This window comes from Populus nigra, chromosome 19, assembly GCF_951802175.1.
Source record: "Populus nigra chromosome 19, ddPopNigr1.1, whole genome shotgun sequence".
NCBI lineage: Eukaryota > Viridiplantae > Streptophyta > Magnoliopsida > Malpighiales > Salicaceae > Populus > Populus nigra.
In genome coordinates, this window is record NC_084870.1 from 11,797,170 (window position 1) to 12,072,386 (window position 275,217).

General features: G+C 34.5%; 43 protein-coding genes, 2 long non-coding RNA genes, 4 other non-coding genes and 3 pseudogenes across 62 annotated transcripts; 24 read left to right on the forward strand and 28 right to left on the reverse strand.

Annotated features, from left to right (window-relative positions):
* The first annotated feature begins 3,485 nt into the window (after positions 1–3,485).
* LOC133679812 (protein ALTERED PHOSPHATE STARVATION RESPONSE 1-like) lies at positions 3,486–7,915 on the forward strand. The gene is made up of 4 exons (XM_062102515.1): positions 3,486–5,279; positions 5,997–6,220; positions 6,426–6,649; positions 6,742–7,915. The coding sequence occupies exons 1-4, from the start codon at positions 4,376–4,378 to the stop codon at positions 7,583–7,585; spliced, it is 2,196 nt and encodes a 731-aa protein (XP_061958499.1). The 5' UTR covers positions 3,486–4,375; the 3' UTR covers positions 7,586–7,915.
* A 1,548-nt stretch (positions 7,916–9,463) lies between these two features.
* On the reverse strand, positions 9,464–13,528 carry LOC133679072 (protein CHAPERONE-LIKE PROTEIN OF POR1, chloroplastic-like). Its single transcript, XM_062101574.1, has 3 exons — positions 13,124–13,528; positions 10,228–10,588; positions 9,464–9,720 (listed from the first exon to the last, which is right to left on the reverse strand). Exons 1-3 carry the CDS (start codon positions 13,454–13,456, stop codon positions 9,545–9,547), a joined length of 870 nt encoding a protein of 289 aa, XP_061957558.1. The 5' UTR covers positions 13,457–13,528; the 3' UTR covers positions 9,464–9,544.
* Positions 13,529–14,455: 927 nt separating this feature from the next.
* Positions 14,456–16,427, forward strand: LOC133679942 (uncharacterized). The gene is made up of 4 exons (XR_009836236.1): positions 14,456–14,813; positions 14,939–15,017; positions 15,462–16,103; positions 16,199–16,427. It is a non-coding gene; the product is annotated as an uncharacterized LOC133679942 (long non-coding RNA).
* Positions 16,428–18,645: 2,218 nt separating this feature from the next.
* LOC133680241 (V-type proton ATPase subunit B 2) lies at positions 18,646–23,912 on the forward strand. The gene is made up of 15 exons (XM_062103051.1): positions 18,646–18,804; positions 19,212–19,276; positions 19,538–19,593; positions 19,709–19,807; positions 20,054–20,113; positions 20,738–20,849; positions 20,960–21,168; positions 21,754–21,882; positions 22,019–22,156; positions 22,401–22,551; positions 22,646–22,728; positions 22,874–22,921; positions 23,041–23,094; positions 23,190–23,273; positions 23,370–23,912. Exons 2-15 carry the CDS (start codon positions 19,219–19,221, stop codon positions 23,553–23,555), a joined length of 1,467 nt encoding a protein of 488 aa, XP_061959035.1. The 5' UTR covers positions 18,646–18,804; positions 19,212–19,218; the 3' UTR covers positions 23,556–23,912.
* Positions 23,913–25,927: 2,015 nt separating this feature from the next.
* Positions 25,928–29,395, reverse strand: LOC133679456 (probable hexosyltransferase MUCI70). Its single transcript, XM_062102058.1, has 7 exons — positions 29,050–29,395; positions 28,686–28,874; positions 28,254–28,322; positions 27,968–28,167; positions 27,319–27,734; positions 26,554–26,738; positions 25,928–26,345 (listed from the first exon to the last, which is right to left on the reverse strand). Exons 1-7 carry the CDS (start codon positions 29,147–29,149, stop codon positions 25,972–25,974), a joined length of 1,533 nt encoding a protein of 510 aa, XP_061958042.1. The 5' UTR covers positions 29,150–29,395; the 3' UTR covers positions 25,928–25,971.
* Positions 29,396–31,095: 1,700 nt separating this feature from the next.
* On the reverse strand, positions 31,096–33,804 carry LOC133679157 (uncharacterized). The gene is made up of 4 exons (XM_062101664.1): positions 33,714–33,804; positions 32,818–33,494; positions 32,554–32,727; positions 31,096–31,629 (listed from the first exon to the last, which is right to left on the reverse strand). Exons 2-4 carry the CDS (start codon positions 33,469–33,471, stop codon positions 31,600–31,602), a joined length of 858 nt encoding a protein of 285 aa, XP_061957648.1. The 5' UTR covers positions 33,472–33,494; positions 33,714–33,804; the 3' UTR covers positions 31,096–31,599.
* A 6,413-nt stretch (positions 33,805–40,217) lies between these two features.
* Positions 40,218–50,699, forward strand: LOC133680020 (transportin-1-like). Its single transcript, XM_062102802.1, has 29 exons — positions 40,218–40,667; positions 40,753–41,040; positions 41,263–41,352; positions 41,456–41,533; positions 41,635–41,715; positions 42,000–42,050; positions 42,270–42,355; positions 43,248–43,314; positions 43,405–43,461; positions 43,555–43,584; positions 43,718–43,777; positions 43,928–44,041; positions 44,666–44,779; positions 45,286–45,384; positions 45,551–45,676; positions 45,756–45,830; positions 45,967–46,038; positions 46,170–46,280; positions 46,525–46,608; positions 47,164–47,271; positions 47,688–47,789; positions 48,007–48,069; positions 48,151–48,225; positions 48,654–48,725; positions 48,801–48,928; positions 49,010–49,061; positions 49,144–49,212; positions 49,299–49,358; positions 49,903–50,699. The coding sequence occupies exons 1-29, from the start codon at positions 40,479–40,481 to the stop codon at positions 49,984–49,986; spliced, it is 2,685 nt and encodes an 894-aa protein (XP_061958786.1). The 5' UTR covers positions 40,218–40,478; the 3' UTR covers positions 49,987–50,699.
* A 338-nt stretch (positions 50,700–51,037) lies between these two features.
* Positions 51,038–52,030, reverse strand: LOC133680022 (uncharacterized). 2 transcript variants are annotated; one of them, XR_009836264.1, is made up of 3 exons: positions 51,896–52,030; positions 51,375–51,448; positions 51,038–51,256 (listed from the first exon to the last, which is right to left on the reverse strand). It is a non-coding gene; the product is annotated as an uncharacterized LOC133680022 (long non-coding RNA). The 2 variants fall into 2 exon arrangements; XR_009836265.1 differs by lacking the exon at positions 51,896–52,030 and adding an exon at positions 51,610–51,731.
* A 558-nt stretch (positions 52,031–52,588) lies between these two features.
* On the reverse strand, positions 52,589–54,645 carry LOC133680021 (serine/threonine protein phosphatase 2A 57 kDa regulatory subunit B' theta isoform-like). 3 transcript variants are annotated; one of them, XM_062102805.1, is made up of 3 exons: positions 54,394–54,645; positions 53,462–54,291; positions 52,589–53,026 (listed from the first exon to the last, which is right to left on the reverse strand). In XM_062102805.1, the coding sequence occupies exons 1-3, from the start codon at positions 54,512–54,514 to the stop codon at positions 52,685–52,687; spliced, it is 1,293 nt and encodes a 430-aa protein (XP_061958789.1). In that variant the 5' UTR covers positions 54,515–54,645; the 3' UTR covers positions 52,589–52,684. The 3 variants fall into 3 exon arrangements, with proteins under 3 accessions (XP_061958789.1, XP_061958788.1, XP_061958790.1); XM_062102804.1 differs by having other exon boundaries at positions 53,462–54,645; XM_062102806.1 differs by lacking the exon at positions 52,589–53,026 and adding an exon at positions 53,117–53,370 and having other exon boundaries at positions 53,462–54,645.
* A 1,637-nt stretch (positions 54,646–56,282) lies between these two features.
* LOC133680212 (probable polyamine transporter At1g31830) lies at positions 56,283–57,785 on the reverse strand (annotated as a pseudogene).
* Positions 57,786–60,495: 2,710 nt separating this feature from the next.
* On the forward strand, positions 60,496–64,502 carry LOC133679794 (histone-lysine N-methyltransferase SUVR4-like). The gene is made up of 6 exons (XM_062102491.1): positions 60,496–60,948; positions 61,485–62,983; positions 63,108–63,376; positions 63,501–63,567; positions 63,891–63,941; positions 64,060–64,502. The coding sequence occupies exon 2, from the start codon at positions 61,676–61,678 to the stop codon at positions 62,825–62,827; it is 1,152 nt and encodes a 383-aa protein (XP_061958475.1). The 5' UTR covers positions 60,496–60,948; positions 61,485–61,675; the 3' UTR covers positions 62,828–62,983; positions 63,108–63,376; positions 63,501–63,567; positions 63,891–63,941; positions 64,060–64,502.
* On the forward strand, positions 62,864–64,158 carry LOC133680213 (histone-lysine N-methyltransferase SUVR4-like). Its single transcript, XM_062103019.1, has 5 exons — positions 62,864–62,983; positions 63,108–63,376; positions 63,501–63,567; positions 63,891–63,941; positions 64,060–64,158. Exons 1-5 carry the CDS (start codon positions 62,864–62,866, stop codon positions 64,156–64,158), a joined length of 606 nt encoding a protein of 201 aa, XP_061959003.1.
* A 1,112-nt stretch (positions 64,503–65,614) lies between the features above and the next one.
* On the forward strand, positions 65,615–69,957 carry LOC133679522 (general transcription and DNA repair factor IIH subunit TFB5-like). Of its 2 annotated transcripts, XM_062102139.1 has the most exons (5): positions 65,615–67,583; positions 67,665–68,262; positions 68,459–68,533; positions 69,015–69,071; positions 69,343–69,957. In XM_062102139.1, exons 4-5 carry the CDS (start codon positions 69,037–69,039, stop codon positions 69,518–69,520), a joined length of 213 nt encoding a protein of 70 aa, XP_061958123.1. In that variant the 5' UTR covers positions 65,615–67,583; positions 67,665–68,262; positions 68,459–68,533; positions 69,015–69,036; the 3' UTR covers positions 69,521–69,957. The 2 variants fall into 2 exon arrangements, with proteins under 2 accessions (XP_061958123.1, XP_061958122.1); XM_062102138.1 differs by lacking the exon at positions 68,459–68,533 and having other exon boundaries at positions 66,200–67,583.
* Positions 69,958–74,681: 4,724 nt separating this feature from the next.
* Positions 74,682–81,380, forward strand: LOC133679542 (uncharacterized). 2 transcript variants are annotated; one of them, XM_062102161.1, is made up of 14 exons: positions 74,685–75,004; positions 76,131–76,242; positions 78,293–78,405; positions 78,515–78,637; positions 78,713–78,918; positions 79,034–79,109; positions 79,405–79,491; positions 79,638–79,718; positions 79,823–79,855; positions 80,082–80,135; positions 80,210–80,251; positions 80,535–80,613; positions 80,688–80,758; positions 80,858–81,380. In XM_062102161.1, the coding sequence occupies exons 1-14, from the start codon at positions 74,840–74,842 to the stop codon at positions 80,948–80,950; spliced, it is 1,335 nt and encodes a 444-aa protein (XP_061958145.1). In that variant the 5' UTR covers positions 74,685–74,839; the 3' UTR covers positions 80,951–81,380. The 2 variants fall into 2 exon arrangements, 1 of the variants encoding a protein (XP_061958145.1); XR_009836171.1 differs by lacking the exon at positions 80,858–81,380 and having other exon boundaries at positions 74,682–75,004; positions 80,337–80,613; positions 80,688–80,757.
* A 3,160-nt stretch (positions 81,381–84,540) lies between these two features.
* LOC133680325 (uncharacterized) lies at positions 84,541–88,081 on the reverse strand. Of its 2 annotated transcripts, XM_062103189.1 has the most exons (6): positions 87,833–88,081; positions 87,484–87,735; positions 86,669–86,815; positions 85,736–86,488; positions 84,991–85,162; positions 84,763–84,917 (listed from the first exon to the last, which is right to left on the reverse strand). In XM_062103189.1, the coding sequence occupies exons 1-6, from the start codon at positions 87,944–87,946 to the stop codon at positions 84,901–84,903; spliced, it is 1,455 nt and encodes a 484-aa protein (XP_061959173.1). In that variant the 5' UTR covers positions 87,947–88,081; the 3' UTR covers positions 84,763–84,900. The 2 variants fall into 2 exon arrangements, with proteins under 2 accessions (XP_061959172.1, XP_061959173.1); XM_062103188.1 differs by lacking the exon at positions 84,991–85,162 and having other exon boundaries at positions 84,541–84,917.
* A 2,099-nt stretch (positions 88,082–90,180) lies between these two features.
* Positions 90,181–93,811, reverse strand: LOC133679822 (pentatricopeptide repeat-containing protein At1g62260, mitochondrial). The gene has a single exon (XM_062102527.1). It carries the CDS (start codon positions 93,206–93,208, stop codon positions 91,256–91,258), a length of 1,953 nt encoding a protein of 650 aa, XP_061958511.1. The 5' UTR covers positions 93,209–93,811; the 3' UTR covers positions 90,181–91,255.
* A 1,181-nt stretch (positions 93,812–94,992) lies between these two features.
* LOC133679424 (pentatricopeptide repeat-containing protein At2g17033) lies at positions 94,993–96,650 on the reverse strand. Its single transcript, XM_062102024.1, has 2 exons — positions 96,224–96,650; positions 94,993–96,120 (listed from the first exon to the last, which is right to left on the reverse strand). Exons 1-2 carry the CDS (start codon positions 96,578–96,580, stop codon positions 95,056–95,058), a joined length of 1,422 nt encoding a protein of 473 aa, XP_061958008.1. The 5' UTR covers positions 96,581–96,650; the 3' UTR covers positions 94,993–95,055.
* A 684-nt stretch (positions 96,651–97,334) lies between these two features.
* Positions 97,335–105,028, reverse strand: LOC133679423 (serine/threonine-protein kinase STY46-like). 3 transcript variants are annotated; one of them, XM_062102023.1, is made up of 17 exons: positions 104,483–104,625; positions 104,042–104,156; positions 103,888–103,942; positions 103,391–103,470; positions 103,146–103,265; positions 102,649–102,703; positions 102,103–102,213; positions 101,934–101,984; positions 100,757–100,926; positions 100,575–100,682; positions 100,396–100,469; positions 100,069–100,244; positions 99,767–99,862; positions 99,386–99,466; positions 99,240–99,293; positions 98,974–99,108; positions 97,335–97,660 (listed from the first exon to the last, which is right to left on the reverse strand). In XM_062102023.1, the coding sequence occupies exons 2-17, from the start codon at positions 104,083–104,085 to the stop codon at positions 97,589–97,591; spliced, it is 1,482 nt and encodes a 493-aa protein (XP_061958007.1). In that variant the 5' UTR covers positions 104,086–104,156; positions 104,483–104,625; the 3' UTR covers positions 97,335–97,588. The 3 variants fall into 3 exon arrangements, with proteins under 3 accessions (XP_061958007.1, XP_061958004.1, XP_061958006.1); XM_062102020.1 differs by lacking the exon at positions 103,888–103,942 and having other exon boundaries at positions 104,483–105,027; XM_062102022.1 differs by lacking the exons at positions 101,934–101,984; positions 102,103–102,213; positions 103,888–103,942 and having other exon boundaries at positions 104,483–105,028.
* Positions 105,029–114,670: 9,642 nt separating this feature from the next.
* On the reverse strand, positions 114,671–118,376 carry LOC133680075 (F-box/LRR-repeat protein 10). Of its 3 annotated transcripts, XM_062102888.1 has the most exons (4): positions 118,120–118,376; positions 117,807–118,012; positions 117,363–117,456; positions 114,671–116,319 (listed from the first exon to the last, which is right to left on the reverse strand). In XM_062102888.1, the coding sequence occupies exons 1-4, from the start codon at positions 118,294–118,296 to the stop codon at positions 114,862–114,864; spliced, it is 1,935 nt and encodes a 644-aa protein (XP_061958872.1). In that variant the 5' UTR covers positions 118,297–118,376; the 3' UTR covers positions 114,671–114,861. The 3 variants fall into 3 exon arrangements, with proteins under 3 accessions (XP_061958872.1, XP_061958873.1, XP_061958874.1); XM_062102889.1 differs by lacking the exon at positions 118,120–118,376 and having other exon boundaries at positions 117,285–117,456; positions 117,807–117,862; XM_062102890.1 differs by lacking the exons at positions 117,363–117,456; positions 118,120–118,376 and having other exon boundaries at positions 117,807–117,944.
* Positions 118,377–120,138: 1,762 nt separating this feature from the next.
* Positions 120,139–122,559, reverse strand: LOC133680615 (heterodimeric geranylgeranyl pyrophosphate synthase small subunit, chloroplastic-like). The gene is made up of 2 exons (XM_062103644.1): positions 121,881–122,559; positions 120,139–121,146 (listed from the first exon to the last, which is right to left on the reverse strand). The coding sequence occupies exons 1-2, from the start codon at positions 122,247–122,249 to the stop codon at positions 120,478–120,480; spliced, it is 1,038 nt and encodes a 345-aa protein (XP_061959628.1). The 5' UTR covers positions 122,250–122,559; the 3' UTR covers positions 120,139–120,477.
* Positions 122,560–123,331: 772 nt separating this feature from the next.
* On the reverse strand, positions 123,332–123,483 carry LOC133680698 (U4 spliceosomal RNA). Its single transcript, XR_009836378.1, has one exon. It is a non-coding gene; the product is annotated as a U4 spliceosomal RNA (small nuclear RNA).
* Positions 123,484–126,177: 2,694 nt separating this feature from the next.
* LOC133679814 (acetylserotonin O-methyltransferase-like) lies at positions 126,178–127,895 on the reverse strand. Its single transcript, XM_062102517.1, has 2 exons — positions 126,969–127,895; positions 126,178–126,722 (listed from the first exon to the last, which is right to left on the reverse strand). Exons 1-2 carry the CDS (start codon positions 127,731–127,733, stop codon positions 126,426–126,428), a joined length of 1,062 nt encoding a protein of 353 aa, XP_061958501.1. The 5' UTR covers positions 127,734–127,895; the 3' UTR covers positions 126,178–126,425.
* A 1,210-nt stretch (positions 127,896–129,105) lies between these two features.
* Positions 129,106–130,883, reverse strand: LOC133679699 (acetylserotonin O-methyltransferase-like). Its single transcript, XM_062102370.1, has 2 exons — positions 130,092–130,883; positions 129,106–129,687 (listed from the first exon to the last, which is right to left on the reverse strand). Exons 1-2 carry the CDS (start codon positions 130,860–130,862, stop codon positions 129,391–129,393), a joined length of 1,068 nt encoding a protein of 355 aa, XP_061958354.1. The 5' UTR covers positions 130,863–130,883; the 3' UTR covers positions 129,106–129,390.
* A 2,703-nt stretch (positions 130,884–133,586) lies between these two features.
* LOC133680051 (transcriptional elongation regulator MINIYO) lies at positions 133,587–141,778 on the reverse strand. Its single transcript, XM_062102849.1, has 10 exons — positions 141,426–141,778; positions 140,074–141,031; positions 139,244–139,371; positions 138,915–139,102; positions 138,692–138,797; positions 138,350–138,610; positions 137,784–137,972; positions 135,388–137,652; positions 134,481–134,690; positions 133,587–134,104 (listed from the first exon to the last, which is right to left on the reverse strand). Exons 1-10 carry the CDS (start codon positions 141,657–141,659, stop codon positions 133,901–133,903), a joined length of 4,743 nt encoding a protein of 1,580 aa, XP_061958833.1. The 5' UTR covers positions 141,660–141,778; the 3' UTR covers positions 133,587–133,900.
* A 2,246-nt stretch (positions 141,779–144,024) lies between these two features.
* On the forward strand, positions 144,025–144,184 carry LOC133680684 (U1 spliceosomal RNA). Its single transcript, XR_009836365.1, has one exon. It is a non-coding gene; the product is annotated as a U1 spliceosomal RNA (small nuclear RNA).
* Positions 144,185–145,103: 919 nt separating this feature from the next.
* On the forward strand, positions 145,104–145,263 carry LOC133680696 (U1 spliceosomal RNA). The gene has a single exon (XR_009836376.1). It is a non-coding gene; the product is annotated as a U1 spliceosomal RNA (small nuclear RNA).
* Positions 145,264–145,771: 508 nt separating this feature from the next.
* LOC133679338 (F-box protein SKIP23-like) lies at positions 145,772–148,684 on the forward strand. Its single transcript, XM_062101893.1, has 2 exons — positions 145,772–147,036; positions 148,118–148,684. Exons 1-2 carry the CDS (start codon positions 145,849–145,851, stop codon positions 148,160–148,162), a joined length of 1,233 nt encoding a protein of 410 aa, XP_061957877.1. The 5' UTR covers positions 145,772–145,848; the 3' UTR covers positions 148,163–148,684.
* A 112-nt stretch (positions 148,685–148,796) lies between these two features.
* On the reverse strand, positions 148,797–152,264 carry LOC133679337 (rop guanine nucleotide exchange factor 1). 2 transcript variants are annotated; one of them, XM_062101892.1, is made up of 5 exons: positions 151,663–152,264; positions 151,373–151,435; positions 150,696–151,234; positions 150,044–150,397; positions 148,797–149,448 (listed from the first exon to the last, which is right to left on the reverse strand). In XM_062101892.1, exons 1-5 carry the CDS (start codon positions 151,952–151,954, stop codon positions 149,017–149,019), a joined length of 1,680 nt encoding a protein of 559 aa, XP_061957876.1. In that variant the 5' UTR covers positions 151,955–152,264; the 3' UTR covers positions 148,797–149,016. The 2 variants fall into 2 exon arrangements, with proteins under 2 accessions (XP_061957876.1, XP_061957875.1); XM_062101891.1 differs by having other exon boundaries at positions 151,319–151,435; positions 151,663–152,263.
* Positions 152,265–160,523: 8,259 nt separating this feature from the next.
* Positions 160,524–162,887, forward strand: LOC133679273 (uncharacterized). Its single transcript, XM_062101816.1, has 3 exons — positions 160,524–161,291; positions 162,193–162,312; positions 162,652–162,887. The coding sequence occupies exons 1-3, from the start codon at positions 160,737–160,739 to the stop codon at positions 162,661–162,663; spliced, it is 687 nt and encodes a 228-aa protein (XP_061957800.1). The 5' UTR covers positions 160,524–160,736; the 3' UTR covers positions 162,664–162,887.
* A 1,032-nt stretch (positions 162,888–163,919) lies between these two features.
* LOC133680690 (U11 spliceosomal RNA) lies at positions 163,920–164,046 on the forward strand. Its single transcript, XR_009836371.1, has one exon. It is a non-coding gene; the product is annotated as a U11 spliceosomal RNA (small nuclear RNA).
* A 3,478-nt stretch (positions 164,047–167,524) lies between these two features.
* On the forward strand, positions 167,525–170,251 carry LOC133679759 (receptor-like cytosolic serine/threonine-protein kinase RBK2). The gene is made up of 6 exons (XM_062102445.1): positions 167,525–167,944; positions 168,016–168,125; positions 168,201–169,002; positions 169,116–169,349; positions 169,442–169,591; positions 169,722–170,251. The coding sequence occupies exons 1-6, from the start codon at positions 167,702–167,704 to the stop codon at positions 169,908–169,910; spliced, it is 1,728 nt and encodes a 575-aa protein (XP_061958429.1). The 5' UTR covers positions 167,525–167,701; the 3' UTR covers positions 169,911–170,251.
* A 1,743-nt stretch (positions 170,252–171,994) lies between these two features.
* Positions 171,995–173,192, forward strand: LOC133679389 (germin-like protein subfamily 1 member 13). Its single transcript, XM_062101969.1, has 2 exons — positions 171,995–172,164; positions 172,452–173,192. Exons 1-2 carry the CDS (start codon positions 172,041–172,043, stop codon positions 173,003–173,005), a joined length of 678 nt encoding a protein of 225 aa, XP_061957953.1. The 5' UTR covers positions 171,995–172,040; the 3' UTR covers positions 173,006–173,192.
* Positions 173,193–176,872: 3,680 nt separating this feature from the next.
* On the forward strand, positions 176,873–178,076 carry LOC133679414 (germin-like protein subfamily 1 member 13). The gene is made up of 2 exons (XM_062102006.1): positions 176,873–177,048; positions 177,336–178,076. Exons 1-2 carry the CDS (start codon positions 176,925–176,927, stop codon positions 177,887–177,889), a joined length of 678 nt encoding a protein of 225 aa, XP_061957990.1. The 5' UTR covers positions 176,873–176,924; the 3' UTR covers positions 177,890–178,076.
* Positions 178,077–181,756: 3,680 nt separating this feature from the next.
* LOC133679430 (germin-like protein subfamily 1 member 13) lies at positions 181,757–182,960 on the forward strand. The gene is made up of 2 exons (XM_062102030.1): positions 181,757–181,932; positions 182,220–182,960. Exons 1-2 carry the CDS (start codon positions 181,809–181,811, stop codon positions 182,771–182,773), a joined length of 678 nt encoding a protein of 225 aa, XP_061958014.1. The 5' UTR covers positions 181,757–181,808; the 3' UTR covers positions 182,774–182,960.
* Positions 182,961–186,641: 3,681 nt separating this feature from the next.
* Positions 186,642–187,845, forward strand: LOC133679397 (germin-like protein subfamily 1 member 13). The gene is made up of 2 exons (XM_062101980.1): positions 186,642–186,817; positions 187,105–187,845. The coding sequence occupies exons 1-2, from the start codon at positions 186,694–186,696 to the stop codon at positions 187,656–187,658; spliced, it is 678 nt and encodes a 225-aa protein (XP_061957964.1). The 5' UTR covers positions 186,642–186,693; the 3' UTR covers positions 187,659–187,845.
* A 1,243-nt stretch (positions 187,846–189,088) lies between these two features.
* LOC133679120 (signal recognition particle 43 kDa protein, chloroplastic-like) lies at positions 189,089–190,487 on the forward strand. Its single transcript, XM_062101629.1, has one exon. The coding sequence runs from the start codon at positions 189,275–189,277 to the stop codon at positions 190,418–190,420; it is 1,146 nt and encodes a 381-aa protein (XP_061957613.1). The 5' UTR covers positions 189,089–189,274; the 3' UTR covers positions 190,421–190,487.
* A 2,761-nt stretch (positions 190,488–193,248) lies between these two features.
* On the forward strand, positions 193,249–195,862 carry LOC133679851 (uncharacterized). Its single transcript, XM_062102566.1, has 3 exons — positions 193,249–194,114; positions 194,432–194,617; positions 195,332–195,862. The coding sequence occupies exons 1-3, from the start codon at positions 193,671–193,673 to the stop codon at positions 195,617–195,619; spliced, it is 918 nt and encodes a 305-aa protein (XP_061958550.1). The 5' UTR covers positions 193,249–193,670; the 3' UTR covers positions 195,620–195,862.
* Positions 195,863–199,622: 3,760 nt separating this feature from the next.
* On the reverse strand, positions 199,623–202,941 carry LOC133679662 (lysine histidine transporter-like 8). The gene is made up of 5 exons (XM_062102324.1): positions 202,286–202,941; positions 202,047–202,183; positions 201,358–201,785; positions 200,393–200,524; positions 199,623–200,287 (listed from the first exon to the last, which is right to left on the reverse strand). The coding sequence occupies exons 1-5, from the start codon at positions 202,714–202,716 to the stop codon at positions 199,799–199,801; spliced, it is 1,617 nt and encodes a 538-aa protein (XP_061958308.1). The 5' UTR covers positions 202,717–202,941; the 3' UTR covers positions 199,623–199,798.
* A 2,737-nt stretch (positions 202,942–205,678) lies between these two features.
* LOC133679880 (auxin-responsive protein SAUR68-like) lies at positions 205,679–206,500 on the reverse strand. Its single transcript, XM_062102607.1, has one exon. It carries the CDS (start codon positions 206,406–206,408, stop codon positions 205,962–205,964), a length of 447 nt encoding a protein of 148 aa, XP_061958591.1. The 5' UTR covers positions 206,409–206,500; the 3' UTR covers positions 205,679–205,961.
* A 1,767-nt stretch (positions 206,501–208,267) lies between these two features.
* LOC133679114 (auxin-responsive protein SAUR67-like) lies at positions 208,268–208,883 on the reverse strand. Its single transcript, XM_062101624.1, has one exon. The coding sequence runs from the start codon at positions 208,782–208,784 to the stop codon at positions 208,338–208,340; it is 447 nt and encodes a 148-aa protein (XP_061957608.1). The 5' UTR covers positions 208,785–208,883; the 3' UTR covers positions 208,268–208,337.
* A 2,461-nt stretch (positions 208,884–211,344) lies between these two features.
* Positions 211,345–212,070, reverse strand: LOC133679274 (auxin-responsive protein SAUR64-like). The gene has a single exon (XM_062101817.1). The coding sequence runs from the start codon at positions 211,846–211,848 to the stop codon at positions 211,405–211,407; it is 444 nt and encodes a 147-aa protein (XP_061957801.1). The 5' UTR covers positions 211,849–212,070; the 3' UTR covers positions 211,345–211,404.
* Positions 212,071–213,243: 1,173 nt separating this feature from the next.
* LOC133679084 (auxin-responsive protein SAUR63-like) lies at positions 213,244–213,851 on the reverse strand. The gene has a single exon (XM_062101588.1). The coding sequence runs from the start codon at positions 213,748–213,750 to the stop codon at positions 213,304–213,306; it is 447 nt and encodes a 148-aa protein (XP_061957572.1). The 5' UTR covers positions 213,751–213,851; the 3' UTR covers positions 213,244–213,303.
* A 1,235-nt stretch (positions 213,852–215,086) lies between these two features.
* On the reverse strand, positions 215,087–215,843 carry LOC133679104 (auxin-responsive protein SAUR63-like). Its single transcript, XM_062101616.1, has one exon. It carries the CDS (start codon positions 215,592–215,594, stop codon positions 215,148–215,150), a length of 447 nt encoding a protein of 148 aa, XP_061957600.1. The 5' UTR covers positions 215,595–215,843; the 3' UTR covers positions 215,087–215,147.
* Positions 215,844–216,178: 335 nt separating this feature from the next.
* Positions 216,179–216,592, reverse strand: LOC133680215 (auxin-responsive protein SAUR64-like). The gene has a single exon (XM_062103022.1). It carries the CDS (start codon positions 216,590–216,592, stop codon positions 216,179–216,181), a length of 414 nt encoding a protein of 137 aa, XP_061959006.1.
* Positions 216,593–218,226: 1,634 nt separating this feature from the next.
* On the forward strand, positions 218,227–223,986 carry LOC133680019 (alanine--tRNA ligase, chloroplastic/mitochondrial). Of its 3 annotated transcripts, none has more exons than XM_062102799.1 (13): positions 218,227–218,435; positions 218,821–218,928; positions 219,030–219,238; positions 219,446–219,624; positions 219,718–219,796; positions 219,956–220,090; positions 220,229–220,378; positions 220,604–220,714; positions 220,815–221,723; positions 221,955–222,227; positions 222,382–222,591; positions 222,839–222,996; positions 223,501–223,986. In XM_062102799.1, the coding sequence occupies exons 1-13, from the start codon at positions 218,309–218,311 to the stop codon at positions 223,835–223,837; spliced, it is 2,985 nt and encodes a 994-aa protein (XP_061958783.1). In that variant the 5' UTR covers positions 218,227–218,308; the 3' UTR covers positions 223,838–223,986. The 3 variants fall into 3 exon arrangements, with proteins under 3 accessions (XP_061958783.1, XP_061958785.1, XP_061958784.1); XM_062102801.1 differs by having other exon boundaries at positions 218,352–218,435; positions 219,008–219,238; XM_062102800.1 differs by lacking the exons at positions 218,227–218,435; positions 218,821–218,928 and having other exon boundaries at positions 219,032–219,238; positions 219,433–219,624.
* A 3,652-nt stretch (positions 223,987–227,638) lies between these two features.
* Positions 227,639–229,617, forward strand: LOC133679327 (expansin-like A2). Its single transcript, XM_062101881.1, has 5 exons — positions 227,639–227,854; positions 227,945–228,054; positions 228,140–228,318; positions 228,881–229,013; positions 229,114–229,617. The coding sequence occupies exons 1-5, from the start codon at positions 227,698–227,700 to the stop codon at positions 229,357–229,359; spliced, it is 825 nt and encodes a 274-aa protein (XP_061957865.1). The 5' UTR covers positions 227,639–227,697; the 3' UTR covers positions 229,360–229,617.
* Positions 229,618–242,935: 13,318 nt separating this feature from the next.
* On the forward strand, positions 242,936–244,953 carry LOC133679153 (cytokinin riboside 5'-monophosphate phosphoribohydrolase LOG5-like). Its single transcript, XM_062101659.1, has 7 exons — positions 242,936–243,352; positions 243,439–243,536; positions 243,646–243,676; positions 243,828–243,927; positions 244,056–244,126; positions 244,208–244,351; positions 244,525–244,953. Exons 1-7 carry the CDS (start codon positions 243,236–243,238, stop codon positions 244,639–244,641), a joined length of 678 nt encoding a protein of 225 aa, XP_061957643.1. The 5' UTR covers positions 242,936–243,235; the 3' UTR covers positions 244,642–244,953.
* Positions 244,954–250,786: 5,833 nt separating this feature from the next.
* LOC133679731 (NAC domain-containing protein 6-like) lies at positions 250,787–252,911 on the forward strand. Its single transcript, XM_062102414.1, has 3 exons — positions 250,787–251,113; positions 251,225–251,496; positions 252,065–252,911. The coding sequence occupies exons 1-3, from the start codon at positions 250,948–250,950 to the stop codon at positions 252,479–252,481; spliced, it is 855 nt and encodes a 284-aa protein (XP_061958398.1). The 5' UTR covers positions 250,787–250,947; the 3' UTR covers positions 252,482–252,911.
* Positions 252,912–257,263: 4,352 nt separating this feature from the next.
* Positions 257,264–258,659, reverse strand: LOC133680629 (probable inactive chitinase-like protein LaCIC). The gene is made up of 3 exons (XM_062103660.1): positions 258,234–258,659; positions 257,957–258,107; positions 257,264–257,768 (listed from the first exon to the last, which is right to left on the reverse strand). The coding sequence occupies exons 1-3, from the start codon at positions 258,637–258,639 to the stop codon at positions 257,369–257,371; spliced, it is 957 nt and encodes a 318-aa protein (XP_061959644.1). The 5' UTR covers positions 258,640–258,659; the 3' UTR covers positions 257,264–257,368.
* A 2,242-nt stretch (positions 258,660–260,901) lies between these two features.
* LOC133679446 (acidic endochitinase WIN6-like) lies at positions 260,902–262,389 on the reverse strand (annotated as a pseudogene).
* A 4,788-nt stretch (positions 262,390–267,177) lies between these two features.
* On the reverse strand, positions 267,178–268,624 carry LOC133680662 (basic endochitinase-like; annotated as a pseudogene).
* A 520-nt stretch (positions 268,625–269,144) lies between these two features.
* LOC133679448 (acidic endochitinase WIN6.2B) lies at positions 269,145–270,731 on the reverse strand. Its single transcript, XM_062102051.1, has 3 exons — positions 270,250–270,731; positions 269,926–270,076; positions 269,145–269,748 (listed from the first exon to the last, which is right to left on the reverse strand). The coding sequence occupies exons 1-3, from the start codon at positions 270,692–270,694 to the stop codon at positions 269,346–269,348; spliced, it is 999 nt and encodes a 332-aa protein (XP_061958035.1). The 5' UTR covers positions 270,695–270,731; the 3' UTR covers positions 269,145–269,345.
* Between the last annotated feature and the right edge of the window lie 4,486 nt (positions 270,732–275,217).

The window sequence follows — 275,217 nt, forward strand, 5'->3', positions numbered from 1 at the left end:
GTTTATAGTTATTTAGGCTGTCCAGAACATGAACACTTGCTACTTGTATGGTTTAGTGGTCTCCTTTTGCAATCAATAGTTACTTTGGTTGTGATTTGCTGTATTGGAAACTCCATGGTAGTTTTAGTGTTACCCTTTGGTTTTAGCAAAATCAAGTTTGTTTTTCTGCTTATGTTCCTGTGATGATTTTTGGTCTTCTTCGTTCACAGCTTTGTTCCATCCCTCAATGGGATTATCCTGGAACAAGTAACACTGCATTCCCTCTCCCCGAGTCCGGGGACAGGAAAGGCCCCAGCTGTATAGTAAAATAGCCGAATTTAATCGATTTCAAGCGCTGTTGGACTTAGCCTAGCCGTGAAATTGGGCCTAGCTCTAGCCTACTCCGGGAATTAATGTGCTGGTTTTAATCTCTTAAGACAATCCCGTTTATACTTGTTTTTCTTTCCTTAAAATAGAATCTGACTCGGTCAGGTATCGAATCAACGAGTTGACTGGTCAGTCAAGGTTTTATATCTATGCACAGGGGTGCAATCCCCAGTAGACTGCAGTCCGTAGCAATCCAAGATGATTATACAACCTCGGCCCAGACCTGGGTTTTGTTTCTTGACTATCAGTGAATAGTGTTCTCAGACTTCTAGGAAGGAAAGACTAGAACGCAGCACGCCTTGCCTGAAGTGCCAAATTGAAACATATCCTACCGAAAATTTGAACCTGTAAATAAACAAATAAAAAAAAAAACAAAGAGCTGCTACAGGACTACATTGTTATTGAAAAGAGAGAGGATGGATGATTTACGAGGTAAGATAAGGACTCCTTTTCCCCTCGTTTGTCAGACACTTTGTCAGGGCATATTCTCCCTCGTCCACGAAAGACCACCGCTGTAATGTTTCCCCTAATTGTCATTTTTTATTGCTTGCTCCCGCCTTTTAAACCATTTACAGCCGCACCATTCTCAATGACCATGTTGGTCAAGGATAATTCATGTGCATGCATATTTATTACAGAGTCTGTGCTCCCCGGGTTGACCTGGCCAAGATATTAGGTTTTAGGTTACACGAATGAATATGAATTTTTTTTAAAAAAATACTAGAAAAGAAACAATACATGCAAATGAATGCTGTTAAAAAAGAAAGTAAAGTTTAATATAGCTATTCAATATTGAAAAATTTAAAAACAATATATATATAGAGAGGTTATATATAATTATTTTCTATTAAAAATTCAAGAAAAGATGAATTATTCATTAATAAATTTTATATATTTTATATTTATAAAAAAATAGTATCACTCGAGTTATGCTATGTTATTATGGTTTTGGCTTCATCTGTTGCTCGATTTTGATAGAGCCAATTATAAATTTAAATTTTTATGATTTTATACTCAATTAAAATCTTCCAAATTCTAGATCAATTCATCAAACCGGTTTCATACCTACTATTTCCGTAACCCAATTCATATAGGATCGAATTAAATTCGAGTGTGGATGTTCCTGGCAGTTTAAAATGCTACGTTTGACATTCCAAATGCTACGATACAAAATATAGGTACATTCATCCCCCCCCTTAAAAAACCCTAATCTCGAGAAGTGATATATATATATATATATATATATATATATATATATATATACAGAGAGAGAGAGAGAGAGAGAGAGATAAACAAAAGTGCAGGAAGGAAGGTTCATTATTCAATGGCCCAGTGCAATTGGAGCTTCATGCTTTTGAAGCAGAAGTGCAGAAACGATCCAGCTCTAGTTTTTTTTTTTTAATGGAAAAGAGAGAGAATTTTCAGGAGATAATCATGATGCATTTTATCGAAAGGGACCGCAGCCGCGTTCCCAAAAAATTTGAAAATTTTTTGTTTTTTTTTTTTGTTAAAATTTAATATGGTTTGTACGTTTTGGATCGTTTTGATGTGCTGATGTCAAAAATAATTTTTAAAAAATGAAAAAACATCGTTGGCATGCATTTTGGCACGAAAAGTTATTTGAAAAGCACCCGCAACCACACTGTCAAACACGCTTGAGTTACTGTATTTTAATTTTTTATTTAAATTCTTGTACTCTGAAAATTAATTAGCTAATATACTTATCCCGAAACTGCCCTTCTTAAGAATCTAAACCATGGCATCATAAAAAATGTCTTTGGAATAAATCAATCGAATGACACGAACAAAAGAAGATGCTGAGTCTGTGATTTTCTCACCTTTCGATTTTTGCCAATGCAAGTGTCACCGTGTTGACACGCACGTGCACAGAGGTCATTGCACGTGCTGTGCGCCGCGTGCAAGTGCAAATGGTACCGCCTGACCCGTTTAGAGACCAAGCAGGAACCTTCTTTTCTTTCCCAAATCCTATAGCCCTTGAAATCCTTGCAAACAATCTAGTGCCATCCCATTACAAATTATCCACCTGTATTTTTTTTTAATTTTTTTAATATGATAATATTAATAAAAAAAATTTAAAATAAAAAAAATTATTTTAATATATTTCTAATTTTACCCATCTCCTAAACAATAACTTTACCAAAATTAATGACAGCAATTTAAAGAAGATTTCATTTCTTAAATCAAGTTTAATTTTAAAATATTTTTATTATTTTTATTATTTTAAACATTAACTTATCAAAATAACTATAAAACACTGTAAAAATTATTTTTTTATTTAAAACATAGCTAAATACAGTTCGAAACAAAAAACAAATGGCTCTTTATTTTTAATCTAAAAATTTTAATTTTTTTATTATAACATGTTTTTATATAATTTTATATTGTTTTGATGTGTTAATATTAAAAATAATTTTTAAAATATTAAAAAAATTTATTTTAATATATTTTTAAAAAAACCACTACGCCCTCGAATTTATAGGGATAGATTTGTGATTAGCAGGAAACAATAGTTTTGACTTCTGTGGTCTCTAAATCCACACTTATTAAGAATAATCACTAACAAATTAGTACTAATGTTTTTGTTCAAGGACCGCAATTATAAACCCATTATTAGGAGTCCACATGGTAGTTAAAAAAAAAAAAGAGTTACGAAAACAAAAAGGAGTAATTACAACTTGGTCACTATAGTTTTTTAGAACTAAAAAGTCAGTCCCTCTAGTTTCCACAAGCATGAGTTAATTGACCAAATTACTAATTGGTTCTTTTTTTTTTAATTAATGCCTAGAAAATGATAGCTCAGCACCTCATAAACAAATAAGTGACTAGAAATTAGAAAAGAATTAAGCTATAAATGGATATGAAAAACAAAGATTAAACAAGTGCTATTTTCTTTTTTGAGAAAGAGGGACTATCATATTACTTTATCAAGAATACAGGGAGTAAGTCATGATTTACTCAAAGAACAACAAGAACACCACCAGAAACAAGACAAATCCATCTCTCTCTCTCTCTCTCTCTCTCTCTCTATCTGGCCTCAGTAGTCACAATCCTTTTAACAGTAAATTACTGTCCATTTGACTCACCTGTCTGTCCCAAGCCCCCAGGTGTGTGTCCTGGTCCTTCCCTCTAAAAATCTCTGCTAAATTTACTAGCAGAACTTTCATTAATTGTTTTAAAGAGTGAGGTTTTGGTTTTGCCGTTGATGCAGGCCAACTCATTTGAGTGCAAATTACCAAACACAAGGACACCGCCATCTCCTCTCTCTCTTTCTCGAGCCCCTACCTTCTTTAGCCACTGCCATATACCCTGCAGCCTGTATCAACTAGACTAGTTCGTTCCTCCCTCTCCATTTTCTTTCTTTCTTTCTTTCTTTCTCAAGTCAGTGGTAGGCTTGTTAAGAGTTCAAAAATCACCTCTAAAACCAGTTTTAGCAGAAAACTAGGGCTTTCTCCCTTACCTATTCATTTCTTTTTGCTTCAGCTTCTTAGCTCAACCAGAAGAACATCTCTCTCTCTCTCTCTCTCTCTCCACATTCTCTGCTATAATGTTAAGCCATTTTTAGTTTGATACAATAAATAGATAGATTCACTGCCACAACATCCACTTTTTTCTTCTTCTTTTGTGTTTTCTTTTAAACAAAAACTAATCTTTCTGCCAATTCATTTTTAAGCAAGTTTCTTGCAGAAAATCACCGTTCTCTTGCAAAAGAAGATGAACTGGGACACCCCAAAACATCTCCAAATTAAAAGCAACATTTTCTGCTCTACATGTATATAACCGCTGTTAAAAATTACATAAAATCCATTTTGGCCCAGCCCCACTTTCTTTTTTATCCCTAAAGCATACAAAGATTCTCTCAAAAAACAACCTTTCTCTCTTTACGTTCTTCCATTTCTCTAAAAGTTGCATCCACGCCTATATAGAAGCCAAAGCATACACACACCCGCACACACAGAGAAGAAACTTTCAGCTTTAATAAAGTGAAACAATGGGATGTGTTGCTTCCAAGCTAGAAGAAGAAGAGGTTGTGTCTATCTGTCGAGAGAGGAAGCGCCAGTTGAACCTTGCTGTAGAGAGAAGACATGCACTAGCAGAGGCGCATTGTAGATATTATCAATCTCTCTATGCAGTAGCAGCAGGTATAAAGCTTTTTGTAGCTAGACATTCTTCCCCAGCTTCACCATTTCTCATTACTTTCCCTCCTCCTTGCCCATCTCCACCACCCAGTGAAGAAAAAAATGCGATAAGAAACCCAGTGTTTCTTCAACAAGGACCATCCGAGTCAACAACACATGAAGAAGCCATTGCTTGTGAGTCTTGTGATTCTTCAACAATATCTTCTTCAGACTGTAGTGATCACGAGGAAGAGGGTAATAAAGAAGACATCATGAAGAGAGAGGAACATGCACAACAAAGTTATGGGTACTATTATATGCAAATGCCACCACCACCACAGTCACCTCAGAGGGATTTTGGGTGGGATTTCTTTAACCCTTTTAATACTAGCACGAGGCCAGAGATTATAAGTGGTTACAGGAGAAGTTCTGATGATGATTTGAGGGCTGTGAGGGAAGAGGAAGGGATTCCTGACCTAGAAGGAGATAGAGAAGAGGAAGAGAAAAATGTGATAGTTGTTGAAGAGAAAGGGAAAGGAGATCTTGGGGACAGTGGAGGTAATGTGGTCAAGGTAGTTGATGGAGGTGGTGATGGGAGCCAAGGTGAGCAGAAGGGACTTACAGTCATTGATACACCAGAGAGAGGGAGGGAGTTATTGGATGCTTTGAAGGATATTGAGGACCATTTCATTAGGGCTTATGATTCTGGCAAAGATGTGTCAAGGATGCTTGAGGCTAATAAAGTTTTCTTGCAGTCTGGCTTGGAGGAAATTAAAGGTGGGGTATCTATTTTGTTATGTTTCCATGGTTATGTAAGTGATTTCTAACTAATTACCATGTGAATCTTCTTCCTCTGCCTTATAATAATGGTTTTCATTACTGTATCTAAATCATGCAGATTAAGCTGCCAGATGCCTTTGCTTACTTTCTTGAACTAATCTGTCCTGGCATGCTATGATTTCTTTCTTTCTTTTTGCTTGAATTCTTTTCTATCTTTATTCTTCTATTGCTTTTGGTAATCTTTTATTTATCCCACTCCACTTTTTTATTTCAATTTTGAAAGTATCTACAGTGATCCTCATTTTGTCTGATACTTGAAAAGGGCAAGTTCTTCTATTGAAAAGACTCCCTCCCTTTGTTAGTTAGCATGTAATGTAATGTAACGAATAGAATCATAGTTTGAGAATATGTATAGGCAAACTTCATACAACAATTGCTAGTAATGATAGGAGGTCTAAAGTATATCCCGCGAAGGAAAATTCCAAAAACAGGCATGAAAATTTTTGGGAATCCTCATCCCTAGCTTTTTTTGCGAGTGGGTCTGAGATTCGCTTGTTTCACTAATTTATCAAACTGGGACGATGCTATATCTGTCCCCCGTGTTATTTCTATCTTATGTGATACATTAACAGATGAACATTCCTCCTAATTACTCGATATTTCTGTGGCTGATATCAACCTCACAAAACTAATCACCATGTCATATGAACGCAGAGAACTCAACAAAACTAATCCAAGCTATTACATGGCATCGGTCCACTTCATCAAAGCCATCATCATGTAAGAGCCTTGTAGCATCCAGTTCGAAAGGCTCTTCTACTTGGACAGAATATAAAAATGATCTCTTTGATGATTATGGAGGAATGGATTCAGGAAGCCATTCACTAACACTAGGAAGGTTGTATGCTTGGGAAAAGAAGCTCTATGAAGAGGTCAAGGTAAGTCACTACCACCTAACTGTTTTCTTGGTCTTCATAGTTTGTTCATTAAGATTGCATCACGGCTTCTTTGTATCATGAAAATTGCTATAAATCAAGATCAATTTGAACATCGAAGGGTTACATTTCTTGTATAAACCAAATTTAGAGAACCAAATTTTGTTATCTCTTATATAAACCTGAGTTTGTTTTTATTGTTCCTCAGGCAGGAGACAGCACAAGAAAAATATATGAAAAGAAGTGTTCACGACTGAGAAACCAGGATGTCAGGGGAGATGATGAACTTACCATGGACAAGACCAGAGCTGCAGTAAAAGATTTATATGCTAGGATCTTGGTTGCAATTCGAAGTGCTGAATCAATTTCTAAGAGAATCGAGAAATTAAGAGATGAAGAACTGCAGCCTCAAATTGTAGAACTGTTAAAAGGGTAAGGAAGTTGCTTATAGAAACTAAAGCAATCCTGTTCAAGTTTTCATTCCGTGTCTTCCTTTTTTTTCACTTATCTTCCTCTATGTGCAGCCTAACACACACCTGGAAGATTATGTTGGAATCCCATGAAACCCAGAACAAGATTCTTTTCGAAGTAAAATCTTTTGCCAGCCCCACACATGAAAAATTCTGCAATGACTTGCACCGGTTGGCAACACTTCAGCTCAAGGCTGAGCTTCTGAATTGGCGTGCATGCTTTATAGAGTATGTTGCAGCACAAAAGGCATATGTTGGAGCTCTTCATGGTTGGTTAAGCATGTTCATAATACCTGAAAATGAGTTCTGCTCCAGGGTCAGGAGTTCAGCAGCGCCTTATCGAGCAGTTGGTCCCCCGTTACTTGGGACTTGCCATGATTGGTTGTCTTCTATGGATAAGTTACCAGACAAGGCAGTATCCTTTGCAATTAAAAGCTTTTTGAAAGATATGAAGGCTTTGTGGGCTCAGCAAGGGGAGGAACAGCTACAGAAGAGGAAAGTTGACAGTCTAGCAAGAGAACTCGACAGAAGAACCACGTCATTCCAGAAGGTAGAGACCAGGTTTCTTGAATCTGAACTTATAGAATATAAACCTGAGCCAGATGCAGAAAACCGGCGCGAACACTTGACAGAGAAGAAAGATCAGTTGGACATGTTTAGGAAGAAGCTGGATGTAGAGAAGGAAAAACACCACAACTACGTGAAAGAAACACAAAGGATCACACTAAGTGGGTTTCAGATAGGATTTTCGAGAGTTTTTGAGTCCTTAACTGAATTCTCTATGGCTTCTATGAAGATGTACAATGATCTTGCAAATCATAGCGAGAACACTGCTGGTAAAGTGGAGAAGCAATCTTTCCTAGAAGGCTCCCCTGTCGAAGAAAATGGCAGCGGGTGACTGAGAAGGCCTGAAATGAGCCTTGATTATCTCCCGTTTCATGGATGGTTTGTATATTATACTGTCGAAGCAGCTCGCTGAGACAGTTTAAAGTTCTATTTTACAAGGCATTTGTAGCAATTAATCCTTGATTTTTTTATTGTCGATTGGTATTGTATTGCCCACGTTTTTGTAGAAAGACCTGTAAAGAAGACCTGTAAAAATTTTCTAGTCTATTGCATCTTTCTTGACATGAGCAAGAAGTGCAGAGAGGGAAAATTCTAAGTGGGAGGTCATTGTAAGTAGTTAAAGTTCGGTGTGGACCAGAGAAATTTTAGATTTTTGGTGATAGATTGCTCTCTCGCTAGGCTCTGTTTAATTGTCCGGTTTTTAAGCTTTTAGCCCCGGTGATGATGCACATAGATCAGCGTTTGCAAATGAAATGACTGAAGCATGAGAAATTTTTATCCAAATTATTAGTAGCATCTTGCGACAGGCAACACCACTGACAGATGCATTAGTTCGAGCAGGAAAAAAAAAAGGTAAAAAAGCAGCCATTTAGCCTTCTTTGGGGACATGAGCATCATTTACACTGCTGAAGCACAGCAGCCAAGGGAAGGCAGGTCCAGTGCTTTTCAGGACCTGTTCTGTATTCTTTGCTTTTTGGTTAGCCATAGGCAACCATGATATACTCATCTCTCAATCTTTCGAAGCCAGAGAGCCAATTTAGCAATACCCATCTTCTAGGCCTGCCATCTATCACATTGACCATGAGTGAAGGGTTATTTCCATAGCTGAGTCCAAGGATGATGTTGATGCCGATTCAGATTCACTCAAAACTCAGAATGCTGCTGAATATATAATGGATGCACTGAAGGATCCAGCAGCTTTAATATCAGGGCTCTTGTCCAGGTGTGGTTAGCCATAGGCAACCATGATACTCATCTCTCAATCTTTCAAAGCCAAAGAGAGCCAATTTAGCAATACCCATATTCTATCGTCTACCATTCATCACATTGATCATGAGTGAAGGGTTATTTCCATAGCAGAGTCCAACTTGAGTCCGTGGATGATGTTGATGTTGATGTCGATTCAGATTCACTCAAAACTCAGAATGCTGCTTAATATGTAATAGATGCACTGAAATATCCAGCAGCTTTAATATCAGGGCTCTTGTCCAGATGTTGGGAACGTGAGTCCAGCTGAGGCATTCGCTCCAGGAATAAGTGTTCGGACAGGAAACTTCATGGGACCTAGCAAAGTTGCGTTTGGGACTCCAGCCAACCGCGTGGATAGCCGCAGTCCCAAACGAAGGAAGCATGAGATTTTATCAAATACCCTGGAAATGGAAGTACGTATAAATTATAAACCGCATGGGGCAAGAGCAACTTTATGTTCTTTTTTGGGCTTTAAGGTGCAGTTTTCTTGGACCAACCCTATCACTTTAGATATTTCCTGAAGGGGTGCTGGCCCTGTTGGGATCCAGCACTCAAACCGTTGCTGCAGGTTAAAGATGAAACTAAAATGAAAAGGAATGCAATTGCTACTATCAAATTCTAACTAGAATGAAGATACACTAACTGTCAAATGCGACCTGGCCTGGGCATCCATTTATAAGGTCAAGAACATCAGTGTGGAATCACCAGAGATAATGTCAACCCATCAACATCAGGCCAAACATGATAGAGTGAACATGATTTGTGCTCAAGTTGGATATAGGCAAATCATATTGGACATCAAATTTCAGCTTTTCCAGCAAGAATTAACAAAGGGCAACAGTCCCTCAAGGATTGTAATTGTTAAATATTAAATAGCCGTGTAGATCATTGTAATTGTCAAGCAAATTCCAAGTCAACTGAAGTGTCGCTACATTCTATTTGCTAGTTTTGTACAACAATCAACAAAAAAGCTCGGTATGCTCGTGCAATTAAATAATTACAAGTTTTACAAATTGATTGCAATTTCAATCACCTCTTAACCCTACCTAAGGTACAAGGAGACCAAGAATTGCGAGAAAAGTATGAATTCGCTAACTACAGCTGCTGGGGAGTGTAAGCCAAGAAGTGGGACCACGTCCACCTGCAACAAATTCTCAACTGCTGAACCCACCACTGCACCAGCCGCAAGCCCCCCTATGGTTATTACAGTGGCTTTCCCTGCAAAGATGACCAGCAACAGTCTTAGATGCTCTTTTTGCTCCTCTCAGACAGTTGAAATTCTCCTAATGTATAAATAACGTGTGGTCTTTATTTACAACAAGTCATTGATTCACAGAAACTCTAAACAAAAAATTCAATTTCCCTCGAGACGAGGTTTCCATTCTCACATGGTATGCCCTGGTAACCCATATTGGTAACATCCTAGAATGTTACACCCGCATTTTTCCAGAGCAACCCCCAACCCACCCCCAGAGGCACGCCAAAACACACACACACACACACACACACACACACACACACACACACTTTGTTCTTATCTCCAACCATTATTATGAAGTTACGATGAACAATCAGCATGGTGAAGCGATTGGAAGCTTTTCATCATCCACAAAACCAACTGTAAAATTTTATTATACCCTGAATAAAATGATCCGATTCAAGTAAATAGAACTTTAGGCCAAATTCCTTGAAATTTGATGAAACATAAAAAGGAAAGATCCTTACCTAATTTCACATTCTTTTTGGTCATGAAGTATAAGGAAGCACCAAAACTTGTAGCTAATAACAGCCCAGGAACATCAGCCCCAGCATAAGGTGCCACAGAAGGTGTGGAAGTGCCATTAACATAAGTTAAAACCATCAAAGCTCCATATACTCCTGCTTGTAAGCTTAACTCTCCAGTTGATGGCATTTCCACGGAAACAGGGGTCTTCTTGATTGTAGTCTGCAGCCATTGTGGCATTGATCCCATCCCAGGGCCATTTACAGGTTTAACATCAGCATAACGGATGTTACTACTTGCAACTTTTCCTGCTCGGCGCTGAGTCAAGCTCCGCATAAGCAGCATATCATACGCAGTTTCAACCTAAAAATCACAATTTAACTACATTCATGAGAAAATAAAAATGATCTAAAACACAATGATACAAAATCTTATTCCAGCTCAATAAATGCTTGTGACAGAAAGTAAATGTCAAAAAATTAGACCATATCTGTGTCAATTTAGTGACCACTACATAGGTACCTGAGTTACGCTGCAAGCTGCACAAAAAAGTTTTTGAACTAAAAAAATGGTTCACCCGAATTTCATGGCCTAACCCGTAAAAAGAATTCTGAAAGAAAAAAAAGAATGTGTACCACAACAAAAAAAAAATCTAAGATGACAATTTTATTTTTAAAATACTGAGATGGTTACATGTTGGATCAATTCGGGTTTCGCAGCCTAACCCTTTAAACCCATGACTTGGATCATGAACTCTAATGTGTTTAATTTTTTTTAGATTAACTCTTATTTAATTAATAATTAGTGAGCTGGGTGATGAACTTAACTTGTTTTAATAACATTATTCTTTTTAAAACTATTTTTTGTTTAACTAAATTAAAAATAAAATAAAAAGTAGTTTGCAAATCTAAACACCAACTAAATACCAAGGCGTTTATTTTAAACCATGATAATTTATTTTTAAAATACTGAGATGGTTACATGTTGGATCAATTCAGGTTTCGCAGCCTAACCCTTTAAACCCATGACTTGGATCATGAACTCTAACGTGTTTAATTTTTTTTAGATTAACTCTTATTTAATTAATAATTAGTGAGCTGGGTGATGAACTTAACTTGTTTTAATAACATTGTTCTTTTTAAAACTATTTTTTGTTTAACTAAATGGAAAAAAAAAAAAGTAGTTTGCAAATCTAAGCACCAACTAAATACCAAGGTGTTTATTTTAAACCATGATAAACCCACAAATATCAAATAAAAGCAAATTACATAGAAAAATTCAAAACAAATAAAATGTTTAAGGATGAAACTAGAAAAACAAATCAGCAAGAAAAATTAATACAAATGAACAAAAACAAATTAAAAATAAAAAGCTCATGGGCGTAGGTCTGGGCCAGCCCACACACCTAGGCCTGTTTATAATTTTTTTTCTATTTTTGGGGGTGGTTTTTCTAAAAACAATTGCAGGCATTGCCTGCTATAAGAGTGAGGTGGCTAGAAAATTGACAACAGCCACCTAAGGGTAAAAAACCCATTTTCACCAATTTTTTCAACCAAAAACAAGTAAGAAACATCATAGGGACTTCCAAATACCCACTCTTGGTATTAAATCACCACTTAATCGGTTAAAAAAACAAAAAAATCAACCCAATTCAAATAAAATCCCAAAGCCCAATCTAATTTTTTGGGAAAGATAAATGAAAAGGAAGACCTAAATGATACTCTCGTCAAATGAAACTCATTGACATCAAGAACAATGTATTTCACCACCCAAAAGCGTCTGTTTTTAAACTTATTCTCTTCTTCACCGTAATCTGGCCACTCTCCTCTCCCTCTTCTCTCTTAGCTCAAGGAACAAAATGAGAAGAAAAGGAAGTTTCGGACCAAGATGTAAAAAAACTCATAAAAGAGGGATAGAATCGAAACAAAATTGAAAAAAAAAACTTCAAGGATGAAAATTGCAAAAAACACATCTCGGCTAAAGTAACAAAAAAAAGAGCAAAATCCTGAACGTTTTATTTTTCTTTGTAATTCTAGTTCTAACGTAATCATTTCATAACGACACCACAAACTTATAGCACAATGAAGAACTGTAGCAAGACAGGTCAGTATAAATGCAGAAACTTAAATTGAAAAGGGTAGAAAACAGGGAAACTCAACTAAGCTTCAAGCAGAAGTTCATAAATAACACAAGTGAAATAAACCTTAAACCAGTCAAGGATCTTGAAATAATCGCTAGAAAATGGCAAAAAAGGCCCCAAAACACCACAACTGAAAATTACATGCCATAAATTCTACCAAGATCATTATCTCAAGATTCAAGAACCTCTAAAAAAAAACTAAGCAACAGCAATTAAAAATCAATGCAGGCCAGCAACTTGATGACCGAGATTTGTACACCCCATTTATCATGTACCTCCACTAAACTCACTAATCACTCTATACAATGAACTTAGAGCTATGGTACCTTTCACAATTCTAAGTTCTAACCATACACTGGCTGTGCATCTAATGGCATACTGGCTTCCAGTTACTTTTAAAACTCAAAAAAAATAAAATTGAAATTCTAATGGGCATGATGATACGAAATCCAATCCACTATAAGCTAAATTTAACACCAGCGCAATAATTAATCCAGCTCTGACACCAAACCCAGAAACAAATTTTCAACCCTTATAAGCTAAACCTCACATTTCACAAAAACCCATCATTAATAACCACCCAAAACACAATAAATACACTTCAAAACAAAACCCATTAATAAAATTAAAATCTTTAACTAAACACTTCTTTCTACACGAAATTCGAAAATTCACAGTTAGCTAAAAAGACACAAATTTTATTGAAAAAGAAAAGGAAAGATAGAATAACCCAGTGTGCGTGAGGACATGTTTATCACCTGCGCAATAGCTTCCTGGTCATCTTTACAAGTAGCAACAATTAATTTTTTGGCGCGAAGTATTTCATCGAACGACGCGCCGTCTGGGACTCCAAGAAGCTTGAGTGCGCTCTCCACTGACATCTCAAACGGCGCCGAAGAATCATCGGCTCTTGATCCTGCTCTCACTAAATTACGCCTGTGTTGCACAATTACTCCCCTCCAAAAATACGGATCCTTTTTTAATGATGATTTTATTTGATTTAAGCTTGAGGGATTGTGAACCGGTGGTCGTGAGAAAGGTGAACCGGATGGAGAGAGACGGTTGGACCGGACCGAGAGAGTTGCAGCCATTTGTTCTTTTTGTGGACAAAATGGAAGACTGGTTTGGTTTCTTTCTGTGTTTAAAGATAGAGAAGAGAAGAAGAGTGAGGAAGCAAGCAACTGTTAATGAGTGAGAGAATTTTTGCAAGACTACAAATCAGTCCTCATATCTAATTAATTTCAATTGGGTCTCTAAATCTTAAGAGTACAATCGCAACTATTCTTAACATTTCTCTAAAAATAAAGCACAACTATCAAATGTTACTTAGAGTTTGTTTTGATATAATTTTTAAATTATAAATTTTGATTTGATTCAAAATTCAAAAATTATTTTTCATAATAACTCATTAAAAAATAAGTTAAAATAACTATAAATTAAAAATATATTTGGTAAAAATAACTATATATATATATATATTTATTTATATGTATGTATGTATGTATATTTCAAGCTAGTATTGAAAACCCTCTTCAATTAAAAAAGAAAATATAACTATGAATGATGGGAAATGAAATCATGACAATAAGTGTTTTTTTTTCAAGAATCAATTATTGAGTTAAATAATAAAAATTATTGGCTGACACATAGTCTTATTCATTGCCACTTAGGATTAGGATTTTGTGCTTTGCTAGTGAAAAAATAACAATATTGAAAAAATATATTTTATAAATGAATTTTGCTAGTTTTAGAGTAAATTGATCAATTTTGAATTTTAAAAATTACATAGAAACTATATGTAAAACTGGGGGACTGATTTGTATTTTTTCCGAGATTGGATCTCTTTGGGTGTTTTGTGAGCGTTTATCTTTGCCTAGCAAAGACCATTTGATGGTTTGATTATTGATAAAAAAAAAAAAAAAGTAATGAGGGTCACTGAAGAAAGATATTTTGCCAGAGAGAGAATGGCTAATGTTTTGTATTCTTCTTTGACATTACTTGTTGGAGAACTGATGCCTCAAGTTAGCCTCTTTTGTTCTTACATGTCTCTGTTGAGACTGTAAGAAGGATAAAAAAAAGGATAAAATCATTAGTTTTGCTTCAGTGTCAAGTCACAAAAAGATGCTGGGACCAAAGCAGATGAATGGTGACTGGATTGAATAGTATCAAAGTTTTCACGAGTTTATAGAAGGCAAAACTCTATGCCAAAGACTCCTGCAAATTCCTCACCAGCCTTCTGAAGCCGAGATCATTTCATCAATAAAATTCTAATATCTTGTTAAATAATCATCTTAATTGAAAATTTTAAGTTCTGTTTTGGTGAATAAACAACCATAATTGAGCTCATAGTGCTGAATATGGAGGAGAGATATTTTGCTCAGGGATTTGATGTTTCAGTTCTTGGAGATGGGTGTGATTTTGGTGATCCTGGTGATGTTGGTATCCATGGTACAACATGATTCCCTTTCTCTTATCTTTTCCTGTTTTGGAGTCGCTTGTTTCCATATTTTCATCCCTTTTCCGCTTAAACCATTACCTTATCCTGTTTTAACCGGAAATCGGGTTTTATACAGTGCCGGAGCGGAGTTTCAGAACATTTTAAACCTGTCTGCAAGTGATTTGGTCTCCACTGAGCTTCGGCTCGACAAGAAGGTATGTCCACGGATAATCCTATATGTCATTTCTCATTGGATCTTTCATTCAAATAGAGATAGGATAAGAAGAAATGAATAACATTTCACTGACCATCTAAAACCCAAAACTGATTTTCATTTGCAAGTATAGTTTATTTTCTTGATTTATTTATCAATGCAGTGAAGCATTCAGGTATAGAGAAATTTAAAATCTAGCATGTTTCTAAAGAAAATTGTAGCAAGCGTCACTTGACACATCTGTAAATATTCATATTTCAAGTGTGCCTTTAGGAAGTAATGCCCCTGCATCTTGAAGGGTCATCATGTCTCACCATTAATCACATTCATGCACCAGCACTACCTCTGATGACAGCAATGGTTTCGAATATAGCCCCATTTTGCTTGGAGTCTATACTTATGTGCGTAAATATCTAAGCCTTTCTTCTCCGACTCGTGTAAGCAGATCGGGATTCCATTTGCAAGGAATGCTCGTTCTTCATTCGATGATTCATCTGGGTGGAATTTCTTTGAATTGAACGAACTTTTCGGTCAGCATTAGAGAAGTCCTGAAACAACTGTACAAGCTAATTTTTTTAGTACTATTCTCTGGCAAAGTAAGCAAGCTTTAGCAAATTTCTTTCTGAGGTCATGTGCTCCTTTATTCTGATTACCATATGCAGTTTCAAACTATCATGGCAATGAGTTGCTACCTCTCAAAGGCGAATACATAGCTACAAAAGTGATGTCATATCTCTCCAAGTGCGTTAAGGACTTCGAGACAGCTCAGGTGACTAAGATGGAGATTGCCAGATTTCCAAAATCCTTGACTCGTTTCTTTCCGGGTAGCTTTCTAAGAGCTTTGCTGGGCTAATAACAGCATGTCTCACACTGGACACTGTTTGATAGGCCTTTTCTGCTTCATTTAGAATCAGCTGCAATCTTTGCTGCGTCAAGTACAAGCTTTCCTTCTATTTTTTATCGATCTTAGCCTACCTTCCTCTCGAAGGTTCATCCAAATACATGACGCGCGGATTTACACCTTCCCCGAACTTGCATTTTCATGGCCGGAGATTGGATTATAACGCGGCACGGATCATGGTCACAGGTATATATCACTTCGTTGATTAAATTGATTGCATAAGTGGGGATAAACAAAAGCAGAAGATTGATTGGATGTTTCTGCATATCAACTTACAACAGGAAAAATCTTATGTGACCGGACTCGAAGCTGCCAATCGGGTGGTAGACTTTCTTGGAGAAGGAAAATTTGCTTAAATAATTCCAGTCAAGGGAGATGAACCTCTTATCTAAGCACTCAGTAACCCTTAACAGAAACTTCGAGTTTAGCTCTCAATTTCCAATGCCTGATCATTTCCTTGCATCTCAATATGCTTTTATATAACTTATATTAATCTAAACTCTCTCGTAATTCTGAGTTGTATTCATACTATCATGGTTATCGCACCCCAATCAGGATATGACCTCGTAAAGGGCATGGGTTGTTAGGTGCTCAGTCCATTTACGGATCATTAAAATATGTCGTTTTGTTTTTTTTTTAATTCTTTGATTTTGATCCAGTCAGGTTGGATTGAATTTAAAGGAATTAATCATTTCGTGAATTACTTTGTCAAATTACTAAATTTGATTAGGTTAATATTAAAATTAATTCAAATTAAAAATACAGTTTTGATGTCCAGAATCCTTGATTATCAAATAAAGAAAGAGATTAGAGAAAGAATTTGACTTTTGGTCATTCTCGTACGTAGAAGAAGAACTAAAACATAAATTTCGAGTTAATTAATCTTCTTAATCCCAAAACTAAAATTGTTGTTCTCGTTGCAGAGAATGTACCTTTTTGTTTCTATTCTATATAGGATAGTGCTAAAAAATTTATAGATACCCTTCCGAAATTTTGTCGAGAAAGGAGTTGAAAATAATAAAAAAAACAATTTAATTTAAAAATTTAAGATTTTAGATAGTATTTTAAAATATAATTTATATTATTTTAAAATATATTTTTTTTAAAAAAAAAAATTTAAATTTAAAATTTACTCAAATACTAATTTTTATCAAGGAAACAAAAATAATAATATCCAAACTTGTTATTGGTTAGTTATTAAAATTTTAATATTATATTAAAAAATTAATTTAATTTTAAAATTTTAAAATTTTAAATTAAATTTTAAAATATAATTTATATTGTTTTCTGAAAAAAAATCAATTTCCAAACAATGCCTTCTTTCCCCTTTTTTTTTTTCATTTAATTGCAATCATTGATTTTCATTGGCTGGAGATGAGCCGCTATTAGACCGATCTGAGACGTCCAACCGTCATGCCGATCCTGATAACGTGAGCGTCCATTTCTGGATCAATCATATTGGATGGATGGAAGTTTCTATGAACTTGCAGTGGACCCCACCAGTGTTTTTCGCACACGTGCTCTCACGTCTACCAGTAGTCACATACCGTTATATCATATCTTTCTTTACAGGTTTTTGGTTTTATTACATTTTTGGCTTTGTGGATAGTGAATTCACAAATATATCACTTCCGTTTCTATAATTTCAATTTGTGCCCATTTGGTTACTGTTGGTTTTTCTTCGCATTTTTGGGGAAAAAACCCCAAAACTTATCTTTTTTTAAAAAAAGAAGTTCACTTTTCTAGTTTTTTCTATTTTTGGGAAATATTAATACAATCCCTAACCCAACTTTTTGGTTTAAAATCCTAACTTAATAACATGAATAATGTGAAATGGTCCACTGAGTAGTTATTTTAAGCTTGTTTTATTTTAAATAAATTATTTTTTCTTTTATTTGATTAGGTAATTTACTCTAAAAACATATTTTATTCCTCCATCCCCTGGGATGATTAAGCGGCTAACTAAAACCTAATATATAAACTTACACTCTGTTTGGAAATGAAAAGCAAATGACGTTCTTTAAAATTTTAAATATTTTTTTATTAAAAATTAATTTTTTTATATGTTTTAGATTATTTTGATGACCTGATCTTAAAAATAATTTTTTAAAAATTTAAAAAAATATTATTTTAATATATTTTAGCATAAAATTTTTTAAAAAATAACTATACTTCTAAAAACTCTTTGCAGCAGGAAGTAAAAAAATAAATCCTTTTATCAGTGAATACAAAATCACTATCAAATTACTCTGTTTTTTTAATTAATTATTATCAAGTAAGCTTCGGTTGAAGTTACTCAATTATATTTTTTTTATTTCATGTTATTTACAATCATTAATAAAATAGTTTATTTAGTTAAATATATTTATTAGAACCACTTCAATTAGGCTAATTTTTTTTTAATATCACTTAAATCAGTAATTAAAACTAACAGTATGTTTAATTTTTTTTTTCTATATTTCTCTCCCAAACTGTTATACACTTAACATTAACATTCTCATAGAGTCCATGACAATGGAGAATACAAAATCCAAATCATCTCTAGAATTAATATCTGGTTAATTGAGACAATAGGAAAGAATAAAAAATATTTACTGCTGGTTTCCCCAATCCTTTACAAATATCACGTGACGCACGCTGTATGAGGTCCCATCCCATCACAGTGTAAAACCGGACTGTTATCATTATTTCCATTAAATACTAATAAATAAATAACCCTCTCTCAATAATTTCTTACAAAACAAAGTGTTTTTTATTTTATTTTTTATTTTTTAATTTCTAGAGCATCAGATCTCAGTTTATTCCTTTTCTCTTGACCCCTCCCCCTCCTCTCTCTCTCCCTGTCTATCTATCTCTCGCTGGGTACCGGAGGCAGATCACAAAAAAGGTACGCCTCTTTTTCAGATCCAAAATTCTCATTTCTCTACTCCTTCCACTATCAGCCAATCAAATTCTTGTTGAATTGAAACTTTCATTTCTCACTGGATTTTGAGATTGATGCGCTTATTTTGTTAGTTACTTCCTTAGTTTCGTTGAATTTTGATACTAAGTTGTATGATTGACGAAGCTTTTTTTGGCTACTATTTGCTAAGGAAGTTTTTTTAGTTTTGAATAGGTATTATAATTATTGATCCGTTCCTGCTGTGCTCTTAAATTTTGAAGTTCTTCAATATTTTTTTGTTTATTTTTAATTAACTAGTATTTATAAGCTGATTAATGTAAATGATAATTCTTTTTTTCGAGATTAATTTATGGTGGAATCAATTTGTTTGACTTTTTTTTAAAAAAATGAAGGTTGATAATGGGTGTGGAGACAAACAATCTCGATATGGAGGAGGGAACGCTCGAGATCGGCATGGGTGAGTTTTGCTGCAGTATAGTAATTAATTGCGAATTTGATATGGAGACATCATGTGAATGCATAATGGAACGAAACAGAAATTGATAATTAATCGGTGAACTATACCCGAATGGAATGGATTAACACTGTTTGGGATGGCAAGAAATCAGTTAGTGAGATACTTGTTCTTTAATTTAAGTTTGTTGAGTGTTTTACGAGTGGTGATCGAGGTTGTAGAGAGTAGTTATTGCGATTTAAATTTTTGTTTCATGTATTACAGAGTATAGAACTGTTTCTGGAGTTGCTGGACCTCTTGTCATACTTGAAAAAGTGAAGGTAATACTCCTCTTTTCTTGAATGATTACGCTTGGGATAATTTATTTGATTTGTTAACCGCTATGGTGATGCTTCAGTTTTTATTGATTGGTGCGTTGTTTATTCACTATGTTAGGGACCCAAATATCAAGAGATTGTTAATATTCGTTTGGGAGATGGATCAACCAGACGTGGTCAAGTCTTGGAAGTTGACGGGGAGAAAGCTGTTGTTCAGGTGATTGCTGCTCAGCATTTTCCATCTTTTCTTTGCGACTGCAGGTTCAATATAAGTTGGTTTGTTTCCTGATTAAAGTAAAAATCTTAACTTTAACATTGTGACTGTGGTCGTGTGTCTATATATGTAGAAGGATTGCTATAAATTGAGTTTGAAGGCGACACTCTTAGCTTAATTTGTAGTGAAAAAAATTGCGCACCTGTTTTAAAGACTGAATGCATTCTTTCTTGGTATTTTCTTGGCCAGGTTTTTGAAGGAACCTCTGGGATTGACAACAAGTTTACAACTGTGCAATTTACTGGAGAGGTATGAAGTCTTGCTTTTGATTATTTTTTTTAATTCTTAATTTGTCAAACAGTAATTGCAATTTTCGGCTCATACCAATGAACCTTTAATTACCAAACCTGTCAAATGCTGCAAATTAGACATGGAAAATCTTTGCAGGTATTTTGAGCTGTATAAACTATCTGTAGGCTCACATGTTTACATGCCCCCAAAAAAACTTTAACCAGATAAGTAGATCTCATTTATCACTTGTTCTTGTTCCTTTTCTTGTAGAAAAAATCTGCAGAAAATAGCTACGAATAGGAAATATAAGTAGATAATGAATTACACCTATATCTTAAAGAAACACTGCTGAACCTCTGTCACAAAGGCAAGTACCTCAATGCCTGTATTTCATAGTACTCCACAGTTTTTGACATTTAGATGTCATGGATGAAGTTCACATGGTTATTATTATCATTTGGTTTTCTGATGTGGAATATTGCTTGTGCTGGATTCTAGTATATACCTCTGAAGCCATAATGAATTGAGAAGTTGGTGTATGGCCATTTACATCTTTGAAGTTTTAATTGAATTATAGTAGTTTCCTTAAGAGACTAGGTCTGCTCTGGTGACACCCTTGCTTTCGCTGCCCCTGTTTTGTAGGTTTTGAAAACTCCAGTGTCCTTGGACATGCTTGGCCGCATTTTTAATGGTTCTGGGAAGCCTATTGATAATGGTCCTCCTATTTTGCCTGAGGCGTATTTGGATATATCTGGTAGGCTAGATTTTGGAGTGAACAATCTTTATTAATATATGTTGCTTGTTGACATCTTCTTAGAGTGAATAATATTAACTGCCCTTTACTAAATGCTATGCCTTCTGCAGGGAGTTCTATCAACCCTAGTGAGAGAACCTATCCTGAGGAGATGATTCAGACAGGGATTTCTACAATTGATGTCATGAATTCTATTGCTAGAGGACAGAAGATCCCTCTGTTTTCTGCTGCTGGTCTTCCCCATAATGAAATAGCTGCTCAAATATGTCGCCAAGCAGGGTTGGTAAAGCGATTGGAGAAGTCCGAAAATCTTCTTGAGGTAATGTTCACACCTTATTGACACCCTATTGGATTGTGAGAACTAGACTCACAACCTTGTTCTCAGTAAGTAAGATAACTGTTAAATGCGTAGTTGAATAATGTTCCATTATAATGGATCCTTGAAACAGTATTCTTTGGAGACATAAGGAAATAAATAAACCATATATTTAAACAGAGATACTAGCTTTATTGGAAGAATATTTAAATTTAACGAGTGTACCACAATTATGTTATGCTTCACAATTACTTCAAATGAAAAGCTCTTTTGTTGTTTAGTGCTCAATATTAGAAGAGTTCCTTGATTTTTTAGTGCCTCATCAAATTGCACATGCACTGGTTCAGGCATCACCTAGTGTTATTTCTTCATTTCCCTAATTCCATTCACCTTGAAGCATTGAAGCTTGTTGTTACTTAGATAGTTGTTTGGTTCACATTTCTTTCTCAGCTCTTTCTAACTTAAATTTGTAATTAGGTCACTAACTTGCCATGTGGACTTTCAGAGTTGTTTGGTTCACATTTCTTTCTCAGCTCTTTCTAACTTAAATTTATAATTAGGTCACTAACTTGCCATGTGAACTTTCAGGGTGGAGAGGAGGACAATTTCGCCATTGTATTTGCAGCTATGGGTGTAAACATGGAGACTGCACAGTTTTTCAAACGTGATTTTGAGGAAAATGGGTCAATGGAAAGAGTGACCCTCTTTCTGAACTTGGTATAGTTTTGTTTTAACATTTGAACCTTGTTTTTGTACCTGAACACGTGATGATTTTCATTGAAGGTAATAATTTATTATCTTATACCTTTCATGAATTCTTTCTGAAATTTTATTCTTTTGGTGTGTCATCCAGGCAAATGATCCGACAATTGAACGTATTATTACACCTCGTATTGCTCTTACGACTGCAGAATATTTGGCGTATGAATGTGGGAAGCATGTTCTTGTCATATTAACAGATATGAGTTCTTATGCTGATGCTCTTCGTGAGGTGAGCTAAAAACCTAAAGCATGTGTTACAATGCACCTTTTGAAGTTTGCACAAACAGAATAAGCATTTACTTGCATGCATAAGTAACCATAATCATTTTTTGTCTGATTGCTCAATATATCTAGCGTTTTTCTGGAGTGTTGATAGGTCATTTTTTATATAATTATATTACCAGGTACTTTATGATATATTTAAGTTTTATTTTATTCTGTTTTGAGTTACAAACTACTGATTGCCATTCCAGGTGTCTGCTGCCCGAGAAGAAGTGCCTGGAAGGCGTGGTTATCCTGGGTATATGTACACTGATTTGGCAACAATATATGAGCGTGCTGGTCGTATTGAAGGACGTACAGGCTCTATCACCCAAATTCCAATTTTAACTATGCCGAATGATGGTAATGTATTCTCAGACTACACTGAATATCCCATGCATCTTTCTTTCCTTTAACGAGAAAACATTTCTTCATCTCGAATTTCTTATTTGACCAGATATAACCCATCCCACCCCTGATCTTACCGGATACATCACAGAGGGACAGATTTATATTGACAGGCAGCTACACAATAGACAGGTAAGGTCATAGGACACATGAGTGGTCATTTCACTTAGTTGCTGGAAATTATTACATTAAAATAATGTTATGGGTTTTAGATAACTGTAGATATCTCCATGTAGGAGTTTTAATTGATCGAATGTTGACTCATTTTTATGGGCAGATTTATCCTCCAATCAATGTCCTCCCATCTCTGTCTCGTCTCATGAAAGTAAGGATGAATCTTTTCTCTGAATTCTCAATACATCAAGGATTGATATTTTAAGATGGTATCACCGATTAGAATGTACAAGGCGTATTCTAAATTGTATCATTGATTTACCATTGCAGAGTGCCATTGGTGAGGGGATGACTCGCAAGGACCATTCTGATGTGTCCAACCAGGTCCGATTTGTTAGCCATTGTAGCTCATTTTCAGTTTATTGTCCCGTTTTAAGCTGTTTAACCTTTGAATTTGTTTTAAACTTATTATCCTTCAGCTGTATGCAAACTATGCTATTGGGAAGGATGTCCAAGCCATGAAGGCTGTGGTTGGAGAAGAAGCTCTTTCTTCTGAAGATCTGGTCATTTACTCTTCTCTGTTCTCTTGAAGAGTTTTATCGCTATGTATATAATTATCTGATACATAGGAACTAACATGTGTTCTCTTGAATAAACAGCTATATTTAGAGTTCTTGGACAAATTTGAGAGGAAATTTGTTGCCCAAGGAGCTTATGACACCCGCAACATCTTCCAGTCACTTGATTTGGCATGGACTCTGCTTCGCATCTTCCCCCGTGAGCTACTCCACCGTATACCTGCTAAGACTCTGGATGTATTCTATAGTCGAGATGCAGCCAATTGAGTAAGAAGTGTTTATAGAGTCATGATTATTTTCTTTTCGATGAGATATAAGAAGTTGATTTGCAAGTTGGTATGTCCAAAAATCCTCGTCTGCAGAAATAATAAGGGTAGCGTGTCTATTTGGGTCACGAATTTGAAGTTGTCCGGCTCGTCAAAAAAACCTTAAAAAAATTGAGAATGGTTTTACCTTCGTAATTTATTTATTTATTAGTTGGCGATACCCAATCGTGGGACTTGTAGTAAAGTTAGGGCTGGCCTTATGTGGTGCTTGCTGTATTTCCTTGTTTATTTTGTAAGCCTATCTTCCTGGATTCTCCTTTTATTTTGAGGAAATCAAGTGTTTTATTTATTTTTTAAACTTTCTTTTTTTTCCCAAACAAAGCATAGAGATTAGAGAGCCAATAATCCATGCTTTCATGATTCAACCTGCTGGTCGAGGAGCGCCAGCCCTATGGTCTTGCTTTGCCTGTCAATGTTGCAAATAACAAAAGGGAAGTTCTAGTGTTCCTACGATGCATGGGGCTCATTTGGAACTTGCTGAAAGAAGGATGCCATTGATGTCATGATTGACTCATGGACATGGTTCGCGCTACGTTTTCTTAATATTATTGTCTAAGAAGATGCGAGTATACCTAGTCAAATTAACATCAATGATTAATTAGTACTCATCAGTATTTTCTCCAAAATTCTAAACACAATTGGTGGGCAAAAAAATAGTTCAAAATAAATCCCCCAGGAAAAAAAAAAAAGGAAAGGAAGGAAAAACACACGATATATGCAACTAGATTAATATGTAAATCATACAATTAAAGCTTCAGCTTCAAGAACTGATCTCAATTTCTAGATTCTAATTAGAAAATCTGGATTGTCCTGGACGGTTAATCTAGTACCCAATTGATTGATGATCTAGACTAGTCTGTTGTCGTTTTGATGTTTTTATTTTAAAAAATTAAGTTAATTTGGATTAACATAATTTAAAAAATTAAATTAATATGAATTGACTTGAAATTAAAAAATAATAATTGAGTTAACCTGATTTACCTATCCAAGCTTGTCTCTAAATTCAAACAAGTTTTAAAATTATGTTAATAATAAGGTGGTTCAAAATCCAGCACTGTTCAGTTTGGGCAAAAAATTTCAACTGAAATAGGTTTTTTTATTTCTAAAAAACTTGACTCAGACTAAATTAAAAAATTAATTCAAATCAATTCAGTTTAGCTTGAGAAGGGTTTTTATCGGAAAACTTTAAACTTCCCCACACTGTCCCCATCTGTCCAAGTTTAAAGATTCAACAGATAGCACTAAAAATCCAGGGCCCGCATAAAATGAGAATCCATCAGACAATGTTTATCTAGATGTTAAAAGTGTGAAAAGTGAAGATGCTATTGGAAAGCAGTCTGCTAAGAAAAAATTGTTGGCCTGGCATGGTGATTCTTGTCTGGTCACTAAAAGCGCATCAATAATTTGGGAAGGAAACTGTCATGGCTGTGATGTACAATCTGGCAATAGGACTTTCTCAAAATGCGGACAAGAATCAATGGTGAAAGCTATAAATGTATCTATTCATATGAACGGCATGGAAGGCATTTGAACACGCCTAATTAATAACTATGCCACCAGCCTGTCAATGTGAGCATTCTTAGACGCGAAAGCCACGTTTAATATCGAGGTATCATCAGTATTTGTGTAGCCCTGTTTGAAAGGTCGGATTTGCGCCTTACATAAAATCTTGGACTTGCGAATGGATATTGTTGTGTACAATAATTGGACTCCGCCGGGATTATGAACGTGAAAACAAGCAGTCCAATTGGCCGCCAGGCCGTGAGAAGATGAAGACATATTGAAGCTGGTGAGGGAGGGAGGTGATCGGGAATTTAAGGAAATACCAGATAGCAGACGCGCAGATGAAAAGAGATGCGATAGTCACAGGGGTAAGCTTAGCAAGATACTTGTACAGGGGGAGGAGAATACCTGTGATCATGTTCGAGACTCCATGTTGTTGAACACTGAGCGAGTATTTAGAACTCTCTTTTCATTCCAATATATTTCTATTTTTTTATCCTAAAACACTAATCAAACACCACACAATATATCTACCAAATTCCAAGTGAAAAAGGGATCCAACTAAACCAAATTCTTGTGGGACTCGTAAACCAAATTTATGAAGGAGACATCTATTAGGTGCCTGTGTTTGGTTAAAAAAAAAAGGCCACCAAAATATTCACCTGGTTTCATAATGAGTTAATTATCATTTAAATGCCAGGTTTTATTCTCTCTCTTTATTAACCCTTCAATGATGCGAGACCTCAAGTTTGTTTGTTTTTTTTTTTTGGGTTTTGTGTGTTCTTTCTGTAAGTAGCGGGGGCAAGTTAATAAAAAGAAATCAGTAATGTTAAAAATGGCGAAATGTATGAACCTCAGCCTGCTTTTGATGTTCTTACTACTTTAGGCAGTACAACTGATTTGAGATCTGCAGGATAAGGAGTCCACAAGCCTAATCCACCTCTGCTCTCCTTCATACTGCTACCGTTACCCTTAAATTCACTCAAACTTTTTACCCACTCTACCTTTGATGAATGCTCTCGGGTGTGCGGATGCAACACAAACAGTGAGTTGTACTCACAATTTGGAAACATGAAGAACTTGAATGCACCTCCTAATCTGTACACAACATAGCCAAAACTCAATTGGTCTCTTGGTGTGAAGAGGTTGACCTCGTTAAACCACAAGCAGCTAAACAGGTTACTCATAGCTGTATGTTCCCGTATGATAATAGCTCCCTCTGGCACATCTGCATTTACAAACACCAATCAATGGACATGAAAAATTATGTAAATCACTATGATTATCACTGTTTACACCCCCATCCGAATGCTCATATGCTTACATGTTGCATCTCCCAAGTCTACCAACAGAGAACACATGCCCAAATTTCATCCAAAAAAAAACTAGACAAATGCAACAAAATAAAGGACTAAGGAAGTTGCTTTCTCTCTCACCACTGACAGTACTTTTCTTTGGACTCCATGGCTCCATCCCCTCGTAATAATATATTTTCATGTGGAGATCAATGAGGGGTCGGGCATACCGTTTCCTTCGCTTATTTGCATCAGCCTCCTCATATATGCTTCGATGATGTTTGTGCTGAGCAATGGCAAATGTATTCTTCCCATGCCATAAGTATCTGCAGATCAAAGATCATCCATATTACCTGGTATCATTTACTTTGATATCATAGACATAAATGCGCGCGCACGCGTGCAATGATGGTGGTGAAACCTAGGGATACAACCCATGAACTTTCTCACTTAGACATTATCTTCAAGAGTGTATTTACAGACAACATATATTTCACTCTTGATGTAAGAGAATACCACATAAAATGAATTGAATTAAAGGCACCAATTGGCCCATCATTCATTTGTAAGTCATGTGAATGGAAGAATACAGATTGAAGAATAATTTAGCAGACAACACAACTATACGAAATCTCCCCTAAAATGCTTATTTCAAAAGGCTTACTTTTCATCTTGTGACCAGTGCTTTCAGGAAAAGTTGAGAGGAGAACACAAGTTTTGGATACTGAGGCATCCACTGACTAAGACCAGCAAATTTGAGACTTGAAGAAATATTTTCATTTACAAGAAAACTATAACAAAAGAAAGGCGAACATTCAAGTCTTAAGTTCATTTACTCTCAGCCATCACGATTAAAATGACAGAACTAAAAGACATGATCTGCAAATTAACCATGTAAGGATGTACCTTTCTAGAATTTGTAACGGATCAACTATCAGCTCCATTTTACCATCAATCCAGATGCTGTACTGTGCTTGAGGAAATAGCCTATGGGTTAAAATCTTGGGAACTTTCCCATTCCTTCTGGGCTCATCATAAGGTGAATGCTTCAGTAGAATAAGACGCCAGATACCAACCCATTGTCCCCTGTTATGGTCCTCCCAGACAGTAACATTTTCCTTCATGAATTTGAGAGAGATCTCATCCACCACCATAAGAAAACAAAAGAGTTCCTTAGAACGGTCGCTTATATTTGAAGGCTGATGAGGTACGTCATATCCATCGAAAATTCCAGAAGCAACCACGAATTTACATTTCTCAACATATTTAATATCTACAGGATCCATGTCTGCACCACCATTATGCATAAATCCACAATGCACCTGAAGCATATGTAAAAATAAGAAACAAAATTAAATTCATTTAAGGAGAGCTGTAAGTTGCCGAAAATTTCAACTTTCACAAGTCATGAAAAAGTATTTGACATAAATCGAAAATTATCTGATGCCATCCATCATCATTTCATTGTATAACATGACCCCAAAGATTACTTGGCTATTCTCAAGAATGAGGAATTAAACTAACAACAAAATTGACTTCGAGCATTTATATTTACCTTCATGGAAGAACTTAGTTTAAAACTCCTCTCTCTTTGTTTCCAGCTTTGATGTCCTCCAAATAATGGGGATGACTGAGATTCATCTTTCACGGGCTTATCCTCCATAACATATGAAAGATTTTTAATAATTTGGTCATGGGTTCTTCCCTCGGGAATAACTATTCTGTCAGGGTTACTGACGACAGGGATCGGACAACCTAAAGATACAAAGAGAAGTAGTATCAATTATAACAACCACATAGCAATCAACACTTCAAGAAATAGAAGTTGCTATAGTTCTTACGATGTTGCTGTGGCACAAATCCCCAAGTGTTTAAAATGGTATATACCTTGCTTTCTTTGTTACATATTGCTGCATGTCAAACACAAACATCATATCAAACCACAGAATGCAAATTTATACAAGTTGAAAAGTTAAGATTTCTACACACGATTTTCACTAGGCATGTATAACGCAAATGATAGGATTGCATCGTGTTCACATAAACAGTTAGCAAAATAATACAGATTTTGCATGCAATTCTTGTTCTCTTGTGCATAAGGGAAACTATGCATCTACAAGATCAAACTCATTTCTTGAATTTCCAAGTTTTTTACACATTGTTTGAATCCAAGAAAAACGAGTCATCCTATGAACCTTATCTAAACGCATAAATCACAAAAGTACATAAACAAATAAATCAGTAGCAGGATTTAGAGTGGTAGTAAACATTACCTGAAAAGAATAGATAAGAAGATTGACAAGACCAAACATGAAACAGTAACACAATAAGAATGAGTAACATCCAAAGAATGCCGGCAACAAGAACCAAGCGAATAAATCCTTTCTTCCAAATTATTTTCATCGCATAATCACTCGGCAACTTTCCAGAACTAAAAAGACCTCCACCACCACCTTCAACATCTGTTACACCATAAATTACATAACCAAGATCAGACTAATGCTAATCTTTTTTCACAAAAGGAACAAAACCCACCAATCCCTTAATGCCAAAATCAATAAAACAAAACCTACACTCGCCCGGTACACAAAAAAACAAAAACCCATGTCAGAAACTCAGTGATTCAATAGTAATTACCCTTAGAATTTGATGGTGGTGTATGATTATTATTGCTACGGTAGTTTCCTCCTTTCCGGTTTGCCCGTAATGACACTGACCGTTGCACTTCGCTCTCCATAATTATTTTTCGCACTTGATCCCTCCTCGAGAAAATGAGCTACAAGAACTTGATAAAAGCTTTGTGTTCGGTGAAATTAATGGAGATTGTAAGCATGTTACAAGTACCAACAGATCTGGGAAGCTGTGTTTAATAAGAAAAGAAAGAAATTAATCTTGTACTTGCAACTTTGTACATAGTATTGACGTATGTATTTCGTGTTATTTCAAAAAAAAAATTTGTCGGTTTGAGCTCCGAATGTGTGAAGCTTGCAGTTGCAACTTGCAATGTTTACACATTGGGCTTAGGTTTCTTAAGTTCTAGGAGTAATGCAGATGGGCCAAAAATTATGACCCGGATTTCCTCCACATATGAAATTATGACGTTTGGTTTCTCATGGGATCCACTTAATTGAATGATGCTCATCGGGTAAAGTTTGGATGAGGTTTGACCAATTTACTAAAATCTAGTCCAAATCAATCAGGTTTTATTAGACTAATATCTTTTTATGATTTAACTTGATATTGATCGGATCAGACTCTAGGTTGCAGATTTTCCGAACCAACATGTCAGGTGGGCTAGGTTGCATAACTATGTTCTTATCTGCTATCCTTTCCCTCTCTTTTAAAGGATTGATCATGAGCTTGGTGCCTAAGAATGGCATCAAGAATAAATGATGTTCTAGTCTTTGCTTGCATATAAAACTTGAGCAAAAGATCCGCTGTCTGTTTTGGATTCTTCATGGAGGAATAAACAAGGTCATACGTTCTAGTCATCTAGAAGAAAAGAACGGTGTTGCCCAATGCAGCTCCCCATCTCTGCACTGAAGTTGAAGGAAAATGGACTGACACCGCCTTGATGATACATCAATCTACCTAATTAGTCTGCAAGTTTTTACAGGTTCACATCAAGGTTTATGGTCCATAAATTTGGGGATTTTTTTCTAAAATCCATTTCTGAAAGAAAAAGCTCAGGTTGGCCCATATGAGGTCGTGATATACTGTACAGAATTCAAAGACAATCATCCGCTCCTTGCAGGAACTTCCTGATACAGTCCAAATCAAAGGAAAATTCTGATACCACAATCATTGGTTTTGTTTCAGAGAAAATTCTTGGCAAGAAAACGGAGATCTCAGAACCCTCAAAAGTTCCCGACAACAATGCTCGCATGGGAAACTGCCCTTAGCTCGAGGCAGATAATTTCCCTTTTTTGCAGCCTGTCTCCAGAGTAGAGATAGGGCATCTCGAATAAAAACTACATATATAGTTTTCTTGAGCTCTGAAGAAACATATAATATCAGCCAATCCTTTCTGCTTTCTGAATCTGTAACTGTTGCCCAAAATGAAACAAGCAGGCTCCTCCTAGACTCGCATATCCCATGTTGCCTTACAAGAGTTTCCAGCTTTGATGTCCTCCTATTAACTGTATGATAACCGGTTTGTGATCATATATTTTCTACGTTTTAAATTATTTTTTCTTCTTTAGTTGCTACTGCTCATGTTCATTTAGGTTACTACTACTGTCAAGGCTATAGAGCAATCAATAACACCATTTTTTGCGATTAAAAATATCAAATAAGTAAAATTTCAGCAGCTGGGATAATCTAAACTAGCTTAATATCAAATGGTGTTTGCAAATGATATCTTGAAATGTACCATATTGTTGTTATGGTAACTCGTGTGATCAGGCAGGTAATGCAGTTGCATTCATTACTCTGATCCGAGGAACAACCTTCATCGTGCACAGATTCAAACCTGTAAGATCACCTATTATAAATGAGTTTGCAAAGACAAAGGTTTTCAGCAATGCAGTATTGTAGTGGTTTTCACCAGCAATGGGGTATAATTGCAGCCGAGGAGGTGTTCGCCAGATGCCCTGATGGGAAAGACCCTTTTGCATGTTCACTGTAATTTGTGGCAGGATAAGAGCAACTAACAAAGTTAAAAAGTTTCAAGACTACAAAAGGTAAAGATTGCAAAACATCTATTTTATAGATCCAATTCTTATTGCTGAGGGACAACATAAAATGATATGTCAATATTCAGCTAAAATAGCCAGCACATTTACAAGTTTACACCAAGGTTTCCCAATCGATTGGAAGTATGTATTTTCATAATCGCACTCTTCATAGATGGAATTGGCAGACCTGCTTGGAGGCATAATATACAGTGCAGACTTCAAAGCCAGTCCTCTGCGTCTTTTCAAGAACTTGCCCAATTTTAGAAAGTTAAATAAGTAAAATAATCCATACAAATAGAACAAGAATAGTTATAATTCAGATCTGGAGAGCAGGGAAAAATTATTTGAAATCGCATTCTTTGGTTTCTTTTCCAGGCCTTTAGGAGCAAGTTCTTGCTCAGAAAATGCATTCTTTAAGTTCCCACCATGCTCCAATCACATGGGAAACTGCCCTTAGCTCGTGAGCATAACCACAAATACAACATTTCTAGTATTTCCTCTGAATGAACAGTCATGCCTTTTGCCGTTGGTTTTCTGCAGCCTGCGTACAAGTAGATAAGCATGTCAGAAACACAAACCAGGAAACAAATGCATGAAGAAAAATAAAAGAACAGCAAGGAAGTATGATATCATTTTCTTGGATCCTATAGAGACAGATAACTCAGGAAAATATTTATCTGTTGCATAGAAATGAAGCAAATAGGCTCCCCGTAGTTTCCATGACACAAAAGGTTCTATCATCACAGTATTACAGACATTCCTCACCCTTATTCTCCAAAAACGAAGGGTACTGACAGAATTAGTTTCCATGTGAGGTAGAGACACAGGAAAAGGAATTCCCAAATAGGGAGAATAACCACCCATGGGTCACTCCGCAATCTTATCCCAGTCAAGTGAGGTTTGCTAAAAAAATGATCACCATGCTGTATCTATCTCCCAAATGAGAAAAATCTCAGAAGATCTTGCATCCTTCACAACCCAACATCACCCCTAAAGAAAAGAAAAAAACGGCTAATCCATGCTAGTGTGCATCGAGTTAACTTCTATCATATTCATCCACACAATCAGCCTTCCCTTATATCATCCAAGAACATAGCTAACTCAAAGTTTGCTGAGATGCTTCAAATACTCTGCTCAAATCACTACTTTTGCTGATGTTGCACACACACTATATGTTGCATGCAACAGTCATGATTGCTCTATTTGGCACCTCAAAGAACAAAAATCTAGTCTTTATGGAAGATTCTAAACACCAACTGGAGACATAATTCAAGTAAAATAGATGGTAGTAAAAGAAACATCCATGTGTGAGTTTTCATATTAATTAATCTATTAATGAAAATTAAAATTAAAATTAAGAGAAGAACATACAACTTACACTCAAATTATGTTTCACACACATAATCTAAGCTCCTCTTAAAAGTCAAATAAAAAAAAATAGAGATTAAAAAAAGGTTCAACTTACCTTTTGGAGCTTCTCTAAGATGTTGTCTTCATAAGCTTGATGATTAATCCCAGAAAAAATGTTTAGGCCATCAGATTCCCTTGTGGGAATCGTTGTTGCTGCGACCTTTTTTCCATAAGGTAAAACTAGAAGAGGATTTGAAAGATTTCCATACACATTCCCCAAAGCAGCAACCTACCAAAAAACAACATAAGTAATTGCAAAAATCCAATGCCCAGACTCCATATTAGTAAATCAAGACTTTGATTGGAAAAGTAAACTTACAGCTGCTTCTTCAGTTGCCATTTCAACAAGAGCTTGGCCTCTTTTTTTCTTTTCCTTGTTACTTCTAATAACAACATCTTTAACCTCACCAAACTTCGAAAACAACTCTCTCAGCCTCTCAGCACTATAGCCCTCGCTATCCACTTTTTCCCATCTAACATTAAGTATTTTCTTCTCATCTTCCTCAATCCTACTCTCCTTTACTCCCACCGTCTTTTTCTTCACCACAGGCACACCTTTGTTCGCAAACATGGCTCTTATTTTATCCACTTGTGCTCTCAACTCCTTGTCAATCTTCTCTACTCTCCTTTTTTCCACTTCAGCAGGATCAGCAGCAAATGCAGCACGTTCCCTTTCTTCAAGATCAGATACCATCCTCCGCCTCTTGGCATCCTGCTGACCCCGACGGGCACGCTGCTCTCTTTTAGCTCGAAGAAGATCATCAAACAATTTACGGGCTTTCTCATCCTTGAGAACCTCGTATGACAACTTCAGCTTCTGGAAATTTTCATGAGCGTTCGGATCATCCGGCCTCTTATCCGGATGCAACACTAAAGCCTTCAGTTTATACGCTTTCGCTATTTCTTTTTCAGTTAGCTTCGCCCCTTCCTCCCCAGAAGGTAGCCCCAGCACATTATAGTGATCAACATCCATGGTTTTCGCAAAAAACTAGATAACTGCAAGTCAAAGCACAATATATAAAGATTCAGCTCACCCAATTATCGAAGAAACGAAACCCTAAAACGAACCCAGTAAAACCCTAAAACACAGCTACTCGGCTCAATTATCGAAGAATGAAAACCTAGGAAACCTGAATTTAATTAAAGAAACCCTAATAGTAATCGAGAACAAAAATAAGGGGATTGATTTTAGAAGATTGAATATAGATGACGTACCTCACGTCACGACACTGGGAGAATTTAATCGAGTTCTGCGTGTGGCAGAGAGAAACAGAATCGCACGGGGAGCAGAGTTTGAGCGGGTCGGGTTTAACCGGGATTTATAATTAAACGTTTTATAATGATTTTGGGCCGGGTAAGTCGGTGCGGACGCGCTCGTGTGTTCCGAGTATGGGCCTATTTCTATTAGGCCCAAAGAATGTTTAATCCGTTGACCATGTAGCGTTTTTGTTTAGATAGAAAAAAATGTAGAGGAAGAAAATAGAGATATGGGTGTGGATATATTTTTTAAGATCTTCGTAATGGAGGGGGGGATTTTTCATCAGATTTGAGATTCTCCGTTAATATTATTTTGTTGTATTTTAATATTCGACGGTTAATAGTCAATAAAAAATAAATATTAAGTTCATGTGAATATTGAATTTTATTATAACTCTCATCCATGATTAAGAAAAAATAATCAAAATATAAATTTAATAACAAATTTATTTTAAGAGACCTATCATTAGAGAAACATTTATGACAAGATACGAAAAAAAAATATGAATATGTATAATTGGGTTTGTGTTCCTAATGGAGTCGGGGGGCATGGTGCCTTTCCCATCCACGTTTGAATATAAGGAAGAAAATGCATTTTATATTGTCTCCATTGAAATTGGATTTTTTCGAATACAAATGGGTAGTTTATCTTAGTGCATATGAAATATAGACAGGGGGAGTAAAAAAATTAAAAAATTAAGTAAATCGATAAAATCAAAAATCAAATAATTAAAAAAACTGAATCGTGAAAAAAAAATTGATTAAACCGATTAGAATTTAAAAAAAAACTGACCGGTTTGGTTTTGATTTTATAAGCCTGAAACTAAAAAAACCGATCAGAACCGAACACAAACAAGAAAAACCGAAAAAAAAATCAAGTCAAACCAAAAAAACCGAGTTAAAACGGTCTAAACTGGTTTTTGTTCTAAAAAATCGAACCAAAACCGATCAGTTTGAATCGATTTTGGTTTTTTTAAAAAGAAATTTAATTTGATTATATATTTTTTAATAAAAACCGAACCAAATTGAAAATAACTACCTCTGCTATTAACCTTTATTCAAGGGATTTCACCTGCAATGGTCTGGAACGAATTGATTTCAATTCAATTATGTAAATAAATGGAAATAGCACAACTTTCTCAATGCAAAATGAAAGCTAGTAGGGAATACCTGAAGAAGGACTCCTACAATTTACATGGTCCAAGGCTAAAACCATCAAAATCATTCACACTCGTGAAGAAAGCAGCCCAACCCCAGACCCAAATTTATTTTCCTCGAGTCCTCCATCCTCTTCGCCGTCTATCATAGAAAAATAAAGAGCCATAGAAGTCAAAGTCCATCAAAATTGATTGCTTTTCTGACTCGAAACCATGTGCAAATAGAATACCACGTCTATCAAAATTGGCACAATGACTTGAGTTCATAATTTCTTTCCCTTTCTTTCTTTTATCTGCATGGCATAAAATATTTTTTTATTTTAAAATATATTAAAATAATATATTTTTTATTTTAAAAAAATATTTTTTACATTAATATTCAGCACATCAAAATGATACGAAAATAAAAGTGCTTTTTCAAAGTTGTTTTTCAAAATTCTTTTTCCAAGTTCAATTCTTAAAGAAATTGCACCAATGGAATTGCCATATAGTGATTTCAATTCTGAAGCTCATGAATTCAACTCTTCAGGTCAAAATTCTTTTCAAACAAGAGAATTGGGAAAACTTGAAGAATTGAATCCATTTTCACCGAGTCATAATGTTTCAAAAAATTGAAGAAGAAAAAAACAGCAGGGGTACAAGTTGTTTATGGAAACATGATCTTTATATGTTTTTTTTTTCTTAGAGATATAAAGATTTACTCTAAAACTATCTGAAAAATGAAATTATTTTTTATGTTTTGATCTTCTTCTTTTCAGTGGGACACATTTTTTTGTTTGCTATTTTCGTTCTTCCTACCCCACAACAATGACCAAACACTATTTTCTTTTGTTAGAAAACAGAAACTTCAATGTCTCTACACATGTAATCCCCTCGCCGACCAAATTGGATTTCTGGATAATGAGAGGTACATATGAATGTCTGGGTGCTTGTACTTGACAGCTACAAACAATTGTGGTGTTAAAATATTTTTTTTATTTAAAAATATATTAAAATAATTTTTAATTTACTTTTAATATTAATATATCAAAATCATTAAAAAATATTAGTATAATACTTTAAACAAGGTAATAAAAAGCTACGAACCACACCTTAAAATCAAATGTTTGATTCTTCAATAATGGATGATCATATAAGCAGGTTGATGGCAGAAATCAACGTAATTGTATAAGTCTCCCTGTATTGTCTTTCGAGGAAAATATGATTGAAAGGTCCACGATAATATTATTAGTATTTGGTTAAATAATGAAAAAAAAATTATTTGCGATTAATAAATAAATTTAAAAATGTATGAAAGTTTTCTGACCTTAATAGTTGTTACTGCTGGCCTGTTCAAAAGTTCAAGTTGCTTCTCAAATTCTAAATCTTCTTCTCTAGATAATTCCTTGCCTTCCACTCAATCATCGCTAAACAAGACACCATAGGAACAAAAATTCCCGGGTGGCACTTGAAGTCATGGCTCTAACCTGAATAATGGAAGCAATTTTAATTTGTGTTTCCCTTAGCTTTAAAAGAGATCACGACTTCAAGATAACAATAATCCTAAAATTGTTAGGAAAGTGATACTATATTTTAAAAAAATAACAACCAAAGGAAAAAAGAGATCAAAATAAATAAAAAATATATATATAAATTGCTATTGTAATCCACAGCACTAATGAATGTGAAAAAATAATGTTTTTCCTGCACTTTTTAATTTTATATTTCATTTTTTAATATCAATAATTAAGGAAAAATAGGTCAAAATGAAAATTAGCTATTATAAACTATTTCTCTACACCCTTTAACTTTATATTTAATATATTTTTTCGTGGCAACTATGAATAAACAAGCCATTATAAATTTTACCTGACCAGACTGTTAGCAAAGAGGTTTTGTAGGTGCTGTCCCTCGCTGTGGGCATGGATGGATATATTATTATAAAAAAAAAACCTTGATGTTTCACTGTACTTGTACTCACATTTTCCTATGAATTTCTACAATAAAATTATAGTCTTGTCCTTGAAAATTCAAGACAATATAGTGTTTTTCACTGAAGCTATTGTAAAATTTAATAGGGGTAAATGAATCTTTTAATCTCTGATTTGCATGATATAATATCTAAAATACCTTTGAAAATTGATTTTCCACGTTAACAAGGTAATGGATGTTTTTTGTTCTTACTTCTTCTTGGCCAATTTAGTTCCTAGAGTACTCCTGGAGTCAAATAATCTAAAGCTAACATTGTGTGGTTTTTTTTTCCGTCTTTTATTATGTTTTTTTTCTGTTAATATTGTGCGAGGTCAAAAACAATTTGGCATTAGTATTAATTAAATTAAAAGAAAAAAGTTGTTGGTATATGAAGGAGGTGACACGCTTTTTAGGTCCCAATCTAGATTCTTAGTTTTTTTTATCATATTTTAATTTTTTTTTAATTTTATTATTTATTCCATGATATTTTTTTATTTTTTTATATCTAGTCTTTATTTTCTTGATTTTTATTTTTTATCTTGATTCTTTTAAGAATTTTATTTTTCTTTCAATTTTTTCGTTCGATTCAATATTTGATGATATTTAATGTTCAACTCTTATTGTTTTGAATTCTAATTTTAATTCTTAGCCTTTTTATCAAATTTTATTTTTCTTTCAATTTCATCCTTTAAATCTATAATCTTTATTTTTTAAAAATTTGGTCTTCATTCTCTTGATTTTTTTTTTATCTTGGATATATTTGTTAATTTGATTTTTTAAAAAAATTTCACCATTCAATACAATATTTTAGTTTATCTTTTATTTTTTTTCAAACGAGGTCTCTATTCTCTTAATTGTTGTTTTTTATCATTTATTTTTTTATTCTATCATTCGACATTTGATTTATTGAGATTTGATTTCCTTGGTTTTTCCTATTGATTCTATACCATACCCGGGAGTCAATTAAAGACAACTATCAAGTTGTAAATCGAGTAGGTTAACCCGAGTTAACAAAAGTCAACCGAATCTTTAGTTTTATAAAAAGTCAAAATGATACCACTTAAAAAAATGAAGTTTGACCTTGTTTTAACTGGATTTGCCCCGTATTAACCGAAACATGGGTCAACTCGAATTCCTAACCGCCTTACGCTGGATCAATCCCCCCCATTTATCTTGAAACTAGGCCTAGTTTAAGCCACGGGTAGCCTGGTCATAGGTCAACTTGTCTGGCTGAGCCAAGTTTTAAAATAGTAGCTTTCTAAATGTGGTGCTTCCAGTTTAGTTATTAATCAAGGTGATGAGTCTAAAAAATTAACACATGTTGACATCGTTTTCTTTCCCGGTTATATCCTTTAAAGTTGTTTGTTTTAAAAAATTAACATTGCTATTTTCTTATGTTTTCTTTTCTATTTTATGATATTTTTTTATCCTTTTCGATTTTATCTTTCAAAATTCAAATCTTTATAAAAATATTTTTTATTTTATTTTATTTTTTATTAGATTATCATTTCCGCATAATTCTACTTACGAGTTTTGATAACGTCACCGGTTTTGTTGGTGCTTTGTTTGTTAAGATTTATTTATTTTATTATTATACATTTTAATTATCGGGATTGACAATCAATATTATTTTTTGGCCCCGTTTGTTTGCAGGAAAGTAGTTTCTTTTTGGAAAGTGAATTCCGGGAAAGTATTTTCCGATGTTTGGTAGTGTAATGGAAAATAAGTTGGAAAACACTTTCCAGTGTTTGGTTATGTTATGGAAAATGAGCTGGAAAATAACTTATTAATGTTTTATTTTTTCAAGTTTATTAAAATAATGAGGAACAAATCTTACAAATTAAAAAGTTGAATGAGAATGAAATTGAAAAAAAATATAATTTCATAAATTATCTCAAATAAAATAAATAATAATCAAAATAATAGAGATCAAATCTAAAAAATTAAAAAAAATGAAAGGTGAAGAAATTAAAATAATAATAATTAACATTTTATAAATTATTTCAAATAAAATAAGTAAAAATCAAAAGAATAAAGACCAAATTTGATAGATAAAAAATTTCAATAAAAAAATGATAAGAAAAAAGCAAATAGCAATTATAAAAATAAGGACCAAAATTAATATAAAAATTAAATTTTAAGAGATGAAATTGAAAAATAAATATTCAAAACAAATTATATATAGCAATCAAAAGTTTTAGGATCAAATTTGATATAATTAGCAAATAATGACATTTCTAAATTTTTCACAACTTCCGGAAAGTGTTTTCCGCCCAAATTTTTCAGGAAAACACTTTCCTGAAAACCAAGCCAAATTTTTCTTTGACTGGAAAGTGTTTTCCGTTGACCAATTTTTTCAATAGCAAACAAACACAAGAAAGTTTGGAAAGTAGTTTCCCGGAAACCACTTTCCGGAAAACAAACACAGCCAAAAGGGAAAACACTTTCCTATAAATCAAACCAAATTTTTCTTTGACCGAAAAGTGTTTTCCGTTGACCGAAAAGTGTTTCCGTTGACCAGAAAGTGTTTTCCGTTGACCAACTTTCCTAATGGCAAACAAACACAGGAAAGTTTGGAAAGTGATTTCCCAAAAAATGAATTCCAAAAAATAAACATGGCCTTAATTATGTTTTTATGATATCAAGTGGTGAATTTTTTTATCATCCTTTAAAATATACAAGGCAGTGCTTGAACATCTTTTTTGTGCCGCCAAAAAAATCAGTCTGGTCCACTGTGAATCGGGTGTGAACTATCTAGTTGAGTTTCTATATCATCAAGCACAAATGATTTTAATATCTTAAGACATATTTTTGTAGGGATTGAGAATAAAACGTGCCATTTCTCTGACATTGCATTTCACACTCCTCCTATTCAAATTGTCTGAAAGATACGGATTCAATGTCTTGATAGTCAAGTCATCTAATTGTCTTTAATTTTATAACCATACATAGTAAATACACAAGATAAGATCGTAAATTTAGATATCAGAAACCATTAAACCAGATATAATTACGAATTAAAAAAATAAATAAATCAATGACTCACATCATAACAACAATTATTATCGGCAGTAACCAAACTTGATCCTATAAATGGACCCAACATCTCGCCAATAAAAAATCTGACCATGTAAATTTATCCGGGAACTTGCTAATTTAAAATATCGAGTGGCGGAATTTTTTCTTGAACTCATTTAAAGGCTGAGTTAATAAATCTCGACAAAACCCAACCGAGACTCGGTTGAATTAATTTGAAGATTTTTTTTTTTAAATAACGTCATTTTATTTTTTAAAAATAAAATAATATTATTTTAGAAATGACCCATCAATCAACAACCGGCTGAGAACTACGGCATCCACCGGTGCTGAGGGTTAACACACAAGTCTCCTCTGTACCCTACCGCACAAAACCCCCCCGCCACACCCCGCCCCAGCACGCAGAAATACGCAAAACAGCAAAAGACAACACTGTCCGTCTTTCTTGCATATATAGAAGTAGACTGTACTAGTTGGGAGCAGAGAAAATATTACTCTGAAAGAATCTACACAATAAGAGAGAAAGAGTCTCCTCTACTCCTTCACCTTCTTCGCAAAATCTTCTTCAAGAATTAGATTAATGGAGGCAACGGCAGCGGCGGCGTGGCAGCCACAGGAAGAAGGATTCAAGGAGATCTGTGGATTACTAGAGCATCAGATTTCACCAACTTCAACCGCCGATAAGCTTCAGATTTGGCAACAACTTCAAAACTTCTCTCAATTCCCCGATTTCAATAATTACCTTGCCTTCATTCTTTCTCGCGCCGAGGTAACCAGTTTTTTCATCAATTTTCCGTCGATAGTGGAGAGCATCGGTAATTTCTGAATTTAATTTATAATTGTTTAAATTGCAGGGGAAATCGGTGGAGATTAGGCAGGCGGCGGGATTATTGTTAAAAAATAACCTAAGAAATGCGTATAAAACTATGACGCCCGCGTATCAACAGTATATAAAATCGGAGTTGTTGCCGTGTTTAGGAGCGGCGGATAGGCATATAAGGTCGACGGTGGGGACCATTATTAGTGTTGTTGTTCAACTGGGTGGAATTTTGGGGTGGCCTGAGTTGCTGCAAGCTCTCATTACTTGTTTGGATAGTAATGATCTTAATCACATGGAAGGCGCTATGGATGCTCTGTCTAAGGTATTGTTGATTGCTTCTTCTTTGAACGAGTTAGTGTTTTAAGTAAATTATTAGTGTTTGTTCTCCGGTGTGTGTGTGTGTGATGTTGATGAATTTGGACAAAGAGAAAACTTATAAGAATGTAGTTGGTATGGTTTTTGTGGGAAATATATTAATGAGAGGATGTGTTTTCTTGTTGAGTAGTGATAACTGCTGTATTAAGGCAATGCTCTCTTGATGTAGATTTGCGAGGATATTCCACAAGTTTTAGATTCAGATGTGCCTGGGTTACCTGAGCGACCCATTAAGATCATGCTTCCTCGATTATATCAGGTTGGATGGGTGTTTTCTCAGAGCTCTGAGATCATTTTGGAGGTTTTTCTTGTTTATGATCCCAACTAAGCTAATTTTGTTAACCTGGTTTTGCCATGAACAGTTCTTCCAGTCACCTCATACCTCGCTGAAAAAACTTGCGTTGGGTTCTGTGAATCAATATATTATGTTAATGCCTGCTGTGAGTATTCTTTGTTACATCCATCTTGTTTCCCAGTAACTGCTAGACGCTATTTTGATTCTCAGAGACAATTGGTAAATACATATTTAAATTTTTTGCAGGCTCTTTATGCATCTATGAATCAGTATCTTCAGGGTTTGTTTGCTCTTGCTAATGACCAGGCTGCAGAAGTGCGGAAATTGGTGAATACTTTCTCATCGCCTCACCATGATTGGATCTAATTTACTTCAAAATAGAAATTTAGCCGCTTTTGATTTTTTTCTGTATCAGTTGCTGTATTCTGACTGTAAAATGTAGGGTTTTAATGGTGCTATTTGTCGGGATGCATATATCATATCATGTTTCCGTTCCTAGCACAGAAAAAAGAATTGAAATACAATCTTTGCTAACTATTCAGATTATTGCTCTTCTGTTTCACAAGTTTGGCTGTGCTGATCCATATATTTTCTAACTCCGTGCTGAACAGGTTTGTGCAGCTTTTGTACAGCTAATTGAGGTCCGGCCATCTTTCTTGGAGGTGAGTATCTTGTTAATTTAATCTCATGTATGTTCTTTCTGATTGGACTTGTACTGTCTGTTACCTCAGTTTCAAGTCCCTTATTAGTTGTTTTTTACTTGCCTTGTTGCACTATTGAGCGTCTCAGTTTTATGTTACATAATTGCCTTATGTGCCATAATGTTTTATGCTCCCACTGTAATTTTTTTTTCATTGATGTGACTTTTTCACTTTTTTTAGCCACATTTGAGAGATGTAGTTGAATATATCTTGCAAGTCAACAAGAATGGCGATGATGAAGTGGCTCTTGAAGCCTGTGAATTCTGGTAAACCTCCATTCCATAAATTACATGTTTGATAATTTTGTAGCTTAGACATCCTGGGTTGGAGAATTGGTTGTAGACACCATAGTACCTTGAAGTTGATTCCATTATGTATGAGATGGGATGTAGATTGCCCGTCTAATCTATTTGTTTTGTAGTTCTTGGTTTTTTTTTTTGCTTCCAAACTTTTGTTGGCAATATGAAACAGAAGTGCAAGTGGCACTGTTAGTATTGGGAGTGGAGAAGAACTTTTGCTTCTTCCTCTCTCCAGCATTAACTTCACAGATGTACAAAAACAAAAAAATTTGGATTAGTGGTTGTTTTGGTTTGGGGTTGGAAAAAAAGAAGAAGAGGGGGTTTAATGATTTACATGAATTCATGTTAGGAAAAATAAATGTCGAGGCAACCGATTGTGCTATGATTGTGTACATCTTTTATGAACTGTATAGTTGAAAATGTATGAGACCTTGTCGTAGTGTTTGGGGTGGTAGTGTAGTGAACTAGTAATGGTGTCAGTGGTAACATGATGGTGGTTTGTGATGGTGCTGATGTCCGGAGCACTCTTAGAGTGTTGGTGGCATTGATGGTCTGGTGATGTTTCTGTAAAGTTAATTTTAGCCCCCCTCTTTAAACTAGCTCCCTAGGTTAACAATTAGTGGTCATCTGGTGTTTTAATCTTAAATCTTGGCCTGGTTAGCATTTCATGTCCTGTTCCAAACTGTTTTAATCATGATCAACAAGATTAATATTTGATTCTCTTTAACCTTGCAAATGCAACTTAAGCTGCATATGAGCTTATTTGCCGCTGCTGAACATTTGCATGCCTTCTCAGTTATTATAACTATTTATGTCTTTCACTTCACACTGCCTTCTTAATATCAATTATAATCGCCAGGTCTGCATACTGTAATGCTCAGTTACCACTTGAGAACTTAAGAGAATTCTTGCCACGTCTGATTCCGGTACTGCATAAACCCTTTATACATTTGTTACCTTATTTTCTTCAGAGTCACATGCAACTTTTTTTCAAACCTCTGGCCAAACTTTTTCAGGTTTTGCTGTCAAACATGGCTTATGCTGATGATGATGAGTCGCTCGCTGAGGCTGAGGTAACTCTTTTGTGTTGTTTTATGTTTATGGACAATTCTGACTAGGTATTTGTTATAATTCTTAATTTACCTGGCATCAATTCATTGTTGCAGGAAGATGAGTCTCTCCCAGACAGGGATCAGGTTCAATCTGTTTATTTTTGTTTTTCAATCCCAGGGTGTTCTAGTTTGTTTTATTTCTTGACAGATTTCATGCTTGAAGTATTGCATCTGAAACTATAATTTTTTCTCTTTTGGTATAATTTCTGCTCTGCAGGATCTGAAACCTCGGTTCCATACATCACGATTTCATGGATCAGATAGCGTGGAAGATGATGTAAGTTACAAAAATCTTGACATGTTTATTTAATGTGCTTCTCTAGTTTATGATTTGGTAAACTTATTTAAATTTGTGGTGCTTTAGGTGTAGAAAGACAAGGTCATTGATGAAAATCCTTCTAAATCAATATTTTGGTACAATTAACAGGATGATGACATAGTGAATGTGTGGAATTTAAGGAAATGCAGTGCAGCTGCTCTTGATATTCTCTCAAATGTGTTTGGAGATGAGATTCTTCCAACATTGATGCCTGTTGTTGAGGTAGTTAACTTATTTGGTGTTAGATGCATTAATTTCATTGGAAGCACTGTTTTTGCATTTTACTTTTCATCTCCATTGTGCATTAGTAGAGATGTCTCCCTTCAAGTGCTATTGCCTTGATTTGTTACCCATCTTTTCCTTATTATTGTCCAGATGATTAATTGTTGAAACACTTAGTCCTCTTGGTTGATCAAAAGATCATATGGTTCCTGGATCAAGCTGTTGATTTGGATCTTGCAACATCTGTTATGTGTACAGGTTTAATGGCACATATTTCTATGGGAAGTTAGTTTAGAGATTGTGGGTGCAGTTGGTCCTCGGCATGTTATCTCTAGAGAATTGATTTTGAGCATAGTAACAGTTGTAATACTATAAATCTTGTTATAACAATGGTCATTTAGCCCCACATCCATACATAGTGGGGAGAGGTTAGATCTTTAGTTTGAGTCTTGCTTTTGCAATCTAAAGAACCGGAAAAGAAACTATGAAACCTCTTGTGAAAGAACTGTTTTCTTCAACCATAATTATTATGTTATCACTATAGATCTTGTTATTCAAGAGATGTATGCTTATATCTATATGCTCAAGTTGAATAGCTATTGTAACTTAAAAAAATATCTGCAGGCTAAGTTAGCTGCTAGCGGTGATGAATCCTGGAAAGACAGAGAAGCAGCAGTTTTGGCACTTGGTGCTGTTGCTGAGGGTTGCATTGATGGTCTTTATCCTCATTTGTCTCAGGTGATAATTTTTTGAAGTCTTAAAGCACATGACCTAGGTTTTGAGTATAATGGATGCAGCTATGACTTCATGTTTTCTAGGAAATCTGTTAAGTCATAACTAGTTCAGTATGGAATGAGAGAAATATGATAGACTTTTGAAGGCATTAAGAGTCTGATATCAGAAATCAAATCTGAAATTTGAAGGAAATTACATATTTGGTGCATGGTGGCCTTCCAGTGCCTTATGCAGTTAATGCATAACTTGATTTTTTTTTCATTGTTTGTTCTCTTGCTCTCATCCATGTACGTGGCTTGAAGCCACCTTTATCTCTTTCTCCCAGTGAGTTTTATTAGAAATGGCTGTGATTTTGCAGTTGCTGTATTCTTGATTGTGATGCTTGTATCTTCTTTGTTACACCATTTTATATTGTCATCCTTTTTCTTTATAGTAGAGTGCTATTTTGCTAATTTGGTGATTCAGAATGTTTAGTCAATGCCAGAAATTTAAATATTTTGTGTATGCAGATGGTGGAATTCCTTATTCCTCTATTAGATGAGAAGTTCCCCCTCATACGAAGCATTTCCTGTTGGACAGTTTCCCGATTCAGCAAATACATTGTTCAGGTACAGTTCATTTTTGTTAATGCAGCTGTTTTTTCACAAGTGTGTTTGCTTCCTGTCTATATTCCTTACAACTTTATTGTCCTGCTTATTGTTATAAGGACGAATGATCCATTGTCGCTTTTGATTCTGCATTACTCAGTTGAAAATTCTTCTCTTATCTATTCAGGAAAGTGGCCATCAAAAAGGCTATGAACAATTTGACAAAGTTCTTATGGGTCTTCTACGGAGAATATTGGATACAAACAAGCGTGTGCAAGAGGCTGCTTGTTCAGCTTTTGCAACACTAGAAGAGGTCCTAATAGGTTCATTTTAACTGTTTCTTCTTTTTTCAATTATTTACATATATCTTAATGCTTTATTTGCATTTGCAGGAAGCCGCTGAAGACTTGGCACCACGTTTAGAGATTATTTTACAGCACCTCATGTGTGCTTTCGGGAAATATCAGGTTCCTTCTTGACACTAAAGCTCCTCTACTGTTAAAATGATTAGATGTAATTTGGATGATTTCATTGATAAGTTCATAAACAGCTTATGGTTACTGTTAGACTCCGCCTTTCATTTACATGTGTTTTTTGATCCAGAGACGGAATCTTAGAATTGTATATGATGCTATTGGAACTCTAGCAGATGCTGTTGGAGCAGAACTGAATAAGGTTTCAACATCATGTGATTGATCCCCCATTCTTGCTCCCTCAATTCCCTCTCCAGTCTCCTTTCAAGTGATGCATACAGTGGAGAGTCTTACTTGAAATTTAACTGAATTGATTATCTTGGTAATTTGCAGCCTGCTTATCTTGAAATTTTGATGCCACCATTAATTGCAAAGTGGCAGCAGCTTTCAAATTCAGACAAAGATCTCTTTCCCCTGCTGGAGTGCTTTACATCCATAGCACAGGTGTGATTAATTTTCACTTTTTTGACCTTTATCCCTGTCCCTGTTGTTCACATGATGCCAATAATACGTTAGTGAAAGATACGTCCTTATATGCTTTCAGATTTTATGGAAAGATGGGGATATGTTATTAAGATCAATAATCATCCCACCCTAATATATACTTGTGGTCATGGATTTAAGGCATTTTTTAAAGATCTGTAGCTCAGACTATAGTGGGATTAAAGATGCACATTTCTTCTTCCAGGCATTGGGTACAGGATTCTCTCAATTTGCTGAGCCTGTATTTCAGAGGTGTATAGCCATAATTCAGAGCCAACAATTAGCTAAGGTTTGAGCAAATTCTTTCATACAAAGTTTATGATTCAGAAGTGATGATTTGTTTTATGCTCATAGTAATTTAAATTCTGCTTTTGAGTGGTTTTTATCTCTGATTGTACTTTATGCGATTGAGTGCTGGCCTCTACTGTTTAACAGTTTATGCACTACTAACCATGTTTTGTAGTTTCAACTTTCAATCATGCCTCACATTTTATTGCCTATTTTCTCATTGACTGTTTTAGTAGTGATGGGATTGCCAATGAACATTGGTTCCTCTTCACTATCAAGAGGCCAAGCCTGCACATGGTGTGCTGTATTGATGGGCCACCATGCGAAATTATGACTTATGTTACTCTTTCGTTGCCCAACAAATGCAAATAAAAAGTTTGCTTGCTCAACCCATGACTTCATGATTTTATTCTAAAAGGAACTTATATCCCCTTGTGGCCAAGTTGCTTGTCCTGTTGAGATTTCTTTACTTCTAGTTGCCTTTATCACAATCTTGTTTGGTGGCTCCTATTATTGGATAATGGATTTTTAGAGATTCAGTAAATTTTTATTGCAGGTTGATCCTGTTACGGCTGGGTTTCTGTATGATAAAGAATTCATTGTTTGCTCAATTGATCTTCTCTCCGGAATTGCTGAGGGTCTTGGTAGTGGGATAGAAAGTTTGGTAATCCTCTTCTTCTAAACCTTTTCTTCCGTTGTGAAATTGTTCATTTTGTTCTCCTCTGTATGAAGTTGGTTCAACTTCTGCCAAAAAAAAAAAGGTACAACGCAATTTTCTGTAATTTTCTTTCATACTATCCACCCATGAATCAATGCAAAAATTTATTGTGTTCAGTGGACTTATAGCTTGGTTGCTTTTTTGGAATGCAATTTTTCTACCTTGCTTTGGAAAGAAAGGAGTACTTTGTTTAAGATTTAACAATTTGCTTATTCATTCTGGATATAGCACTGATGGAGTGCACATCGTATATTTACTTGCTGACCATGGATTGTGTTGTGTGCATTTGATGCTCTATAATCATGCATTTTGCTGCAAACGTGTCTTCCTTGTTGAATAATCTAATGAAGTTCCATCAGCAGGTTTCACAAAGCAATTTAAGGGACCTGCTTCTGCAATGTTGCATGGATGATGCTTCTGATGTTCGGCAAAGTGCTTTTGCACTCCTCGGTGACCTTGCAAGAGTAAGTTGGAACTACATGCACCTGCTGACTGAATTTAACTTTCCTCTCCACTCCCTTGCTACTATTTCAGAGCTGGGAAGTTAACTCTTGTGACAGTCTAAAGAAAAGGCAGCTAGGTAACCCTGAGCCACAAGATTAGTGACCGGCTCTTGGGTTCTTCATTATTATTTTACCTTTGGTAAATATCAATGCCTTATGGTGATTTTTTTTGATCTAGGTATGTGCTGTTCATTTGCGCCCCCGATTGCCTGAGTTTCTTGACGCTGCAGCCAAACAACTGGTTAGTGAATCTCATGTCTTGATTTTATGAGCACTATAGTTGGCCAGCAGCATATTTGCATAACAAAAATGCTTCATGCAGTACACTCCTAAGCTGAAGGAAAGCATTTCAGTAGCAAATAACGCATGCTGGGCTATTGGAGAATTAGCAGTTAAGGTCAGTTGATGGCTTTTCTGCAATGTATAGTTGACTAATATTCAGTAGAATGTAAGAGTGAAGTATGTTTTAACGTTATAGCAGTTTTATTTATTCTTGTCGGGTTCCAAAGTTTCAGTATTGTTGTGGTGTGGTCCTATTGTCAAAATTGCTGATGGTGGTGGCTGGAAAAATATGGCATATAATGAATTCAGTATCTTGTTATCATTTTTTTTCTGCCTCATCTTCATTTTTCATCTGCATGCCATGACTTGGGAAATTTAAGACCCAGTTGGGAAATGGACAAAGAGGTTATTGGGTGAACCTAAGGACATAAAATGCACTTACTTTAATACAATGAGACTTGCTGTTCAGCTCTCTTCTTGTTTGTTTTCATTTTTTTTAATTAATGGTGACAAATTTTGATTTTGTGCTTCTTACAATGTCAGGTTCATCAAGAAATCTCTCCTATTGTTATGACTGTCATGCCATGCTTGGTTCCAATTCTCCAACATTCAGAGGTAATGGTCTCCATGTTATTATTGTGTGCGCGTTTTGCTCATGATATTTATGATGTGATTTCTGGTGCTGAGCAGGAACTGAACAACAAGTCACTCGTAGAAAATAGTGCAATCACACTTGGGAGGCTTGCATGGGTTTGTCCTGAAATCTTATCACCACACATGGAGCATTTCATGCAATCATGGTGCATTGCTTTGTCCAAGTAAGTATCAGTCCATCTTCATCTATGTTCATGGAACATTTCTTGCAATCATAAAATTAACAAAGGATTAACATTTGGCAGGATACATGATGATATTGAGAAAGAGGATGCCTTCCGAGGTCTATGTGCAATGGTATGCCTTTACTCTCATAAATTTTTTTTATTAGAATTGGATGCATAATTAAACTTATGGTTGGGTGTTCTAAACATCTCAGGTCAGAAGAAATCCTTCTGGAGCTCTAAGTTCACTTGTTTTCATGTGCAAAGCGATCGCAAGTTGGCATGTAAGGATGGTGTTGCTGCTTGAATCTTATGAGTTATTTTTTTGAAATGATTTCATATTTTATTGCCTGGAAACCTATTTGTGTAGGAAATAAGAAGTGAAGAGCTACATAATGAAGTTTGCCAGGTGTTGCATGGTTATAAACAGGTCAGAAATGCATCTCACTTGTTTGATATGATTTACCTAATAAATTCTGGCCACGTTTCAATGTCATGGAAGTCAAGTATTTTGAAAATGATATTGATAACCCTTGGAAATATGGTGCAAGCTATTGATTTCTTAATAAAAAATTTCTAGTAAAAATCCCTTTTCAGATTGTTTTTTCTGTGGACGAGGACATGAAGGTTGCAAATTTGTGCAGGAAAAATTAAAGTGGAAAACCCCCCTACTATCTCCTACCCTTTTCCCACCTTCACTAGGAAAAGAGAAAGGAAAATGAAAAGAGCAACCTAAAACCTAAAGCAAAATGGATTTGTTTTGGAATTATTTCTTCCAAAGCAGTTGAAATCATTTACTCTATCCTGTTCTTTGGATGTGTGTTCTAAAACTCCTCGGTGTAGAATTTCCAATACAAAGGGGATCTTCTTTTCTATCACTGTGTACGTGGTTAACGTAAATTCATTTCCTATTATAATAACTTGTTGGCAACATTGATTCATACATGATTGTTTGACAATGAATGTGATTACAGATGCTCAGTAATGGAGCATGGGACCAGTACATGTCTGCATTGGAGCCCCCAGTGAAGGAAAAACTTTTGAAATATCAAGTGTAATCCTATTGTGATCTTTTTTTGCCGGAACTCATCTTCAGCTTGTGTTTCTTTTGAGCTAACACCTGCATTACTCGTGATCATCATTTTGTGCGTTTCCCTATGAGTTGAGTTGTGAGTTACTATTTAAGGCACGGACCAGGATGTCGTCGCGATTTTTTTTCAGACAAAGCATCGGTGTTGCCATATTTCCTAGAAGCTTGAAGCTGATCCTCTTCAAAACCCAGACAGTTTTTGGTTTTAGAAAAACTATCATTTGGGGTTTATGGGAATGATGTAAAGTGGTGCAGTTTTCCAAGCTTTTAGGTAGATGGTGGTTTCGGATGGTTAAAAGCGAGGACTTCAAGCTTCAAATATTTCTCTTCCTTTACCGGTCAAGATTATTTCTGTATTTTTTCGGTTTCAGTGGGATAGGTTTCTGTGTGATTTCCACACGTTTTTTCTGATACAAGGGGTTTTGACATCGTTCCCCAACTGTAAGAAGTTTTCGGCTTCACATAATCTTCCCCAAAGTCCGCTACAAAAATAGGGGGATGGATTCAGTGATTCCTGTTTCCTTGAGAGATTTGAGATTTGACTTGTGCGGGCAGTGATGTACCAATAAAATTCTTCTGGATTTTGATTGTAACAATACCCAATTTGCTGTTAAATCATAAATTGTTAATTACCTTGATGATATAATAAAGCCTTCTTCTTTCTGGATTGAGAACGTATTATTTCTGGTATCAGCTTATGGTTTGCTGGGTTAAACTTGCCTTGGACTATTCTCTATTGCTCACTTGCAATCCTGTTTGGTCATGCTAGAATTCATATCCCTGTCTGGAGTTCAGTCCTATCAAGGTGGGTTTTCCTCAGAAGCGAAGCTAACACGGCACGGAACAGAGTCAACTGAAGCCAGGGCAACAATCAGCAGCGCCACAAGAACAGAGAGCGAGCATAGCAGTTCTCCGCTGCACAAGGCCACCGAGAAAATCTAAGAATCTTCAAATCGAATTCGTTTTTAACTTGGCACATCCAAACTTCTGGCAGGAACATATTGGATTCTTCCTCTGGGTTTCCACAACATCAAATTCCAATAGTCAAAAGCAAGAATCCACTTGCGATTGTTTACTCAATTTGCATAAAAATTAACGAGCAAACTGTTGAAAGGAAGAAGCAAAAGGTAGAATCACCCTTCTAAATTCTAGCTGAACAGCACCGTGATCACTAAATTTGACTTCATTACATCTCTGCATCCCAAATGGTTGTTTATAATCATGAGGAAAAACCAAACCTACACAAAAGAGAAACAAGTTACATAAATACAAACACAATCGAATATAACACGCCACCCAAGCTCACTGCTGGAGCCGAGTTATGATCCCTGACACAGCCGAAAGACAGACAGAGACCTGAAAATTGTTTCGGAAGCCCAGAAACAATGGCCATCGTTTCTCCCGTGTTGGTTTCCTTTTCAATCTTTTCTCTGTTGCAGCATAAAAAAAAGAAAAAAAATTATATTTTGCCATGATTAGACCCAAACATAATAACAGCGAATCGGTTACAATAGAGATTCGAGAACTAGTTCAAAGAATGATAATTTGCTAAAATATCAAAAGGGTCGATGAGAAAACAAGAATTAATTACCAAAATCAAAACAAAAACCCAACATTCTCATCGAAGATTGAGATTTGTAACTAATATACTTTCTATATAGCTAGAAGTTAACTCATTCAAGCTCTAACGAAACAATATTCCATTCCTTTTTTCTATTCAGGTATTCTTTACGAGGTTTTATATTATGGGCTATGACACGGATGCTTTCTTTCAGAAACAGAGAAGAGATTAAAACTCACACCATACAGTTAAAACATTGTATTCAACGTTGAATCACGAGATTATAAATGAAACCCAATAAAGGCTGAGTCAGTACCTACGATTGGAGGGTACGGTTTAGCCTTTAGGAAAATGAAGAGTTGGCAAGATGTTGCCCTGTCCACGTTAAACCCAGCAGCAGCAGCGTGAAGGAGATGCTACAAATTTGCTGCTGCTTAGATTGTTCTTGAACTGTGACATTTTACTAAGGATCACCTTTTTGGGCCAATATATTATTGTTATGTGAAATTTTGGTCCAATAAAATGGGAACAGAGGGGGCTAGTATGATTTGATGTCCATTATTTTCTGATCGAGAAAGGTCCTTCCATTAGGAAATCAACATGGTATAGATTTCAAGGATAGCCGTCTTTAGACGGTCAAATTCATTGATTTTAACTAGGTTGTGGAGGGGATCTTTTCCATTTTGTTGGCTTTCATGGAGGTTGTAATGCAGCTAATTTGTTGATACCGAGGAGGATTATAATACATTTTTAAGTAAAAAATACTTTTGAAAGCCAAGATTTATCACGGTACCAAACACCAGCTAACCCAAAGCCAGATCAAGGCACACCATTTGATACTAGCAAATCCCAACCGCGGCTTTTGTAATTGTGATGACTTAAATTATAATTATATGATCATCTCTGCCTTTCATAAATCTATTTCACCACCAAGTCAACATGGATTTAGGTTATTGGTATTCCTACATGGTTGGTGAACGACCTGGGAAATGTGACCTGTTAGCGCATATTGGAAATCAAGAAGTCTTTGTTTTATAACTTTGTATAGCAGTGTCAAATAATTTTTGAATACCAATTGCCAGCAAAGAGTCAGATTCTTTGCTCATTAATGGGAGACATATATACATTTTTGTGGCTGGAAGAACTGATGATTTTTGGCTGCTGCCAATTCTAACCTTTCCCAATTTTCTTTCCTCTTGATATCTTCTTTGCCAGCTAAGTACTCTTTGTGGGCTATTTCTTCCAGGCACTTGTCATATAAATTTGGATCCATTTCTTCTATCATTGTCTTCACATTTTCTGTCAGTTGTTTTACACTCTTGCTCCAGTGACACTTCAGGTTCTTTTCTACGCTTTGTACTACCACAGGAAACACCTCTTCCATCATTGATGATGCCATCTTCACAAATTGTTCATTGTTCCACACGTATAGTGCACGTTCTGCAACCTGAATTTCAAGTTATTTAGGCCTTAGGGTATTATGATCATTAATAATTAAACCTTAATGACATCCATAAAGGGAAAAAAGAGGGACAGAAAATGAAAGAAGCCTATAGAAGAAAGCTTCTTGCAGATGTATAGAAGATGCAAAAAAACCTCAAGACCCTGAATTGTGTTCACAAGATCCGCTTGTAAACAATGCAATTAAGCTTAACTAACTAACAGGTTATCTCTTAACATCATCAAACAAAATGGGAGGTTTTGCGAGGCCTGATTGTTTCTTGTAGCCACTTTCAGGACCTTTTCCCTGGGAGGAAAAGGAGCCTTCAGGAACCAGTAGAGCATGATTTACTGTTTCATGAACCCAATGCACAAAAAGAATTAGCTTAGAAACTATCAAGGAATTCTTATGAGGATGTATCATGGATCATAATTAGCTTACCTGTGAGTTCAAACTGTTCAAGCACCTCGAAATTTGGGTACATATAAGCAAAGCTAACTTTCTATAGTGATCAGGATCTATATTCTCCACCAGTTCCTCCAATTCATCAATGAGCAGAACTTCTTTCTGACAATTTGTGGCAGGCCAATACTTTAAGATCCCTCTAACAACAGTCCCACCAAGCATTGGTTCCTTCTGCACAAATTGATTAACACAATAAGCCAGCTGTCTATGGTAAACTGGCATCCCCTTGGCCTTGTGCAAAGGAATAAGCACTCTCATCAAGAACAGCTTGTGCTCTTCTTTCAGTGGGACAGTAAAACCATTGATGATGCTTCCCCATATCTCAAGCAGCTCACCAATCCCAGAATGCTTCTCTGACTCGAAAACATAGTGCAAGAAAACATCCTTCATAGATTTCCTCATGATTGACCTGTAGAAGGTGAACTTGGAATATATCCGGTGGTAAACATTCTTCAGATTATCGCGTTCTCTTCGGTCTTCGGTCTGAAAGAGGGACAGAAGGTTGACAAGGAAACGTTCATCGACATAACCACGGAGAACCTTGGGATCAATACTGAGGACTAGTCGAAGCAGAATGTCGTAAACTACTTGCAGGTGTGGCCAAGCAGGCGAGAGAGTGGAAACGAGGTCTTCATCCTCAGGTAATTCACAGACGACGGTTCGTTTGGCAGATGGCGGGAGAGGCCTGAAAAGGTTTGCCGATAGCATAGACACAAGCGGGCGTATAATTTCTTCAGGCAGGGGCTTTTTGGGTTTCTTCATGAAAGAAAGAAGCTGGAAGAGCTTTAATCGCTTGACATCTTGCTCTGAGGGAGACTCCAAAGGATCAGTGAAAGTGAAGATGGAGCAACAGTGAGATATAATAGACAAGATTTCTCCATATTCAGATTCAGTGATAGACTGCTTACTACTTTTGGGACTGTAAATCTTAGTGCCATTGCTATTGTTGGCCTCCAAATCAAAGAGGTGTTGAAGGGTGGCAGATTTTTTTATTGGAGAAGCTTTCGGTGAGTTTCTGAGAACACCCATTTTCTCCCTCTTATGCTCTTCTTTGCTTAATATTTCAATCACAGGTGAGGAACTAGAAGAGCCTGGTTACAATTTTTTTTTTCAAATGCTGAAAGAAAGAGAGAATGTTTTCGTGTTGCTTTCGATCTTTATTGCCTTTTAGGTCATGCAAAGAAATGCCAAAAAAGACAGCGATGTTTTATAGGCAAGAAGTTGTAAAATCCGAAGAAAGTTGTTCTAGCTACTCATTTGGATGATTGCCATGTGGTGGGTTTCTTTAGTTACTGACAGCTTGTTGCGGCTCACATGGAGGCACGAGCAAGTGGGAGTCCTTTTATTTAATGTAATCCAACGTCACAAACAGGTGCCCCACCAACCCGTCCGTCTCTGCATTTTGCGCGCTGGGGCCAAGGTCCTTCATGCTGTTGCTGATTATTGCCGCCGGTGTCTTCAGTCCGGTTCTCTAGGTATCCTATACGCGCAAGGTCAAATCGGAAAGGGGGTTTCCGATCAACTTCTCCGACACGGCCTAGTCAGTACCTTTCCTTTACTTATTGAAAAATATAATATTCAAGAATTCTATCCTATGCTCCTTTTACACATGCATCTTTCTTTATGACTTCTCCTTTAAATATGTTTTTCATATTTGAAACTCTCGTTATTGAATTCATGTATCTCTGTACTAGTAGGAAAAAAAGATCGTTTCTCTCAGTTCAAAACTATGCGTCTCGTTTGCTTCTTTCTTTCTTTTCTATCTTTTTTTGGCTGGTTTCTAGGAGCGCATGCTCCGATGCAGGTGGCTAGCATGCTGCTCATGGCTGTTCTAGGCGAGAAAGCGGAAGGTTTTCTCATTTTTCATCCGCTTTCATGTTTGTGCTTTCAGATTTTCCTTTATACATCCTATTTCTTTCCCTTCTCTCATTTTCTCCCCCTCCCCCTTGCTCCCATCCTTCCATTAGATCATCTTGGGTTTCTGTTATTTTAACTGTTTTCTCTACTTAGCTTTCGGAGTTCCTTAATTTACTTGTCCATCCTTTCACGATCCTTATCTCGCAGGTCCGTACTTCTTTCTTCCTCTTCCCCTTGTTAAATGAAGGATCTAGACCTCGATTTGGTCTTTTGAGTTGAGGCGCCGGCAGCAATAATCAGCAACAACACTTCATGTTTTTTTTTTAAGAAAATCTTTTTGTTTTGGCTTTTACGTAAGTGCTTACCAAGTCTCGAGTCTTTTTCTCATAAGCGAGTCATCCGTACCTGAACAGGTACATTAGAAACGTTTTTCATAACCCATGAAAATGTGAGGGAAATAATCATTTAGTATCTGACGTGCACGAAGGTCAGTGATGATAAAACTGAATGAATTTTTCTCAACCACTTTATAGGGTGAAATAATGAACCAAGGCCTTCATTAAGCCTCTGAACATTCAATTTCTGGAGCCGAGCCAAATGGTAGCCATGTTCCAACTTATGCTTCGAGCTTTTCTTGCCTTTGCCATATATATGCAGATATAAGAAAAAATTGCAGAACCAAGAAACTAAGATGATAATATAATAATATTATCCAAGTACCATTATCCCTGAATGTATAATATGAGAAACAAACAATTCAGAGAACCATCAATTTTCCCAGGACAATTGTTGTAGAATCAAACATCTAATGAAGACGAGATAGATGCTGCATGATTCAACACCTGGGCTCTAGCAATGAGAATCACTAGGTCTACAGTACTTTCGAGCTTTTATATACTTGACTTGTGCAATCCTTGATTCTTATCCTGATACTGATGTCTTAATATAACCACACCATGCCATTTGCACCTGGTCTCATAACCATAACCATAAGCATTTTCAAGCATTGATAAGCATGTAAGGCGGATAAAGAAGGATAGCACCGCATTCGCATTTTGGAGCTGAAGAAAAAAGGAAAAATCAAAATTGTAACAAGCATTCATGGTTCATTACGCAGGATGGATCGATGAAAGATAGAATTTTTAGAAAAGCTGAACCACCTCTTATTCTTCGCATGGTCAAGACAAGGCTGCATAATAAGCCCTATAATCACAACAATGATGCTAATAGCCATGGCTTTGAGAGAAGCAAGTGCCAACACCACTAAAATTATCAAGGTTGGAGGAATGCAGATCAAAATTGCTCCAACTGTTCCAACAGGTATCTTATAAGGCCTTGGTGCTGCCGGGGATTCAATCCTTAATTTTACAAATGCTATAAATTCCACAATCATTCCAAAACAGTATAAGAAGTACACACCAGATGCAGAGAATAAAATCCCAGTAATTAAGCGGGGTTCCATAACGAGACCTCTTGCCAATGATCTCTGGAAGCATCCCACGCTCTGCCATCCCTAGAAGTTGGAAAGAGTCGCTGCTCATCTCTGCCACAAACATGCCCGTGTTTGACAACGCAGAAGCCCCTTGGATCCAAGATCTCAACCATGCACCACCTAAAATTTTAGCAATATCAGAGAAATACCCATCAGACCACATTTCCTGGTCCAGTGGAACTGCTCCAGTACAAATTAAGAGAGGAAAGAAGTACGCAGAAACATCCAAGATAAGAGCATAAAAAAGAGCTTTTGGAAGAGTTGTATTCCTCTCCTGCAAGAGTACTGATGGAATCCCAGTAGTTGAGGTTCCAGAACAGTGTATTTAAGTACAACCCCAGTCCACATTGGTGAAATCTACCACAAACCACCTTGATGGCTCCAGTTTGGGGATCGCCAGCGGTCCCATTAACACAAAAGGAAGCAGGGAAAACACCCCTAGGAGTAAAGTAACCCATCCCACTATGCTTAAACCTCTGTAGTTCATGTAAGTGTGGGCCACCGTCAAAGCTAGAACCGCTACTATCCTAGGGAAACCACCCACCAATGCCAGGATTGCTGATTTTTTTATAGTCTAGGAACAGTGACGGATATGGTGCATCATCGATAACACCACTTAGCCATTTCATCCAACCTTGTTGAAACCCCCAGTAAGGACCCAAAGCTGACGAAACCCAAACAACATATCCACCATTTTCTGGGAACATTACCCATTTCTGCAGTTATCAAAGCTTCTGGAATGCTCCATATAAATAGAAAAATAAAAAAACCAAGAAGAGCTAAAAGTGGTCCAGCTGCCTGAACACTGTCTTCAACTCCAAATGCTCCCCCAGAAACTTTATAAAAGATCAAGAAAACAAGCGGTATGATTGAAACCTTCTGGAACTTATCTAATGTTGGAAAGGATGCTTCTCCTAAAGCTACATACCCAGCATTGCTCAGCCCCACCATTTCAGCAGAGTTTTGCAATAAATTCCTTCGTTTTTTCAGGAAATATAGAATCACAAACAATTTTTACATAATAGAATCATCATTGATGGTCACTAAACAACTCAGAAATAGATATGAAGAATAAGATACTGAAGCAAATTACCTTCTGTTTCATAGGAACACGACCATTTTCACACCTAACTCAAGAAATAAAATCAAATTTATAGATTAAAAACGTTTTCTTTTTTAACTGCATTCTTTTAGTAAGGTTTGCGTAACTGAAAAGATATGAGAGATCAGCACAACCACAACTCATTTTAATCCGACTCAAACTACGTAGCCTCCTGTCCCTTTCTTTCTTTTGCTTTCTCTAATCTCCTAAACAGAAGATCAAAAACTTCCAGGCTCACAAAACTTCTCCTGAACGAGCAAGATGGCCATGCAAAATTCCTCTCCAGGACTAATTTTTACAATGGCAAGCCAGTTACGAGGCAAGCTCAATTTTCTTGCAAGCATTTTCGATCACTCGAGTAAAGCTCAAAACTTTTGTTTCAAACGAGATTTCTCAATATCTATAACAATTCCATACTAACCAAAAAAATGCAATTGAAGTTACTTCTCTGCAATTTCAGATGCATAAACAAAAAAAAAGAAGCAATTTTTAGTAACTAATAATAAAACTTCCTCTAAGATTTCAGAATATAAAACCACTAATATATGTAACAAACGATTTCTCCCAGCACTTCCCTTCTCTTCTGGTTTAACACTACGTGTCCTATTTCCGACGCATCGTTTTTGTTTCTTTGTTTATCATTTTATCTTCAGTTACCGCTTAGTGACCATGATGAAAATCGAAACGACATGTCAAGTGAGGAGAAGAGATAAAAAAATATATTTGCGCCTTACTTCCTTGTCTTCTTGATATTTGTTAATATGAATCGTTTTTTTTAAATTTTTTTTTAATTTACTGTTAATTATTAACATATGTTAGATAAATGTTCACTTTTCATATTATCTTGAATTAATGAGATAATTAAGTTAGATGATAAATTATAAGAATTTTCTAGAGTAGAGGATACCCTTTAAAAATATTGCAAGAATACAGTGACTAAAGCTACAATTAATTTAATAAAAAAACATGATTTTTTTATGATAAATCAAGAAAGAATAGGAGTTGATGTGAGGATTTTGTAAGAGAAGGAGCTTTCAGCCCATATATATATATATATATATATATATATATATATATATATATATATATATAATTAATTAATTAATCCAATAAAGATAATTTTGTCAGGGAATGAGCTTTCATCCCATGGATGACAAAAAATTTTAAAAAAAAAAAAACGGAGAGAGTGTTCCAATGGAAGCCCATTGCTTCTTGGGCCCGAGACTTATTTCTTTTTATATAATGAACATGAATTGTTATGCATTTAAAAAACAAAATAAGTGGGAGGATTTTTTATGAAAAGTTAATTATTTATATTTTCTAGTTATTTTTATATTTTTATTTATTTTAAAAAATTAAATATTATTTTATAATTTTATTTTTTTTCTAGTTTTTTTTAGCCCTTTTATTTTCTAGTTTTTTGAGCCTTTTATTTTTTTTTAGGTTTCTTAATCTTGAATCACAATTAAAAAATTATGACAATTCAAATTCTTAATAAGAAAATCACTCTAACTCACTTGTTATATGACTTAAAATTAATGTGATTTAAAAAAAAACAAAATAAAAAAACCCAAGCTAAGTATATTGGAGGCGATCATCATTTATTGACTTGATCGTATTTTTTGAAAAATTGTATAGCATGGACTAGGGGTGAGTAAAAAACTAAAAAACCAATTAAACTGAGAAAACTAGAAAAAAAATAACAAAAAAAATCAAATCGAAAAAAACCCTATTAAAATTTTAAAAAACCGGCTGGTTCGGTTTGGTTTCGGTTTTATAAGCAAAAAACTGAAAAAACCAAACTGAAACAAAAAAAACCGAGCCAGTCAAACCAGAAAAACCGAACCAATTAAAATTGTATAGCATGGACTAGGGGTGAGTAAAAAATTGTATAGCATGGACTAGGGGTGAGTAAAAAACTAAAAAACCAATTAAACTGAGAAAACTAGAAAAAAAAATAACAAAAAAAATCAAATCGAAAAAAACCCTATTAAAATTTTAAAAAACCGGCTGGTTCGGTTTGGTTTCGGTTTTATAAGCAAAAAACTGAAAAAACCAAACTGAAACAAAAAAAACCGAGCCAGTCAAACCAGAAAAACCGAGCCAAACCGGTTTGAACTGGTTTTTACTCTAAAAAACCAAACTGAATAAAAACCGGTCGGTTTCGATTTTTTTTTTTAAATTTCAATTTGATTATTTTTTTTATAAAAACTGAACCGAACAAAAAATAATCATTCTGGATAGCTTAGGAGTCGTGAAACACAACATGAGATAAAGTAGGAAAGTTTTTTCAAATATGATTTTGTTTACTATTCATAATTATATTTATCATATGAAAACTTATCTCTACTTCAATTCAGGTCAGTAATAATATATTTTTATTAAAAAAACAATGAATTTAAATTAAATAATTAACAAATCAATTGAGTTTTATCAAATTAATATCTTATCAAATTTAATTAAAAACTAAATTCAAATTAGATTTCGACACTAATGTTTTTTAAACTACAATCAAAATCCTGTCAAATAAAAACAACCAACCCTGAAAGAATTCTAGATCGTTTCAAAACTCAAATCTGTGTGGGATTTTAACGTTGATGTTTTTTCTCAATCTGGGCACTAAGTTTGATTCAGGTTCCATAGAAGGAAAGTGGCAGTGGATTTTTTGGTCATGAATTTATGATGCTTCCTCGCTTTCTGCAACAAATTTTGACCGCCCAGACCACGATTAAACTGCCAGCCTTGTATCCCTGCAATTCCCAACTGCGTCAAGAAGAAGACCGATCGGCATAAATACATAAAATCGGGTTAAAAAATTAACAAATACAATACATAAATTAGTACTTAAAACCCCAGAAAAATAGATGAGGAAAGAGCATGGCACTCAAATCAAAGAGGGGCAGCATAAAAGAGAGAAACTTGGAGTGTAACATGTGAGAAAGCTCACAGCACAGGGCTACACAATCGTGCCAAGAGGCACAAAGAGGAAGAAACTTGAATTTTTTTTTAGTGGTAAGTATTTTTCCTTCTGTTTTTTTCTTTTTAAATTTTATTTATGATAGATTAAGTATCCTTGTCAAGAGTATTAGTGAGCTATAAACTCATTAATCTCTCCTATTTTGCTAGAGTTTCAATGAACAATGGTGGGGTTTGAAATTGAGTTTCCAGGTTTTTACCTCTTTAAACCTCTTTTCTTGCAACAAACCTATTATTTAATTTACAGTAGGTTAGGGTTTTTTGTCATGTTTTTTCCTTCAAGGAAAACTTGACCCCACCAGGGTCTTTTTCAAGAGCCTTCCTACAATAAGATTAATCAAAAGAGAAAAGAAACCAACTTTTTTCTTAGAATATTGATGATATATATGAATCTTTCATTATATTCTTATTTCTTTTTTGAGTGATAAAGTTCAAACCTTTGCAATTGATGATTTCTTTGTGTCTTTGTAAAGATTTAGGGTTTAAGATTTAATGTTTAAGGTTTTTTTTTCTAGCGTCACTCAATTGAAATAGTTCAGTTGACAACTTTTCTTCTTTTAACTTCATGTCAGATTTGAAGAGTCCAAATTGGTTTTACACCAAGGGACTTAAAAATCAGAGTAGAGATGCCTCCACTTTAAAAGTTTTAACAGTATTTTTTGTCAGAAGTGGACAAGAATTCTCACTTTGAAGCCTATTGTTGAAGGTGAAGGGCCAGATGAAGTTAGTTCCAGATTAAATTGCATTGAATTTTCGGTTAGATATGGCACGAAATACTGGCGGTCACAGTACAAAAATAGCAGAGGCATCCATGGCAGTGGCGCATTTTGGCTTCCCCGAAGAAAAGGTTAAGGAAACGCTAAAAAGACTGGTAAAATTGTATAAAGATGACTGGAAGTTCATTGAAGAAGATAATTATAAAGAACTGATTGATATTCTAACAAAGGAGAGGAATGAGGAATCAAACTTGAATCACAATTTCGAACAGCGGCATGGCCAGGCTTCATTTTCTGCTGTTAACTTCGCTAACAAAAAAGCTAAAATTTTGGGTTCTAGTCCACCAGCTCAGGATAAAGGAAAGAGTCTAGAATCTCCTCAAGCTGCTGCTAGAGGAACAAGATCAAATTTTGTGAAGGATAGAGTTATGGAGGATAGAGTACATGAAGGTGTTTCCAATTCATCACAGTTTGATATTGCATCTTCAGTCAATGCAGAAGTGAAGGTCTCCTTAATTTGTAACTCTTCTGGAAATTCTTATTTCAGACAACGGAGTTTGGATGCAGTTCTAGAAGAGGTGGAAGATGAATGCCGCAAAACATATGGAATCCAGAATCCTGATTTCTCTTTGGTGAAGTTGATGGAAAAGGTGTGCTGGTTCTTCTTGGAGATGGACAACGGTTCTAGCAGTGAAACTGGGAGAAACATTTGTGAGAAATCAAAGCAGCCTGAAGGAAAAGAAGTTGTAACAGATGATAACGAGGAAAACTCTACATTGGAGCCGAGTAAGGTTCTACAAGACCCACAATCTTCAGAACCACAGATGATGGAGGCTGTCCTTCAAAAGAAATACCCCATTTATCTCAAAGATATATCTCGTGGTGAAGATAATATACCAGTTCCCCTAGTGAATGAAAGCAGCACACTAGAGTTGCCAGATTTTATCTACATAAAAAATAACATGGTATACCAAGGTGGCCATGTTGATTTTTCTCTTGCTCGAATATCAGAAGATAACTGTTGTGCACAATGTCTTGGAGATTGTCTATCCTCAGACTTGCCTTGTGCATGTGCTGCGGAAACAGGTGGCGAGTTTGTTTACACGCAGAAGGGAATGCTGAAGGAAGAATTTTTGGATGAAGCCATTGCCGTGTCTCTGGATCCTCAAAGAAAACACTTCTACTACTGTGAAATCTGACCCCTGCAGAATGAACCGCAACAGAGATATGGGAAAATGAAACGATGCAAGGGCCATTTAACTAGGAAATTTATAAAAGAGTGCTGGAGTAAATGTGGATGCAACAAGAAATGTGGAAATCGTGTTGTCCAGCGAGGGATACGAGTTGCTTTGCAGGTCTGAGTAAATTCCTGTTAGATACCTCAGCATGTTCATTTAGAAGCCATTTAGTATTTATGTCCTTTTTTCTTCATGGCATCTTTTTGTGTAATAACTACCAAGTTATGTATATATTATCTAGGTTTTTGCAGCACCTGAAGGGAAAGGGTGGGGTGTTCAATCTGTGAATGCCCTGAAGAAAGGCACTTTCATTTGTGAGTATGTAGGCGAAATTGTGACGAATCAGGAACTGCACGAAAGAAACAATGAAAGGGCTGCTAAAAAGGAGAGGCATACTTATCCAGTGCTGCTGGATGCAGACTGGGGCTCTGAAAGGATACTGGAGGATGAGGAGGCCCTTTGCTTGGACGCAACAGAATTTGGAAACATTGGCAGGTTTATCAATCACAGGTGCTTCCATAGCCCTCCTGACACTTTCCTACGTTGCCTCTACTTGATTAAGAAATTTTTTAGGTGCTAAGTTTTTTATCATGCATGAGTGTGGATATCTTAATTATACTTTGTTTTTTGTCAGGTGTTATGATTCTAACTTGATTGAGATTCCAGTGGAAGTGGAGACTCCGGATCATCACTATTATAGAGTATGAAGCTTAGATTCTCAAGCTTGAGTTGCGTTTAGCTGGTGTCTTATGACAGAAGAGATAAATATAAAATAAACAAAAAAATGTTTGATTGAAAGAACGAAAACAAAGACATGAAATAAGATATTTCTGTGATCATTTTCAATTGAATTTCTGTTTTTTTAAAACAGGAAATATAGGAGGCAAGCCCCTTTTGTCTCCACTATCTCGTAACAGTAACCAAATGCTAGCTAGTGTTTTTCTTTTCTCAGTGAAATAGAATCATATCTTGAATTCCGTGGATGTAAGGGTTCAATTGTTTATTTTTTCTACTTATCATGCAGCATGCTTTTTTCACAACTAGAGGTATTGAGCCGATGGAAGAGTTGACGTGGGTAAAATTTCGCTCCATCTTATATCACGTGCTTTGTTCAGTAAACAGAACAAATTTATTTGGCATCTGTTGACTTTAAGACTATATATTGCAGGGTTAATGAATGTTTATTATTGCAGGATTATGGTATTCAGTTTGATGACAAGCATCATCCGATCAAAGCATTCAAATGCAAGTGTGGAAGCACGGGCTGCCGAGACAAGAAAAGACGGCATTAATCTATTGATCGAAGTTAATTTTTAGTTGCTGCATAATGAGATGGTAGCCAGTTCTGAATCAGAAAGGGAAATATCATACCATTGTGTGGTTCAAAATAAGAAGAAAAACCTCATGGATTAACCGCCATTGAGGAAAATCATTAAACTCTTTTGATTTCCGATCTTTATTTTATCTGAGGATACATTACCTTTTAATCTTGTATCCATCTTTTTTCCTAGTTAATAGGATCTTTTTTTTTACCAGCATACCCTTCCAATCCATATTGAAGCAAGAAAGGGTAGGAATTCACAGGTTTTTTGCTGTCGAATTCTTACCATTGATGCTTACTTCTTATTTTCTTCCATCTTTCTCTGTCGAATTCCCCATTCTTCAGTGATTTTGTGTCTTAACAAGCAATATATTAATACTCCAAAACTTGGATATAGCAGAAGCACAATAACATGGAACTGACAGCAGAATGGAGGAAACAAACAGGATTGATGACATGTAAGTTGAAGGAAAAACCTTTCTAGATGTTAGCATGTCAGCAGTTAATATAAGAGCTCTTCAGGAATACTTTGGAGTGCAGGAGTCCAAGAACGCCGGCAACTCCCCTTTGCTGCGTTGGATCTTGAAAGATGCTTTCTCCGCAGAAGATTTAATCGCTGTTCGAGGGATAAAGATGATGCTGGTGAATATGATGATTGATTAGTACTGCTCTCGCAACCTCTCATCAGCTCTAACATTTGCTTTAAATCTTGCTTCCTTACCACCAACTTCATCCTCACAAATCCATCTTCATCTTTATTAGTGTGTGAAACAACACTTCCATCATTTACTTGTGCAATGGATTCCAACAAATTGCTCTTCAGACTCCGATGATTTCGACCTCTTAATGATCGAAAATCTCTCTTCGGTGAGGCCTTCCCTTCTGAAACTTCCAAGCACTGGTCCATCTTTAATTTCCCCGTTAGCAGATTGATACGTGGTTTAATGGATTAATAACTCCTGTATCTACCAGCCTTATATGGGAACTGGCTCAGAATCTTAATAAACTATATAATCCAGATATAACCACTGATAGCTTGACTTTGTTAGCCAAAAAACCAGAATGCCTGGTCACATCGCTTACAAATGCTTCTTGCTATGAGATCAGAGGTTCATTTGTCAAAGAAAGAGTTAGTTTACTTGCATTTCGAAGCAATAAAAAGAAATATTTCTTTAATCGATTAAGCTTTCTAACTGATTAATTAATTTATTGATGTATGACAACAAACCATAACGAAGCTCACCAACCCCTCACATGCAAATCCTGACATTGCGCTGGAAAGTAGCAACGCGTATACATGAAATCAAAGGGTTATCTGTGTTTGGTTATCTTGAATAAGCTTTGAGCAGTTGAATAAGCACAGCACAGCACAGCACAGCACAGGACCAAATCTATAAGAAAGGCCAAGAGATACTTCAGGAGAACAGGGTAGGTGTGATGGGGTCCTCGTACAAATGCAAGATTGTCAATTGGTGAGCTGTCTGTAACCTGTCATTCCAATCATTCATCTTCTCCCAAGCCCTAACCATCTTAACTTCCATATTCCAATATGTAGTTTGTATTCTTTGAAAGAAGAATATCATACACACCTAACTCCAGGCTGCTTTTGGTATTGTTATAGTTAGCCAATTATAAGTGCTACCTCCTCATCTACGAACCCAACTTCTTAAATAGGAAACAACCACCCTGTAAGTGATTGATTTCATCTACTTTGGCCAAAATAATATAACCAAAGTAGAAGACAGTCTTGTTGAAATGGGTTTTTTCAATTTGTATGGGGGACAAAAATTTACATGCATGCTAAAGCTCGTCAATTTACTGCGATGGGCATCAGAGAGCCAGTAGAAGGCACAGCATGGCTAGGCAACAGAAAAGAAGAAGCATATAATACATTTCTTCCTGTAATATAATTACTTGATTGTTATAATTTTCAGAGTCTCCACATCTATTTGAAATAAATAATCGTTGACATACATTGTAAAAATTCACACTTATTATTATGTTATTATCTCAAATTCTTATTATTAGTGTGAATAACTTCCTTTTTTTTTTTTAAAGCATGAATTAAATTTAATGTGGACGAAAGACATATTTATTTCTCAACTATCACCCAATTATCTATTGAATCCCCACACAGAAATAATTCTCAACTAGATTCCCCGTCTATTGAACATTATCCAATTAACCATATCCTTAGAAGTTTTGCCTTCAGAAACATAAAAAAAACAATTATCTGATTAGGCAATGTATTAAGAGAATTTTGTGATACTCCAAACTGAAATCTCTCTGTCTCGGCCTTATTTTTCATTGTGCCTATTGCTTTTGTATATTTGTCATATGGTATTTATTTATAGTCGTGTTGATTCCATCTTCAATGATTTTGGACATGTTGTTTCCTGTATTAGTTTGAGATACATCTCTGATTAGGCAGTTTTTCACATCTGTAGTAGAGGACTTTTGAGCATAAGGACGAGGTCACAGAACGAGGTCGAAAAGCAGTGTAGTAATGCTGCGGTGTTGGTTCGATTATCTAATCTGCCAGACCCCATTATTCATCACAATTTTTTTTTCCTTCCTTGAGATGGATGGCAAGGCTCGAACTGCAGCAGCATCAAAATGGTGTAGACAATTGTCCGTCTCTAGCCCATTTCTTAAGTTTATAACAAATTGTTCATATGATGGTCCCCCAAATTTTGTGTAAGCAATTTGGTGATCGTGTGGATAGATTGTTGAGCCAGCGAAATGGCATGGCGATACTTCGTTTTTTACTCCACTGGGCTTGCCGGCACACAGATAACTGTGATATTGATTTAAATCTTATTGATAAATGGATCGATGTTTCTGTGAATTGTCAAGTTCAGGAGATTAACCTTGAGGTTGGGATAGCTGAAGAAGATCCATTCTCCGAGTCGGAGGAAAATTCTAGCTTAGATGAACCATCTTTTGGGTCGGAGGAAAATTCAGTCTTTTGAATCGCCTAGGTGGATGTTTGGTTCCAAGACATTGAGAATTCAAGTTAGATCTCCAATATAAGTGTCTTGAAGAGCCCAGTGGAGTGTTTGCTTCTCTTGAGCATCTCTCTTTGAATTCTATGTTAGGTTCTCATTCTAAAAATGCTCTAAAAAAGTCAGATATCCAATGCTTATACTTAACTGTTACAATTGTTTTATGCTGAATTATATAGTGTTTACTTATGATAGCGATGCTGCAGGTCAATTCCTTCTCAATCACCTTCCTGATGTGTTTGATGATCTCCAGTAAATGGTCATTACAGTGAATTGCTGTCCGAAGGACCACCACTTACCAGTTTTAGCTTCCATTCTGACGCGATCGCCTGATTTAGAATCTTTGTCCAAGACTTGCAATGAAAATCGATATCAACCTGACTGTTCCAGGGTGAGAGTGGTTGGGAATTAGCAGTAGTCTCTACACATTCCTTTACCTCATCGTTTCATTTTTTTTGTCTTTTTGTTTCAGAAGTTGAAGAATAAGACAACCCAGTTTTGCAAACAGAGAGAAGGATTTCGCAACCTTATCGGTCACCAACGGCAAGAAATAGAAATAGAACTGAAAGGAAAAGGTCATCAGGTTGGGGTTGCGGAAAACATGCTTAAGATTGCCAAAGGGTCGAAGAAGATGATCATCATTTCCTCAAAAGCAAACTTGAAATCGCTGTCAAAGAGTGGTTACATAATTCCAGGGCAGCATCTCTATTGTTTTTTTTTTTTTTTTTTTTTGTTGCAAATTGATTGCAGTGAAGGAACGTTTTTATGAATAATCTTGGGTTGTATTTATTTAGTATTTCAAAATAAAAAAAAAACTCAAAAAAGATAAAATATGTTTAGTTAAAAACATAAATTTAGAATAGTACTTCCTTTCTTCTTCCTCATTTCCGCCGCTGCTAAAAAACCCAGTCGACCCAACCCTTTCTTTCCTCCTTGTAACCGCATAAACCAGCCGATTATTCCTCCTCCAAACCCAGCATCCTTCGTGTTTTTTCTCCAAAAACCGCCGTCCCCAACGCGATTTGTAGCCTCCACCGCCGCGACCACCACTCCTCAGTCGACAAATCTAGGTAAACATGCTTTATTACTCATTATTTCGTGGGTTTCATATTTATTTTGTGATTGTTTGAGCGTTGATTGGATTGTTGTTTAGGGTTAAGTTTTATATATTAGGGTTTGTTGATTTGAGATAAATTAGGATTTAATTGATGCGATTGGTGATTATTTCACGCAATTGAGCATGTAAATAACATCAACAGTTCTCAGTTGCAGTGATGAGGCCAACGTTGGATTGCTTAGAGATTTAATTGACGCGATTGGTTTAGTAAGCGACGACAACAGGTTTTTAGATTTTCTATTCCATGATGTCCTCAACTTTTCATAAAAAAAAGGTGAAATACCGCTATAGATGAAAATCATGGAATATTATAGATTAATATTCCGTGATTTTTTATGGGCCAAAATACTCCCTCTGGGTTCTTTTGGTTATTGCCACTGCAACTGATTACACTTTTTTTGGGTCAATTTTTTTTAAAATTGTTTTGTGTAAGCAAAGACCAAAAACATAAACTTTGTGGCTTTCTGAAGTAATTGAATGTGAAATCTCTGTTATTCAATTGTGTTCTCTCTGATGGTGAAGCAATTCTTTGGAAATTTGTGTTTTGGTTAATGGGTTGCTGTAGAAATAAACAAAAAGATTCTTTTTTTCTTTTTTGTTGTTTTGGTTCTTTTGTTCTAGTCTGATGTTGTTGCATTTGTTAATGGTATTATATTCAATCCAGAAAATGTGCTAACTTTCAAATCCCTGTAATTTTTCCTGCAGTTCAGACTTCAGACTCCTACAAATGGTGAATGCCACTAAAGGGTTGTTCATATCCTGGTAAATATATCATTAGCTTAAAACCTTTTCAGCCAAGGAAATTGAGGAATTTTTTAGTTGTTAATGCATTTCTAGGCATCCATTCTTGGGCTGGTATGTGATTGTCATCAATGCGATAATTTGAAGCCATTCGTTGCTTGCAATGGAATGGCCAAGTAGGTGCATTTAGATGTGCATATATTTCATGCATGTGGTGGAGGCTTTTCTTTAGCTTCACCTTTCTTGCTCCAATTTTTTCTACCGAAGGACTTTTGTCATGTTTATATTGTAGTGACATACCTATGGCACAATTCATCATCAATTTGAATGCTTCGCTACCGGCATCACAGAAGTTCATTATTCATATTTTGGACAGCTCTCACATGTTTGTTCAACCCCATGTGTCTGAAATGATACGAAGTGCAATTGCAGACTTCAGAGAGCAGAATTCCTACGAGAAGCCTCCTTAATTAGTCTATCTTTTCCCTCGTTTATGGTATTTGTATCATAAACACTCATTGGACCCTCATATCCATACTTAAGCTAATCAATATTTCTGTTTGCGTTTGTCATGCAATGCAAATCAAAGCCTTCTTGCTAATGGAACAAAATATCCACAGGCAATATCCGTTTTAAGTCGGAGTCTACTTGGAAGGGTATGGAGTTGAAACGTGTTTTCCTGTATAGCTCCCTAGTATTCTTGCAAAACAAGAGAGACTACGTGGGGTATATTTGCCATGTTTGCTTTGGCGTCAGGAGTTGAGTTGAGGTTAAAATTCAAATTGAAGTGTCCCTCTTTGATCAGGTTCCTTGTAGCTTAGAATCTTTACCTTGAGAGTTCCGTGAACTAAATGTAATACAAGTATTTTACCCTCTACAAGTAAGGATTCTTGAAGCCATTTAAGTAGCAGGTTGTCCTACACGTTTGTTTCATCTGACCAGGTCGTTGGCACATCATGAAGCAACATGAAAAAAATTCTCCCCTCGATGTATGCTTGATTCTTTGTATTATTTATTTTTTTTATGTATTTCTGCGAAATTTATCTGAAATCGAAAACGAAAAGAAAAAAGTGAAAGGCTGAAAGAAAATTAGTTTATTGTGGATGTAGATGAGCTGTTTAAGATCTTATTGGAAAGAGGTTTGGTCTCAACGTCTCAATACATAAAGCAGGATGAGGATATTCTTTCACATTGGAAAGGAAAAAAACAAAAAAAAGAGGTTTGATTGATAGGATTATAAAGTACCATAATATAGTGATAATAACATTAAGATTTTGATTAACAAAACGTTCTTGGTTTAAATTATTATGAAATCAGGACATTCTTGTGCTGGATTCTGCCCGATTAAGTTATGTTTTGGATTGCAGTTGTGTGTGTTAAGTTGTGATGCTGGCTCATTCTTTCACACTCCAGCCCGAGTATAACCCAGATAAGAAGAAAAGACGAGTATTTTACCTTCACGCTTATACATGCCTTATTTGATTGTCGTCGTAATAACAGAAAATCAATAAAGCAAAACGACCAAAGATGAGTACAAAAGGGAAACTTGACGAACAGAGCCCCTGCAAAAATCTGGGTATCGAGAGTCGCGAAAACCATTCACTGTATTCACAAGTGCTTCGGTGAGCTATTTTTAATACCTGTTTAAACAAGCCACAACTGATCATGAAGATGATTATTTATTGGTCCCTTAACATTTCTTCCCTCCATCCATAATTAACCTTAGCAATGAAGTCTTCAATTCTCTTCTCCAGATTCTCATCAATCTCTTCATCAACATCTTGCCAACCAATCTCAGCAGCGCTTCCATTGTTGATGTCGTCTTCATTACAACCGTCAGAACAACTGTGCTTCTCGTCATCATTGTCTATGCCATTGCCATTGTCATTGTCATTGTCCTGGGCCTTCTCATTATTGTCATTCTCGCCCTTAATGTTAACACATATGTCCCCTGCAACATCACATGAAGGTTCAGCATTCTCATTGCTCTCATTCTCACCCTTGCTCTTAACACAGGCATCTCCACATGAAGACAGTAAAGGCGGCCAGAGTTTATCGAGTTCTTCTTTGCATGGCTTATAACTCCAAAAGATGATGACCACAATTAAGAAGTTGAACAACAAATACGAAAGGACAGCAGATGAAAAGTTCACAACCAGAGCAGCAGCTAAAAAGAAAGTTAAGAATACTGGCAAGGCAACAAGCTTCATTTCTAGTGCAAAATTCGATGATACAGCTAACCAAATAAAACACAGCGCGTGCTATGCTGTTGATGTCGCTTCTCTATAATCATTTGCAATGGGGTTTCAGTTATACAGTTGCATGAGGTTTATATAAGAAAAAGAGAAGTGAAACTCTCAGAAGTTGCTCTGTTTTAATAATGTATTATTTGCACAGAAGTTTAGGCCAAATATGTCGAGCAACACAAATTTTCAAGCACAAGATAGAAACTTCTGCAGAGCTTCTTAGATTGCGGCTTGTAATGCTAGCCACCTAACGTGTTCTCATGACATCAATCTAAGACAGATTCAAGTTTACGCCAATTCACGAACAAGCTAAACGTGGACAGATGAAGCTTGTAAACCCAGTTAAATAAAGATTTCATCTGATGATGATTTATAACATTTTACTCCTTGTTCTTTATAAGCCCTCCTCTAGGGCAGAGCTTAAGTTGGCCAGCATGCTTGTAGAAGGTTCAGGTCCTGCAGCAGGCCCAGTGACTCTCCCTTTTCTTCTACTTGATTGGTGAACCTTTAGTGAAATTTCCTGTAACAAGCTTTCCCGTTCAACATTTTCAAGATAGCGACTGTCGGCGCCTACTGACAAAACATCCATTGAATCTGATGTTGACAGCTTTTTTAAGAAAAAATAAAGATATCCTCTGATGGACTTAGATTAGATTTTTTTTCTCCAAATAATCTTAACAGTATATTTTTTATACGATTGATGCATTTAAAAAATATATTTCCTTAACCATGTTCAAATTTAAAAAGTCAAAAGAGAAAAGATACCTTGTAGCCTCCTCTCTACTGGTTGATTTAACGCGGTATGATGGGGAAGCCGTGGGCCACGGTTTTGCAACTTGAGATGGAGTTCTTAACTAGCTATGTTATAAAAATAATAGTTTTTATATTAGATAGATAAATAAAGAGAATTTTATTTTATATTGAAAAGATAAAGAGGTTTTTATCTCAATAACTTTGAATATTGAAAGAAAAGCCGATATATATACATGATGACACTTGATACTTTTAAAATTAATTAATTTAAGTTAATTGATTAAATTTAGGAATTAATTAAGACTTGAGATTTTGGTCATATTTCTCGCTTTTGATTTTGTTCTAAAGTTTCTCTCGAGGAAGTGCAGCCTAGTAGATGTAAATTTCAACAGATTTTGTCCTCGTGCTGGTAACTTGGGGGAAAAAAACTCGTCTAGTTAGGCTTGTAATTAACACGAGAGATCTTTCCAAGTAAATTCTTCGAAGTTCTTTACGAACTTTCTTACAAGGCCCCACATTGGAGTTCCAACTTTATTGGATGAGCTTCATTTTTATTTTTATTTCCTAATAAATATATTTTCAAGTTCATTTACATAATAAGATTTATTTGTTCGAAATTTCACCGTCTTACCCAACTCGTAATTAATTTACCAAGGAAAAATATATAACTGGGTGAAAACTATTTGTTTCCTGGTTATTTTTTAATTATTTAATTTAGAAAAATATTTTTTTATTTATAATGTTTTTATTGTTTCTCCTATTTACTTTAAGAAGTATAGAATTATTTAGTCTAAAAATATTATTTTTTCTCATTAGTTTAGGAGACTAGTATAGAGAGAATTATTTATCTTATATTTCATAATAAAATATTGTATTTCTTATGTTTCTCCGTAGCTTAATAGGATAATCTGATGACTGACTAATCTTGGATTTAACTCAAATTATATTAGTGAAAAAAGTTAGTTTTTTTTTTTAAAAAAATATTTTAGGCTTTTATTTCATTTCAAAAACTAGCATAGATAAAATTATTTATCTTGTATTTTATAAAAAAAAAATATTATATTTCTTATGTTTTCTATTGTAGCGCAGCAGGCTAACATGATAACTTACTAGTTTTTTTTATAAAAAAAATATTTCAAGTTTCTATTTTTAAAAAAGTTAATCAAAAATTGGATTAAACCGGGTCAATTTTCATCCATGATATAAGGTCAACCTCCAGAGTAGAGTATGATGATGATTACTGGAGGTTTACATGGTCGTTAATTTTAGGATCAATAAAATTAGTTGAGGTACACGCAAGCTGGTTCGGACACTCATATTAATAATAATAATAAAAAAATAGATATGATGAGGAAAAGAAAATAATAGAAATATCTTTTTATCAAAAAAAATCCAAAATAAAAAGGTTTTTCTTTACGGGCTGCAGCAGCAAGAGCCATCGTAATCAAGAATCACGATTCCATAGCTGGCACGATCACAATCAAGCGCACTTGGGCTTAATGATTTCTGTGAGTGAAAGTACCGAGACTTGCCTAGTGTTAATTTGGACCAACCAATATAATCAAGGCTTGCAAGCGTTATTACTAAATAAAAACGATTGCATAATTGGGCCTAGTGATTAGGTTTTCGGCCCACCAGTATGGGTCAAGGCCTAAAATGGTCATTAAATAAAATTTGAAGATTTTATAATAATTATCTCTGCAGTTGACTGATGAGAGTTCATGTAATTATATATTTCAAACAGTGAAAAATCTCTAAAAATGAGTTTGGTAAAGTAAAGCACGTGTTAAAAAAATTGATTTTGATGAAAGAAATTTATATATTTTAACTACAATAAATATTAAACCCTACAAGATTCAACCTTATATCATAAATTATAATAATTATTAAACTCAACCAAAATAAAATCTAGATTATGATTCAAGAGAGTGAACTCATCTAGATTTAACTCAAAATTTTTTAAAGATTAAAATAAATTTATTTTAAAAAGATTTTTTTAAAAAAATCAATGAATTTTTTTATTACTTTTTAATAGGTCCAATTGAATTGAGTTGCAAGTTAACTTATTTTTAATTAACTCACCCAAATCAATTTTTCCTTTATTTATTTATAAAACCTTTACATAGATTTGTGTTTTAAAAACGTTTTTGGAAAAAAATTATTTTTATTTTATGTTTTTCTTTACTTTAAATTAATATTTCATAAAAATAAATTAGGATAGTAATTTAAAGATTTTTGGAGATCAATATCATATGAAAAAGTTTGTAAAAAATAGCAAATTTTCATCTTAATATGCTCCTAAAATATAATATTTATTAAATATCATTATTTTTAAACATGATAAAATAGTTATTTTGTTTTATAAATTTAATAACTTAACATGTCGTGTTTGAAACACAACTTGTTATGATAAAAAGGTGACACATATACCCCTTTAAACTCTAGTGATAAAAAAAAACGTGTAATAAAAACAGATAAAAGAAAATGGAGTGGGGTTGTTAGAAAGAAGTTGTTCATTATATTTCATCAGATGTCACGATTAGTAACTGCAATAAAATTATAATTAATTTCACTATTTATTTGCATTCTATGCCCAATGTTTCCGGAAAAAACATATATAGAAAAGGACTAGGCAGCCACCCACCCACCCACCCACGCATTAATATCTGCTCCTTTTCGAGTGTGGTATGCAAGTTCTTCAGAAGTTAAGCTAGCTAGTAGAGTTTTAACGTCAAAGAAAAAAGCAGCACCAAGAGGGCTATTGCTAGATTTTCTGAGAAAAAGAAGGACATGGAGAAGTTCACAGAATTGATCCACCTCTTTGTGACAGTATTCCTCTCCACCTTCGCTAGCTTAATGGTGCTTCCGGCCGTAACCGATGTCACCATGGAAGCAGTTTGTCCAGGTCAAGATGAGTGCTCTCTTGCCATTTACCTCACCGGATTCCAGCAAGCCGTATGCTACTCTCTTTATATTTTTATTTATTTTCCTTCATCTTTATCCATGGGAGAACTTGCGAATTCTCAGTAGGGGTGATTGATTATGCATTTCTTAATTTAATTTGCATGGCTTACATGATCTCTGAAGAAACGATGAAGACTATAAACAGAACCAAAAAGGGTCTTCAAGAAATTCCATATGAACTCATTATCTTTATTAGAAAACAATCAGTGCATGTCCATGTGCCTTTTAATTTAATCACATGAGACAATTAAAGAGCTACTTAAAAAAAAATTCTTTTGGAAGAACACAAAAAAAAAAAAGGGTTCTTGAGGTTTCCCAGAAACTCATCTTTTTTAATTGAAAAAACTTTAGTGCCATATATACATATGCCCTTTTCTAGTATATATCCTCTTGATGTCTATATCAATATACGCCATGCAAGGATATGTAGATGGCGATGGCGTATGATTTGGCTTGCAACATCTCTTCTGTGTCCATTCTGTACCTCCCAAGAAAGATGTTGATAGCCATGCATCCATCTGCATAACAGGCAATATCATGATCTTATTCCTCGGAGGTTCACTAGGAGAAAATGACATCTACTTTCATCTTACATGACAAAACCAGTTAGTTAATTACTAGTTAAGGATGCAGAAGCAGTACTGAAGTTATTCATTTGATGAGCAATTCTTTCTGAAGTAAATTTCTACTATCAGTTATCGATGAGATGGATCTCACTGATCGATTCTAGCTACAAGCTAAACGACCCACCATTGATCAAATGGTTAGATTTTTCCAGAAAATCAATCTTAATTTCAGGACAAACAGCATCACTCTGTTATTCTTGTTTAATATAGTTCTCCACAGTGAGTTTTCTTAGATACTATTTATGATGTGTAAATAACAGCAGATATTTGAAATGGCTGGCCAGTGTGTCTCTCTCCATTCTCATCACAACGACAATTACCCAACTCCTACAGGAAGATAAAATCCAGGGTTGTAATAATTGAGGGAGTCCAATACTCATAACTGAAGTGGTCCAAGTACTAATAGTTGAAGTCACTTCTGTTTCCCACTGTTGATGCCATGGGTGCATTATTTGTTAAATTTGTTTTTAACATTAGTGTATATTATGCAGATCATTGGAATGGGAACAGTTGTGATGTTGCCGCTTATTGGGAATCTATCAGACCAATATGGAAGGAAGGCTCTGCTCACACTTCCTATGACTCTCTCCATTATTCCTTTAGGTAATCATATGTTATACACTTAATCTCATACTTATCCACAAGCTATGATTGTTGTCCCCTGAGTGCCGGGAGGGATATGGTACTCGTGCACAAGGGCCCCACTGGCACCATGGTCGGTGGTGTGATCGTAAGCAAAAATATCTATCTCATGGGTATACATAGCTTTGCAGCATGTCGGCCGCTTTAGCGGTGTCGTTTTTGTCAAACCAGCTTCACCTATTGTCAAATATTTATTAAACCCGGCATGCCCCCCGAGTTTATTTGAAAAACTTGTAATTTTCTAGTTTGAGATTTAATTTAAATTATTAAAAACAACTGTATTTTTACCAGGGTCCAATAGCTCAGATCCTCTACCAGCTCACGCAACAACTATAATTGTTTATTGCATTTAGATGCATTTTAAACTTACATTTAATTTAAAAAAAACATTAAATTCATGGTTTTTTAATGTTTTTTTTTATAGTTTTTATGTGATAATGTTAAGATTTTTTAAAAATATTTTAATATATTTTTAAATAACAAATAATACACACCACGACACTAAAAACACAGTTGACTTTTGTCAAAAGCAAATGTTATGTTGTGTGCTTTTTTTTTGTTTAAAATAAATGTTCAGATCAGTTTATATATACTTTAACTAATTTTACAGATTTTAAAATTAACAATTATATAAATTTTTAATAACCATTATATAAACAATCATAAAACTTAAACGTACATTTTTTTTCTCCTACGTAACTTGTAGTTGGTGAACCTTCTTTATCACTCTTTCATTTTCAGAAAAATCATTCCAAAATTTGTAAATTCTTTTATCACAGAGAGGTCACGTTTCTCGGCTTTTGTGCACATCCGTAATGATCTACTTAGGAACCGCCAAATATGAGTGTCGGACGGCTCTAGAAATTGCTTGACATGTGAATCTATAGCACTCGTAAATTGGCCCCGCGCACAGGAGCTAGTGATAGGGGAATCTAGGAAAGGCTGGATTTTAGCCGTTGCATTTTTCATATTAAATTAATGAAGATATAAGGAAAAGATAATTTAATTTCTTTATAGTCTAGCCTTCTAATAAAATAAATTTATTCAACATCATGGAAGTCTTATTCGCAATATTATTAAAATTTCTAAATATTAGAAAATAGTATTTTTCTGTAAAAATAGTATAATTGTAAATTTTGTTTTGACTGTAGCGGTGAAAAAATTAAAATTTTAATTTTTTTTAAAATAAGTTTTTATTATATTTTTTTTCTTTATACTTGAGATTTTTATCATTTCACACTTAATTTATTTATCATCATTTATTTATCTTTATTTTTATAATATTTTTTTAAGTTTTTTCTTTTTTTTCTTTACATTTTTTTTGAAAAAAAATATTATATTTTTTTATTATTTTTTACACTTTGAATATTTATCACTTTACACTTAACCTATCTATACTATTTTTTTTTGTTCTTATTTTTACTCTTTATATTTTTTAAAAAATTATTATATAAAAACTAAGAAAATAATATTTTAGCGTAGCAAATTATAATATTGTTTCATTCTTCTACTAAATTAAAAATTAGTCTAAGATCTTACATGTTTTTATTAACCCATATAATCTATATTATATGTTATTATATGTAACAATTGAGTTTTTGATTTACAATTATATTTTTTACTCAATATTAAAAAGCATGTTAATAACATTTATATATTAATTTTTTTGTGTTATAAAAAAATTGTTCGACTTGCAGTGAAGGAAGTTGAATAAAGACATTTATATTTTATTTTTTATATTTATTGAAATAAATAATTCTCAATATATTTAATTAAAAATTTACTTATATTCTTTGCCAAAAAACTTATTAGACGTCACGGGTCAAATTAACTAGCAGGAAAAAGAATCAATGCCCAGCTCATGAGCAATTAAAATGGAAAGATTTCAATTGAAAATAGAAATTGAATATTTTTACTTATAAAATTGTTATTTTTTTACACGTAATCTCATGGTTTGGTATTAAAAATCAAATTATTATTATTATTTGATTTATTTCTCTATTTTTTGCAGTTATACTGGCATATAGCAGGACAACCGGCTTCTTCTATGCCTACTATGCGCTCAGGACCCTCACAGCTATGATCTGTGAAGGGAGCATCGACTGCCTTGCTCTTGCTTATGTGGTAGTTATCTCTCTAATCAATCTAATTACTTTGTAGCAACTTTTGCTTGCCAAACGATATGTCGTGAGGCAGTTCTTACCGTTAAGTTTCATCTCGTAAAAACATTCAGGCAGACAACGTTTTAGAGAGACAAAGAACATCAGTATTTGGAATTCTGTCTGGCATAACAACAGCCGCGCTTGTCTGTGGAACCTTAGCTGCTCGTTTCCTCTCCACTGCTTTGACATTTCAGGTTTCTGTTGCTAAAAATACCTTAAAGAAGTGCGCCCCTCTTTTGGCCACTGTTAACACTGTTAGTCCATTCTAGGTTGCTGCGTTGTTGTCAATGCTTGCCGCCGTGTACATGAGAATCTTCCTCGAGGAAAGTCTACCACATAGCGAAAATTTGACGCAGCCAATCTTGAAGAGCGGACAGGATGATCACTGTCAAGTTGATGGTGATTTACCAAGGAAGCCAATGGTATCTAAGAAGATTCCATCAATTCAGGCTATCATTAGCTTGCTGAAGAGCAGGTAGGGGTAGTTAAGGATTGACTACAAGGCAAATGCAAAACACCTTGTGCTTTACTCAAACCGCCATAGTTAATGTTCTTCTAGTATGATATCAGATTCTGTGACTGTGTTGCAGCGTAACATTTTCGCAAGCAGCAATTGTTGCATTCTTCCATAGTCTTTCATATGGTGGACTGCAGGCTTCTATCATGGTACAAAACTCTCTTCCTTAATGGTGATGTTACTCTCTTTATAGATCGTCAATCTTAATAATCTGAAAATGCCTTTTCCACCAATAGAGCAGATTAGAACGCCAAAAACTTCTGGGAAATTCAAATTCTCAGTTAAAGTATAAAATGTTGAACTAAGTGGAGACAAACAAGAACAACTAAGTAAAAGTCGAAAACACAATTGAACAACCCTGAAATGAGACAGCATATTAGGAAATATCAATAAAACATTCATCAGAATTTCTGGTTTCCAACTTGAATGATTTGTGCCATGCAGTACTACTTGAAGGCTCGTTTTCACTTCAGCAAAAACCAGTATGCTGATCTAATGCTACTTCTTGGTGTTTCAGGAATGGCATCACAGGTACGCATTTACAAAATTTCGTGTTGCTAAAATATTTATTTCTTTCCTCTCATTATCTTCTACTCCTTTGCGTTCCATATCACATAATAGTCGGATAATAAATCCAGTCACCGGAGCTTATTACCCAATTCTAGTGAATTTGACAGCTGCTTTTCATGCCCTTGTTGGCACCACTTGTAGCAGAGGAAAAACTACTGGCAATAGGGCTTTTAGGGGGCATTGCAAATGTAAGAGCCTTAGCCTTACTTAGCTTGTTTGCGTTTATTCATGCTGATGAACTAAAACAACACGAGTTCCTAAAATGCTGGTGATTTTACCTGAAATCTTGCAGGCACTGCTTTACAGTGTAGCATGCTCAGCTTGGGTAATGCTTCAACTAATTTACATTTTTTTTGCATCTTTTATTCCAGATTGTCCTTTTCTTCTTGAGTTCGTGGTATTATATGTCAGTTTTTTGAATTCTATCTTCTGATTTCTTGTTTTTATGAAATTGGTGGACCATGTGTAAGAAGATGTTGATTTCTCTTGTTGTTTTTCTTTTCCGATTCTTGTTGCTTATGACACTGAAAGTAAGTTTCCATTGTGGGCAGGTCCCGTATGCCACTACCATTTTTTCGGTTTTTGCAGTTTTCATCCCTCCGTGTGTAAGTAATTTACTCTCATCTTCATGAAAGATCTCTTTGACTGAGGAAGTCTTATTACTGATGTAATTCCACAGTTACGCAGCATCGTGTCGAAACAAATAGGGCCTAATGAGCAGGTAACTCTTAGTTAAGAGTGGCTGAAGTCTTATGCTTGATACTGATAGCCTCCATTTTCTGTGTATATTGTAAACGTGCTTACAGGCTCAAACTTTTCAGAAAGTCATCAGAACCAATCTTCTGTGTGTTTTGATCTGCGTTTTAACTGTCAACAAAGAGCAAAATCGTTAAATGCAGCCCATCCATCTTCAACTGTTCACGTTTTTAACTAGAGGAATAAGGACACCCCAATTCATTCATATTTTTCTTCTTTTCATTTCAACTCATAAAAACTCATCTCAGGGGAAGGCTCAAGGATGCATTTCAGGAATAATCTCCTTGGCAAACATCATCTCCCCCTTAATCTATAGTCCTCTGACAGGTATGTGAAAATTGACAAAAGTGAAACTTTATGAACTGAAGTTATTAGAATTAACTTCTCCTTCTATTCTCCAGCTTTATTCCTGTCTGAGGATGCACCATTTAATTTCCCTGGCTTCATTTTTGTGTGCATTGGATTTGCAACAGTATGAGCTTTACCCTAATCTCTCTTTTCTGCTGCAATACTAGAATTTTCCTTCATTCTGATGGCTCATGGATTTAATGTCGTGAATAATGTTGTGCAGATGATTGCGTTCTTTCAGAGTCTTCTGATAAGGGCTGCTCCTCCTATTTCAAGTCACAAAAGCAGCAGCATCAGCAGCAGCATTCTAGCCTAGACCTAGTGAGATTGGAATTACCTTTTTAATGTACAAGGAGGAAGTTCTCTACAAACTTCATGTACCACTGATGGTGATATTCCAGAGAGCCCCTCATAAGAAAGCTAAGAACAGACCTTGGAAGAAATTCTCCACACTGTTATATGCATAATAGACGTTCAATTCGCTTACAAGCACCTGCCAGGAATCTTTATGCCTCAGCCTTTTCTTTAGATGGGAGATTAGAATTTATTGATATTAATCTTCTTCAATCACAAAGAAGCAAAATCGTGTTTAACTACAGCTAGGAAAAAATTACAAAAAAAAACTACAAGGAATAGGTGATTTGCTGTGCCGTAGACACATCTCCCTATTCATTGTAGCAATGCAATGTAATTATGTTTTTACCCTTGAGATAAAAAGCTGGTTATACTTGCAACTGGCGGTACAATCATCTTTTGTAAAGCGTGCATTAATCATTGGAAAAAATTGGTTGAGGATAAATTGATCCGAATATCTTTTTTTATTATTATAGTAAAATAACTATTTTAATCTTAAAAGCAAAAAAATATATATTAAGTTTTTGTAGAGCAGCTTTTTAGTCTTTTTTTTAACAACTTACATAATTAAATTACGATCATACTTTTTAGAAAAAAAAATGAACATGAAGGATTCTCTGTCTTTTCCATTTAAAACAACAATGAAATTGCAAAATTATCCTTGAAATCCAAAAAAAACTAAGATTAATTTCAAGGGTGTCATGGTCTTTTTATTCTGGTTTAGTTGTTATTTTTTAATTTGGTTAGAGATTATATGGTAATTCTATGTTATTAAATATTATTGAAAAAAAATTTATCGATGCTCGCGTCAGAGCGTAATGGTTTTTGTGTTATTTAGGTGGCGTATGAAATCCCTTCCGGTTATCAAAGTCCTACTTTCAAGGTGGCATTGAAAGCGAAAGTCATCTTTTTTTTAGTAGTTTGGCATGTGCTTATAAAAGAGGTACAGTTGGGTTGTGATGAAGTTTTTTATTCCTTCCCTCTTTTCTCTCTTATTTCCTATAAATTCACTCATGACCTTCCAAAAAATAATTATGTCCTCCAGTTTGTGATTTTATTAATTTTAACCCTTTTTTTTTATTATTTTTTATTTAGCTTTTGATGTTTTTTTAAAGTTATTTTTCAATTTCATCCTTGAGCATTTTATTCAATTTGATTTTTTATCTGATTTGATCCCTCTACTTTTGATTGCTATATTTCTGTATTTTATACTTTTTTTTTATTATTTTTTTGCAATTCCATCCATTCCAATTTTATTGCATTTGTTTTCTTAATCTATTTTTTGTTCTCATTCTTTTTATTTCTATATTCTTATCATTTTCTTGATTTATCTTTTTTTTTAATTTTGTCCCTTAATATTTAATTTTATTTAATGTTTTATCCAATTTTGGTCCTTATTCTTTTAATTACTTTTTTATTATTATCCTTTCTTAGTTTTTTTGTTTTTTAATTTAGTCTCTAATTATTTTCTTTTACTTTTTTATACTATATTTTGCCTGCATTGTTTAAGTTTTAAATTGTTTTACTATTGAATATTTTATTTGTTATCTTTTTGTGATTGCCTTCCAACAGGGCAATCATTTATTAAAAAATGATTTTTTTAATTTATAATTTGACATTTAATTATTAATCTCTTAGCTTCATTGTTTGTTTTCGCGCAACTTTTCACGTTTAGCCTTCATTATTTATATAATTTCACTTTCTATTTTGTTGCATTATCGCGATCTCATATCTTGGCTAATAGTTTAGTCAAGTTAAGCATGGTTGACTTGTTTTTTTTAGCAAATTGATTTTTTATATATAATTTCATCATTTGGTGTTAAATTATTGATTCTTAAGCCATGTGATTTTTCACTTTTATATATGTTGGGTTATCTTAAGTGCGAGTTATTCAAATTAACTCAGGTTAGCTTACATTTTCGTACTCATTTTTTTATTTAACTTCTGTTTTTTTTTATAGGTCCTTTTGAATGTCTTTTTCTTTATCATGTTCTTATGTCACGAGTGTGTTGGTCGAGTTACCCGACTTGACTCATTTTTTTCTCAATTTTTTTATATTGTTTTTTACCATTTCATCATTTTACATTAAATTATTTACCCTTGAGCTTTGTTATTTTTTTGTTTCTCTTATTATTTTGTTATTTTGAGAGCGGACTGGTCAAGCTAACCCAGGTCAATTTGTATTTTCTTTCTCAATGTTTTTTTTATTTAACTTTGATCTTTTTTGTTAGATGTTTCTTTGGAAGTCTATTTTTTTTATCATGATTGCTTGTCGCAAGTGATAGGTTAGTCGAGTCAACCCGGGTTGACTCAGATTTTTTTTCCTTGTTTTTTTATGTTTTTTTATATTATCATTTTGCATTAAATTATTTGTTCTTGAGTTTTGTCATTTTTCTTTCTATTTAGTTATTTGAAGAGCATGTTAGTAAAGTTAACACGGATTAGATCGGGTTTTTTTTTATGTTTTTTTTTTTAACTTTGATCTTTTTACTAGGTTCTTTGTTTGATTTTTTTTTTATTCTAATCTCATATTACGGGTTGTGGGTTCATCAAATTAGTCCAAATTGACTCGGGTTTTCTTTTTCAATAATATATTTTTTAATTTTTTTTTTTGTTTTCATCTTTGATATCAAGTTGTTTTATTAAGTCTTGAATTTCATAATTTTTTTTTGCTTTTCTATATACGATTATTCCGATTTTATATCCCTAATTATATTTTAGTAAATTTAACCCAATTTGTCTCGAATTATCGTTCTCTAAATATTATTTTTTAGCCTTAAAAAAATTTAACCCAGCTTGCTACTACGTAAGGCAATCCACCTATATAGAGTCATTGCTAAAGCGTAGGGGGGACTATTCTGTTTTATTTTGCTAAACGAAGAAAAAAAAAAAACCTGTCTGAAACTGCAACATTTCCTGTTTCTGTTTATAACCAAGTTAAAGCCAGCAGTTTTTTAAATGGAATGATAGATTATCAATGTATATCGTACAAAAACTACTTTCTTGAGCTTTTACAGCTGAAGGGGTGGTCACATAATTTTCTCAAGAAAAAAAAACACATGGAGCTGTTCAAAATTCTCAGGTTAAAATTTTAGTAGAAACTCCCCATGTTCTTAATCAATCCAGGTGAAAGGCTCCATGGATTGCTGTTGATGAACAAATGCTTACCGTCGAGGAGATCACACAATTTTGTCAAGATACTTCCGTTCGGAGAGAACGCTTTTATGGCCACTAATCATTGCTCTTTCCTCATCACATTTCCTGGACCATAATTTTTTTATAACAGGAATGATCAAGAGGGCGGAGCAGCATAATTCCCAGAAATCGATTCAAGCTTCATTTACTGACAGCAACAATATTTCAAATAACAATACCAGCCATGATCTGGGAATGACATCATTGACAAGCAGAGAACAGCCAAGGAATTTGCATGGTCTTGAGTTTAAAGAATTTTATGTAGCAGCCTAAAAGTCGTTTCTGTAATCCGCAAATTTGGTTGGAAGACATTATATAACAGAAAAAAATATACACAAAAACGAGAGGAAGTAACAATTGGTGAACGACAATTTTAAATGCAGAATAACATAGCCAGTCAGGCATGGAAACTTGCAACACAGCTCAATAAAAGTCAAAGCTAAAACCGTATACTATGTACATTTAACTACCGCTTTTTCACAGGCCAAAAGGTTACAAAATGGCATCTCCTAACCCAACGAGTCATCGTGATTTGCAGCATCTCCTCCATCATCTGAAGAAACGTCACTGTTAGCATTGAATGATAGTATAAGCTCTAGAAGTTCGCTATCCATAACAGAGTTCTGCACCACGCTTTCTGGGCTAGTCCTCTGCCTTTGAAGTGAAAATAATTGCAACATCAAGTCCTCCGGTGAAGCTAAGCGGTACATCCATCCCCTAGCCTTTGGTTTCACCTGAGCAAAAGTTTAAATCAGAATCAACAATCATCATAACTGCCAAGAAAATTATCATCATCACAATCACAACCATCATCATCACAATCATCATCACTGTCATCATCAATATCAGCATCATCACTGTCTTCATCAATATCAACATCATCACTGTCTTCATCGTCGTCGTCATCCTCGTCATCAGAGAAATAATCATTGTCATCGTAATCACTCAAGCCAAACCAATAGCAATCACGCATCAGGACCTTTCGAAAACAAGTAACAGCTGAGAAATTAGTTCCCATGCTGCCCCATATAGCCTATACATGGATATTGTAGCAATCTGGATCCATTATCATCACAATGCTTGTAATGGAGTAAAATTTTATAATAGACTTTAATAGCTCAGTGGAATAAGCCAACCAGACCGGGAAGTTTTAGCCTACCATCTGTCCACATTAAATCCCCACAACACCACTGTTTTTTTGTGTTTTTTTGCCTTTTTTCCCATACATGAAAGTTTGGGACAAAAGAACGAGAAGATGACAGTCTCCAAGAATACTTAAAAGTTAAACTGAAAATGTTCCATTCGCAAAATTAAAATTCAGTTATTATTCCCTTTCAAGAGCTTGGATCAAAGATAAAGCTACCAAACTGACTGTTGGCATTGGTCCAATGAAAGTTGAATCTTTCTCAAGTCGCAGAAAAGGATTCTCTTTTTGAACCTTATTATTACAATATATAAACTATTTCTAGTTAATTCAACTCTCATAAAATAATGCAATGACAAGATTTTTAAGGATATGGATTTCAAAACAAACTGGATGAATAAAGCATACCTGTCCAATATTTGTCGGCAGAGTAGCTCTCTCAATAGCCTTTGGAGTCCATATTTTTATATCAGACTCGATTCCGCTGCTAGCAAGCGCCATGGTATGAGGATGAGGCTCAGTACAATTTACCACATCCCTATCTGCTTCCATAACACGAATAAGCTCTCCACCCCTTTTCTTCCAAATAAATATCCGACCACAATCAGAGCCGCTAGAAACATACTCACATCTTGGCCCAAAAAAGCTCACACCCTTCACAGTCTCACAATTTCTATGCCCCTTATAAGCTTGGGCAGCATTTTTCCCATCCACATCCATAGATGATGAAGATGCTATAGACCCAGGTTCTACTTCACTTGTATCACTGCCCATTGAAATTGGGGATGAAAAGGATGGAAATGGAGGATTTCCCAAACCCATGTCTCTTGTAAAAAGATAGATGAACTCGTTATTATATGAGACTAGAAGCTCACTCTGGTCTGAGAATGACAAGCCTGTAATTCCAGTATCCCCATTACCAATCAAATGCTGAGGACAGAAGTAATCTGCAGGTTGACCAAAATCACTTGACCCATCCCAACTATACTTGCGGATGTCATAAAGTCTAGCAAACTCATCCATTCCCCCAACTGCAAAGAGATTCGGGTTTCTTGGATCAATAGCAATGGCATTTAGATGGACATATGGCTGGAAACTCCTTGGATCATTAATGGATCGGCAAGTAAAAAGTTCTGTGGCAGACCTAGTTCTCAAATCAAACTGAAATCACAATGACAGTGTCACATAATTGCATAAACCCAGCTATTCAAAAATCAAGAATAACAACATGCAAGGTGATAGCTGCAGGCAATTGTTTTAGGCTTACAAGATTTCTTATTAATTCTAACAAAAGCAAGAGCAGAACTAAAATTGTAATTAGCAAGGGTAATCACAACTCACATGTTGAACCACTCCATCCTCGCCACAGGAATAAAATATATGAGGACTCCCAGGTTCAATAGCCAACTTATGAACTCGTGAATCTTTGTGTTTTCCAAGCAATATAGTTTTCACTTCTCCCCCTTCGAGAATTTGAGCTTGTCGAATCTAAAATCGAAAAAATGTTCCTCGTTAAGAATGAACAATTCCTACAAGCAACATAACATTAAAATCATGCATACTAAACTCTCTTGGAAAAATAAGCAATTCCTGAATTCAGAATATACCAGAAAAATGTCAAAATCCCTAAATCTTTAGCACAAAACACACCAATATAAAACTCATTCCAAGCAGTTAAGTTCAAACAAGGCAGTGATAAGATGGCAACACATCATGTGCAATGCATATCATAAAATTTGACACACTAACATCCACTCCATTACTTGGAAAAAAAAAATCACTTCTCTTTTTCTTTAAAATATAGCTAAACCCACAATTCAAAAAAACAAATATCATCTCCAAAAAATAAAAAAAAAAAGCACCTATTTTTAGTGATATTAAAAGGCACACCCTTTTCAAAACCGGCTATGGATTTCAACTAAAAATCTATTACCAACATCCACTGCATCACCTGGCAAAGAAGGCACTCTTCTTTACTTAAACGACTAAACCCATAATTCGAAAATGAATAACATCTCCGACAAGTAAAAAACACCCCTTTTCAAAAACGAATTTCAACTAAAAATCTACGCTTTCTTCACAATCACCAACACACAGGCAAAACAATAGAGATATCAGATAAAAGAATGCTGTTTTTTATATTTTATATTATTTACCTCGCCATCAGCAGCACAAGTAACAATAGTCCGATCATCAGAAAAAGGCATGAACTTGGCTTGAAACACATTATTACGATGACCCGAATTAAAGGAAAGTTTAACACGCCCAGTTTCCCAATCCCATAAAATCACCCGCAGGTCATCTGAGCCCGATATCAAAACATCACCACCAGAATTAAAACTCAGCGTGTTCACGCACCCTTCGTGCTTCTCCAACTTCTTGTGTATTTCAAGCCTCAATACAAGATCCTAATAAAAAAACAACAACCAAACACGCCCTTGATCAATTAAGTTTATCAATAATAGCGGAATAATTAGAAAAAAAGGGGAGGAATCGGTGAGTTACCTCGGAGGCGGCGAGACGGTGAGCGAAATCGCGAGTGGAGAGCTGACCGAGTTCGCGTTTACAAACATTAACAACTGCTTGATCGAGGTCCGTTCTGCTTCTTTTTTTCATCATCTGAGTTCGATTGGTGAGTTGACAGCTAGGTGAATCAGGACGGGTCGAGTCGAGTGGAATCCTGGAAGTTCTGGTTTTCTCTTTAAGAGAGAGAGAGAGGAGAATCGGTTACAGTATCGGTTAATCAAAATCACTCACCACTCTTATATATTAGATTTGGGGTGTCGTTTTTATTGTTTTTTATAAATGTTTTTTTGTTATTGTTTCGCACAATCTTCAATTACATCCTTTCTTTTATGTAATTATTGCAATATTATCCTTCTACCAAATAATCTCTTACTCTTGCTAAGAACATGCCAAATAATGTTATTGGAGAAGCAATCACAAAGATTTTTCTTTTGGTTTAATATAGCTAGGAAGGATGAATATGGATTTATTTTCTGTCCTCATCTCATCTATATCATGTAACGTGTCCTCATCATAAAAAAAAAGAACAAAAAAGAAAGAATATGTTTCAAAAAGGTGTGTATAAGAGTTTTTTTTTTCCTTTGGGAGGAGATGAGATAAACTTGATACTGTAATAATTAGGAAATATTGAGGATAAAATTGAAAATTTTGATAACTTGAGAACCTAATTGAAGCTCAATAATAGCTTGAGGGTTTGGATAAAGTTTCACCTTGTTAGTTTTTTTTTTCTTTCTTCTTAGCTTAATGATGTATCTAATTCTAATGCCTTGCTCTCAATTTTTTGTTAATTTAATCTTGAGATATTAGGGGAGAGAAATTGTATTAGAATATTTAAGGGGGGGGTAAGAATGGAAATATAACAAAGGAAAATAAAATGTGAGGTATTAAGAAGTAGCAAATGTAAGATAAAAAGGTAATCTATAGTTCTAGACATGTAAATAATAGAGAGTTGAAAGGTGATATTAACAAAGAAAAACAAAAGGGACCAAAATTAAGTAAAAGTGAGAATAAATGGATCAAATACACAAGTAATTGCCATAACTTTTAAGAACATAGTTTTAAATTTTAAAAATTAATTTTCTAGTATTTTTAAATTATTTTAATATGTTAATATTAAAAATAATTTTTGAAAAATAAAAAAAATATTATTTTAATATATATTTTAAATAAAAAAACACTTTAAAAAACTATAAAAATATATTAAAAACCTTTCTTTTAGGATTCCTTCAACGTGGAAAAGGTTTGTTAGTGTGTTTTCGGTTGTGTGGGCGTTGATTATCACACGTGGCTTTATGAAAGGTGGAGAAATTACTAGTACTTTTGTTCACTTCAATCAACTTTGTGGTCTTTTTGTTAAAATAAGTTATGTTATTCCCGTTGTCGTAATATATTGAAATACGTTATTTCCACGTAATTCATTAAATACATTTAAAAAAAAATTTGTCTTTTCTATTTGTATACAAGTTCTATTAAAAAATACAATTTTTATTTTTTACATTAAAAAAATATGTATAATTAAGTTTTTTATTTGTATTCAAACTCTATTAAAAACTGTCTTTTTAAAGTTAAAAAAGAGTTTATTCTTTTGTAAAATTAAGAAAATCAAGGGGCAATAGTTTAGCTAGATTGGGATTCTTAATTATTCTTTTTTGATAAATAAAAAATTATTAATTTTCCTATTTTTATACAAACTCTATTAAAAATATATTTCATTTTTTTTATTTTACAAAAAAAAATCAAGGGGTAACGTTTTAGCATAGATCAGGATTCTTAATTATTATCTTCTTAATATAAGAAAACATTATTAAGTTTCCTATTTGTCTACAAACTCTATTCAAAATATTTTATTTTTTAAGTTTTACAAAAGAATAAACTTTTATTTTTATTTTTAAAAAAATATTTTCTTAATAGAGTTTGTACACAGATATGAAACTTAATTATGTTTGTTTTTATACTACAGAAAAGAATAATTGAGAATGCCAATCTAGCAAAATTGTTCTCCCTTGATTTTTTTTTAATTTTATAAGAGAATAAACATATTTTTAATTTAAAAATAAATAAAATTTATATACAAACAGGGAAGACTATTTTTTTAATAGAATAATTTTTTTTTTGTATTTTAATAGGTTATGTTGACAATATGCAATTTATGTCTTGCGCTGTTTCTATAACCCATCAAATGTGCAATTTTCTAGTTATTTTTCCAACTATGCTATTTTGCGAAAAAAAGAAAAAAGGTTTACGTGTGTTATTTTAAAAAATAAATAGATTATTGAACTAGGATGCTTTGGAGAAATTCATTTTATGTTTGGACTGCACATTAGTGGAACTGAACATAGTTTTCATTCAAACGCCACGTGGTATGATATCATATCGTGTTAATGTCTTAAAGAAGACAGCTTGAAAGGACAAGATAATCTAACAGAATCTTAAAGGAAATTCCAACAAGATATCAAAAGGATTCACAGAAAGGAGACTTCTAGTTATCATCTGATATTGTGAGCTTGAATCATTGCAAATTCTTGCATGATTTGACGATCTGAGAAATTGGGCTTCATCTATTTCTTGTAGCATTGACTGCAGTGCTCAGTAGAGTACAGTATTTTGAGCTGGATCCTTCAACTGTTTAATGCTTCGCATATGGGACTGATGAGACTATAAAATCAAGCAGCAAAGCAAGGGCTGGAATTCCGAGCCACTGATGAGACTATCAGATCATTGCAACTTGACTTGCCAAACGTCTCCCAAATACTTGCCAAGAAATCCTGCATGTACAATTCTCAGGGATCTTGTGCAATGCAGCTTCAGTCATGAACATCCTATGCTTCGAACAATATGGACAATCCTCAAGGCTGCTATATCTAGTACCATGCTTTGTTGGACCTATGCCGTAAAGGATTGATGATGGCCCACTGCAATTTTCTTCTGAGGAGATATGACCAAAGAAACAAAAATAGCAAAATACCTCATGTCAATGCATAACTTGCAGATGCAGCGTGCATCTCACGCTCCCAGAAAAAAGACGAGCCCTTCCTGGAAGCAAAAATCACTCTGGATCAGCTTATTTTTCAAAAGTTTACCCATAAAAAAAGAAGCCAGCGTCATTTTTTAACCATGTTGACAGTGTGTTCAAAGTGGTCCTTCCTACTCTTCAAGGATTGAAGCAAGCGATCACCAGTTAATTCACAGCTGGCGTTTTCCATCCGGGGAAAACCACCCTTCTGTTCAAATAACTTAAATTTCCAGTTTCTGTTTTCCTCTGCCTGAGAGCCTGCAGATACATGGAAATCTAGTTGAATGCTCTTAACCTTTCTGCGTGGCAGTGTGTCGATGCCCGAAGCTGAAAATTAACAAGTGCAGCCATCCAATTGGTGACTTCATGCAGAAGGCACATATTAAAAATCACCAATGGGAGGAATCCACCCAGCTATATGCTGCTTGCTTCTTGATATTAGTCCTTTCCATCATTATTCTCACTTCTGCTGCACTGTCCCATTGCCCTACATCAGCATACATATTGTATAGCAAGACATATGGGGCCGAACTGTCAGGCTCAAGTCTTATCAATGCTTCAGCAGCAACTCGGGCCACCTCTATTTTGTTATGCACCTTAGCAGCACTCAGTAATGCACCCCAAACAGCCTTATCTGGTTCAAATGGCATGCTATTGATCAAATCCAGTGCCTGCTCCAGCTGCCCATGACGGCTCATGATGTCCACCAGTGAGGCATAATGCTCAACACTTGGTTCAATTCCAAATTCACCAGCCATGGATTCAAATATCTCTCGACCTTCTTCGACTAGTCCTGCATGAGCACAGGCATGCAAAACTGAAATAAATGTTATATGAGTAGGTCGCACGCCAAAACTTTTCATCAATTTGAAAACTTCCAGAGCCTCCACAGCATAACCATGAGAAGCATATCCTCCAATCATTGCATTGCAAGATATTACTTCTTTTTGCAGTTTCACCTCATCAAAAACTGTCCCTGCCTCGATTATTGCGCCACATCTTGAGTACATGGTAATGAGGGCATTATTTATTGGCACATCTGGTATAACTGTCTTTGTTACCAGCTGATGGATCTGCATTCCCAGTTGAAGATCCACTATCCCAGCAGACACACTAAGAACCGAAGATAAGGTATGCCGGTCAGGTTTCTCTCCTTCAACTTGCATCTGAATGAAGATCTTGATTGCTCCAATATAATCATCATTTTTCTCATATCCTGTTATCACAGAGTTCCATGACACCAAGTTCTTTTGGGGCATCCTCCGAAATAAATCATTAACGCGATCCAAATCACCAATCTGAGCATGCCCTGCAATCATCTTATTCCACGAAAAAATATCAGGATTTGGCATTTCACAAAAAAGTCTGGAGGCCTCGTCCATATCTAACATGTTAACATAGCCGCTAATCATGGTATTCCAAGAAATGGTATCTCGTTCCATCATTTGGTCAAAGAGTTCCCTAGCAGAAACAATATTTCCTGCCTTAACATAGCACATGATCATCGTATTCCATGACACCACATTCCTCCCGAACCTTCCACCTCCTCCTTTTCCCTTGCCATCACAAAACGGTATTTGATCAAAAAGTTTCCGAGCTTCATCAACCCTGTCTCTCCGACCATACCCCGCAATCAGAGTATTATAAGCTTGCAACAAATTCTCCTTCCTACCACCATCTCTCTCAAACCTAACCACCACTCTCGCGGCCTCGTCCAATTCCCCATTCCGAATAAGACCAGACACAAGCGCACTAAGCGACGCAGCATCCCTCTCCGGCATTCTCTCAAAATACTCAATTGCACGAGCCACGTCACCATTCTGCAAAAACCCAGTAACAATAGCATTCCAAGACACAACATCCCCCTCCGGCATCAATTTAAACATCCTCAACGCCTCATCCATTCTCCCATTCTTCGCATACCCACTAATCATCGTATTCCAGGATACAATATCCCTCTCCGGCATTCTATCAAACAAGTTTCTCCCTTCTTTTAAGAACCTGATCCCATGACACGAAACATACCCCGAGATCATTAAGTTCCATGAAACAATGTCTCTTTGAGGCATCTCATCGAACAGTTTCCTTGCTTTAGCAATTTCTCTACGTTTCACATACCCCCTTATAATTGCGTTCCATGAAACCGTATTTGTTTCTTCCATTTGATCAAACAATGCTCTTGCTTCATCAATTCGACCATTTTTAGCCAAATTAGAGATCTTCTTGTTGAACTCGTACAAGTAGAGGTCCTGAGCTGAACTGTGCGGGCTTGTATATGAAGAAAGAAGACGAGCTCGTAAGAATCCACGCTTGGAAACGACAGCGCTTATACAGCGTAACATCTTTTCGTGAAAGAGTTGGGTTTTTTTTAGGCCGTAGTATGAGGTTTAGGTTTTAACTTTTAACTATGACACGTAATAATAAGTGAATTTATTTTTAAAAAATCTTACGTCTAAGTCTTTCTTTCAATTAACATTTAAGGCTTTTTTATTTATTTATGAAACACCAATTCAAATGACTTTTCTAAACGAGATACATAGTCGCTTCGTTGGGGTAGTTTTAGACATTGCTTAGAAAATTAATTTAAGATTAATACTTAATAATATTATTCACTTTATTGGATTTATTTAGTAATAAAGTGTAAAAGTTTTAAATGTTAATGAGAAATTATACATGTTTGATTACTTCTAGGGATACAAGGTGGGCGTTGATTGGGTGCTTACGTCACATGCAAAATAAGGAGGGCTTTCTTTTTAGGCATTTTTCTTTATTCTAATACTTATTATATGATTTTTATAGTCTATAAAAAGAGAGTATTGATTTTGACACTCCTATGACAATTAATATAAACTCATACCACTTATGTATGTCTAAATCTTATCTAACCCTAACACATCGATAATTTAGCATAGGTCCTTTGTATCATGTGTCTTCATCTCATTTCTCTCTCTCTCTCTTTTTTTTTCCTGTGTTAGGTTCAAAATATATAGATATATTAATTCTCTATATCCATTACTTTTTTTTTTGTTTTGTTAATAATATTGGTGATTTTTTTGCAGGTATTATATCGAACAATTGTTTTGTTATCCAAACATAGATTTGATGGTTTGCTTTGGGTGCTCGATTTCATGTGCAGTAAAATTTAAGAATTCTAATTTAAAAGTTTTTATTTTAAGAAAAAATTCTTCTAAGATGAATTTAGAAATAAATGCAATTCAATTTGATCTTGTATGTAAATCATGTCCATTTGGGACTCCAGCTCAAATAAATAATGGTTAAGATTTATTTTTTTATTTAAAATTATTTTTTATATTTTTATATCGTTTTAATAAGTTACTATCAAAATTAAAATTTAAAAGTATATTATTTTAATAATTTTTTTTTGACAAAATTCTACTTTTTGAAACAACAATGGTTACAAATGCGCTTACCAATATAAGCAATAATAATAATTTAGCACTTGAGGGCCTAGCTGCTGTGGTCAACCGTGTGATTTGTTCCGCCCCCGTCCCGGGTTCGACCCTCTATGTGCACGCCTGTCACCCCCGCGGTGCCTAACCTGCCCCTGGGCTTGCAGGATGTCCAGTGGGCCGTGGGGAATAGTCGTGGTGCGCGCAAGCTGGCCCGGACACCCCACGTGAATCAAAAAAAAAAAAAAAAAAAAAAATAATAATTTAAAAAAAATAGATATGGTGTTTGAAATTACAATAATAATTGTTTTTTTAAAAAAAATTATTTTAAAATAATATTTTTAAATTGTAATTCTAGGAATATATATGTCTTTTTCTTACCTGCCATCAAAAGAAAAAATAACTTTGAAAAAGCTTAAAAATGAAAATTTAAATTAAAAAAAAATCTAAACAAGGATATATGAAAATGAAAAAAAAATCTTAAATGTACAGTAACAAAACTGATAAAGATATTTGATTGATCAAAATCCGAGAGTGTGTGCAAGTTAGTGGAATATATATATATATATATATAGGTGTTTAAATAGGAAAAAAAAAATTGAAAGAATATAAGTCCTCCCGGTTCTGTAGTTCGGTGTATAATATCTTGAAAAATTGCCTTAAATTCAATATGGAAATAAGTGTTGTGGATAAAAGCAATATAGAAAGGAAATCTCTAACGACGAAAAAATCCAGTAGAAGTTTGAGCTTAATGGATGCATTCCTTGCTCATTCATATGTTAACATAGCCACTTCTTGACAACATTTCCCTTAGCAACGAAACAACCAATGTTCTTCCTATCGATTCTCATTGGACTCCTCGTTTGAGCCATTATCTCTGTGATCATAGATTTAACTGGAGATTCCCCTCTAACGGTGCTATGATTTCCCGATCCACAAACAACTGTAATCTCTGCTGGAATTACATGCTCTCCATCACTCAATCTATTCCTCGTCTCCTCCATCCACTGCAACATTATCACATATGCTGAACCCAAGTGCATTCCATGTAAATCCAACTTCCCCTCTGAAGTATCCCACTTCATTGCCTCTTTCAAAACCGATGATTCAATCAATTCTTTGACTAACATTGCTTCATCCTCACTCAAGATCTTCAACAACTCTTGAATCGAAACTGGATAAGAAGCATCCAAGTTTCTCATCAATGCCAGGATCGTGGGACAGGAATTCAGAACTGAATTGCAAGTCCTTATTGACAATGGAATGCCCAAAGTTTTCATCTTTCGCAGCCACAATCCCATTTCAGGAAGTGCATTGTGAGCTCCATAGGATGCAAGAACCATGTTAGCACGGACTGTATCAACTTCAATCTCTACACTTTCCATTTTATCAAGAATCCTCTCCATATCTTTAAACAATCCTAATCTTCCATAGCCATATAAAACACACCTAAATTCAAACAATGTAGGCTTCAGTCCTCTCTCTCTCATCTCTCCAATCAAATCCTCTGCTTCTCTAGCCCTACCCATTTCACATAACCCGCTAATCATTGCTTTATAACCCTGCTTTTTTACATAAACAGAGTTGGAATCACAGACAAGCTGGTTCAGACGAGAATAAGAATCATCAAACCCACGAACCCAATTGTGTTTTGAGTTAAACCCAATCAAATTGCAATAAAAAAGAACAAGCTCCCTCTCTTTAAACTGTAATCTTGAAACTGTTTCAGACATCAAAGCTTTTAACTCTTTGTCTAGGCCTTGTTTATCCAGCAAGACAACAACTTGTGCAACTAACTTAGGATTCCAACTAAACCATGATGCTTCACTTATCTTTAAATAGAGCTGCAAAAACAGAAACATAAACACATTTAGCATAAGAAATTTGGATTTTTTAATGTCAAAAAGAGAAAAGGAGAGCTTTTTTTTATGATGGGTTATTACTTACAGGGAGAGTGAGAAGATACAGCAGAGGGTGGTGAGTGGAGTCGGGGGAGAGGAGATGAGAGAGTGCATCAAGGGCGATTGATTTCGGTGATGATGCTACAAATTTCTTGATCAAACGGTTAGTAGCTGAAGTATCTCTTGTGGCAACGGTGGGCAATACCGCAGAGAAGAAACGCTGGGCTTGTTTGCTAATTGCTGCTAAACATTTAAAGTTGTTCCATTTGGTTGATAAATTCAGTGGATGTGATGTTGGCTGTGAAAGATAAGGTAGTGGTTGTTGACGGTGGCTGAGGCGGTGGTGGTTCAATGGCACGTGCGAGGTTGTTATCTTTTGTTGATACCTGACGTGCGCGTGCATAGCTCCAAGTAGTGGAACGGAACCTGCAAAAACAGGAGAAGGGTGAGGAATATTGTAATGGAGTCATTTTTAATAAAAGATTGTGATGGATTGGATTTTACTAAAAGGGCTAAAATCACGATTAAGACACAAGGCCCATGTAAAATTGGGTGTCTTTGGATCTTTCTCTTCCAGCACTAGACAAATACAAATAGAATTAAAAGCACTGAAAAGAAATATTCCAGAGAAAGAAAGCTTTAGAAATATTGAAAGTAGCTTTTGAGATGCGGTTCGGAGGTGAGTTCAAGTATGTCTCGTATGGACTCAGTATGTCTCGTATGGACCGTCTCCAATTCAAGCATAACGGGTTTCGATTAAAAAAAAATTACATATATAAATGATTCAATAACGCTAATTAATCAGAGTTTTTTTTTTTAAGATAGAATTTTTCATGAAAAAAGAAATACACGCTCTTAATTTTTATTTTTATTTTTGACAAGGAATATGTATAGAACTCAAGTTAGAGCCCACTACTTGCAACATAAAAGAGATGAAGAAAAAAAAATTATATTTAATCTTATAAACTATAAAAAGTTAATTTTTAATTATTTTTATATCCCTCTGATATTATATGCATTATTAGTTACAACTTCCGCATCAAAACCTTGTACTCTCCCTTCTCTTTTTATTCTCTCTAAATTTTTGAATCGAGGAATGGTTAGAATTACATGATTGTCACGCAGACATTAATATTTCATTTAAAAAGCGCGGCAAAAGAGATAACTCTCAGAACTTAATAATAATGTGCTGGTAGAAAAAGATGAGAATGACTGTTTCAAAACATGGACTAAGATAAAATTAACAAAAATAATAACGAATAAAAAAAAAATACAGTTTGATGGTGCTTGGCAGGAAAAAAAAATTAAAAAACTGTACAGTAATGGTGTATTTTAGAAGGATTGAAAACGGTTGGTTTGCCATCGACTCGTTGATTGATCAGTTTATGAACAGCTGCAACTCTTCCTTCAACTACTTCCTCCTAAGCACGGATAGAAATCCACCAGATGATTTCTCCTTGCGGCATTCACCATCATCCCCAACCTGCAATGAAAACTTGCAAGTCTTATCGTTGATCTCTAATTTATGCATTTATATTTTTGTATATTTTGAAGATAATAATAAAATAAAAATTAAATTAATAACATGTTTAATTGAGAAAAACTATTAAATAGATTTTATACAAAAATCATATCAATACGCATGAAAAATTCACAAAAAAAATCAATTAAGTCCAAAAATAAAAAGAGCTGACTAAGAATTGAAGTCTTTATTTTAGTGCTTTATGTAAATCTGTATATCTTATCTTGATAGCACAATTAAAATGAACTCACACGCTTTACTATGCATACATTTACAAAGACTTGTTAAAAACTTGATGGATGATTCTAAGAATTCATCTAAGTTAAAACTTATAAAACTGGAATTCTGCATGAACCGGTCGACCGCTTATTCATCAACGATAAACACCTGGGAATTCTACAGAATCCGGTTGACCGTTTCAACTGTCAATGGAGCTGTAATAACTATAAACGACTAGTTTTTGCTAGAAACATATAAATAGCTTCTCTAATTGTAAAATTAAGAAGAGAATCCAAATCTATATAATATACAAGCTATTTGAAGAGCAAAACATCAAAATCATCAATCCTTTATTATATTCTAATTAGTGCTATTAAACCTTCATATTTTAGCACAAGAGTATTCAATCTTATTCTCAATACACTTGAACACCTTCAAATCTTGTAAGTGATATATTGTGAGATATAAAGATATTAAAACTTTCAATTGTATTATCCTATTGAGAAAGTTAATTGTGATAATAAAATCATTCTTGTAAACCTTTGAGTTAGGTAAAAACTCTTGGCATTAGTAAAATATTTTCACCAAGAAAAAATCTTGAAGTGAGCATATCTTCAAGTGGAAGAAAAATCTTGAAGAGAAAATATCTTCAAACAATGCAAAAATCTTTGTGTGGATTCATCAAGTGGTTAGTGTACTCTAAAACTTGAACAAATAAAAATAATATAATACTCAAGTACGGTTTGGTACTTGAGGTGTGGATGTAGGTTTGCTAAACCACGTTAAAAATCGAGTTTGCAAATTCTCTTCCTTACCTATTTATTTTAAACACTTTAATTATATTGTTGGTTATTATATTTATTATGCTTATTTAAATTAATTTGCATTATTTGTCAATATTAGTAATATACCTAATTCACTCCCCTTCTTAGATGTTATAATTGTCTTAATCCTATAACAACACTTATTACTTGTGAAGAAAATGTGCAGACATAAATGATGACCTGTTTGTAAGAGAAACCAAACCAGGAAATCTATTAAAAATTGCTGAATACCTCTTTTGCTATTTGCTGCAGGATTTCTATAATCTCTGAGAAGTCAGGCCTTAGAGCTGGATCCTGTTTCCAGGTTTTTTCAAGCAGCTCGGCAAGCTTTGGTTGAGTATTCTTGGGTATTGTTGGCCTTAGACCCTGAAACCACATGAAAGGAAAGCACCATGCAGATTGGTATAATCATGAAATTATCATATGAAATGGTGTGTGTGTGTGTTGGGGGGGGGGGGGGGGGGGACGGCGGCCGCTCATTGAAAAAGGAATTTTACCTTTTGAACCACTCCAACAGCTGCTTGTAATGGGGTTAAGTACTCGTATGGAAGCTGGAAAGGCCAAATATGTAAGAGTGATCAACTTGAGAGATCAGAAACTTTCTGAAAAGAGACGATATATCATACAAGATGACCACCAATACCTTTCCAGTTAACAACTCCCATAACACGATCCCAAAACTGAATACATCAGCCTTGTGGTCATACGGCTTGTGTTCAATGACCTTCAATGCAAAATAACTGTTGTGAGAAAATGGCGAGATGAACCAATTAGAAGATGCATGATAGTCACCGCCAAGAAAACTAATGATGCATTCAAGTTTCCATGATAATCATTGGGGGGGGGGGGGGGGCGCTTGATTTATTAACAATGGCAAACAAGTACTCTCTCTCTCAATGACAGAAATACGAGTATGGCCATACTCATAACCCTAAGATTAAAGTCAAGATAGTTTGCACACTGGTACTGAGAAGGATATTGGTAAGCATGGAACTCTTTCAGACTAAAAGGTGCAAAGGTGCACCTCAGGAGCCATCCATCTGTAGGTCCCAGTTTCTGCTGTCATAACTCCAGTCTGAGCTTTCACTCTGGCAACACCAAAATCAGCAACCTTAACCACCTGAAATGAAAAAAAAAATCTCATATAGATACACGTAACATATGGCACAAAGCTTCGGTAGAATTTGATTCATCTGCTTCAATGATCATGATGGAATTAGAAGATGTGGAAGGGGAGGAAAAGGCTTTGTATAAAATATCATTGAAGCTAATTGAATAGTAAAAACACTAAATGAGAAGATGAAATATGGTAAAGGAGAATCATACTTCATTTTCATCCATGAGAAGATTTGCGGCCTTCAAATCCCTATGGATTATATTATTTTGGTGCAGGTAATTCATTCCTTTAGAAACATCTATTGCTGCTTTAAGTAATGTTGGAAGCTTAAAAACACCCCTCTGCTTGTGTAGGTAGTCATAGACACTTCCTCCAGACATAAATTCTATTTAACAAGAATGAAAAATAATGAGTAGAAGATACAAAATGTTGAATTGAAGATGACAGATTTTGGAGGGGGGGGGGGTGGTGAAGAAAGAAATTCATACAAGGAATAAATAAACATAAAATACATTTAAAATTTCACTGGCATTTACCTGTTACAATGCACAAACTTGGAAGCTTGGTGCATGCACCAATAAATTGTACGACATTCTTATGTCGAACTTTCCTACAAGTTAAAAGAAAATGTAAAAACAAGGAACAAACCAGACCCAAGAAAATTCAGCAGCCTAGAGTTGTAGATAATACTGTAGCTGAGGACATTATGTCAAACCTCATTATGTAAACTTCTTGGGCGAACTCTTTCTGCAAGTCTGAATTTACTCGCTCGGGCTTGAGGATTTTGATAGCCACTTCCTGACTGTAGTACGTGCCTTTGTACCTAAACCAATAGGATGAAACAGTTGAATACAGAATCAACTGTTAGAAATTGTATCTAAAAGAGAGTTAACTTACAGATCACCATATGATCCAGATGCAACTTTGTTCTCAAACTTCAAATGTTTAGGGTCAATTTCCCACACATCAGTCACATCATTGGGTATTGCAACATGATCAGGATCATATTTGATCTTGGATTTCTCATGATCACTGGTAGGAGATGAAGAACGGTGATTTGACCAAGCCTGCAAGAGCAAGGCAACACATTAAAAGTGAACTGAGAAATCATGTTGAATCAAAATATAATGGATCAAACCACACAATACAATAAGAAACACCATTAGATTCCAGTCAACTGACATGGTGAAGAGATCATGGCATAAATTAGACATAACAATTATCTTCTTGTATCAACTAAAGAATAAACAAAAGCAAAACCTGGAGAACTACGATATGGTAGCCACCATCAGCCTATGGTGAATTATTCTAACAGAAAAATTTCAGGTACAAGTTTTACCACGTTCAAAACATTGTGAGCAGCATTCTGCCTGTCATATACTAGACATGCATCTAAATTTTAAGATGTAGCTAGTGGGAAAAATAGATGAAACTCGTTGAAAATGATACAGATAAACATATATGTCAACAAAATTAAGGTTCCAAACAGAAAACCTAATCAGCTGGATAAATTCTTATTCACACACGGTCCTGTCTAATGCAATCCTACTCTACCCTTGCCCATTTCCAGTACTACTAAAGTCCAAGAAATGCATTGCTAGTTGGGAATTCCTGAATTTAACTCTTTTTAGTTCTCTTATCACTATCTTTTGATTAAGTTTCATTTCTACTTACAGCAGCCCCTCTTCAACCCCATAAAATAACCCAAATGGTAGAAAGATGTGAACCTGCACGAATGAAATTACATCAAATATTGGAAAGCAATTTACAATACATTTTATTGCATCCCACCCAATTTAGCAACTAGAATGTTGATTAGAAGAGAATATTCTGCTCGCAAGGTCATGCAAAGCTTGCATGATCCTCATCAAATAATATTAAATCTCCACTAACGAAGAAACAAGAAAATCAAGCTACTGGAAACATAATCAATTTGAGAACAAATAAATTCATAAAAATTCTTTTAGAACAACGTTCAACAGTAAGCATTGTAAGAAAAATAAACCCAGATTTATAAGCTGCAAACTCCAAAAGAAGAAACTTTCCATCACTACAAATTAAATCAGGGAATTGCCTCAATCTTGATAACTTCTTTTTCCAATGCTGTTCTGAGCTGCTCTGTTTCCTGATGATTATTAACAGAGTGTGTCAATCAAGTTGGTTGTGCTTTTCAAATATTTTCTTGATTAATGACAGCCTAAGTACCCAAGGGCTTTAATACATAAGGTGCATATGGCAAGTACCTCATATGGCCAACCATCAACAACAAATACATCCAAGGAGTAGCCATCAAGTGTTGAAAATGCGTGTGCTTCTTGGATGTTTAATCCAATGTGAGCGAGTAAGGAAGTCAACTGTAAATTTTCACAAAGAACAATGACCTCATAAATTAAGTAGCACTACCAAGATCAGAGAGACAGTGATGCATGCTCATTTACAATAACTAACTCGAAGCACAATAAGCCACAGATACATTAAATCAATGGCTAAGTGTTTATTTTCGTGGCATCAAACACCCTCACTGACTCTCTTCATGCTTCATGCTAACAACAAATGCCAGTTATTTATGCACCCTGACCGGCCAGCAAAATGCATGCAGCCAGCTGATGGAATAGAGCTCAAACTAATCCTAGATTTAGTTTGCAATCCTTCCAAATTAAATACCAAACCAGCCTTCAAATTGAAAGAAGCAGCAGAATAAAAGATGATTTTCCGTAGAAAATTGAAACACTGCTTGAGAAATTATTAAAGATGAACTTGGCTTATTTCAACAGGCATCCTCATCTTACCTGACTCAGGAGTTTTGGCTTGTCATCACTTGAAAAAGTAATTTCATGCATGGGCCTGCATCAATGCCGATAAGAAAAATAATGTAAACTTCACCATCCAAATCTAGTAAATTATGCAATTATATGGATGTATAAATATCCGCATGAATGTATATATGCATAGAAAAATACATAAATCTGCACAATAGATGCATGTGAAGTGCCAAAATAAACAGTTGATAGCATGTTCAGTTAGATTGAGTGCCATTTCAAATATATCGGATCTCATATACAATCAAATAGAAAGCGAGAGTCTACAGTAGTCAAGGATTAAATTTTTTGAATCTTGCTTTTTACTCAGATTGTCAATTGAAGAAAGGGATTGCTGTAAAAAAACTTCGTTAAAAGTTTTTTGAAAGAAAAGGTGAAAGTGATTTAACAAAAGGGCAAGAACCCAAAACATCCTTATTGGAACCCAGTCCACTCTGGCATGATAGCTCTTTGAGTAAGAGAATTACTTGAAGAACTTCGAGTTAGCATGCACAGAATTATCACCATCTTGATCATCAAATTTGTTTGCTTCAAGTGCAAGTGCTTCAAGATTAGGTGATGAACCAAAGGCTGGTGGTGGGTGTATGCTGACCATTGAAACCAAGAAAAAGATGTCAGCAATACTAGTGACACTAGTTGACTAGAGTTGTTGAATTCACAATACACATGGAATAATTGGATTCTAGAAAATACAATGATCTCAACAGCATACCTCTTTCTTTGGGCTGCTTCTTTACTAGGAGAGTCTGGAAGGATAAAATCAGCTGAATTATCATCAGAAGTAGGATGAACCTGCATGGGAGATTCAATTAACTGCACTTGACAAATTGCAAGTTTTCCACTAAATCAATTTTAGAAAAATTACAGAGTTTAAAAGATTCCATGAAAAACAAAAGATACAGAAAATGCAAATGAGGTTTATAAACAACATTCGATGGAAATTCAGCTACATTTGTTGAACTCGGGCAAATAAAAAACCAGCCTCAAAGATTGTAATGCAGCAAACATTCAAGAACATGTTTACAACAGATTCATTTCGTGGCTGGTAACTGAACCAGTATATACTCCTATATTACGTACAGTTAAATCTCATTTACTTATACATCAACAATGTGGAACAAAAAATAAACAAATTTGATGAACACAAAAACACAAAACTTCCGTCTCGAAATTATCCACAAAATAGGATTCTTAAAACCCAGTAAGCACCTGTTGAAAACTTGTTTTACGGACGATTCCTCTCTTCCAGTCTAAAATCCACAGTCTAATCAATCACAAATTCTAAACACAATCAAATCTTCACAAGTAACCGAGCATGGTAAATGTAAGAAAGCACAACAAATCAGCAGCAAATAGAGGTTACCTGAACAAGGCGAACTTCGATTGCCGGTCGATTAGCAGGATCATGAGCCAAATGCAGCAATCTCTTATGCATTAAGACATCTTCTGCTCTCTCCACATTCACCTCTAACGCATATCTACACCGCGAATGTTAATAACAATAACAATAACAATAATAATAATAATAATAATAATAATAATAATAAAACCAGCCTCTTAAACTAAATTATCCTATAAAAAACAGTAAAAAAAACAACTAACAATCCAAATTAAAAGAGAGAAACTCAAATTTTATTTTGCTTCTGAAAAAGTACTCAAATTTTTCATTCCCGTATCGAAGACGCAACAACAAATCACAAACAACCAAAGATAGACACACACACACACACACACAAACACACACACACACACACACACACACACACGTAGAGATACGGAAATGAATGCGTGTACACGTACGTACCTGGCAGGGAGGCGATTGAAGTGAGTCCAAAGTTGATCATCAAAACCAGGTAGATTAGCTTCTTCGTGATTAGTTTCTTTAAGACGACGAAGAATCTCGTTATAAACCTCAAGTTTCTGCTGCATCCTTTGCGGATGTTGCCTTCCTTGTAATACCGAACCAGGCGACGTCGTGTTCTCGTTCACTCTGCTCCCGCAGCTCTCGTTACTACCACCCTCTTCCATCGCCATATCCACCATTTAAACAAAAAAAAATCAAGCAAATGCAGAGAAAGAGAGAGGTTGTGATTTGTCTTCTTCTTGTTTTTTTTTTTTCTCCTTTTACGTTAAAGAGGGAAAGAAGGCAGGTCTAGAAAGAGATTGGGGGGAGGGTTAAGAGAGAATTAAGGTTTAATCAAGTTAATATTATGAATTTATATGGTGTGATAAGGAGACAGGCTGCGATGTGGGTTTTTGGCTTTCCTTTCTCTCAAGTTGTTTAGAGGCGTAGTGCGCACCCATAGGAATCAAGACGATGTGCGCCTCGTTTAGATTTATTGCTTGTTCTTTATCCTCCCCTAAATAAAATACTAGTGGTGAGAGTTTTATATGCTGTGTTTACTTTCCATGAGCTCGACTTGGTAAGCTAATTGAATATCTAGTTACTAGCGTACCATAAGAAAGAAACCCTATTAATTATTATTATTATTATTAAATGATTTAAATCTTGGCTCAGAGGTTTTGGGTTTATAACAAAAAAAAAAAAATGGCATCACCATGAGAGAGAGTCTTCTGACCAATTGATGTATGGAGCATGGGGGTGAAGAAGCTCATCAATAAGGTAGTGGGGGGACTATTCAAGATGGTGAAAGAGTGCTATAATTATAACGATGGGTGTCCGAGCTAATTTATATATATTTTAACTAATTTTTTAGAGTTTTGAAGCTAATAAATAGATAAATTTTCAATAATTTTGAGATTTATAGCACTTGAATGGGTGATTTCTGAGGGTAAATTCAGGATCTGACCAGTTAAATTACACCCCTCATGGTTCCATGATTATTATTATTATTATTATTATTATTATTATTATTAAAGGCATGTTTAATAATGCGGTTTAAATTATTTTTTTAATTATTTTTTGTTTGAAAATATTAAATTTATTTTTTTATGATTTTTATAATTTGATAAAATTATATCAAAAAATTAAAAAAATTATTGTAATACATTTTTAATTAAAAAAATTCAAAAACACCTTCACAAATTAGCGATGACGCATACTAAAATCCACTTGTTTTTGTAGTTTAAAAGTGTTTTTGTAAAAAATTAATTTTTTTTTTCAAATTAAATTTTTTAATATTTTTAAATTATGTTGATATGTTAGTATTTAAAAAATTCAATACATCTCTAAATACAAAATATCAATATTAAACTAAACATGCTCTAATATTATTTAATTAATCCCTATGAATACGCGTTGTCATCGTCTCACCTCCCACTCCATGAAACTTCCCCATTTCCTCCCCGGAAAAAAGTGGCATATTCCATGGCTCCCACTGATTCTTGATGAGCTCTCCCTGGAAAGACCATAATGTCCTTAAATGCTCGTCTATGTTTCTCCATATCTGGTCGTTAATCAAATACACTCCTTGTTAAGCTGTGTATGACGTGGCACCCACTTCAGTTTGTCTAGGATGTAGGAGATAAGAGTCAAGATATATATATCGAAACAAAGAAATGCCCACTCGATGATGCTTGGAGCAGAGGTTTATCAAGGGCTTGAGAGTAATTGTATGTTGATGATTATCATAATCTAATTGTTAATGATGAAGAAACATGAACTTGCCATGAAACGCGAGGACCATAGGCCAAGGAGAAAGCCAAAAGGTGATCATATAGACGAGTAATTAATGAGATTCATGGGAGACGTGTGGTTTTGGAGCAGTTGGAAAGTTACAGAACAGAAGCGCTTTTCTTTTCTCCGTTGATGCTGGCTTGTAAGGTGGAGAATGAACAGAGGTGATAAGAACACATGGTATTTCAAAAAGGACGTTCCGTTATGTGACCCCTTCTGTTGCTGCGTCATTGTAGAAGGAAAAAAAGACAGCAGTGCTTCCTTGGTGTTTGGCAGCCTGGATACCATTCCCACTGCTCTATCCGTGAATAATTCTTGTCAAACAAGAATCGAAGATGGTTCTCTCAGCAAATGCCAGGACACTTGGCCAGACATATAGCTTTCTGATTAATTATCGATCCTTCTTTGATTGATTTATGGACCTCTATTCACGTGTCTTTGTTCCATTGCCCAGGAGTCTTAGTTTCACATCCCTCCATAATTAACCTGTGTTTACCTTAATGTTGTATTGTGAGAGACTTGCCGGTGTCCTGGTAAGAGTAATACTTGTTGAACCCGAACTGGTGAGTTGTTATGAGAAAAATTCAAGATCCAGATTGAGTTTTTAATTAAATTAAATAAAATATTAATCCAGTAAAATCCATTTAACTTTATCATGAGCCAGACTTGACCAGATTAACACCAAAAAAAGAACAAATCATTACTGTTTTGATCATTTTCGAGTAAAATAAATAAATATAAATAACAGTTTTAACCGAATAATATAATTAAAGAGAGACAAAAAAAAGTTGCACTTGTTAAATATGCATGACTGCATTTTTATTAAAAATACAAATCCAAATATATGTTTTTTTAAAGAAAGTGTTCTTGAATATTGACAAAATCTTCAAAGCACCTCGCTAGCTTTAAACTCAAACCGGAGGTGATAAAATCCATACAATATTAATTAGCTTGCCGATTTCTGCGAGTCTGACATATATTGCATGTTAAACGAGGAAAACAAGATATTTTCCTCTGTGCTAAACTTTAAGGTCTCGCAAGGTATGGTACCTTAAACTGGCAGGACTCCGGCGTCAAGAACATGATGCACGTTAATTATCATATAGAACTGCTCCACCTGACAACGATATGTAAGCTGGCAAATCATGGTCGCGAATCACTAGCTACCTGCACAAGCAAATCGTGGACGTGTTGTAATTATAAACAAATCACTAATTAATCAATATTTTTGAGAGTCGAGTAACTGATCTATCTTATTCAAGTGATGATTAACATTCAGAAGCCTGAAATGAAGCCACCTGCAGCCATAACCAGTCGAAGAATGTTTCAGTGGTGCTTACTTTATTCTGTTAGAAAAATTACAAGTTTAATTCATAAGAAAAGAAACACATCATGATTGATTTGCGTAATTGCTAAACTCAGTTTAGTCGGTAGATTGATCCAAGAAATCTCTATAATTCGTATCTTGATATTTGTAGGGTTTTAAATTGAATAAAAAAATAATTGATCTGATTTAAATAAATTTTAATAACTTCATTAAATCATAATTAAAATTAAACCTAGTTTGGGTTAACACCAATTTTTTTTTTTAAAAAAATAACAATATTATTTTATTGAAACTAATTAATCTAATGCCTCACAAATTAACCTAAAAGACCCGATAATTCAGAATTTTTTTAGATTAACTCGTCAACTGAATTTAACAACTATCTTAATTTCCAGAGCACCATAAGATATTGATAGTTTTTCTTTTAATGTGTTGATTCTTCTGAACAGTTTGATTTAGAGTCTCTTTAATGTTCTAGTTAATTAAGGCTAAGCACGTTTATAAGTCTAATGTCATTTTTTAAGAACAAGTTGAGTGTCAGATTGCCAAGAAAAAATATTCATGGGAATATGAAAATAAACTTAAAGATACAACTCACCTGATCCATATTAGATTTGGGATTAATAAAACAAGAGCTTGTTTGAAAACGTAGCTGGCCACGTGTTCTTAAAATTTTATTTTTAATTACTTAAAATTACTTTTTTTAATATTTTTTATTGTTTCGATGTGCTAATGTTAAAAATAAATATTTTAAAAAATATTATTTAAATGTATTTTTGAGATAAAATATTTTAAAAAACAATCGTTGATATAATACTAAACAAGCTTTAAACTCAAGAATTATTAAAAACTTGTTTGTTTTTACGTTTCAAAATGTTTTAGAAAAATAAATATATTTTTTTTGCTTCAAAATATTTTTTTAAATTTTTAGATAATTTTAATATGTTGATATTAAAAATAAATTTTAAAAAATAAAAAATATGTATTATTTAAATATATTTATAAATTAAAAAAATAAATGATATGACATTATCAAATATATTCTAAATAAAATTGTTAACCTGTGCGAGAAAACACATGATTCGCATCCCAAAGGAATAAACACGATTTTAAACATTAAAATAAAATGACATGGAAGATAATCAAGAAGTAGTGACTTGGAAGGCACGTGGAAAGATGGGAGTGGCTGACGAGGTAAAGTGGCCTTTGGAGTCACTAAAGGTCTCGTGAGACTGGCAGATAAGGCTCAGCAAAGCGGCGACTTGTCCCCGCTACACTTCAATAATATGCCGCTTACAAGACCAGAAATCCATGTTCCTAGCTGAGTCTCGAATGAATATTTAATCTTATCCAGTTAAGTTTTGGATATTATTATTTTCTTAGGAAATTTGAAACATTTTAAGTCAATTTTTTTACCTTGTTTAAACAGCTTGGATAATGAAAAAAAAAAACAAAAATCAACCATCATGTATCTCTTCAAATATTATAATTAATTTCTTTCTCGGTCGACTCTTAGAAAAATATTTACAATGTAATATATTTATTAAATTTTTTTGTTTAATTACATTTCTTAAATTCATATCTGTAGGGTATCAATTGCCACCGCAGCCAAGTATCTTACATCTTGTAAGAAATGAGAAGATTTTATTCTCTAGTTTTTGGTATAGAGTTTGAAATAGAGTTGAAAGGCTGCCTGCTTACCCAAATTCAGATTGAGGTGGGGCCAGTTTCTGACGTGGACAATGCAGGTGTACTGGACTCGATGTTGGAAAGTTGGTACTAGTATCCAACTGATAATGTCCAGAATACGACCAATATAAATAAAAAATTATTTAGTGTTTAGGGCACCGGTTAATTAATATATTCACGGAACTTAGACTTCCTGAACTCATTTACAGTAAAATTTTAAGAGCTTGTAAAAACAAGCAGCGGTAGGATTTAAAATTTCTCTCATGGTAAAATTAATATTTTTATAAGAAAATTATTGAATAATTTAAATTAGCTTTAAATTTTAGAAACATAAATATTTGTTTTTAAGTTTTAGATTTATTAATGCTCTGAAATCTAAGTATTTTTTAATCTTGAGATATGAGAAATTATGAACCATTTATTTAGGTGATTTATGATGTATTTATACCTATAAACCTTATCTTTTTCATGAAAAGAAAAGGTTGTAAAGTCCACTGTTTCTGACGATATTAATAAGAAGTAAATATCTCTTACATATCATTAATGATATAACAAGTATGATAAATTTTTTAAGAGATATTATATACACCTATGAACATAGAAAAATCATTATATTAGTATGAATAACTATTTATATGGAGAGGTATGATAATTTATTATGTCTTTAACATTTATATTAGAAAGGATTGTTTAGGATCATATATAAAGTCCTAGAATTTAATAATGTTTAACTACCAAATCCATATATTTTGGATCTAGAATGCATGTCAGATCTGCGTTACCTTGGATTTGATTGATTATTAAGTCTAAGTACCTTTAACGTGGTGAACTATCAAATCTCAGTGTTTTGGATCTAACATGTTTATCAATTTTATGTTATCCTGAAAGTGGCTGACAGCTAGGTTCAAATATTCAGGGTTTTACATGTTTCTTAAACATATATCACTTTTAACGTGACTAATTGTCAACTCTAAATGTTTTGGACTTGATATATTTGATAGATACACGTTATCTTGAACTTGACTAATTGTCAAGTTCAAATACCTTAAATTTAACATGTTGACCAAACTTATTTATTTTTTTTTAAAAAAATTATAAAAGTCTTAACAAAAAAAGTTAACTAGCACCTTTTTTTTTTTACTTGAAAATTCCTTACTGGGTAACATATACTCACTTGATCAATAATAACAATAATAATATAAAAAAACACATACTCACTTTTGATGGGCCAACTTTCTACAGATAGAGTTTGTCGGTTTGAATATTCCTGTAGATTAGATTTAGATTAGATGACCAAATCAGCAAGCTGGCAACTGTATCGTTTTTTACTTTTATATAAACCAACAACATGACGAGGTGTGTGTGTGTGTGTTTATATTTTCTTGCATTCCATCTCTTTAAACCGACAATTTTGGCCAGCGTAATAAACATTTTTCTCGTAACTTAACCTCGGCTGAATTTTAATTTAAACCAAAATTTAGCCAAACCGGATGACTTGAAAAATTAATTTATTATTCCAGCTTACCTGATAAAATCTAATCAAAATAATATTAAAAAATAAAAAAACAAGATTAGCAAATTTAATCAAATTAATCAAACCCTAGATTAGCAAATGCAACTCAAATTAGAACTTGTTTGATTTTTTTTATTTTATAACATTGACATCCTAGAGTATATTTAATATTGTGATAATAATTACTTTTTATTATGAAATATATTAAAATAATATATATTTTTTAAAAATTTATTTTTAATATCAATATATTAAAACGTTAAAAAATATTAAAAAAATAATTTTAAATAAAATAAAATTTAAATTTTTAATAAATAGCATTTTGGCCACAATGCTAAACACACTTTTACTTAATTATAATTCCTATCTACAGAAAAAATAATAATCTTATTTAAGAATTGTGAAGTGGGTGGGTGAGGGACTTGTAAGTTATTGCTACTCTCTTACTAACAAATTAAGGATCGTATCCTTAATTTTAGTTCTAATAAAAAAGAGTTGCCACTCTAATTTAGAACTTTATTTTTGTTGACAATAATAAAGTTTTTATCTTGAGGAGGAAAAAAACTCTCACGTGATTTGTTTTTGGGGCTTGTGAAGAAGGAATGAAAACAAGCAAGCCGAACCACCAAAGGCCTCGGGAACAAAAACTCTCACGTGATCTATAGCTGGCAACGTGAAACTTTTAATGAATAATTGGGCCTCCTTCTTTGGAGTGACTGGGCTACGTAATTTGAACCATGACACAAGAAATTTTGTACGCCGAGGACGTCATGTCAAGGTATTTGTCTCGTATACAAAAATACAGCCCTCGAGTCTGATCTCTTAAACTTCCATTGCATTAATTTTTCATTATATATTCATCTTCGATCCAGTTTTTTTTTTTTTTAAAAAAAGAAACTTATCTTTAGTAAATTTATCTTGTACCGGCATCAATTTAAGGCGTGGAAAGATTTTCTCATTTTTTAGTAATAAAAAACCTTATTTCGAGGAATATATATATATATATATATATATATATATATATATTAAGAAATATAAAGTATTCTAGACAAGCTTTCACACATTATAATAAGCCTATGCAACCCGGAACCAGTTTTTACACACGTCATCCTACAGCCTGTGATTCTAAGAGGTTTTTTTTTTTTTTTTTTGTTAGCAAGAGAATTCAAACTTGAAACCTGAAAGAGCAAACTCTCATGCCTTGGCTGATATATGCTAAACCAATGCCAGACCAACCTCTTGAGGTTGACATAGATTTTTTCTATTTTCCCATTTTTTTTATTAATAAAAGACTTATTTTTAGAAAATATTTTTCTTTTAAAAAATATAAAGTAATTCTTAAAGGTGTAACTCAACCGGTCATACTTTAAACTTCATCTTTAGAGGTCACTAGTTCGAGTCTCACAAACCTCAGGGTCACTAAAGATTTACATGGTCGTTAACTTCAAGACTCATGAGATTAGTCAAGGTATACGCAAGTTAGTCTGGACATTCACGTTAAAAAAAAAAAAAATTCAATACAACCTGTAACCAATATTTACACATGTCACCCTACATCCCATGGCCCAAAGAATATTTTTTTTGTTAGCAAGAGAATTTAAACTTAAAACCTAGAAAGACAAAACTCTACCTCTTGAGGTTAACAAAAATACATAGATAGACAGATTTTTCTCATATGGAATACAATAAAATGTTTTCGGGTATGGATCACAACATCACCTACAGCTACGATTTTGTGGCTCTTGGCGAGCAATGATTTTCTTAATTATCACGATATTTTTAGCTAATTTTTTGCACTAAAATCCCTTTCAAACACGTTTTAGTAGATCATCAAAATCATTAAAATATCTTACTAGTATAAAAATAAATAAACAGTATGCATCGGGTGGAGATTAGAGAAATTCACTGAATCTGGACGAGTTTTAACAGGATGCATCGGATTGAGATTAGAGAAATTCACTGAATCTGGACGATTTTTATGTTCTTTGAATGTGGACTTTAGTCTTGCTGCATCGTGTTTTGTTTTTTTATTTTTTATTTCTCTGCAACAATACGGGGATTTTATTTTATATATGGGATGGGGTGAATTATCAGGAAAATAAAAAATTCTGTTGTGCCGCGTGGAAATAATAATATTTCAACGACAAAGGCACTACTAGTAAATGAAAACGGGAGGATGTTGAATTCCAATCCTAAATATCTTACTTTGTGCATGTAAAATTAAAATCTAACCCTAAGATTCCCCCCCCCCCCCAATTAATATCATTTTCTATGCATTGAAAATCATGAAACATACCTATCATTCCCGATTTGAGAATCGAGAAAAGGTTCAAGTTATTAAAATGTTAGATTAATTCACGAATTACTATAGATTAATTGTTTTTATTCAAGTAGTGTTGTTTATATATATATATATATATATACACGGCTAAGATTGAACTTGATTAATCGGATGAATTAAATTACTAAAATCTCAATAAAATTAATTATGTTTTTCTAGAAATATTTATTATTTTCTTTTTTCAGCAATGTTTGCAAAACAACACCTCTTATTTATCTCAAAATTATTGAAAATATATATGATTTATTGAACTCATGATTGTTGTTAAATTCCTCAAAGAAAAATATATTTAATTTGATATTAATATAACTAAACTTCATTCGAGTGAGTTAACTCACAACTTAACTAAACCTGATTTAAATTTTGTTATATTAAAATTAAAGATTTTTTTTATAAAAAAACAAAACAATGTTTTTATAATAAAAAAAATATTAAGTCAAGTTGACTTAACATGATATCAAATCCTGATCCAAGTCTTTCAATTATGGCAAAAAAATGGATGCAAACCGATTATGTGGAGCAGTCAAGTAGGTTGGCTTGGAGAGAGGGAAAATCCCAAAAACAATTTAGTATTTAGAGTATGGATGAAATTGTTTTTTAAAATGTTTTTTATTTAAAAAATATATATTTTTATTTTTTTAAAATTATTTTTGATATCAGTGTATTAAAATGATTTGAAATACCAAAAAAATTATTAATTTGAAGCAAATAAAAAAATAAAAAATTTTAAATTTTTTTAAAAGAACTTTTAAAATATAAAACCAAACAGAATGCCTGAAATGCAATGTTTTATTGAATAATTTTCTTAATTAGCTTAAAATACACGTGAGCTATATAATTTTAAAAGCTGAAATGGAGTGTTTTTTTTTTTTTTTGTTATCGAATTTTCTTAGGATGATTGTTCTATTCTTTTTCTTTACACACTAATGATAAAATCTTAAAGAAAAAGCATCGCACTGGTCAAGGATTTCAGGAAATCCTTGTAGCTGGTTTTCAGGGATGGAGTGTGAGAAGTTATATAAGCATTTGCTGCAAATAGACTAAGGAATCGTTGAACTGAGTTTAAATTTTTCTAGATAATTTTCTAGATAATTTTTATATGGGAAGCCATTTCATCGTTTATTGTAACGTGAGACCTTCTATAATTAGAGAATAGGCCTTATACTGCTGTTCGGGTAATTTTTATAATTTATTCTAGGTTTTTTGGATCTATTCAGTGTTAATTTCCTTTCTGTTAGTTCGATCGGTTTTTCTAGCCTGTAAAAAATATTTCAAGGCTAACTTAGTAAGGTTAATATTTCAAAAATAAAATAAAGTTTTAGGGTTATTAGTGTTTTAATCCAAATTCAATCTATCTTTTACGTTTCTTTATCTGCTACTATCTTGTCGTGCTTCAATCCATTGATTATCTACTTGCCGTGATCGTAATCATGATTCCGCTCAGCAGTAGGAGGGGCTGCGGTCAAAGCCAAACGAATCAAAAACTTGAAAAGCAAGCAATTGTTAATCCATTTACAATACACTTTTCATTACACAGATACAGTAAATTCTGTTTTAAAATAAGAGATTCTGAGGCCACTCACAAGATCAGTAGACTGTCCCTTTACATGTATCTGCAACTGGTAAAACCAATCGAGAAATATATATACAACATAAATGCTAATACATGGAGCATTTTACAAGGCTAAATGATCCAGTAGTTCTGCATCATCATCAGCATCCATCATCTCCTCATCATTATAGTCACCCTCTTCTTCGAGAAGCCATTGTTCAAGTTCATCCACCTCATCGTTGTCATGCATGTATAAACCATGCAAGTTATCCCACTGGTTGGACCCCAGCTCCTCGGCATGGCATGCCACATGCAGGAATGGTCTACTCCTAGCTAAAGCATCTACAATATCCCTACTTGCACTTCCTGTCACCCCCAAACATCTCAACCTTGGAAAATAGGGTTTCTTTAACCACCGGAATGAAAGTTGTGTTATACCGCCGCAGTTGTAAAGGTCCAACAGCCGCAAACTACAACCATGCAATCTGTCCTCATCAACCCGCATTGAAGCTAATGCCATAACTGAAGTATCACCAATAAGTGGACATTGCCGCATTCGAAGTTCAGAAATGGGAACCCGGCATTTTGCAAGTGCCAGAACTCCATTATCAGACAGGTTAGGAAGATTTGATAGGTCCAGTTGTTGTAACTTCAGTTTAGAAGAGCCTTCAAATAAAGCAGAGATGCATTTATCTGTTAGTCTTTTGCATCCTCTCACAGACAGAGAAACTAATGAATTTATAATTCCTCTCAAGTAAGACAATCCAAAATCACTTATATTGGAACCATCCAGCAGTAAAATCTTCAATTCCAGAAGAGCGCTGATAGCTCTAAGGGCTTCGTCTCCAAAGTGTTTGCAGTCTCTCAAGTCAAGAACTCTAAGGCGTGTATTCAATACCAAGTTTTTTATTGCATGGTTGGTTAAAAGGTTGCACCATCTCAAGCTCACATGTATCAAAGACAGGGATGTTGCAGAGATATCATGAAAGACCAGATCAGTCAAATGGATTCCATAAGACACCTGGAGCTTGTACAGACTAGAGCATGAATGCAAGATTGTTTTGAATCCTGTATCTGTAACTCGACAGAAGCCTCCAAGACAAATACTTTCCATGTTTGCACACTTGTCAGCCATTAATAGCATTCCAAGATCATTAACACGTCTAAAATATGTAATGGCGAATTCTTGGCTCCGAACCAATGAGAGATGTTTCAGTTTTCCATGCTGATTAATCTGCTGAAGACCAGAGTTGGTGAGATCAAATGTGATTGTTGGTTCTATGAGAGGAGCATCTCGAAGATCCAAATGTGTTAAGGACATGAGACCTTTCGATATTGTGCTAACCATGGTGTCAGTAATATAGTCTACAGAAAGGCACAATTTCTGAATGCCAGGCAGAATGGATGGTCGAACATGATTTGGTGATTGATGAGGTCCCAAACTTGGGCCAACCAGTTCAGTCACCATCACTGAAGAAACATACCCAATCTCAAGAGAAGTCAGTTTTTCTGAAACCAAAGCCCATACTAGAGCAAAATTATGACGAAGAAATAATGAGACATCAAACATCAAAATCAGTGCCTGCAAAACAATAAGCGCTTATTAGACAGAATGTATTTGTTCCAAAAGGTCATTGGAATATCATGCTTTATTGTAAATATGTGAAACCTTGACAGAGTATCTTGAACAAAGATACATCACATAAATGCAAAATAATCCAGGTACATACTACTATAAGAGCTAAGTGATATGCACGAACATATAACCTATCATTCAATTATTAAACCAGATTCATGTAAACCCAATTTAGTCTCCCTGCCAGGACGACTAAATTCAAGAACACAATAAATGTCAGCATGAGGTGGCCCACAGACCAGGACAGCACCCATTAAATAAACAAGACGCTCTATAGCAGAATGACTAAACAAAATTTATCAAAGAGCAAAAAGTCCACAAATTTAATCTGTATTGATTATATTATTCGTGTCCTCAATTTGACACAAAAAAAACACACTCACAACAAGCTTTGTAGATGTATGCTTGTAATTGCATGTGCACGTAAAACTAACAAAGAAGAGATATTTAAAATTATGAGAAAGCTTTTGGATAGCAAATAGAGTAATCCAAAAACTCACATAACAATATTAAGCCCACCATCATACTAAATAGCAGATTAATTTTATGCTCCAAAGCTGTACATTTCGGTAGCTGTTTGAACGATGAAATGAATGCTACAGTTGGAGTACTTGAACAATTTTTTTTTTTAAATCAACAGGGATTTCTTCATCCTGTTTGATCATCTAATATATGATTTTGAATGTCAAGTAATGAAAAGTTAAATGAAGCTGATTTTACATTTATTCGCATCCAACAAATAACTAGGTGAGGAATCAGCAATTATATTTTATCACAACGATTTCTAGAATATGTAAAGATTTTCTTTCATCTAAGAGAGATTAAATCCAGCTATGGAACAGGAACACCACGACTAAACTACAATGGCAATAAATGTGCTAAAGATTAAGCAATCCAATGTAAAATCTCACCAAACATTTCTTTGCCATTCAATTACTACTTTACATTTTAATCTTCATTAATTACTTCAATTTGCACTTGAGCCTTACTTCCAATCGTGTGCAACCTCTAAGTAGCTCCTCCAGATCAGATATATGAATAGCACGTCCTCTTTTTTCCGCCACCGATCCCAAGTACAGATACCTGAACCAAAATTCAAAAACATACAAAACCAATAACAACGCAACAAATCTAACACTTCCAGATAATCACATATCACCATCACACACATTGCTCAATTACCCCAAGATAACCCACACAAACACAAACCCATGTTTTCTTGCATATTCATTAAACTTTGATCACTACTAGTGTCTAGTGTCAGCCACGATTGCTTGCATTTCACACGCAAACACACACATCAACATGAACCCACATTTTCTATTGCATTTCTGAACGTTTTACCATAAGTTCATAATAGTTCCCATCGGGCAAGTAATGCATGCACAGTCAGAAGAAGGAAAAAAAAAAAAACTTTTCTAACATCTTTTTACCTCAAATCCGCGCACTTTCCTCCAATCTCAGAAAGCAATTTCCCACTAAAATCCGCGCAATTATGTAAATAAAGCTCATGCAAGGAATCCCGAACCACAACATTAATTGCAGAATCATCAAGCCGACCACAATCAAGCTTTAAGCTTTTAAGGTAAGGATTTGGAGGCAATAAAGGCCTTAATAAATCAATTGACGGTGCAATATCCTATGACAAAAAAAAAAAATTATTAGAAACCCATCAATAAAAAAATCAAATATTCATGAAAAGTTGAGATCTGTTGTGGGTTTTTCATGTTCTAATGGTTGGCTTACAAGGAGGTCGAAACTGGGGATGAAAGTGAGGATATGAGAAGCACAAGCGTTGAAGGTCTTGCAAGTGGAAGAAACGGAACAGATTGATGCCACGTCGAGTTTTGATACTATGGTTTCAAGTACCGTTGCTGGTAGCTGATCCAAGCTCCCTTCTTCTTCCTCGTCAGGGTCAGCCATCTTTCTCAATGGCTTTGCCTTGACACGATGTGGTGGAAGCGACGATGATGACGATGATAAAAACAGAAAACTGTGATGCGTCAACTACTCAACTGTCCTTTATTTTATTTGGGGTTAGGTGTAAATCAGTCCTTTAATATTTTTATTTGTTTCAACATAATATGTCAGTTGAAATTATTACTATTCTCTCCCTTTGTTTTTTTTTTTTTACTGTTATTGACCTAAAACTTAAATTCTTTCATTAATTCTATCAAAGTAACTTTTGTATCCTTCATGTCAATTTTATTCATATATGAATGAAAAATATGTTTATTGAATTTTTTTTCATATTTCATGGTACTAGGATCTAAATATATTGTTTTTATTTTATTTTATGTCAGTTTATAAGTTATAAAATCCATATTATTTATTATTTTTTAAAAGAAATTAATTTCAAATTTTAAGTTTATTTATGCTTTATTTATGTCGAGAATTAAGAAAATAAATGAAGAGTAATTCATAATTTCTTTTTATCAATAAGCGTCACATTTTGTTTGATGCCATAATTTTGAAAATTAAAAGCAGATAATTCAAACTTTGTTTTTTTCACTCATGAAAGGAAAGCTGGTGTCTCATTCATAGGTCGCTATAGCTTTTTAGTTGGGCAGTAAAATTTCCGAAATTTGCAATTCAAGGATTGAATTGAAATAGTTTCAAGAGTCAAGGACGTTTTGGAAAATCCGAGGTCTCCTGGACATCGAATGTAAACGACAGGTATCTTTTCAATAAAGGGTAGTTTCACAACAACTACATGTCGGTTGTTAAGCCGTCAATTGCAGTTCATAAGAGAGAAATGTTTATGTTGAATTAATTAAAAATATAGTTTTCCTTCTCCAATCTCCATTTTAGCATTTCTTTACTATGAGCCTGTGGTGCGATCTCAAGATTAACTTGCCATATTCTTATTGGTTTTATCAAGATATTGTCAAATCTTAAATCACTTGAGCATCAGTTAAAACGATTTAATTCAAAAAAAAAATAATTAATCATGCTTGATTTGTTTTCTCAAAAATTTAAATCTAAACTGAACTAATGGATTCAGTTTTATATTTTAAAAATTGAATAAGTTTAATTTAATTCATAAATATTTTAATTAAGTTTGTTTTTCAGGTATAATAATTTTTTTTATTTGATTCAATTTAATTGAATTCTGATTTTTTTTTGGTTTCTGAAACTAAAACCAAAATAATTTCTTATAAAAAAGTACCAATAAAAATTATCTAAAAAATGATTAAGTTTAGTTAATTTAAAGTCAAATTTTACAAATATTCTAGATATTTCAATTAATTTATCTATCCCTAAACTATTTGGTTTTAATAAGATATAAACTTGTAATTGAAAGTTGAAAAAGAATAGAGGAGACAATTGTCCCATTTAGTTTATTGTTATGTAGTTTATAAGTAAATAAAAACAAAAAAAGTTTTTATTCTATATTGAAAAAAATACTTTCCTACTAAATTTTTTATAAATAAAAATTTTATTATGTAATAAATTAAATAAAAATAATAATAAATAAGCTCTGCTAGTAAGCTTTCTAATGCTATAATATATATATATAATTACATTTAAAATTTCATATTTTAGAGATATTAGTTTTTTTTATCTTTTTTCTTTTCTTTTTGTTCTCACAAATATATATATGTAAAAATCATATTTCCATTCTTTTTTTTTCTTCTTCTTTCAAAAAGTTTAGTTGTAACTTGGAGTTGGAGTTGTTATTTTTATATAGAACAAATAAATAATTTAAAAACAATATTTTAACGCTTCTAAAATAACTTTTTATTTGTTTCAATACCCAACTAGTTTTACTAATACCGGTCATCCATAAATTAAACTTGCAGCTATTGAATTACTTGTCTGATTTATACAAAGGAAATTAAAGCACTGCGCTATCTGCGATTAAATTCTAACTTTGCTCGCAGGTTTCTCCCACCAGATTGGTGAAGAGGGCATCTCCTCTATACGGAAAAGCAGCATAAGAACCAGACTATCTGCAATTAGCTTTCACTGCTGATGAAGTTAGAATGCTTGTTTGCTGCTGTATCTCATCATGTTTGTCACTAAGATACATCTCTTGGCATCAAACAAGCCATCCTCTTTTCACAGAGACAGCGTGAAGACGATAGGGCCAAAGCCTCATCACTAACTTGACCCGCCAAAACTGAAACCTCTATCAGCAGCATAATCCACGAAGCTATAAAGTGGCAATACACTCTCACCATATTTCTCAAACCCATCCAATTCTTTTTTAGCCTTGGCTCTCAGCTCCTCCGCTACCTCTATAGCCTTCTCAACCCCATATAAAGCAACATAACTCTTCCCTTTCTTTTTCTTCTTGTCCTCATCTACCTTGCTCTTCATCGTTTTTGCTTCCAAGATGTCATCAACGACTTGATATAATACCCCAACAGCTCTTCCATATCTCCTCAATCTCTGTATCTCATCATCCTTGGCACCGGCTAGCAATCCTCCACACACCGCAGAGCACTCACCCATTTCACCAAATTTCTTCTCCTGAACAAATTCAACGGAATTGGGGCCACCCTCAAGGTCAAGGAACTGCCCAGCAGCCATGCCTGTGGACCCCACAGCACGAGCAATCTCAGCAATCACACTGAGAAGTCGTGGCTCTGGTACAAGGTCAGAAGGTGTGTGGGATACAATGTGGTGGAAGCCAAGAGGGAAGAGTGCATCCCCGGCAAGGATTGCCATATCAACGCCATAAATTTTGTGGTTTGAAGGCTGGCCTCGACGTGATGGGTCATCATCCATGCAGGGAAGGTCATCATGAATCAACGAAGCTGAATGAACCTGTCAAAACCAGAGGATAATGGATTCAATTACCACAAGGAAGGTGATTGCAAATCAGCAAAGTTGTCATGCATACATAGATGACAGACCTCTACAACACTTTCCCTTTCCTCCAACAATGGAAGTACTCCAAGTGACTTAAGAAGAGTTAGCCTTCTCCTTTTTATAAACAGAGTTGTTCCTCAGTATTGGAACCAGCAGTTAAAAGCAATTCCATATTTACTCTCTGATTCTGCTATGCAGAACAAGCGGAAATCAAAATATTTCCACCTTAAGAGAAGCACCCTGGATCCTTCCTTAAATGAAAAGATTCCACAAAAAGAACAATATCCGTTTCACATATCCAATATTCAACACCTTAAAACATAAAGTTGCTCAACATAATAGGACATCATAGCATCATCAGTCCTGCTAACCCAAGATTAGAGTTTCCAGTAAGATTACTCTGACAGCTTCTGGATGAGAAACTAAAAAACAAGACTAGCACCAACCTAAACTTCAACCCATATAAAAATGTTAAGAGTGCGATCAAAGAACCTACCTAACCCACTTGACCCTACACTAATTAGACATCATCAAGAACCTAACAACATCAAATTCAATTCCTTTCTTGATTAAGTTCCTCAAAAAAAAAAAAAAAAATTAACTAAACAGCATTAAAAAAAATTCAAAAACCAAATCAAATTAAAAACCATACTAAAAAAGAGTCAAAATACAAAGATGGGGGTTCTTACCATTTCAAGAGCACAAGCAGTAGGGAAGGCAGCATGACGATTACCACCAAAGAGCTCACAAGCAGCAACACACATAACAGGAGGGGCTCTTTTAGCACCTTTAGCAAGAACAGAATACCTCATGGCCTCATAAATCTTATCTGGATACTGAATAGGAACGGCTTGGTCAAGCTTCTGATTGATTTCTAGGATCAAGGTTGTCCAATAAGTCTTTAAATCAAACTGGGGTGTTTTTGAATGGGTTGAAACTGATAAAGAACATTGAATTGGTGACATTTTGTTAAGCTTCGGAGGGTAAAGATTTGAGCCTTTTTTAGGGATATAGAGAGTAATAGATGGTGATGGTAACGCTGCGAGAGAGAGAGCCATTTTTTTTTTACAGAACCTGTGTTTCTCTCAATGGAGTTCGGTGCATATTTACGATGGATCGGATGGGATTTGGGAGTGGAGAAAAAGGTTTCATTGACCTGTCGTCATGGGTTGGAGTATTGGCTGCTACCTAAGCGAGAGGAAATGCACTGTCATTTTTTTTTTTAATGAATGAAAGCAGTACTAAATTGAAAACACAGCTACAGAACTTGCTTTCATGTAATGATAAAGGTAATTTAATGGGGTTTTATAGTTTAGTTGGTTGATCTTATAAAAAATTATGCAACCATTTGGTTTTGTTTCGGCTGTGTATTTGTGGAGGCTAGTCTCACGGAGCCTAATTATGTATGTCTTGACAAAATCATTATATTTGTTATGCGATGATTTAGCCGTTAAGTTCTATTTTTTTTTTAATATTTTTTGATTTAATGATCATAAATATTTCAGATGAATTGAAATTAAATCTATTCAGTGTCTTGAACAAGCAAATAGAACTAGCAAATTGGCAACCTTCGACTTGATTACGTGAATAATACTGTTTTTATTTTTATTTTTTCCGGAAATGCATTGCATTTTTTTTATTGGAAGAATTACATAGAAGTATAATATTTTTGGTTAACATTTATTTTTTAATATATATATATATATATTGAAAAATATTAGACAGTGTACACCTGTCTATAATATTCTTAGAGTTTGCTTTGTCAGGTCTCTTCTTTGAACTGGCTTCGACATGTAGGACCACATTAAGCAGAGTGACAATACAGTTGGCATCATCTCCCGAGTGCTAGTCTCTAAGGCGGTTTCTGCTCTTGCCATGTGAAATGGGCCGTGCTGTGTAATTCTCATTTTGGGCTCCGGCCTAAGTAATCTGTCTTGTGAGGCCTACTGAGTTGGCTATTTTGAGCTCCTTTCCTCTTGGCAGTCAGTGGTTATGCTATTAGAATCTGTGACTAAATCCATCCTTCTTTATTTCATGCTGTCCCGTCTCAACTAGATGTTTTGTAGTTCCAAGAAAATACCATTCTTGACGACATGATCGAAAAACTTTGATCAACCAAGATTTAAACTTCGCATTGTAGGGCTTTACCCCGAAGGGAGCCCTTCCAGAAATTCTCGAAGGCACTGGGCCAAACCCAGGCCTAAGAGGGGGTTTGGAAATAGTTTTCAACCAGCAATTGACGCGCCTCGGTTAGAACCTCACTAGCTGCGTCATTGCCCCAAGCGCAAAGATAACTTCTCCTTGTGACACGGGTTCATTTTTATATTGCACCATTTGTTTCTCTACTTTATGTCTTGTCGATGTGGGATTAGAACACTGCAAGTTCAGGCTTGCAGTCCAGCTTCGAACTGGTCTTTTTATCGTAAGATTCCAGCAAAGCTTCAGCATTGGGCAACTAAATGGCTCCCTTTTGCAGGAAGATTGCAATTGATTTCATCTTTTAGACTCTTAGTGTTTAAAATAAAAACAAAAACTAACATACTCTTAGTGTTTAAAAAATAAAAATACTAAAAAAATTTAAAAATTTTAATTTTTTTAAAAAACACTAAAAAAAACTTAATTTAAAGTGAAGAAAAAATAAAAAAAATAAATAATAATAATTTTAAAACATAAAAAATATTTAAAAAATAACTAGTGTTTATAATCACTGGTACTGGTAATCTGTTCTTCTTCTATCAGCAGGTCTGATAAAGCTTACAGGGAGGAAATGCAATGGCTTGTTATGGTTAGCTTGGATTTCTGCCTATAGATTGAAAGCTTTAAGAACTCAACATGTATGTAAATAAAAAATTGCAAATTAGATAGAGATACATTCCTACAATATACAATATGTTTTTTTCAATCATTTTTGGGTCAATCTCATTAGCCCCCAACTATGAACTGATTCACAGTAAAGTTTCATATTAAAATTTTATTTATTTTTTGTATTTTAAAAAGCATTTTTAAAAAATGGATTTTTTTAATTAAAAAAGCATTTTTTTATTTTTTTTATTTTAAATTATTTTTTCATGTGATTTTAATATGTTAATATAAAAAATAAAAATTTTTATTTTAATATATTTTTAAATAAAAACATTTTAAAAAGCTACGTAATACTAAATATACTTTAAAAATATTCTTAATTTGGTCTTTAATATATGTTCAATTTGATCACCATCTAAAATCTTCCTTTTTTTTTTTTTTCCAGTCCTTGACCTTTTCCCTCGTTTTCTTGCCCTTCTCTCCTTGATTGCTTTAGCTAAACAATCTTCCCCGTCTTCCCTGTTGACAACACTATCAATCTCCAAGCCAACTGTCCATTCCCTGGCAAGCATATCTACAACTCGTTGCTTTGTAGATGTGCTGCAATGGAGAGTGGACATGGAAATTGATAATGATTTCACAGAGAAAGAAGTGGAAGGAGGAAAGACTCGTGAGTGGAAAAAAAGAAGCTCAAGAGGCCACCAGACCAAATGGTTTATCAGTCATTGATTTGGAGAGTTTGGTCGGTGAAGCGCTTCTGTCAAACAATCAGTTTATGACTTTAGACATCATTAGAGAGATTTGTGGGAGGGAGAGATGATTGATTTGTAAAGAATTAATGGGCAACAAACTCCTGCATCCAGGCTCTCTAGAAATGAGCTAGAAACCCTCTAGCTGATAGACGGTTGAGTACTTCCTCGTGTGGTCACCAGCTTGCGATAAAGCCTTGTTCTTCAGATTTTGCTGCAAACTTAGCTGACAGAATTGGAATGGCCACAGGCCCACCGCAGGAGGTCTTTGATCAGCGACCGGCTCGAATGCCATTGTGCTAGTGATGTGGTTTTCATCAAAATGGACGAGTAGTTGGGTGTACAAGCATTCCCACTAAGTGGTGTGGAATGCTTTTTTCTTTAACTTGACGTAATCTTCTCCATAGATATTATAATTATAACCATTTACAAATTAAACTCTTTTAAGAACTTATGGAATAGTATGGATATAAACAAAAGAAAATTGCAAATTAGATAGAGATATAAAACCTTTTAAATTTAATTATCACTTTTAAATGCAAAAAAACATCACTTTTCAATGATATCTTGTAAACCTTAATAATTTTTTCTATCAACATATTTTAGTTAAACCAATATTAAAACTAATTTAAATTTAAATTAAGCCTGAACCCGACTCCAAATCATGAGTTTCTTAAGTCAACCCTTCAAGCAAAACTAAATTTAGTGAATAAGACTTGAAGAGCTAGCATATAGGTTTCATGAAAGAATATATCAATAATGATGAAAACAACAATATGACCAGCCTTTGGACAGCAATAAGAAAATCAGAAGACAAAGAATTCCTTGAGAATTAGTAAAGATTTTGATTCTTTGCACGTGTATTTATGAAATTGTTGAAGTTAAATGATCATAACCAAGATTAAGATTGTTTCCGTCTAATCTTTCCTTTTTCAAATGCCAGCCTGCAACATCTACTGCATCCCAAAGATGCAAATGTCACCAGCTTCCTTTCTCTATTGACTCAAAATCATTTTGAGATCTCAGTTGGTCATTTTACAAACTCACCCTGAAGGACTCTTCCTGAAATTCCCTCCGTAGAAGGGCTGAATACAACGGTGTTTTAACCAGCAATAGGTGCACCTTGAGTTTCTTAAGTCAACCCTTCAAGCAAAACTAAATTTAATGAATAGGACTTGAAGAGCTAGACTTCACAAATCCTATCAGAAATAGATGCACCTTGTCGGAACTCCACCAAGATATTTTCAACATTAACATTGCAAATTTAGCTGTTATTTTCGCAGAACAAGTGTTGAATATGAGCAAACAGGGGGACTTCATCATAAAGGTTGAATCACCTTCTGCTAGGATTGCATAAGTACCTCTATGAATGACAGACCATGACTTCACAAATCCTATCAGAAATAGATGCACCTTGTCGGAACTCCACACAAGATATTTTCAACATTGCAAATTTGGCTATTATTTTTGCAGAACAAGTGTTGAATATGAGCAAACAGAGGGACTTCACCATAAAGGTTGAATCAAAGGAAAGGATAACTGAAAAATGATGAGAAATTGACACTTTTGAACATAGAAAACAAACAATCCATGTAGGAGCCTGCTTTTGAACAAAGAAAACATCATCTAAGCGAACTTGGACTAGGCAAACTACAAATACACGTTCTGAAATTGCTTTGTGAATTAAGGGAAAGCCTCGATGACAGATTGCACAGCCCGAATTGGTATGATGTTGTAGCTGCTAAAGCCAGCCTCCTTGAGGACACAATCCCATTCCTCAGAGGTCCTCTCCTTTCCTGAGTTGGTGAAAGCCATCATTGCCATGTCTTTCATGAACCTCACAAACTCAAAACTGTCCTGTTTCTCTTCTCCAATCACAGTTTCAACAATAATGACCTTCCCTTTGTCCTTTGGAATAGCTTCTTTACATTTTTTAAGAATTCGGACACAATCATCATTGTTCCAGTCTTGCAAAACCTTCTGCAGTTTATATAGTAAATGCCAACAGAGGTGTGATCAGAAACAAAGAAATTATATTCGTATAAAAGACTAATTTTTAGTGGGACGTATTTGATTGGAATTATTGGTTGAGATTAATGCAGAAACCAAAGAAGATTAATCATAAGAATAAGCCGAAATCTATCCTATCTTGATTTGGCCCAATAATAAACCAAGTTGCAGCTGAAATTTTTGGTTAGGTGATTAATTCAAGGAAAATACACTAACCATGATAAAAACAGCATCAGCCTTTGGAACACTGTCGAACATATCTCCTCCAACTTGCTTTACTCCTTCACATTCCGCTGCAACAGACACAACATGAGGAAGATCAAAGTTGATGCCTTCAATCCAAGGAAAAGCCTTGACAAACTTTCCCAAAGCAGTCCCATTACCGCCACCAACATCTACCAAAGTTTTTAGTCCATCAAACAGCTTTGGACAGCTTTCAATTATAGCAGACACTGCCAGTCTAGCATCACAAGCCATGGCATCGTTAATTAGCCTGTTGAAAGCAGGATTTGCTGCTGCATATTTCCATATGTCACCACCATAAGCCGCTTCAAATGCTGCAGTCCCATTTATTCGAACACAGGAACTTAGATGATGCCATGGTGCTAGCATCACAGGGCTGCTCTCCAACAAAATAAAATCAGCCATGCTGTCTTCTCCCTGCCTAAGTAAACGACGAGAAAGAGGTGTGTGCACATAACCTGCGGTGCCTTGGATAGTTGGTTCCTCTTTGAAAAAATGGTTATGCACCAAGAACCGCATGATGCGATCAAGAGAGAATGGAACACATCCTAGGGTGGATGATAGCTCTGATAATGCCATAGGACCCTCATGGTTTTCGATGGCTTCTGCTATTCCAAGCTCAATAGCACACTTAACTACAGCAATACCAGAAAACCCAAGTACATATTTCCATATTTCAACTCCTGCCTGCACATCTTCTTCCTCTTTCATTTTTGAATCTCTTGATGTCCTCTCCATCTGATCTCTTGTATTTGTGCAAATCTTTCTTTGAATTTATCAATGAAATCCTTAAGAAAAACTTCAGTTTGAATCCCCAAATCTACGACAAGATACGTACGGATATATTTTCGGACAGTAGTTTCAGATTAAACTAGCAATATATTCTCTTACGCTACCACTTTCATATTGTTTTTTATTATATGAAATTGACTGCTTGTTTGGACAAGTTCCGGGTATGATTCACGTTGTCGTTTAAGTTCAATTATGCATGAATACGTGGGTCCATGTCTTTTTCCCCAAATCAATTTAATCACATTATCCTTTCAAATCTTTCGATGATAAAGTCCCCCTATGGCTTTAATCATGTTAGCAAGACACCATATCCAGTCAAAATAGGCTCAGCAGTATATTTCACGTGCTAATATATAAGTAGATAAAGGATAAAGTTTTTATCGACGTATCTTCATCAAAAGAATATTAGATTAAAAAAATTTATGAATATAAATTTTTTGAAATATAAACATATTTTAGTGAAGATATGCTGGGTGTAGCGGAGACCCAATCACAATTAAACATGGTGGCATGCCGAACCTTGGATACGCTAGCCTTGATAATTTGCCAAGCCCCATGCATGCCCAAGAGAATAAGCACTTTCCTAAGCATATCTATGAAAATGAGTATCCTCCGTATAGCACGACCAAATAAATGATCAAATCATTATTTCTAGACATGTCCATAAGAATGATCAAAATAAAGGTTTTAAATCTTTATTTTTTTATTCTATATATACCTTTAGAGCATTTTTTTCTAAAATATTATTATTTAAAAAAAAAACAATATTTATTTAAACATCAAAAAATCACACCTGCTGAACAGCACACAGCGCATGATATGTTCATCTTGAATGTGAATTGGATTGGGTTTGGAGATTGCCCATTTGTTTCTATTTGCAATCTTTCGCCTTCTGTGCATGCAGAAGACGCAAATAGCAATAGAAACAAAACGGAATGCTGATGTCGATGAGACACTAATGATCCAAGTTTTGGTTTTTGATTTGGGCCTTGCTTTTTTGGCGTGTAAGTAAACTGGTGGGTATTTTTTTATGGTTTCCTCGTGAGGCTGCTGGGATTGTAGCTTCATGGTGGGATTAGTTAGGGTTTTTCAGGTGTTGAAAATCAAACTACCACCATGACTAAAAGCAGATTAGAAAGGCTGACAAAAACAGTGATCCAACTTTCAACTAGCAATAGACACACCTTGTCAATAATTCAATGGTAGCCCGCTGCCTCAACCACAAAGGTTTTGTCAACATTCTAAGTTCAGCTCTTGTTCACTAATCACAAGAGTGAAAATATTCTTCCATAATAAAGCAAACAAGGGACTCATCATATATAGAAGTGACATCTTGTCTTTTGATCTTTTGATATGGAACAGTGACCTCTATGAATGACAATCTACAACATCAGGAATCCTGCTGGATATACAGAGTCTTCCTACATGAAGATATAGAACAAGCAGACGTAGAAGACCGATTTTGAACATAGAAAACATTAAACAGCATGCAGTAGCCATTCTCACAATACAAGGCAGGGTACAAGTAAAAGCGTCATTAGACTGAGCTTTACTGAAATACAAATTAACTTCATAATTATTAATTCTTAAATCACTGTGGAGATCAAGGGGAAGCAACAATGACAGATTGCACTGCACGAATTGGTTTTATGGTGTAGCTGCTAAAGCCAGCCTCCTTAAGAACGTATCCCCATTCCTTAGAGGTCCTTTCTTTGCCTGCGTCGGTATGAGACATCATTACCATGTCTAACATTAGCCTCACAAATTCAAGTTTGTCGCCTTTATCTTCACCAACCACAGCTTCAACAATTATCACCTTCCCCTTGTCACTCTGTATAGCTTCTTTACAGTTTTTCAGGATTTGGATGCACTCTTCATCGTTCCAGTCATGAAGAACCCACTGCAATAGGAGGAAAAAAAACAGGTAAATTACCTATGCATCAGTGATAGATATCATTAAACATATTCTTTGAATTCAGACTTGGAAACCGATAACTTTCCCAAGCCAGTTGACCAACTTCTGATTCTAGCTTCTAATTAATGCCTTTCTGCACAGAAAGTTAGTAGGAAATGGGGAGGTGGGAGGAGGAGGAATCTAGCCATTTGGACTTGTTCCAATAAGCTAGCAAGTATAGTGAGTGAATAATATTATTTCCCTGAAGCACTGACAAGGCACTTGAACAATCGGACAAAGTTCAGTTATTAACTTGATTCTTTCATCATCGATGTTCTAATTTTGGAGGAAAGTGCATCATAGTAAAACCAATTTTGAAGGGAAAAAAAAAACTTGCATTTATTACTAACCATTAGGAAAGCAGCATCAGCCTTTGGAACACTCTCAAAAAAGTCACCACCAACATGCTTAACACCTTCAGATTCTGGAGCAACGGAAACAACGTGGGGAAGATCAAAGTTTATGCCCTGGATCCAAGGAAAAGCCTTAACCAGCATCTGCAAAGTAGTCCCATTACCCCCACCAACATCCACCAAAGTTTTAACCCCATCAAACACCTCTGGACAACCTTCAACTATTTCTGGCACTACCAGCTTAGCATCACAAGCCATTGCATCATCAATGAGCTTGCTGTGAACTGGATTTGCCAACGCATATTTCCATATATCATCTCCATGAGCCCCCTCAAATGGTGAATTGTTATCGTTCAGGACACGGGAACTAAGATTATGCCATGGTGCCATCATTACATGGCTGCTCTCAAACAAAAGAAGATCAACCATGCTCTTTTCTCCCTTCTTAAGTAGTCGGCGAGAAAGTGCTGTCTGTACATAAACCGTGGTGCCTTGGCTAGAAGGTTTCTCTTTGAATATGTTGTGATGGACTAAGAACCTCATAATGCGGTAAAGAGAGGAAGGAGCACATCCAAGTGAGGATGATAGCTCTGATAGTGTCATAAGGCCTTCATTGTTTTCAATGGCATCAGCTATTCCAAGCTCAATGGCACACTTCACAACTGCCATATTAGTAAAGCCGAATATGTATTTCCATATTTCAACTTTTGCTTGTGCCTCTTCTTCATCTTCTCTTGTTTCTTCATCTATTTTTGTCACTGATCCCATCTCTCTCACAAGGGTCTTGGGTTTTCTTGATTATGCACAAAAGCTTCCAAGCTGAAGCTTCAATTATATATTGCCAAAACAGGACCACATTAGAAAATACGTTACTTCAGTAAGATCCGCTCACGATTACCTGTTCGGCATTATCTTAGCATTACTTTATCAGTTATATTTTTGAAATTTTTTTAATATCTTTTAGTTTTAAGTTAAATATTTTAGGTGTTTTTAAATTATCAGAAATAAATTTTAAAAAATATAAAATATATTATTTAATATATTTTTAAATAAAAAACATTTTAAAAACTTGCCAAACACAAAACAGATCTTAAACTAACTAATCATAGCACAGAGTACAAAAATTCCTCTAGCAAGTTATTTGCATTACATGTTTTTTATATATATAATTATAGACTACATAGGTTAAAATCATGAGTTAATTTGTAAAATTATATATTTTCATGAGTGAACATTTTTCTAATATATAAAATTAGACTAAAAATTTGAAACTACTAAAATTAAACTTAACTTCTGCAAACTCGATAAATTCAGTCTAATTTTATGAGTTTACTAAATTTATGATATGAATCAAGTTAGGTTCAAAATTAGTTTTAAAATATTTTCTGATCAATTTTTCGAGATTAAATATATCTTTTCAAACCGTACATTAATTAAATAGAGTTGAAATTTTACAAGGAAATATTAAACACATGAAAATATATTGCGGTAAATTTTCAGGTCAAATGAAGTTTAGAAACATAATAGTTCAGAGGGTCAAATTTGATAGACGAATATTGTTAAATATGTCAAACTAGACATTCGTGTGCTGGGACATATCTGGAGGTACCGGTGAAATTTTGTTGCCATTAAAGTTGGGCTGGAAGCTAGATATTTGAAGTTTTTCAACTATATATCGTAGGCCCAGTAATTTATCTAGACGAAAGAGAATAACATGTTTGAAATCAGAACTCAAATCTGCCAAAAATATACGAAAATTAAAAATTCGGACTCCATAAAGAAATTTTAACATTAAGACTTTTTTTTATTATTCTATTTTATTTATTTTTGAATAATTATTTTTAATTTGAATTTTTTTCTAGCGCATTATATATTGTTTAGGAGTTTATTTCACTATTAAATTTATGTTAGTTATTTACTAACTTAGACTGTTAGTTTGCAACCTAAAATGGGTCCGTTAGGACTTATTATGACAAAAACAACTAAGTTGTCACCAGGTTTATATGTACTTTTTACCATTCAGTAATTCTCATGCATTGAGAAGTTTTGTTATAGAACTTTTTATTTTTATTTTTTATTAATTTATTGATTCATACTATATATTTCTCTCATTTTATTTAGATTACTTATCGATTATAATATTGTTGACTCATTTTATCATATTTTAATGTAATTTAATTTTTTTAATTGGAATTATCAATATATAAGTAATGAAAAAAATTACTTATAATTTTACAATCTAAATTTATATTATATTTTTTATATAAAATAAAATATCACTGACACCCTCGGTACAAGAGTATAAGAATTCCTCGAGCAAGCTATTTGCATTAGACGTAAAACATGTGGTTCATGAGATATACTCAGTTGCTGCAAACAACTGGACACCAACCAATCTTGCTTTCCAGTTTTAATATATTTTTGGTAATAAGTTAGCACATGTAAATGTCCAGTGGGGAGAGAGAAAACGTGTTTACTTTTGCTTTCAAAATATATTAATATTAAAAATAAAAAATTATTTTAATATATTTTTAAATAAAATACTTTAAAAAACAACAAAAAAACAAAACACTACCTAAATATATTAAAAATTTTAGGTGTTTTTAAATCGATATAATAAATAAATTATTTTAATATATTTCCAAATAAAAAATATTTTAAAAATCTATCAAAATCCAAAACAGATCTTGAGCTGTAAAAATAATAAATATATATCATTGGAAATTAAAATATAATCCCAAATAGTTGAACATGTTTTCCGCACAATCAGACACTACTCAACTACCACCACAGAAGGCACATTCAATATATTATTGCTTGATCATTGGTTCAAAGTTTACACTTTTATATATAATTATAGAGCGCAGAGCACAAGAATTCCTCGAGCAAGCCATTTGCATTTCAAAACATGTGGTTTGCTTGCTCTACGTACTCGTTTTTTGTTTTTTGTTTTTCCCTGCATGCGGTACTCAGTTGCTGCTGTCACCTGGACCCCAACCAATCTTTGTTTTCCAGTTTTAATATATTTTTGGTAATATGTCAGGTCGCCATATGGGGACACTACATACTATGTTTCCATTTTTGGCTGACATTATAATTCAAACACAACCTCAACACAGCTGGCAACAGCCATGGTGATGGATGGAGATGCAACCAATTGCAAGATAATCTCTTTTCGGAAAAGAAGAAGAAGTGGAGGATTTCAGAATATATTAATATCCCGTGGGGAGATAAAAAAGCGTGATTATTTTTGCTTTCAGAATATATTAATATTAAAATATATATATATATATATTTTAATATATTTTTAAATAAAACAATTTAAAAAACAACCAACATTATAATTCAAACACTACCTCAACACAGCTGGCAACAGCCATGGTGATGGATGGAGATGCAATTAATTGCAAGATAATCTCTTTTCGGAAAAGAAGAAGAAGAAGTGGAGGATTTCTAGGCACTGCTGGAAATCAAAAGGTTTGACATGGGAAATTGAAGGGCTTCACCCTGAACTGAAGGGAGCCATTGCAGGAATTCCCTCCCACAGTAGAAGGGCCAAAACAACCTCTGCCCAACAGTGCCTTGACAAAATAATCAGATAAAGTAATCAACAGCTCAGTCCTTTCAAGTTACTGATGAGTCGGTCAAAAATTTGTCATGAATCCATGATTGAGAACTTCACATAGTAGATTACTCATGCTCCTTTCCTTTCCTTTTTACTCTCTCTCTCTCTCTCTCTCTATATATATATATATATATATATATATATATATATATATAGATATCTTCTTGCATATATGTACACATCAGAGTCTATCAACAAACTGTTTCTTCACAAAAGCAGATTTTAATTTCTCCACCTCAATCAAAAGAGATGAATCTCTGTCACAGGCTTCCACAAGGACTTCAAACCTTTTCTCAATATCACTGGCCTGCAGTGGCAAACCTTCCTGCTTCTCAGGCAAGCGAGATGATAGCTTGTAATAACGAACCAATTCCAGCATAATTCCCTGTAACATGAACTGGATAGTTATTATACAGATAACATATCGATGCTTACTCCTAAACCGAAAACATCTTCACCATTTACAAGTTTTTTATTTATTTTGACCGCAAAACAAATCTGGTTTTGTCCAAATACAGAAAGGGCAGCAATGGATTGTCATTCCAGATTGCTACCAAGTCAAATAAACGAGTAACAATTGGCTGCTAGAAGATTATAAACACCTAGAAAATATTAGCAAATAAACACTTCGATTTTGATATTGAATTTTTTGAATGATGTCTCACCAATGTTTAAGGCTTAGTTATGCAAAAGTCAAGAAAACTACTTATTCAATCAGAACCAAACCAAGAGGTAGTTCGCCCTCCAGAAAAGTTTAATACCTCATGTCTCTGCTTCTTGGAGTAGTCTCGCAAAAGAGATTTTGCAAGCTTATTTCGCAGCGTTATCTTGTCATTGGCATGAAACAGGAAAATGAAGGATGAAAGGTGGTGTAGAACCAGGGTAAATGCCATTGATCCTCGAGTTGCAGCTCTGTCAAGAGCACCAGAAACCCATGCTTTGACATAAGCTTCCAGAATGCCTTCATTGTCCTGCAAAGGACCAAGTTTCATAAATAAAAAGTGTCTGCATATTTTGATTAAACTCAGAATCTACTGGATACTAAAATTCTTGCAAAATCTTGACCGAAAATTATTTGAAATTGTGAAAATTTGAGACCAGCCCAACCATGACAAACTAAAGACCACTATTCCTGAGATAAAAGTAAAGCAAGATCTTGTGCTTGTTCTCGAAACCAATACACAACCATGCATTTAGTTCATATCTCATCATTTCTGCCTAGACAAATTATAACAGAGAAAATGCACTTAATATCTCCTATAAACCTCAAGATAACCTAACACACAAAAACTTATGTTCTTTCCCCTTTTTTTCCTGAAATTTCCACCAGTTGCAGCCAAAGACAAGAGCTTCATTCTCTTATTAAATCAAACCCATGTTGCTTTGACCCTTCATTTTATCTTAGCACCTGAGTCCAGCACTGGACACTTGGACATGGCTATGGACATTCGGACACTCCAATTATCTGGAAATGAAGGAAAGTTCTTAAAAATAGTTGACTCGGGCATACATACATGTGTCAGACACAAACCCATGTCGTATATGGATCCCAAGTCCAAGCAACATAGAATGGAAATCATGCAAGCTCGAACTAGACTGCAGATAGAACTAAATTCAACTAAAATAAGTTCATGGCCAATATAATAAGTTGAAGGTTAGCAGCTGTACCTCAACAGGTTCAAGGTAGCCTTCTGCCTCAGCAAAGCATTTCTCCAAAGGTGGCAGAATTTCAAGAACACGAGCATTGGCCAATCCATTCCAGGCAGCAAGTCTCACGGGAGTTTCAGTGCAACGATGCAAATATACAGCCACTTGCCGGCCAAAAATTATATCACCATAGGATATAGAAGCAAACTGCTCTACAAGAGTTTCAAGAAATGTAGAATAACTCTCGTGAATCTCTGATTGAAACCTCAAAAACTCCAAGGCAGATTTCTTCCCAGTTTCTGGAAGTACATTTACATTATCCTCCAAAAAGTGTTCAGCACTTCTAACAGATCTTGATTCATCAAGAAGCTGACCATAGAGGTTTTGCAAGGCTTCGTAAACATCCCTACTCTTGTCATCCTCAAGCACACCCATTCCACTAAGTAGTACGACAGATAGAGAATGCAACTTCCAAATTAAAGGTGTGAAGCGAACAGGAGAGGGAGCATCAGTAGGCAGGAAAGAGGACATGGTTTCCAGGCCTAGTAAAAAGAAAAGCCCGCCTTTAGCAACTTCAATTGTATCATGGGTGTGCTCAGTAGGATTCCGTGTATCAGAAGAACTTTGAAGACAACCCTGTTTGTTATTGGAGATGGTTGCGATTGGACTGAGAAACCAATGCAAGGGAAGCGGCAGTCTCTGGTGAGCCCACTCTGCTGTCAAAGAAGTTAAGTGATTATCATGCCATGTCATGTCTGATATGTCCAGATCCTCATGTATGGTTTCCAGGGATGATTTTCCCTTGGAATTGTCCTCTGGTGTGGCTTTCAATTTCCTCTTCACAGACAACCATCTATTCTTAAAGTGAGAAGCCAATGTGTTGCTAAAGGACACATAGTCCTCTTCTTTATATTCCCATCCAAAAAGTTTCACTCTCTCATTCAATTGTAGAAATCTCCGTGTATAGAAGTCAAGATACTTAAGAACAGGGACATCAAGCAAAATATCCAGCGCCTTCTTCATAACAGGCTTATCCCTTGGTCCAATGGTTAGGAAAACTCCTAATAGAGAAGAGATCATGTTCATTGCGATCGCCATTTCTTCATCAGTTGGAACTTCTGTGGTAGACAAGTTCTGGAAGATTTCTAGCATGCTGGTTAGCATTCTGGCATCTGTTTGAGCCAACAAAACAGTCATGGACCAAAATCCTCCACCAGAGGCACCCCAACCAATTCCTGCCCCTGGAGTTGGTCCTCCTCTACCAAATGTCTCAATTGACTGCACAGAGTGCCATTCTGATGTTACAAACTTAATAAAAAGATTAAGCACACATTTCAATTCAACCAAAGAACTCTTTAGTATCCCATCCTCGAGTATCTTTGATTCTCCTGAGAATCTGTATTCTTGGGAAGGTGGACTATGGACCCCACTCTTAGCTAATTGAATCAAATTATCAATGGATTCAGAAACACGGATTAGACCATGGAGGCAACAAACAGAAGCTAATGATGTTTCAGAGTTACTGTGCTGTCTCAAATGGCACAGTTCATCAATGAAGCTCAAAAACCCATTTTTAACAACTCCAAGTCCAATCTTAGGAACAAATTCTGGCAACCATGGCACATGCTGACCACTTCCTTGGAGTCTCAAGGCATCCTCTGGGATCAATCTCTCAAGCAATGTGGAGAGCATATGCAAGACAGCTGAATAGACCCACAACAAGGAACTAATAGATGAATCTTGAAAAACAAATTCACTCCTATTTCCTTTCTCCCACTCAAAGATTTTAGAAATGTATGGATCACTTATGGATGCTATCCATTTTAGAGCTAAATCAATCATTGGAGTCACGAAGCTCCAAGACCAACTTTCTTGTTCATCACCAGCACAATCTGACATCTGATTGCTTGCATGTTTCTGCATATAGAAATTTGGAAGATTTCTAGACAATGCCTCCAAAACAAGATATGCCTCCTTGGAGACTGAAGCAAATTCACCGAGAACATTGTTCTCTTGAAGTTTCGTGAATGTTGGTGGATTCAACCACAAGCACAGTGCAGGGAAGATATCTGAAAAGCATGATATACAGCACCCATAATGGATGCAGGCCTTCCAAAGACGTAGTTCTTCAACCATCAAAGCTGATGATAGTTTACAGATCTCCTTCCCAGATTTTATCCAGTAATCAAGGGAGGAAGTATACCGATACAGATGCCATGTCATAGCCTGGACAAACCCATTCTTTATTAACTCAATGCAATTGTTCTTGTCAGATTGAGCCAACACCTGTTTGACATCAAAATAGAACATTAAAATGGCTGTCTTGAAAGAAGCATTACAGACATTAACCATGCAATAGAATAAATAGGACCAGGCGCCAATTTATAACTGTTCAGAAACGTGCAGAAACTTCTTACCTTCAAAAGCCTAACAGATTTTATTTTAGAAGGGCGAACTTCTATATTATCTCCCATAGTAAACCTGTGGACAACCATATTGACAAGCCTTTGACACTTCATAATTGCATTTGCACATGTTAAGGAATGCCTTGCTATACCGAGAAGTATAGAAATTATGCATTCTTCCAAAGGAGCAGAAGGGTCAGCCTGAAATCGGACATAGAAAACTGCAGATCAAAATACAATAACTATGCACGAGGGAACGATCATTTAAATCAATAATGCAGGACACAATAATTCAACAAAAGAGTAAATTATATTTTGTACGGTTCTAAAATATGTCTTCCAATTTGAGTGTTAGTAATTTCAAACATCCGTTATTCTGAAAGAAGCACTAAGAACAATTCTGTGACAAGCGCAAAAAAAAAAAAAAAAAAAAAACTAAATTCACATCCGTCTCCATTTTACAGACCTCCAACAGAACTCATCCTTAAGTAAAACATTGTAGAAGTGATAGTCAGTTCACCCACATTGACTTTAATCACAAAATGATGTTTTTTTCTTGTCAATATAACTACACTTACTTCCAGAAGATAGCGCATCTTATGAAGGATTCCCATCCTAACCAAACCTGCAGCAAAATCCTGGCTAGCAACAGCAATATCATCCTGAATTGTGTGTTTGCCTTCAATCTCTTCATCAACGATATCCTCGGAGAAAGCCATAATATTAGAAGGTTTAGCATTATACTTCCAGAAACCACCATGAAGAAAACCAGCATCAATGTCTGGTTTGCTTCGAAAAACAGGAGCAGTGAAGATATCCTTCTCACAAGTTGCAATTTTCTGCAAGCACAATATATCAAACTCAAAGTCAACTGATGCCAGAGATATGCTCAGCTACGAAGAAAATGTCCAGAACTTTACCTCTGAAATCTCAAAGAAAGTCTCATTCAAATCACAACTGAGTACAGACTGAATAACTTTTGCACAAGCTAAAACTACAGAATGGTGATTATCATCAATACACATCCTACAAATCAAAACAACATTAAGTTTACTATTGTGTAATTGTATGAAGCAAGTGATTCAATCATCATTGTCAAAGGGCTGTGACAATAAACAGTAAAAGAATTCTGGAGTGACCAACCTCAATGCTAAAACAAGCTCAGGTTCAGGGCCAAGTGCAAAGGCCCAAATAGCCTCCCAATCATCTGACTTGTCAACTTGATTAGCATTGCTCACAGTAGATCCAACTTTATTTTGTTGGATACTATGTATCGCATTATCAAGCACAGATGCAAGAAGATGCAATGCAAGAGCCCGTTGTCCCGGAATCTGAAACTAACAAAATTAGCTTTGCACAAGAATCATATAAAAAAAATCATAAGGTGTTGCTTTCCATTTATTCAAGAAAGCCAAAATTTGAAATTAATTCACTTAAAACTAATTGGTGAGCTATGAATGATGTTAACTGACCACACTTCTAGTAAGTTGCACTGCTTCTTTGATTGTGTATCCTGCTGCACCAGGGTCTCCCTCAGTCCGCAAGAAGTCGCGTTCAGCTACATTATCAGCGCTAAGCCCATTGTCACTGGATATATTACCTACAAAACAAAAAAGAATAATCAATTTCATGACACGGCATCTGTTACCCCTGTAAATAAAGACTGCATCTAAAATGTAAGTTTATCGCAAAAAAAATCTACTATTATTCCAGATAACAGAACCAGGTTCAACAACATGCTTTCAAAGAGGTTTAACATGAAATTAGAAAGAATAACTGTGAATACTAAAATTATTACTGGTTTATGACCAAAGGTGAGGAAGTTTGAATAACCTTTATATCTAAAAGTGCTCGTTAAACAATGGGCAAAGGTGATCACCGAGCTACAAAACTTTCTTGGGTTATTATTATGTTAGACATTAGAACTTCTTATTGTCTACTGAAGACTGAAGATTTTAAACTTGGCTACTTGATTATCTTCTTGCCTAAGATACCAAAACCTACAGGTTTTGGCCTTCGTGATTATGGGAGGAACCATCAGCAATCAATTAAGCAAATCAAATAGCATGATGAGGTGTAATTGCTAATTACTCAATGCTCAATAAATCCACCAAAGATAACAAAACTGAGAATGATATATGACTAAAAAGATATCACCCAAACAAACCGAATGACAATAGGTTGTGGAGTAAATTAGAGAATCAGAATTTCTTTCATCGTTTTTTTTTAAATGAATGGGTGATATGGATAAAGAACAAATAATCTAACAACAAAAGGGATAAGAATAAGACTTTAGTCATACCAGTATCGGGTTCATCTGCAATAACAGTCCCTTCCAAAGAAAACCTTAATCCTCTAACTGCCTCAACCCTCTCACTCCAAGTATTCCACAAACAGCCACTGGTTGTGCTTAAATCATGCAGCACATTGTTATCTGGCCCACTCTTTGTGTCTTTTGATATATTCACTGTCATCATCTCTGGCCTCTCACTCCCTGCATGAGGAGAAATCTCTGAGTGTTTGATCAAGCGATTCTCAATTGGGATACTATCCACTTGACCACTGACAGCCTCGTCTGAACTCGAGACATTTTTCTTCTTCAATTTTTCTTGGCCACGTTTTTTCAGCAAGTTCAACAACTCAGGGTTCATCTTCTCCATTATCTCAGCCTGTGCTTCTGCAATCTCTTCAGCTGACATGCTCTGCAACCGGGAACGATTTTCTGCATCAATCTCACTCTCGAGAAGTTTAGACCCTTGTTCATTCCCATGACTATTGAAACCAGAGCTAGAAACTACAGTTTGATTGAGCTGCTCTCGCTTCTTTAGCATCTCTGACAATGCACGGTTATTTATCTCTATATCAGCTACAGAAGTGACAGACTCTTTCACTTTAGCTGGAGGCATAGAAGAACTTAAATCCGTTTCTATATCCACTTCCATTGGAACCTCACTAGCTCGAAAGGGGTCATTTAACAACTTTCTATTCTCCACGTGATCTACTGCTTCTCCATCCTTCCTATATTTTCCTGTCTTCTTTAATCCAGCCCTATTTTTTTCTACCTCGTCAATCTCCAATGAATTATCACTCGGGACCAACTCTCTCCACCGGCTAAGATCCAAACCCTTTTTCTGCTTCCTCTTTACTGGATGCGCAAAAGCCGATATTGGATTAGAGTAAATAGAATCATCATCATCTTCTTCACCATCATCCTCATTATCATCATTAGCATCCTTTCTGCTACTTATCGGACCCCAATGCTGCAATTAATCAAATCAACATATACATTCATAAACATCCACCACGCAACCATGAATAATTTCATCAAAATCCAAAACAAAACAAAAGAACCACCAAGATTGGTCAAATTGTGTGAAATTCAAAAACTTTTTGAACTATCCACTACGTCCCTTTATTTTAATAGCTCTAAAGCAATAGAAACTCAACTAAACCATATCCTAGCCCTAATAAAATCAACTACTTCTCTTCTCCAGCTCTGAAACAAAAACCAAAGTTCAAAACTTTCTCGAAAGCTCAAGACCTTTTCTTTCATTAACAAGAAACAAGACCCAATATGTCAAATATATTGGCTTCAAATTTGAAGCTGAGAAAACTGATAGTCTAAAACGCAAAAGACTGTGTAAAGGGGCTTACAGGACCATGGGAGCGGTGGCGAGCAACAGGGAAAGGCAAAACGGTGAGCTGAGGAGGAGGAGCAGGCTTGTTTTGTGGGGTTTCCGAAATACCCTTTTCAATAATGCTACCAATTAAACGTGAAGCATCATTTTCACCAATTTCTAGTTTGTTGGCTCCAAAAACATTTTGAGTTGAAGTTGAGGGATTTGTCTGGTTTTTCCTTCTACTAATGTTCTGCTTGTTGACGTCCATGTTTAAAATGCTTTCGACTTTTCTCTGTTTCTTGTTCGGTTTGATCAGCAGGGCACAGGCAGGGATGTAGAGAACCGAAGTGTTAGGCTTGCGGTGAAGGTTTTTATAGAGAGAGGCCAGGAGAGAAGGAGTGGTTTTGGGCTTGGGTTCAGAGGAGGACTGGCCTTGGGTTTGTACATAGGTTTGTGATTAACTGATTATACAATGGGATTATATATATTACAAACAAGTACAAATGCTAAACTTTGTTTACAAAATAGCCCAGCTTCTATTTATACTTCCTAAAGTACCCTTTATGATCATATGCATCTCTTCCTAGAAAAAAAAACACGAAGGAAAAGCCTAAACTTTATCTTCTACACTATCTCAAGAAAAATAGTCTTTACATAAACAAAACAGACACTGAGGACAACTTAGAACATTGCCTCATGTTCATGAATATAATTAAAAATACGGTGTAAACCATGTTTTTAAAAAATTTAAATTTTTTTTATTAAAATTTAATATATTTTATATAATTTTAATATGCTGATATTAAAATTATTTTTAAAAAATAAAAAAAAATCATTAATATATATTTCAGTATAAAAAATTACTTGAAAAGTAATACTAACTATACTGCCAAATACACTGCCATATATTGTGTTTGTTCTCTGAAGAAGTGAACGGCACGGATTCAAAGCAATCTATTAATATGGCCTTGAATATCTTGACAAAATTATGTTATTGCACTTGGTTCAGATCTTGTTTTTCGATTGCACTTCAATTTAACAGATTAAATGATTGTTTACAGGCTCTGTCAAATCTTGAAAATATCACTGTGAACTTTGGGCGCAGCCACCGAGTGCAATGCGGGCTACCAGACTAGGCCAGGGCCTTGTTTGCCCGAAACGCAGTCTGAGAAAATACTGGGGCCCACCCATTGTAATTTACGTGACTCTGGTCCCGCCTTCAGTGTTCTCTTCCCGATGTGGGATATCAACTCTCTGGGTCCTCAAGAAACTATTATCCTGTACTAGCAAAGTGCCGAAGTGTTTACAAGATACTTAACCAAAAAAAAAAAAAAGTGCCGAAGTGTTTTTTCTTCTGGTTCTCCAAACTCTAAGCATGAAATCTTTTGAGATGAGCATAAGTTTTATAAAGAACCAATTGTGTAAGAAACATGGAGTCAGTTTTCAGTTCTGGATGTGGTGGTGGCTTTCGTTTTTATAACGTGGCGTGATGTCTCTAAAGTGATGGCTTGAACTGGCATCCTTCAAAGGCTCAAGGTATCTGACAATGCACAGTGAGATTTGAATGCTACCATATAACTAAAGATTCTGATGCATAAGATAGCAAGGATGGCTGGTTGGATGGATTCCATATTACAGAATCCTTATTACCACTGCAAATAGGGATTTCAATGCTCATCATGTCATCTGATCTTGGCTTGGCCATCTCAACTGTGCAAAGACCTGAACTTTTGTAGCATCGATCAAGCCAGATTCATCGGTAAGAGGCTTCCAGGTCTCTTTAGCCAAGGGTCCCAAAGAGTGCCAATGATTCCACCCTAAACAAATGTTTTTTTTCCTCTCCCCTACCTGTGCTCCACATATGTAATCCTAAATCAGACCCCAGTTTTAGAACTTTCTTCCCATTCCAACTACGGTCATTTGGAATTCTTAGCTCCCAGGCAACTCTACCCTCCTGCAACCCTTAAAGAACCATTGTCAACACAGGCTGAGTTCCATTCCTTTTAAAAAAAACTTTCAAGCCTAAACCACCCTCCGATCTTGGTGTGAGTAACTAAGTCCCAGGCTACAATCTATTAAAATGCTTCCCTCTTCTTCTTTTTTAACCGAATTAAAGATGCTTTCACGGAGCATGGTATTCTTCAATCCCTTCTCCCACTTCTGCAGCAACTTAGCAAGTGCCAAGGAAACTGTAGCTATACATATGTTTGCACCGATCTAGCCTCAAGCAAATTCTAAATCGACTTAGGTTGATTCAGCCGAGTTTTTTAGGAAACAGAAAGTTTTGGTTGGACTGTGGTACAAAGTAATTTTTAAAATAATTTTTTATTTGAAAATATATTAAAATAAATTTTTTTAATTAACATAACAAAACTATCAAAACAAATACTAAAAAATATTTTTTAAAATAAAAAATATATAAAATTAAAAACATATGTTCTGCCTGCTTACCTCTTCAATTCCTTTGAAAACCAAAAAAATAAAATTACATACTATTAATTTATTTATCTGTGGCACCTAACACATATATAAAGAGTAATATACAGTTTGTCGTTGGTATCCCACATCGGGAATAGAGCAATAAAGACAGGACGCAAGGCGGATAAAATAGAATGGACGGGCCACTTAACAACATACTTACCTGGACGGGGTCTTTGGGCGATCAATAAGGCTCAGGCCTAGGCTGGTGGCTTGCATTGCACTCAGCTGGTGCATCAGTCTAACATCTCCCCAAGTGGGAGAGTGTACGTCAAAATTTGTGGTAGAGGGGGCCTGCGCTAGCCGCGGCCCCTATCTAATATAAGTAGAAAATTTTTGAGTCTTACGTTGTCTGGAATGCGTTTTCAGAGGCCGATAATGTAGAGTAGAAAATTCAAAATATGATTTACCGTTATAATTTATAATGTATTTTGAGATCAATATCTTTTGCGATTATCACTAGCGAATTCTCATGCCTTTAATTGCAGTTGAATGTAATTCATATCTCCCAAAATTTAATGCATCGGAGCACAAAGAAACCACATCTTGTTCTTACAAAAAACTAAACTTTACATGTCATCATATTCTCCTGCGGCATAAAAATTCAAATTGTATTCATTAAAACTTTAAAACGTCGTCAATAATTACATACTATTAATTACAACTTACTTTAGAGAGTTCAACGTTATAGCAAGAAAAGCTATTCTACATCACGGTTTTTTAAAAATAAAACAAAATATTTTTAGTAGAAGAATCTAGATTTTTTCACCGATATAGCCTAATCAACAAATCATTAAAGTTGATTCAACCAAGTATCTCCAGATCTAAAAATATATTATTTTAGAAATTTAGAGTTATAGATTACGGTATAAAGTACTTTTCAAAATAATTTCTTGTTTAAAATTTTATCAAAATATTTTTTTATATCAATATATAAAACTATAAAAAATACTATAAAATATTAATTTAATGTTTTTTCAATCTAAAAATATTTAAAAAAAAACATATAGAAACAAAAATATAAATGGTGTCAAACACCCCCACTTAAGGGCTTGCTTTCCTCTCCATTTCCTTCAAAAACCTAAAAAACATTACATACTATTAATTTATTTATCTTTGGCATCTTACACGTATATAAAGAACAGGATACAGTTGTTGGTATCCCATATCGGAAAGAAGTAATAAAGACAGAGCGAAAAGCGCATAAAGTAGAATGGACGGGCACCTTTACCACATACTTACCTGGACGGGGTCTTTGGGCGATCCGAAAGGCTCAGGCCTAGGCTTGTGGCTTGCATTGCACTTAGCAGGTGCACCTGTCTAACATCTCCCCAAGTGGGAGAGTGTACGTCAAAATTTGTGATAGAGGGGGCCTGCGCTAGCCGCGGCCCCTGTACAATATATGTTTAAGCGTAACTTATCTCGTTATTCTCTTTATTTGGTTAATATTTGTAAAAGAACTAGTATTTTTCTGTTAATAACTACTTTTTTTAACAGTTTTGAATTAACAGAATTTCGTTCTTGTTTTTTACAAAATTAGTAGTAGTATTTTTCTTTAAAAAAAGGGGGAGACAATTTGGTTTATAAATGTGTTTAACAGATTATATGCTACAAGATATTAAATTCTTTTAATTTTGAATGACAAATTTCTAGACAAAATATCATAAGAATAGATTGAGATTAAATGCCAAAAAAAACATACTTTTTCATAATAATTGCTTCTGCTTTTTTTTTCTTTTGCTAGTAGCTTCTAAAATTCCCGTGTAATAAATTAAAAAGGATAGAAAAAAATTATTCAGATCACAATTTAATATATCATAGATGCTATCGGCAAAATTGTGATGGGCTTGTACAAGCAAAACGCAGCCCATCTTCGATTTTAACAAGCTTCAGGGCAAAATCCATACAACTTTAAATTCTCACCCCATCCACGGTGTTTTCTTTCCAATTTTCCCTCACTTCCTCGAGAAAAACCCACCATGGCAGAGTGGACCCACCTTCCAAAAGATCTCATAGAACTCATCTCCAAATGCCTAGACACCTCCACAGACCTCCTCCGTTTCCGTTCCGTCTGCAATTCATGGCGATCCTCAATCCCTCCGAAATCACCCCGTTTATCATCAAACACCTTCAAGATCCTCCCAAATGACGGTATCTCTCACACCTCTTTTGGGTTTTCTCTGTTCAAGCGAAGTATATTCCTCATTGGGTTGCCGAATTCCCATAACCAGACAGACCCACAAGGCTGGCTTGTCAAAATCGAAGAAGATGTGCCTGGTAAAAAACACTTGTTTGATCCTTTATCACGGTGCAGGTCAACTTCTTTGCCTCGTAGTCTTCCTCGTGTTTTAGATTTAATGAATTTGAGAATTCGTGAATTGGGTCATGAATATGTTCTGCATCATGTTAGTTACAAGCCCAATTCGTCGAGTTTTACTGATGCTGGTAATTTATATATGGAGAAAGTTGTAATGATTTGGTTAAATTGCGAAACCGAGTTTGTTTTGTTAACAATTCATGTTTCTGGGAAGTTGGCTATGTTTAAGAGTGGTGATAAGAGATGGACTATTATTAATGAAATGCCATCGCCTTTCGATGACGTTATTGTTTATAAAGGGAGGTTTTATGCCGTGGATAATACCGGCAGGACTGTGGTTGTTGCGTTGGATACAGATTTGGGTTTGGTTGGGGATCCCGTTTTTGGTGGGGACAAGAAGTATTTGGTTGAGTCGAAGGGGGATTTGTTGCTGGTTGATATGTATTTGAGTATTGATACTGATGAAGGGTTGAGTATTGGCAACGATGTTGTGCAGGATCTTGTTCAGTATATGAGTGAGAGGACGGTTCGGTTTAAGGTTTTTAAGTTGAATGAAGAAGGGAAGAGTTGGATCGAGGTGAAGAATTTGGAAGATCGAGTGTTGTTTTTAGGTGATGATTCCACGTTTTCTGCATCGGCTTCTGAGCTTTCTGGTTGCAAGGGCAATTGTATATTTTTTGAGGATAATTTCTTTTATTCGAGAGAGGAAGGAGATGATGGATCAATGATTGGTCGTGATATAGGTGTGTTTGAATTGGAGAGTGGTTGTATAGGACCTTTAAGGAATTTTCCTGATTACTCCAAGATGTTCTGGCCACCTCCTGATTGGGTTGCTTCAACTTCATTGGAAGTAAGTGTTCACTTTTTTTTGTTCCCACGGTGTAATTGTTTTCATGAAGTTGAAATTTTATTTTTGTGTGCTAGTTTATCCTGCCTGGATTTTGCTATTTACTCTGTAGATTTCTCAACTTGTTCGGCTTGCAGTTTGGATGTGTTTTTCAGCTTCATGTCTTGATAGTTGTGTATCCAAATGGCCCTTGGAATCACAGGTCATAGTTGATCCATGATAAGTAAACTGGCAATGTTGTGCTGAAAATAGGTATGGATGCATTGGGTGGGAGGGGAACCCATTCTAGGTGAGGCATTTAGTGATGCCTCTTCTGAGACGATCTATCTCTAGAGGCTAGATTCTGGCTAGACCACTTAATATATTTGTGAGGAATAATGGAAACTATGCCCCGACCTGCCTTCCTATGCATTTGCATCATCAACTTACATCCCTCCATTGTGTCATAGGCTCAGGACAGGTCATTCTGGTTTTATTTTTCAACCTTAAATGTGAGTGGCGACAAGCCAAGACTGTCAGTCATATGCCCTTTTTGAGTGAGAGAGCATGGTTCACCTATCAACTTCTGTAATTGAGCATTTCCAAAGAGAGCTGTCAAATTACATAATCTCAAGGCAACACTATGAACTGATTTTGGATTCTGTTGGAAATGTTTTACTTCAAGGTTCTACTTTACATGGAAATCCTTCCTTCCTCCTAACCCTGTGTCCTTCCAGTTTTTTGGCTTCGTTGTGAATGCTTGAACATTGTTGCCAAAAAACAGAATTTCAGTTGCTTTGATAGTTGGTAACAGGACATTCATATCTCACTGTTTTCTTAATCTAATCAGTTAATTAATTGTTGTTTGTAATTTCAAGTGGCAAATCTTTCCTGCTGGACTGTACGAACATATGCCTTGCAATGTGACCGTCAAATTTAAGTGGGATGGAGTCTATTATTTATCTTTAGTACAATCATCATGCATTAGTAAATCTGCCCTTGTATCTGATATCACGTTCATTTTTTATTTACAAACATTGTTCCACTTCTTTTTTTCTTTTTCTGTATAATGACATGTTCTTTGCTGATATGGTCAATACAACAGGTGCAGAATCAAAACCAACTGGAAGAGCTGTTGATAGAGAAGTGAATAATAGTTGTCCTTTTCATGGCCGCACTGATAAAATATCAGCAGAGCTTGGTGCTCGTATACCTGTCCATTAATGTATTTACCTGATGACTTGAGGAGGTTTAGAAGTGAAGCGATGAGCTGAAGCTTCCAGTGCTATTTGAGAAGTTTAATCAGTTATGGCTTTCACGTTCTCTGTGAGTACCAAAATGTTTTAGTGATTTGAGCCTTTATCTCATGTTAGTTGAGAGCTAGGCAACAGCTTTTGTTCAGTCTAGCAAGTGGATGAAATCTCCTCACCAAAAGGTTGCCTGATTAATTTGAGTAAAAACTCATTGCAATCAGATCGTGGAGGGTGCGAAGCTGGTTGTTTGAGGGAGCGCTCCTGTAGTTTCCATTTATTGCCTTGAGTAGAAAGATCCAAATGACTCTGGATTCAGAACTAATCGTTTTTGTTTTCTGTAAACAAGTGCTGTTGACTCACCTTTTTTTATTTTTATTTTTGTTATTATTATTATAATTAATCTTCAGCAAGTTACTCTACTGAGTTGGATTTTGTACATGCCCATATCCAATTAGTCAACGCTGAAAATGTAGGTAATCTCTTTCCAGTGTGCCAATTGGCTGACTCAGCATAATTTTCTCCTGACATAGATAGAAGTAAGCTTTCCCTCACTTGCAGCTTAATTGAAAAGGGACTACATCAAAAATTTAGAGCATAATCTATCTATTGCTAAACAATATACAAGGCTAGAGATATGAATTCTACATGCTCCTCAGCCATTATATATCCATCCAGATCACATTAATGTGTTTTCTTGATTGCATTTATAGAATAACAGTTAATCTCACTCAGGATGGTGAGAGCTTCAAAGTCAATCTCGTTCAGGAGCATCTCCAGAAACTCTTCTTGAACTAAGGTTGCCTGTGTATGTCCAAACCGTCTCAAAGTCAGATGACAGTGGTTTTTCCAACTTACGATCAGGTGCTTCCTTAGGTTTGCCCCTCTTTAGGGAGGATGGCACCCTTTCTGGACTTCCGGACACTGGAGTCGAAGCACAATACGTAGGCGTTGCAAATGGAGAGGCAAAAGGGCTTTGTTGGATTGAGAAGGGGCTAGGAGACATTCTCTTCTGGATGGGAAGACCTCCTAATCCTCCTCTGTTGAAGAGGGACATCGATTCTGCTGCAGCACATTGCTTTATTGCATCATCTACGTAAATAACATCATCTATCCTTGCCATAATGTTGAAGGCCAAGCTCTCCATTACTCTTGAGTAGCTTTCGAGAATTGACTGCCCGACATCCTGCAAGAAAATAAACCTTTCATAATCCGCAAAGCATGTCTAGCATGGGCAGAACTGTTGCTGGATGCAGGGGGGGAGCTAGTATTCATAATTAAGAGGGGCAAAAATAAAAATACTATTTCAATAGGTATTACAAATAACATTATTTTATTATGTAATATTGGATTTAAACAAAATTATTGCATCAAAGTCGTATTATAAAAAATGATAATCTCATGTACAATTATTCTAAGTAAATTATTCTTTAGTAGATATGTTAGGGAGTAATGGGAAACTATGGGGAGAAAATGTCTAGAAAAGGGGGGTAAATTCAAAATCCTTAAACTATCAGGGACTATTAGAATTCTTTGATAAAATTAAGGGGGGCGATTGCCCCCGTTCTCTTACATGTAGCCCCGCCCCTGTCTGGATGGACTAAACAGTGTATTTGAGTGATGAATGCAATAACATAATTGTCTCTTGAACAATTTATTCGTTATTGCAGCACTTTTGGATTCATCTGAAAGGGATTCACCGCATGCAAAGTTATTTTATGATGTTGATTAGGAGAATTAGGTTAGAATTCTAGATTCCGACGAAGAATTGAAGCAACTACCTTGTTATATTGAATCTTGTTCATATCCAAAGTTGTTTGTGGGAGGCCAGGGAAACGAAGCCTTAAGCTCTGTAGGAGAGTTTCTGCTCGTTGGGTCAAAATCTGGTTCTTATGCGAATCTGTAACAAAGCCCTTGACCTTGCCGCCCCATGACGAGTGCTTAATTCTCATGTTATGGGTATGTTTTTTATGATCTTTCTGCTTCCATACATGCACCGCTGCCTCGATCCTGTTTGCTATTTCCAGAGTATAATGTTCTGTTGAAAGGTCAAGGCAATCGAGGAGGCGATCTGGTGAGAACTGCTCAGCGGTTATGTAGCGGTAGATGATATCACCAAGGCAAGCTTTTCCATTCTGATAGCATCACAGAAGAAAAAACAGCATATTGTGAGTTTAGCATCCAAAAGCCCAATAGCAAAATTAAAATAAGAAAAAGTTCAAGGTGCATGATTTATTAACTCTTTCAGTTTTAAAAGATAAAAGTTATTGCTAGGAGGCAAATATGACAACAGAACCTCCTCCAAATGTAATCAAACAATTTGCCAAGTAAAAAATGGTGCAGACAAAGAATGAAGCAGAACAAGACACATGCTGCAGGGGATAATTATACCAGTCCTAAGGACTTGTTATTTCAAGATACACAAAACTTTACCTTGGGCAAGGTCTCCATGTAAGCAGTGGGTATTTCCATCTCAACTAGCACGCTACTATTAATAGCCATTGCTGCTTTCAATATCTGATTGGTGCAATCTCTGCACTGCTGCAACCTCTTCCTTGCATCATCTGACAACCCATTTGGTGGCACTTTTGGACATGGCAACCACCATTTCTCTTCCTGCCTAGTAGAAGGCCTCCCCCCAGAAATACCCGACGGATAGGCATCACAATCACCACCATCAGCCACAACTATCCCCCGATCAACATACCAAAACTCCGTTTCACAAAACCCGTCAAGCATACTAATCAACATAGCATCAAGCTTCTTGAGCGCGGGCAGATTCACATACAAATCCGAGCGTGGTCTAGTTGCCATAACCTCATAAGTTCCCCCACCAGGAAATTGCTGCATCGAAGGTACAAGCTCAACAATCGAATCACTCACACATAACAGCCATTCCATTTCCCTTTTCCACATCGACTTCTTTTGCGGCAACAATGGCTCTAACCTCCACAACTCGCCAAAAACAGTCGCTGCAATTACAACCCAAGATTGAACTCAAATCCATATGGGCACCACACATTAACAACACTAATACAGCCAATGAAAATACAGACCAGAGAGATTTGTAATGGCATTTGAGATGGCAAGTGCAGTACAGACTCCCTTACCACCACCAGACATGTCCTCTCCTAGTAGAAGCTTAGCAAATCTTTCTTTCATCATCTCAACCTCTATGAAAATGTTCATGAAAAAATCCAAAATTAGTGAAAATAAATTTGAATAATGTTAAGAAATTTAAAGCAAATAAATCAGTCTTTTCAGAAAATAAATAAATCTCAGAATCAAATTTTTTGCTTCTTTGAAAAAATGATAAAAAAAATAGTAACTAGAAAATCATAAAAATTAAAATCCACTAAAATGAAAAAAAAAAAAAATATATATATATATATATATTTACCAGACAAATCAGTCTCCCTTCGTTTCTCATTCTTTGAGCCCCAGACCACCACATCTTTACCACCAATAACAGGAACCATAACCGGCGCCGGAAAACAGAAACCTCCAGCCACCGGACGCGGAGATGACGTCATCGAACTCGAAGCACCACCACCATCACGACCAAGCCCTCGCCGACACGAGAAATTACTCGAACTAGTACAGCTCTCCGACTCGCTGACGTCGGCACTCAAACTATAGCTCCCGCACCTTTCACTACCACCACCATCATCATCAGAAGACACACTCCCCATCTTGATGAAAAAAATCAAACAAGATTAGACGGTCATAAATCAAGATCTTAACTGCTTCTCCTCATTGTACGGTCAATGTAGCTGGTTGGCTGGAAATGTGAGTGTAGTAAGTGTGTTTCTCTCTCGGGAAAGAATGGTGTTCGTGTTTGGAGCTTTTTCAGAATACTTTTTATTTATTTATATAATCAGTGGCTGAAGGATTGTGTAGTGAAGAGTAGTTTGCTCTTTGCTGTTGATGAGGCGAGAGAGGAAAGGAGACGGAGACGGACGTTCGCTTGCTACTGCTACAGCTTAGTTTTTTCGTCTTTCCGTAACAGAAGGGTTTAGCACCAGACACGCCTTCTTTTATGTGGGGACCACCATGTTTTACTTTTAAATTAATTATTAAATCCCATTGGTTTTTTTTTTCATGTTATCAAGTACGGTCAGAGATCGACCTGAAAATGATTTAGATTACCGCATCGACTCGTTAATTAATGAGTTAATTGTTTTTATTAAACTGGTGTTATTTTTCTTTTTTTGAAAAATAAATCGAAGTTGATCCAATGAGGTTTGACTGATCAATCTTGTCGGACTAGCCGAGTCTGACTGTATATATATATATATATATATTACAATTTACGTAAAACTGGGTTAAAAAATTATAATTTTCATGAATGTATCGTCGTCTCCTTTGCTTAATTGGATGATCGAAACTCGAATAGAAAAAAATGATTTTAATGCATAGAGCGTGGTGAAAAATAGCAAGGACTTTTCTCGTCTAATTATGATACATCCAGATTTTGATTTTAGAATAAATAATTTGAATGATATTTGATAAATTATGATCAACTTGTTGTTGTGGAAAAACAAATGTTTGCTATAAATATAAAACACATTGCAAATTATATAAGCGTGAATTAAGGAGTCATTTAAGCATTTTTGGAGATATTAAAAGACTACTGCATTACAGATTTTTCTCTTCCTTTTATTTTTACGCGTGTCAACTACTAGACTACTACTAGATCTAAAATTAGTTCAAACTTTATTGGTAAATAAAAAAAAACAAATTATTAAAGCCTGTATTCTCTTCCTTTTATTTTTACATTTTTTTAAAAAAATACTTGGTTTTATTGTCAATAAAACGCAAGCAATAACCTAATGTTTGCTAATGATTTGTTTATTTTTACATTTTAAAAATATTTTTGAAAAAACTTATTATTTTTTAAATTTAAATTAATATTTTTTTAGTGTTTTCAGATGATTTTGATGTACTAATATTAAAAATAATTTTTTTAAAATAAAAAAATTATTTTAACATATTTTTAAATAAAAATATTTTAAAAAATAACTAATTTCACCTGCCTGATACCTAAAGTGGCTGGAAATTGGAATTTTACAGGCACAACATGTGTTACCATCACAAGCATTTTGATATTAATACTCATGGATCTCCACGATGATGTTACTGCTTGGTTGGTATTTATGAGCACGTGCGGCTTGCAATCGTGTCATTAAAAATTTATCCTTTTATTTTATGATAAATTATTTTTATCATTTTATATTTAGTTATTTTTTTATGTTTTTATAAATTATAACTTACATTATATAATTTATAAGTTACATAGACGCTTCACAATGCAAAAAAAAAAAACTAATAAAAAAACTCAAATTGGTTGCATGCTTATCTTACTGATTAAATAGCTACTACTATCAAGGATCAACTGAGTGTTGTTGAGGCGTGAGGTTTTGTGTTAGTGACAGAGGAGAAACGAGAACCCAAAGAGAAATTGATCTATTTTTGGTAACTAATTATATGTGACTAGTGTTTTGTGTTATATTATATACAAAGGTAGATTTATTTATTTTTACTTTAAATTTTAGTTTGATAAACTGTAATATTTTTTTAAAAATAAAAGCAGAGTGAAAAAAATAACTAAATTATAAGAGATGAGGAGCAATTCTTTCATAATTTAAATTTTAGATAAACTACACACACAAACAATGTACTGACAGAACAATGTTTTTTCACCTCTTTAGAAATTGTCAACATGCAGACTTTATAGGTTATAAGCCTAGTATAAGATCCATCTAGGCAAGTGAACTCAATAATTTATTAATTTAAATTCAATTCAAGGGCCAGTCATTGAAAAGAAATGATTTTTTTAATCTAAATAATTTTTTTATTTTATTTTATATAAAACAAATTGATTCAAATAAAAAACGTACAGGTGACTACTCGGGCCTTAAGCAGAGCCTACACATGCCAATCTTATAAACATGATTTCAAGAGAAAACTCTTTTTTTATATAAAAAAAAAGCCTCATGGAGGTGTTCTTCCTTTTATGTTTTACCTGATTGGTCAATTAGATTAATTAATTGCCACGGTGGATGTTTGCAGTCACCCCAATGGAAGCGATGATGTGGAGGTAGGATTCAACGGTGAAATGTGGAACCCAAGCCGATGATTTGGCTGGTAATGGAGGGAATAGCCGATAACGTGCAAACGAATGTAACGGCGGTCTTTTTTTTTGGCGGGACAAGGATACAAAGCAAGCGTACTCAGTTAATGAGCCCTGGACTCGTATTCCAAAGCGTTCGATTAGGCTACTTATTGCTTATTATTTTAATTTCATCTTTTTCAGTGCACAAAAGAGGTGTAATTAATGCTTAATTTGCTCAAAAGAAATGCTTAATTGATTTTGAAAGGGGCAAATTAGAGCTGGACCCTCCAATTATTGAACATGTCTTGATCAGGTCCGTCAACCATGACGACTTTTGAGGCTAAAATACCTGGATGGATGCAATGGGAATCTTCTAATCCAATATTTGTCTATGTTTATGCAGATATTCTGTGAGAATACCCTCCTCGTGATTCCAGCTTTATACTCATTAAATGATCATATGGCATCATGGCGTCCTTTTTAGTAGCATGTAGTTCGTGTTTTCTTGTGTTTTTATATATATATATATATTAAAAAGAAGTTTTTTTAATCAAAATTCACACAATAACATTTAACAAAAGACAATCGACAATATTAAAAAATATTCTGAATTTATGATTTTTAATGGTTAAAGATATTACTGATTGGGAAATTTAAGTGGTTATGTTTTAGTTTTATATATTTCCATTGATCACGAGCGGTGGAAAATACATGAATCGGGACTGAAGGGTTTGGACGGCTGCGTTTGTTTTTTACGTTTCCGATTAAACAAATGCAGTAAAATATAGTCAAATTGTATTTTTAATTGTGAATCCTTCTAGAAAATTATGTTTAAAATACAGTTTTTATGAAGCAATTTTTATATATTTTTAAATTAATATTTTTAAAATTTTGTTTGTTTTTGTGTTTTAAAAGTGCTTTTGAAAAAATTTAAATTTTTTTATTCAAATTAATATATTTTTGGTGTTTTTAAATCATTTTCATACTCCGATATCAAAAATAATTTTAAAAAATAAAAAAAATTAATTTGATACATTTTCAAGTAAAAAAACTTTAAAAAACAACCGCAATCACACTCCACCAAACATTTTATACATGTTTTTTTGCTACATATAAACTTCAGTTATAATTTTTACCAAATACATATCTAAGTATAATTAACTATGGCTAATTGTTTTTTAAAAAAAACATAACCACAAAAACTACCTAAAAAACAAACACATTTAAATTTAACTAATAATAACTAACCACATTTTTTAAAATTTATTTTATTAAATCACAGCCACAAAAAACTACCTAAACAACAAACTAACTTTATGAAATGTTAATGCCGGTAAATTGGATTCTTAGAACTCTGTGCAAAACGACTTGATGATCTAACAAGGTATTGACCGGTTTTGATCACATGGAATCTATTAAATCGATGGTCTTGATCTCTCCAAGTGACTGAGAGTATCAGATAGAATCTCCAAGCGGCTAAAAGCCTGACAATGTGTGGAGGAGAAGTATTCGCTGTGGATTTGATTACGTGTGGTTACTTACAAAATCAATCCCATGTTACGCATTTCCTTTTCTATGTTCGAGGACGATATGTGATCTCTGATCGAGTGCGCGTTTACGTCCAAAACAGCTCATTTTACTTGAAATTATAGATAATTGCTAGAGTACAGAAATGGTTAAATCTGATGAAACATTACCGAATTTAACATGAAATATATAATTATATTATATAAATATATTTGTGATTTTTTTTAATATATATATATATATATTCATAATTCAAATAGATATTAACTATTTTATTTTTTATTAATTAATTAATAAATCTGATAGATAATTTATTGATATTTAAATTTTTTAGCTGTTGAATAATATATAGAATATAAATATTAATGAATTTAACATATAGATATTCATCATCATTCATATATTTGTCATACCGGATCTGATGCTCGAGATATGTAAAACTATGTTATTGGATCGTACATTTTTTTTGTCATCTGGATTTTTGTCAAGTGGTTGAATAATTATGATTTTACTGTGTATTCACGTGCTGATCTTTTCGAAGCAGGTTTATTACACGTCATTAAGATCACTAATCAGATGATAGTGATTTGATGACATTTATAAACCATATCCTTTTATTCCTTACAAACGCTCGTGTCATTTCAATCATCATTGAACTGAATCTAGACCACCGAGATAGACTGATGGGCAATATTGGTGAGGATATGGGATCTAGTGAATGTTTTTTCACCTGGCTGGCTACCTTATACGCATCCAGGCTAAATCTTTCGTGCAATGAAATTGAAACCAGCCTTTTCCCATATGAATTAACGTGTTTTTTTTTTGAAAAATCTCATTAATATATAAATTGTTTTATTTGCAATAAATTCTTTTTCGTAACTTTCTTTTGACTTGAATTTGAAGTAAACTTTCTTTTGATTTGAATTTGAACGACAAAATCAAAATAAACTCATTTATTATTTTACTTAAATTAATCTATGTTGGTATGATTTGGTTTAAATTAAATTTTAATTTATAGTAATACTAACCTGATCAAATATTTAAATAATTTAACGAGTTGATCTAGATATCAAATTAAAAACAAAAAAAAAAACCTCAAATTGACTTCGATGACTTTATATTCTTTATATGACCAGCCTCAGATAGGCACCACAACTCTGGTTATTTCGATGACATTGAATCCGGGCCCTTGATATCATAAAATATAGGCATGAGGTAGAAGTGGAGTCGAATTAAATCTGGGCCGTTGACACAGGTTGTAGGCCCCGGCTGTGAATATGGAATGCAAAGTTGATACAGGCTTTTGATTTGTAGTGGGGACCAGCCTAATACTATAGAGGCAACAAACCTAAGGATAGAAACAACAGGTCGGCTTGTCAGGTTCCCTTATGTTGGAATTGTGGACGAGCCCATAAAGTAGATGGCGTGAAGGGACCGTTTGTTTTTTACCAGGAAGAAGAGAAAAGTATTGGCTGTGCTTGCTGAGCATGGTTATATCCTGTAGTTGCTTGATTAAAGAAATCACGACCGTGTGCAGTCCATGGGGACCGTAATGATTAAAGAAGATGGTTTGGTCTCGTGGGGACACGGAGTGGTTGCCATGTGTAATTTTTAATTCGATGATTCATGAGTTATTGACTTCGAAGTTCGGAGTTAATGATACCCTCTGAGCACATGAGATTATAAAAAGTCCCAATCCCAGCAACAATTAAGGGATAGTACAAGTGATATTGTTGATTCACATGCACGGGCAACCTTCACGATGTCATTAACATGGTCAATGTGTGCTTCATTTTCTGCTATTTATTTTTTCAAAGTTATTAAAGACTAGATATATCGCCCAACTTAGATTCCAGAATCGAAGATTAAAAGCTTGTTCATTATTTATTTTAAAAGTATTTTATTTTATTTATTATTTTATTAAAGTGTTTTCGTATCATTTTAACGTGTTAATATAAAAAATATTTTAAAAAATAATTGCTATCATAATAATTACATGCTCTAAATGAATTAATCGAGATTAATTAAAATAAAATAATAAAAATTTAAAATACTATTATTTTAATTTTTAAAAATTTAATTGAGTTTTGGGTTAGTTTACGGAACATACTGAATTTAACTGGCTTTATTTTTTAAAATTTTTTTAAAAAAATAATTAAGTTTTGACTACATTAATTAATTTTATCGGATCATACCAAATTTAACTGCTTGACTTCCACCTTATTTTTTGAAAACCTAACCCGGAACAATGAATGTATTGGCCGGGAATTAAAATGGGCAGAGTTATGATCCGGTAAAATAATATTTTACAGCTCATTTATTCCTACCAAACCTCGGCATAATACCATTGGCCATATATGATATAATGGTTTACAAGGTCAGGTTTTTCCCCCTTTCATAGCACCAAGTCACCAGATCGTATCGGGCTGCATCTGGACTAAGATGAACAGTTTTGGATGCTGCCATGTTTAAAGGAGAATACAGTCCTCTTCTTCAAACGAGAAAAAATGCTAGCAAGAGACGAATTTGATAGGAGTGAGTGGTTGAGAAGATAAGGATATGAATTAAAACAATCTTGTTTGTCTACAACTGAGACAGCAATCCCAGTCGTAGATATCTCTTGAAAACTAACCAGACTAAATTGTTCTGGGCAGTATCAGATTTCTTGTACAATAATTCTTCCATGTTGGTGTTAAAATGATGAACAGACAATAAATTAAGGAAAGGAAACACGTGAGATGAAACCTGCCCAACTCATATCTTCCTTTTCTCTACTCTCCATTTGAGTGGATCCAAACGTTTGAAAATGAAAGGAGGAAAGGAATCGTTCTTTTCCTTTCTCAGGTATATGCCAACTGTGTGTTCTTTTATCTCCTTTCCTCGATCTTCAGCGTCTCCAGTTCCATTTCATCCACGCAGACGTAAAATATGCACTGATAATGTTGTTCCACATCCGTGATTTTTTTCCAAGAAATATTGTCTTCACTGATAAAAAATCTCTTCAATTCCATTTCGCTCTTGAAAACAATAAATATATATTTCACGCGATAATTGCTGAGTTTTTACTTGAATTAGAAAAAATATTAATACAATGAAATTCATCTAACTCGACAGTTGTTCGTGGGAAAGCTCAGGTTGTCTTAACAGAAATAATTAACTTAATTAACCAGTCATTTCCCGGGCAAGCTCAGGCGAGTCTGACAGCCATGGTTTCAGTCACCAGTTGTTCGTACGTTCACAATTCTTTCGAGTGGAATTTATGCATTTATTACATGGCTTGGATTTACAGCATATTCCAAATGATGAGAGACAGACAGTGGCATCTGGTCCCCTCGCTCTTTATTTTTTTTAATGTCTGCCTGCCGTTTTACAGTACGGACGCTACCCCCGTATTATTTACTGAACCAATAAACTTACATTTAATATATTAATATAGCGCATCATTGCTTTCTTGAGACTCGCTCCTCTCTCTTTCTTGCTCTGTCAGATTGATTTATATTTATTTAGCTGCTAGGGGTAAAAATCAGTTGTTAAAAGGTAGTTGAAACTCGAAAGAGGATGAACACTAATATCATATATGGCCAATGGTATTATGCCGAGGTTTGGTAGGAATAAATGAGCTGTATAAATTGAGTATTGTTTTTTAAAATGTTTTTTATTTAAGAATATATTATAATATTTTTTTATTTTTTAAAAATTATTTTTGAAACCAATATATTAAAATAAATTAAAAATATAAAAAATAATTAAAAAAAAAAGCAGGATGAAGTGATTAAAAAAACCAAATTTAATGCATGATTTTCATCCACGTGTTTTCTTTGTGTTGGTTAACTTGGCTCACCCTGAGGTTGTACAGAAGAGGCCGACCAGGCTCATACAATAACTTGTCGTTTTAGCTAAATTATAGAGTATCCAATAGATTCTCATATAATAAACTTGATGTACTGAAATTGGTCGAGCAGCCAATAATTTCTTTCCATCTCACCTTTTTAAGTTGCAGCTTCCTATTTACATGGCATAGCTTGTAGAGGTGAGTATCCGTTGATGCTGTTCTGTTTATATAAAAAATATCAATCGAACTGTTTTTCTTTTTAAAAAAAAGGAAGAATTTTGAGGTACATCAAACAACTGATTCAAACCAAATAATTTGATTTTCTATTTAAAAAAGATGGTATTGGTACATAAATCACTGATCTCTTTAAATTTTATATTTTAAAAAATTAATTTGGTTCAGTTTTTTTTTATTTCTAAAATCCAAAACCTAAATTAAATCAACCCATTTTTTAAAAATTTTATTCATTATCTCATATTTTTTTCTTCATAATTTTTTAACCAATTAACTTATTATTGAGTTATTTTGCGGCTGAACAATAATTTTTAAAAATATAATAGTGATTGTTTTTTAAAATGTTTTTCAACTCTGAAAAACATTAATAATAATATTTTTTATTTTTTAAAATTTATTTTTTAAATTGACACATAAAAAAACTTAAAAACACTAAAAAAATTAATTTAAAACAAAATAAATTTAAATTAAAAAAAAAAGGTTTAACCCCCATATCTAATTAATACTCTATCTTATCTTACAGTATGAAATCCACACAGAAAAAGAGGTCCAAATCTTAGCGAAGGCCCATATCTCGTCAAGTCCAGACCCGTCCGAACTTGATCCCACAACCCCACACACCACCACCGTCATCACCAAAATAGCGTTCCGCCACATTACAAGTTCCGTGAACTGCCACCAAAACACACCAGCGGAATCAAAATTGCCAATTTTCTTTCTCTCGAATCCAAACGTAAAAGAAACCCTAGATTTAATTTAATCAAAGATGCCGAAGAAGATGGGAGTGAACAGCAAAGCCGAAGAGGCTCGAGCTCGTAAGAACGCAACAGAAGCCGATAAAAAGTCTCGCGAGGCTCGCGAGAAAGAGGAACAGTACTGGCGCGAAGCCGAGGGGTCGAAATCACGTGCTGCGAAGAAACGCGAGGAAGAATCGGAGAAAAGAGCTGAAGCCGCCGCGCGTAAAGCCGAGGCGCGCAGATTAGCGGAGCAGGAAGAGAAGGAGCTGGAGAAGGCTATGAAGAAGCCGGATAAGAAGGCGAATAGGGTTTCGATTCCGGTGAAGGTGACGGAGGCGGAGTTGAGGAAGAGGAGGGAGGAGGAACAAGCGGAGATGGCGAGGAAAGCGGATGAGGCGAAGAAGAGAAAGGATAGGACTGCGGAGGAAGAGGAGTACGAGAGAATGGTGCTGGTTTCGAATACGAATAGGGATGACTCGATTATTGAAGCGAGTAGTGTTGAGGAAGCGATTGCGCGGATCAGTGTTGCTGATAACTTGCCTGCGGATCGGCATCCTGAGAGGAGGCTTAAGGCCTCGTTTAAGGTGCGTCGTTTTATTGGTTTTTTTTAATTGAAAACTTAAAATTTGACATTGTATTTGGTGCTTTTATCTGTTTTGTTGTAGGGTTTATTATTGTAATGAATGTGGTGCATAGAAAGTTTTCGAAATTTTGATTGTGGGAATTTAGGACTGGTGATTTTGTGCTGGGATTGTTGATTGGAATGTTAGCACATGCGTGTTCGGTTGATGTGTACAATTGTGTTGTTGAAATTTGTAAATTTGATTGAAATTTAGGAGGTACAGTGTTTATGGATACGAGCACAGCGTGTTGGAGTAGATTTATGAGGTTGTTAAGCAGTGTTAAGTCGTATAATGCAAGTTTGGCCTCTAGGATAGAGAGCAGGAATGGAATGTGTGCGGTATCAGGAGTGAGAATGAGAAACCAAAGAAATGAATCAGATGCGTAATATGCTAAATGTGCTGTTTTGGGAGGAAGTGGTGATGAAAAATGCCATTTATTTTAGTTTTTGGGAAGACATGGATGGTTGGATGGTAGCTGTTCTGATGAGTTTGACTATTAAGATAATGTGGGGCACGTAAATGAATTTAGAGTGTATATTGAAATGAGCTTGTAGTTTGTGGCATCACATGATTATGGTGTAAAGAGGTGAAAAAGTAACACTGTATTGAGTTGTGGTAGCATGCATGCATCCTCTCACTCATGCTAGATGGTCACAGATGTGTTTAATTACTCATTCCTTTTTAAATCAACTTCTAGTGATTTGTTCCATTGGTAACTGGTGATTGATTCATCATGGTACATCTTTCTTTAATTGAATTTCTGTACTTAGATAGTTAGTATCTTTTCTGTTTATTTTAGCAATGCTGGGATATTTTCTTCTTCCTGTTCTTCTAATCATATATATGTTTTAAACATTCTTAGGCTTTTGAAGAAGCTGAGCTCCCCAAGCTCAAGGAAGAGAAGCCAGGCCTTACACATACACAATACAAGGACATGATATGGAAGCTATGGAAGAAATCTCCTGACAATCCTCTTAACCAGGTATAATCTGTAACTTTTAAACTATGGCCTCTAAGGTTTTTCTGAGTGTTGTTTTTGAAATTTTAGCTTTAAGTTGTCCTTGGATTTCTTGACTCCTGTGGGAATTTAATTATGCTTTAACGTTATCTTTTTTTATCACTTCTGATGCTAGATCCCCAAGGTCATTTCTTATTCATTTGGTTTTGAGGCATGACTCTATTGGTTGATAAGTTTCTTGTTAGGGCATCTCTCTAATCAAAAAGAAAAATTTAGTCATTTAGTAGCATGACTATAATGAATTTGTTTTACTGGATTACCGTGTCTGAAGTCATCTAATCGATAACCATTTTGGATATGCAGGCAAGTGAGTGAAAGCCGCTGCATTTTCATGGGCTGTGTTTTCTTGGGACTTGCTGTCAAGGAGAGGTTCGCTGGGCATCCTATCATAGACATGTGGACAAATAAACTTATATGAAACTTGTATGTATGTTTGCCAGCCAAATTTGAATCCAATAACAACTGGGGCATAAGCAATCCTTTCTTTGTTGCAAGGCCTCATTTTTTTTATGAAATGTTATTTCACAATTTGCTGAGCAGTATGTTGTGTTCCGATGATGTATTGTTGCATGCCTGGTTGACATAGGTAAAGTCAATGCCGTGATTCTTTTGTGCATTTCTGCATCAATATAGAGTCACCGACTTCATCCGTCCTGGACTCCTACAGTCCTTAAGATTATTAAAGCCTGGAGGATTCGGAGTTTGGGACAGCTCTGGTTGGAAGGGTGAACCATATGGCATGTTAGAACTTATGAGCGCGCCAAAGGATTTGTCTCGACAAGGGGTTGTAAGTCGTTACCTTCCCACGTGTTTGGAACCCAAAAGGTAAAAGATTATGGGATATGTCACCGTTTGAGCATGTAAAGCAAGTGTTTGGTTTGAAATCTTTTGCGTGTTTGCGAGTTGCGCCGCTGGTAAACAAACACAGCCGGTCCGTTTCTTGCTCACTGCCGGTTCCATTAATCATTTGAAGTCTTCATCGACCATCTTTTTTTCTTGCACGCACAAATCATATGCTATCAATCGTTTGGTTCTTAAAAACTTCTAATAGCTACAAAATACCCTCGCTATTATAATATTTCATTCCATTTTCTCACCCCATATCGGAGGTGATCGAGAAAATGACGGGTAAGGCTCAAACCATGTGAGTAAATCTATGGTTTACAAGGTCAGGTTGTGAAGACTTGAAATTCTGCGGGGATAGTGTATTTATTTCTTAGCTGTCATACCTGAAGTGTGGATCTGGGTTACCAGGTCATTTGATGAATTTACAGATAGCCGGTTAAATCATCTTTTATTTAAATGACATATTTTTGTTTTTTAAAAAATAATATTTTTTTTTATGTTGATCCAGTTGGATTTGGATTAGAAAAGTGAAACCCAAATTAAGCTAAACTCTAATTATAGTTTTTTTTTTTTTTTTATCTACTAGTGAATTAAGTTTAATATATGTGATTTATTTATAACAACTAGCTAGCAGAGATGATTGCTGTTATATCCCACATCGAGAGTGAAAAACAAAAGCAAGCAAGCGCGAGTATAAGTAAGGGAAACGAACACTAGTTCAAACTTAAAAGGGTCGGTTGGCTAAATATGCCACACTCGCCCTAGTCTGGTGAGTGCCGTATGGCTATCAAGACATATGGCTGACATAATTTGTGGGACAGCATAGGGTTGGCTCGCCTGGCCGACCCTCCGTTGAAGTCAAATAATGAAATGTCTAATAATTTGCCCTAGCACTTAGGATTGCACGCTTTGATACCGTGGACCCCATCACTAATAATAGTGAAATTGATTCAACGCCATTTATGCCCGGCAATAATGTTCTTTCAATGAAGTAAAATTGAGACGTTGGGGGCAAGGCAATTGATGTCTTCAAACTGTCTGATTCAATTGCTCTGCCAACTCGAGCACAACAATTAGGTGGGATGTATTATATCTATTTAGCAAGGTTAAATCTTTCCATGAACAACCTTCATCTACCACTCTTATCCTGGAACTGGATGGAACGCATTTCTTGAGCTAATAATTTATTTCCATGAATGGAAGCATGGCGTTCATCATGCACCAGAATCAATCAAAAGCGATGTTTTCTACTTTTCTTATCCTTTTCGGGTTGGGGTGTGGCTGAGAGGAGCGTACTGAAGTTGAAGTATATGGATCGGATGGATTAAATCATCACTGGCATTCCTTTTCTGGTAGGGTGTGGCAATGCCAATAAATGTCCTTGGAAAAGATGGACAGCACGGAGAAGCTTTTCTTATTTACTCGCTTCACTAAATTATTCATTCTGTTGACAAGAATTAATTTAGCAAATATTATAAATCAAGAAACTAGAAATCAAGAATAAGTTTAGGAAAGATTTTATGTATATTCATATTCTTAGTTTTCCCTCCGTAAATAGGATTCCTATACATGTATATATAAACCTTTTATGCAATAAGAAAAAAGAAGAATTATTTTGATATATACAATTACTTCTTATTGTTGACATTGTATCAAAGCAATCGATCCAAATTTAACTTTTTTTTCTCAAATCACAAACCCTGAAACATGGTAGAAGCAAATCCACATAACCATGCCCAAATTACAACCACAAACTCAAGAACTGACCCTCAAATTAGCACAACCTCTTTTTTAGAATGTTCTCACGAAGAAGATTTTTGATCGTGCTATTAAGAGAAGAGGGTTATATTATATGAATGATCTTGACCTTGGTAAAGTTTATTTTGCTCAATCATCATAGCGGCAAGGATAAGACAACTGGTTATAGTATTATTGGTTAGGACATCCATCATTCAGCTATTTACAACATTTATTCCCCTCTTTATTTGAAAATGTATTGCTCTCTAGTTTTAAATGCAAGGATTGTATCCTGAATAAAAGTCATCGAACAAATTACTCCATCAGTTATAATAAATGTAATGTACCATTTGAGATTATTCACTGATTTATGGGGTCGTGTACCCATTACGACTACTACTGGCTTTAAATGGTTCTCTCGACTCTCCTACATTATCTGATGCTATGCAGTACAGTTTACTTTACAGGTATAATCGAGGGATACCCCTAAACCGATACTCACTAGAAATAGAAGGAAGAAAGTCCAAATACTCCATTGTGAATTTTATCTCAGCTCATAACATGTCAAATACAACAAATATTTTTATAGAAAAAGTATCTTTAGAATAGCTTTCCCGAAACATTGAAGAGACCATGCTAGATGAACATTGGAAATTGACTGTTTATGATGAAATGAAGGCTCTCTAGGATAATAATACTTGGAAACTAACTACATTGCCAGATGAAAAAAAGACAGTTGGATGTAAATGGGTGTTTACTGTGAAATATAAAGCAAATGAAACAATAAAACGACACAAAGCAAGATTGGTGGCTAAGAGTACACACAAACATATGGCATAAATTATCAGAAAACTTTCTCACCAGCAGCTAGACTAAACACAATTTGGATACTCTTATCGCTTGCAACAAACCTGAATTGGCCTTTACATCAGTTTGATGTAAAGAATGCATTTCTTCAAGGAGATCTAGAGGAGGAAGTATACATGGATGTTCCCTTTGGTTTTATCGGAAGAGCAGAAAATATGGTGTGTAGGCTTACAAAATCACTCTATGGACTGAAATAGTCTCCCAGGACATGGTTTGGAAGATTCAGTCTAACAGTACGGAAGCATGGATTCAGCCAAAGCAACTCAGACCACACATTATTTCTGAAAAGAAATGGGGGAAAATAGTGGCTTTAATCATTTATGTTGATGATATGATAGTCACATGTAATGATGAAGATATAATTTCATAATTATAAAAATATCTAGCAATTGAATTTGAAATGAAGGATCTGGGTGGGTTGAAGCATGTTTTGGGCATTGAAGTATATAGATCAAAACTGGGTATATTTCTATCACAAAGAAAATATGTATTAGACTTATTAGCTGAGACATGTATGTTGGATTGTAAACATATGGATACATCAATCGTACAGAATTATTATTTAGCTGAATATCCGGATCAGGTTCCTACAAATAAAGAACGATATCAAAAATTAGTGAGAAGACTCATTTACTTATCACATACATGTCCTGATATCGTATATGCAGTCAGTCTAATCAGTCAATTCATGCACAAACCAAGTGAGATACATATGGAGGCAACATTGCGAGTACTTAGATACTTAAAATATTCTCCAGGAAGAGGAATTCTTTTCAAGAAGAATAATCACCTTAATCTCATTGGCTATACTGATGCAAACTGGGTTGAGAATTTTACTGATAGAAAGTTTACTTCAGAATACTTTACCTTTGTTGGGGGAAACTTGATAACTTGAAAAGGTAAAAAGCAAAAGGTAGTTGCTCTATCTAGTGCTTAAACAGAATTCAGAAGGATGACCAAAGGATTATATGAGGTACTATGGATAAAAAGGCTACTTAAGGAGCTGAGATATCCTATAGATACAGAAATCAAGATGCACCGTGACAACAAAATTGTAATTGCTATAACCAATAATCTAGTTCAACATGATCAAACTAAGCACATGGAAGTAGATAGACACTTCATCAAGTAGAAACTTGATGAGAAGACTGATTTTTTCTTTTATCAAATTCGAGGATCAACTGACAGATATATTTACTAAAGCAGTATCGAGTAAAGTGTTTCACTGCTCTCTTAACAAGTTGAGCATACGAGAAATCTTCGCACCAATTTGAGGGGGAGCGTTGACAAGAATTAATTTAGCAATATTACAAATTAGAAAACTAGAAATCATGAATAAGTTTAGGAAAGATTTCATGTATATTCATATTCTTAGTTTTCCATCCGTAAATAAGATTCCTGTACATGTATATATAAACCTTCTATACAATAAAAAAAAGAGGAGAATTATTTTGATACAGACAATTACTTCTCATTGCTGACACATTGCTGGGTCATGGGGTAGGGAGCCTTGAAGTGTGCTGTCTCTATTGTCAATAAATAGGAAGTCGGCAGGCTGTCCACATTTTCGTGAAGTTAAATTGCGGGGAATCTTTGCCATTGTGCATGATAGTCCAATAAGAGATTTCTCGTTATTAGACAGAACAGGTGGCATTCACTGTGGTAAATGCATAGCTACTTAAGTGAATAGTGAATGCTTAAATCTATCAGCAAGTTGCAATATACTTGTTAGAAAAACTTTAAATCAAACTATGAGAGCAGGTGTACCATAGCTAATAAATACATTGTTGGCAATGTGGGAAGCTGTGGAAAGAAATAAAGACCTGCAACTAACAATCACAGCAACACCTTTTGGTTCTGGAACGAGGTGGTGGCTGGATAATAAACACCGGTATTGTTTGCGATGGCGGGGAAGGCAAGCAGAGAGTGGAAAGTTTTTCCACTCGTGAAATCGAAGGAAGAAAAGAAGATGACAATTATTGTAGGCTTAAAGTCAGATAACTATAGCAGAGAAATGCTCCTGCGTTTTCTCCATAAAGTTGTCAATCCAAGGGATAATGTGCTTGCTATACATGTTCAAGAACCATCTGATACTTTCGATCCAAACACCTTCTATATCCATGAAGATATCTGCAAGGCCAAGCAGGTATGCAATTTTGACATTAAAAGAATTTCATAGGATTATTTGTTTCTCTTCTAATCCGTTATTCTATGAAGGTCGATTTCCTAGTTAAGGTTTGCAATGGGGACTCTTACATTTCAGAATTAGGCTATCAAGTACGCGTCAACTATGCAACAATCCTAGCACTTGGATGCAGCCTTTCAGGGTATTGAAGCTGACATCCATATATTTCTTTGCGTCTCTCTTCATCTTTCTCACTCCCATGGTTCTTGTATTGCAGGATCAAACAATCAGTCGTCAATGATTGCTTAAAAGAGTTGCCCCCAACTTGCAGCTTTCTGGTGATGGATAAGTCTGGAAAAATCGTACTCCAGAGGCAAGGTACCTCTCAACAAGGCTCGATTTATGCACCCTTTCGACATCCTCTATCGTCTTCATCAGAAAAAAGTTACTTTCATCAACAGAGAGCTGCCTCCCAGTTACGAAAATCATTGACTGTGCCACCTTCCTCAACAGCATCATCAATACAGCAAACAGATAATACAGCTAGGAACAATATCAGGAAGGCAGTCCAGGTTCCAGACTTTTGGGCAGAAAAGGTGTCTCATGGATTGCTTATCCTGGAAGCTAAGGGACTTGTCAAGCATTTCACATTTCAAGAGCTCAATTTAGCTACTAATAATTTCAGCCCTGAAATGGTGATTGGAGTAGGTGGGCACAGTAAAGTGTATCGAGCCAACCTCGTGGATGGTCAGGCTGTAGCTGTGAAAATCCTGAAAGAAACACATTTTCCAGCTGAGGATCTTCTCCACGAAGTGCGGATTCTATCTGACATAAAACATGAGAACATAATCCAGATAATTGGGTACTGCTACAGTAAGGAGATGCATGCGATTGTATATAATCTACTAATAGGTAGTTTAAAGCAAAATTTGAGACAACTCAAGTGGAGTGAGCGGATAGGAGTTGCCGTTGGTGTAGCGAAGGCACTTGAATACCTTCATCATTCTTTCAACCCTCCAATAATTCATAGAGATGTGAAGTCATCTAACGTCCTCCTCTCTGGCACTTGCCAGCCTCAAGTAAGTTCTATCACCATCTAGATTGAATTTGCGCCATGAGAACTTATATGAGAATATAGTCCCTTGTATATACGTGTTCCAACATTGACAAAATATGTTTCTTTTGTACTCAGCTTTCAGATTTTGGAGCAGCAATGGTAAACCAACCATTAGAACAAAATTCAGCAAGCACAAAGCCATTCAAAGTTGTTGGGACTTTTGGATACTTGGCTCCAGAGTACATGATGTATGGGAAAGTGGATGAGAAGGTTGATGTTTACTCATATGGGGTTGTACTCCTGGAACTTATCACCGGGCAGGAGGCTATTCAAACAAACGAGGCAAATCATGAAAGCTTAGTTCTATGGGTAAGAGAAGAAGTCCTTTGGATTTGAATGAATTTGAAGAGAGCAGGTTTCACCTCTAATTTTTGAGGCGTTACTGTCTCCTTGACTTGCAGGCAAGGTCTTTACTAAACTCTGGTCTATGTGAACGTCTCATTGATCCCCACCTGAGTGGAGACTACAAGAGAGAAGAGATGGAAATCATGATTTCTGTAGCACGCCTTTGCCTTGTACACTCATCTTCTAGGAGGCCAACGATGAAAATGGTTAGATTTCTCATCTCTCTCCATACAAAAATATTGCACAAAACTTCCATGAAAATGTCATCACATGTCCTTTCAATAATAGGAGGCTAAAATCCCTAACAAGGATTGCAATGTTGTTCTGTTTGAGCAGATATTGAGGCTATTTCAGGAGCCAGAATACTGGTTAAATATGCAGAGGGAGAGAGACAAGCTCCTCATCGCTAAGTCCAAAGCAGAAAAGTTCACCTGGAGAATGGACGACTCCACCTCGACTGCCACAAGTACTCTGCCCGTGGATGATTCATACCATGAAATATTGCCATCTGAAGCACCGGATTAGCTAGCATCAAATATCTCAGTCACCGCGAAATCATTTCCAAGTTGGTTCTCCTAGTAAAGAGTGCTTCAGCTGATATCAAAGTTCTTATCACAGAGGAAGCATCCAAGCTGCTGTAATATAAATAATTAAATATATGCTTTACAAACTCCTCACCATATTTATCAGATATGTACTTCCACTCAAGGAAAATGGAAAGACAACGTCAATGAGCCCAATCCTAGCAAGGCTTATAATTGAGCCCATATGTATCTCATACAGACCAAGATCCATACTCTCTGAGTGTAGGCCAATTTGGTTAATATCAGTCCTGTCTAGTATAATAAAGGTCCAGTTCATCACTATGCATTGACATGGTTCTTGTATACATTTTTGCACTGCAGATGAATACTAACATTCTTTTTGCCTAAATTTATATTTTTAAGGGTAAAGGTTAATTTATCATATAAATTTATCATTTCAAATTATAACCATCAATATAAAAAAAATAATAAAGAATGACCTTGTCATTTTAATAAAAGAATTGATTTTGGTTTTGATACGATAATTTAGGTATCATTTAGAGATGTGGTCCAAACAATGTTTTATAAAAAAATAATTTTTATATATATATTTTTAGAATTTTTTGATGTTATGATATAAAAAATAAATAAATAAATTAAAATAATATTATTTTTATATATTTTTAAATAAAAAAACATTTTAAAAAATAAATATTACTGCAATAACAAACCATACCTTGGTTATTTAAAAAAATAATTAAAATCAGAGTTTGAAAGATTCCATCACTTTGTATTCATGTTTTACAGGGTGGAAGTGTAGTTATCATTTATCAACATGTCAAACTCCATCTTAATGTAATTTGGCCTAAAAAACGGTTTTGTCCAAGAAAATTAGAAAAATACTTTGGCCGTATGTCTAGGAGCTGCAAGGTGGAGAGTTATGCAGTGTATAGGAGAGTGAATGGCGTGGTTGCCCATGCCAAGAACAGTGCTTTAAAGAATGGAAGACAAGATAGAAGAGCCACGGCAGCCACAGGAATAATAAAAAACTCGTTCAATTTATGAGAGTTTAATTACAAAACGAAGTCCCAAGAAAACACCAAAAAAGGCAACATCCGAAAGGAGTTTGAAGGCAACAGGAGCATGGAGTGAGCAAGATGAAGACACCTTCTTCAGAGGACTAGGAATTGAAAAATGTAGACGATCGATTTGGAGAGTTCAACGTGAAAACGTTCAAATTTCTTCTTAATATATATAATCCATTTCAAGTATTGAATTGTCTATAAACACCAATATATATAATCCATTCAAGTATTGAATTGTCTAAAAATCAGAGAATGAAGATTACAAGATGAAAACATTCTCTCCGAGTATAAGAATTGAAAAATCTAGAAGTTCTTGATAGTTAGGTAATTAAGATCAGATTTCTTCTTAATACATGTGATTAAAAAACAATTTGTATTTTTGCCAATATATAACGAGGCCTAATTGAGTATTTGGAAGTTTGGTGTGATAGCCTCTTTTTTTTTTTGGAAATCCGTATAAAAAAGTAATAAAAAACATATAATATTAACTTTTAATAACACAGTTTTAGTTTTTTTTTAGTTTTGACTTGACTGTTTTTGATAAAGCTAATTAAACTATAGATGAATTCCTCGAATTAATTTCTTGAGTTTATCAACGTCAATAAAAAAATAATAATTTAAAATGAAACACGATCTATGTTAAGCATGATGTGGTCAGGTTGTCACTCTGCCCGGGCCCCAGGGTCCAAGTCTTTTGCCTCCATTCAGTCGTATAATTAGTCTCCAGGCGGCGTTGTTGTTGTCGTGATTAATTTTGTTTTATCACGAGCTCTCCTTGGCTAATTAACTGTTGTCGTATATATTTTGCGCCAAGAACGTAAATTTAACTAGTGAAGGTGTGTGTATATTGGCGAACCAGTTTCAGCATACAATTGTCAAATTTCAATGTTCAAGACAAAACTCGCCACTGCCTATGACCCATTCTTAAACAAGTATAATTACTCTTCTATAAATACCCAGGTTTTGCATGCAAGTTCTCATTCCTTGACCAACGAGCGATACTAGAGAAAAAAATCCAAGGTAGCGAACTAGAGAAATTAAGCACGATGAAAGTTGTTGGTATGCTAATGGTTTCTGCTCTCTTGGCTCTGGCTTCCTCATTCGCCACTGCCTATGATCCCAGCCCCCTCCAAGACTTCTGTGTAGGAATAAATGATGCTGATTCTGCTGGTAAATCATTTTTTTCTCTCTCTCTCACTTTTGCTATTTTTCAACGTTTCATCTGAGTTTTAATTAAGATCTCAAATCCCAATCCAACATGAGTGATCTATGTATATTTTACAGTTTTGGTCGAGTTCTATATGCTCGCACATAGAATTTGTTACGGCGCCGGCCCTGTGGGGCTCGTATGATCGTCTAGGACCATGCAACGTTCCTTTTTCTTTATAAAATCATTATATTTTCGAGTGACGAACTAATAATATATATCAATATTAACACTTTGCTTGTGTGTGCAGTGGTTGTTAATGGAAAACTGTGCAAGAATCCAAGCTTTGCCACCCCGGATGATTTCTCGTATTCGGGACTTAATGTTCCTGGAAACACATCAACTCAACTTAGAGCGCATGTTAATCTCATAACGGCTGATCTAATGCCAGGGCTTAATACTCTCGGTGTATCTTTGGCACGTATAGACTTTCAACCAAATGGTGGCTTAAACCCTCCACATTATCATCCTAGAGCATCGGAGGTTCTTTTGGTTTTAGAAGGCACGCTCTATGCTGGTTTTGTCACGTCAAACCCAGATCATCGCCTCTTTTCAAAGATTTTGAAACCAGGAGATCTCTTTGTGTTTCCATTTGGCCTCGTTCACTTTCAAATGAATGTTGGAAAAACCCCCGCAGTTGCCATTGCTGCACTAACAAGCCAAAATCCTGGAGTAAACACGGTAGCAAACGCGATCTTCGGAGCCAATTGGCCTATTAATCCTGAAGTTCTCACCACAGCATTCCACCTGGATAAAAAACTTGTGGAGGATCTTCAGTCTCAAGAATGGGTGAACCCTTCATAGATACTTGGTACTATTTCCCATATTTCCAGTTGTTGATTTGTAATAATAAGGAAGTGCCTTGAGCCTCTCTTCTTAATTATAGCACTATGCAGTCACCATAATTGTGGTGTAATAAGGAAGTTGTATACCTTCTTTTCATGTTGAGTTGTGTACTCCCTGATGTTATGTACTTGTTTTGTTAAGCTAATCTCCTTGTTTCTCCCATGGTTAACTTAAAGAATACATCCCATTTTATTGCTCGACACTCTGGGGAAAAAGCTCCCGGTCCAGCTTGGACCTTAGATTGCAAGCCATGCTTAACATGTTAAATGTAATATATCAGGAAACTCTGGTTTAGTTATCTCAACACAGTTGATGAAGATGCCATCAGCACTATTTTTTAGAGCAAGCATTTAAATGTTGGTTTGTTTTTGCTGGGGTAGAGCTGCTAGCTTAGAAGCAGCACTATATATAAAAGTTTGAATAGATACCTGGAGCAAAGTATAATATCTTTTTAGGGTTTCTCAAGTCTCTTAATTGGTAGAAGAAACTCTAATATAATTTAGAAATTCAGTAAATATAAACTGACCTAGCCTATATAGAGTAAAAAGAAATTTGAAACTAACTAGAAAAGGCAAGTACAATTGGAAAATAACATTGAAAATAAAGAAAAATCCAAAAACAACTTTTTCTGTGCCTAATTTGATGAGTTTCCGATCTTCACTGGTGCAACCAAGTTGACCTTATAAGAGAAATATAAGTTATGATTATTCTTGTTATGAACATATCTAGTCTTTTTCTTGAATTTTATTTTGTCTATTTAATCTATAAAACATATAAACTTTACGTCCATGTCAATAACTTAACCATTTAATTTATTCTTTGCTATTTGTTGAGGACAGATGAATCATGAATCAAGTGAAGCCATTACAAGAAAATAGATTATGGCTGCAGATTTAAGTTCCTAGTGACATAAACTATACTAACATATTGTACAAGCATGTAATTAATATCTAATAGCATCTCCAAGGGGCGGGAGACACTATTTTAATAAAATAGTTTTTTTGAATAGTATAAATATATATAGTTAATTTTTTTTTGGTTATGTATACTTTAATAGTAAAAAACCTTTTAGAAAAACCAATTATTTAATATATTTGATATTAATAAAATTATTTATTAATTGCAACTAACTACTACAACTCCAATGAAAACCCTTTTTTTGTATATAAATATACTAAATAAATTTTTAACACTTTTGATGAATACATAGAAATGACTCTCCAACATAAAAATACTATTTTGACTCTTCTCTATTTCCCAAGCTGTAAAAATAAGAGATAAAAATCATTTTTTCTTTTCTTTTTGGCCTTTTCATTTGGCCATTTCCTTCAAGTTGCTCTTATAATTACTGTCGTGGAGGGATCTTTAAGAACTAGTTTTGGCTATCCAAGCCTCAGCCAATTGTTTGAAATTAATATTCATGGCGACTCGAGCAGAGATTTGCATTTTTGTAGCAGATGCCTTCACCGTTGGACCTCTTAACTCCACAGCAATCTTTCTTACTCCAAGCTTAAGTAGGTTCTGCAAAAATCAACAGGGCAGAAAAGTTGCTCCAGTATGTTTTTGAACAATATGATAGAATTATGGACCAAACAGGCAGGAAAGACCTTACCCTCAAGTGTTTCTCGTATTCAAATTCCAAAGCAGACATGAAATCTTGCTCGGGTACACTAGTGTTTGAATGGTAATAGCTAAGAATATCATTGCTACCAATGCTGATGAAGAATAATGGACTCATTGGGGTATATGCTAGCTGAACCCTTAATAGCATCGAGAATGTCATAGACAGCAGAAAAGGCAACATCCAAAATGAGTTTGAAGGCAACAGGAGCATGGAGAGAGCAAGATGAAGACACCATCTTCAGAGGACTAGGAATTGAAAAATGTAGACGATCGATTTGGCGAGTTCAACACTCTTTGGGTTCATTTCTGGGAAGAGTACTTGTGCTCGTCTATAAACACCTACATATATAATAATCCATGCAGGTCCTCACTCCTTATCAAAGAAACAACACTGGGTGGCAACTAGAGCAGAAAATAAAAACAAAAGTGTGCACAAACTATGGACGTAACGCTATTGAAGAAGAGCAGTCCTCTTGACGTTGTATTGTCCATTACGCACAAGTCGATTCATGTTGACGATCCACAAAATATATATGAAACTTGGCACTACTCAAATTGAAAGATTGAATGGTGTGAATAGCCATGAAAAGAATATGCAGTACTTAAAGACCAAAAAGATAATGATGAAAGTGGCAGTGGCCAAGACAACAACGAAGATTGTTAAGAGTTGAAAGGAAAAATGAATGAAGTCTAGCCGCACCAGGGAAATTAATACCCGGGCCTGCACCTATAAACATGACTATTTAACATCCGCAATAAGAAAATCAAAAGAAAAAAACAAAATTCTCGTTTGAAAATGATAAAATTATGCCAACTAATTCTCATCACCATTTTGCATAGAAATCTAGCATGAAAGGGTACCTTTATCATTTCATGCATGTCTCTTGAAGATGGCAATATTCCTTGAAAAAAATAGCAGTGTATTTGGAGATGTACTGAATATTTTTTTTTATATGTATGAGAATACAATTCCAATATGATTAAAGCCTTTGAACAAGAATAACACTTCTATAATCAAGAACGAAAGGGAAACTCAACTAGTTATGTTTTGAGTTTGCTTCACAACAGTTATGAGTTTGGGTTCTCTCATGGCTACTGAAAACTTACATGGTCGTTAATTTTAAAATCTGTAGGATTGGTTGAAATACACGTAAACTAACCCGGATATCTGCGTAAAATATAAAATAAAATGATGCACTATGTTTTTTTTTTGTTTGTCTCATGATCAAGTATAATTAACCTGAACTCGTTGAGTTCTGTCAGTTAATATATAATCGTGTGCGCAAAACACAAGCTTTCATTCAGTCCAGGGGATTTCGTTAACTTCATGTAGCTAGCGTCGTATGAAGCACAATATCAAAAAACCATACCAAAAAAAATAAAAAAATTAAGACGACACAATAGGTTGGCTGAGAAATATATATGGTTTTGGATATTTTGCTCACGGAATGAAAAATCAGAGAAAGAAGATTACAAGATGAAAACGTTCTCTCCGAGTATAAGAATTGAAAAATCTAGAAGTTCTTGATAGTTAGGTAATTAAGATCAGATTTCTTCTTAATACATGTGATTAAAAAACAATTTGTTTTGCCAATATATAACGAGGCCTAATTGAGTATTTGGAAGTTTGGTGTGATAGCCTCTTTTTTTTTTTGAAATCCATATAAAAAAGTAATAAAAAACATATAATATTAACTTTTAAGAACACAGTTTTAGTTTTTTTTTAGTTTTGACTTGACTGTTTTTGATAAAGCTAATTAAATTATAGATGAATTCCTCGAATTAATTTCTTGAGTTTATCTACTTCAATAAAAAAATAATAATTTAAAATGAAACACGATCTATGCTAAGCATGATGTGGTCAGGTTGTCACTCTGCCCGGGCCCCAGGGTCCAAGTCTTTTGCCTCCATTCAGTCGTATAATTAGGCTCCAGGCGGCGTTGTTGTTGTCGTGATTAATTTTGTTTTATCACGAGCTCTCCTTGGCTAATTAACTGTTGTCGTATATATTTTGCGCCAAGAACGTAAATTTAACTAGTGAAGGTGTGTGTATATTGGTGAACCAGTTTCCGCATACAATTGTCAAATTTCAATGTTCAAGACAAAACTCGCCACTGCCTATGACCCATTCTTAAACAAGTATAATTACTCTTCTATAAATACCCAGGTTTTGCATGCAAGTTCTCATTCCTTGACCAACGAACGATACTAGAAAAAAAAAATCCAAGGTAGCGAACTAGAGAAATTAAGCACGATGAAAGTTGTCGGTATGCTAATGGTTTCTGCTCTCTTGGCTCTGGCTTCCTCATTCGCCACTGCCTATGATCCCAGCCCCCTCCAAGACTTCTGTGTAGGAATAAATGATGCTGATTCTGCTGGTAAATCATTTTTTTCTCTCTCTCTCACTTTTGCTATTTTTCAACGTTTCATCTGAGTTTTAATTAAGATCTCAAATCCCAATCCAACATGAGTGATCTATGTATATTTTACAGTTTTGGTCGAGTTCTATATGCTCGCACATAGAATTTGTTACGGCGCCGGCCCTGTGGGGCTCGTATGATCATCTAGGACCATGCAACGTTCCTTTTTCTTTATAAAATCATTATATTTTCGAGTGACGAACTAATAATATATATCAATATTAAAACTTTGCTTGTGTGTGCAGTGGTTGTTAATGGAAAACTGTGCAAGAATCCAAGCTTTGCCACCCCGGATGATTTCTCGTATTCGGGACTTAATGTTCCTGGAAACACATCAACTCAACTTAGAGCGCATGTTAATCTCATAACGGCTGATCTAATGCCAGGGCTTAATACTCTCGGTGTATCTTTGGCACGTATAGACTTTGAACCAAATGGTGGCTTAAACCCTCCACATTATCATCCTAGAGCATCGGAGGTTCTTTTGGTTTTAGAAGGCACCCTCTATGCTGGTTTTGTCACGTCAAACCCAGATCATCGCCTCTTTTCAAAGATTTTGAAACCAGGAGATCTCTTTGTGTTTCCATTTGGCCTCGTTCACTTTCAAATGAATGTTGGAAAAACCCCCGCAGTTGCCATTGCTGCACTAACAAGCCAAAATCCTGGAGTAAACACGGTAGCAAACGCGATCTTCGGAGCCAATTGGCCTATTAATCCTGAAGTTCTCACCACAGCATTCCACCTGGATAAAAAACTTGTGGAGGATCTTCAGTCTCAAGAATGGGTGAACCCTTCATAGATACTTGGTACTATTTCCCATATTTCCAGTTGTTGATTTGTAATAATAAGGAAGTGCCTTGAGCCTCTCTTCTTAATTATAGCACTATGCAGTCACCATAATTGTGGTGTAATAAGGAAGTTGTATACCTTCTTTTCATGTTGAGTTGTGTACTCCCTGATGTTATGTACTTGTTTTGTTAAGCTAATCTCCTTGTTTCTCCCATGGTTAACTTAAAGAATACATCCCATTTTATTGCTCGACACTCTGGGGAAAAAGCTCCCGGTCCAGCTTGGACCTTAGATTGCAAGCCATGCTTAACATGTTAAATGTAATATATCAGGAAACTCTGGTTTAGTTATCTCAACACAGTTGATGAAGATGCCATCAGCACTATTTTTTAGAGCAAGCATTTAAATGTTGGTTTGTTTTTGCTGGGGTAGAGCTGCTAGCTTAGAAGCAGCACTATATATAAAAGTTTGAATAGATACCTGGAGCAAAGTATAATATCTTTTTAGGGTTTCTCAAGTCTCTTAATTGGTAGAAGAAACTCTAATATAATTTAGAAATTCAGTAAATATAAACTGACCTAGCCTATATAGAGTAAAAAGAAATTTGAAACTAACTAGAAAAGGCAAGTACAATTGGAAAATAACATTGAAAATAAAGAAAAATCCAAAAACAACTTTTTCTGTGCCTAATTTGATGAGTTTCCGATCTTCACTGGTGCAACCAAGTTGACCTTATAAGAGAAATATAAGTTATGATTATTCTTGTTATGAACATATCTAGTCTTTTTCTTGAATTTTATTTTGTCTATTTAATCTATAAAACATATAAACTTTACGTCCATGTCAATAACTTAACCATTTAATTTATTCTTTGCTATTTGTTGAGGACAGATGAATCATGAATCAAGTGAAGCCATTACAAGAAAATAGATTATGGCTGCAGATTTAAGTTCCTAGTGACATAAACTATACTAACATATTGTACAAGCATGTAATTAATATCTAATAGCATCTCCAAGGGGCGGGAGACACTATTTTAATAAAATAGTTTTTTTGAATAGTATAAATATATATAGTTAATTTTTTTTTGGTTATGTATACTTTAATAGTAAAAAACCTTTTAGAAAAACCAATTATTTAATATATTTGATATTAATAAAATTATTTATTAATTGCAACTAACTACTACAACTCCAATGAAAACCCTTTTTTTGTATATAAATATACTAAATAAATTTTTAACACTTTTGATGAATACATAGAAATGACTCTCCAACATAAAAATACTATTTTGACTCTTCTCTATTTCCCAAGCTGTAAAAATAAGAGATAAAAATCATTTTTTCTTTTCTTTTTGGCCTTTTCATTTGGCCATTTCCTTCAAGTTGCTCTTATAATTACTGTCGTGGAGGGATCTTTAAGAACTAGTTTTGGCTATCCAAGCCTCAGCCAATTGTTTGAAATTAATATTCATGGCGACTCGAGCAGAGATTTGCATTTTTGTAGCAGATGCCTTCACCGTTGGACCTCTTAACTCCACAGCAATCTTTCTTACTCCAAGCTTAAGTAGGTTCTGCAAAAATCAACAGGGCAGAAAAGTTGCTCCAGTATGTTTTTGAACAATATGATAGAATTATGGACCAAACAGGCAGGAAAGACCTTACCCTCAAGTGTTTCTCGTATTCAAATTCCAAAGCAGACATGAAATCTTGCTCGGGTACACTAGTGTTTGAATGGTAATAGCTAAGAATATCATTGCTACCAATGCTGATGAAGAATAATGGACTCATTGGGGTATATGCTAGCTGAACCCTTAATAGCATCGAGAATGTCATAGACAGCAGAAAAGGCAACATCCAAAATGAGTTTGAAGGCAACAGGAGCATGGAGAGAGCAAGATGAAGACACCATCTTCAGAGGACTAGGAATTGAAAAATGTAGACGATCGATTTGGCGAGTTCAACACTCTTTGGGTTCATTTCTGGGAAGAGTACTTGTGCTCGTCTATAAACACCTACATATATAATAATCCATGCAGGTCCTCACTCCTTATCAAAGAAACAACACTGGGTGGCAACTAGAGCAGAAAATAAAAACAAAAGTGTGCACAAACTATGGACGTAACGCTATTGAAGAAGAGCAGTCCTCTTGACGTTGTATTGTCCATTACGCACAAGTCGATTCATGTTGACGATCCACAAAATATATATGAAACTTGGCACTACTCAAATTGAAAGATTGAATGGTGTGAATAGCCATGAAAAGAATATGCAGTACTTAAAGACCAAAAAGATAATGATGAAAGTGGCAGTGGCCAAGACAACAACGAAGATTGTTAAGAGTTGAAAGGAAAAATGAATGAAGTCTAGCCGCACCAGGGAAATTAATACCCGGGCCTGCACCTATAAACATGACTATTTAACATCCGCAATAAGAAAATCAAAAGAAAAAAACAAAATTCTCGTTTGAAAATGATAAAATTATGCCAACTAATTCTCATCACCATTTTGCATAGAAATCTAGCATGAAAGGGTACCTTTATCATTTCATGCATGTCTCTTGAAGATGGCAATATTCCTTGAAAAAAATAGCAGTGTATTTGGAGATGTACTGAATATTTTTTTTTATATGTATGAGAATACAATTCCAATATGATTAAAGCCTTTGAACAAGAATAACACTTCTATAATCAAGAACGAAAGGGAAACTCAACTAGTTATGTTTTGAGTTTGCTTCACAACAGTTATGAGTTTGGGTTCTCTCATGGCTACTGAAAACTTACATGGTCGTTAATTTTAAAATCTGTAGGATTGGTTGAAATACACGTAAACTAACCCGGATATCTGCGTAAAATATAAAATAAAATGATGCACTATGTTTTTTTTTTGTTTGTCTCATGATCAAGTATAATTAACCTGAACTCGTTGAGTTCTGTCAGTTAATATATAATCGTGTGCGCAAAACACAAGCTTTCATTCAGTCCAGGGGATTTCGTTAACTTCATGTAGCTAGCGTCGTATGAAGCACAATATCAAAAAACCATACCAAAAAAAATAAAAAAATTAAGACGACACAATAGGTTGGCTGAGAAATATATATGGTTTTGGATATTTTGCTCACGGAATGAAAAATCAGAGAAAGAAGATTACAAGATGAAAACGTTCTCTCCGAGTATAAGAATTGAAAAATCTAGAAGTTCTTGATAGTTAGGTAATTAAGATCAGATTTCTTCTTAATACATGTGATTAAAAAACAATTTGTTTTGCCAATATATAACGAGGCCTAATTGAGTATTTGGAAGTTTGGTGTGATAGCCTCTTTTTTTTTTTGAAATCCATATAAAAAAGTAATAAAAAACATATAATATTAACTTTTAAGAACACAGTTTTAGTTTTTTTTTAGTTTTGACTTGACTGTTTTTGATAAAGCTAATTAAATTATAGATGAATTCCTCGAATTAATTTCTTGAGTTTATCTACTTCAATAAAAAAATAATAATTTAAAATGAAACACGATCTATGCTAAGCATGATGTGGTCAGGTTGTCACTCTGCCCGGGCCCCAGGGTCCAAGTCTTTTGCCTCCATTCAGTCGTATAATTAGGCTCCAGGCGGCGTTGTTGTTGTCGTGATTAATTTTGTTTTATCACGAGCTCTCCTTGGCTAATTAACTGTTGTCGTATATATTTTGCGCCAAGAACGTAAATTTAACTAGTGAAGGTGTGTGTATATTGGTGAACCAGTTTCCGCATACAATTGTCAAATTTCAATGTTCAAGACAAAACTCGCCACTGCCTATGACCCATTCTTAAACAAGTATAATTACTCTTCTATAAATACCCAGGTTTTGCATGCAAGTTCTCATTCCTTGACCAACGAACGATACTAGAAAAAAAAAATCCAAGGTAGCGAACTAGAGAAATTAAGCACGATGAAAGTTGTCGGTATGCTAATGGTTTCTGCTCTCTTGGCTCTGGCTTCCTCATTCGCCACTGCCTATGATCCCAGCCCCCTCCAAGACTTCTGTGTAGGAATAAATGATGCTGATTCTGCTGGTAAATCATTTTTTTCTCTCTCTCTCACTTTTGCTATTTTTCAACGTTTCATCTGAGTTTTAATTAAGATCTCAAATCCCAATCCAACATGAGTGATCTATGTATATTTTACAGTTTTGGTCGAGTTCTATATGCTCGCACATAGAATTTGTTACGGCGCCGGCCCTGTGGGGCTCGTATGATCATCTAGGACCATGCAACGTTCCTTTTTCTTTATAAAATCATTATATTTTCGAGTGACGAACTAATAATATATATCAATATTAAAACTTTGCTTGTGTGTGCAGTGGTTGTTAATGGAAAACTGTGCAAGAATCCAAGCTTTGCCACCCCGGATGATTTCTCGTATTCGGGACTTAATGTTCCTGGAAACACATCAACTCAACTTAGAGCGCATGTTAATCTCATAACGGCTGATCTAATGCCAGGGCTTAATACTCTCGGTGTATCTTTGGCACGTATAGACTTTGAACCAAATGGTGGCTTAAACCCTCCACATTATCATCCTAGAGCATCGGAGGTTCTTTTGGTTTTAGAAGGCACCCTCTATGCTGGTTTTGTCACGTCAAACCCAGATCATCGCCTCTTTTCAAAGATTTTGAAACCAGGAGATCTCTTTGTGTTTCCATTTGGCCTCGTTCACTTTCAAATGAATGTTGGAAAAACCCCCGCAGTTGCCATTGCTGCACTAACAAGCCAAAATCCTGGAGTAAACACGGTAGCAAACGCGATCTTCGGAGCCAATTGGCCTATTAATCCTGAAGTTCTCACCACAGCATTCCACCTGGATAAAAAACTTGTGGAGGATCTTCAGTCTCAAGAATGGGTGAACCCTTCATAGATACTTGGTACTATTTCCCATATTTCCAGTTGTTGATTTGTAATAATAAGGAAGTGCCTTGAGCCTCTCTTCTTAATTATAGCACTATGCAGTCACCATAATTGTGGTGTAATAAGGAAGTTGTATACCTTCTTTTCATGTTGAGTTGTGTACTCCCTGATGTTATGTACTTGTTTTGTTAAGCTAATCTCCTTGTTTCTCCCATGGTTAACTTAAAGAATACATCCCATTTTATTGCTCGACACTCTGGGGAAAAAGCTCCCGGTCCAGCTTGGACCTTAGATTGCAAGCCATGCTTAACATGTTAAATGTAATATATCAGGAAACTCTGGTTTAGTTATCTCAACACAGTTGATGAAGATGCCATCAGCACTATTTTTTAGAGCAAGCATTTAAATGTTGGTTTGTTTTTGCTGGGGTAGAGCTGCTAGCTTAGAAGCAGCACTATATATAAAAGTTTGAATAGATACCTGGAGCAAAGTATAATATCTTTTTAGGGTTTCTCAAGTCTCTTAATTGGTAGAAGAAACTCTAATATAATTTAGAAATTCAGTAAATATAAACTGACCTAGCCTATATAGAGTAAAAAGAAATTTGAAACTAACTAGAAAAGGCAAGTACAATTGGAAAATAACATTGAAAATAAAGAAAAATCCAAAAACAACTTTTTCTGTGCCTAATTTGATGAGTTTCCGATCTTCACTGGTGCAACCAAGTTGACCTTATAAGAGAAATATAAGTTATGATTATTCTTGTTATGAACATATCTAGTCTTTTTCTTGAATTTTATTTTGTCTATTTAATCTATAAAACATATAAACTTTACGTCCATGTCAATAACTTAACCATTTAATTTATTCTTTGCTATTTGTTGAGGACAGATGAATCATGAATCAAGTGAAGCCATTACAAGAAAATAGATTATGGCTGCAGATTTAAGTTCCTAGTGACATAAACTATACTAACATATTGTACAAGCATGTAATTAATATCTAATAGCATCTCCAAGGGGCGGGAGACACTATTTTAATAAAATAGTTTTTTTGAATAGTATAAATATATATAGTTAATTTTTTTTTGGTTATGTATACTTTAATAGTAAAAAACCTTTTAGAAAAACCAATTATTTAATATATTTGATATTAATAAAATTATTTATTAATTGCAACTAACTACTACAACTCCAATGAAAACCCTTTTTTTGTATATAAATATACTAAATAAATTTTTAACACTTTTGATGAATACATAGAAATGACTCTCCAACATAAAAATACTATTTTGACTCTTCTCTATTTCCCAAGCTGTAAAAATAAGAGATAAAAATCATTTTTTCTTTTCTTTTTGGCCTTTTCATTTGGCCATTTCCTTCAAGTTGCTCTTATAATTACTGTCGTGGAGGGATCTTTAAGAACTAGTTTTGGCTATCCAAGCCTCAGCCAATTGTTTGAAATTAATATTCATGGCGACTCGAGCAGAGATTTGCATTTTTGTAGCAGATGCCTTCACCGTTGGACCTCTTAACTCCACAGCAATCTTTCTTACTCCAAGCTTAAGTAGGTTCTGCAAAAATCAACAGGGCAGAAAAGTTGCTCCAGTATGTTTTTGAACAATATGATAGAATTATGGACCAAACAGGCAGGAAAGACCTTACCCTCAAGTGTTTCTCGTATTCAAATTCCAAAGCAGACATGAAATCTTGCTCGGGTACACTAGTGTTTGAATGGTAATAGCTAAGAATATCATTGCTACCAATGCTGATGAAGAATAATGGACTCATTGGGGTATATGCTAGCTGAACCCTTAATAGCATCGAGAATGTCATAGACAGCAGAAAAGGCAACATCCAAAATGAGTTTGAAGGCAACAGGAGCATGGAGAGAGCAAGATGAAGACACCATCTTCAGAGGACTAGGAATTGAAAAATGTAGACGATCGATTTGGCGAGTTCAACACTCTTTGGGTTCATTTCTGGGAAGAGTACTTGTGCTCGTCTATAAACACCTACATATATAATAATCCATGCAGGTCCTCACTCCTTATCAAAGAAACAACACTGGGTGGCAACTAGAGCAGAAAATAAAAACAAAAGTGTGCACAAACTATGGACGTAACGCTATTGAAGAAGAGCAGTCCTCTTGACGTTGTATTGTCCATTACGCACAAGTCGATTCATGTTGACGATCCACAAAATATATATGAAACTTGGCACTACTCAAATTGAAAGATTGAATGGTGTGAATAGCCATGAAAAGAATATGCAGTACTTAAAGACCAAAAAGATAATGATGAAAGTGGCAGTGGCCAAGACAACAACGAAGATTGTTAAGAGTTGAAAGGAAAAATGAATGAAGTCTAGCCGCACCAGGGAAATTAAGACCCGGGCCTGCACCTATAAACATGACTATTTAACATCCGCAATAAGAAAATCAAAAGAAAAAAACAAAATTCTCGTTTGAAAATGATAAAATTATGCCAACTAATTCTCATCACCATTTTGCATAGAAATCTAGCATGAAAGGGTACCTTTATCATTTCATGCATGTCTCTTGAAGATGGCAATATTCCTTGAAAAAAATAGCAGTGTATTTGGAGATGTACTGAATATTTTTTTTTATATGTATGAGAATACAATTCCAATATGATTAGAGCCTTTGAACAAGAATAACACTTCTATAATCAAGAACGAAAGGGAAGCTCAACTAGTCATGTTTTGAGTTTGCTTCACAACAGTCATGAGTTCGGGTTCTCTCATGGCTACTAAAAACTTACATGGTCGTTAATTTTAGAGCTTGTAGAATTGGTCGAAATACACGTAAACTAACCCGGATATCTGCGTAAAATATAAAATAAAATGATGCACTATGTTTTTTTTTTGTTTGTCTCATGATCAAGTATAATTAACCTGAACTCGTTGAGTTCTGTCAGTTAATATATAATCGTGTGCGCAAACCACAAGCTTTCATTCAGTCCAGGGGATTTCGTTAACTTCATGTAGCTAGCGTCGTATGAAGCACAATATCAAAAAACCATACCAAAAAAAATAAAAAAATTAAGACGACACAATAGGTTGGCTGAGAAATATATATGGTTTTGGATATTTTGCTCACGGAATGAAAAATCAGAGAAAGAAGATTACAAGATGAAAACGCTCTCTCCGAGTATAAGAATTGAAAAATCTAGAAGTTCTTGATAGTTAGGTAATTAAGATCAGATTTCTTCTTAATACATGTGATTAAAAAACAATTTGTTTTGCCAAAATATAACGAGGCCTAATTGAGTATTTGGAAGTTTGGTGTGATAGCCTCTCTTTTTTTTTTGAAATCCATATAAAAAAGTAATAAAAAACATATAATATTAACTTTTAATAACACAGTTTTAGTTTTTTTTTAGTTTTGACTTGACTGTTTTTGATAAAGCTAATTAAACTATAGATGAATTCCTCGAATTAATTTCTTGAGTTTATCAACGTCAATAAAAAAAAAATAATTTAAAATGAAACACGATCTATGTTAAGCATGATGTGGTCAGGTTGTCACTCTGCCCGGGCCCCAGGGTCCAAGTCTTTTGCCTCCATTCAGTCGTATAATTAGGCTCCAGGCGGCGTTGTTGTTGTCGTGATTAATTTTGTTTTATCACGAGCTCTCCTTGGCTAATTAACTGTTGTCGTATATATTTTGCGCCAAGAACGTAAATTTAACTAGTGAAGGTGTGTGTATATTGGTGAACCAGTTTCCGCATACAATTGTCAAATTTCAATGTTCAAGACAAAACTCGCCACTGCCTATGACCCATTCTTAAACAAGTATAATTACTCTTCTATAAATACCCAGGTTTTGCATGCAAGTTCTCATTCCTTGACCAACGAACGATACTAGAAAAAAAAAATCCAAGGTAGCGAACTAGAGAAATTAAGCACGATGAAAGTTGTCGGTATGCTAATGGTTTCTGCTCTCTTGGCTCTGGCTTCCTCATTCGCCACTGCCTATGATCCCAGCCCCCTCCAAGACTTCTGTGTAGGAATAAATGATGCTGATTCTGCTGGTAAATCATTTTTTTCTCTCTCTCTCACTTTTGCTATTTTTCAACGTTTCATCTGAGTTTTAATTAAGATCTCAAATCCCAATCCAACATGAGTGATCTATGTATATTTTACAGTTTTGGTCGAGTTCTATATGCTCGCACATAGAATTTGTTACGGCGCCGGCCCTGTGGGGCTCGTATGATCGTCTAGGACCATGCAACGTTCCTTTTTCTTTATAAAATCATTATATTTTCGAGTGACGAACTAATAATATATATCAATATTAAAACTTTGCTTGTGTGTGCAGTGGTTGTTAATGGAAAACTGTGCAAGAATCCAAGCTTTGCCACCCCGGATGATTTCTCGTATTCGGGACTTAATGTTCCTGGAAACACATCAACTCAACTTAGAGCGCATGTTAATCTCATAACGGCTGATCTAATGCCAGGGCTTAATACTCTCGGTGTATCTTTGGCACGTATAGACTTTGAACCAAATGGTGGCTTAAACCCTCCACATTATCATCCTAGAGCATCGGAGGTTCTTTTGGTTTTAGAAGGCACGCTCTATGCTGGTTTTGTCACGTCAAACCCAGATCATCGCCTCTTTTCAAAGATTTTGAAACCAGGAGATCTCTTTGTGTTTCCATTTGGCCTCGTTCACTTTCAAATGAATGTTGGAAAAACCCCCGCAGTTGCCATTGCTGCACTAACAAGCCAAAATCCTGGAGTAAACACGGTAGCAAACGCGATCTTTGGAGCCAATTGGCCTATCAATCCTGAAGTTCTCACCACAGCATTCCACCTGGATAAAAAACTTGTGGAGGATCTTCAGTCTCAAGAATGGGTGAACCCTTCATAGATACTTACTTCTATTTCCCATATTTCCAGTCGTTGATTTGTAATAATAAGGAAGTGCCTTGAGCCTCTCTTCTTAATTATAGCACTATGCAGTCACCATAATTGTGGTGTAATAAGGAAGTTGTATACCTTCTTTTCATGTTGAGTTGTGTACTCCCTGATGTTATGTACTTGTTTTGTTAAGCTAATCTCCTTGTTTCTCCCATGGTTAACTTAAAGAATACATCCCATTTTATTTCCCGACACTCTGGGGAAAAAGCTCGCGCGGTCCAGCTTGGACCTTAGATTGCAAGCCATGCGTAACATGTTAAATGTAATATATCAGGAAACTTTGGTTTAGTTATCTCAACACAGTTGATGAAGATGCCATCAGCACTATTTTTTAGAGCAAGCATTTAAATGTTGGTTTGTTTTTGCTGGGGTAGAGCTGCTAGCTTAGAAGCAGCACTATATATAAAAGTTTGAATAGATACCTGGAGCAAAGTATACGATTGATATGCAGATTCTCAAATCATAGAACCAGCCCGTCTCCACTAACAAACATTGGGTTTGGAATGCGCAGAATAACTGGCGGAGAAACATGGTCAAATGGTCCGTCGTCGTCGTCGCCATTAGTCAACTCACCATGGCCCTGAGTTGGTTAATTTCTTCCCGCGCAATGTTCAGCCCGTCTCTCGAAGCCATTCTTGCCTGCATGTCGCCAATACCACTAGGGAAAACTTTCATATTTATATATACCATTAGCTTAATTATCATGGAAAGATAACCCCTATCATGTTCACAGCTGATATTTCATTGGCGTTGATTACAATTCTCTTCTGAACTCAACAAGCTGTGTGCTTATGTATTAAAATTGCTTGAAAACAAAAGGATTTGTTCAGATCACTTAATAAAACTTTATTTAATCTTATACATTGATTTTATTCTAAAAATATTCAAAATATATGGGAGGAAACTAATATTTATATGCATTTTTTTCCAAAAAAAAAATAAATACTTATTTGAAATCACAAAAAAATAATTTAAATATTTGTTTGAAAACACGGTCACCATGATTTTATTTACATTCTTAAACTAAAAACTTTAAAATAATACTTTTGATTTAATAACATTTATACAACCATAGCCACAATGCCATAATGGACATGAATTGTTTTTCTTTTCTATTCTTTTACATCCATATTTCTTTTTGTATTAAAAGGGAGGAAATAAGAACTGAATAAAACGAGAGATTGGCAAGATTGATAGGTTTTGTTTTGTGTTTACCACCATTGGCCATCACCTGCCCATAGAATAAACGACCCAGTTTGTAGTCGTATTGATTCTTAACCACAAAAAAAAAAGGTTTTTCCAATAATTTACATAGACCAACCAAACAAATTCAACACCACAATTCCATCGCTCCCCTGCCCATGCCATAATCAAAACCATGCAAATGGATGGGATTTCTTATCCTCTCTCTCTCTCTCCCCCTCCCTCCATCTCTCCTGCCCAAGATTTCAGATTACAAAAGAACCCACCAATGAAAATTCAGTCACTTCTTTAACCAAAAATACTTAAAAAGGTTAAAAAAGAGAAGAAAAAAAGAGGAACAAAATCCTTCACTTCGCTTCATCAATGGACTCTCTCTTTGTTAACCAAGCTCTTTCACGCCTCAAGCTCTCTCCAAAACTCACAATCCCTTCTTCTTTCTTTTCCTATCAATCTCCTTCACACCTCAAACCAAACCATGGTAGAAAACCCTACAATTCCTTCACACTCTTTGCTATCCAAGACCAACAAGAAACACAAAACCCACTTCAAGAAACAACTCAAAACATCGAAGACGACGAGTCGTATGGAGAAGTCAGCAAGATCATCGGAAGCAGAGCAGTTGAAGGTGGTAAAGGCATGGAGTACTTCATAGAGTGGAAAGACGGCCATGCGCCCTCGTGGGTCCCATCAGATTTCATAGCTAAAGATGTGGTGGCCGAGTACGAGACGCTATGGTGGACAGCAGCCAAGAAGGCCGACTCGTCGGCTCTTAGTCAGATTCTATCGGAGAATGAAGATGAACGACGTGACGTTAATGCTGTGGATAGTGACGGACGCACAGCTTTGCTTTTTGTATCTGGGCTCGGCTCTGAGCCGTGTGTTAAGCTCCTAGCCGAAGCTGGAGCTGAACTGGATCATCGAGACAACAGTGGTGGCCTGACGGCTCTTCATATGGCAGCTGGCTATGTTAAGCCAGGTGTCGTGAAGTTATTGGTTGACCTAGGTGCTGATCCTGAGGTGAAGGATGATAGAGGATTAACCCCCTTGGATTTGGCCAAGGAAATTTTAAGAGTGACCCCAAAAGGGAACCCAATGCAATTCGGGAGAAGATTGGGGTTAGAAAGTGTAATAAGAAACTTAGAGGAGGGAATATTCGAGTACGCTGAGGTACAGGAAATACTGGAGAAAAGAGGGAAAGGGAAGGATTTGGAGTATTTGGTAAAATGGAAGGATGGCAGTGATAACGAGTGGGTGAAAGCAAAGTTTATAGGGGAGGATTTGGTGATGGATTTTGAGGCAGGGTTAGAGTATGCCGTGGCGGAGGGAGTGGTGGGTAAGAGGCTAGGTGATGATGGGAAGAATGAGTATCTTGTGAAATGGACGGATATTGATGAGGCCACGTGGGAGCCTGAAGAGAATGTTGATCTTGATTTGATCAAGGAGTTTGAGGAGGGACAGATCAATGGAGGTGGAAGTGTTGAGGCCCAGTTGACTAGTGATGGGTTATAAAATCTTCTTCTTTCACATTTGTAATTTGTAACCGTTAACTTTGAAACGGAGAAAATCGGTTTTATGATTTTAAAGTGTTGATATTAAAAATAAATTTTTAAAAGAAATAAATTATTTAAATATATTTTAAAAAAAAACACATCACACTCCTCCTCGTCAGAAACTAAATAATTATAGCACGCTTCAAGAACTACGACCACCAGTGAAAAAAATTAACTGGTGGTTAAAAACAATCCTTGGTTTCGAAACATCGATAAAAGTGATGAACCCAAAATCTCATGCATATCTGAACAAAAACATTAAAATCAACCCCTGTCACGAACAAAAACATCATCATTCGTACATTAATTCTATCTTTTACTGAAAAATATTGTTACTAGCGAGAAAATTAATTGAATTGTTCAAAATATCTGTAGAATCCAATCCAAAATTAAGCGATCAAATAGTTTTTTGAATTTGTTGAGAAATTTTAGCTATGAAATTAAAAAAAAAACATCAGCTATGTTCGTGTAAATTCAAGACTTTAGAAAAAAAAAAACTTACATGGAATGGAACTAAAAAAAATTGAATCGCACTAAATCGAAAACTCCTATTATAGACTAAAAGCTCGCTTGTTAAAGTCTGTAAAATTTATCAAACATAAAACCAAACTTATAAATTTAGAGAAAATTTAAAAGTATAGCGAAAATACTTTTTACTTTAAAATATATTAAAATAATATTTTTTTATTTTTTAAAAATATTTTTATATTAATACATTAAAATAATCTAAAAAACTTAATTTAAAATAAAAAAATTAATTTTTTAAAATACCAAAATAAACTATTTCAAAGCGGTGATTGCGTTATGTTAGGAATATTGAAATGTTCCATTTAAAAAATGAAAAACCAATAAATTAGGAGTGAAAATTCTATCTCCGTACCTCTTCCTTGATCAAAGGATTCCGAAATTCTCCAAATCTTCTCCTTTTCCACTCAAAAGTCAATGTTTTGTCATACATGTGGACCAATCAAAATAAAATTTCATATAAGAAATGAATTTAACTTTCAAGCAACCAAACAAAATAGATTAAGGTGTGTTCCGTGTTGTTAAAAATTTGGATTTTTTTTGTTTAAAATAAATTTTTTATATATGTTTTAAAATTGTTTTAATGTGCTAATATTAAAAATAATTTTTAAAAATAAAAAAAATTATTTTAATATAATTTTAAATAAAAACCACTTTAAACTATCATCACTATTATAATTTCAGACAGACAAAATAAGGAGCACAACGGGAATAACGTAAAATTCAAGCTTTTTTGATCCTCGTGAAAATTTTAACTTCTTCTTCATTGTGTTCATCTTTAGTGTACATTTTCTTACCTTTTTTACCTTTTCATGATTAGTTGTGGATTATAATAGTGTTTTTTAATAAAAAATTTATTCTTACTTTTTTTATATATATAATTGAACTTTTTTAAACATTTCATTGTAATTTATCTTGGAGAAATGGTTGAATTAAAAAAAGAGTTAAAAACTCAGGTAATACATGTGATTATTTAGAATTTATTTGAAAAGTATATATTAATCCTTTATTTTTTTAATCTATTAGTTGACTAGTCTTTTTAATTTTATGAAAATTTATTTTGATATTAAGATTTATTTTTATCATTTTTAGATATTTTTTGGTGTGGGAAGAGAGACTCGCTAGCTTTCGATTTAAAAAGAGAGTTTTCATTGTGACGAATCTGACCACAAAAATGGTTCTTTTTTGTACCAAATGATTCCATATAGACAGTGGAGTTCAAATTATATGATTTTGGATCTTGAAAGTACATGAAAATATAGATTTGAGCTCAAAAATATTTTTTTATTTTTAATATTGGTTCTTGACGCCGTTTGTTTTGTTTTTGGAGGTTATGAATTTGCTTAGCAAGGTTCGTATGGTATTTTCTATGTATTTCTTATGAAAAATAGGTTTATAGAAGAAAAAATTAGCAACCTTGTTTTTCAGGCCACCACAGTAGCTGGATTTTGAGGATTTTAGATGATGTATTATCTATTTTTTTTTGTCAAAAAAGAAGCGAATATGAACGACGCATCATCCGTCTTATTAATTTCAGAAAAAAAACAAGGCCCACACATGGGCACTTTCTTTGTGGGGCAGGCCCACATCACCTGTCTTATTCCTTTTATTTTTTTTATAATTTTTATAATTATTGATTTTTATATTTAGTTTTAAAAATATTATTTCCATTTATGTTTAGGTTAATACCCCTTATTTGTAATTTGTTTTTAATTTATTTAGCCTTTCTTGAAAAAGTGATTATTTTTTATTATATTAAGTGTGTATAATTTTTTTATGAGGTTAATGTGATTTATTTATAATTTTTTATATAAATTAAAATTATTTTTAAAATTAAAAATATTTTCTTGTAATATTTTTAATATGTATAACATTGCATAAATTTTTTTCATTTTATTTTATTTAATAAATTTAACGTGTGTTGATTTATATTACATATTGATTTTTTTAAATAAATTCATTAAACACAATTGAGTAAATGACCAGTACTGCGATATTAAATATTTTGGTTCATATTTATCTCTTAATCTTTCCAGTTTTTTCTGTCACTATTAACAATTTTTTTATTTACATAAATAATTATTAATTTTTTTATTTATATGAATTTTTGATTGATACTTTAAAGTTTGTTAGAAAACAATCTGCCTAGCCAGAGATTTTTTTAAAAGATAAATTTACAGCCTGCGGCGGCGTAAAAAAAAATTATGGAAATAAATACTACCCTTCAAATTAAATAAATATCAATACTAGTCATGGGCTTATACCCGTTGCGGAAGTCCTCATCAGTGATGAACCTGGCCTAGAAAGGTAGGATCGGAGACCAACCCACCAGGCTTTTAGAAATAGATCCGGGCAACTAGAGCTCATATTCATAACAGCTGACCCTCCTCGAGTAAGGTTTTGTCAGTAGATTTTATTACACTCTCCAGAGCTGCCCCGTCTCGTGATTCAAAGTCTCAAACCCCTTTTATAGATCCTTCTCCCGGTGTCAGCTTTCTTTGCTTGCCACTGCCTGCCCCTACCTTGTCCCGGCATCATATCATAATCACCTTCCTTCTTCTGGCTGTCCAATGCCATAACCCACATAAACAAAAACACTAAAACTCCAATCCCTAACATTAACACATCTATCTTCTTCTCTTTATCTCTCTCAAAGCAGTTTTCAAGGGGAAAGAAAAGAAAAGATGCACGCCAAGACTGACTCAGATGGAACCAGTCTCGACACATCATGGCTGCCGAGGTCACCAAGAAGGCCAGTCTACTACGTTCAAAGTCCATCAAACCATGATGTGGAGAAAATGTCTTATGGGTCAAGCCCAACCGTCTCACCACCACACCTTTACTACCATTGTTCACCAATTCACCACTCTCGTGAGTCATCTACGTCAAGATTTTCTAATTCACTCAAGATGCCAAGAAGTTTATCTGCTTGGAAACATATAAGGATTGATGACGGAGATGGAGATGATCATGATGGTGATGACGATGATGAAAAGGATGGTGGGGGTGGTGCACGTAAAGTGAGGTTGTATTTCATGGGGTTATTGTTCTTTGTTATGCTGTTTACCGTGTTTTGTTTGATCTTGTGGGGTGCAAGCAAGGCTTACAAGCCAGAAATTTCAGTCAAGGTACGTTTTTTTATTTATTTTATCTTGAAAAATTTACCGAGTTGAATCGGTGCGTGTCAACCGAGTCAATTAAGTGGCTCGTTTTTTGGAGGTCTTATGGGAAATTGAATAGTTGGTGATGATGCCTAGGGCATAATTTGGGCTAGGATTAGACCGCTGCTCTTAGGTTTGCGTAATCCCTTTTTTTTTAGCCTTTCATCATGTTAATTTATTTCATTTTTAGTTAACCAGCAGTAAAAATCAAATAATTAAAGCATAGGTATAAAATAATTTAAAGTGATTAAAAAGGTGCTTTTCTGTGTGTTCTTTTTAAGCAGAGCATGGTGTTCGAGAATTTTTATGTTCAAGCAGGGAATGATCAAACAGGAGTGCCAACAGACATGCTGTCGTTAAATTCCACGGTCAAGATTCATTACAGAAATCCCGCTACCTTCTTCGCCGTCCATGTCACCTCTACCCCTCTTGAAATTCACTATTTCCAGCTCAAACTTGCCTCTGGGCAGGTAAACTCTTCTATAGTCTAAGCTACCTACACGTCTCTAAAGTCTTCTTAATCCTTGGTTTTCACATGTAATAACGGCTATGATACGGGTAACATGGTCACTGTGAACAACATTGATGGGGCGGGGTCAACATTTTGTTAGGTCGTCAGACTTTAGCGGTTTAAGGGTCCCGAGGATACCTTGGGAAATGCGACATGGAAGGATTGAGGGAATGCCATTGGTTACAAATTTGGAGTGCCTGTGAAAGACTGCAAAAACTGCCACGAACTTTAATCCAGTTTCTTTTGTTGGGAAGTGTAGTGGAACCCATTAGCTAGCTTGAATTGGATAGATGCATTTGGTTTCTTTAATCTTTTATTTTGGCTGTTGTTTTGTCAATTTTATCTGCCTCGAGCTGTGGTCCGTGGAAAGAAAAATCTCTAACATGGTTGATCTTGAAAAGCCAGTACTGTTGTTGGACTTGCATGGGACTCCTAAGGGTCTGTGTCCCAGTTGTCTTTGCATGTGAGGGGACCGTATCATCGAGGTTCAATTACATGTTAATGTGCTTGAGCCCTCATTGAATGCGAAGTTCATAGAATAAGTAATCCAAGTTATTAGTTTTTGTTAATATTTACTCGTTTAATTTGTGGATTTTGTTGGATTAAGATCATTTTTTTTCCCTTTACTTATTATTTGGGTCTAATTAAATGGTTTTGTGGGTCGATAAAATAGATGAGGAAGTTCTCTCAGCCGAGGAAGAGCCGGAGGACAGTGGTGACAGTGGTGCACAGTTCCCAAGTTCCCCTCTATGGAGGGGTGCCCCATATTGCTGATGCTAGAGAGCATGTAAACAAAGTTGCAGTGCCTCTTAACCTGACATTTTCCTTGAGGTCCAGGGCCTACATTCTGGGAAGATTGGTGAAGTCAAAGTTTTATAATCGTGTTAGATGCACTGTTACTCTAACTGGTAAAAAACTGGGCAAGCCCCACAATTTGACAGAAGCATGTGTTTATCTCTGAATGATGCACAGCTTCAAGGGGTTCGTAAGATGTATTTTTACTTCTCAGTTGACACCAACGGTTATGTTTTGGCCTCGTTCTTTTGCCCACCATGTTATTGTTGTCTTCTACATTTCATCAAGGTTGTCAGATGGATGTTTGGTGTAGAAGAATGGAGCGATTTATGCTTCGTATTCGGAATGTAAATTTTACTGCGTATTGTAACAAGGTTTTGAAAAGAAAATTGGCGTTGGTCTTTTCTGGACTTTAGATAGTTTTGCAGTGTGACAGTATTCGTTGTCAAAACAATGGTTGTTGGTTGGGGCTTGCTGTTGTCTTCTACCTTTGCTTGGGTCCAACAAGTAGGACTGGGGATGGCGGTTTGGTTTAATTTGTGATTTTGCCTCTTCGATGGTGTCCAAGTTCTAGCAGTGCCCTTGAAAGGTTGGCATCTTTGCGACTTGCTATGAACATAAAATTGGTCAGGAAAGTAAGCTTTGGAGCGCGGTTCAAATAAAATTGGACGTTGTAAAATTAAGATTCTATGGATTTGATGTTAACAAGTCCATAAATTGATCTTGTAGGTGAATTAATATGCTCTATAAAATCTGCAGCATTTTCCTCCGCAAGTATCAGTTACCATGGGGGTTTTAACTTCGAATTTAAAGAAGTTGGCATGTAAGCCTTTGGTAGTCAAATTCCATGCTGCTGCAACCACCAACACAACACTAAGAACAATACCTAATCATCACACGGATAAACATGACTTCATGACCTTTTTGATGGGTTTTCTTAATAGAAATCCACGCGGATAAACCAGTACAAGGGGTAAGGTAAACCCTCCAATTAAAGGAACTAGGCTAGGCCGAAAAGGAACAGCCACATCTACGAAGAAAGGCCACTCCTCCGAAAGAGACCAGAAAACCCGTGCGAATCCACCATGGGCATCGCTTGCTCTCCATGTTAGTGCGCACGTAAATTCTAGGTTTGTCGAAAACGGGGATGGCATTGATTTGGAACGAACCAAGGCAGCCAACTCTATTAGCAAGTACATTAGGCCCTTCACAAAATTTGATGTGTTGTGTCCATGACGTTGAAAAAACAGTCAACTTCCGTCCATTTGAAGGTATCTGCCAGAAGTAGCAGCCAATAATTATGCCGGCGAGGGCAGAATTACATTATAAATGGAGCCAAAAAACCTGCGAAAAGCTTCTGTTGCTTGCTTGACCCACTGGTCACAACCATGCTTTTTGAAAGAAAACCAGGCTCCTCATCTTCAGAGGAAATTCAAAATAAGAAAATTAAAATAAAGGCCAATCACTCCATTGAAAAGTAGATAATTTTATTTACAATTAAGCATTAACGTGGATAAGGGATAACGATTTCTCGAGTTCCTGTGCGTTCACGAATATACAACTGTACAAGTTACGCGAAACATGCAATCTCTTACCTGTCTCCCACCCTGCTTAAAATGCCAACATTATCTTCCCTGTAGGCACCCAAGTTTGCTCTGTTTCTTCTTCTTCTTGGTTTTCGTTTTTCAAGATTACGTTGTTGCCTTGCTGGGTGGGGCAAATGTGACCCCTCTATCTTGACAATAAGGAAAAGGAGGCCCCAGACTGACAAGGACATGCAGTCACGAGGGATTGGTTTAGGTAAATTTATTTGATTTCATATTCCGGATTCAAGGGAGTTTAGTTTAATTGTTGAAGGGTTTTTTTTTCTTTACTTAATTTCCTGGGTTTAAATATTAAAGGCTAATATTAAAAAAATTATTAGCTTTTCTTAGATATATTAGATTTACATGATAGATGTATCTTTAATATCGCATATAAAAAAAATTAATCTCAATCGATAAGCTAATGAAAAATGCTCTTATCATCAAATTAAAAATTAAAAATTTTGGATTTAAGTTGGGTCACTTGTTTTCTTAAGAGATAGCATAATTAAGGGTGATTAATGTAGTAAAAAAACCTATTAAAGGCTGTATGTGAAGAGATTGCAGTTGTGTTTATTCTCGAGTACAATTCTTAACAACATAAAAATATAAATAATAAAAAGTGTTTGAAAACACGATGCAAATGGTGTTTTTATAAAATTTAATTTTTTATATGTTTTGGATTATTTTGATGTGTTAATCTTTAAAATAATTTTTTTAAAATAAAAAATATCATTTTAAAGCATTTCAACACGAAAAATATGTTAAAAAGCAACCAAACAATTCTTCCACGCAGGTCAGAAATATATTCTTCATGTTTTTTTTATTAGATTCCATATAAAAAACTGTAATAACCGTTTTGTGAAATACATTCCAAGTAAAGGTAAAATTATTAATCTAGCTTGATGAAAAAACTGGTCTGAAAATACCTCAATGTTTTAAAAAAAAAGACGATATCTTTTTACAAGCGCGTGTTACTCTGTCAATCAATTCAAAAGGTGAAGGAAAGTACCCGCCATTCACGTGAACAGAGAAAGAAGATAAATGATGTGCTTGTGATGATGACTTGTGTTGGTTACAGTACAAGACTTTACCCTCTCCTATGTCCTACCCTTTGCTTTATTTTGTGCTCCTACTAACTGTTTGAAAGCGCGTCTCTTCTGATTATTTTTTTAAGTAACCGTTGATGCACGGCTAACTTCCACATATCTGATTTATTTTTTAAGAACATGAAATTAATATCTAGATAACGGAACTTTATGACATTTAAATTAATAATTTAAAATAAATAAATCTAGAATCTGAAATTAATAACTAGATAAAATTTTAGTCACTCTGAAATTTATGACACTTAAATTAATAATTTTTAAAAGATAAACTTAGAATCTAATTAGTTAAGTTACATCCCCTCAAAATTTTTTTATTTTATTTTTAATATGTTTTAAAAGTCTTTGCTATTTAAATAGTGTTCAATTATTATTATTATTTTCTGATTTTTTGAATGTGTTATATGAAAAATAAAAAGTGTACATATATATATATATATAATTATTATAATATATTTTTCAAGCAAAAATATACATTTGAAAAACACACTACTTTACAATACAAAACACAAGATAGCAGAATTTTGTCTTTCAACTACTACGAAACAGGAGGGATTATTTTTCTGCACTAAAGTTTTTAGAGGGTATTTAAGAATATGTAACAGTTGTTTTTTATTTTAAAATATATTAAAATAATAATTTTTTATTTTTTTAAAATTATTTTTGATATCAGCACATCAAAATATCTAAAAACATAAAAAATATATTAATTTTTTTAAAAATATAAATATTTTCAAAAACTCTTTCTTGACAAACAATTAATGTGAAATGATACTACTCTTTTTAGATTTTTTTTTTGGAAAAATATCATGAACGAATGAATTTTATGAATTTGATGCTTATTGTTTTTTGAAAAGTGATCCTCGGACTAAACTTTTTTAAAATAAAAATGTTGATAGTGTTAATAATTGTTTGAAAAATCATTATTATTCAGGTAAATACCGTGGTATCCTGTTATTTTAGTCCCCCTACTTTCTGTATATGCAAAATGTCCCATTCTCTTCTCAATTACGTCCCTGATCACAAATTCTACTTTCATGAGATTCTCTTCTCAATAAAACCAACAACATAATTTCATTACTTTTTTCTCTTAGTTGCTGGACTCAATCCAGGATTTGACCCGAAAATCAGGTTGCTAAATAGAAGGGTTTAATAACTACTTTTTCATCACCATAAACAATCAGACAAGTACACGGAGGCGAAGCCCGATGATGTAGTGATGGGCGAAGAAGCTTGCACCCAAGCTAAAAGGGCCGACTTCCTATGAGCCCAGAGTGAATTATGGCTAGCCGAAGCCCAACGTGTTAACCCCTTTTGTCTTTATGTGAATATATATTAAATGGATCAAAACTAGTGGATAACAATTTAATATCAAGAGGGCTGGTCACGAGCCCAATTTAGTACAAGGCTCGATTCCATACAGAGAATAATTAGTGGGCCAAATTGATAGGCTCAAGGAAGTAAAACAAAGGCCCGCAGGAAGAGAAATGAATCATGTACTACAAAACAGTTATGTTACAAGGAATTAAGGAAATATATATATATTTTTCTATTTATTTGCCTTTCTGCAAATAAATCTCACAATCACATATTTAATGGCAAAAAAAATAATTATAAATCAAGCTTCCTCCTTTCTCACATTACACATTCATTCAATTACTTGGGCTTGAACCACTCAAATTTACTGTCATTCTCTTTTATAACATATACTCCGGCAGCCATAAAAGACACGCTCAGAATCAAACCAGTGATTCCCAGGCTCCAATTAAGGTACCACATTTTGCCATACTTCTTTGGCTTCTTCATCCTAAGCCACATGAAGCAAGGGTAAGCCAATGTGACCGGCAATGATATTCCTCCGACCAGACCACCCACACTCCCGATAGACGGGATTGCGACGGCCAAAAAGAAGACCCCGTATCCGAAAAATGCCCTCAGGATTATTCGGAGCCACCATTGGCATGGCCTCTTCATCCTCTTGGTGAAAATCGACTCCAACTCATCAAACATTGGCATGGCATAGATCTGGAATGAGCTGAGAGCATTTATTATGATAAGTAAACTAACAAGTCCCATGATAAATTCCGAGGTGTCACTCCTTCGGTACGCGTAGAAGGCTGATTGCAAGCCACCATTTTTTGGTATCTGAAAATCAAGAAAACATGTGCTTGCTTTAGAATGACAACAACGAAACTCAACAGAAAATTAGTTTGGAGAGATGGAAATGGTGAAATTTAATTATAGCAGTACCCTTTGGCCGTATGCCCAAAAGCCTCCAATTGCGAGGGGGAATAAACATGCTGCAATAACTGCATAAGCAGCCTTGGCACCCTTCCACATCGGCACACGGGAGGGATGCTTCTCACTCGAGGGCATAGTAGCCTGAAAAAATAATAATAAAAAAACACATCAAAACGCACCCAAATCACTTTAGAAATATTGGGTTATTCTTTTAATTCTAATAAAACGAAGGGCATGATATAATAATCTGTACATTGTCTGTCACATTTCATAGTTACAGAGTTGATTTGATGGCTCGGGTAAGTTGATCTAGGTAAAAAACCCTGGCTTAGCAGGCCTGCTCTTTTAACTAACTAGTATCTCAACAATTGAAAATCAAATAATATCATATTTAATTTAATTTAACACGGTCAAATGTCAATGGTCAACTAATTGCTGCGAGGTATTTTCTATGTTCTTTGCGTAGACTTGGAAATTGCACGAAAAAAAACTGATAAGAAAATAGACTGAAGCAAGACTGTTTCAATATATATATATAAAAGGGTTTCATATGTAACGTGTGTAGGCCAATTTGCTAAATTTCCAAGTCACTCTAACAGAAAAACTCCTTTTGTCAGACGATAAAACAACAACGAAAAAACGTTTCAAGTTAAGAGACAAATCAAGAAAAATCGGCCAAAGAAAATGATTTTTTTCTCTTCTAAAATATACTCTCACAGAACACGTGAAGATGCAGTAAGATCTTGTGAACCTGAAAAATCTTTGACAATATCACCTACATGTCCATGAATAATCAGCCATTGGATCAAATGGACATAGCCAAGTCTTTGCTTATGCTTGAATTACTTCCTATCTATGCCGATTGTAAGAGAAATATTTTTTAAACATTTTTTCTTGCTCTGATAGCTAATATGTAACGTCAAAGTGGAAAAAAAGGGGGGGAAATCTTGAGAAGTAGCCGAAATTTATGGTACCTGGATCTCAAGAACGAGATTGTGACCTCTAAATGCAAAAGCAATGATCCCGAGTGAATTAAGAACTTCAAAGAGCCTGTCAACCTCCTTTGGTCCACGAACTGGCTTGTAAGTTATGCCAGGCAACCTATCCTTGTTAACAGAAACCATCCACATAATTGTGCAATACACGACAGCAGTGATGGATCCAATAAGTGATACACCAGCAATTGAGTTCAAGTTTGGTAGCTGAGACAGAAGAACTGCGGCGCTAGCAAACACCAAGTACCATTCTACTGGTGTTAATGTTTTGACTGTGCATGATTGACCGCATACAGTCTGGAAAAATAATTTTGATGTTGATCCTCCGATTATGTTTAGCGCCACACATGTACCTATTGATAGGTACAAGATTGGAAATAGGCCTAGCCACTTTGCTTTCTTCTCACCTGAATTGTTGAAGAAGCCATAGTTTAGAACACATAGTTACCAAATAAGCATAATTTCTACTTGTGTAGAAAAACCAGGGTTAATTTTCTCTCACGCAGTGACATGGACCTTTAAGGAAGAGTAATGCTAATTTCATTGAATATTCTTTCAGAAATCATTTCTCCAAAGATTTCAGCTGTATACTTCATGAAGTTGAAATTTTTCTTCAGTTCATCAAAATACTAAAGGTTGGGAGTTCAAAAAAAACATCGAACACGTACCGAAATTTGCACTCATAATTTGAAGATATCTGCTGTAACGAATGCCAGTCTCGGTGTTTTCATGTAGTTGCACAAGTAAATAAAAAGTGTAAAGCTGCCATGCGAATGCAACTGTCAAGGCTATGATGCCCCATGCCCTGTAAAACAAAAACAAAGTAAAGCTCTGCTAGACTACGAACTGGTCCAATAAGTATAACTTGCCACACCAAAGATCAATCATGTATGTTGTTTTTACTTACCAACCAAGGACAGTGAAGGAAACAGGGAGCACGAGTGCTTGAAAACCAATGCCAGAGCAAAGGCAATGAAACGCTGCATACCATGCGTTTCCATTTCGGGACTCAGTAATTGGAAGCCAAGCATCTTGAGGGTCAAGTTTTGTGAGTTGGAGAGCCCTTCTAAGAGGACTACCTAAAGGGGTCATAAAGCGAGGAGTTCTAAATCTTGGGGTTGCATTTCTTGGGGTTGAGTTCCTTGGGGTTTTGCTTGGAACAATATGATCAGGTGTGAGCAAAGGTGATCTAGACAACGACGGCGAATGAAATTGCGACGGAGGAGCCGATATCGGTGGCGTTGGTGACACTGAGGCTGGCCTTGGTGTTACAGGATTAGAGTTTGCATTAGGCCTTGGTGTCACGGGAGTAGAGTTTGCATCAACAACTTCACCCATTTTTTTCTTTTCCTATGGTGTTCTCTTGGTCCTCCCTTAATTTGCCCACAAATTAATCAGTGAAGTAAACTATATATATAGACACCATGATTTCCTATTTTATGCATCAAAAACTTTCCATACCCCCATTTGGTCTTAAAGTGCGTGTAAATAAGAAACAATACTTTTGGATAATTTGTAAAATCTCTAGTCTAAAGAAAGGGCTACAATACTATACCAAACGGGTTCGAAGACCTGAAAAAAAAAATATATCTGTAGCAGCCAGCCATACAGAACAAGACCAGCTATTCTTGTCAAAGTAGTGCCTTTCTGCTGCCGGTCCTGCTACGTTGGCTGCAAAGATTTTTGTCAGCACATTACAGGATGCATACCCCATGCATTAACTAAAAAATGCCCTCATCTTTATCTGGCTTTGACTTGTAATTTGGAATCAGTCCTGGCTACTATAAGCTAAAGCAAGCCTTTCTTGAAACCATTATTAAGTATATAAATCAAGTTGCTTAATTGGAATTGCCTTTGATGCTAATGCATAACCTAGCTACCATTTACATATGACGCTGACGGTGAGTTTGATTGATTAATCTCACACTAAAAAAGTGAGTTTACAAGGGTAATTAGGGGGAAAGCACGTGTAGACAGCACACACCACATGGTGCATGCCTTAATTTTATTAATTGTTTTTACATAGCACAAGTTAATTAATTATATATGAATATTAAAATCAAAGATTCTTGATGCCCAAAAAAGTTACAAATCCCTTCGCCATTAGGTATGAAAGCTGATTAAAAAAAATTAATCATCACAACATCAAAATATTGGTCAAGTGGGCAAATGTGTGCCATGCTTTACCCATTATTTTCCTTTGACGCCAGTCGAATTGGTCAATGTTTGTTTGTCCCTTGCATCCTCCTAATTACAGGTTACTTTACTAAAGCATGATGGCCCTAGCTAAAGATAAAAATGTTAGGGTGTGAATAAAAAATTCATGTCTAATTGAAATAAAACTGTGTATTTTTAAATCAAAAAATAGTATCCTTTTATTTTAAAAGTTACGTTAAAATTAATTGTTAGACAATTCTGATATGATTTTATAGAATAGAGAAATCTAGTCTTCTTAAAACTTTTTTCTTTTATATTCCTTTTGTCAAAATTTTTATTAGTTAATTTATTCTTGATCGTGCTACAAAAAATAAGAGATTAAGTAAATTAAGAAACAATATTGCAATCACAGAACTGGTAATAAATTGTTTTAATTAAAATTAGATGATTGATCTTTGCTTCAATCTATTTCTTCAAGTTTTTTTTCTTGTCAAAAAATATTAGAAGTTTTTTTTTAACTGTTGATTTATACATCAAAGTGAAAAGAAACAACAATTTTAAAAACTATTAAAGTGTTCCTACAAAAAACAAATGTGAAACAAGAGAAAAATCGGGGAGAAAAGTATTGATCGTTGAATTTCTAGCAAGTCTGCTGCTGAAAATAGATATGAAGCAACCTGGATTGTTCGTGGCACTTATAACAGCATGGTCAACAACATGTAGCTCTTGTCTGACTTCTTTGGGAGCAGTAAAATCCCTTTCATACTGTACGTGAATTAGTTATAAAGGGAAAAGGAACAGAGATTCTAGGGAACATTTTTCACTTCTAATCTTCATGTAAATCATTCACATAACGTAGCTGCAAAATCTTTTTTCAAACCTGAGGTAATATATATATATATATATATATATATATATATATATATATATATCATATTAGATGATCAGAGCATAGAATTCAGATTCTATGTGATGTCAACAATTTTAATAATTAAATATGCTAAGTCCACCGAAAGGTTTGAGTTTTCTTTCCCTTACGTATATGATCTCATCTACATAGAGAAACATTGCAACGTCTAAACTGGGAAAAATAATTGTTGTCTTTTGACAGTTGATTGGAAGATGTGAGTCAGTTTGAGATTGTGTATGAAGCTGGAGGGCTAATCTGAATATTTTATCTTGTTTCTTAGGATGAAAATTGCAATCACTTAATCAAGAAATTTACTAAAATCATATAGAATGATCAACACATTCCAGTTTGTTAGAATCTTTAATTTAATAATCAGTTCATGGTCAAATATAATAAGGTGTATGATTGGGCGGGGAAAAAATAATATATAGATGTTCTTATGATCCATGATAGAATTTTACACGAAAAAAAAATTCTATGTTGCCGGCTGGCGGCCAGCTTGGACCGCATATACTAATTTGAATAATTAAGATTTATTGTTTTACAAGTGGCTATAGCTAGCTATATATTATTTAGAGAATGATGAAGAACTATATTTTCTTGTACGAGTACTGTATTTTAGAAAGAGACTTGGCAACGTAGGAATTTATGGCATCAGCTAACGATACCGACGACGACGCCTTCAAATTGAACTGCAACTTGCACCAGGATTTGACCCTAATTCTCCAGCCTCAGAATGAAAGTAAGCATATGATTATATATAGCACTACAAGTTACCCAGGAAAATAAAATTTAGTAATGATGAGATTATGATTAGATTTCACGCAAGAGATGCAATAATTTATGTACTTTGCAGGGAAATGCTAAAGGCTGGTTTGCAGCTGCACGTTGCTTCTAATGATTAGCTTCTTGCGGGTTGGTTATTCCACAAGAACATGAATTTCTCACGAATTTCTCAATTTTGGTGTAAATGATCTGTATCTCTTATTGGTGCTGCATATAGTTCAAAGATACCATCGATCTAGCTCGAAGACCAAAAAGAAAAAAGTCTAGAAACTAGAAAGCCAATTTCTGGCATTAATTAGCCATGGTGCAACAATCTTCAAACAAACCGTAATTGCAAGGAGGATTTAACCCTTAGTCTCTGCCTCAGAATACTCAAGTACATACAAGAAAATGGAATATTAATGGAGTACTAATTATGCTCTAAACATCATTAATTTTGGCACTAGCTAGATAAACAGAGCTTTCGGTATATATATTTTTGTGGTAACACACACAATGGAACTTGAATGCAATAGAAAAATTGACATCTCAAGGGTTCCCTTTGAATGAATCTAAAGAAGCTTTATTTGATTAGAATCTAACTAACTTCAATTGATTCCATACTATTCCTTGATGTTCATTTTATTCGTGAAAAAATAATTAATTAATAATCAAGAAAAAAGAAGTTTGGTGGGCGTTTTTGAAAGTCTATTCACTATTATAAAATTTGTGTGATACTCTCGATCAGAAACTATATATATACTAAAGACTGCTGGCTAGTTTGCCCTTTACTGGGACAAGAAGATAATGAACATGATCTGCTACTGATTACTGACATAAGCATAGCCTTTTCCATTTCTTTTTCGACTCTCCCTTGGATCAAAGAACATACATATTCCATGAAGACTGCATCACATGGTAATGTGATCGGTCCGTCGCCTGGCAGGCCAAATTCTTCCTCGGACATTACCAGGAGTTTTCTAACAATGTTGTTGTTAAGGTATGAAATAGGAAACATGAAACGTCTTTGATCAGCTGTGTAGACAACAAAATGGCCCTTATCCGCCACTGTTGACATGTTGCTACTGCTAGTACTTGCATTACTATGGTTTCTTTGTAATGAAATTCTTTTCCTCTTTAGGGCAGCTAGACTTTGCCACTTCCTTGCCATCTTGATAAGTTTCACGGGGGTGATCATTTTGGTTTGAGTTAGTGAGATCTAGAGGAGAAGAAGAGGAGATTCAGTAATTCTTGGTGATTATTGAAATGGGATTTTTGAGTTGAGAAGGAAATGGCAATGCACTCGTTATATAGACCCACCCCACAGAGACATTGCTTTACTTGTATGTTTTCTCGTGTAGGGAACTGGTGGGCCATAACCATGTGCAGCATGGAAGAGATGGGAGATTGAGTGGCGTGGACGTGTTTGATTCAAATGGATAACAAACCAAGTTTTGTGCCAAGTAGATTGAAGGCATGAGGGGCCTCAAGCGGGTGGATCATAAAGGCATGAATCCATGAGAGCCACAAGAAACAAGAAGAACAGACCAAATTGCTAGAATATATCTCTTATGCCTTAAAATCTATATATCCATGTTAAGGATATCCATAAGAATGAAGAAGTTTGGCAACTTGGGCGAGTAAATGATTTGGCAGATTTTGGTGCGTGGAAGACATGGTTACAGCATGTTGGTCCCAACATGTCGAAGGTGAACTGCCAAACAAGTAAAATATGTGGTTCAAAATTGTGTTTCAAGGTTGTGAATCTAACATCCTATGTCACAGCCTTATGTGGGAGATTAATGGAATCTAAGCATTACAACTGATTGGTACAAGTTTGGTGAATATGCTATGTTGGTTTCAACAAAACTAAAGATATTATTATAGGTTAATTTACCCATCCATTAGAATAAACCTTATCTTTGAATTGTTGTTTCATAAAGGAGATGTGTCAGTCATTTATTTTAAATTAATTTTTTTAGTATTTTCATATTATTTTGATGTGTTGATGTTAAAATTAATTAATTTTTAAAAATAAAAAAAATATTATTTTGATGTATTTTCGAGCGAAAAAACTTTGAAAAACAACTACTTCTACACTCTTAAATACCCTATAAATCTAAAAAGATTGTTAAAAAAAACCCTTTAAAAAGCGGCTTAGTTCTGTTAACAAATACTAATCTCAAGTTAATATATTCCTTACATGAAATACATAATGATCGGTATTATATCAACACGTTCAAATCTAACAAGAAGTCTAATGAATTAAATAAGTTTTTCGATAAAAATCAATATAAACCTTTTATTAAATTGTTGAATTAGATTGAGATTTGACTAATGTATTTTACAGACCTGGTTCTATAGTGGTTGCAGTAACCAACTAAATAGCTTGTTGCTTTCATATTTAAATTAATCCCAGAAGTTATTATTTATAGAATTTTCTTTATTTTTTTTATTATCTTTTCTTTATTTTTAATTAGGTTTCATATTTTTATTTGGTTTAAGTTTTATTAATTACGTCTCAAACAAGTTTTTTGTATGTTATTTTAGAACAATTAAGATTATTTTTAAAAAATTAATCAAATAAGAGAATTTCTCTATAATTTAATTATAATTTGTAAAAGTATGAGAAACCCGAACTTTCTATCCATCTCGCTTTAATCTACGTTAATATAAAGGGCAAAAACACTCGGGAGCCTGGAAATCCCTAAAAAGATTGCCGGGTTTTGGTCGGGTCGGGTTCATTTATCGTATTTGCTATGGTGTTCTAAATACATGAACGTGAATAGACATCCATTGATGGGCCTACGTATTGTAATCCTTGGGCCTTTTGCCTTCACTATTTCTATTTAACCATTCTGATTGGCCAAAACCGACATGTCGTTTGAATGATTCAGGTAGCCCCTGCGCTTCAAAATGGCAGGTCCATTTGGAGCATTTTCTTGCCCAGTGACAGAGAAGGTTTTAACACTTCCTTCAGCATTCACAAGAAAAATATTGGATTTGGATGGAAAATCTTGAAAAAAATTGAAACCAGGCAACCAAGCATGGAGAAACTTGATGGGAATTCTGATGAAGTAGTATATTAATATTAACTACAACTATGTCTTTGGTCATGTACAAAAATTCAGCAAACCAGTAATTGCTGGCTACTTTGTTCTTGGAGTAGCGAATGAAAAGACAATGAGCATCTACCACTACTACTTATGTCTATATGCAATGCTTTCTCCATATCTTTATCAACATTTCGTTGCATCAAGGAGGCTGCATATTTCATGAACATTGCATCACATAGCAACGTTATAGGACCAGTTCTTGGCAAGCCAAACTCTTCCTCAGACATTGCCAGGAGTTCTCTAAAGATGTTATTGTTAAGATACGAGATGGGGAACTCGAAGCGCCTTTGATCGACAGTGTAGACGACAAAATGGCCTTTATTTGCCACTGGTAACCTGTCATTGTTGTTTGTGTTTTCATCTTCACCGCTTCTTGGTATTGAAATTCTTTTCCTCTCCGGCGCAGCTAGTTTTTTCCACTTTTTTGTGAGCTTAACGAGTCTCATGAGATTGATCATTGTGATGGTATCTTGAGACTGGTGAAGTTGGAGAAGGAGGAGGTTATCAATTCAGTTATTGAAACACTGAAATTCAAATCTTGAGCTGAGGAGAAAGCGATGATGTTGGCTAGTTATATATCATCTAGGGAAGGCAGACACTTTACTTGCAAGTGGCCCAGCTTGTGTGAAGGATCATGCTTAGAACATGCTTGGTTTAGGTAAGCAATCAATGCAATATGTGTCAAGCAGTTCAATGGCATAACGGGTATGCAAGCTGGTTGATCATAAATGCTCTAGTGCTTGAGAACCACAGAGAACAAATTGATCAAATTGCTGAAATGAATCTTCTTACAGTGATTTGGCAATTTGGTGAGAACATTGATTTGGAAGATTTAGGCATGCATATGCTTTGCAAGACATAAGCATGCTGGTCCCCCGCTTTGGACGAACTACCAAACAGGAAATTTGTGGTTGAAACAAGCTACCTTAATAGGCTGTCACCCTTAGAAGTCCATTTATCAGGTTCCATTTTCAGGAGGTTGTGTAATGTTTTCAATCTCCCATTCAATTTCACATTGCCTTTGTCTCCAACAATTGAAAAGCAGAGTCTAAAGTTGATTTGCATTGAAGTATGGTTGTGTTTATTTTTTAAAAAGTGGTTTTTGAGAAATTATTTTTTAAATTTTTTGTATTTATTTACTATTAGGAAAGTTAGTTAACGAAAAACACTTTTCAGTCAAAGAAAAATTTGACTTGGTTTTCAGGAAAATGTTTTTCTTTTTATTTTGGACGGAAAAAACTTTTTGGAAGTTGTGAAAAATTTAAAAATATTATATTATTAGTTAATTATATTAAATTTGGTCCTCAAACTTTTAATTGATATATATATATATATATATATATATATATATATATATATATATATATATATATTTTGAATTTTTTTTTTCAATTTCATCATTTAGAATTTAATTTTTATATTAATTTTGGTTCTCATTTTTATAATTATTATTTGATTTTTCCTTATCATTTTTTAATTAAAATTTTTTATCTATCAAATTTGGTTCTCATTCTTTTGATTGTTACTTATTTTATTTGAAATAATTTATGAAATGATAATTATTATTATTTTAATTTCTTTATCTTTCAATTTTTTTTATTTTTTAGATTTGATCTCTATTATTTTGATTATTATTTATTTTATTTGAGATAATTTATGAAATTATATTTTTTTCAATTTCATTCTCATTCAACCTTTTAATTTGTAAGATTTGTTCCTCATTATTTTAATAAACTTGAAAAAATAAGATATTAATAAGTTATTTTCCAGCTTATTTTCCATAACATAACTAAACACTGAAAAATATTTTCCAATTTATTTTTCATTACACTACCAAACATCGGAAAATAATTTATTTTTAAAAAAAATTTACTTTTTTAAAATTTATCTTTTTAAAAAGACTATTTTCCAGCAAACAAACATGAATTTAGACTGCATACAGTAGGGTCCTGCATGTGCAGCTCATTGAATTTACACATTTAATCATTCACTTGCTCCATTTTTGGCCCATTTTGTCTTCATTTCTTCTTCTTGCATGATGAATAAAGGCTTGACCATATTTATTCACAAAAAAAGGACTCATAAGCTTAACTTTTTTTCTTACCTTATCATGTTTCGATGTTTCTTGATTAATTCCTTGCAGTGGAAATAATCCATCAAACAAAAACAGAATAAACAAAGTCCTTTAGTTGAATTACTGCATAGCAGTGAGCACCGTTCTGTTAACAGCAGAATATTCTGTCATCAGTAGCAATACCACACCACTTCGGAATTCAATTTCAAAGTTTTCCTGACACAAACCGGGCCGAATTCGGAATTCTATCTCAGTATTTTTTGACACAAACCGGGCCAAATCTCTATTCCACAACAAGTCTTTACAATCCACTAATTTAGCCCAGAATTATGTGCAGGTTAGAAGCTTGGATTTATTGTTACTTTTTCCATGTGACCATGAAGATTTTGTCATGATCGATATGTAAAAATGTCATTCTACAGGGGAAAAAGAAACAAAGAAGGAAAATGTAAAGAACAGAATTATGAGTGCCCAGATTGAGATTTTCAGTCAACAGTAATTTCTTGGACAAAAAATATGAAAGAATAATATAAATCATTTTTTTGAGTCTCATCTAACATCTAAAGCTTTGGGATAGGACGTAATGGTCTCGAGTTCGTCACTCACTCATATAGTATTGAAGGAAGTGCTGAAATGGCATGGAAAAAGATTCTTAGTTGTTTGATTCTTGCACCTGTCGTGAATAAAGAAAAATAGAAGGAACGGCCAAGTGCCAGAAATAGCATTTTATTTTATTCCAAGTGAATATTTTTCAAGTGATTAAGTGAAATAACAGTTCAACTTTGTAGACTACATCTAGTAATTACTCTCAACTATGATGTATTTCATTTTAACTAAGATGTATCTGGGGCCTGTCAAAACGAGGTATTCCAGATTAATTTACGGGAGACTTAACGCTTTTGAGAGATGACGAGTACCATTTTCCATGAAAAAACAACCAAGCATGACAAAAGATCTTGAATTTCATTAATGTATTGAAGTGTATACTAACATTAAAATGTATTTCAGAAGCTACAAACTGGCAATTGTTGATTAGCTTCATGACGAAGATACAGAGATGATGAGCATTGACTGCTGGCTATGGTCATCAGCAATGCTTTCTCTACATCTTTTGCCACATTCTGCTGGATCAAGGTGATTGTGTATTCCATGATGACAGCATCACATGGTAATGTGAGAGGTGCATTGCCTGTTAATCCGTACTCTTCTTCTGCTAGATTGAATATCTCTCTAACAATTTCATTGTTAAGGTAATCCAAGGGAAGCACAAAGCGTTTATTATCAGTAGCGTACACAACAAAGTGGCCCTTCTCTGCTGTTGATGATGTGCTGCAATCTTCTGAATCTTTACCACTAACAGTTCCTGGAAATTCAATCCTTTTTCTCCTAATGGCAGCCAGTTTCTGCCATTTTCTTGCCAATTTGATGAGCTTCTTAGCACTGATCATCTTGAAACTGATTATACTAAGGAAGGGGATGTTTAGATCTTAGAATATGGAAATGTTAATCTTTTGATGGATACAAGGAAATGGAAGTGAACGCATTATATATACAGAAGACCAGAAAAAATTCCATAATGGACACTTTCACAAATCAGGCAGACATGCAAGGCAAAACCATGTGAGAAGTGGGCTATGTGGGGTTGTTATGGGAGGCGGACTTGTTTGCCAATGTGGAGCATGGAAGGTATGCATATATGTACGTTTTCGATCAAGTGGTTTAACATTGAAATAGGTCCAATTTTTTTCTCTCATGATGCTCTTCATTGACGGTCAGATTTTCAGGTGAGAGATGAAGAAGGCAACCTGTCCCAACGACAAAAAATCATTCATACTGTACATTGGCTACGAATATTATGTGTCGTTTGATTATTAGACAGGATTGCAGATTTCTGTATGAAATAGAACATGGGTTGCATCACACAGGGTGTCATTAATTTGTGGTGATCATTAAATTTTCTCATATATTCACTAGCTCCTTTCTTGCCTGTTCATCTTTATTTTATTTTTTCTGTTGCATTTTATCAGTGAGACAGGATAAGCTGGCACCTATCTTCTAACTGTGCACCATGTTTTCTGTTGTTGATTCTGCTACTGGTAGTCAAAATCATCCAGCAAACAAAAAGACCATCTTCACTTCACATATTCTAGTCATTAGCAAACCAGAAGTCAAATTGACAATGGCTGATTTCTAACATCTTGATGAAAATTCAAAGAACCATCTTGATGAAAAAATTCTGTTTGGTGATGAATGAAAAAAAAAGAAGACCATGATCACCTAACAAATTCTAGTCATCGCCAAACGGAAATTCAAATCTACAAAATCTCCTCACAGTCCATAATTTACTTCAAAATCTTAAGAAGCTATAGTTATTCACTAGGCCAACTCTTCTGCACCTGCAAGAAAAAAAATTCAGGGGAAAGAGTCTTTTGGGATTTATGATGCAGAATGCTAAGAACACTAACACATTTATCAAAAAAAGATTTTAAGAAAATTATTACAAAAAGAAATTTAGCCCCCTTATAGACACCACTAGTCTTGAGGTAGTTTCTTCAACAGGAAGTAACAAATTTTGGATTTAAAAAGAAGCAACTGGTTTAATGAATGGGAAGGGCTAGAAAGAGCTTTGTAGTCTCTGTAGATTGAAGTTTCAATTTCAGAAACTTGAATTTTTGCATTATTCAGACTTTAAATGCTATATTTTCTGGTTGTTTCATTCTAATTGTTGTTAAGGTACTTAACCAGGACAATTTTAGATTTCACTTTAAACTAAGATTGATCTGGGGGCTATGTTATCAAAGGGATGTTTCAAGAATTGTTTTTGATGAAAGAACAACCAAACATGAAAAGAATTCTTGTATTTCATTAATGTATCAATGAGTATATTAACTTTGTATGGTATTTCAGAAGCTACAAATTGACAATTGTTGATTTCTGACTTCTTGATGAGGATACAAAGTTGATGAGCATCGATTGCTAGCTAAGGTAATCAGCAATGCTTTCTCAACATCTTTAGCCACATTCTTCTTGATCATGGTGATTGCATATTCCATGAAGGCAGCATCACATGGCATGGTGAGAGGTCCATTGCTTGTCAATCCAAACTCTTCTTCTGCTAGATTGAATAGCTCTTTGACAATTTCATTGTTTAGGTAGTCCAAGGGAAGCACAAAACGTTTTTCGTCAGTGGTGTACACCACAAAGTGACCCTTCTCTGCTGTTGATGATGTGCTGCAGTCATCCGAATCAAGACTGCTAATTGTTTGCGGAAACGTGAGCCTTTTTCTACTAATGGCAGCCACTTTCTGCCATTCTCTTGCCAATTTGATGAGCTTCTTGGCACTGATCATCTTGAGGCTGATGAAACTAAGAAAGGAGATGTTTAGATCTTGTAATATTGAAATCTTAATCTTGCTTTGGATAGAGAGAAACGGAAGTGGGTTGATTATATATACACAAGGCCAGAGACAATTCCATCATAAATACTTTCAACAGTCCAGGCAGTCAAGCAAAGCAAAACCACGTGACGGGTGGGTTTATGTGGGGTTGTTGGGGAGGTGAACATGTTTCCCTATTCCCCTTGAATAACAGCACATCAAGTTTGAGCATGGAAGGTATGCATATATCTATGTTTATGGCCAAGTGGTTTAACAGTAAAATAGGACCAGATTTGATGTCTCATGATCCTAGCTTCCATCAAACTTTGTGATCCACAAAAATTAATCCGAAGCACGTTCAAGACACAGGCATGTTGGACCCATTCAGGAGGAACTACCAAACAGGAAATATGTGGTTCAACCAAGCCTACTTTAATGGGTTTACAGACACACTAATCTATTTATCAGATTGCCTTGTCCGTGTACTGTTGAGAATCTCACATTACTTTGTCTCCTATAACTAAAAAGCGAAGTCTAAGTGACAAAAGTGATCGACTAGTCGCCAGACTTTCAGGTAAGAGATGAAGAGAATTTGTCCCAAAGGCATAAAATCATTCATACTGTACCTTGACTACGGATATTATGTGCCAGTTGAGTACTTGACAGGACTGCAGATTTCTGCATAGAACATGGGATGCATCAAATGGGGTGTCATTTGTACTGATAATTAAATATAATCATGATAATCATGTATTTACCTTTTCTCATTCCTATTTATCTTTTTTTTTTTTCGTGTTGCATTTATCAGTCAGACAGGATTGGCTGGCTCCTGTCTTCTCACTGCGCACCATGTTTCTGTTTGATGATCCAGCTACTGGTAGTCAAAATAATCCAGCAACAAAAAACCATCATCACTTCACAAATTATATTCATCATCAAACCAAAGTTAAATAGACAAAACTTCTTTACAGTCACAGTCCATAAATTTTTTCAAAATCTTCTGCATTTTAAAAAGCTGCGGTTAAGATTTAAGAATGCCTTTTCTGTGTAACCATTAAGTATCGATTCACAAATGCCATCTCTTATTAACCTTTAAGATAAAATTTTGGGGAGAAGAACTTGTTGAAATTTATGATGTAGAATTCCAATAACTGTATTACTTTCTTTACAAAAAAGAAAAAGAAAATCTTTGAAACGAAATTAGGTCTGCGTAGAGAGATCACCTGTCAGTGATGTAGTTGCTTTTACAGGAAGTAATATGTTTTGGATTTAAATTCTTGAATATTAACTATGGAAGAACATATAAACATAAGCAAAAATTCTGGAATTTAATTAACTTATTAATGTGTATATAAACCTTGTAATGCATTTCAAAAGCTAAGAATTGACAACTGTTGATTTGTTACATCTTGATGAAAATTCAAAGATGATGAGCATCGATTGCTAGCTAAGGTAATCAGCAATGCTTTCTCAACATCTTTAGCCACATTCTTCTTGATCATGGTGATTGCATATTCCATGAAGGCAGCATCACATGGCAAGGTGAGGGGTCCATTGCTTGTCAATCCAAACTCTTCTTCTGCTAGGTTGAATAGCTCTTTAACAATTTCATTGTTAAGGTAATCCAAGGGAAGCACAAAACGTTTTTTGTCAGTGGTGTACACCACAAAGTGACCCTTCTCTGCTGTTGATGATGTGCTGCAGTCATCTGAATCAAGACTGCTAATTGTTTGCGGAAACGTGAGCCTTTTTCTACTAATGGCAGCCACTTTCTGCCATTTTCTTGCCAATTTGATGAGCTTCTTGGCACTGATCATCTTGAGGCTGATTAAACTAATAAAAGAGATGTTTAGATCTTGTACTATTGAAATCTTAATCTTGCTTTGGGTAGAGGGAAACGGAAGTGGGTTGATTATATATACACAAGGCCAGAGACAATTCCATTACCGACACTTCCAGCCCACTTCGATACATGCAAAGCAAAACCATGTGAGAGGTTGGTTTTGTGGGGTTGTTTGGGAGGTGGACATGTTTGCCTATTAGGGACATGGAAGGATGCAGACATGCATGTTTTCAGTCAAGCGGTTTTACAGTAAAAAAGGTCCAAATTTGGTGTCGCTTGATCTAGCCGAATCGAAACTTAATTTGTGATCCACAAGAAGGCAGATACATGGATAAGCCTACATGTGCATGTGAATCTGTTCCTGATGGTTTTGTGAGAGCAGCAATTCTATGCTTTGGAAGACAAGGACTATTGGCCCAACATGTCCATTAACTGTCTAACAAGTAGTAGCCACAGGTTCCTACTTGGATGAGAATTGTGCTTTCTGAAGAATGATTATATACCTTATCCAGAAATTTACAACTGATTGTACATTTTCCACAAGGAACTCTTACTCTCCTATGCCTGACCTTTTCCTTTTACCTTTCTTGTTTGTTTTTGTCTTTGAAGCTCAGAGTTTAGACGAAGTTTCCAAGATAAGCATGTCGCGCAAGCATATCCGTGATCTGAAGAAGCAGATATTGAGCAGTACTGCCCAGTGGTAATGGAATTGATCACAACTTTCTCAAAATCTTTGGCTATGCCTCGTCGGATGAGTGCTAAAATGTAGTCCATGTATGCTGACTCACATGGAAACCTTATAGGCATGTCACTTGATACTCCAAACTCCTCTTCAGACATCTTGAAGAGCTCGCGAAAGATTTCATTGCTAAGATACTCTAATGGTATAGCAAAACGCTTCCAATCTACAGTGTAGACAACAAAATGCCCTTTTTTAGCCACAAATGATGGGTTGCCATTCTTAAGATCCATCTTGCTAGTGATTCTTAACAAGAAATTCTTTTAATCCTAACTACACCTATCTTCTGTCACTTGCTAGCAATTCTGATGAGCTTTTTCAGACTAATCATGCTGTCTTACTCTTGACTAACAACTAGATAACTTATATATGCACAGGATTTACTTGAGACAATCCTTCCTGCATAGGATTCCTTTTCTGGGAATTCAATGTAGAAGAATGTACTTATGTTGGAATATCCCTGAAGGATATCAGATATTTTATTCAAGCAGATAATCTACCAAAATATTATGTCCCTTGGCAGGGTCTGGTTACTATGAAGACCATAAACATACAGATCACAAAAGGCCAATAACATGAAAGTCTGCAAGATATGGAAATTGGCCTGCAGCCATCAAGATAAAAATAATTCATCAGGTTTCTAGTCTGCTTATGATTATCCATTTCTACCCGTCAAATTCATGTACAAAAACCGCAATTATTTATTTAATCTTGTAATGCTCAGTCTTATTTAGACAAGTTCTATTGTCTGCAAGGTAACTGGGCAGCATAAACAGGGTATTATACTCAATTAGGTTCTGTTTTTTTGCTTGCGTTGGGTAGGTCACATCATGTATTGCTCAAAATGGAAAATGAGGTTTTGTTCATTGTTTTGTATATTCATCAGAAGCCCTTTGCTGGCACAGGCTTCCAGCTTGTGACATTGTTTTAGTACTAACCTCAAATCAGCAAGAGTAACTGCTGAAATTCAAGAAAGGTCATTTTGCGGCATCCGATCGGTCAGGACATTCAAAGGACTGCTGGCCTAACTTAGGACATTCAAAGGACTGCTAGCCTAACTTAGGAATTTGCTGCTAGCCTAACAATTTATAGGAAGACAATTTCAAGTATCACCTCTTTATCGTATCAAACCCAGATTTTCAAAACTACAAGATTAATATCAAAATGTTGGCATATAATTATTAATTAGCATCGCAAAACTAAATGGAGGAGCCCATCATTCTGTGCCCACTTCCAGATACTGTGAATGTAGATTTCAAATGGGCTATTAGTGGGCCCGTTTGGTTTTTGTGGACTACCCAATAACTCTTGGCCCACGTAATCTCCTGCCTATCCGTGTGTTTCACGATCTTGAAAATCAAATCTGTACAGTAGCCTCTATGTTGCTTTTATTTGAACCCTTTTCCATTTCTTTTAACTCTTAAATCCCGAACCGTAGGAAAAAAGGAGAGAGAATTAATTATTAATTATTCTCACTAGTTTATCTAAACTAATTAATTTATCCCTATAAGTATGAAAATAATTGAGTAATCGTTGACCAATGTTGACTATCCTTAATTTAGTAAGTATTTTTCATAGTAACTTCTTTTCAAATAAATTTTTTTCATCTTGTTTGCTTATCTTCTTTTTTTTTAATTTCTTACAAAATAAAGAAAAATTTAGAATATTCGTGAAATTTATGAGATGATTGTTTTAAGTAAAAATAACTTTCAAGGACTAAATGCACATTTTAATAAATTATAAGGACTAATTTATTACTTCTGTAAAATTATAGGGACTACTTAAATAACCAATTCGGGGGGAAAAAATCTAACAAAATTGTGTGCCAATAATGTGGACACCTTAAAAAGGCTTATCCTTCACACATATAAAAATGGCCATTTGAAAAAATAAGGCAAAAAGAAAAGGCAAATTCCCTTCTCTTGACCTCCTCACATTGAGACACAGACATGGGTGGCCTGAAACTGCCACCACAAACTCTACACGGTATCCATGGCGGGAGGAGACCTTTCACTGCTCCATCTTCAAAACCCGCCTTCACAATTCAACCAAATTACAGCTCTTCCATTTCCACTGGTAAAAGCTCCTTCTTACGTCTCCAAGTTCTTTGTTTTTTCAATGTTTTTGTTATTCAAGTCTCTGGTTTAGTTAAAAAAGATTCAAAATTTGAGCTCTTTAGACTTAAAAAGAATTATCTTTGCACTTTTGGTTTATTCATAAGCATTTAAAACTGCCATGGTCTGTTTCTTGCTTGATTAACATTCTATGGCATTGCATAATTGAGCAAAGATGGTGTTTGATATTGGGTTTTTCTTGAAATCTCAAATTGGGTCTTAACGTTTTTGATAAATTAATTGATTGGTAATTCAAAAGGAAACTGCTTATGCATATTCTACTTGTCATTATATTTAGTAGCATCATTTGGTCTTTGGATATATTATTTGTGTGGGGAATTTTGCAGGTTTTACTACAAGAAATGTTGCCCTTTTTTCACCCAGTATATTTCCTTGTGGATATTTCATTTTGGAAGGAGCCAGGGAAAGGCGGTTTGGTGCAAGGAATACACAAGGTTGATGTAATTAATGGTGTGAAATTTGAGATATGAGTTTGTAGAGTGAACTATGAGGTTCAATTTTTGAAGAATATAGTATTTATCATGTTTCTTTTCAGCGTCAGTACAGCCGGTGACTGAGGAATTGGTGGAGGATAAGACTAAGGAAAACCCTGTAAGTGGGGATGCTATACGTCGTCGTTTCCTTGAGTTTTATGCTGCCCGTAGCCATAAGGTTCTTCCGAGTGCTTCTCTTGTGCCAGATGATCCCACTGTTCTTCTGACTATCGCAGGAATGCTTCAGTTCAAGCCTATATTCCTCGGGAAGGTTAGTGACAAACTATTTTGATCCTGATAGTTTGGAACCTGGTGTAGTATGTTATTGGACACTGACTATGAAAGAAACAATCGCTGAACTTGTTTTAATTCATTTGTCTACGTAGCATGCGTGTTAAGTTTAGCAAAGTCTAATTAACTTTTTGCTTCCATGGGTTAAAATTTTTGAGCTTATGATGGTTCTAGTGCTTCTGTCTAGGCTCCCAGACAAGTGCCTCGAGCTACAACTGCACAAAAGTGTATTCGTACAAATGATGTGGAGAATGTTGGCCGAACAACTCGACATCATACATTCTTTGAGATGCTTGGAAACTTCAGTTTTGGAGATTACTTCAAGAAAGAAGCTATTCAATGGGCATGGGAGCTTTCGACCAAGGAGTATGCATGGATATAATAAAACTTTTGCTCATCCATTCTTAATTTGAAAGACTAAAGAGAAACGTATTAAATTTATTTCATTTGTTCTGGCAGATTTGGACTGCCAGCTGACAGGTTATGGGTTAGTGTTTATGAAGATGACGATGAAGCTTTTGAAATATGGCATGATGAGGTAAACTGCATGAGAATTTTTCAATTGCAACACATTACATCGTATGTTCACTTCTGTAACTAGCTCCTGTGTTTTATGCAAAGCTATCCAACCTTTGCTGTTATAACAAGTTGTTTTCCACAAAAAATTTATTATTTATTAAAACAAACTTTGCATCAGGTGGGTGTTCCTGTTGAACGTATAAAGAGAATGGGTGAAGAAGACAATTTTTGGACCAGTGGTGCCACTGGACCTTGTGGTCCATGCTCCGAGCTTTATTATGATTTCCATCCTGAAAGGGGATATAAGAATACAGTATGTATTATGATTCCTTTCCTTTCCTTTCCCTTTTTTATTTCAAGGAGGGGGGGAGGGTTTGAAAGTTTCTGCCCATAGAATTTCTCATGCTGCTGCTTTTATCTTTTTTTGTTTGTTCTGGATGATTAATTGCAGGATCTTGGAGATGATAGTAGGTTTATAGAGTTCTACAACCTGGTTTTCATGCAATACAATAAAATGGATGATGGATCACTTGAACCCTTAAAACAAAAGAATATAGATACAGGTCTTGGCCTGGAGCGTTTGGCTCGCATCCTTCAAAAGGTACTCATAAGTTTTGCCACCATCATAAACTAGCAAGTTAACTATCTTTCTTTTGCATATTTAAAAAATAATAAAAGAAAGAAGAAAAAGGAAAGGAAAGAAATTTTCATATCTCCATGGAGGTTTCTTTAACTAGTGGGCTTCATTTCATCGATGATTAATACAACATTTGTATTGCGTATCTGCTTCATAATTAATCTTTCTTCAAGTCTTATTTTGCTGCAGGTTCCAAACAATTATGAGACTGACTTGATTTATCCAATTATAGAGAAGGCCGCAGAATTGGCAAATATATCATATGCTCTAGCCGATGATCGAACAAAAATGAACCTTAAAGTACATTGATGCTTACCTTACCTACTACATCTCAAGTATTTCATTTCAACAAAGTCTTCTTTTTAACAAACGTGCACCTGAAGTTCTTTATTTTTTTCAGATTATAGGAGATCATTTGCGTGCAATTGTATATCTTATATCAGATGGAGTGCTCCCATCAAATATTGGTAGAGGCTATGTGGTTCGTCGGCTTATCAGAAGAGCTGTTCGTACTGGCAGATTGCTTGGTGTAAAGGGGGGTGGAGAGGATGGAGCGTTTTTACCAGCCATTGCAGAAAAAGTAATAGAATTGAGCCCCCATATTGATCCAGATGTAAAGGCTAGAGGACATAGCATTCTTGATGAGTTGCAAAGGGAGGAACTTCGTTTTGTGCAGACATTAGAGAGAGGAGAAAAGCTGCTTGACCAAATGCTTGCAGAAGCACTATTAAATGCTCAAAAAAGTGAAACCTTACCTTGCTTATCTGGGAAAGATGTATTTCTACTGTATGACACTTTTGGGTTTCCAGTGGAGATAACCACAGAAGTTGCTGAAGAACGAGGTGTCAAGATAGATATGGATGGTTTTGAAGTTGAGATGGAAAACCAAAGGCGTCAATCTCAGGCTGCACACAATGTTGTTAAACTTGCAGTTGAAAATGGAGGGGATCTTGCTGAAAATGTTCATGATACTGAATTTCTAGGATATGACACACTTTCTGCAAGAGCAGTAGTTGAAAGCCTCATGTTAAATGGGAAATCAGTGATACAGGTTTCTGAAGGAAGTGAAGTAGAAGTTTTGCTGAACAAGACACCATTTTATGCTGAATCTGGTGGTCAGATTGGGGACCATGGATTTCTATATGTTACACAAGATCAAAGCAAACAGACAGCTGTTGTGGAAATTAAAGATGTTCAAAAATCTCTAGGTAGTGTATTTGTTCATAAGGGTACTATTAGAGAAGGAGTTCTAGAAGTTGGAAGAGAAGTGGAAGCTGCAGTGGATGCAAAATTGAGGCAGCGGGCTAAGGTGCTTAACCATGGTTTACCTCTTATTCTGCCTAAATAGATGCTCACTGCATGAGCTTGGTTAAAATTCCAATGGACATCTATAGATGCTTACCTTCAAGCAGGACCTTTTTTTTAAAAAAAACTGAAGTATGCCAAATGCAGTGCTAATATGCAATGATATGATAGTTTTATGCAACCTACTTTCTACCTTGAAAGCCTTCTATCTTATTGTTCGGGTGATATCTTGCAGGTTCACCATACTGCTACTCATTTGCTACAATCTGCACTCAAGAAAGTTATTGGCCAAGAAACATCACAAGCTGGTTCACTGGTTGCTTTTGATCGTCTCAGATTTGATTTCAACTTCCATCGACCACTTCATGACAGTGAACTGGAGGAAATTGAAAACTTGATAAATGGATGGATTGGGGATGGAACACTTCTTCAGACTAAGGTGATGTCACTTACTGATGCAAAAGAAGCTGGGGCCATTGCAATGTTTGGAGAAAAGTATGGGGAGCAGGTACAAGTGTATTTTATCATATCTTCTTCTCATAGAGTTTTCAAGTATTTGCGTCATACCTACAATTGAATAGTGATACTAACCAACCATATCAAGCACCAAAGGAAACAAGTTCCCAAGTTTATATATCTCTACATATGCTGATGTGTTGTAGGTGAGAGTCGTAGAAGTTCCTGGTGTGTCCATGGAACTTTGTGGTGGAACCCATGTGAGCAACACTTCTGAAATACGTGCCTTCAAGATCATATCTGAACAGGGCATTGCATCTGGAATCAGACGTATAGAAGCTGTGGCTGGTGAAGCTTTCATTGAATACATTAATGCAAGAGATTCCCAGATGAAACTTTTATGCTCCACTCTCAAAGTATGTTTTTGTTTCACTCCTCTTATTGGATGTGTATATTTTTTCCATCTAATCCACATCATTCCAGATCTCTGTCTGCCTGTGTGTGTATTATCTAAGGAGAACCATTCTGCATTTGGCATATTTGTATATGTAAATCTGCATGTAAATAAATGGATATATTGGGGATGGATTGGTTTGTTAAATATGTGGTTTTGATTCCAAGCTGAAGATAGTTTTTTATGTTTATTTATTGCTGCATTTGAAGGTGAAAGCAGAAGTGGTGACAACGAGGGTGGATAATCTCTTAGAGGAGTTAAGGACGGTAAGAAATGAAGTTTCTGCTTTGCGTGCAAAAGCTGCAGTGTACAAAGCATCAATGATTGCTAGCAAGGCATTCTCAGTGGGAACTTCGAAAACAATCAGGTAAATGGTGCTTCTTGAGTGCATACATGTACATGCTCATAATACTTATTGTTTCTAAACTCTTGCTTCTCAAAATATGCCTAATTTTCATATCACCCACCAAATTGCATGCGCTTTCCACTTGAAGAGTTAAATTGACCTTTTCTTTGTTCATCTTACTTAGTTTTTCCTAGTAATGGTAGACATTTCCTAGTTTGATAAACAAAAAGGCTTTACTTAAGAAAATGAATCTCAACCATTTAATGGTTTAAATATGCACATGATTTTTGAAGAAACTCCAATCCTGAGGGAGCAGAACTGGCATCATCTGTATCAATGATTTGAGTGTTAGTTCTGCAGACTTGTAAAATGTAGTTGTTTCACTGGGCTCTGTCACTTCAGTGTGATTGTTGGTTCCTCGTCTTTGAAATTGTTAGCAGTAATGTAATGTAATTGTCAAACATGCTAAACACTGTCACCCTGTTTTGGGACAAAAGAATGACTGATTGTTTTGATTATGTTCAGGGTACTAGTTGAGTCCATGGATGATTTTGATGCTGATGCACTCAAGAGTGCAGCTGAATATCTAATGGATACACTGCAAGACCCAGCAGCTATAATTTTGGGCTCCTGTCCAGATGAAGGTAAGGTGAGTTTGGTTGCCGCATTCACTCCAGGAGTAGTTGATATAGGTATTCAGGCAGGGAAATTTATAGGACCTATAGCGAAGTTGTGTGGCGGAGGAGGTGGTGGCAGGCCTAATTTTGCCCAGGCAGGAGGGAGGAAGCCTGAGAACTTGACAAATGCCCTGGAAAAAGCTCGGACAGATCTTATTTTGATTCTAACTGAGAAGGCAAACTGAATAGCTCATATTCTCCTTTGTCCTTGGAAGTTTCCATTGGGAAATTCTTTCTTTTGTATACTCCATCTCAATTGCTTGGTCACAACTGCTGGGCCAGGCATACTTCCATATATTAACACAAGCAAACAACAACGAAATAGTTAGTGAAATTGCCTCTTCCTCTCTTCCTCCCTGCGTGTGTAGATATGGTGTCTGAAAAAAAAAAAGATAGGAAACGGGGAAGAGATATGTAAAATATTATTCAATCCAGGCAGATGTGGCCTTTTTAGCATAACCAACTTTGACACTTTCAACACCATTTTTTCTCCAGAGCATGGTGAGCAACTTGAATACGTCGGCAGGTTGCTTTTAAGAGCGTGTTTGACAGTGTGGTTGCGGGTGCTTTTCAAATAACTTTTCGTGCCAAAATGCATGCCAATGATGTTTTTTTATTTTTTAAAAATTATTTTTGACATCAGCACATCAAAACGATCCAAAACGTATAAACCATATTAAATTTTAGCAAAAAAATAAAAATTTCAAATTTTTTAGGAACGCGGCCGCAGCCGCGTTCCCAAACGGTGCCTAAATGGAGAATAGAATCGTACAATCCTCTTTAAACATGGAATGGCAATACAGTTATACTTACACTCCAAGGAAATACCGTTGCTGACACAATTTATGAAGATCCTTAGAGAAATCAGCCTCCAAGAGAGGACACAGATTTGCTTGAACTAGAGATAACTGTTGTCCCTTAGAACCATAGCCATCACAGCGAAAAGACTGGCTAAACATTGATTACTCGTTTGCTTTCTTTTTGGAACTGCTTGGTTAAAACTGACAGAACAGCTACTGTCAGGGGATGGAAGATGCCATTAAAGGCTTAATATGAAATTTAGAGATAAATTTTCTCCGAGAAAATAACTACTAGAATGAAAAATTGGCAAAAATATTTTTAAGACATTTAATTTTAATGAGAAATAGCATTTCAAAAAACTGGCCAACTGAAATAGTCCCCTACAGAATCAAAGATAAAAGTATCCTAGTCTATGGTTATTTTATTTTTAATCTTCACAATTATCTACCCCAAAATCCAGAATTCCATGTCTATCATATTCATGGTGTCTATCTACAGCTGGATCCAGCATCCTTAAATTGATGGTGTCTGATTTTAGTGGTGCACGCTAGGAATATGGGGTGGCTATTTCACCCAAACTGATAGATACTCCTCTAAAACGACATGAACGGGTAAAAAAAAATCAAGAGCAAAAATTCATGGTTTTAGATTGAGTACAGAGACTAGTCTCCAAACTTCATCTCAACCCGAAATAAATAACTTTAAAATTTGAAAAAAAATATATGTATATTAAGCTATTTATATACTAAATATTTTTAAATTATATTATTCGAGTTCAAGTTTAAGTTATAAATACTATCCAAAACTCAAGTATAAAAGAAATTATATTTAGTTAAATTCAATAGTTATTTTAAATTTAAATTCAGTATAGAAATAACAAAACTCGATATTTGAATATGAATATGAATATTTAACCTAGATGGATGCCAAATGTCCCTCAGCTAGCACCACCCTTATCTTCGAGCACAAAGGAACTTTGACTCTGAGTAGAGAGAGGAGAGATTCAAGGGCAAAAGTCAGAAGAAATGGTAGGCTGTGGATCCATAAAGAAACCTTAGTCTTATATCAAATCTAATGTCCTGATTACTTGCTTCCATCACAAAAATGAGAGAGAGATCGGTCCTCCTGCTCTCGGTGAAAAAAATCTATCCACCGCAGAATATGGATATTTCCATGTAAAACGACTCGACATTTGCAAATGCACATGATATGATTATTTTTTCTTTTATTTGTATATTTATTTCTTTTTTCCAAGTGAATGTATTAAGTAAGTACAAGTAATTTCTCATTAAATATCTTAGAATGGAGTGTACATTCCCTGTGACTATCATATATACCATCTTCTAGGGAGTTCAACCTGGCAAAAATCTTGCGTGACGAGTGGGACTTGCGCAAGCACAGATTGTTCTTATCTTCCCACTCTTTATTCAGCAATGATCGCCTTCGCCAAGCTTTTATCCTCCAAAATTATTCTTTTTTCTTTTATTTTTGGGACCGTACACGTAAGCACCTTTAGTGAGGCTCACAAAATGGCAAAATTATTGTTAAAACATCAAATTAATTATCCATTAATCAATCTCTTGTTATCTTTGATTGTGCATTATTGTCATAGAAAGATTTCACTATCAGTAGACACATATAATTGATACGTCCCAGTCCAACTAAGGGATATTGTTTTCCACCAGTGCACATCCTTGTGCAAAAAGATACTATATATACATATATATATATATATATATAAGTTATTTTTATGTATCAAAATTAAGTTTTTTTCCTGATTTTGTGTGTAATTAGTAATGTGATACGGAATTTTTCAAAAAAAGCTTTTCAATGAAAAATGATTTATTTTTTAGTTAATATCAATAAATCAAAACCATCAAAAATACCTTAAAAAATCAAATTAATTTAGATGAAAAACACTTTAAAAAATTAATTAAACCGCATTAATAAACACACATACATAATTGTGAAAAATTCTTTTTTCAAAAGCTCTTTTTATATTTGAATTCAATATAAAAACATAAAAAAAATATCAGTGCAATTGTCACGACCTGAATTCCAGGTCCATGACTGACAAAGCATGAGTAATGTCATATGGACACGTCATCAAAGTTAAGCATCACAACATACATATCAAAAAAATAAATTATATAAAATTACATAGCATTTCAGAAATTTCCAAAATATTCTTCAAAACCAATAAAAAATCAAATAATACTTATTACAATATAAAATCTAAAATTTAAATAAAATAATGTAATAATAAAGCGTCTAAAACATCAAAACAAAACTAAATAAAAAATCTTATGAAAGCAAGCAAAGCATGCAAACAAAGAAAATATCAGAACTCTCAACAAAATCAATTTGCTAATAGTTAAGAACCTTAAAATAATATTTATAAGGAAGGATAAGTTAAACAAATTCAGTACAAAATGACGTGTATATATATATATATATATGCTCGCGCCAAGCATATTAATGTAGGAGAATACATGTCAAATAATAGTGGAACCCAAAGGTTACCTATGTGTTAGTCATGCACACTAATCATCTTTGGCATTTTTTATATTTGAAACTCATGAACTTAAGTTTGGATAGAGCTGAATTACTTGGTATTTTTTAGAGAAAAATCACAGTGAAGGAAGGAAAAGACAAGAAGAGAACAAATTTATTGGCAAAAATTCTCTTTAAATACATAGACTAGTTTGGGTTTTTGGGATTGGATGCACCAAAACATAAGTATTACAGCAATCAATTGTTTTTACATTTTTATTGAAGTTTTACGAACATGGCCCCAGAATTAAGATAGGTCAAGTGTCAATTTTTGGGGGGCAATTTATAACAATTTGAGTGAGTTCAGGCAACCTCTCTCTCAAATTATCGAAGGTGTGATCATGTAGAGAATGGAAACGAGGAAGAAACTTCTCCTAGGAGTGCAAAAAGTAGTCTGCCTCACTAACAAAATCCCACCATCCTCTTGCATATAATTATATCTCCTAGTTCTCACTCCACAGCTGTCAGCGCTTAGACAATTAGTCGGTGCTTGACCCCATCATTTCTTTACACTGTCTTGCCGCGTTTTGTGTCTCTTTTTTATAGTTTATCAAGATTTTACTCCGTAATGCTGACCTGGAGTCCACTCTACAGTCTTATTCACTACCCTATAAATACCTCACTTCTCACTTCTTTTCTCTTATCTCAAGTTCTCAACCCTCCTTTTCTTCACTAGATTGCGTCAACTACAATGCTTGATTTCTCTTCTTCCTTTTGTGACATCTTGAAGAACAGGATGGCTGTCTTTCTTTGCTTTCTTTTCTTGATTATCTCCTCTGCCACTGGTTGTGATCGATGTGTTCACCAATCCAAGGTTGCATATTTCTCCAAGGCCTCGGCCCTTTCAAGTAAGAATCACTTTTCCTCTTCTTTTAATTTCATTTTCCCTGTATTTTGAATGGGATTTTTAATTGGTGAGAATTCCTGGTTTTGTGCAGCTGGGGCTTGTGGATATGGTTCCATGGCAATAGGATTTAATAGTGGACACCTTGCGGCTGCTGTTTCTTCTCTTTACAAAGATGGAGCTGGATGCGGTGCTTGTTTTCAGGTTAGTACTAGACCACACCACTTGTCTGCTTTCCCTTCTGTGGAATTTTTAGATGATTGATCATATCTCTTATTGGCTTTGGCAGATACGATGCAAAAACACAGCTTTATGTAGTAGCAGAGGAACTACAGTGATTGTGACTGATCTTAATAACAATAACCAAACAGACTTTGTTCTTAGTAGCAGAGCTTTCATGGCCATGGCCAACAAGGGCAAGGGTCAGGACGCCTTGAAACACGGGATTTTGGACGTGGAATATAAAAGGTGAGAGCATATATTATAAGATTTATTTATCTCAATTATCATAATATATAATAGAATCTCTTTGGTTAAAATAATGATCATATGAATTAAATACCTGATCAACATGATGATTTTTTTTTAGTTGCTTCTGCAGGTAATGGTTTGGTTATACCAGCCACAAAACAAATACATGTAATATGGACATGCTTTATATAATTTTATATATTATAGCTAGGAACAAAAAACGAGAACATTAAATGCTGGTAACGGTCGAATTGTAAAACCGTTGTCCATAAAATCGCAGGTAACATGACTATATAATTGAGTGGATTCGCACAATATTCTACAGCTAGTATTCTGTGTTATTAAACTAAACTTGATGATATGGTGAGATACGAGACTTAGCTTAGGTTTTAAATAAACTAGGTTAGAATTGATTTGATATACTAGTTGAAAATTGATTTAACTTTTTTAAAAAAGTTCAGAACAATGTTGACTAACTTTTAAAAAGAAGTATAAAAAGGTATTTTATATTTTATTAGTCTTTTTTCTAAATCTGCATCTCCTTTGTCTCATTGATCAGGGTGCCTTGTGAATACAAGAATCAGAATTTGGCTGTTCGAGTAGAAGAATCAAGCAAAAAACCAAATTACTTGGCCATTAAACTGCTGTATCAAGGTGGCCAGACAGAGGTGGTAGCCATGGACGTTGCTAAGGTCAGAGCTTTAACTTACTGTATGGAGTCAATTATATACTTTCCAATATAATGCTTAAACCATGCTGACTTCTTGTTGGTTTTGCTAAATATTTCCTTAGGTTGGTTCTTCAAATTGGGGTTTCATGAGCAGGAATCATGGAGCAGTATGGGACACAGACAGAGTTCCGGCAGGAGCACTTCAATTCAGATTTGTGGTAACAGCTGGATTTGATGGGAAGTGGATTTGGGCTCAGAAAGTCCTGCCTGAAAATTGGAAGCCTGGGATGACCTATGATTCAGGAGTCCAAATCACCGATATTGCACAAGAGGGTTGCTCTCCATGTGATGATGGGAACTGGAAATGAGGGGTCAGGCCACTACTAATGTGAATAATATTCATCTATACACACAGTTTGATCTGATGTCATTCTTCACAACAGAATTCGATAATGTAGAGGAATTTTATGAAGTTAGCATATTTTTTTATAGTAGAAGCAATTCAGTTTCAATGTTTTTTTTTTACTTTGCGAGTAGGGCATTTGTCCACCTTACACATCTTTAATGGTGTTTAACGTATTTGTTTTTTTTTTCTTCCTCCAATAAATTAATGTCCATTCTCTCTCGGTGATTTGGGAAAATGACCATGTTTTAGTAACTAGGTGCTTCTTCTTTTTATGTGAACTTTTTTTAATCCACCGTTATTTTAAAACTCAATCTAAAAGTTTAGGTTAATTTAAAAAAATTAAAAAAATATTTTAAATTTTAATATTTTATTGCGAATGCATACTATATATATAACTATCTCGCATAGAAAAGAAAAGAAACATCTCCATGTGTATGTAGTTTAAATATAAAAAATATTTTATGGAGATATAGGCTATAAAAAAATGTGAGATCAAGTGTTTATAAATTATTATTATATTTTTAAAAATATATATATAAAAAAAGGGTTAAGTTTCACTCAAGTTGTATTTAATCACTCGGGTTATAGATTGACTTAACATGTCAACTAGGTTTGACTGAATCAATTGCAAAATTTAGATTTTAACTATTTAAAACTCGATAAAAGATCCAAGTCAACTTAAACTTGATAAGATAGATCAAGTTTAATATATATTCTCTGGAGAACAAAATCATGGGGGTTCACTAATTTAAGGTTCTGAATTGATTACATGCTTATATATATGGGTTGATAAAAGCATGTGATAGGGATTTAAATCAGATATGTCATCTTCTTCTAGTTGATTTTTTACCATTTAACTATTGACAAGGCAGATAGAAATTTATTATAAAAACCATGTTTGCATGAATTAAAATTATATAATTGGTTGTATGGATGTTGAATGGACCCATTTCACATGGTGGATTCATAGTTATTGATTGAATTTCTAATTGAATTAGATAATATATTAACTCGACAAAAACTAATATGGACTGGACGGATTTTTAGAAACCCGATTACCCTGTACAAACTTAATCTAAACTGGATAGGTTTAGATTCAGTCTCCAAGTGAGGCTGGCAACTACGTTTGGATCTTTAATGGAAAGGCAGCCGAGAAACATAGGATCTTAACCTAGGTTTTCTGGGTACTGGATATCCTAATTTTGGGCGAGTTCTTCACTGCCAGTCTGCCCCCACTAGATATACCATTTGGGATTAATTTCTCACTCTTACAACATCATGGCGAGAATGATTTCCCTCTACAAAATGTTATCGTAGCAAGAGTTATATACACTCAGCCATTCTTTGCACCATTTCTATCTCAGAAGCCCATTTTATCAGAAAAAATAATAATCCCAAAAGCCCATTATTCCCATTTCATGGGTTTATAGTTAAGAATGGAGGCCTAACATATAATATAGCATCAATTGAAAGTAGGCCTGATTGTTTATGGGCTTAAAAAAAATAAACTCAACGTCATATTACAAGGTTACAATAACGAACGAGCGTAGAGGCTCAAATTAGCCGATCTCTATACCACACTTAAACTTTAATTATTCAAGTTTATTATTATTATTTCTTTTTGAAATCATGAATGTTTGGATCAGCTTACATATATTTTGACTAATTTTTTGATGCTCTGAAGTTAATGATCATGTAAATCTCCAATCATCTTGATGTTTGTGAAACTCGAATTAGTAACACGGAGAGAAAATTCAGAATCTGACCAGTTGAACTACATTTTTCAGATTAATTATTCAAGTTTATTAACATGCCTGATGAAACATTTGGCTATCAGTCGTTCAAGCAATTAAAGAAAGCCTGGATTTTGCAGCTTCAGCATATCACCAGGATGAATTTCAAGTTGGCCCAGCATCAAAAGGTTAATTTTACCAGAGAAGGGGAACATTTTTGTCTGTAATGTTTGATTTGATGGAGATGGTTTAGGGCGTTTGAGCTACACGATGATCGTATCTTTTCTATTGTATTATAGCTTACGAAATTATACGAATTTGCTTCCAGGAGAGAAAATGTGAGATTTCTCGTTGTTAGGTGGTGTCTTTGTAATTATTGTTTTTATAAAGAGACAGATATTCGATAATAATCAATTTGTAAAGTTTAGTGGACACGATGGATACGTGTAGCTCGATAACAAGTGGACTTTGAGTAGTTCAAAATGCTTGAGATTAGGTATTAATCCACTACGTGTGTTGTTAGCTAACTTTAAGCCAAAGTGGGTATTCAGACCGGCAGATGTCCCATCGTTAATCCATTCAAGTTGATTGCTCTGACCCTAGTCAACGAGATACTACCCTCTAAATCATTGTTATTACAATTTAATTAATAGTTGCTGTTGTATTATATAATATTTTTACAGTGATGTTGTGTTTTTAACCGAGTTTATTGTTTTAAAATGTTTTTTTTAATATATTTTTTAATAATAATACATCAAAATAATTTAAAACAAAAGGAAATCAAAAGCAAATAGAGCCTCGCCAAACCAACTAGAAAAGTTATTCTCGGTACAATTTTTAATTGTATAGTTTTATTCCTATGATTTTGATAAATTCATACAAGAATTTTCTACTTAGAACCTTTGAATATTATTCTAAACTTTATTTTCGATTTCTATTTTGGTGATGAAATTAGTAATTGGAAATTAAGCATCTCATGTTAAACATCGTGAAGAATCTCTTGAAAAACATTCATTGGTATACTTTTTTATTGGTCTCGTGGATAGTTTTTATTTTTATTTTTATTCTTGAAACTACCTAATAATGTAGTTCAAATATACTAATGTCCTTATTATTTTTTGTGTTTAAAAAATAATTTTAATTTTAATTTTTTTTACTTTAAATTATTTTTTATATATATTTATATTACTTTGATACGTTAATATTAAAAATATTATTTTAATACACTTTAAAAAATAACACTGCCCAAACACCCACATGAATTAAACTTCTCATGACATCATATAACATAATAACCTTAATCGAAGACCAAGACGCGAAGAATTTAGTTAAATAACCATAAAGATTGGTCTCTTTTTTAAATCCATGTTAAAGTTGCGCACCCATCCCTCTCACCTTCACTTTCACAAGTTACGGCGACGTGTAGATTCAAGGCAAAAGGGAAAGGGAAAGGTAATCGTCCCTCTAGAACATTACATGAAAAATGAGAGCTAGCCTTCGAACCACAAAAGGCTAAATTCGTTTGAATAGTATGCTACTATGGCCTACGGGATAATAATGTTCGGTACGAGAATTAGGAAGACATCCTTCTCCCTTTGCAATAACTTGTTGCCGTCTGTGGATTAACATGCTGGGAGTCCGAAAAGCACACCAGTCAACTTGATTTTTAAACGAATCCCGGCTAAAAAGAATCAACAATTTGTTTTGTTCTGAATCAACAGAAAAATATTGCTCAAACCTTCAAGAATATTTTATCCCACAACTCTTTCTCTTCATTGTCAAAAACCAAGGCACAGTTATTCGACTCAGAGTGAACTTGAATTTATTATCAAACATTTTGCATGCATGTCCCATAGTATATATCTACCACAAAACGCACATCAATATTAATTTTTTATTACAAAATAATAATTGAATTTTGGTGTCTGAGAAAAAAAAAAGAATACGCATATTCTTCCTAAGAAATCAATTCATGGATTTATTTTGTTGGTTGGCCCCGAGTGTCGTAACAAGGAAAAATTCTTACAAGATACCTGCAGCAATTACACGATAACTACACAAGGACATTCGAGGAACAGATACAGTCTTGCTGCAAGCAGGGAAGAATGAACAAATCAACGAGAGGCACGGCAATCCAAAAAAATGATTCGGCAGAAGCAAGTTAAATCAAGAGATGGTCACTAATCACGGTCATGATTCTACGTATGAGACCCAAGCTCGAGACCCTATATGGATAAAGTGCCCAATGATTCAACTTTTTGATGTCCTTGAAAACCAACCCCTCCCTGCCAATTTCATTACATAAATTGAAAAATCTGACGGCTAAAAATAATTAAAATATTAGGATTACTGTAGCCCGTGTAATCCCAGCCACCCTCGAGATGATTGGATTTTTATTGACGGTTGTTTTTTTCAAGTATAGTATATTTAAAAATATATTTTTTATTTTTTAAAATTTATTTTTAATATTAACATGTAAAAAAAATCTTAAAAATATTTTTAAAAAATAATTTCAAGTAAAAAAAATAAAAAAATTATACTTTTTTCAAAAAAAAAAAGTGTCTTCACGTTCTTGGCACCGTTCCTGTAGTGGCTATGGCTCCATGGCTGTGGCACAAGCATGCGTGCAAGAAAAGGTAGACAATTACCCAAAGGCATGTTTTTCTGACATATGAATTAACTGGACAAAAGAAAAGTTGGAGTAGAGCAGTGATTTTTAAAATTACTCTACTTTACTGCACTCAAAGTTGGAGTAGAGCAGTGATTTTTAAAATTACTCTACTTTACTGCACTCAAAGTTGGAGTAGAGCAGTGATTTTTAAAATTACTTTACTTTACTGCACTCAAAGTTGGAGTAGAGCAGTGACTTTTAAAATTACTCTACTTTACTGCACTCGAAGTTGTTGTGCAAATGTTTTTTCTTTCTTTATTTTTCCTCTTTACATGGAGTTAGACCTAACCACAGGACCTGAAACGAAGCTCGAATTAGCATAAGAAAAATATCGACCCAGAAAGCTGAATGTGGCGCAACCACGGGCAGGATAAAAACATGGGCACGCCATTATATCAAGAGATCAAGAGGTAGTTGTGCATATAATGTTAATAACTGTAAACAATTATTCTAGTATAGATAGTTATTAATGTGGGTGTTTGGATTAGTTTGCGTGTACCTCGACTAATCTTACTAGTCTTGAAGTTAATGACTATATAATTTTTCAATGGTTCTGAGGTTTGTGGGACTCGAACTAGTGATCTTTAGAGAACAAGCCTAGAATCTGACCAGTTAAATTACACCCCTCAGAGTTAATAGCAATAAAAAAAATTATCTGTATTGATAACAAGACTGCACGTATATTTTTAACTAATTTACTTTAAGCTTTTTAATTGTTTTATTGCGGATTTTTGGTTAATTAATTTATTAATTTTAATAATATTTAGACTGATCTAAAAATATTATTACAAGAACTGGTTAAGCGATAGAAAAAATCCTTCCAGTAAAGGGTTATTATTAATTAAGTCCATGCATCATGGTCTGTTTTTTTCTCTAATTAAAACCCTAAGCCATGTAGAAGCTATTACTAGCTACCATGGCGTTGCACAGCATCAATGATCTTCATAACAACAGCCAGCAAGAGTCCCTTCATCAATCAATAAACAACAAAAGAGGGGACCTCATGCTAAAGCAACTCCTCCTCTGGAGGGTGACAGGCCATTAAATTCAACAATGGACATGAACATGAGAGTCGGCGCAGAATAATCATCGCGCCGCTCTGGCTCGGTGTGCCACTGCCCTTTACCATCCATCAGTTCACCTTTCCGCAAGAAATTTAAGTTGCCATGGCAATGCATTTAATAACCCTTGGTTATTCACTGATAGCTGAAGCTAGGATACACTAATAATTTCTTTTTCCCGATCTTCAATATGGGCCATGTCCTTTACAGCAGCATGTATGGTTAAACAGTAGTTTACCTTCGATGGTGTAGTTGCTTTAGGGTCTGTGTGAGGATTCGAAAAAATTTTATTTAAAAATATATTATAATAAAAAAATTTATTTTTAATATTAATCCATCAAAATAATTTAAAAACATAAAAAAATTATTTTAAGTAAAAATAAAAAATTTTAGAAACATGGTTTATACCGCGTTCCCAAACACATTGTTTAAAAAATAAATTTAAAGAAAATATATATTATATATAGTTTTTTTCATAACTAGAAATTTTTATTAGAATTTATGCAAGATTATAATATATATTAACTAACCAAGCATTTTAAAATTTAATAGCAAAAAAAATTTTGAAAAAAAAAATAATTAATTTGTTTCAAATTAAATTTTTATATATTTTTAGATTATTTTAATACATTGATATTAAAAAATATTATTTTAATATATTTTTAAATAAAAAAATATTTTTAAAAACAACTATAAACATAATATTAAAACGGCTCCGTCGCTGCTCTTCGAGCTACATATGAAAGAGCTAAATAGTTGAAAGTAGGCAGCGATGCAACATGTCGTGTTGGACTTCGGAGCCTGAAGCTTGGACAGATCATTTCCTTTGTATCTGCCCATGTCTACGTACTTGTCAAATACTTCAAGAAAATCACATCACAGGCACGTTTCCCTGCTTCATTGTAATTGTTTCAACGGCCACGCATGTGCTGAGAAGAAGAAGACTACAGAGAAGAAGTGCATATGATCTGTTAATTTCCTGACATTATTATTAGATAACGATGCTCGGTCTGGTAAAATAAATGCTATAGTTTATTTACGGGGAATAATTCTTGCTATTATATCCAGTCTAAGAGCGTGTTTGGCAGTGTGGTTGCGGGTGCTTTTCAAATAACTTTTCGTGCCAAAATGCATACCAACGATGTTTTTTCATTTTTTAAAAATCATTTTTGACATCAGCACATCAAAACGATCCAAAACGTACAAACCATATTAAATTTTATCAAAAAAAAAAAAAAAAAAATTTTAAATTTTTTGGAAACGCGGCCGCAGCCGCGTTCCCAAACGGTGCCTAAATCATGCGATTTTCAATAAATACGGAGATTTTTTTTTATGTGACTGTACAACCTGTGCTGATGTAGTGGCTCTTCTGAAAATTGATATGTGATAGTACATAATAAAAAATATAGAAATGTATATATAGCCGATAATACATTAAAAAAAAAAAGAGGACTGTTTGGGCCAAGTCTTGGTGCGCGGGCTAAGCCCGCACGACCAGTAACCATAATGACCGACCCGATTTTTCTCTCTCTCGTTATTCCACCCCCCCGGCTGTGATTTTCTCCCTCTCTCATATCCTTGCACAAAATCCTATAATATTTGTGAATCCAAAAATAAAATACTGCCGAGTAAAATTTTCTTAACACTTTAACGCTATCGATTTTTACTGGACAATAACACAACCAATCAAGTGGCCTTCCCAGCAACCAATAAGGGTAGGATTAGCTATTTCCTTGACAAGTGCATCATCTTGGTGAAGTTTTCGCCATTCTTGTGGCAGTCTAGCCACCTTTCATAGAGCAGCTACGCTGGCGTTGCCACCCTTACCGTGGTGAGCTACACTTTACACTTCCCTGTTCATCTCCCAAGATAAACCCAGATGTTTATAGAAATAAATTTATAATGTGAAATGAGCTCGAGCTCATTTCATGGGGGCACCGCGTGTCCTGTATATGTAATGGTAAGTGCAGAAATTAAAATATAAAAATAAATATATTTCTGCAACAATTCTAAAATAATTTTTTATCTTCTCTTGATAAAAATAAAAAAAAAGACACGAATTAACATATCTTTTTTATTACTATTATTATTCTATCCCAAAATAATAATAGTTAACTTAAATAATTTAAGGTTTGTTTAAGTGTTTGATAAACACTATTTTTTAAAATGTTTTTTATTTTAAAATAATATTTTTTATTAATTTTTAAAAATTATTATTGATATCAACACATTAAAATATTTAAAAATATTTTCACAAATCAATTTAAAATTAAAATAAAAATTAAAAAAACACAGTTAAACTACGACACGAAACATAGCCTTGCATCCCCGTAGAATCCAACTTTCCAGACAGATTATCCATCCACCACTGAAGCTCAATCTTGAACCCTTTACCGAGCAGCAGCAAACATTAAATTAGGCATTCTAAGATAATTGTTTGTGAGTTTGATAGATATTATTTTTAAAATTATTTTTTTGTTTTTAAAATTATTAAGATATTTTTTATTTTTTTAAATTTATTTTTAATATTAATATATGAAAATGATTAATAAACATAAAAAACAATAATTTAAAATAAAAATAAAAATAAAAAACACGGTCGGATAAGGATAAAGGATGTAACCAAATGAAACCAGGACCTCAACTGTAGCAGGATGTTGACACGTAGACACAACATCCCGTGATGGGTCCATCAGGAGCATTAATTGAAACGTGCTACTATACGAGTTCCTATGAATCAGCTTGATAGCCCCCATCAGAAGTCTCAAAAATCCTCTTCAAGTGGGTCCCAATGTCACCCTGTCCCTCCAATGACCGAACGTGGCTTGATAACTAGTTGTGAGCACCGAGGAGGAGGTTTCGTGTGATCTCTACCAGTCAAAAATAAAATTGAGAGGCTGGTGCCGCTGCTACAAGCTTATCTCCACGATTCAATTCCCATTTTCCCAACGAGATTTTGCGCCTCGGGTATTTGAACATTTATTTTCTCATAAGAACTGTAACTTTTGATTCGATGATGGTATCGGGTTAAAATTAATAGTTTAAAAGATACTATTTTAGAATTTTATTTGATTTATATTTCATTAGCTACATCAGCTCTAACTTTTTTTAAAAAAATAGTTTTATATATAGTTTTTTATATTATTATTATTATTCAAAATTTATCATATAAGAGTTATTTATTTATTTATTTAACTTCAATTTAAGAGAACAAAAGTCATAGTTTAAATAAGTTAAAAGCTATGATATTTAAAACTTGGAAATCCCAGTTCGTATTTCAAGTATGGTGGAGATTCATTTGTGTTTTATCTTCAGAAGTTCCTTCGTGGTCAGTTTTGTTAGAATATACCCGCAAGAAACCCTGACCTCTTATCTATAATAATAAAATAAAATAAAACGCACTGCGGTTGCAGGAAGCTTGAGATCCAAATTAATATACCATTATCACAATTAATATCATTCAATTAAAATAATATATCCTAAGGATAATGGTATATTTGGATCATGTTTCTCGCACAAGGATTCTTTTTTCTAATAAGTATTTTTTTTCTTCGGATTTCGACCCTAGATAATTAAAGGGGCATACTTAACTAGCAAGCTAACTCTCTGGTATCGAATGTCAATATTTCCATTTTTAATTAAGACAGCTCTTAAAAGAAAATGCTGCTAGGTTTGCTATTATAAATAGATTAGATACATGCATGCATGGAGGATACACACACACACACACACACACACACACACACACACACACACACCTTCTCCACCCATTTAAATTGGCATGGAGGATCTTCAAAAAAAAAAATGCTGTAGAGGATCAAGAGCACGTACATGGTCGACATTGAGTTGCGTTTTCGTAATTACCATGGAGACAGGTGCACGATATATTTAATTATTTGCTATTAACGGACTATTTAATTTAAGTATTCAATTCCCTGTTATGCTAAATTTTTTCTTTCAAAAGATAAACAAACGAGAGATTTGCTAGCTTTCACCGTGATGAAGTTTGGAAATCTTTATATTGTAATTAATTGTTTGTTAAATTAGCTCTAAATAAAACATACCACGGATAAATAGTTTCTAAAAAAACAAAAGGGGTTAATTTAGTAGTAAGAAATTCAAACTTTAAAATCATCACGAAACAAAATTTATTCCTCTACTATAAATATAAAGATGATATTAATTTTGAGGGGTATAATTCAATTGATCAAGTTTTAAGTTTGCTGTTAATAAAAAAACGAGGTTAATTCTGAGGGGTGTAGCTTAATTGGTCAAACTCTAGATTTATTTTATAGAGATCACCAGTTCGAGTCTCACAAATCTCAGGGTCACTGTAAGCTTATATGATTGTTAACTTCAGGACCAATGAGATTAGTCGAAGTATAGGCAAATTAATTTTTTTATTTTTTATTTATTAATATCAAACTAAAATATATTATTTTAATATATTTTTAAATAATAAAAAAATTAAAAAAAATCTTTAACTATTATAGAATACTCTAAAACACGTGGGGAAAGCACTGTAGCTTTCCCCACATCTTTTATGCACCAGTGTTTCACCGTGCAAACAGTGCATGGTGAAACTCTTAACTGTTTTTTTTTTAAAAAAAAATTTTGTTTTTTTTCCATTTTTTATGCTTTTATGAGTTTTTTTGTTTTTTTCTTTGTGTTTTTTTCTTTTAATGAATTTTTTTTGTTTAATTTAGTTTGTTAATGTGAAAAATTTTTTTATTTAGTTATTAGACTTCATGACATGAATCTCGGGTTTGACGGGTTAACCTGGAATTTATTTTTTGCTTTTTTTCTTTTTAATTAATTTTTTTTCGTTTAGTTTAGTTTGTTAATTTTTTTTTCTATTTAGTTATCAAACTTTCATGACGCAAATTCCAGGTTTGACAGGTTAACTCAGTTGATTTAGATTTTTTTTTCCTCATTAGCAACATGCATATGTCTTTTGTTTTTTTATTTTTAATTAATTTTTTCGTTTAATTTAGGTTGTTAATGTTAATTTTTTTCTATTTAGTTATCAAACTTTCATGACACGGATCTTGGGTTTGATGGGTTAGCCAATTTAATTTTGGGTAACCCATCAATTTTTTTTTATTTAGTTATCAAACTTTCACGACATGAATCCAAGGTTTGACGAGTTAACCTGGTTTAAAGGCTTAACCCAATTTGTTCATATTTTTTTTTCTTTTTCTTCATTAGTTTTTTTTTTCTATTATGTTTTTTTTTTAATTATTTTATTTAATTATCACATTTTTATGACACGATCTTGCAGCTAGACCTACTGGATCATGCAAGTTTAATGTTATTATTAATATTATAAATATTATTTTTGGATAGGCATTACAGTCAAATTCAAAATTCTTAGATACAATTTTTTTAAAAAAAATCTAATATTTTTAAATTTTAATTTTTTTTAAATATTTTTTATATAAAAAAATTAACCTACGACATATAACTAGTATTCACTTACACCACGTTAGCATTGTGTTCAGTTAACCACGTCAAAAAGGAGGTCTGGATTGTACGCGCTGTTCTAGTTCACGACTCCTGTTTTTCGGGGAGAAGTAAATGTAAATCTATTGAAAGTTCGTTCAACCTGACATTGAAAGTTTTAGGACAAGTGAGTGTAATGTAACTGGTAGGGAGGGTGGAAAGAACAAGAGCCGTTATCTTTGATTTGGCTCACCACCAAACAGATTGATCTCTAACTTACACTGCACACTTGTGCCTGCAAACCCATTAATTGTGGAAGTGATAGCATAATCATTACCATGATGGTTTTTTAACTGCTACAACTGCACTTCACTCCAGTTGGGTGCCGAGTACCCCCATTTGTTACCATTGTTCAGGTAATTAATTAAAATGGGCTAGGTGTCCACGTTTGTTTGAGTTTGGGTTTGAATTTGAGCGAGGTGATAGTTGTTTTTTAAAATTATATATTTTCTATTTTTAAAAATTTATTTTTAAAATTAATACATTAAAATAATATAAAATATAAAAATAAATAATTTTTTATAAAAATAAATAAATAAATAAATTTTTAAAAACACGACTTATATCACTTTTTAAATACACACGTCAGCATGTTTGGATGTAAAAAAGAATGAGCAACGATCGTTCTTGAATTTTTGATAGAGGTTGGGTCGGAAAATTTATCGTCAATGAATAAGTTTAGTATCGATAGCTTATTTAAAGCTTAATCAATAGAAAAAATTAACTTCAATGTGAGAAAATTGGCTCGGAATTACTAGCAATTATTATTGGAATATTTAGCAGCGTTACCTTCATGTATGTTAATTATATGTACATTATTATACAAATAATAATAAAAAAATATTTTCAAGTAAAAAATATAATTTTTTGTTTATATTTATTTATTTAAAAAACAAGTTTTTTTATATTTTTTTCTTTTTTATATTTGGCATTTTAATCATTTTGTACTACATCTATTTATCACTATTTGTTTCTTTTCTTGTCTTGATTTTATTTTTATTTTTCTTTATGGTTTTTTTTAAATATTATTACTTTTTTCACATTTTAAGTGCTTACTACTTTGTACTTACCTGTTTATACCATATTTTTATTTTGATTTTTTGATTTTTTTAATTTATTATTTTTTTTCTTTACATGTATTTTTTAAAAAATTATTATATAACAAATGATGTTTTATTTATAGCAATTGCAATATTACTTTATTCTCCTGGTAAAATGAAAATCAACTTGAGAATTTAAATATTTTTTTATCAACGCATGAGATCTTTATTGTATTTTATTATATACAAGTATTGATTTTTTTGTTTCCCGTTATACTTTTTACTCAAAGTTAAAAAATATATTAATCTACACATTAATTCTCTAGCTTCGGGAAAAAATCATTAGACTTGCAATGAAACAAGTTGAATAAACACATTAATATTTTATTTTTTGTATTTATTGGTACAAATAGTTCTTAATATATTTAATTAAACTCATGCATGTGCCAGATTTAGAAAAAAAAGACATTTGAAAAGTTTACATGTTTATTTTGTTTCTGCTAAAAAAAAATTATTTGACTCCCGATTAAATATGGATTAAATAACCAGCTATAGCATATACTTGGAACATGGTCTCGAAATGACAATTGTGAATATTGCAAGCATTTCTAACATGTCTTCATTTCCAATGCCAGGTTCTTCCCCCGATTCTTCATGCTCTAGGAGTTTTTCAGTTCCTTTCCTTTTTCTTTTTAGAAAGACTTTTACTTGGGAGACAGAGCATTGTTTTGTTCGTGGATAAAAAGGCAAGTGGACGGGGGGAGCAAGATCGGCTTTTTCTTTGGGAGTGATAATATCAGGCAAATATACAAGCAACACAAGGATTATTCTATGATTAAGAACTTATCAGAATCACCAGGCCAAGCCTCTTATCTAATCCAACCCCTTGCAGATTGGCCAATGGTGACATTCTACAAGGGCTGCCAGCAATGTTTATTAAATTCAGTCTACTGGTGAAAACTAATATAATTAGAGGTTTTTTTTTTTCCTAATTGTTTTGAAAATTAACCGATAACTTCTTAACTCAACTAACAACTTGACAGGATCAGCTCTAATTTTTTTTTATCCGAAGTAAAATCTTTCAAGTTTTTTTTTTCTAATAATCTTATCCAAAATGATGTTTTTTAATACTAGTTTTAGAATAAATCTGAATTAACCTACCAATTTATACACGAAACAATTAATCAATCCCACGATCTGAACCTCGTCCTGGACATGACAACTATGCTACCGTGTACCTAGCTATGGCTAATCCCCCAAATTGCTTGACCCATATGTTAGATAATCCGTAGTCCAATACTTAAAATAATAGTATAGTATCAATCTTGATTTGATTTTAGAGCAGGGAGCCCCTGTACGTGTTTTAGCCTCCAAGTTATGACTGCATTGCATTAAAAATGTCACAAGGGAGGGAGAGATGGGTGGGGAGACTGGATAATGTCTGTAGAGTATGAAACCTTCATGATTTAAGGCATCACAATAAGCCACGTGTAAGTCATGGGTGGATAGCAGAGACTGCTCATTCTGCCTGTCCCTTTGAGCCCTTTTTGTCTTACTTCATCACAACCCCTTTATCAATGTTGTTTGGTTTGTATGTAGTATTTTGATTTTTTATTTTCCTTTTGTCTTTTATTTTATTTTCTTATTTTTCTTTTTTCTTTTGGTGAATTTTATTTTCCTTTTTAATATTGTTTTATTGTGTCTATAAATAGTGGCTGTTCTGTTTCATTTAACATTGCAGTACTCACAAACAAAACCGAAAAAGGCGTTTTTTTAGTTTCTGTAGTGATTGATCTAGAAGCTAAATTTTGCAAAAAAACAGAATAGGATAATGGAGGGAAAGGTATTGAAACCATCAAGATTCAAGAGGGTTTGTGTGTTTTGTGGTAGCAGTACTGGGAAGAGAAAATGCTACAGAGATGCTGCCACTGAACTAGGTCAAGAGCTGGTAAATTATACTTCCTGTTTTCACTTTGTTTTTTCTGGGGCTTTTGTGCTCGGTATTTAAAGGGTTTTTTGTGTTTTCCGTTTAAGGTGGCAAAAAGGTTAGATCTTGTGTATGGAGGTGGAAGCATTGGACTGATGGGCTTGGTTTCTCAAGCTGTTCATAGTGGTGGAGGCAATGTTCTTGGGTACAATATATACTTACTCCTTTTGCTTTTTCTGGGTAGATTATTATGTTGATTGGTTTCTCATCTTCTTGCATGAGTAGCCTAATTTTAATACTGGTTTTGTTTACAGGATCATACCAAGAACTTTGATGAGCAAAGAGGTGCAAGATCTCATTTGTGATGGATTTTCTTTATGTTTTGTTCTAGTTGGTGATAGTTTTTCAGTTTTTGGGGGTCTAAAGTTTGAAACTTTTAGCTTCATTGCGTGCAAAGATTGTATCTTTATATATGTGTATGTGTGTGCAACCACAGATCACAGGTGAAACAGTTGGAGAGGTAAAGCCAGTAGCCGACATGCACCAAAGAAAGGCAGAAATGGCCCGCAATTCTGATTGTTTTATAGCGTTACCAGGTCCCATACATTTCTCGCTTTTATGTATAAATAGATCACGCGAACTCGTCTCTTTTTTAGTTCTCGTAGTAATCAATGATGTTTTTTGTGTTTATAATTTCTTCTTCATCCCTTTACTTTGGTTGCAGGTGGCTATGGCACTTTGGAGGAGTTATTAGAAGTGACTACTTGGGCTCAGTTAGGCATCCATGACAAACCTGTGAGTTTTCCTTGCATGCCCCTCAAAGCATCATGGCTCTCTATTTCAAGCTCTTGACTCTGTTTCCCAAAAAAAGCACAGGTGGGTTTGCTTAATGTTGATGGCTACTACAATTATCTTCTGACTTTCATTGACAAAGCCGTGGATGATGGCTTTATCAAGCCTTCCCAACGCAACATAATTGTCTCTGCACCAAATGCCAAAGAACTTGTTCAAAAACTTGAGGTGGGTTACTGAGGTTTTGCTTTCTTTTCAGAGGTCATATAATTTGGAGGAGTTCATTTATCGAAAAGACAACCTGATGTTTGAAGAAATAATCCTTCGCAGTTTTTCATCTTGGTGTCGTCTTCGTTTTCTTATGTGTTGTTTACCTGTGAATGATGCACTGTTTTGATTAGGAGTACGTGCCTGTGCTTGATGGAGTTATAGCCAAGGCAAGCTGGGAGATTGAGCAGCAACAACAACAACAGGTGGGGTTCAATGCTACAACTTTGCATACTGAAGTTGCTCTATAAAGGAGAGACATTATGAAGGAAGATATGAAGTTAGGGATAAAAAGGTGCTTTAGGCTTTCTTTCTTTGCTTTTTAGTCTTGATTTTGGGTTACATACCAACGATTCCATAATGGTCTGGTTCGCGGTATGAATGACTTGGGTGATTAGAGGAGTGAAAAAACTGACAAAAGTGGGTCTTTTGTGTATGTTTTACTAGCACTTCATCAAAGGAAAAAGGCAGTCTAAATTTTACTTAGGGGTATTTAGATTGTAGTAGTGATATTTTGTACCTTGATTTATGTTTATGTTTAAATGATTATATCTATATAGAAACAACAAGGAGCAAAATTTCAAAAAAAAAAAAACAGCTTTATTCTCTACGGACAATGCTCTCTATAGCCAACTACATATGCCTTATCTTGTGTGGTGTTTTGTGCATTTGACATCACAACCTTGGGGTCCTTGAATGGTGGGGCTTGCGTTAGTGGGTGGACGTGTAGGGTGCTTTGTACCAGCTCGGTGTTTGCTGGGCTGGCTGGTCGGGTATGAGTGATCAGGGAATACCACTGCTGCTACAGTTCAGTAGCTTGGACAGGGATTTTTTGAACTGTAGCTGGAGAGTCCAGAGGTGTTTGTTTTGTGCTACGACTGAGAGAGAGAGGGAGAGATAATGATAGCCTGAAACAAAAAGAACTGACCAATCATGGCGATGACATAACAAACCCCCAAACTAGCTTCTTTTGTATTTTTTTTTTAATTGGTTTCTGTACTAGCCTTTTGCTACTGGTAATGGTCAAGTCACTCAAATCCTTACCCCTGGCTTCAACCAGCAGCAAATACTTTTGTGAAAATTCAGGAACTGCCTTTGTATCTGGTACAGTTACTTGACAAATTTCCTGTGGATGGGATGAGACAGTTGGAGACTTGTGGTAACTTCATTCTTTTTATTAAGTGATTATACCTGTCCAATTCTCAAGTATTTGCAAGTTCATATATAAAACACAGCCTAACAAGTCAACCGGGTGATTCTTAGACCCGTGGGTTTTTCAATGCAAAACCCCCCTATTATTTCCTCACAAAAACAACTGTGTTTTGGTTTTTTTAAAGTCAAAGTTTAGGTTGATCCGTTGAAGCTTGTGTGGAGTAGATTTCTGGTTGGGTCTTATAACTATAATGAAAACTGTATTTATTTTATGTATTAATTTTTGTTTTTTTGATTATGACATTGGTATAATTTGATAGATATTAAATATATTTATAATAAGTTTTGAGGTAAATTTAGAGGGTGTTTTAATGAAAGGATTAAATCCATTTACTATTGGAGTTGAAAAATATTTCTTTCACACCATCAAACTCCCTGAAATCGATTCTGCAGAGCTTGGGAACTTACTGCTAAATGATAACACCATGTGTTTTTTAGCCTGCATCAGAAAAATAGACCCAACGGAGCAGCATCTAGATTTGGGCCTGATTTAAGGAGTCAACAACGTTTTTTGGACAAGCTAATAACAGGCCGAGGGAGGAACAAATTTAGGTTAGCTCACAGAGTGCTTATCCATAAAGCTCCAACTTAGCAAATTCCAAGTGACTCCATGCAATTTCTAGAGTGCTTATCCGTAAAGCTCCAACTTAGCAAATTCCAAGTGACTCCATGCAATTTCTTTCTCTTAAGAAGAAATGATGCTAAATAAAAAATTATAGCAAGTTGAGCCAATTCTTGGTCTTGCAAGTGGGATACATGTGTGTCGTCGCATGGTGACCGAACCAGATAAGCCTGCGCCACAATCAAGAAATGCAAGAATGGATCATGAGGCAGTTCCAGTGCCCATTAACCTTGTGGGACAGTTTCTACTTGCCATTTGACATAAAAGGAGCCAGCCATTTTGTCTGTCTGGTCCAAGAAAGACACGAAAAGCATTAGCATGGATCACCCAAAAGAAATGTATCAAGGAGTATCATAAGGCCCAGGTTTTGGGGCAACGTGACTGTAGTTGGGGACCGCTTTAAGTTTTTCGCAGTTTGTGCCTGCCATCTTGGCCTTCTTCTGTTCTCAAAGCTGGTCCATTCCTTGCAAAGGCAAGACGATCATGATGCAGAAACACTGCCGCCCTCAAGAGCTTGTCCCAAGAGACCGCTAACTATAAGCCAACTAAAATAGGGGGACCATGATATTGCGGCTGGACCATATCTTTCTTAGTTTTTAAATTTTTATTTTTTTAAAAAAATTTGAAATTAATGTTTTTCTAGTATTATTATTTTGAATATTTGATGTTAAAAATAAAAAAAATTATTTTAATATATATTTAAATGAAAAATAATTCTTAAAAGATCAACGGCTAAATAGAAACAAACATAGTATGGGAAACTTGAGGTATGGAAGTGTGTAGTAGCACCACATGAAACTGAAAGTGAAAACTTGAGTCTGTAAATGTTACAACTTTGGGGAAACTAGAAAGTAGGCCTAGAAAAAGAGATGTCTATGAAACCAGAGTCAACTACAGACTTGAAGGGGATGAGGGAAGCAAATTTTCACAATATGCTAACCCACACATGTTTCAAAATTGCCTATGAGAACAACCATCAATAACCCTTGAGTTGTTGCCTCAAATTTCATGTGGGTTTTAATTTTATGTTATCGTTAGCAATTTCTCTTAGATATAAATTAATTATTAATTACACAGTCTTCGTGTACAAAATCTAGTTCGTGTATCACTCTAAATATTATAGAAAAAAAAGGGTGCTATAATTGACAACTATTAATAAATAATTAGTTTGATATACATGTATTTTTTTTTAAAAAATTAAGATTATTTATTAATTTTAAATTAAATTCAAGTTATGGTTAGATAGATGAGTATCTATACCCAATCCAATACCCAATCTTTTACATTCGTGTTTTACCGGAACACAATCAAATCTAAAAAATTTGAACCTGTTGAGATTCATTCAAGTTAATATCTGTTAGATGCAGATGACATTACCCTCATCCTATACCTTCGACCATGCATTTACAAGGGGTGACTAAAAATCTGAATAGTAAAAGAGGGGACATGGCTGGCCCCATGGCAGACTGAATGAGGAATGCAGTTGCTGTAAAAGATGCAATCCTTTCAGTTTACAAGGCTAACAGTGGCTGAGAGACCTTTCATATATATCCAAGATCGAACCCTGACAACTTCATCATTTCTTCTTCTTTATTGTCTCCCTCGTTCCTGTACCGCACACCTGAATTCAATCAATCCTTTCAGATTTAAAATCTTTGTTGATTGTCTCTAGTTCAATCCTAACTTTAAGGACAAAATTCTTGTAATTCGGCTATTCTCTCCTTCCAGCAACTAGGGAGCAGTGATCCATTCAGTATTGGGCTAAGACCCAGATCAAATTTCGTAGTAGGAGGCCTGTTATCTTTTCAAGAAAAACCCAGCAGCAAATCTTGATGGCATTTGTCCAATTTGATGGATGCCTTTTACCTTCCCCCCCGGGGTCCCTAATGGGATTCAATTCCAAAACTTTGGGACGATGTAAGCCACACTTGTTGGCTCTTACTGTCAATATGCTTTCCATTTTGTCAGAACTAAGAAGTCATTGTTCTTCAATCACAAGCTTTTAAAAATGTCAATGCCCAAAAAAATCAAATTGAAATGCTACTAATACTGCGAGTGTTCATAGCCAAACCTAAACTCCAATGCTGATTCGGTGGAGTCTTGCAATTTTTCTAGCTTACGCTACACTCGAATTTCTAACAAGATTTGTTGTACTGCAAATACGAGAATCTTGACATTAAGCACTAAAAATCGTGGTGGAAGTTCTTTTCAATTCGTATTTATGGGTCCCTTGTGCTTTGACACTTGCATCTAATTAATGATTACGTGTCCTGAATTGCGCCTCAACTGGAGGTATTTTGTACGGTTGTTTATATATATATATATATATTTATTTATTTAAATTATTTAAAATAAAAAAAATTAAGTTTTAATAGAAACACAACCCAACCGCGTAGCAAAACATCACAGAAATCGCGTCTCAAGTAAAAGTTGTTAAGAGTTTTTTAATATTCAAAATCAATCTTTATTTATTATAAAAATATAATTTAAAATAAAAAAAATAAGTTTTAATAAGAACACAACCCCATCCCATAGCAAGATAGCACAGGAAATTGCATCTCAAGTCTCAACAATAATTACAATACCCATGCCCAATTCATACACAAGTAAAAGACAACGGATCTAGCATGATTGTCTTTAAAAAAGTTGTTAATAGTTATTTAATATTCAAAATCAATCTTTATTTATTATAAAAATATAATTATATAAAATAACGCTTTATTAGATATTTTCTTTTTATTTATTTTTAACCCAATTAAATAACAAATCATGATAATATTAAAAAGGTATTTAACTTTTGTCTTCGTTATGTCATATATCTTCAATTCATGACCTTCTTGGACCTTTGTGTTTTTTCATTGAACTTGAGCCAATTGAGTCTTTCATGCATCCTTTTATACATGAAATGAATTTATTCGGGCTAAATAGCTATAACATCCGAGACGATAATATAGAAGCAATCTTTTGATCAGAAACTTTATGAAAAAAATAGAGCTTCAGCTTTCAATCATGCTATATAAAGGGAAACATCTTTTTTTCTGTACATTTATAATGAACTCAAAGTGTCAAGGAACTTCCAGGAAATTTCATGGAAAGTTGAATCCACTGTTTCATCTGTCATTTACATAAAACAAAACCTGCTTACCAACCTTGGATCAAAATCAATAACAAAGCAAATAATGCAGCGAGGAAGGGTCCCCAAGATTCTCCAAGCGAGCATCGATGGAAGAACGTTGGAATTTCAGTAAGAGGCAACGGTAAAGAGGCCCGCCCTCATTTACCTACAGGGAAAAGACTTTCTTCAAGTCTCTGGAGAAGACTTGAGACTTCCAAGTCAAATTGTCCACATATATATATACATAAAAGGTGTAAACCATTATGATATGGAAAAATTAACATCGTTGATCTCCAACTTGACCATTAAGCATCATGTGTGAAAGAACGCGGAGTCTCCTTTGAATTTAAATGAGCCCATTAATTTATTCTTCATGATTCTAGACCCACTACGTTTTAAGAACATTTATATATTTCTCGTTGTATGATCTAAACACCTCTCAATAGTTTAACTGTAACACTAGAAATTATTATCCGGCTTCCAAGTCTAAAAGTGAAAACTAATTAAAAGCTACAACTTCATGAATCATGCTCACACATGATTAATGCTGGGACAAGCTTAGAATATGTAAAGCGCAATCAATCTCCATTCATTTGTGAAAAACTCATTGCGTGGAGCAAATGCTTGGTTTTCCAAGAAAAGAAAGTAACTTGCATGTATTTCAGGGTGTGTTTTGTATTTTAGGGTGTGATTGGTGTTGTCGTAGATTTTACGCTTTGAAAATAAATATAATAATTAAAGGCTATAATTTTTTTAATTAACCAAATTCAAGAGAATTTTCAGTGAAACTTAATTAAAATCACATGGGTAATATGAAGGTTAAATCATAAAAACAAACGGAGCATGAATCGTATACGTGTATTGAGGTAGTTTAGTTGGCAAGTAAATACAATTAGCAGCGAGGTACCCATAGTACATGGACAAATCTCTACATAGAAAGTGAATACGACCATATATACTCATACCTGTAATAGACCAGCTAGGAGCTTGCCATACATTTCAATGCCAGAATCCAAAAAAATCAACAGGAAGCAAAACATCTAGTTACTATGACCAATTCAAAGAGTATCTACAATACTGACGAAGGAAGAAAGGTTAGCTGACCATGAAAGTTCTAAGATGCGCTGTTTGAAATCTGAAATTTGTAACCAGAAAAAAATCATTTTGTTCAAAAACCAAAATATGTGGTTCAAATTTTTGTTGGAAAAAAACATCCCCCGTGCCTTGTAATTTCCAAGTAAATGTCCAAAATCCGTAGAACATAAAAAACGAGGTCAAGCAAGATCCCAAAAGACATGTCATGAGTGTCCCCTCACATTGTTTGTCACTGGTGACTTTATGATAAACCGCGTGGGTTCCACCATTGATCGATCTTCCGAGCACCAACTATCTCCATTTTTTTTCTTCCTGACCAGGTCTTCTTTTAATGTTTTTTCTATCAACCAACATCACCAACATATCTCGATCCCTTTATAAATATCTTGCAAGGAATGAGCGTGTCCATGGAGCAACCTTTCCACTTTTATATTGAGAATTGCAAGCTTTACTACTACTACTACTAATACTACACACTAGTGACTAAAAACTACAGACAGCCAGCATCATACCATGGCTGAAATGGCATTAAAGCTTGATCTTCCAGGCTTCCGTTTCCACCCAACTGAAGAGGAACTTCTTGATTTCTACCTTAAAAATATAGTTTTTGGTAAAAAAATGCGTCTTGATGTTATTGGCTACCTCAACATCTATCGTCATGATCCTTGGGACTTGCCTGGTACGTATACATATACATTGCTCACTCCCTTTTAATAATTTTAGTTCATGTTACAACGCAGTTAGCTTAATCATGCATGCTTACATCAATGTTAATGTTGTTGTGGTATAGGATTGTCAAATGTTGGGGAAAGGGAGTGGTATTTTTTTGTGCCTAGAGACAGGAAGCATGGTAGTGGAGGAAGGCCTAATAGGACTACTCAAAATGGGTTTTGGAAAGCCACTGGTTCTGACCGGAAAATTGTGAGCTTATCGGACCCAAAGAGGATGATCGGATTGAGAAAGACTCTTGTTTTCTATAAGGGAAGAGCACCAAGAGGGAACAAGACTGATTGGGTCATGAACGAGTATCGCCTGCCTGAATATTCATGCCCCTTGCCCAAGGTACTTATTATATATCTTAGCTTTGATTTTTTTTATTAACTCTTGATTGAATGAAGTGTTTGTGTTATTTCTTATTTTTTTGGGGGGGAGATAAGTTAGTTTTAAATTATTTTTACTTATAATCACTATCATGACTTGTTAATTTAAAAGAAAAGGCAAAAGGAAAATAGAACTAATTAAAAAGACCTTCACATAGTTGTTAGGCTAATTCTGATTTCCTAGGCATGAATGTGGCCAAGAAACCTCCCACAATTGTTGTTGCTTTCAAAGAATCAACATCTCACTGCAATGAGGATTTTACCTTTTGCAAAGAAGGGACAAGATGTATTAATTAAGGTCAAGTTCTGTGTTATTTCCATGTGGAATATTGCTGTAAGCTGTAGTCAAAAGGACTTGTATCATTCAATTCCATTCTATTTTGAAGTGTTCGCTGTTTCTGAAATTTCTCAGTAACCTGATACTTTTTTCTGTTGACAAAGAAAGATACAAAGAATGGACCCATTTTTGGAATAACTTGAGATGGTGATTCTACGCTGTACTTGTATTAATTTTCTGACATACAATGCAGGACATAGTATTGTGCAAGATATACAGGAAGGCAACTTCCTTGAAAGTTCTAGAGCAAAGGGCAGCAATGGAAGAAGAAATGAAGACGATTCATGCGTCTCCATCTTCATCCCCACCACCATCATCTTTGGACACCATGTCATTTTGCAGTCAACTAGAAGATCCAGTGCCACCGATATTAATGCCTGCGCAAAATTTGGTTTTCAAGAAAGAAATAGAAGACAACAACAATATTAGATATGAAAAACCAAACGAGATTAAAAGGCCAAGTCTCCATTTACCTATGGGGAAGGACATGTTACCAGAGCTCCAAGTTCCCAGCAAATTGAGCATGGAGTGGAACCAAGATCCCATCTGGTCCCTAAATAGTCCTTGGATTCAAAATTTTGCCCATTATGCAGACATTTTGAATTTCTAATAACCCTGATTATTAAGCTCATAATTATTTTTTTTAGTTTTTTAGTTTAATGTGGGTGTCCGGGTCAGCTTGCGCGCACCTCAATTAATCCTACAGACCCTGAAGTTAACGGCCATGTAAACCTCCAGTGTCCATCATATGAGTAATCACAGGGCTTGAACCTGAAACTAGAGGGAACAAATCTCTTTATCCCAAGTTTTTACCACTGGACCACCAACTAGATAGTTATTAAACTCATAATTTTTGTTTTGTATATAACTGTTGTCTCACCTCGCTCAGCTAGTAACTGTCGTCTCACCTAGCTCAGCCAGTAACGTTGTTTAAGCTGAGCTGTTAAGATAGAGGCAATAACCGGGAGTTAAATATGTCTTGGAAGCACTTAGATTATCTTTGTCAATGAACAACTTAATTAAGAGCCCTGGAGAATCAATACTCAAATACTCTGCTTTTATGTTTTGTGAAATGGTACGCTGTTACTTGTTAGATCATACCGATGGGCCGAGGTGTCGGTTCTTTATGGTGATGATTACTCGGGGTTATTAGTTATTACTCGGTGATATAGCTCTTAATTATCTCATTTGGAATCCACATTCAGGTTTCAGTTTCGAGCTTTTCTTTTTTTAACGAGAAAAGGTCACTCATCAAGCGAATCTTGCCATATTATAATAGGATTAACATAATTATATTAGTCTTCCTTCTCCCAATTTTGACACATGACCACTTCACGAGCCCAAACCTTAATAACTAATGAAATTTTAATTTTTACTCTCAACCATTAAACATTACCACCCTATGTAGAGAATAATATAAAATTACTATTAAAATTTCATTTAAAAACTTAAAATTTTAAATAAAATAATTATTTGATATAATATTAGAGTGTTATTAATTAAATAGTCATAAAGTTTAAACTATATCATTTTTATTTTAATTAATAAAAATTAAGCATGGGATAATGTATCCCAATACAAGTTTTAAATTTAGAAAGATTTTATTTAAGAGTTGTGTATTAGAAAATACTATAAAAAATAGTATTGAGACTTTACTTAAAAAATTCAATACCAAAATTTTTTAGTGACGTGATTCTTTTGCATGATAAAGAATATTCCTTACACAATTTATCCCTATTCTAACTTCCGTGTTGGGCTGAGAAGCCTCCTTGGATTTAAAAGGATTCACAAATTTTCTGGTATAAAAAGGGCTCATTTAGCTGAATATTAAAATAAAAATAAATAAAATAAAAGAGATTGATATAAAGGTGTGTTTTGCAAATCATATTTTTTATCCAAATCAAATTGGGCAGGATGGGTCTCCTAGGCTCAGCCCGGCCTTAATTGTTTTTTTGGTGGATCCAACTTAACCCACACCGATTAGGCTGGACCAGCTGGCCCTGTGACACTGGCACAAGCCAATGAACCGACTGGCCACTGTTGATGCATACGTTAATTATTCACGCATGCGTTGGACAGTGACAGGGTAAAATTATATTTCCCAAGAGGGAAAAAAGACGCAGCTTACTTGATGCTGGAGCTTAATGACGAAGACGATGGCGAAGGTGTGCTGACTGGCCGAAGCTACTTTCTTACCCTCTGTCTCTGTTCTTTGTGCGCTTCTCCTCTGGTCTTGCTTTTCTGTGCTTGGTTTCTTTTTTCTTCTCTTGTTCTCCCTGTCTCTCTAAGTGTCTCCCTGGTGCTGGAGCTTGATGAAGAAGACGATGGCGAAGAGGTGCTGACTGGCCAAAGCTAAATTCTCTCCTTCTCTGTTTCTGTCTCTGTCTCTGTTTTTTGTTTGTTTTTTTACTGTGTCTCTGGTTTTTCACTCGTTTCCTGCTTTTTCGTTATGTATTCTGTGTTTTTCGTTCGGGTAATCGGGTTCGTTCACCTGATCTCTTCTCTCTCAGCTGTTTTTTCCGTCTATCTTTTGCGTGGCCTTTCTCTGGCTTTTATAAAGCCAGAGAATGTCATGCGTTCGCCCAGCAATATGAAGCGGACCCTCAGGACCGTTACAGTTGTAATGGAGACGCATCGTGGGGCGCGTGGCGGCTTTTCTTCTTCCTGGTCTGGTCTGCTGAAGAAGATGAGTGTCCTTTGAACCGGCGCCGTTTTGTTCCTTAACTGATATGGCGAATTTTAATTGTCCCCCTGAAATTCTGACTTTTTGAGATTGGACCCTTATTCATGGAAAATCCCCCTTTCATTTTTTTAATTTTGCGCCTGGATAAAATGTAATTGGACTTCTGGATTTTAGCATCATTTACAAAGAGTCATTGGTTTCTAAATTATTCAATTTGATTCTTAATTGACTATTCAATTTTTAATTTGTTTAAATTACCCCTGAAAAAATAAAGTAAGCTCCTTACAATACCCATGTCTTTTCATTTTGTTTATTGAACTTTAATTTCTTGCAATTTTGACCTAAATCAGGCCCAAACTTTAGTATTTCTTCAATTAAGTTTCTTTTTGGTTGCATTAATTAATTGAATCAAAGTTTAATTAAGTCCCCAAACTTATTAATTCTTTCATTGTTGGACCAAAATGCCTTCTAAAATTAATTTCTTTTAATTGAAGCCTAAATTGACTTAAAAATCAATTTTTCTTGAAATCAAACCTTTCGTAAACTCAATTAATCTTTCAACCAAATCTAATTGAGTTTTTAAACATATGATTTTAAACTTTTTTTAGTCGAATTGAATTTTATTTGTTAACAGGATCTTCATCAATAAAAAATATACTGTTAAATTTTAATCTTTATATCTTTGAACTTTTTTAACCAATCTTTGACTATTTTCTAGATATTCTTTTGTTTTTTTTGTTGCTATATATTTTTTTAATTTTTTTTTTACGTGGAGATTTAAAATTGAATAACAACAATATGACAAGGGAGAGTTGGGGTGAGGGTTTACCTTCTCAAATTTCAATCATTCTATCCATACCTGACGTCATATTTTTTAAATATATTTTATCTTTTCTTTTTGTTTATATTATGTACATGAATGGATTATTTTATAGTTTTTTTTGTTTTATTTAGAAATATTAATTTATAGTGTTGTGGTTCGAAAATGGAAGTTTATTAATTTTTACATTTTAATTATTTAGGATCTCATTATGCGATTTTTTAATAGAGATTAAAAAAAAAGAGGAGAAGGATACTTGAGTCGGGTCAGGGACCAATGAGTCCTTTACACGATTCAAGCCTTTGGTCCAAGTATATGGGCCCCTAGAAGTGGTTGTGGGTTCTTAGACAGGCCTGATATGGAAGGTGGACGTAATAATTTTGAGCTTAAAAGCTTTAAACGAGTGTGAAAAGTATAAATCTAGTTTTGGATAGTCTAATCCAAAATCCAGAAGAATGACATAGAAGAGCACAGTTGTAAAAAGAAACCAATCCGAGTTAGCCCGAGATAGACATTGATTACGGATTGGGAGAGTAAATTTCTAAATTATTTTTTTAAAAAAAAATTAAATGATATTGTTTGTTTAATATGTTTTTTAAAAAATTTAATAGTTGAGGATTAGGTAAACAAATCAACTCATATTTATGATTACGTCAGCCAGGCCAGGCTTTTTACTTTTTCTATTTTTTTAATCCAAATCAGTACAGGCTCTAGGTTACAACTTACAGCTGCATCATCACCCGCGTATTTCGTACGCCTTTTTCTGCTGTTGGTGCCTCTATTTTTTTAGTGATTTTTTTTCCCAGCTGGTAAGAAACAATTTGAAGTATCCAATATGACTGTCGTCTTTTTTTTTTTTATTATTATTATTAATGCAGGAACTTGAAAATTGTAACCGAGGTCCAATATTTTAATATGCTGTTTAAAAATTATTTTTAAAATTATTTTTTTAATATTAACATATCAAAACTATCCAATAATAATAATAATAATAATAATAATAATAATTTGAAATTAAAAAAATAAAATTTTTAAATTTTATCTAATAAAAAAAACGACGGTTTAGGCTGATCACTCATGATCATGTTTAAACGTTTGTGCACAATTATCTTAATGGAATTTTTCTGAGTGGCTTTGAGATTTGATTTAATAATATAATAAGTCAGTGCAAAAGGAGGAAGAAGATGCATTCAAAATTTAATCCCAACATTTAAAAATTATTTCTTTTAGATTTCGTTTGTTTCTCAAAAAATAATTTTTGAGAAACCATTTTTTAAATTTTTGTATGTTTGTTTACTATTAAAAAAATTTGTCAACGAAAAACACTTTCCAGTCAAAAGAAAATTTGACTTGGTTTCAAGAAAAGTGTTTTTCTTTTATTTTGGGCGGAAAACACTTTCTGGAAGTTGTGAAAAATTTAAAAATTTCATATTATTTGTTGATTATATCAAATTTGGTCCTTAAACTTTTGATTGCTAATATATTTTATTTTGAATATTTGTTTTTCAATTTCATCCCTTAGAATTTAAATTTTATATTAATTTTGATTCTTGTTTTTATAATTGTTATTTATTTTTTTCTTATTATTTTTTAATTGATTTTTTTTATCTATTAAATTGATCTTTATTTTTTTAATTATTATTTATTTTATTTGAAATAATTTATAAAATATTAATTATTATGATGTGAAACTTAACTAGGTCTTGGGTTGTTACAAGTTTACAACTACATAGAAGAGTGATAAATTGCTCTAATCAATTTTCCCATCCATTTTCGGGCTGCTTAATTAATTTGTGCCCCCGACTCTACTAGCAAAAACAACTATTCTCCATATATATCTCGTCTGTAAAAGAAGCACAGTGGGCGTAAAACTTGAAGGCATGGAGAGATAAAAAAAGACAAAACGGGTCATATTTTTTTATTTGACTCAGAGCAGGAAACGTTTTATTTTGATATTTTGGTAGGCATACAGATTACAGAAGGAGGTGACAAAATTACATGGAGTCTACCAAGTCCAAGAGTCCATTTGCAAATGACCTTTGGTTGTAGCAGTCAAGATTGTTTCCATATCCAACACCGAGCAAGTCACAGTACCTCTTGTAGAACCCAATACGATCCTCCACCTGTTGCTTCCACCCCATACCACATTCAAGCCCGCCATTGATAATGTTTGTTAACACACCGTAGCCTGGAACCCGACCAGCTGCCGAATCAGCACCGGAAGGTGACCAATTCCCGGTGATGACACTATGGCATGAGGGCTTTGAAGACTGTGCTGTCATCCAAAACCAAATTGCTGTCTTGAAGGAAATTATTGTATGAGTTGCCACAAGGTCAGGATTGTTTAATATATCCACTCCTATAGCTTTTCCACACTGCCCGTAGTTGTAGTTCCTGTGTCATATTTATCAAATTAAATTAACTTCACTACAAAGTTGTGCTAAATAAAATACGCGCACACACACACACTTGAACTCTTTCAATTTGATTTTTAATGCTTGAAAATGGGTGGATGAATATGTAAACCCAGAAATGAAGAAAAAATACCTACCAGATAACAATAATAAAAAATCTGGACTTACCATGAAAGCTGGACAGGACCTCTGCCATAATATTGCTTGCCATCAGCACATGGATATGTGGAACTTGGAGAACAATAAGATCCAGGATTTTGTTCCTTGACAAAGCAATATCCCCAAGCGTATGGACCATCAGGTGCAGTTTGCCACCCCCCTACATGTACGTTCATCAAATGAAATCATGATAATTAACTTACTAATATTCCTCTGACACATAATGTTATGTGAAGAAGTATATAAACTAAGCTGATTAATTAGGTTTGAGACTGATTAAACGAACCAGTAGTTTCATGAGAGGTTTGGCCCAAGAAAGCAGCAATCTCCCTTTTACGAGTGTCAGCATCACCAGTAGTGCCAAAGCCAGGGAAGGCATTGGCAGCTGAGATGAAAGCACTGTAAGTGTAGAATCCCTTGCCAGGGCATCCACCATCATTTCTATGTTTAAGCATCTCATCAAACTTCTCACTTGAGATGATACTGCCAAGGTCTCCTCCGCCGGCACCACCGCACTGGCTTTGACAGCCGTTACCACAGTAATCATTAGTGATGCCACACCAACCAAATTGGCTACAACATAGACCTCCCGGACACAGGGCACCCGCGGCCTGGCTTCCACACTGCTCAGCTGAGCCTCCTAGTAAAAGGGACTGCAATAGAGAGAAAACCGTGAAGGCCCAAATCTTCATTTTGAAGCGTTTTGTTTGGGATTTTGTTGATTTTGAGATCGCAACAGCATTAGTATAATATATAGGGGAAACATGGCTACTTAATACACCTGTCACTTGTTAATAAAAACTATGGAATATTTCAATAATGATGGCTGCTCGTTTATCCAATGCAGTACTTTTCTAAATGATTTTAAACCATAATGGTCTGACCTCATGAGGATTTATCTTAGATTATCGCGTTCGCGTTTTTATAACTTTTCTGGATTTAACATCTATGTATTAATTAAACAGAAGATATAATCTAGTCCTTCTTTTTCTTATTTTTTCTCTCCCGATAACATAGATTAATCTCTAGCTTCATGTGCGTGACTTTTGCCGTAAATAATTAAATATCAGCTGATGTTGGCCTATCACTTTAGAGTGACTTGTGCGTGACTTTTGCTGTAAATAGACACCATTGAAAACTTTCATTTTTTTCTCTAATATTATAAATTTGATGTAACTTTCAATAAACTTTTTAATTCACATTATATATTTGAATTATATAAGAGAATTTTTGAACAATAAAAACTATTAAAAAATAATTTATAAATATTATAATATAATATTATTTTGAGAAACAGAAAATATTTTAATTTTTTATTCAATAATTTTAAATTATATGCATTATTAAATACATAAATAAATTATATGTTGGGTCCTGCTCTCAGCAGGACCTATTAGAGTTGAATCCATGTTAGGACATGATTTAAATTAGCTTTCGAGGATCCAAAAACACTAGGTTCAGATCTAATTTTCTTGGATCCTGTGTCAGGGCTTATGGCTAATCAGTTCTGCATCAAAACACAAGATTTTTGAATCTTAGATTTCTAAATATAATTATTTTGTATTATAAATATTATTATAATTAAAAGTCTTAATATGAAAAATAGTATTATTGTATTATAAATATTATTATTTTTATTATAATTAAAAGTAGTAGCATTAAAAATAGTATTATTTGTGTTATAAATATTTTTTTATAAATAATTAATATTATTAATAAAATAATTAATAAAATTGTAAAAAAATTATATCAATATTTAAAAACAACCATAGATTTTATTTGAAGTGTAAAACTAAAATTATTATTATTATTTTTTAAATTTTATTTCTCTAGATTTCATATATATTTAGACAACACAAGTTTAGCACAGTAGAAATCTAATACAAACTAGTGTTGAAAATATTATTTATTCTCTCACGTCACATGTATAAACACTGTACTGGTATAATACCGGAATATTTTTCTATTAATAGTTGAAGAGGAATCTCATCCATGCCATACGTCACTCATGCACTAGGAAAGACTTCCATCGCAACATGAATCATCATGGGCCCGGGAATAGAAACTTTGAACCCATGACGTGACTCTCGAGCCCATGACATGAGTTCCGAGCCCAGGAGGCGGGCATTTGCCCGGGGAGTTATCTTACTCCACACAAGTTCCTACCTTGGGAATGGGCTTTGTCACGCTTCCCCAGATGGACTATGGGCCCGCCTCTCAAAACTTGTTGTCCTAGGCTTGTTGATCAATTATATATGTTGCCGCGTTTTTGCAGAAATCTGAGGTCCCATCCTTTGAACCTTCATTACGTCATTTTAATACTTGATCACTGTCAGCATATACGATATTACTGCTTTAATATTTTATTTTTTTTCTTATTTTTAATTAAAAGTGGTATATTAAAAATAATAAAAATAATTTACTGACACAGCATCTTTTACAATAATAATCACGCTTATTCAAGATTGAATCTGAATTTTCATATTGAAATAATAATAAGAATTTCTGTTTTTCTCCCTCTTCTCTTTTTATTATCTCGGGATAATAGAGATAATAATTTTATCATAATTTAATGAATACTGAACTAGACTAACTCTAACAAACAAGTTTATATATATATATATATATATATATATATATATATATATATTACTTTGGCGGATTGGTAATGAATATATTATGGATATCTTGTAGAATATTTATATTTGTTTTTAAAATCCAACACACACACAGACACACACACACAATACACTTATATAATATTTATAGTTTTATTATTTAATATAATTAGATACATTTCAAATATATATTTCACAATTTTTTTTTGTTGAATGATAAATATTTTTTTTATAAATATAAATATCTGAAATCTAATGAATAAGATATAAATATTTAAGTTTTTTATTTAATAAATACTCTGCCATGTGCATTAATTTCGTACCAATTTGGCTCCGTTGATAATTAATTCCATCGAGCACGTTTTATTCATTGACATGGACTTATTTAAAAGGAGCGGGACCATCTCCCATGATAGCTAAAAGCTATTATTATTATTTCGAGACATGATAGCTTCAACATCAAATTGCATGGTGTCCTTCAATCCCAAGAGTCCAATTCCAAGGTTCTTGCTGGTAGCAGTCAAGATTGGAGCCATAGGTTGTTCCGAGTGAATCACAGTATGTCTTGTAGAACCCAATGCGATCCTCATTTGCATCATTTGGCCCTCCCTTACCACATTCAAGGCCACCATTGATGATGTTTGTTATCACACCATAGCCTGGAACCCTACCAGCCTCGACGTCTGCCGCGCTCGGTGTCCAATTTCCAGTGATGACTGCGTGACAAGAGGGCTTTGGGGGCTGTGGTGTCATCCAAAACCAGATTGCTGCCTTGAAGGAAATGACAGGATCAGTCTCAACAAGTTCTGGTTCTTGTAACAGTTGCAAATTCAAGTCGTCTCCGCATAACCCATAATTATAGTTCCTGCACCACATGTTAATACACTAACTCAATGCAAATCAAGATCTAATAAAATGTTTTGCAGGATTTGGCCTCTTCTTTTGATTCAAAGTACTTCACAATATATTTTCCATAAACTGAATTAAATGACTCTGCTAGTCAAGGCCTTGCGGAAATACCATGTAAGTTGGATTGGTCCTCGGCCACAGTATTGCTTGCCCGCAACACATTGATATTTGGAAGATGAGGCACAACAATCTAGACAATTTGTTTCCCTACGATAGCAATATCCCCAAGCGTATGGGCCATCAGGTGCAGTTGGCCACCCTCCTTTATGTTGGAGCATGCATTGTCAAATGAGAGACGAGGAAATTAATCAACCAAGGATAGCCTTATTTAATAAATGACAGAATGAGTTTGTACAACGAGTCTACTCAACCTAGGCATCCTAAAATGACATTAATTGAAGTTACGAGCAGGAAATTAAATAAAAAATAAAACCCTACCGGTAGTTTCATGAGATGTCTGGCCCAGGAAAGCAGCAATCTCCCTTTTACGCATCAGATCATCACCAGTGTTACCAAAATCAGGGAATTCCTTGGCAGCGGAGATAAAAGCATCATAGGTGTAGAACCCAACAGCATGACATCGAGGATCATTTCTATACTTGAGAAAAGCATCAAACGTTGATTCTGGGATGATGTCACTTAAGTAACCATCACCTCCACCTCCACCACCGCCTCCACCACCCCCACCTCCTCCATCACACTGGCTCTGACAACCATCACCGCAATAATCATCCGTCGTCCCACACCAACCATGAGAACTACAACATAGGCCTCCTGGACACAGGGCATCCCCGGCTTGCTGACCGCATTGCTCAGCTGAGCCTCTAACCGAAAGGGACAAGAATAAGGAGAAAAATATGAATGCCCAAACACTCATTTCTTGTTAAATGCTTGAGTTCGTTGATGATTGAGAAGGTGAAAGCATGTGGGTATATATAGTCAATAATAGAGGTATGCGATGGCATTTCCGTCCTCATAATTTGTAATAAAACATCATGTTTTCCCTGGAGACGGTAACAAAACAAAGTGCCATCTTTGTCCCCAATCCCCATCATTTCCCTCCTTTCTTTATTTCCCTCATTAAAAATAGAACAAAAAAATTATATTTCTACTATTTAAAAAAACTATTTTATTAATTTAGTTATTTAATATAGCATCTCCCATGGAGATGGTCCAGCTCCTTTTAAAAAGTCCATATCAATGAATAAAACGTGCTCGGTGGAATTAATTATCATCAGAGCCAAATTGTTTAAGCATCTCATCAAACTCCTCATTTGGCAGCCACTACCACAGTAATCATTAGTGCTGCCACACCAACCAAATTGGCTACAACATAGACCTCCCGGACACAGGGCACCCCCGGTCTTTCTTCCACACTGCTCAGCTGAGCCTCCTAGTAAAAGGGACAGCAATAGAGAGAAATCCGTGAAGGCCCAAATCTTCATTTTGAAGTGTTTTGTTTGGGATTTTGTTGATTTTGAGATCGTAACAGCATTAGTATATACATGGGAAACATGGCTACTTAATACTTCTGTCACCTGTTAATAAAAACTATGGACTATTTCAATAATGATGGGTGCTCATTTATCCAATCTAGTACTTTTCTACATGATTTTAAACCATAATGGTCTGACCTCATGAGGATTTATCTTAGATTATCGCGTTCGTGTTTTTTAACTTTTCTGGATTTAACATCTATGTATTAATTAAACAGAAGATATATAATAAAGTGATGAACAGTGCGTGGCGGCTTTTAAGGTCTTGTCTTCTGCCTCTTTTTTCTCAACTTTTTTTTCGCGATAACATAGAATAATCTCTAGCTTCATGTGCGTGACTTTTGCCGTAAAGATCAGCTGATGCTGATCAGGGATAGTGTCGTATTGACAGGGGTTAGTTTGTTGGAAATCCATTAGAGAGAAGAAGGGATATCACAAGGGTTCATGTAGGAATATGCTCTTTAATAACGTTTAAGTCATTTGTGAGTTATTTACATTCAGACAAGAAAGTAGGTACTTTAGATAAGTTCTTCTCAAAACGTGGAAATTCGAGATGATTTATTGTTTGTTGTGGGCCGAGGGTTGATCAATTTCTTTAGACACCTTCTTTTTCCCTCTTAAAACTATTTTTTTTTATTATTAATTTTTTTATACCGCAGAGAAAAAATAAATTAATATGATATTTTTTATATTATATAAAAATTGGGTGATGTTTTTTTTTTCAGGTTGGGTTGAATTTCCTTATTAAAATATATTTGTTTTTTTGTTTTAAAAATGCTTTGAAAAAAAATTAAATTTTTTTATTATTTTCTTTACTTCAAATTCATATTTTTGATGTTTTTGTATATTTTAATTTTTTTAAAAAAAATATATCAAGATTAGGTCTGGCTGCGCCAACCTAAGGAGAATATAATAAGTTGAGCCTTGTCGCAAAAAGACCCAAAATAACTTAGGGTCGAGCCGTGGCTGGACCCATCAGCCTTAGGTCCTCCTACGACTAGACCCATCAACCTTGGCTCTTGTTGCGAGTAGGACCCATCAGCGTGGGTCTTGTCCTAAGGAAGACCCATCAGTGTTGGGTCCTGCCAGGGGCAGGACCCAATGCTTTTAATATTTTTTTCTTTTTTTTCATATATTTTTTTTTCATATAGTAAAGAGAAAATAAATTGATTAGAGTTTTTTTATATATATTGTTTAAAAGTTGGGTAATCATAATTTGTTTTTCATTTGAGGCTGTATTGAATTTTCTTATTAAGGCATGTTTATTTTTGTGTTTCAAAAATTCTTTGAAAAAAAATTAAAATTTTTAATTTTTCTCTCTAATATTATCATATTAAAGTTGATGGAACTCTCAATAAATTTTTGATCCACATCATATACTTTATATATTTGTATTATATAAGAGAATTTTTTAACAATAAAATCCATTACAAAATAATTCATAAATATTATAATATAATATTATTTTGGGTAATATAAGATATTTTAATTTTGTAACACTAGTGTATGAGATTCAAAGTTTTATTAATGTTTATTGTCTTCTTCTGTTCAGTAGATTTGAATTATATGTATTATTAAATACATAAATAAATTATGTGTTGGGTCTTGCTCTCAGCATGACTCATTAGAGTTGGGTCCAGGTTAGGGCAAGACCCAAATTAGCTTTTAGGGACCCAAAAGCACTAGGTTCGAACCCAAGGCTAATAGATCCTGCGTCAGGATCCAACTCCCTTAGGTCTTCCAGCCCCACTTGACTTAAGATAATTAATCCTTCATTAGGACCTAATCTCTTGGATCTTGCGTCAGAACCCAATGCTCTTGAGTCTTGAATTCCCTTGGGCTATGGCAGGACCAAGTCTAATGAGTTCTGCTTCACGACTCAAGACTAATAGGTTCTGCATCAGGACCCAATTCTCTTGGGCCTTGTTAGGTCCAATGCTCTTGGGTCTACGTCAGGATCCAAGACTGATGGGACCCGCTTCAAGACTCAATTACATTGGATCTTGCGTCAAGTGTTATTTTTCTTGGGTCCGGCATCAGGACCAAGGATAATGGGTCCTGCATTAAGATCTAAAGTTCTTGGGTCTCAAGTTTCTAAATATAATTATTTGTATTATAATTATAATTATTGTTGTTGTTATTATTAAAAGTATTAATATGAAAAATAGTATTATTTGTGTTATAAATATTATTATTTTTATTATAGTTGAAAGTATTAGCGTTAAAAATAGTATTATTTATGTTAAAAATATTATTTTTTTCTTATAATTAATATTATTAATAAAATAATTATTAAGTTTGAAAAAAATTATTATCAATATCGAGAAACAACCATAGTTTGATTTGAAGTGTAAAATTAAAAATTATTATTATTATTATTGTTATTATTATTATCATTAATAAATTTTTTAAAAAACTATTATTACTAAAAAAAAAAGATTAAAAAAAATAAAATTTTTGACAAACAAGTCAAATATTATTGTTGAGTTTGATGTTGTAGCCAGACCCAATACTTTTTGATTTTAAAATTTAAAATTTTGAAATTTTTTATGGGAATTTGTAATCCAATTTATAGTCACAAATCGGTTAAAAATAAATAAATAAATAAAATTTTAATTAGTCCAGAATGATTAATGTTGCCTACAGCATAGGCTCCCACCAACCATATTGGCTGCACAATTAACCCCTATTAAGATTTCCGCAATGTGTGTTACATGTGATTTTTAAAGTATTTATTTAAATATTTATTTTTTAATTTTAAATATTAGTATATTAAAATTATAAAAAAATACTAAAAAATTATTAGTTTAATATTTTTTTCAAGAAAAATATATTTTTAAAAAACATCAAAAAACAAAAATTATCTCAAACACTACTTAAAATGACAACAATAATTTTAGAGAGAAAACTTCCAAGACCCAAAGCTTCATTTAGTCTTAAGAATTAATTTGTTGATCACTGCGATTATCGTATATATTTATTGGGAATTATTGTTCATCCAATAAAGACCATGTCCTCTTTGTATTATATTCTGATTCAAAAATTAATTGATTTTTATTTAATCCATCTTAATGAGAAACTTAGTTATTGAGAGAGAGAGAGAGTTTAAATGTGAATAAAATCTAATTCATTGGATCATATCATATGAATTAAAATAGATTTTAATCAATATATTATACTTTAGTCAAATTTACTATGAGCACGATATGATCAAGTTTTACTATGATCGAGAGTTAAGGTGCGGGTTTACCTTTTCTAACATATTATCCAAAATTATATATATTGGTTTATATTGTGTATAAGAATGGATTATTTATTGTGTTGTGGTTTGAAAATGAAAGTTTATTAATTTTTATATTTTAATTATTTAGGATCTGATTATGTGATTTTTTTTAATAAAAAATAAAAAAATACAAAAAAAATGACTGGAAAAGTTGAGACGAGGACCAATGAGTTCTCTACATCATCCAAGCCTTTGGTCCAAAGATATGGGCTCCTAAAAGTGGTTGTGGGCTCTTAGATAGACCTAAAAGGTAGTCTAATTTAAATTCCAGAAGAGTCTAGAGAGTTAATTCGAGAGAGATGTTATTTACGGATTATGAGAGTTAATTTCTAATTTTTTTTAAAAAAATTTTAAATAATAATGTTTGTTTAATTTTTTTCTAAGAATAAAATTAATATTTGAGGATTGAGTTTTAATTAAGTTAGCAGCTCGATTCATATTTATGATTAGATCAGCTAAGTTTTTTTTTTAATCTAAATTATTCTTTTTAATCCGAATCAGTACAGGCTATAGGTTAAGTAAGTCTTGGGTTGTTCTAAGTTTACAACTACATAGAAGAGTTATAAATTGCTCTAATCAATTTTCCCATCCATTTTCGGGCCGCTTATTAATTTGGGCTCCCAACTCTCTTAGCAAAAACAATTATTCTCGCATTTGAAGGTCTAGCTCAGTGGTTAACCGTGTAACTTGTTCCGTTCCTGTTCCAAATTCGATCCTCTATGCACACGCCTATCACCCCCGCGGTGCCTTACCCGCTCACTGGGCTTGCAGGATATTCAGTGGGCCGTGGAGAATAGTCGTGGTGCGCACAAGCTGGCCCGGACACCCCACAATAATAATAATAAAAAAAAAATATTCTCCATATATATATCCTGACTGTCTATAAAAGAAGCGCCGTTGGCATAAAGCTTGAAGGCATGGATAGATAAAAAAGACAAACACGGGTCATATTTTTTTATTTGACTCAGAACAGGAAACGTTTTGTTTTATATTTTGTTAGGTATACAGATTACAGAAGGATGTGACAAAATTACATGGAGTCTACCAAGTCCAAGAGTCCATTTGCAAATGACCTTTGGTTGTAGCAGTCAAGACTCTTGTAGAACCCAATACGATCCTCCACCTGTTGCTTCCACCCCATACCACATTCAAGCCCGTCATTGATAATGTTTGTTAACACACCGTAGCCTGGAACCCGACCAGCTGCCGAATCAGCACCGGAAGGTGACCAATTCCCGGTGATGACACTATGGCATGAGGGCTTTGGAGACTGTGCTGTCATCCAAAACCAAATTGCTGTCTTGAAGGAAATTACTGGATCGGTTGCAACAAGGTCAGGATTGTTAATAGATCCACTCCTATAGCTTTTCCACACTGCCCGTAGTTGTAGTTCCTGTGTTATATTTATCAAATTAAATTAACTTCACTGCAAAGTTGTGCTAAATAAAAAAAATATATATATATATACACACACATACACTTGAATTCTTTCAACTTGATTTTTAATGCTTCAAAATGGGTGGATGAATATGTAAACACACAAATGAAGAAAAAAAATACCTACCAGATAACAATAATAAAAAAATCTGGACTTACCATGAAAGCTGCACAGGACCTCTGCCATAATATTGCTTGCCACCAGCACATGGATACGTGGAACTTGGAGAACAATAAGATCCAGGATTTTGTTCCTTGACAAAGCAATATCCCCAAGGACCATCAGGAGCAGTTTGCCACCCTCCTACATGTACATTCATCAAATGAAATCATGATAATTAACTTACTAATATTCCTCTGATACATAATGTGATGTGAAGAATTATATAAACTAAGCTGATTAATTAGGTTTGAGACTGATTAAACGAACCAGTAGTTTCATGAGAGGTTTGGCCCAAGAAAGCAGCGATCTCCCTTTTACGAGTGTCAGCATCACCAGTAGTGCCAAAGCCAGGGAAGGCATTGGCAGCTGAGATGAAAGCATTGTAAGTGTAGAATCCCTTGCCAGGGCATCCACCATCATTCTTCTATGTTTAAGCATCTCATCAAACTTCACACTTGTGATGATACTGCCAAGGTCTCCTCCGCCCGCACCACCGCACTGGCTTTGGCAGCCGGTACCACAGTAATCATTAGTGCTGCCACACCAACCAAATTGGCTACAACATAGACCTCCCGGACACAGTGCACCCCCGGCCTGGCTTCCACACTGCTCAGCTGAGCCTCCTAGTAAAAGGGACAGCAATAGAGAGAAAACCGTGAAGGTCCAAATCTTCATTTTGAAGTGTTTTGTTCGGGATTTTGTTGATTTTGAGATCGTAACAGCAATAGAATATATAGGGGAAACATGAATATTTTTTTGAGCAATTACAAGGCTCGAAGATCTTTAATTCTAAACTCTTACCACCCCCACTTATAAAGGAAACATGGCTACTTAATACACCTGTCACTTGTTAATAAAAACTGTGGACTATTTCAATAATGTTTGCTGCTCGTGAGCATCTATGTAATAATTAAAGAGAAGATATAATAAAGTGATGAACAGTACCTGGCGACTTTTAGGGTCTTGTCTTCTGCCTTCCTTTTCTTTTAGATATCGCTGGTACATAAACCCGGGCAAATCCAGTTTTATCTGCTCATAAAAATCGTACTCAATCTTTTTCCTGGCCTCCAATATAGACCGAACTTTATTATGCTAGCTGCACCTTGATTATTAATTAGCTACTCTTTCAAAGAATCTTTAAGTGATGATATATATAGATAACTAGCTAACAGCGATGTTCCTGACTTCTTTTCTTCTTCTATGTAATTTAAATTGATACTAGGGTTTTTTTTATCTTGTTTTATGGGTTACAGTTGCACCTGGTGTCAAAAACCATCAAAAGCTCCGCAACTTTATTAGGAAAATAGAAAAGGCTTTGGACTTCCACAGCATGATTTAATCCATGAACTGAGACGGTATTTTGTAAATACGTAAATATTTCCGATCGCCTGGAAGGGACAAAAGAAACATCTTATTCTTACTGGTGGAAATAGAAAAGGTCGATAAGCTAAAAGCTTTCGTTATTTAAATACATAATAGCTTCAACATCAAATTACATGGTGTCCTTCAATCCCAAGAGTCCATATCCAAAAGGCCTTTGCTGGTAGCAGTCAAGATTGGGGCCATAGGTTGTTCCGAGTTTATCACAGAATGTCTTGTAGTACCCAATGCGATTCTCATTTGCATTATTTGGCCCTCCCTGACCACATTCAATGCCACCATTGATGATGTTTGTTATTACACCATAGCCTGGAACCCTACCAGCCTCCGAGTCTGCCGTGCTCGGTGTCCAATTTCCAGTGATGACTGCGTGACAAGAGGGCTTTGGGGCCTGTGGTGTCATCCAAAACCAGAGTGCTGTCTTGAAGGAAATGACAGGATCAGTTTCAACAAGTTCTGGTTCTTGTAACAGTTGCAAATTCAAGTCGTCTGCGCATAGGCCATAATTATAGTTCCTGCACCACATGTTAATAAACTAACTCAATGCAAATCAAGATCTAATAATGTTTTGCTGGATCTGGCCATTTCTTTTGATTCAAAGTACTTCACAATATATCTTCCATATATAAAAAAATTACTTAAGCAATAAACTAAATCAAACGACTCTGCTAGTCAAGGCCTTGCGGAATTACCATGAAAGTTGGATTGGTCCTCGGCCACAATATTGCTTGCCCGCAACACATTGATATTTGGAAGATGGTTCACAATAATCTAGACAATTTATTTCCCTAATATGGCAATATCCCCAATCGTATGGGTCACCTTCTGCAGCTGGCCACCATCCTTTATGTAGGAGCATGCATTGTCAAATTAGAGACAAGGAAATTTATCAACCAAGGATATCCTTATTTAAATAATAACAGAATGAGTTTGTACACCGAGTCTATTCAACCTAGGCATCCTATGTCATTAATTGAAGTTATGAGCACGAAATTAAATAAAAAATAAAACCCTACCGTTAGTTTCATGAGATGTCTGGCCCAGGAAAGCAGCAATCTCCCTTTTACGCATCAGATCATCACCAGTGTTACCAAAATCAGGGAATTCCTTAGCAGCGGAGATAAAAGCATCATAGGTGTAGAACCCAACAGCAGGACATCGAGGATCATTTCTATACTTGAGCAAAGCATCAAACGTTGATTCTGGGATGATGTCACTTAAGTAACCATCACCTCCACCTCCACCTCCACCACCGCCTCCACCACCCCCACCTCCTCCATCACACTGGCTCTGACAATCAATACCGCAATAATCATCCGTTGTCCCACACCAACCATGAGAACTACAACACAGGCCTTCAGGACACAAGGCACCCCCGGCTTGCTGACCGCATTGCTCAGCTGAGCCTCTAACCGAAAGGGACAAGAATAAGGAGAAGAATGTGAATGCCCAAACACTCATTTCTTGTTAAATGCTTGAGTTCGTTGATGATTGAGAAGGTGAAAGCATCTGGGTATATATAGCCAATAATAGAGGTATACGATGGCATTTCGGTCCTTATAATTAATTTGTAATAAAGCATCATGTTAATTTTCACTGGAGACGGCAACAAAAGCCCCATCATTTCCATGTTGATCAAAAAGGTACGACAACTTCCTCGTAGGGAAAAAAAAAAAAACAAAGAAAAATAAATCAAATTGATTAAGTGCATGTGAGCTTTGTTGTTTTATATGGAAAAACGATAACGTAAGTGTCATCTTTGTCCCATCTACCACCACAACTTACTTCCATGAAATAAAAAAGGAAAAAAGAAATTAGATTGATTAAGTGCATATGAGCTTTTCTTTTAATTTTTCTTAAAAAAAAACTGAGAGTTCAAAGTTTTTAAATCATTGGGCTACCAGGAATGAAAAGTTCTGAATGAGATTGCATGAATCGACATGAAAATTAGGGAATCGTAATGAAATTTTAATTATTATGCTGTTTTTGAAATAGTAATAAGGAATGAGAATGGAATTTAAAATTTATATACTGAATTTTAAGATGAAAATAATAATTATTAATTAATACAATAATTTCATCTCATAGTAAAAATGATAAAAGTGATTCTGATGATGTAAAGAAAAAATAAATAATACCAATACAATAATGTATTTTTGAAGGAAACTAATAAACTAATATAATCATCATCATAGGAGGTGGCGGTGTAAAAGAATTGTGGTTGTAAAATAATAATAATATTTTTATAATAGTGATAAGAATGGTGATAATAATAATATAAATAATAATACCAATAAAAATAATTAATATATAATAAATAAATAAAATATTATTTTTTTTTTTAAATATTTATTCTTATTTTTACTCCCGCTTCATTTTATAAGAACGATTTTTTTTCTCACTTTGTTTTTTCCAACTATAAAGTAAGAATAAAACTTTGATTCTTATTCTCTATTTTATTAAAAGTTAGTCCTTGAGAACAGACCATCTTCTTTGAGAGTTTCCATAAGTAAGCCAATAATGCTTGCTCAATCTGATTAAGAATAAAATTAATTAATTCTAGTATATCTAATTAAGAATTAACTTACAGATAAATAATACTGTTAATACAAGAGCAAGAAGGATGAGCAATTTTTTAAGCATTTGATAATTCAAATAAAACAAATCACAACGACGTAGCAATTTTTTTAATCACTTGATACTAAATCATGAACCATGTGCTTTACTCCAAAAAAAAAAAGGACAAAAACATTTTCCATGAATTAATTTAGATAAAGGGGGAAAAAATGTTTTTCTTGAACCACGTGACTTGGCATCAAAGAACCATCATGTCTTTGTTCACGAACTTAATACACAGAATACGGTGCAACAATGACAAATTAATGAAACCAATAATTTCAGGCCTTTTTTAAAAAATAAATAAATAAATTAGAATCAACATAATTTCCATCATTACAAACATTATAATTTGTGATTTTTTTTAAAATTAATATGAATGTCTGAACCAACTTCTATACATCTCGATTAATTTCATGGATCTTGAAATTAACGACCATGTAAACCTTCAATAACCATAAAATTTGTAAGACTCGAACTGGTGATAGCCATAACATTGGTTTTGGCAACCAGTATTGAAATAATCTGGAATTTTGCTGCTCCAACCATATTTATGCTAGAAAATAATATAAAATTAGTATTGAGATTTTATTTAAAATCTTAAGATTTTAGTTAGATGATTTTTTGATATAATATTAGAATGTTATTGATCAAGTGTCATATTGTTTTTATTTTAATTAATAAAAATTAAATATAAAATAATATATACTAGTTAACAATAAACTAAAACTGTTCAGTGTTTCATTGTGCAAGTTCACAGTGAAACGCTGAGCAGTTTTTTTTCTTTTTCTTTTTCTTTCTTTTTCTTTCTTTTTCTTTCCATTTTTTTTCTTTTTATTTTTTTTGGTTTTCTATGCCTTTATGGGTTTTTTTTGCTTTTTTCTTTGTGTATTTTTCTTTAATAATTTTTTTTATTTAATTTAGTTTGTTAATGTTAATTTTTTTTATTTAGTTATCAAATTTTCATAACACGGATCCCGAGTTTGACGGATTAATCTGGTTTTCTTTTCTTTTCTTTTTAATTAATAACATATACTAAAACTGTTCAGTGTTTCACCGTGCAGTCTACAGTGAAATGCTAAGCTGTTTTTTTTTTTTCATTTTTAATTTTTTTTGTTTAATTTATTTATTTTTGCTTTTTATGTTTTTATGGGGTTTTTATGCCTTTTTTTTCTTTTTCTTTTTTTTTATTTTAATGATTGTTTTTGTTTATTTTAATTTGTTAATGTTAATTTTTTTTAGTTATCAGATTTTCATGACACGGATCTCGGATTTGACGAGTTAACCTGGATTTTTTTTTGCTTTTTTTAAAGTTTGAGAAGTTAACCCGGAATTTGTTTTTTGCTTTTTTTCTTTATAATTATTTTTTTTTGTTTAGTTTAGTTTTTTAATGTTAAATTTCTTTCTATTTAATTATCAGACTTTCATGACACGTATCCCGGGCTTGACGGGTTAACCCGTCAATTTTTTTTTCTATTTAGTTATCAAACTTTCATGATGCGAATCCCAGGTTTGACGGTTAATCTGGTTTGAAGGGTTAACCTCGTTAATTCAGATTTTTTTTCTTTTTCTTCATGTTGGTTTTTTTTAATCAATCTATTTAATTATCACACTTTTATGACACGACCTTGCAGCTAAACCCATATTCAAGACTCTTGGATTCGGTGTTGTAGCCAGACTCATTTAAACTTGAGTCATGTAAGTTTAATATTATTATTAATATTATAAATATTACTCTTGGGTCAAGCGTTACAGCTAAATCAAAGGCTCATGGGCATATCTTTGCAAAAAGACCCAACACTCTTATATCTTAGCCTTTTTTGATTTTTTTTATGCAAGAAAAAAAATTAACCCGTGGTGTGTGCCTTTATTTTTTTTTCTTTTCTTTTTAAGCCTTTTATTGTGGATTACACAATACAGTTCACAATGAAAAAACTAATACCTTTAGTTTTTTTTTGTCTTTTTTTAATTATTTTTTAATTTAGTTTCTTAATATTAAATTTTTTGTATTTAATTATCAGATTTTCATGACATGGATCCTAGGTTTGACATTAATCTTTTTTTTAATTTATTTTATTAATAATAAATCATTTTTCTATTTAGTTATCACACTTTCATGACACGAATTCCAGGTTTGATGGGTTAACCTGATTTGGCGGGTTAACTAAGTTGATTCAGATTTTTTTTCTTTTTCCTCATTAGTTTTGTCTTCCGATTTTATCTTTTAATATTGTATACAATCCACAGTGAAAAGACTAAATCCTTTAGTATTTTTTTTTATGCCTTTCACTGTGGACTGTACAGTGCAATCCATGGTAAAAAGGCTGATGTTTTTTTTCTTTTTAATTCATTTTTTAATTTAGTTTGTTGATATTAATTTTTTTATTTAGTTATCAGACTTTCATGACACAGATCTCAGGTTTCACGGGTTAACCCAGTTAATTTAGATTTTTTTTCCCTTTTTCTTCATTAGTTTTTTTCTTCTTATAAGTTTTTTTTCTTTTATTGTTTCTTTTTATTTAATATTTTTTTATTTAATTTAGTTCATCAATATTAAATTTTTTTCTATTTAGTTATTGATTGATGCCTTTAGTTTTTTTTTTTTTTAATTTTTTTTGTTGTTTCTATGCCTTTAACTGTGGACTGCACACTGGAGTCCATAGTGAAAAAACTGATGTTTTTTTGTTTGTTTTTTTCTTTTTAATTAATTTTTTTTGTTTAATTTAGTTTGTTAATGTTCAATTTGTTTTCTATTTAGTTATCAAATTTTCATGACACGGATCCCGGGTTTGACGGGTTAGCCCAGTTAATTCAAAATTTTTTTCTATTTAGTTATCAAACTTTCACGACATGAATGCAAGTTTAATATTATTATTAATATTATAAATATTACTCTTGGGCCAGGCGTTGCAGCAACACCCAAGATTATTGGGTGTAGCTTTGCAAAAAGACCTAATACTTTTAGATCTTATTTTTTTTTGATATTTTTTATGCAAAAACTATTAACTCGCAGCATCGCGCGGGTCATATAACTGGTATAAGTTTTAAACCTATACAGGCAAATATTGTTCATTGTGTTAAAAAATATTTATGTAGTCTTATTTATTAAGAGTAGAATAATACTTTCAGTTTGACCTATATATACTTTATTTGTATTTAGGTTAAGTCTAAGCATTCATAATATACAGATTATTCAGAATTCTAGCTTCCTTTCTCTATTTGATCTCAATTAATCTAACTTGGTATTATAGCTGATTTTATGAAACGAGGCTTAATCCCAAACACAAGTTTGCGGATCCAATTTATATTTCGTCAGTTTCTACAATTATTTTGGTATTTCATCAGTTTCTGCAATTATTTTGGTATTT

Coding starts and splice junctions, on each gene's coding strand:
- LOC133679153 (XM_062101659.1), top strand. CDS start 243,236: ATGGAGGGAAAGGTATTGAAACCATCAAGATTCAAGAGGGTTTGTGTG. Junction 243,677..243,827: donor GAACTTTGATGAGCAAAGAG/GTGCAAGATCTC, acceptor GTGCAACCACAG/ATCACAGGTGAAACAGTTGG. Junction 244,352..244,524: donor AACTTGTTCAAAAACTTGAG/GTGGGTTACTGA, acceptor TGTTTTGATTAG/GAGTACGTGCCTGTGCTTGA.
- LOC133679456 (XM_062102058.1), bottom strand. CDS start 29,149: ATGGAGAGCGAAGTGCAACGGTCAGTGTCATTACGGGCAAACCGGAAA. Junction 28,323..28,685: donor TTCTTATCTATTCTTTTCAG/GTAATGTTTACT, acceptor TTTGACATGCAG/CAATATGTAACAAAGAAAGC. Junction 28,168..28,253: donor ATTTGTGCCACAGCAACATC/GTAAGAACTATA, acceptor TTGTATCTTTAG/GTTGTCCGATCCCTGTCGTC.
- LOC133679662 (XM_062102324.1), bottom strand. CDS start 202,716: ATGGGTGAAGTTGTTGATGCAAACTCTACTCCCGTGACACCAAGGCCT. Junction 202,184..202,285: donor TCCTTCACTGTCCTTGGTTG/GTAAGTAAAAAC, acceptor TTTGTTTTACAG/GGCATGGGGCATCATAGCCT. Junction 200,288..200,392: donor TTTGGGCATACGGCCAAAGG/GTACTGCTATAA, acceptor CTTGATTTTCAG/ATACCAAAAAATGGTGGCTT.
- LOC133679157 (XM_062101664.1), bottom strand. CDS start 33,471: ATGGATGTTGATCACTATAATGTGCTGGGGCTACCTTCTGGGGAGGAA. Junction 32,728..32,817: donor TGGCAACTGAAGAAGCAGCT/GTAAGTTTACTT, acceptor GTTTTTTGGTAG/GTTGCTGCTTTGGGGAATGT. Junction 31,630..32,553: donor TCTTAGAGAAGCTCCAAAAG/GTAAGTTGAACC, acceptor ACTTGTACGCAG/GCTGCAGAAAACCAACGGCA.
- LOC133680241 (XM_062103051.1), top strand. CDS start 19,219: ATGGGTGTGGAGACAAACAATCTCGATATGGAGGAGGGAACGCTCGAG. Junction 19,594..19,708: donor TCATACTTGAAAAAGTGAAG/GTAATACTCCTC, acceptor TCACTATGTTAG/GGACCCAAATATCAAGAGAT. Junction 20,850..20,959: donor GGCGTATTTGGATATATCTG/GTAGGCTAGATT, acceptor TGCCTTCTGCAG/GGAGTTCTATCAACCCTAGT.
- LOC133679120 (XM_062101629.1), top strand. CDS start 189,275: ATGGACTCTCTCTTTGTTAACCAAGCTCTTTCACGCCTCAAGCTCTCT.
- LOC133679814 (XM_062102517.1), bottom strand. CDS start 127,733: ATGGAGAGGACATCAAGAGATTCAAAAATGAAAGAGGAAGAAGATGTG. Junction 126,723..126,968: donor CTGATGCTGTTTTTATCATG/GTTAGTGTATTT, acceptor TATAAACTGCAG/AAGGTTTTGCAAGACTGGAA.
- LOC133679423 (XM_062102020.1), bottom strand. CDS start 104,721: ATGGTGGATATGGCGATGGAAGAGGGTGGTAGTAACGAGAGCTGCGGG. Junction 102,214..102,648: donor AGCCAAAACTCCTGAGTCAG/GTAAGATGAGGA, acceptor GAAAATTTACAG/TTGACTTCCTTACTCGCTCA. Junction 100,245..100,395: donor AAGTTTGTGCATTGTAACAG/GTAAATGCCAGT, acceptor CTTGTTAAATAG/AATTTATGTCTGGAGGAAGT.
- LOC133680213 (XM_062103019.1), top strand. CDS start 62,864: ATGAAACGATGCAAGGGCCATTTAACTAGGAAATTTATAAAAGAGTGC. Junction 63,377..63,500: donor GGCAGGTTTATCAATCACAG/GTGCTTCCATAG, acceptor GTTTTTTGTCAG/GTGTTATGATTCTAACTTGA. Junction 63,568..63,890: donor CGGATCATCACTATTATAGA/GTATGAAGCTTA, acceptor CTTATCATGCAG/CATGCTTTTTTCACAACTAG.
- LOC133679274 (XM_062101817.1), bottom strand. CDS start 211,848: ATGATCAGTGCTAAGAAGCTCATCAAATTGGCAAGAAAATGGCAGAAA.
- LOC133680019 (XM_062102799.1), top strand. CDS start 218,309: ATGGGTGGCCTGAAACTGCCACCACAAACTCTACACGGTATCCATGGC. Junction 218,436..218,820: donor CAGCTCTTCCATTTCCACTG/GTAAAAGCTCCT, acceptor GGAATTTTGCAG/GTTTTACTACAAGAAATGTT. Junction 219,625..219,717: donor TGGGAGCTTTCGACCAAGGA/GTATGCATGGAT, acceptor TTGTTCTGGCAG/ATTTGGACTGCCAGCTGACA.
- LOC133679880 (XM_062102607.1), bottom strand. CDS start 206,408: ATGATCACCCCCGTGAAACTTATCAAGATGGCAAGGAAGTGGCAAAGT.
- LOC133679822 (XM_062102527.1), bottom strand. CDS start 93,208: ATGTTACGCTGTATAAGCGCTGTCGTTTCCAAGCGTGGATTCTTACGA.
- LOC133679448 (XM_062102051.1), bottom strand. CDS start 270,694: ATGAGTGTTTGGGCATTCACATTCTTCTCCTTATTCTTGTCCCTTTCG. Junction 270,077..270,249: donor GACATCTCATGAAACTAACG/GTAGGGTTTTAT, acceptor TCCTACATAAAG/GATGGTGGCCAGCTGCAGAA. Junction 269,749..269,925: donor GGACCAATCCAACTTTCATG/GTAATTCCGCAA, acceptor CATGTGGTGCAG/GAACTATAATTATGGCCTAT.
- LOC133679104 (XM_062101616.1), bottom strand. CDS start 215,594: ATGATCAGTGCCAAGAAGCTCATCAAATTGGCAAGAAAATGGCAGAAA.
- LOC133679522 (XM_062102139.1), top strand. CDS start 69,037: ATGGTGAATGCCACTAAAGGGTTGTTCATATCCTG. Junction 69,072..69,342: donor AAAGGGTTGTTCATATCCTG/GTAAATATATCA, acceptor TTTATATTGTAG/TGACATACCTATGGCACAAT.
- LOC133679084 (XM_062101588.1), bottom strand. CDS start 213,750: ATGATCAGTGCCAAGAAGCTCATCAAATTGGCAAGAGAATGGCAGAAA.
- LOC133679273 (XM_062101816.1), top strand. CDS start 160,737: ATGCCGAAGAAGATGGGAGTGAACAGCAAAGCCGAAGAGGCTCGAGCT. Junction 161,292..162,192: donor GGCTTAAGGCCTCGTTTAAG/GTGCGTCGTTTT, acceptor AAACATTCTTAG/GCTTTTGAAGAAGCTGAGCT.
- LOC133679072 (XM_062101574.1), bottom strand. CDS start 13,456: ATGGCTGCAACTCTCTCGGTCCGGTCCAACCGTCTCTCTCCATCCGGT. Junction 10,589..13,123: donor ACCAGGAAGCTATTGCGCAG/GTGATAAACATG, acceptor TGTGATTTTTAG/GTTGAAACTGCGTATGATAT. Junction 9,721..10,227: donor CAAAAAGAATGTGAAATTAG/GTAAGGATCTTT, acceptor TCATCTTTGCAG/GGAAAGCCACTGTAATAACC.
- LOC133679851 (XM_062102566.1), top strand. CDS start 193,671: ATGCACGCCAAGACTGACTCAGATGGAACCAGTCTCGACACATCATGG. Junction 194,115..194,431: donor AGCCAGAAATTTCAGTCAAG/GTACGTTTTTTT, acceptor CTTTTTAAGCAG/AGCATGGTGTTCGAGAATTT. Junction 194,618..195,331: donor TCAAACTTGCCTCTGGGCAG/GTAAACTCTTCT, acceptor TCGATAAAATAG/ATGAGGAAGTTCTCTCAGCC.
- LOC133679699 (XM_062102370.1), bottom strand. CDS start 130,862: ATGGGATCAGTGACAAAAATAGATGAAGAAACAAGAGAAGATGAAGAA. Junction 129,688..130,091: donor CTGATGCTGCTTTCCTAATG/GTTAGTAATAAA, acceptor CTCCTATTGCAG/TGGGTTCTTCATGACTGGAA.
- LOC133679337 (XM_062101891.1), bottom strand. CDS start 151,954: ATGGGGAGTGTGTCTTCTGATGATGATGGTGGTGGTAGTGAAAGGTGC. Junction 151,235..151,318: donor TGCCATTACAAATCTCTCTG/GTCTGTATTTTC, acceptor TTGTAATTGCAG/CGACTGTTTTTGGCGAGTTG. Junction 149,449..150,043: donor ACAAGATTCAATATAACAAG/GTAGTTGCTTCA, acceptor ATTTTCTTGCAG/GATGTCGGGCAGTCAATTCT.
- LOC133680215 (XM_062103022.1), bottom strand. CDS start 216,592: ATGGATCTTAAGAATGGCAACCCATCATTTGTGGCTAAAAAAGGGCAT.
- LOC133679338 (XM_062101893.1), top strand. CDS start 145,849: ATGGCAGAGTGGACCCACCTTCCAAAAGATCTCATAGAACTCATCTCC. Junction 147,037..148,117: donor TTGCTTCAACTTCATTGGAA/GTAAGTGTTCAC, acceptor TCAATACAACAG/GTGCAGAATCAAAACCAACT.
- LOC133680615 (XM_062103644.1), bottom strand. CDS start 122,249: ATGGCTCTCTCTCTCGCAGCGTTACCATCACCATCTATTACTCTCTAT. Junction 121,147..121,880: donor CTGCTTGTGCTCTTGAAATG/GTAAGAACCCCC, acceptor TGGTTTTGACAG/GTTCATTCAGCTTCGTTGAT.
- LOC133680020 (XM_062102802.1), top strand. CDS start 40,479: ATGGAGGCAACGGCAGCGGCGGCGTGGCAGCCACAGGAAGAAGGATTC. Junction 45,677..45,755: donor CTTTTGCAACACTAGAAGAG/GTCCTAATAGGT, acceptor TTGCATTTGCAG/GAAGCCGCTGAAGACTTGGC. Junction 45,831..45,966: donor GTGCTTTCGGGAAATATCAG/GTTCCTTCTTGA, acceptor TTTTTGATCCAG/AGACGGAATCTTAGAATTGT.
- LOC133679424 (XM_062102024.1), bottom strand. CDS start 96,580: ATGCACGCGCACGTCAGGTATCAACAAAAGATAACAACCTCGCACGTG. Junction 96,121..96,223: donor TGTATCTTCTCACTCTCCCT/GTAAGTAATAAC, acceptor CTGTTTTTGCAG/CTCTATTTAAAGATAAGTGA.
- LOC133679430 (XM_062102030.1), top strand. CDS start 181,809: ATGAAAGTTGTCGGTATGCTAATGGTTTCTGCTCTCTTGGCTCTGGCT. Junction 181,933..182,219: donor AAATGATGCTGATTCTGCTG/GTAAATCATTTT, acceptor TTGTGTGTGCAG/TGGTTGTTAATGGAAAACTG.
- LOC133680629 (XM_062103660.1), bottom strand. CDS start 258,639: ATGAAGATTTGGGCCTTCACGGTTTTCTCTCTATTGCAGTCCCTTTTA. Junction 258,108..258,233: donor AACCTCTCATGAAACTACTG/GTTCGTTTAATC, acceptor ACGTACATGTAG/GGGGGTGGCAAACTGCACCT. Junction 257,769..257,956: donor GGTCCTGTCCAGCTTTCATG/GTAAGTCCAGAT, acceptor AATATGACACAG/GAACTACAACTACGGGCAGT.
- LOC133679731 (XM_062102414.1), top strand. CDS start 250,948: ATGGCTGAAATGGCATTAAAGCTTGATCTTCCAGGCTTCCGTTTCCAC. Junction 251,114..251,224: donor TGATCCTTGGGACTTGCCTG/GTACGTATACAT, acceptor GTTGTGGTATAG/GATTGTCAAATGTTGGGGAA. Junction 251,497..252,064: donor ATTCATGCCCCTTGCCCAAG/GTACTTATTATA, acceptor CATACAATGCAG/GACATAGTATTGTGCAAGAT.
- LOC133679389 (XM_062101969.1), top strand. CDS start 172,041: ATGAAAGTTGTTGGTATGCTAATGGTTTCTGCTCTCTTGGCTCTGGCT. Junction 172,165..172,451: donor AAATGATGCTGATTCTGCTG/GTAAATCATTTT, acceptor TTGTGTGTGCAG/TGGTTGTTAATGGAAAACTG.
- LOC133679327 (XM_062101881.1), top strand. CDS start 227,698: ATGCTTGATTTCTCTTCTTCCTTTTGTGACATCTTGAAGAACAGGATG. Junction 227,855..227,944: donor CAAGGCCTCGGCCCTTTCAA/GTAAGAATCACT, acceptor GGTTTTGTGCAG/CTGGGGCTTGTGGATATGGT. Junction 228,055..228,139: donor GATGCGGTGCTTGTTTTCAG/GTTAGTACTAGA, acceptor TGGCTTTGGCAG/ATACGATGCAAAAACACAGC.
- LOC133679812 (XM_062102515.1), top strand. CDS start 4,376: ATGGGATGTGTTGCTTCCAAGCTAGAAGAAGAAGAGGTTGTGTCTATC. Junction 6,221..6,425: donor AGCTCTATGAAGAGGTCAAG/GTAAGTCACTAC, acceptor ATTGTTCCTCAG/GCAGGAGACAGCACAAGAAA. Junction 6,650..6,741: donor ATTGTAGAACTGTTAAAAGG/GTAAGGAAGTTG, acceptor CTCTATGTGCAG/CCTAACACACACCTGGAAGA.
- LOC133680051 (XM_062102849.1), bottom strand. CDS start 141,659: ATGGACGTCAACAAGCAGAACATTAGTAGAAGGAAAAACCAGACAAAT. Junction 138,798..138,914: donor GAGCTTGTTTTAGCATTGAG/GTTGGTCACTCC, acceptor TTTGATTTGTAG/GATGTGTATTGATGATAATC. Junction 134,691..135,387: donor GCTACCTTGAACCTGTTGAG/GTACAGCTGCTA, acceptor GGTCCTTTGCAG/GACAATGAAGGCATTCTGGA.
- LOC133680075 (XM_062102888.1), bottom strand. CDS start 118,296: ATGGCTGACCCTGACGAGGAAGAAGAAGGGAGCTTGGATCAGCTACCA. Junction 118,013..118,119: donor TCCCCAGTTTCGACCTCCTT/GTAAGCCAACCA, acceptor TTTTTGTCATAG/GATATTGCACCGTCAATTGA. Junction 116,320..117,362: donor GAGGTTGCACACGATTGGAA/GTAAGGCTCAAG, acceptor ATTGTTTTGCAG/GCACTGATTTTGATGTTTGA.
- LOC133679542 (XM_062102161.1), top strand. CDS start 74,840: ATGGAGAAGTTCACAGAATTGATCCACCTCTTTGTGACAGTATTCCTC. Junction 79,856..80,081: donor GTGTAGCATGCTCAGCTTGG/GTAATGCTTCAA, acceptor CATTGTGGGCAG/GTCCCGTATGCCACTACCAT. Junction 80,759..80,857: donor TGTGCATTGGATTTGCAACA/GTATGAGCTTTA, acceptor AATGTTGTGCAG/ATGATTGCGTTCTTTCAGAG.
- LOC133679414 (XM_062102006.1), top strand. CDS start 176,925: ATGAAAGTTGTCGGTATGCTAATGGTTTCTGCTCTCTTGGCTCTGGCT. Junction 177,049..177,335: donor AAATGATGCTGATTCTGCTG/GTAAATCATTTT, acceptor TTGTGTGTGCAG/TGGTTGTTAATGGAAAACTG.
- LOC133679114 (XM_062101624.1), bottom strand. CDS start 208,784: ATGATCAATCTCATGAGACTCGTTAAGCTCACAAAAAAGTGGAAAAAA.
- LOC133679397 (XM_062101980.1), top strand. CDS start 186,694: ATGAAAGTTGTCGGTATGCTAATGGTTTCTGCTCTCTTGGCTCTGGCT. Junction 186,818..187,104: donor AAATGATGCTGATTCTGCTG/GTAAATCATTTT, acceptor TTGTGTGTGCAG/TGGTTGTTAATGGAAAACTG.
- LOC133680325 (XM_062103188.1), bottom strand. CDS start 87,946: ATGATGAAAAAAAGAAGCAGAACGGACCTCGATCAAGCAGTTGTTAAT. Junction 86,816..87,483: donor CTTGTGCTGCTGATGGCGAG/GTAAATAATATA, acceptor TTTCGATTTTAG/ATTCGACAAGCTCAAATTCT. Junction 84,918..85,735: donor TGCCGACAAATATTGGACAG/GTATGCTTTATT, acceptor ACTTTTGCTCAG/GTGAAACCAAAGGCTAGGGG.
- LOC133680021 (XM_062102804.1), bottom strand. CDS start 54,514: ATGGGTGTTCTCAGAAACTCACCGAAAGCTTCTCCAATAAAAAAATCT. Junction 53,027..53,461: donor TGAACAGTTTGAACTCACAG/GTAAGCTAATTA, acceptor CTTGAAATTCAG/GTTGCAGAACGTGCACTATA.
- LOC133679759 (XM_062102445.1), top strand. CDS start 167,702: ATGGCGGGGAAGGCAAGCAGAGAGTGGAAAGTTTTTCCACTCGTGAAA. Junction 169,003..169,115: donor CTGGCACTTGCCAGCCTCAA/GTAAGTTCTATC, acceptor TTTTGTACTCAG/CTTTCAGATTTTGGAGCAGC. Junction 169,592..169,721: donor GGAGGCCAACGATGAAAATG/GTTAGATTTCTC, acceptor CTGTTTGAGCAG/ATATTGAGGCTATTTCAGGA.
- LOC133679794 (XM_062102491.1), top strand. CDS start 61,676: ATGGCACGAAATACTGGCGGTCACAGTACAAAAATAGCAGAGGCATCC.